Below are 229559 nucleotides of genomic sequence, written 5' to 3'. Positions count from 1 at the left end.
AGCTGGCCTGACCGGCACTGGTGGGCAAGCAGGAGACTCGCTCTAACACACCAGTCCCATGTGCAGACTCGCCCAGATAAAAGGAGACCCCAGGCTCAGCACGGGGGGGGGGGGGAGAAAGAGGCAGGCAGTACTGGAGAACCATACAAAGTCCTGCACTTGTGCTTCATACCTTTGTGCCCTGGAAGTTCTTCCTGAGGTCTGCCCTCACCCCTCCTGCAGCTGCAGTCTTTCTTCCATGCTTATTCTGCCTCCCGGTGAGGGAAAATAACTTGTCTGCCCCTCCCCACCCACTGTATTGGCAACTCAAACTCACCAAGCTGCTTCTGTGACTTCTCCATTTCAAAAGAATCCTAATAGGAACAGACAATTGTCTTTGAACATCCCGAAGTTTAGAATTTGTTGGAATATATCAAGTCAGCTTGAAGGTGCAGGGCAGGAACACCTGATAAATGGTCCCCATGCTGAGCTGACCCAGCCAGCACCTCAGCCCTGGGTCTGATGGGTTTCAATTTTGGTTCCCCCTAAACCTGGCCATTATATGGAAATGTCTCTGATGGGGGAGTTTGTTTAAACAATAACTGTCCCCTGGCCGGACATTTCCAGGATGAAGAGTCAGCAGGAGAGCACGGAATGTCCCCGGCTCTCCAGAGAGCCCTTTGTCCCTGCCGCATGGAGAGCTGAGGGGGACAGAGGTCAGAGCCCCCCCTACAAATCCTGGAGTCAGTCCTTCCGACTGCACTGTCGAGGAAAGAACATCCAGCCTAAGAAAAGATCTTGTAAGAGTTTATTTGAGCCAAACAGATGACAATTGCCAAGAAGTAAAATCTCAATGGACTGAGGAAATGTCCAGAGAACGGATGGTTGCAGCTTATGTTATACCTTAGCATCCAAGGAGGGCTGCACGAAATTCATTAGTGGTAGGTTAAGGGAGTGTGGGAAAGCAAAGAGGCGAAAATCTCTGAAACTAGATAAAAAGTAAACCTGAGAGACACTTGCTACTTTTACATCGGTGGGGGCGGCGTTGTTAGCACACAGAGATGGGGGGGCACTAGGTCACAGTGAGGGTGCTGTGCCTGGTGGGGCAGGTGGGTAGCACACAGAGATGGGGGGGGGACTAGGTCACAGTGAGGGTGCTGTGCCTGGTGGGGCAGGTGGTTAGCACACAGAGATGGGGGGGGGACTAGGTCACAGTGAGGGTGCTGTGCCTGGTGGGAGAGGCCTGGGGGGGTCTGGAAGGAAGTTCACCCTGCCCTTTGAGAGGTGTGCTACCTGAGGTACAAAAGGACAACAGACAGGCTCAGGTAGGGTAGAGACTGGCCTTTGTCCAGGAAACTACCGGCTCCCCTGAGCTTGTCACGGTTAGGGGGTGGCCCCCTTTTGGTCCACACTACTGTGCCTCCCAGGGTCACCCCAGCCCCTCTCCTTTGACCCACCGAGATATTGAGTCTTAAGGACGTGGGACTTGAACCCCCAGCCTGGGCTCCGGGCTGCCGCACCAGGTGAGTGACTCCAACTGAACCCCTAGTGGACAGGGGCCTCGGAATCTGCCCCCCTTTCGGCCTGAACGGGTCTAATCTCCAGGGACCCTCCTGCACCCCTAGAGCTTTCTCAAACCTTTGGCTTGAAGTAGTGACTCGGCTAAAGCCACAATCCCTTATTCACAGTTTCAAAATCCAAAATGCTCGGAAAACCACACCTTGGCCATAAGTTCTCTGCAAACTTTAGCAGCAGAAGCTGATGGGAAAGGGCATCGCCGTCGCTCCCCACTCCCCGGGCCTGGGGGGGGGGGGGTTGGGGGGTACTCCGTTTCACTGAGGAATGCAGTGCAGGCTCTGGGTGTGTTGCATAATGTGCAATATTCGCACCCTATGTCCTTGTAAGTTCCTAAGTGGTCTGGCCCCAGGGGCCTCTGATGGGGTCTATGCACCTGTAATCGTCCACTTGGACCAAGCACTTTCCAGGTGCCCAGCACAGCAGCCAGATGCCCGCCCACCAACAGAGAGGGGAGGCTGGCCTCGCAGGGGCGCATCCTGGACTCATCTCCCTGAAACCGGTGTGCAGGAGCACGACACAGAAGCCGGGTGAGGGATGAGGTACAAAAGGTTTAGAACAGAGGGGAGTTAACATGATGCCCCACAAAATGGGGGTGCAGGACAGGGGTGAAGGCTAGGCTGGGGTCTCTGGCTCTTCCACTTTCCAGGGTAGGCAGGGGAGGAGCTGTGGGTGGGGCAGGTGAAGGGAGATGTTAGTAACTTTAGGTCAACGTTAGCTTCTTCCGTCTGCTCTGGAACCTCCTGGCCTGAAAGATGATGCGGCCCCTTCCCTCCATCAGCCTCAGTTTCCCCACCTGGAGGGCTGAAGAGGGAGGGGATATGGGGAAGGAAAAGAAGGGGAGACACCAGGGTTGGCCAGGAAGGGAGGGGCAGTGAGGCTGGGGTCAGCAGGGTAGGTCTGCCACTTAGCCCTGACCGAGGAACGGGATTTAGAAGAGTGGAGAGCCCAGGCTGCACCCCAACGGGGCCTCTCACCCCCAGGCTGAGACTGGCCAGCATGCAGGAGGTGCCCAAGAAGTGTTCCCTTGGTAAGCAAGTGAATGGCTGGCCGCTGCCCCAGAGAAGGCGGTGGCTTCCTCACCTCCTTCCCTCCCCACTTCCCCGTCTGTTTTCTTAAGACTCAGGATTTCCCAGCCTCTGCCACATTGCAATTTAAAACGACTTAGCATCCCTCTCTCCACCTGTCAGCCAAATGTCATTAGGATGGATGTCACACACCAGATGTCAAAATACAATTAGCATTTAAAAGCTCCTCCTGCCCTGCCTGTGGCCTCCTGACCAGCCTGCCACTTCCCTGGGCTGAGTGGCAGGGGCTGGGGCCAGCGGAGCACCGGAGCACCACCCGGGAGGCACAGGAAGGGAGCAAGCAGTCCCGCCAGAGAGGCCTGTGGGAAGGGAGTGCCCCCCTGCAGTGCCTTCTGGGCCAGCTCCACTCCTACCAACCCTTTCTGCAGCGCGCCCGCACTCTGCCCCATCTCATTCACACACGCACGGCCGGCCGCAGGGCCCAGCACTGTCCCCCGCAGCGCGGTCTAACGGGTGTGTGTCCCAGCCACTCCCGCATTGAGCCTCAGCGTCCTCCACTGTCCAACGTGGGTCCAGCTGCTGCTGCTGGCTCAGAGCTGCTTTGGATAAAAGGAAAGGATGGGAGTGAGAAAGGCTCCAAGCGTAAGGGGTGCTGATGGCTGGGGCCTTAGAGTGTGTCCGGTGGCTCTTGTCCTCCACACGTGTCCCAGGCCCTTGGGGCAGACACAGGCCACACTGCCTGGCTGACTGGCTCATGGCTGGGCTGGGAAGCAAGGGATGAGGGGGCTCTTATAATCCCCCCCCCACTGCATCCCTGGGCCTCCGTAGGACCCTCCTGGACAGCGAGCGCTGGGAGGAAGGGGGATCTAGACAGCCGACAGGACAGAAAGCTGGACGTGACCCTGGGCCTCCCACTCCCAGAGCCTCAGGAGCCTGGGCCTCATGCTGCCTCCAGGCTGAGGTATTCGCAGCCCCCGCCCCCCAAGGAGGCCTCCCTGACCTGAAAGCACCCGAGGGGAGAGTGGTGGTCAGTCGCCGCTGCCCCACCCCCACCTCCTCAGGCACCCTGAAACCTGAGCGAACCCAGGGACCCGCCCCCTCTGAGGCAGCAGCATTGACGCAAACACCCCTCACCCTCCACCTGTGCCCACAAAAACCTACCCACCACCCAGACCCCCAGAGGACAAAGCAGGGCCGGCCGGGAAGGAAAGCCCACCTCACCCGCTCCCCTTCGTGGGCTGCATTTCAATGGCGTTTGATGGGATCGGATGCGTTTTTAATTCCCTCCTGGGACATCAGAAGGAGGGTAGGAAGAATCTTTAATTCATCAAACTGAAATATTAATAGAACTCCAACCAGCTGGAGAGGGGTACAAGGCCCTCCCACAACTGAAGAGGGGGCTGGGCAGGAGCAAGGTGGGTGAGCGGCAGGGGGGGCAGCAGATGGGGCCTCAGAGGACAGAGCTGCCCAGCCCCCTGCCCAGGCACCTCCCATGCAGCCCACTGGGCCTCCCCTCTGCGCTCCCCACCTCAGGACCTGCACTGGCCTCAGAGGGCAGCTGAAGCCCAGAAGGGGAGCCACGGGCCAGGGCTGCGCAGCCCCAGCCTCCAGCCCAACCCCTATCCCCTGGGCCAGGACTTCTCTGGCCCAGCCCCCCAGGGATTGCAGGACTAGTGGGGACACGGAGGCATTGGCTTGGCCCCAAGTGTCCCCTGCCTTCTGGCAGCGCCCAAATCGCCTTCCCAGGACACAGGCCCTTCCCACACACTGCAGAGGGCACGGCTGAGGACAGCATGGGGAGGGTGCAGGGCAAGAGGAACCTCAGGGACACAAAAGTAGAAGCCAGGGGCATGGAAGACCCCATATGTTCCTGGGAGGCTGACCCTGGCCCTTCCCCCAGTTAATGTGCTCCATGGTTATAGGTTCCTTCTCCACGTGAGCCTCCTGCGCCTGCAGGCAGCCCCGGCGGTGGGCGGTGGGTGGTGGGCACCATGCAGCTCACTGGACCTCTGCAGCCTCAGTTTCCTCCCTGATAAGGAGGAACAGGTGAGAAATGCACACCGCGCCGGGCCCAAAGGAGTCCTGTCCTCTGTCCCTCCCCTGCACCCTCAGCCCAACCCCCACCCCCCCCACCCCCAGGCCCTGGGCCCACCACTCTCCCTCTCATTCCTGTGGCTGAATCACCTTTTCTTCTCACTCAGAAAGCCCCGCGCGGCCCCTCAAGGCCCAGCTTAACCACCCCCCCCCCGGGCCCAGTTCACTGGTCACCTCGCCTGATGCAGAGGGCTGCGCTTCTTAGGTCCCGCTGGTGGGCAGGTGGGTGGACACAGGTGAAAGGTTAGGTGGTCCTGACACACACCCAGGGATCCAGCTCCGAGGCACCTGGGAAAGGCGGGGCAAGAAGCAGAGGAGTGGGAGTGGTGGCCGCTTCTCTCTCTGGGGCTCCTGAAGAAGGGCCCGAAGGTGTATGCAAGAGGAAGGGCCCCTTCGGCCCCACCCCACCCCAAATGCAGGGAGAAGGGGCGTGAGGAGAGCGCTCCCACCCCACAAGCCGGCCTTGGGCGCCCATCGTAGGGCAGCAGCGCCGCCCGGTGGCCGAGTGCCCTCACTGCACGCGCTGGCCCGGCCTCGGCAGGTCCGCGAGGCTCCGCGCTCCTCCCAGGAGAGGGTTGTTTTTACCTGAGCAGATTCCGGGAGGAGGCAGGGCCGGGAGGGGGGGGCGGGGGGGAGGAGAGGGGAAGGAGTAAGGGAGGGGAGAGCCGGGATTGGTGTCTATTTCAAGCCCGTTTCCCAGCTGGGCCACCGCCCCCTCAGATTCCTGTGCTGACGGCTCACCTGCACCAACAGCAGGGAGGGAACCTCTTCCGATACCTCCCCTAATCCAGAGACACACCTGAGACCGCAGTGCCAGGCACAGGCACGGTGTGCCAGGCTCTGCCATGGGGTCGCCCCTGCCAGCCTCACCACAGCCCTGGGGGTACATAGGACGGTCCCCATCTTCAGAGGCCCAGAGAGCTTAACAGAAAGCTGGGATTGAACCCAACGGAAGCTCCGCAGGGCTGAGAGGTTCCGTGGCGCATTATTCCTGCGATACTTTGACTGATGGGGCAGCCACGTCCCCCGGGGGCTGGGGGCTGAAGGGACAGAGCGGAGAGCAGGGCCCATGGGCACTCAGGAAACTTTTCTAAACTTGGAAGCGCAAATGGCAAGGGGTGTGTGGGTGGAGAGAGGTGCGTGTTTCACACACAGGGGCCTACGGAGCTCACGTGCTCCCAGTGACGACTACACTCCTGGGCGGAGGGAGGGAGAGGGCCCGGGGCCTCTGCCCTATTCCAGGCCTCTGAAGGAGCTCAGCGTGGGAGCCACAGCCCTGACAGCTGGGTAACATCGCCCCATGTTACAGATGAAGGATTGAGTTCGGAGAGGTGAAGTGCTGCCGAGGCCGCTGGAGGAATCTCAAGTCCTGTCAGTTCCACTCCAAAATACATCCCAAATCTATGCAACAACCTGGGAGAAACTCGCATACATACTATTGAACACAAGAAGCTAAACCCAAGCATGCGTACTGCGGGATTCTGTGTGAGTCTATTCAGACGAGGTATAAAAACAGGTCAGAGGGACCTGTTGTGAGAGAAGTCAGACACTGTGTACTCTTGAAGGGGGTCGTGGCCAAAAGGGATGTGAGAGGTCCTCTGGGGCTTGTATGCGCTGTCCTTCAACTGGATGCTAATGACACTGTGGGAGTGTCTTTTGCTCAGTAAAATCTCAATAAAGACACAGAATTCTGGCTGCCCAATTCCCAGATCTGCCCTTGGGCCTCAGGATGGCTTGAAACCAGGGCTCCAAAGCTCTTGCGCCTCTCTCTCTGGCTCACTCTGCCTCTCCCTGCAGCCCTGCTCCAGCCTGGGCAGGAACCATAGGTCACAGCTAGGATTCTTTGGTTGCAAGCAACAGGATGGCTCTGGCCAACTTATGCAAAAATAAAATGAAATTACAGGACCTTAGTTAACTAATAGTGTAACTTGCTGGTGCTCACTGCCGGTTCACTAAGTGGACCTGTGTTGGCTTCCAGGTTCCTTAGGATAATGGCAGCTGCCAAAATCCAAATCCGCCATCCTCCCAAAGCTGTGCAGAATAGCAAGGAATGCAAATAGGGCACCCCTGCCCCTGCCTATAGGGTAACCAGGAAACAGCAGGAAAAACTTGAATGTACAGCTAAGTAGGGAAATCTACATCTGAAATGACAGCTCAAGGTCTAGACCCAGGAGTAAGAGGGTCAGGGAGAGACCCCATGCAAAAGAGCTCCATGCAAAAAGAGGGGAGGGTGCCAAGAGCCTGGATGGAGACACAAATAAAATTAGAGAGAGGGACAGAGAGAGAAAGAAAAAGAGAGAGAGAGAAGAATTAGAGAGAAAAAGAGACCTGCCCTGGTGAGAAAATACTGAGAATAGCCCTAGCTGGTTTGGCTCAGTGGATAGAGCGTCAGCCTCGTACTGAAGGGTCCCTGGTTCAATTCCAGTCAAGGGTACATGCTGGGTTGTGGGCTTGATCCCCAGTAGGGAGCATGCAGGAGGCAGCCCATCAATGATTCTCTCATCATTGATGTTTCTATCTCTCTCTCTCTCTCCCTCTCCCTTAAAGAAAATACTGAGAACAGGTCTGAGACCCCGCGGGTCAGAGCACTGGCTTCTGTGGGCACTGAGAAGATGGTGTCTGAGAATGTGCAGGGCCAGAGTGGCTGTCTTGAAAAAGCACCACTTCTGGGTAAAAGGGTGACTGGAAGCGGAACGTGTCCCTTGGCGAATGGAGAGAAAGGAGTAAGCTGTGCAGGTTACTGTCTTAAGGAAACAAGAATCACCAGATCAAAAGACACACCAACCCCTCCCCTCTCCCCGCTCCAAAAAAAAAAAAAGGCATCAATGTTTTTAAAACTTCACTCTACCAATAGAAGAGGACTCTCTTGAACTAAGACACCTAGTAAGTCACCCAAACCTCACCCAGTCTGCAAATGCCTATTATTGCTGGCCAAGGGAAACGAGATATTTCAACATGAGTGGGGAGGCGGGGGGAGGACAGACAATATCCATACAAATCTACTATAAGAAATAGAAAGTGGCCGGAACCGGTTTGGCTCAGTGGATAGAGCATCGGCCTGCGGACTGAAGGGTCCCGGGTTCGATTCCGGTCAAGGGCATGTACCTTGGTTGCGGGCACATCCCCAGTGGGGGGTGTGCAGGAGGCAGCTGATCGATGTTTCTCTCTCATCGATGTTTCTGGCTCTCTATCCCTCTCCCTTCCTCTCTGTAAAATATCAATAAAATATATTAAAAAAAAAAAAGAAAGAAATAGAAAGTGAGAATCAAAACATTTCAGCTGAGGAAAATTCTCCTCCAGAGAAACACCACCAAGCAGAGGAAAATTCTAACATAACACTCTAACCTGGACTAAATATTCTTAAACAAGCATTTGCAGATATGAAAAGTACTTTAAGTCATAAATGTTAAAACATCAAACAAAAATGGGCCATAAAAATAGAAAACAGAAAATGAGAGTTAACAAAAATCAGGAAAGAAAAGGAACAAAAAGTCAAAATCATCTCAGAAGTGATTAAAATACAAGGTATTCAACGGAAATTAAATTCAACTGAAAATATAATGAGGCATTCCTATCATTAAAGAAATGAAAAGAGTCAAGAGAACAAAAATAAAATCAATAAAGTTTTTAAGTATCAAGAGAAAGCTGGTTAAAGAAGATTTGTAAAAATGATCCAACATACACATAATCAGAGTGTTTGAAGAAGAAAAACAAAACAATAAAAAGAACTAATAGTGCCCTGACTGGTTTGGCTCGGTGGATGGAGCGTCAGCCTGCGGACTGAAGGGTTCCGGGTTTGAATCCGGTAAAGGGCACATGGCCTGTGTTGCGGGCTTGGTCCCCAGTGGGGGACATGCAGGAGGCAGCCAATCGATGATTCTCTCTCATCATTGATGTTTCTATCTCTCTTTCCCTCTCCCTTCCTCTCTGAAATCAATAAAGATATTTTTTTAAAAAAAAAAGAATAGCAGCCCTAACCGGTTTGGCTCAGCGGATAGAGCGTCGGCCTGCGGACTCAAGGGTCCCAGGTTCGATTCCAGTCAAGGGCATGTACCTTGGTTGCAGGCACATCCCCAGTAGGGAGTGTGCAGGAGGCAGCTGATCGATGTTTCTCTCTCATTGATGTTTCTAACTCTCTATCCCTCTCCCTTCCTCTCTGTAAAAAATCAATAAAATATATTAAAAAATAATAATAATAAAATAAAAAAAGAATAGCAAACAATGATAACCACACACACACACACACACACACACACACACAAGATATAGAGAAGAAACTTTCTAGAAATAGACAACATGATCTACATATTGAAGGGCCTATCAAGTGCTTAGGAATGTTGACCTGGAACGGTAAACTCTGAGACCTCAGTAAACCTAGAAAAGGGGGAAAGTACCTTTACCGTGAAGAATCAGGTGGACCCCACCTTAACCAGGTGATCCAGCTCAGCATCACCAATGAAGGTACAAACTGACAGCCCAGATGTGCTGCAGGAAGTATATGACCACCTAGGTCACAAATACTCTTGTCAAAAATGTTTTCACCTGAATCTAATCATGAGGAAACCATCAGACATATATGGATTTTAGGATGCTCTATAAGACAACTGGACTCTTCAAAAATGGTAATATTATAGAAGACAAACTGCATGGGGAGTGTTCTAGGACACTAAAGAATCATGACAACTAAATGCAGTGCAAACCTTGATTGGATCCCAGACTTTCAAAAAATTGTTGCAAAGGACATTATTGGGACAAACTTAAATATAGACTGTGTTTTAGATAATACTTTTGGGTTGATATTTAATTTATGGATCTGTGTGGTAGTGTTAAAACATAGCTTCCAAATTCTCTGACACTCCTCCAGTCTGGAGATGGGGCCCTGTCCCCTAAACCTGGGATCTGTGACAACTTGGCCAATAGAGTATGTTAGAAGTGATGCTGGCCAGTTTTTAGACCAGGCCTGAAGGGCCTGGGAGCTTTCACTTCCTGCCTCTTGGGACCCAGCTGCCATGCAGTGAGGAAGCAACAGGCAGTCTCAGCCACCCGCCATGTAAATGAGGAAAACTTAGATGGCTCTGGCCCTCGCCACCATCTGTCTACAACCACAGGAGAGATCCCAAGCCACAGTCACCCCACTGGGCCGAGCCGACCCACCCACAGAACCAAGATAGATAATAAAATAGTTGTTGTTCTTGATGTTGGCCACTAAATTTTAAGGGGACTGTGATAACTGGATAATAGTACAATGTCTTCATTCCCAGGAGAATTTGCTGAAGGACTTGCAAATGATTCAGAAAGGCAAAAAAGTTTGAATGTGTATATGTGAGCAAATGTGGCAAAATATTACCAGGTGGTGAATCTAAGGGAAGGAAATAAGAATATTCATTGAACTATTCTTTCAACTTTGCAGCTTGTGAAATTTTTCAAACTAAAAAGTGCATGTGGAGGGGTGGAGCATTGGAGAACAGAGAGAAAGGCAGAATCTACTGGAAACTCCTGGCTTATAAAATGAGGGCAGCGGCACAGTTAACTAACCAGGTCTCAGGGAGGACAGAACAGGAAGCTGGAACTCCAGGGACCCCCATCTTTGCAGTTCTGCTGGGGGAGGGGGCAACCCCCACTGCGAATTTCTGTGCACAAGCCAAACCTCCAGGAGAGAATCTGATTGGTCCAGCTGGGTTGATGGGCCCTCCCCTTTTTCAGTTGGTCCTGTCAGACTACAGGGAGGAGGACACTTCCCTGGAGACTATCAAGAGGGCATCGCCTAAAGAAACCACCTGTGTTCTACCCTCCTGGCCTCCAAGATCTTCTGAGTTTAAATTCTTGTTGCTTTCCACAGGAGAAAGAGGGTGGCCTCTACTCTTTGGGTCCCCGTTTCAAAGCTCCCTCCCCACACCCCAAGGGAAGTACTCTCAGCCTGGGCCCAGTTGCCTGGTCAATGTCAAGGGGTCAAGGTAATATAATTGGCGCCACCCACCTGGTGCCTTCTCTGGAACCTGAATGCAGCCAGGGATCGAGGTAGTGTAAGGACGTGGCTCTCTATGTGATGGGAATTCAGAGACATTGTCTGTGCAGGGTGAGCCCAGAGTGAGTCCCGGGAACCCAGAGAAGCACCAGGCTCAGGCCCAGAGATGCCGGGGAAGCCGAGTGGGGGCTGCAGGGCCTACACCCAGGATGCGGCCCCAGACCTCAGAGAAGCCTGATGTTTTCTTCCATGAATGTGAGCAAGAGAAAAAAGAGAGAGAGAGAGAGAGCCCTAGCTGGTTTGGCTCAGTGGATAGAACATCAGTCTGCAGACTGAAGGATCCTGGGTTCGATTCCAGTCAAGGCACATGCCTAGCTTGTGTGCTCGATCTCCAGTAGGGGGCATGCAGGAGGCAGCCAATCAATGATTCTTACTCATCATTGATGTTTCTATCTCTCTCTCCTCTCCCTTCCTCTCAGAAATCAACATCCTATCTAATAAAAGAGAAACATGCAAATTGACTGTACCTCCACTACGTCCACCAGCCAATCAGAGCGAGTATGCAAATTAACCCAACCAAGATGGCAGCGGCCACAGAGCTGGAGCTGGAGCGAGCAGAAGGCTTAGGTTGGCCCTGGCGATGGAAGAAGCCAAGCTTCCCGCCCGCCCTGGCCAGCCCTAGCCTCCACTCAAGGCTACAAAGTTTCAATTATAGAAGATAAATAAATCCCAGATACTTGCTTCCAGCTGGCCCTGGCCTCCACTCAAGGAGGCACTGAAAAAAAAAAGAAAAAAAAGAAACAAAGGAGAGGCTGGGAGCTTGGGTCACTGGGGGCCATGGCCAACCTGCAAACAGCCATCAGTCCCTCACCCAGGCTGACCAGGCACCCCAGCGGGGACCCCCACCCTGATGGGGTTGTGGCCAGCCTGCAAACAGCCATCAGCCCCTCACCCAGGCTGGCCAGGCACCCCAGCGGGGACCCCCACCCTGATGGGGGTGTGGCCAGCCTGCAAACAGCCATCAGCCCCTCACCCAGGCTGCCCAGGCACCCCAGCGGGGACCCCCACCCTGAAGGGGCTGTGGCCAGCCTGCAAACAGCCATCAGCCCCTCACCCAGGCTGGCCAGGCACCCCAGCGGGGACCCCCACCCTGAAGGGGGTGTGGCCAGCCTGAAAACGGCCCTCAGCCCCTCACCCAGGCTGGCCAGGCACCCCAGCGGGGACCCCCACCCTGAAGGGGCTGTGGCCAGCCTGCAAACAGCCATCAGCCCTCACCCAGGCTGGCCAGGCACCCCAGCGGGGACCCCCACCCTGAAGGGGGTGTGACCAGCCTGAAAATGGCCCTCAGCCCCTCACCCAGGCTGGCCAGGTACCCCAGCGGGACCCCCACCCTGATCTGGGACACCCTTCAGGGCAAACCAGCTGGCCCCCACCCGTGCACCAGGCCTTTATCTATACTAATAAAAGGGTAGTATGCTAATTAGACTGGGAGATCTTCCAAAAGACCTTCCGGATGTTCTTCTGAACAAAGCCATGGTGGCGGGGCCAAGGTAGAGGCGGTTAGAGGCCAAGAGGGGAGGGCAGTTGTGGGTGATCAGGCCAGGATGGGACGGCAGTTGTGGGTGATCAGGCTGGTGGGGGCGGGGCCGTTGGGGGTGAGCAGACCAGCAGAGGGGCCAGTTGGGGGCGAGCAGGCCGTCAGTGGGGGTCAGTTGGAGGTGATCAGGACAGTGTGGGGAGGCAGTTTGGGGTAAGCAGGCCAGCAAGGGGCCTGTTGGGGGTGAGCAGGCCAGTGGAGAGGGAAGGTGGGGGTGAGGAGGCCAGCAGGGGGGGCAGTTGGGGGTGAGCAGGCCAGCAGGGAAGGCAGTTGGGGGCGAGCACACTGGCACAGGGGGCAGTTGGGGGTGATCAGGCTGGCAGGGGGGGCAGTTGGGAGCGAGCAGGCCAGCAGGCAGAGTGGTTAGGGGCAATCAGGCAGGCAGGCAGGCAGGTGAGCAGTTAGGAGCCAGCAGTCCCAGATTGCGAGAGGGATGTCTGACTGCCGGTTTAGGCCCGATCCCTGTAAACCAGCAGTAGGACATCCTTTGAGGGGTCCCAGATTGGAGAGGGTGCAGGCCGGGCTGAGGAACAACCCGCCCCCCAGTGCATGAATTTTGTGCACCGGGCCACACACACACACACACACACACACACACACACACACATATATATATATTAGAGGCCCAGTGCACAAAAATTCGTGCACTGGTGGAGGGGGTCCCTCAGCCCAGCCTGTGCCCTCTCGCAGTCCAGGATCCCTTGAGGGATGTCCACCTGCCGGTTTAGGCCCGCTCCCCATAGGATTGGGCCTAAGCTGGCAGTCAGACATACCTCTGGCACCCCTGGAGCCCTGGGAGGATGTCCACCTGCCAGCTAAAGCCACAGTCGGACATCCTAAGCACTGCCGAGGAGGTGGGATAGGCTCCCACCACCACCACTGCGTCAGCCCAGCTTGTGGCTGAGTGGAGCTCCCCCTGTGGAAACGCACTGATCACCAGGGGGCAGCTCCTGCATTCAGTGTCTGCCCCCTGGTGGTCAGTGCGCATCATAGCGACCCGTCGTTCCCAGTCATTCTGCCGTTAGGGTCAATTTGCATATTACCCTTTTATTATATAGGATATATATTTTTTTATTTTTTTTTTATTTTTATTTTTATTTTTTTAAGAGAGAGAGAGACTGGCTCATGTGAACTGCGGTGTTTACTGTGCTGGGCCCCAGCGGCAAGGAAAATCCACAGGCCACGGAGAAGGAGGTAACGGGAGCCCCCTCGCTGTGCCTGGGCCTGGCCCTCCTGCTCCCAAACCCTTTGCGCAGCAGCTGGAGGGGCTTCTGTTCTGCCAGACCTAGTCCTCGCGGCTGCAAAGCAAAGAGGGCAAGAGCCAGCGCAGCAGTTGAGTGGAGAGACTGCGGGGCCAAGCCCAGGGTGGGCGGGGCAAGGGGAGGCCCCATGAGAGGTGAAGAACGTGGGGCTCCAAGCCAGGACCCCAGCCCAGACAGAACCACAGAGCTCGACCTTGGCCCAATCTCTCAACCTCTAAAAAGTAGCTGTCCGGCCACAAAGAAAATCTCTTCCTGGGCTGCGAGGATGGAGTGGGAGGCTGAAGTTAACCACTGAACTGCGGGCCATAGTGAACTGCAGGCCATAGTGAACTGTGGGCCATAGTGAACCGCGGGCCAATGCAGACGCTGGGAAGGAAGCACCTGGAGAGGGGAAGCCGCAAGACCAGGGACTTGGAGTTCCAGGTCTGTGTGGAGCCTCCTCCCTCACCTCCCATGCCCCCCTCCCCCAGCCACACCTGCAGCCAGGAGACCCTCACACGCAGGTGTCAGGTTTGGGGCTGGGTGTCCCAGCCATTGCCATCGGACACAGGCGTCCTCTATAGGGACGGGAGCTGCTCCCTCATCCCCACGAGGGATCTCTGTCCTCAGCGGGCCCCTGTGGGATGTGACAGTTACCCAGAGGTGGGTGCAGCCCCCTCTTCTAGACTTGGAAGTTTCCGACTAGGCCTCTAAGCACCATTGGCCAGCAGAGGGCGCTCCAACACCACTTTTGGTCAACCCGGCGTTTCTCCTTTGCACCCAATCCTTCTTTATAAAGGTGCTGGGAACTGGGGCAGGTGTGAAGGGAGGGGGCAGAATAATAACCTGGCATTTATTGAGCATCTCCTGTGCCCCAGGCACTATGCTGGGCCCCTTACAATATTTCATTTATGTGCACAACCACCCTTTCTGGTAAATATCATGACCCCCACATTTACTGAGGCTCAGAGGTTGTTTTTAAATCATTTCCCACCAGGTGTAACAGCTCCTGAAACAGGTCCCCCTTCAATCACTCAGCAAACTGCAGGAACCAGTGACCAGCACAGCCTCCCGAGGGCTCATTCTGTGCTGGGTGTCGGGCTCAGCTGGAAGCCTTACAAATGCAATGGTACGGGGACCACACCGCTGCCTCCTACCAGGGCTTCAGCCAGGCCCAGCTCGGAGCCACCAGGGAAGCCGCGTGTCCTCGCTCTGCCCTGGCCAGGCTGCCCGCCTCCGCTCCAAGTCCGGGCTTTGCTGTCAGCTGAGCCTGGCTGAGCCTGACCCTCCAGAGGGAGGGCAGAGGGAGGTGGGCACCTGACCCCACACCCAGCCGGTTCTGTCTAGTGCAGGGGTGGGCAAACTTTTTGACTCGAGGGCCACAATGGGTTCTTAAACTGGACCAAAGAGCCGGAACAAAAGCGTGGATGGAGTGTTTGTGTGAACTAATATAAATTCAAAGTAAACATCATTACATAAAAGGGTACGGTCTTTTTTTTTTATTTCAATAGTTTTATTCATTTCAAACATTTTAACAAGAAGAATGTAAACACTAATTATTATAATTTGAAACTTCAAAAAATGGAGGAATCATAGCACAATAACATACCTTATATTGAAGATGGCAAAGGCAAAATAAAATTGCCTAACAAAAGAAAGGTACAAAAGCCTTTCAAATTAAACTTAAATATAATAAAATAATTTAAAACTAAAACAAATAGAAAAGAACAAAATGTGTAAACAGTAAATTAAACATTTTCTTTAGTGCAACTTCCAAATTATGCCCGGGACGTAGATGTAGTTGGCAATGTAGACTGGGTTGAAAGGTTTTTGGTCTTTAAAACATCAACTTCAGGGAGAAACCAAGATGGCGGCATAGGTAAACACCTAAACTGCTGCCTCGCACAACAATTTCAAAACTACAACTAAAAGACAGAACGGACACCATCTAGAACCACAGGAAAGCTGGCTGAGTGAAAATTCTACAACTAGAAGGAAAGAGAAAAGCTCACAGAGAATTGGAGGTACGGCAAAGGGGCTTTGTGAGCGCAGAGAGGAAGGGCGGCTGAGAGCCTGGCTGACTTTCTCTGGTGGAAGGGGGAAGGAAGCCTCCGACCGCACTGAACCCCAGTTCTGACTGCACTGAACCCCAGTTCCGGGCGAACCCCTGGGGACCCACGCTCTTACGGGGGGAGTCTGGACTCTCGGGCGGAGACTCGAGCTGGGAAAGGCAGAAGTCTGAAGGTGCACGCAGGCCAGTGCGCAAAAAGGCTGCGGAAGTTGCCACAGGCTTTCCCTAGTGGAAGGGAGTCAGAGGCTCCTGACGGCACTGAGCCCCAGTTCTGACTGCAGTGAACCCCAGTTCCAGGCGAGCCCCTGGGGACCCACGCTCTTGTGGGGGGAGTCTGGACTCTCAGGCGGAGACTCGAGCTGGGGAAGGCGGAGGACTGAAAGCGCACATGCGCGCAAGGGCAAGGCTGACAGGAAGCCAAGACTGAGACTCCACCCCATCCAAGCTGAGCACAGAGGCTATTGCAATTTGGCAAGTCTAATCCTATAAGGCTGTCTCCAGCACCGAACTTCTCCCAGCATAGACACAGCTGATCCTTACAGCCAACTGGCCCGGAGGTCAATTCTTCCCAGTGATACCAACAACAATAAAGACTTAATTACAACAAGGCTGTACACAAAGTCCACAAAGGGGTGCACCAAGAGTGTCCACCTCAGGTTAACTGGGGAAGCAGACCCACTGGGCCATATTGGAAACCTAGCACAAATATCTACCTTACCAACTCAGGGAAGCAGTGAAAATGCGGGGTCAAAGAATCAGATCACAAACGAAAGAAATGGAGGAAAACAAACGACTGGATATAGAATTCAAAACCATGGTTATAAGACTTTTTAAGAATATCCTAGAAAAGGCCGATAAATATAACGAGACCCTCGAAGATATGAAAAAGGACCAACTAGAAATTAAACATACACTGACTGAAATAAAAAATATTATACAGATACCCAGAAACAGAATAGAGGAACACAAGAATCAAGTCAAAGAATTGAAATACAAAGAAGCAAAAAACACTCAACCGAAAAAGCAAAAAGCAAAAAAAAAAATCCAAAAAGTTGAAGATAATGTAAGAAGACTCTGGGACAACTTCAAGCGTACCAACATCAGAATTATGGGGGTGCCAGAAGAAGAGAGAGAGCAAGATACTGAAAACCTATTTGAAGAAATAATGACCGAAAACTTCCCCCACCTGGTGAAAGAAATAGACTTACAAGTCCAGGAAGCCCACAGAACCCCAAACAAAAGGAATCCAAAGAGGACCACACCAAGACACATCATAATTAAAATGCCAAGAGCAAAAGACAAAGAGAGAATATTAAAAGCAGCAAGAGAAAAACAGTTAATTACCTACAAGGGAGCACCCATACGACTGTCAGCTGACTTCTCAACAGAAACTATGCAGGCCAGATGGGAGTGGCAAGAAATTTTCAATGTGATGAATAGCAAGAACCTACAACCAAGATTACTCTACCCAGCAAAGCTATCATTCAGAATTGAAGGGCAGATAAAGAGCTTCACAGATAAGAAAAAGCTGAAGGAGTTCATCACCACCAAACCAGTATTATATGAAATGCTGAAAGGTATTCTTAAAGAAGAGGAAGAAGAAAAAAGTAAAGAGAAAAATTATGAACAACAAATACATATCTATCAACAAGCGAACCTAAAAATCAAGTGAATTAAAAACCTGAGGAACAGAATAATCTGGTGAATATAATAGAATCAGGGGCATAGAAAGGGAGTGGACTGATAATTCTCAGGGGGAAAGGGGTATGGGGGGTTCATGAAGAGAATGGACAAAAATCATACACCTATGGATGAGGACAGTGGGGGGGAGGTAAGGGCAGAAGGTGGGGTGGGAAATGGGTGGAGGGGAGCTATGGGGGGAAAAAGGAGAAATAATTGTAATAATCTGAATAAAGATTTATTTAAAAATAAAATAAAATAAAATAAAAAAAATTTAAAAAAAACATCAACTTCAGTGGGAACAGTGTTGTTGGTCTCCTTTTTAGCTAATGCTCTGATACTGTGCTCTCCAGGGGCGTGTCTCCCTACATCACCACGATAACGTGTCTACGCATTCCCAGGGTGAGGACGGGGGACACGTCCGCGGGCATTACAAGGAGCCTCTGGAAGATTGAGAGGTTGATATAAATCCGCCCACTCAGAAGAAGGAGCTGCGGCCGTGTTTCCCGACGTTGCCATGTTAACACTGCTGCTGGTGAAGGAGCGGAGGGGAGAGCAAGAGAACCCTACGCTCTTTCAGCTCCGTGGGCTGGATAGAACAGCCGAACGGGCCAGATCCGGCCCGCGGGCCGTAGTTTGCCCACGGCTGGTAGTGGCTCACCCTCCTCAGCCCCTGGATAGGACTTCCTGGGTAGAGGGCTGCCCAGGGGAGCTCTCTCCTCAGCATCAGTGTCACCACATCCCGCCAAGCAAAGGCAGGGGCTCAGCGTCACTGCATGGGGCCACCCCCCTCCCCAGCTCCTGGAGGCAGGCACCCACCGGAGGCCCCCAGCTGAGCCGAACACCCAGGCACAGAATGAGCGTTCGGGGAGGCTGTGCTGGTCACTGGTTCCTGAGTGGCTCCACTCAGAGGGTCAATCACAAAGAGCTTTGATTTCCCCCAAAATCCAGCTTCCAGCCTCGCCTCCCACACTTTCCCACAAAAGCCCAGGTCCGTCCAGGGCTCATTTCACTCCGCCTCCCGTGGACCCTCCTCCCGCCACAGTCCCTGCCCAGGGGCTCCCTGGCTCTGCTGTCATCGCCTCCCTGGGAACGCCTCTTCCTTCTGTGCGGCCGGTGCCCAGGGCTGGCCTCTTTGTGCATGATGGGCGGGCAGGGACTGGCTGGGTCCCCTGCCTGCTGAGTGCCCTGTGCCAGCTGTGCCCCTCCCGCCCTCAGTGCCCACCCCCTACTGCTGATCTGAGGGCTCCTTGCCCAGTGGCCAGCCCTCCCTGGGGGAGAAACAAGCAAAATGGCCCTCAGCTTCCTGTGAGGTCCACTTGGCCACAGGAGACTCACTTGCCCCAGGCTGCCCCGCCCCACCCACCCTCTGTCCTCTCCTCCCCTGCTCAGGTGGGCATGCGGGAGGACCAGCCTGGCCGCTGAGGGACCAGGTGTCCAGCCAGGGAATGAGATGCCGGCACCCCCTAAGAGAGGCGCCCCTGGAGTTCCTCCCCACAGTAGGCCCTCCCCTGGGCCCTTGACTCAGGCGATTCCTCTGGGTTTCCTAGGCTCCTGCTCACACAGGCCCGGGGGCTGGGGAATAAGTAGGGGTTGGGATGACAATAGTAATAGCAGAGGCATACATTCCCTCCCGGGTCCTGGTCACTGCTCCCTTTTACCTGGATTGTCTCAGGTAACCCTCATGCAACCCTAGGAGGGGCACCATTGAGGCTGGGGGTGGGTCCAGCCGAGGCACAGGGAAATCAGGTGACTTCGCAGTGATGGGTTGGTAATGCACCAGCCCTGCTGGGAACCTGCAGGATGCAGGAGACGCAGAACTGGTCAGCCACCTTCCAACAGGCCCTGGACAGGAGTCGGCCGCCCAGCATGTCCACTTTCTCTGGAATGTGAACTCAAACACTTCTTTGTTCCAACTTTGATTCCTAAATGACAATAGGAAAAGTGTCTTCCAGCAGCCTTTTTCACAGTCTGACCAATTACTAAGCCCATTTTACAGGACAGTGTGGGGCCTGCAGGAGGCAACCAATCAATGATTATCTCTCATCATTGATGTTTCTTTTTTTTTTTAATATATTTTCTTGATTTTTTACAGAGAGGAAGGGAGAGGGATAGAGAGTTAGAAACATCAATGGGAGAGAAACATCCATCAGCTGCCTCCTGCACACCCCCCACTGGGGATGTGCCCACAACCAAGGTACATGCCCTTGACCAGAATCGAACCTGGGACCCTTCAGTCCACAGGCCGACGCTCTATCCACTGAGCCACACCAGTTAGGGCTCATCATTGATGTTTCTATCTCTCTCTCTCCTGCTCCCTTTCTCTCTGAAATCAATAAAAATATATATTTTTTAAAGTTTTACAAAAAAGAAAGGCTGAAAATCGCCATACTTACCAAAAGTGGCTGTGAGCAGATGACAGGTAAGAACAGAAATGAATAGACAGAAAACAACGTAGGAGAGAGAATCAATACGGTCAAAAGTGGGTTCTCAGAAAGACCAATTACACTGGAAACATCTGGTGAGACTGACCACGGAGAAAAGAGAAGTCACAAATCCACGGTGTGACCCGGAGACTAGGAAGCCTTGCTGCCAAATGGGACGGGTGAGGGACCGCGCACCTGTGGGACCTCAGGAGGGCCAGAGCCCACGTGGGCTCAGGTGCCCGAAGCCTCTCCGCTGACCCTGGGCCTGCGCATCAGAACCCCCGGTACTTACAACCACATCTCTGAGCGCCAGCGCCCAGCTCCCCACGACGCTCGCCAGGGCAGAGCCGCCAGCCCTCTTTCTCCTGCGTCTCCTGTGGTTGGCGGCCTCTCAGTGTCTGAGCAGAGGAGCCCCGTGGCCTGCGCTCCAGGCGGAGGGAGACAGGAAGCAGGTGTGTGCCCGCCTTCTTCCTGACCGCAGGCCTCTCCAAACGCAGGCAGTGGTGCTGGAGGTGATTAGATGATCATTTTCACACACATGGACTTGTTTTTACCACAATTAATTTTTTTTTAATGCTAGAGCAGCCCTGGCTGGGTGGCTCAGTTGGTTGGAGCATTGCCCTGTGTCACCAGAAGGTGACAAGTTTGATGCCTGGTCCAGGCACATAACCAGGTTGCAGGTTCAATCCCCAGTTATGGCACATGCAGGAGACCACCTATTGATCTCTCTCCCTTCCTCTCTGTAAAATCAACTTTTAAAAATGCTGGAGCAGCCCAGCCGGTGTTGCTCAGTGGTGAGTGTCGGCCTATGAACCAGGAGGTCACAGTTTGATTCCCAGTCCAGGCACATGCCCAGGTTGCAGGCTCTATTCCCAGTAGGGGGCATGCAGGAGGCAGTCAATCAATGATTCTCGCTCATCATTGATGTTTCTATCTCTCTCTCCCTCTCCCTTCCTCTCTGAAATATATATATATATATATATTTAAAATGTTTTTAAAGCAAAACAAAAAGAGAGCCAGGTGAAGCAGGGGGAATGGCAGAGAGAGGTTATCATTTTCCGTCCCTTCCTGGAACCCCGTTTTCTCTGACACCCCCTCCCAACTATGTCCCAAGGACTCAGCCGCCCCCAAATGGCCACAGGCCTTGCTGGCACCACCTAGGCTCCTGGAGATCACGGGCCCCTGGTTTCCTGCTAGAAAGCCTACGTCCTCGCTCCCTCCTCGCTCCCGCATGTACTATTACTGCACGCACAGCCCAGACACCGCCCATCACTCCGGACACAAGGTGGAGTGGAGACCAGAGGATGTAGAGCCAGGAAACCTGTTCAACAATGGCTCTCCCTCTCCTGGCTGTGGGACCTGAGCGGTTACTTCATTCCTGTTGAGGGTGGGAGAACAGCAGGGAAGGAACCTGGGTCCCAGACCCCTCACCTCTGGTCTCGTTAACATCGAGAGGAAGAAATCCCATCTTGTTTAGGCCACTGTTACTCTCTATATGAATATTAATGGAGATGCTACCTGCTCTTCCCAGCCTGGCTGGGGGCTCGGGGGGAGTGTCATCCCCTGCACCCAAAGGTTGAGTTCTCTCCGCTGTCGGGTGAGCATGGGCGGCAACCTAGCGATGTTTCTCTCTCACATTGATGTTTCAATCATTTAAAAACAAACAACATGTCCTCAGGTGATAATTAAAAACTGTACATCTTCTCCCCCGGAATGCCCTCCCGTAAACCTGCTTCTCACAGTGAGGTCTTCACTCGCTGGGAGCGTGTCAGCTGCCGGCTCTCAGGCAGCCGCGGGACTCCGTGAGAAACGCTGGGAGTGAGAAGCCCGGCTCAAGGTCTTGGGTATGAAGAGGGACCTTCCTGTGGCCCTGGCATTGCTAAAGCGAAGAGGGGAAATGAGGGAATAGGTACCTGTTTGTTGCAGGGCACAGGCCTGCTGCCCTCACCAGCGCCGCACCCCACCCTCTCCCAGCCTGTGTGGGAGGACCTGGACAGAGGGACTCACAAGCAAAGGGAAAATGCTGGGTCTTCTCCCTTCGGTGGCCCCACCCACCACCCTGACCCCTGCGGGTCAATCCAGGAGGTTCCATGGTGACCTGGGAGGGACACCTGCAAGATGGGGAGCCTAGCGAGGCCCATTCCCTGTATTGTGGGGTGTCCTGGGAGCATTACCTGCCCTGGGGCGGGTGAGCTTTCTCCAGGTGCCGCTGGGTCTCCGCTCTAGCGCTGACGGAGGAGCCGCCTGCTCGGGTCGCTCCTGCCACCCCAGTTCCTGAGCTGCCAGGTCCCTGTGACTGTGCAGGGCTCTGCGAGGCTCCCGTGTCCACTCCTGCTAAACACACACTTGCCAAGCGGCGGGAGGCAGGCTACCCCTTCCCTCTGCTTGCCAGCCATCTCCAATTTTTTTCCCCTCCTGCTCAAATGGAGGACCCATTAGGGGAGGTCCGCATCCAAGTGGTAGGACATGCACAGGAGAGAGCAGACAACGCGGGAAACAGGGCAGAAATTACTCAGTTGTTATAGCCAAAAAGGGGAAACAACTCGAGTCCCACCAACTGATGAATGGATAAATATGAGTGGGAGATCCATATAATGGAGTATTACTCAGCCATGCAAGGAATGAAGCACTGGTACATCCTGCAGTGTGGGTGGACCTTGAAGACACTGTGCTAAGTGAAAGAAGCTGACACAAGCCACATGTGGTATGGACGAATTTACATGGATGTCCAAAGTCTATCCATGGAAACAGAAGGTAGACTAGTGGCTGCCTAAGGCTGGTGGAAATTGAGGGGTTAGGGAAGGGTGACTGCTAAGAGGTGCAGGGCTTCTTTGTTGGAGTAATAAAAATGTCCTAAAATTGATTGTGGTGATGGTTCCACAACTCAGTGAATATACATAAAACCATTGAATTGTATGCTTTAAATGGGTGAGTTGTATGGTATGTGATTTATATCCCAATGAAACTGTTTATTTAAAAAAAAAAAAAAAAAGGCAAGAATCCAAGAACGTTTCTCTGAACTGAAGGACATGAGTTTCCAGGCTAAATGCCAGTCAGGTGCCTACTCAATGGATAAAAATCCATCCCCGGAGCCCATCACATGAAGTCGCAGACACAGATATTCTACAAGCTTCCGGGGAGGAAAACTAGGTCACATCTCCCTTAAAGGGTCAGGAGCTGGACTGGCCTCAGACAGCTCTACGGCGACATTAGGAACAAGATGGCACACGGTCACGTGGACATTCTGAAGACAAGTGCGTCCCCACCCCGAGTCCATAGCAGCCATGCCACCAGGGGCGAGGGGACTGACGTGGGGACCTGCCCCCAGCCCTTCCAGAGAGTTAGAGGCTGTGCTCCACCAGGAGGAAGGGCTAAACCAAGGAAGACGTGGGGTACAGGGAGGACGGGTCCTCACAGCAGAGGGGCAAGGACTTCCGGAAAGTGGACAAGGTGAGGCCGGGGTCCCAGTGGGGCATCGGGCAGAGGGAACAGCCAGATTACAGCCAGGCTCCTCTGCTGTCTTAAATAACTAGAACCAGTTGCCCTCCCCTAGATAAAGTGCGTGCTGGTCATAGAGCATGTGACATGCCAGGGGCAGCCTGGCCCCACTCCCACCTACTCTCCATCTTTGCCTTGGTCCCTCATGCCTGATCGCCTGGTCAGCTGGGGACCCTTATGCCTCCACCTGCCCCTGCAAGCAGAGGTGATCGCTGGGAGCTGAAATCCGGAGGCACCGGCTCCCCACACTCTGCCAGCACCAGACACAGGCCTCACCATGGGCCGGCAGGGAGCCCCAAGTTCTCAGGACTCACTCATGACCTCTCCAGAAGAGGCCCTGTCCCTCTCGGGGAGGCTGGCGCCCAGGCGACCAGCTCTGTTCAGGGCCCTCCCGTGGGAGCCTCTGCCCAGGGAAAGGTCCCACCCACTTTCTGTATTGAACACCTTTTTCAACCATTTATATGCAAATCCTGCCTTTTTCAAAGGTTTTCTTTTGGTTGAGGGAGAAAATAGGAGTGGAGAGAAGAGTGTGCCCAGCGGCCTGCAGTCACGGAAGCCAGTGTGCAAAGGGGTGAGTGAGCGCTGCTAAGATGGAAGGTCTGAGGCAGGGGGGCGCACCTGGAGGGCTGGAGGCTGACAGGGACGGTGCCTCAGAACAGCAGGTTCCCGAGCCCCCTCCTGAGTGTCACTCCCCTGCCCTCCACCTCCAGGGGACAGGACAGCCCTGGGCTGTTGTGAGCCCTCGGGCAGCCTGGGTGGTCCGGTGAGGCCCAGCGTCCCCACACTGCTTTCCCCCCCTCCCTGCGGCCTGGGGGGCCCAGGACAGTGGCACTGTGGACATTTAAGTTGCCTGGACCCAGAGGCCCCTGGTGAGACAGGCTGGCCAGGGAGCTTGTCTCAGTTCCACATCACACGGGGTGCTGGTCTGGAGGATGGCAGGCCTGGTGGTGGCCCTGCCCTCCCCTCTGTCCTCAGTGATCTGGAGAGGGTGGAAGGTGTCTGCCGCCCATCAACACACCACGTATCCCGCCTGGGCCACAGGTGACCCTCTGGAAAGATGTGGAATTCAACTCATGGCACACAGAACCACCATGTGGGTGCCGGCGTTCTCCTGCGCCCCAGGTAGGGTCCTCGCACCCCGTGCCTGCCTCCGGGGCTGGACTCCCTTTACGCTTCCTTCCCCACCCCTCTGCTCGCCGCAGACCCCGGGGGCCCTCAGAGCCTTGGCTGTCCCTTGAAAGATAGGAACTGGGTTTGGAGGTTCCTCACAGCATCACCGCCCAAGAGCCCAAAGTGGCTGGGTCGCAGCCCAGCCCCGCGCCCCGCGCTAGCATGCCCTTTCAGAGCAGGCGCGGTGATGCCAGTCATGACCATGAGGTGGCGCAAGGAAACCGCCTGAGACTCCCCAACCCAGACCCATCCGGGCCACATTTCTCTGCCTCCAAGTGGCCCGCTGCTGCAGGCCCAGGCCCCCGCCGCCCTACGCGCTCCCCCCCCCCCGCCCCCGCCGCCCTACGCCCCCGGCCCCACTCCCGGTGAGCAGTCTGGTAAGCAACGGGCCGGGGAGGGGTGAGGGGAGGTGGTTCAGCCCATATCCTCTTGGAAGGCGCCTAGGGTCCGCTTGGGTGCAGAGCGACCTGATCTATAGGGGAGGGCAACAGCATTATCCTGGGATCCCGGGGGTGCCCGTCAGGCGTGCAGCGTGCCCTCTTGCGGGGCCATGGGGTAAACCTTGCTCCTCCTGGAGTATAAAGGGAGGGGAGGGAAAAGAACATGAAAAAGAAACAGAAGACATAGCCATTGACAGAGCACCTCCTGCTCGGCCTGCGCCTAGCTCTGCCTGCACCCAGCTCTGGGCCAGCCTTAGTATTTCTCATCTCTACCACATGCTCCCATCTCCTGCCATTCTCCACGCATAGAAGGACTCCATGCCTTGCCCGGGCTGCACAACCATCAGTGTGGGAGCTCACTGGCATTGGAGCTCATGTCTGCCACCCACCCCCATCCTCACCCCAACCCAGGCCTCCCAGCCACACTTGGGAGCCGCAACCCCACCTCCTCCCACCTGCTCACTGCTGTGTTTGGCCAGGAGTCAGTCCAGGCACCTGGCACATGCCTAACCTGAGGTCCAAGCTCCTGCCCAGTCACACCCCTTCCCCACACCCCATAGTCTGGAAAGAACAGTGGCTTTGGGGCCCCACAGACCTGGAATAAAGCTGGGTCTGCACCTTCTGGCTGTGTGATCTCGGGCAAGTTGTTGAACCATTCTGGGCTCACTTCCTCGTCTGTGAAATGAGAGTGCTCCTACCCACCCTGGCAATTTGCTGTAACTATTAGGAACCACACGAAAAGAAAACTTTCTTAGAAAGAAAATGCCTGGTGTGTAGTAGATGCTCAATAAACTTTGGCTACTGAGTGATTTAATGACTCCTGTGCTGTGCCAGGCCCTCTATTGGGGTCCAAGGGGCCCCAGAAATGAACGAGATCCAACTGCTGCTGTCCAGGGATGACTGGCAGCTGGGGAAGAGGAAATTGGCACCCCCTACCTCCGCCCAGGGCCCAGAAGGAGAGGGAGACGCACAAAGGCTTCACGAAGAGGCAGCTGGCTGCTGATGTGGAAGGCGCTGGCCTTCTAACGTTCACAATGTGCCCGACTGTAAACGTGCTGCAGGCGGCAGCGGCCCAGCCACCTTTGCTGAGCGCTTACTCTGCACCAGGCTCTCCACCTGCATTCACTCAACACATTTGTCCTGAGGGCCTAGTGGCTGCCAGGTGCGCTGCTAGGAGCTCCCCACACGTGCTGGCCCTCACGTGGGGAGCGGATGATGAAGTTGTGACACAGACTCACTGTTTGGGGTGAGTGCCTCAAAGGGAAACCAATGTAGGGATTCAGTACCGAGGAGGCTGTGCCCAGGGACAGTGGGAGCATCAGCCCTGATGTCAGCAACAAGACAGGGGTCATCAGCAACAAACTCTTAAACAATAAGAGCCTGCTAGAAGTCAGCCTGGCCCAGCCCCGTGGCTCAGTGGTTGAGCCTGGACCTATGAGCCAGGAGGTCAGGGTTCTATTCCCGGTGAGAGCACATCCCCGGGTTGTGGGCTCGATCCTCAGTGTGGGGCGTGCAGGAGGCAGCCAATCAATGAGTCCTCTCATCATTGATGTTTCTATCTCTCTCTCCCTCTCCCTTCCTCTCTGAAATCGATAAAAATATTTTTTCAAAAATGAAAGGCTGATGGTAAGATATGTACACATATAATACCTTAATAAAAATTTGAAAAAAAAAAAAAAAATGAAAGGCTGCTTTTTATTACCACTATGTACCAGTGATTCTACACAATACTGCCCCCCCCCAAAATTCTTCTATTGGTTTAAGACCTAAACAATTGTTTCAGTTACTGTTGACTTTTTTAAAAATATGTTTTTATTGATTTCAGAGAGGAAGGGAGAGGGAGAGAGAGAGAGAAACATCAGTGGATGAGAGAGAATCATTGATTAGCTGCCTCCTTCATGCCCCCTACTGGGGACCAACCCTGCAACCTAGGCATGTGCCCTTGACCAGAATCGAACCTGGGACCCTTCAGTCCACAGGCCGACGCTCTATGCACTGAGCCAAACCGGCTAGGGCACTGTTGACTTTTCATATTATATATGTGAGTCTCAACTTAGCACCTTTTTATTGTGTATCCTCTAATAAGCACTGTGTTCTACATGGAAGTTAATTGGGAGAATTCCCAGTCATTGAGCCACTCCTCACAGTGCTCAGCTCCCCGAGGGCAGGTGGGTACACACCTCGAGGGGAAACCTGTGTCTCTAATCCTATCCTACTGCCCTTCATTTAAATGGTGGGTTTGAAGTAAACATTAGTAGCATAGTTCGATGTGACCATGTGGAGCTTTCATTTGTTTAAAATTTTTCAACTGGAAAGATATTTGAAAGCTGCTAGAATCAATTCCCAAGAAACAGACATGGACAGTTCTGTGATTTCTGGAATTTATTGTGAAATTAATTTTTTTTCTGAATTTCTGCTAAATTTATCCTTATGTTTAAGGCTTACCTAACTATCTGTGTATCAATTGCTTCATGTGAGAAAAAAACATTTCCCCCCAAAATTAATAAAAAAGATTCTTTGGTCAATTATGATCAAAGATAAATTAACAAATTTGCCTAAGCTATTTCTTAAACATAAATATTCAAAGATAATTTTGATGAGGTCATTGACAAACCTGCAGATGCCTGGAAAACAAATAGTGTAATGTCATTATCATCACTGCAATAGATGTGCATATACATTTGCCTTTTTTAAAATATATTTTATTTTTTACAGAGAAGAAGGGAGAGGGATAAAGAGTCAGAAACATCGATGAGAGAAAAACATCGATTAGCTGCCTCCTGCACACCCCCTACTGGGGATGTGCCCGCAACCAAGGTACATGCCCTTGATCGGAATCGAACCTGGGATCTTTCAGTCCGCAGGCCGACGCTCTATCCACTGAGCCAAACCAGTTAGGGCTACATTTCCCTTTTTGCCAAAAAGAATGCATTAATATAATTTTAAAGTATTATTCCCTTTCTTTTTTTGTGCTATAATATTTTACTTTGTTTTTACTATGATGATTATACATATGACCTTTAATGAAAGAACATTTCATTGCATTTTTATTAGCTACTATTACTATTCATGGCATGATTATTATTGAAAACTAGTAGCCCATCGCGAGATATCGCACACAATAGGCCGCCTGCCGCTTCCTCGGGAGCCAGCGGGAACCGCAGCGTGCCATGGGGAGCTCACTGCTTCCACGGGAGCCTTGTGGCTTCCATGGGAGCCGGGAGGGACCCACACCAATTCCGCAGGAGGGAGCCGCACTGCTTCCGTAGGAGGCGGGCCCAACCTCTCCTCTCCCAGCCTGCGCTCAGCTGCTGCAGGCTGGCCCCCCTGCCTCCCAGAGGCCCCTCCACGCCCACTGCCCAAAGGCCCTCCGCAGGGCCAGGGCGGAATGCTCACACTGCCCACTCTCAGCAGCTGCCTCCCCAGGACTGGGGGACTCCGTTGGGGCTGAAGGGACTGGGCGCCGCCATCTTGTGGCTATGCGCACCGCCATCTTTGTGATGGAGTGATGGTTAATTTGCATATTATTCTTTTATTAGATAGGATAATATATAACCCAAGCCAGTTTGGCTCAGTGGATAGAGAGTCAGCCTGCGGACTGAAGAGTTCCAGGTTCGATTCTGGCCAAGGGCACATGCCCGGGTTGTGCGCTCAATCCCCAGTAGGGGGAGTGCAGGAGGCAATCGATCAATGATTCTCCCTCATCATTGATGCTTCTATCTTTCTCTCCCTCTTCCTTCCTCTCTGAAATCAATAAAGAAGTATATTTAAAAAAGAAAATAACTCTGATCAGTTTGGCTCAGTGGATAGAGCATCGGCCTGTGGACTGAAGGGTCCCAGGTTCAATTCCGGTCAAGGATATGTACCTTGGTTGTGGGCACATCCCCAGTAGGGGGTGTTCAGGAGGCAGCTGATCAATGTTTCTCTCTTATGGATGTTTCTAACTCTCTATCCCTCTCCCTTCCTCTCTGTAAAAAATCAATAAAATGTATTTTAAAAAAAGAAAAAGAAAATAATATATAGGGAGGGATATTTTTTTAAAAACTATCTGCTTGCCCTGGCCAGTGTGGCTCAGTTGTTTGAGCATCTTCCCATGCACCCAGAGGTCAGAGTTTGATTCCTGGTCAGGGCACACACCAGGTTGCGGGCTCAATCCCCAGTGGGAGGGTGCAGGAGGCAGCCGATGGAACACTGATGTTTCTCTTTCCCTCTTCCTCTCTCTCTAAAAAGCAATAAAAACATATTAAAAACAACAATCACCTGCGCTGGGTGTGAATACTGCAGTGTGCCACTGCAGTCGGTGAGGCTCCCTGAGTAAGTGGCATCCAGCTGAGGCTTGAAGGCTGAGCTGGGATTGCAGAAGAGGCTCCAGAAAGAGAGGCAAGCACTGCAACCGAGGTGCGTGCCCTTGACCGGAATCGAACCGGGATCCTTCAGTCCTCAGGCCGACGCTCTACCTACCCACTGAGCAAACCGGCTAGGGCTGGAGTCTTCCTTTAAATGGCCTTGTGCCTGCCCAGCTACAAATAGGGGGCTCTCTTTCTAAAGAAGAAAATAATGGATAATGGGGGAGGGGCAGGTGACGCTGCTACACCATAAAAAGCATTTTGGTCTTTATCCTAAAAGCAACAGTTTTAAGAATAAGAATAGTGTGATCATACCTCTATTTTAAGGTGATAAGGAATGGCTGGGCAAGCCGAGGTGGCTTCCTGGAGAGGCTCCAGCAGTGATCCCAGAACAGGGGTATCGAGGTGGAGTGCATGTGGAAGGCAGCTAGAGGAAGGCATCAAAGACTACAAGAGTGTCCGCTGGAGGGTGGAGCACTCACTGCGATTGGCTAGAGTGGAAGAGAAGTCAGCGTGTGCTAACGTCATGAGTTCATTTTCGGACTTGTGATGTCCTAGGTGCCTGAAGACACCCAAATGGGGGTGTGGCGGGCTCCTGGGTATGCAAATACAGAGCACAGAGAGTGGTCCAGAGGGCAGACAGGAGGGTGGGGCTCAAGGGTAGGAGATGGCATTTAATGTCACATGCCAGGTGGCCTGATAGCTCCAGCCAGCACAGGCTGGGAAGAAAAGGTGAAGGAGCAAGAAACCAAAGATCAGATGAACATCAGAAGAGAGGACCCATGGAGCCAAGGAAATGGAGCATTTTGAGGAGGCCTCCCTTGCCATGGCCCAACCTGACCTGTACTGATGCAGAGGCAGGAAAACCAGGGAACCTGAGGTCAGGAGTCAGCAGACGGGGCTTCTAGACTCAGCCCTGACACTTCCTTTTCTGGAACTCAATTCTTCAGCTGTATAAGGGGGTCAAGGCACCAACCTCCTGTGCAGGCACTGGGGCTGCATCTCCAACATGTTCCTCCTGACTTCCTCGCAGAACCCCAATTTTATTGGAGTAACTATGGCAGAGACTGCCAATTGCCCCAATATCCATTGTCCCTTTGTCCATTGAAATGGAATTTCAGATGGGCTAAAGACTACATTTCCCAGCATCCTTTGCAGTGAGGTGTGGCCATTGGACTGCAGTGAGTTGCCTTGCAGAAGAGAAAACCTGAGCTTAGGGAACCTAAATCTTTTCAAATGGGAACTAAACCAATTGGCTGTTTGATCTGGAGGAAAATTTATATTCTGAGGCTGTTGGCTACACAAACCACCCTGAGAGATGTGCTGAAGCATGAGAGACCGCGGAGAATTAATTTTCTCCCAACATTGCACTAATAATGGATTTCGAAGAGCAGTGATGTAACTGTGATCACTGAGAATGATGATGAATTGTTGGCAGCTTCTGGGAAAGTTCCCTTCTTCACTGAACGTTGTCATGTCTAGGCACGATGCTTGGTGACAGGAGGAAAAGCATGGCTGACCCTTGGCCATGGCAGGGGTGAAGGTTGAAAGCAGCCTTGTCCTTGATGGCTCTGTTGAGCCACTCAGTTAACCAGCAGTGGAACCACTTCCCCTCTGGCCACCTTGGTACAAGGCAGCAGAAGGTCCTCACCTGAGCCAGGCCTCAGGGTGAGGCACCCTGGATTTTGCTCCAGTACAGTGCACCCCCTTCCTCCTAGAAGCGCTGTGAGGCCACCTGGTGCAAAAGCCCAGATGGGAGGCACTTCCTCCTGAGAGACAGACTGGCTTATCCAGGGGCAAGGGCAAGACAGCTCAGTCAGGGGTTTTCTGCATCCAAAACCATGGATAAATACCTTGCCCACCTAACAGCAAAGTAGCTTGTTGGGGCCCCTGCCAGCTCTGACTCTGTGGCTGTGTGGCACCACCTCCATCCACCTGCACAGCTGCTCCTCCACCCCACAGTGCGATCCTACCGCGGGGTACGTGGGGGACATCCAGGCGGGTAGCCCAGCGGGGCCCTGAGGATGGTGCTCGCAAGGGTACGTTTTGGCGAGGGGAGCTGTTACTTGGGGTGGGGTTACTAAGAAGGGAGCCCAGACCAGCAGGGGGGTACTTGGGGTTGGGTGGTGACCCTGAGGAGGAGCGAGGTCAGGTGATGACACACCTGGCGGTTTTACAGGTGGCTGAGCTGTGGTGGCAGAAGGGGCGTCCTTTCGGTTCACCAGCACCGGGCTGCTCTGTTACCGCCCGAGGGCCACGCCGGGCGCACCTTTGAGCAGGGCTTTCCCGAGACACTGGCTCTTAACCCGACCTGATTCCAACAGGGGATTTCAGGCACTTGAACGAGTGGAGAGACGGGAATTTGAGGGAAAAGCGGGGATTGTATCACCCTCAAATCCTCAATTAATTTCAGAGGCAACTGTCGAGCTCCTAGAGTGAGCAGATGAGAAAAACCATCGTCACCCACTGCTGATGGGACATCCTGGAGGAGGCAAGGGACACCGTGCACCGCTCAGCTCTGGGCAGCCCTTCAGAGAGGCACCCTCCGCACCCCCTGCCCATCTCAGCTGTCTCCCGCCTGCGCCTTGTAGCCCAGTTAGCACCCCCCACCTCCCCTCACCCCGCCCAGGACTCCCTCTCAGCCGAGGTAGCCAACCCCCTCATTGAAACTGTTCCAGTGTCCATCTTCCCACCCAGCCCGGCTATGCCCAGAGCAATGCCAGGCACACGGAACAAGGCAGGGGCAAGCCCCGAGAGACCAGAGAGGCCCAGGCCCACCAGGCAGATCCCACCGGGGAAGGCTGGGAGAGATGGGAGAAGGGCTGGGCGGGATGGCATGTGGGCGAGGGCAGGGGTGTGGGCGAGGGCAGGGGTGTGGGCGCAGGCGGGTTAGATGGAGGCTGCCTGACTGGCTGGTCTGCAGTGGGGAAGCCCCTGGAGAATTCCTTGCAGGAAATTCACCATCGTAAACCTTTATTTGGGTCAATTGTGATGTGTCAGGTGCTAGCTCAGGTGTTTTACCTGGATTTCCTCCTTTAAGCCTCCCAAGGACCCAATAAGAGACATTAGCTCCCATTGGACGGCTGAGCAGGCACCACAGCTCCAGCAGCAACGGGGAGGGCGGGCGGGGGGGGGGGGGCGGGCTGGGGCCTCAGTCTCTGACACTGTGTCTGCAGGTCCCAGCACTCAGTGAGCCTCACTGTGGGCACAAGCCTCACAGACAACATTTCTCTCTCTCTCTCTCTCTCTCTCTCTCTCTCTCTCTCTCTCTCCCTTATCCTCACCCATGGAGAGAGGATATTGTTTTCATTGATTTTTTTTTAGAGAGAGTGGAAGGGAAAGGGGAAGGGGGGGAGAGGGAGATGAGAGAGGGAGAGAGAGAGAGAAATCGAAGTGACAGATACATCGTTTGGTTGCCTCCCACACACACCCCAACCAGGGATCTGACCTGCAACCCATGAGGTGCCCTTGACCAGGAATCAAACCCACAACCCTCCGGTGTGCAGGCCGACACTCTAACCATTGAGCCACGCCGGCCATGGCAGCATTTCTCTTAACCAGCCCACCCGCCCTTGCTGGAACTCATCACGCTCTCCCCTCCACCCCCAGAAGTGGCATCGATCTTTACTCCAGTAAAACCTTCCACTGGGGGGGGGGGGGGGGGTGCACAGGGAGGCCCCAGCACAGCCAGGAACCAGGTGAAGGAGCCACTGTGGCAATGGCTTCTCCGCCCCCCACCAAGTCTTCAGATGGCGGCAGCCTGGCCAGCATCTTAACTGCAGTCTCAGTGAACTTCAAGCTAGAACCACCTGGGCCCCTGACCCCACTCCCTGTGTTTTGGAGGAGTTTCTTACTCATTAGTAGATAAATACACATTCCATTCAGGGCCAGCTGCTTCTGGCTGCGTGACTGTGGCCACCGGTACCTCTCTGGGCACGTTTTCTCCAGCTCAGACCCGCTGACCGCCACAGCAGTGCACTCAGCAGCCCCCAGTCCGGTCCTTCGGGAATGGGGACTTGGCACGCCTGGGACAAATGTCTCAAAAATCCACTTCCCACCATGGTTCAGGCCCCAGTCACTTCTCCCTTCACTTACTGAAACAGCCTCCGCACTGACTTTGTCTTATAACAAAATCCCAAAATACCAGTGGGTTACACGGGACAGAGGTATTGAAGGCCAGAGGCAGGCAGTCCAGGGTTAGCATGAGCAGGGCGTGCCACTGTCCCAGCAACCCGGGCTCTTTCCGTCTGGCTGCTCTGTGATGTGCGGCTTTCATTCCCAAGGCTTTCTCATGATCTAAAATAGCTACTTGTGCTCCAGCCATCATGTCCACTATCTAGCCTTTAGAAAGGAGTAACTGGAGAAAAGAAAGAAAGAAAAAAAACACTCCTTCCCTTTAAAAACATTTGCTTAGCACTGGCTGGGCGGCTCAGTTGGTCGGCGTGTCCTTCTGGTACACCAGGTTTGTAGCTTTGATCTCTCTTCAGGGCACATACAAAAATAAACTAATAAGTAAATAAATAAATGGAACAGTAAATTGATGTGTCTCTCTCTCACTCACCCCCCTTTCCTTTCTCTGAAATCAACTAATAACATTTAAAAAAATAAAAACATGTTGTTTATTTTGCGCTGACCACATCTCATAAGAGAAATAAGGAAACAGTCTATTCTGAGGGTCACCATGTGCTCAGCTAAAAATAGAGGGTTAGCACTCAGGGAGAGGGCGACCAGGCCCACGGACAGCACCCGCTGCTGCTGGGTACCAGGCGTTACTATCTCTTCTGTTTGTTTATTCTTCGTGATAAAGTAACATAGAAAGCTGAGCCCGAGAGGACTCAGAGAGAGCTGGTGGCTGTGCCAGAAGCACACCCTGCCCACCTTCTATATTTATAAACATTTATAGTTTATCTTTTAAAATAATAAAGAAGGATGACCCCATGTTTCAAGGATGCAAATCCTTTTCCTGGTTCAGTTCTTGGAATCAGGAAAAAATATTGCACCTTCTTTGCTTCAAACTTATAGAATCGAGGCCATTTTCTTCCTTGCAAATATAAAATTGTCATTGTTGGGTCATGGTCATGGGAAACAAAGATGAAATATGTTTGAGCTGATAGGTTTTTTAGAAGTGACATAATAATAAAGAATTAAAGATTCGCTTTAAGATTTATCCTTTACGATATGCACAGAATGTTTACAGTGTTGCGAGTACTCTGGCCTTCCCACCATATGTGGGTTACTACATATATCTGTACCATTTGAACTTGAGCATAAGCATGTATTGACATGTAGGTGAAAAAAAAAGACATTTAAAATAAATAAAATATAGCCGATACTCTCCCTAAATAAAATATGTGCACATTATAGAAAATACAGAAATATTTTAAAAGATCATTTAAATTACCACAATTTTCCCCTTCAGAGAGATATTTTGGAGTGATATCTTCGATTTTCTTCCTACACATACATGTGTAGATAGATAAATTTCAAAACAGGCTCATTCTGAATATAGTTTTCCCCAAGATTTTATTATGAAAATTGTCAGACAGCCAAACTCAAAGAATCGTTCAGTAACCACTCAGACCCACCACCTGGACTCTCCCACGAAGGGGTGTACCACTACTTGCTTTATCGCAATAGTTACCCGACTGGATGTGCGCGGTTGGGTTCTCAAGTTATCATACGGTAACAGTGAGCTCTTCGGTGTGCACTTCTAGGGATTTAAATGCACAGGCGCATGTAACCCCCACATTCAGGATCCAGAACAGGTCTACCATCCTCACAACACTCCCTCTTGCCATCCCCCTACAGGCACCCCTTCCCCCACACCAAGCCCTGGGAACCGCTGTTCTGTTCTTATAGCCATTGTTTGTCTTTTCTAGAACATCATATAAATTTAAACATGCAGCATGTAACCTTTTGGGACTGGCTTCTTTCATCCATATCATTGTATGTAGCAAGAGTTGGTTCCTTCTTACTGCTGCGTAGTATTCCACCGTTCATTTACTCACTCTCCCAACTGGAGCTGCTTCCGGTTTTTGGTGATTCTAGAGCTGCTGTCAGCATTCTTCATAACGTAAGTTTCGTTTCTCCAGCATAAAGATCTAGGATGGGGGAGGATCCAAGATGGCGGCTTAGGTAAACACCTAAACTGCTGCCTCGCACAACAATTTCAAAACTACAACTAAAAGACAAAACGTCTATCACCCAGAACCACAGGAAAGCTGGCTGAGTGGAAGTTCTCCAACTAGAAGGAAAGAGAAAAGAGCATTGAGAGGTGCACAAGCACTGAAAAGCTGAGGTACGGAGGCGCGCAAAACGGGCTGGCGACTGGAAGCACTGCTTTTTTTCAACCCAAAGGGAGACAAGCTCCCGATTACTCCGAACTCCAGTTTCTGGGGAGACGCGGGGGACCCAAACTCCTACGGGGAGAAGCTGGACTGTCTGCCATCGGGTGGGAAAGTGAGGGAGGCTTGCTAGCAGGGCTGCGCGCAGGAATAATTGTTTACTGTGCTGGAGCGAGGGACGCAGAGACAGTGTTGGAGATGCAGAGCGGGCTTACTGGCAGCCATTGCTGTTTGCCATGCCCTAGCCTAGTCACGCCCTGAGACCCAGCCCCGCACAATCTACAAACCCACCCAAGCTCCAAGCATCGGCTTTAGCATATGAATGGCCTGCCCTATCGCAGCTTAACCTAGCAAACTTGCAGCCCAGGTCAGACAGCTCCAAAACCTCCAAACCCCAAGCAAAGAGGAGAAAACTGTAGTTCTCGCTGTAGCTCCTGCTGGGTGGCCTCAGACAGTAGCTGACCTGCACCCCATTGGAGATCCAGAAGCCAGTGTACCTAGTGGTCAGTGTGAGACACCAGATTTCAGCTCCTCACATCCATAAGTGACACATTCAAGAGGCAGACTCAGTGAGCACCAAAGCCCCACTGAAACAAGTCCTGCACCATAAGCGTGTCTCCAGCGCAGCAGTTCTTCCATTATAGACACTGCGGGACCTCACAGCCAATTGGCCTGGAGGTCAATTCCTCCCAGTGTACCAACAGCAATCAAGGCTTAACTACACCAAGACTTTGCACTCAGCCCACAAAGGGGTGTACCAAGAGCGTCCACCTCAGGTGATTGGGGAGGCTGAGCTACTGGCCCCTATAGGTCACCTACCACACAAAGCCACTCCATCAACACAGGGAAGCAACAAAATGCCGAGACAAAGAAACATGTCACGAATGAAAGAAGTTGAGGAAAGCAAACTACTGGATGACAGAGTTCAGAACCACATTTATAAGGTTACTCAAGAATCTTCTAAAAACCGCCGAGAAGCTTGATGAGACCTTCAAGGACCTTAATGAGAATGCCAAAAAAATGGAAAAGGACCAGTCAGAAATTAAGCATACACTATCTGAAATAAAGAATATACAGAAACGCAACTGTAGATCAACGTACCCTAAGAATCAAACCAAAGATCTGAAATATGAGAAAACAAAAAACACCCAAACAGAAAAACAAAAAGAAAAAAGAATCCAAAATATGACGATAGTGTAAGGAGCCTCTGGGACAACTTTAAGCATACCAACATCCGAATTTTTGGGGTGCCAGAAGAAGACAGAGAGCAAAATATTGAAAACCTATTAGAAGAAATAATGACAGAAAACTTTCCCTACCTGGTGAAAGAAATAGACTTACAAGTTCAGGAAGCACACAGAACCCCGTACAAGAGGAATCCAAAGAGGACCACACCAAGACACATCATAATTAAAATGCCAAGGGCAAAAGACAAAGAATCTTGAAAGCAGCAAGAGAAAAACGGTTAGTTACCTACAATGGAGCACCCATACGACTGTCAGCTGAGTTCTCGGCAGAAACTATGCAGTCCAGAAGGGAGTGGCAAGAAATATTCAAAGTGATGAACAGCAAGAACCTACAACCAAGATTACTCTACCCAGCAAAGCTATCATTCAGAGTTGAAGGTCAGATAAAGAGCTTCACAGACAAGAAAAAGCTAAAGGAGTTCATCACCACCAAACCAGGATTACATGAAATGCTGAAGGGTATTCTTTAAGAAGAGGAAGAAGAAGAAAAAGGTAAAGATAAAAATTATGAACAACAAAAAGACATCAAATACATACCTACCAACAAGTGAATCTAAAAATCAAGTGAATAAAAAATCTGAAGAACAGAATGGACTGGTGAATATAATAGAATCAGGGACATAGAAAGGGAGTGGACTGACAATTCTCAGGGGGAAGGGGGTGTGAGGGGTTCAGGAAGAGATTGGACAAAAATCTTACACCTATGGATGAAGACAGTGGCGGGGGGTGAGGGCATGGGGTGGGGTGGGGAATCAGGTGGAGGGGAACTAAGGGGGAAAAAAAAGAGGAACACCTGTAATAATCTGAACAATAAAGATTTATTAAAAAAAAAAAAAAGATCTAGGATGGGATTGCAACCCGGGCCGATGCTCAACCACTGAGCCACACCAGCTGGGCCAGGATTGGATTTTTATCAAGCCCAATCTACCAGTTTTCTTCATGTGTCTTGCTGTGTTGTGTTCAAGAACTCTTTGACTAACCCCAGATCATGAAGAGGTTTCTCCTATGCTTTCTTCTAGATGTTTTAACTTTAGGTTTTACATTTAGATCTATGATTCATTTTCAGTTAATTTTAATATAATGTGTGAGGTTTAGGACAAGTTTATTTTATTTTATTTTTGTAATAGGTGCCCAGTTGTTCCAGCACCATTTGTTGACAAAAACTATCCTTCCTCCATTGACTTGCTTTTGCACCTTTGTCCAAATCAATTAGCCATATTTGTGTGGGTCTATTTCTTGAGCCTCTATTCTGTTTCATTGATCTGTGTTGCCCATTCCTCTGTCCACCCATCCACGCAGCCATTGGTTGACTCTTGCATGTGCCCCGACCAGGGATGGAACCCTCAACCTTGGTGCATCAGGACGACGCTCCACAACTGAGCTCCCCGGCCGGGGCAGCACACCTGATTACTGCTGCAAGTCCGGCTGTAAATCCTAAAATCAGACAACATAATTCCTCCGTTATTCTCCTTCTTCAAAATTGTTTTAGGTGTTCTAGTTTCTTGGCCTTTCCACATAAATTTTAGAAGCAGCTTGTCTATATCTACAAAAATTCTTGCTGGGAGTTGATGGGATTGTGTTCAACTGATAGATCAGTTTTATGGGTTGAATTATGTCCCCCCAAAAGACATATTGAAGTCCAAGCTGGGCCTAATACATCACCTCGGAACATGACTATTTGGAAACAGGGTCACTGAAGATGTAATTAGTAAGATGAGGTCCTAGTGGAATAGGGTGGGTCCTGAATCCATTGTGCCTGAGGTCCCCATTGAAGAAGAAGCACAGACACATGGGAGAAATCATACGACAACAGAGGCAGGTACGAAGGCGCTGCAGCTGACGCCAAGGAACACCCAGGACAGTGGGCAACCCCTGAAAGCTGGACGAGGTCAGGCAGGTCCTGGAGGCTGAGGAGAGCGGGCCCTGCTGACACCTTGACCTCAGACTTCTGGCGTCCAGAGCTGAGACAATTTCTGTGGTTTCACCCCCATGGTTTGTGGTGCTTTGTCAGGGCAGCTCTAGAAAACCATTTCAGTCAGGGTGGAGAGAAATCCCATCTGCACTGCGCTGAGTCTTACAATCCGGGGACGCAGTACCATCTTTGATTTCTTGCATCAACATTTTACAGTTTTCAGCATAGACACCTGTGTATGTTTTGTTAGAGTAATGCTCAAGTATTGCTCTGTTCTTTTTCTTTCCTTTTGGAGCTATTATAAAGTTTTGTCTTTTTAAGTTGTTTCCAGTTGTTCATTGCTAGCATATAAAATATGATTGACTTTTGTGTGTGAATCTTGCACCCTGCAATCATGATGAAGTCAGTTATTACTTCTAAGACTTTGAAAAATTATATTGTTATAAAACATTCCATGATACTTCATTTTAATTAAAAAATGCAAGGGAAATATTGTTTTTCTCCTATGAAATGGTAAAGAGCTTTCTTTTTATTTTTAAAATATTTTTAATTGAATTTAGAGAGAGAGGAAGGGAGGAGAGAGAAGCATTGCTGTGAGAGAAAAACATTAATTGGTTTGGGGATCAAACCTGAAACCTGGGTATGTACCCTGACCTGGACTCAAACCCGAGACCTTTTGGTGCACGGGCTGGCGCTCAACCAACTGAGCCACAGGGGTGGCAAAGAGCTTTAAAAAGAAATATTTCCCACCTGCTGGGCATGTATCTTGTTTCCTTTTACTATTGCTGCCGTTATTTTTTTAAAATATATTTTATTGATTTTTTACAGAGAGGAAGGGAGAGGGATAGAGAGCCAGAAACATTGATGAGAGAGAAACATCAACCAGCTGCCTCCTGCACACCCCCCACTAGGGATGTGCCCACAACCAGGGTACATACCCTTGACTGGAATCGAACCCGGGACCCTTCAGTCCGCAGGCCGACGCTCTATCCACTGAGCCAAACTGGCTAGGGCCTATTACTGCTGTTATTGATGAGGAGATGAATTTCAGATTCTGGGACATAGTCTCTGACCCCTTTTCTACTTATGTCAGAGGAAAGATTCCTAGGAATGGGATTAGCAAGTCAAAGGGCTGACCCCTCCTCAGTGCTATACAGGCTCAGCCGCTTTCCAGAAACGTCAGGCCAGCCCCTGCCCGGCACTGCGAAGGAGCATTTTAAAGCTCTTTGCCATCTGATAGGAGAAAAACAGTATTTCCCTTGCATTTTAAAGTAGTCCTTTATAAAATGCCAGCCCGCTCCCCCTGCTACAACCTCGCATGCTCCCTTCAAAATACAGTCCACGCCCTGGCTGACAGGTGGGCGCCCCTATCAGCTCCTGTTTACTCCCTTCATTGTCACTTTCCGCTGCTTCCTCTTCCCACTCTGTACCAGGAGCCGCAGGGCTGGTCACTTTGGAAACTCACCACAAAATTCTTTCCCCTCCTAGACACTGCCTGGAATGCAGAGGTGCTCACTCTGCTTGCCCCTCCCCAAGGTACCCAAGGGGGTACCTAGGAGAGGGTTAGAGTGGTGAATCTGAAGCCTAACTGGCTGCCCTTCAGCCCAGCTCTGCTGTGTGGCCTTAGACAAGTTACTCAACCTCTCTGTGCCTCAGTTACCACAATGTAAAAAGACAGTAAGGATAGCAGCCACCTCCTAGGGTTGTTGTAGCATTAAAGGAGTTAATAAGGATGTATCAGAACTGTCTGGGGCTTGGGAGGTATTAGACATCTTAGCTGCTACTATCATTATTACTCACTAGAGGCCTGGTGTACGGATTCGTGTACTGGTGAGGTCCCTCAGCCTGGCCTGCGCCTTCTCACAATCCGGGACCCATCGGGGGATGTCAGAGGCCCAGTGCACGGATTCGACCCTATCCCCAGAGGCCAGGCCGAGGGACTCCACCGGTTCACAATTGGGGCCTGGGAGGGACCACAGGAGGGCTCCCGGAGTGTCCAGCCAGTCTGGCCTTTCGGGAGATAGGCCGGACCCCAGCAGGAAGCTAATCTACCAGTCAGAGCGTCTGCCCAGAGTGGTCAGTGCGCATCATTGCTACTGGTTGAACCATCGGACACTTAGCATATTAGCCTTTTATATATATACTAGAGGCCCGGTGCATGAAATTCGTGCACGGGGAGGGGTGTGTCCCTCAGCCCAGCCTGCACCCTCTCCAATCTGGGACATCCCTCTCACAATCCAGGTCTGCTGGCTCCCAACTGCTTGCCTGCCTGCCTTCCTTATTGCCCCTAACCGCTTCTGCCTGCCAGCCTGATCACCCCCTAACCACTCCCCTGCCAGCCTGATTGATGCCTAACTGCTCCCCTGCCAGCCTGATTGCCTCTAACTGCCCTCCCCTGCAGGCCTGGTCACCCCTAACTGCCCTCCCCTGCAGGCTTGATCGCCCCCAACTGCCCTCCCTTGAAGGCCTGGTCCCTCCCAACTGCCCTCCCCTGCTGGCCATCTTGTGTCCACACGGGGGCAGCCATCTTTGTGTGTTGGAGTGATGGTCAATTTGCATATCACTCTTTTATTAGATAGGACTAGAGGCCCAATGCACGAAATTCATGCAAGAGTAGGCCTTCTTTCCCCTGGCTACCGGCACCGGCTTCCCTCTGGCATCGGGGACCTGGGCTTCCTTCCCTCCGGCCACCGGCAGGCACCAGGGATCCAGGCTTCCCTTGCAGCCCCAACTTTATCCGGAAGGTCGTCCCGAGGGACATCCGGTCTAATTAGCATATTATGCTTTGATTATTATAGATAGATAGCTGCTCCTCCCTAATCTGGCCCATTACCCGTAAGGAAGAGTCCACTGTCACTGCTCATATCCAGCGTGTTGCTTCTCAAATGGAGGAGCCTCATGCTTCTCATCTAAATGAAGTGAATAACCCCTAGCTGCTTCAGACTCTGAGGATTTAAAGAGCGAATATGTATCCAAGAGCTTTTCAATGTAGTATGTCACTCTGGTCAGGGTTCTCTCTGCCCCCCTCTTTCCACCCCCCCCCCCCACCATCCCCCATGGGAAGGAGAACAGGATGACAGGAAGAGCTGAGATGTACTGGGTGCCCAGCCTGACCAGCTCATTCATTCAGTGCTCCCCCTGCTGTGCAGCAGTCAGGCCTGGCAGGAAATGGAACCCACCCCAGGGCCTCCAAGAAGCTCCAATGGAGGGGCTCTTTACGGGGGTTTTGGGCAGGGTGAAGGGGATCAATGAGGGTTGGTGAGACAAGCGATGGCGGAAGTCATCATGCCTCCGAGGGCTGAAAGGGCAAGGGGCAGATGCTGTGTGCCCGGAGCTGCGGTCATGGAGGGACACAGAGTAGCCAGACCCGGGTCCAAAGCAGGGCCAAGGTAGGGGAAGGAGGCTGGCAGGGGAGTGGTTAGGGGGTGATCAGGCTGGCAGGCAGAAGCGGTTAGGGGCAATAAGGAAGGCAGGCAGGCAAGCAGTTGGGTGGGTAACAAACGCTGGGAGACGACTGTTCACCATCACCTCCGATCCGCAGGGGAGAGGATGAGGCCAGACGCGAGAGTTCCTTGCCCGCTGTCCTAGAGCTTCCAGCTGCAAGGCTGGACCAGGGCGAGCGCAAAGCTCGGAAGGATGGTCCCTGCCCCCACCTCCCAGGGTGAGCAGGACTCAGGGGCGGCAGCACCCACGCGCTTCTGTCTCCCTCCTTCCTCTCACTTGTCACTTGTCCCGGCCTCTCACCCGCTGCCTGCCTGGCCTCCGAGAAGGCCTTTGGCTCTCTCTCTGGTGCCGATGTCCTTCACTTCATCTCTCTCCTCCCATTTTCCCAGTCTCCCTCTTTCAGCCTCTCTTCCAGCGGCTGCGACGGGTCATCCATCCCCCAGAGCTCAGATTCTAGGCACCTCCCCTCTAGGTTGTGCCCCTGAATCTCCATCTCCGCCTCCAGCCCCCCCCGCCCCCCCGTCTTCGCCCCGCACCGGTCCCTGCGCCCCGCCTCCGGTCGCCGCCTTTCCCCCCGCCCTGCGGCAGGCTCGGTGGCCGGGCGGGTGGCGGTGGGGGTGGCGCTGGCGCGGCGCGGCGTCGGCCTGAGTCACACGCATGAGGCAGCGTGAGTCAGGCGCGGAGGGAAGTCCCTACGGAAGGGGCTTTCGAAGCCGCAATCGAATCTCGGAGAAAGAGAAAGTGTTCGGAAGGCTTCTTTGACACAGTGACCTTGTGTGAGCCTGGGCCGGACACACCCCCACACCGAACCGCGACAACAATACGCACCCCCCACCCACGGCGGCCGAGGCCCTCAGCCCGCTTCCAGGTGTGCGGCTGCGGAGTTGGGCGCGCAGGGACTCCGGGCGGGGCTGGATCCAATCAAACAGCGTCCGGGGTCCCAGAGGCTCTCGTCTGTCCCTGCACCTCCTCCTCCCCCTCCACGGGCAGCCTTTCCCATCTTCCCAGGCCTGGTGATGCCCCAGCCAGCATCGCTTACCTGCTCCAGACCCCAGACCCATCCACCTATACAGGGTGGGGGGAGGGTGTCAAGAAGGGCTCCTTGGGGGTCGACTAGGTCACCTTGTGGAGCCCTATGGGGTGGCAGAGGAGACGGGAACACGGGTTCCTACAGACCCCTCCTGACCTCCGAGACTCACCTGCAATCAGATCGCTGGATTCAATTAAACAAATGTTTACTGAACACCTTTAATAAAACCAGTGCCAGCCTCTGAAAACCTGAAGTATGGCAGTGAACAAAAAGGACAGTGAACAAAATATGTCAACTGCTGCCCTCCAAGAGCAGACATGAGGTGGGGGTGAGGGTTTACAATAAACAATAAATAAGCAAAGGATTTAAACCAGCACTGTCCAATAGAAATAGAATGGAAGGCACATGTCTAATGTTAGGTTTTCTTGGAGCCATATATTTTTTTAATATATATATATATATATATATATATATATATATATATATTATTGATTTTTTACAGAGAGGAAGAGAGAGAGATAGTTAGAAAAATTGATGAGAGAGAAACATCGACCAGCTGCCTCCTGCACAACCGCTACTGGGGATGTGCCGGCAACCAAGGTACATGCCCTTGACTGGAATCGAACCTGGGACCCTTCAGTCCGCAGGCCGACGCTCTATCCACTGAGCCAAACCAGTTAGGGCAATATATTTTTTTATTGATCTCAGAGAGGAAGGGAAAAGGAGAGAAACATCAATGATGATTGGCTGCCTTCTGCATGCCCCCCACCGGGGATCGAGCCCACAACCTGGGCATGTGGCCCTGACCGGAAGTGAACCTGAAACCTTTCCGTCTGCAGGCCGACACTCTGTCCACTGAGCCAAACCAGCTAGGGCTCTTGGAGCCATATTAAAATGGTAAGAAGAAACAGGAAATTAACTTTAATAATATATTTCATTTAATCCAATATATCCAAATATTATCATTTCAACATGTAATCAATATACCAGAAAATTAGTGTTTTTATATTTTGTGTGTGTGTGACAAGCCTTGGAAATCAGTGAGGATTTCATGCTCCCAGCACATCTCAGCCCAGACTTGCCACATTCCAAGTGCTCAGGTGCCACCTGTGCCTAGTGGTCACCCCAATGGGCAGCACAGTCTAGATGTCAGATAAAATTACAGAACAGAAACAAGTAGAGCAGGGTAAGGGGGTGGGAGAGCTGGGTGGGAAGAGTTGGGTAGGGAGAGCCAGGTGGGGTGGGACAGAATTCAGAGAAGTGAGACCCACAGATATTCTAAACCCTGGCTCTGCCATTGGCCTTGGCAAGTCACCTGACTTTGCAGAACCGCAATGTCCTCATCTATGAAGTGGGGACATGATTTCTCCTGTGTGGATTGGGAAATGCACACAGTGGCCAGGGCACAGCCTCCCAATCTCAGTCACATCCCCTCCATTCCTAACACTTAATGGCCACCAATGGCAGCCTAGCCCTCCACCCACCCCCAAACCCTCCATTTTTTATCCGTTTCTATCCCAGCAAAATATTTAACCTCTTTGGACTTCAGTTTCAGTGACTGTGTAATGGACACTGAGCTCTTGGGGAAAAAAGGATTGTAGACTTCTAGGGGACCAAGCCACTGCCAAGGTGGGTGGGGGGCACCAGGTATGAGCCTCACAGTGCTGAGAAGGTGAATTCTCTCTTTGGAAACTAGGAAAAGGATTTCTGCCATGAAAGTCATCCTGACCTCAAAGACCCCTCCCACCAAGGGCAAAACTGTCAGAAAAAGGAGTTCATAGGTACTGGGGATAGAGCCCAGGGAGCAGGGGTGGAGGAGAGGGAGGCCCAAGCCAAGGGATTGCCGTAGGAGGGGTTCTGCATCGCTTTATACACCCCACTTCCAGGGCAGGTAGGCCAGCAGGCCCAGAGCCGAAGGGAATTTGGGGAACAACAATGCGGCCCTCAGGTGGGAGACTCCATCAAGGCCCATCAAGGGTGGAGGGGGAAGCAGGCCCCGAAGTCCCAGACAAAGGAGGCAGAAGGGTCTGGATTTGCGATGCAGACCTGCCCTCCCCCCTCAACCCACCCCACCCCAAAGCCTGGGAACTGGCAGGGCTCCCTAGATGGTGACCCAGAAACCTGTCAGCAGCTCCTCCCTGGCACTGCCCACATGGAGCTCCACGCTTCCCTGGCAGCTGCCACAGTTACTCTCCCCTGGGTTTCTCCGCTCACCCACTCGCCCCACCACCCCTAGAAACCCAGACTCGCCAGGCTACCCAGAGCCCAGGAGCTGTATTTCCCGGACCGCAGCGCTAAGGCGTGGTGGGAGGGGGCGTGTTCCAGCCTGGGTTTGCCCTCTGACACTGCTCACGTCCCCGGGCCGCTCAGGTATTCCAGACCCTGCGGCCACCGACCCCCTGGTGCGTGAGCTCCTGCAAAGTAAGAAAGAAAACAAAGATGCCGCCACTCACTTCACAGTGAGGACTAGGCCTTGGAGGACAACGACCCCCAAGGATTTATGGGGTGGGGGACAGGCGGGGGATTTATGGGGTGGGGGACAGGCGACGGGGTGAGCGGGAGCAACAAGGTTTCGGCCAGGTTGGTGGGGAGAAAGGCCGGCGGGCCCCTCCCCCCGCCATGTCGTCCTAGCCAGATTCCAGACCAGCAGGCTCGCCCAGCTCCGCCCGCCTCCTTCCTCCCGCGCTCTCCCGCCAGTAGCCACCTCCCCTCCCCCACCGGCTCCTCTCCCCTCCCCCAACCACCTACTTTCTGTGCCCCTCCCCCAGCCCCTATCGCCCTCATTCATCCATCCATTCACTAAATTTGTACTGAGCACCAAGGCCCCCTTAGGCCCTGGTGCGGGGCTCGCGGGTGTGGCGTCTAGAAAACAAAGCCCTGGAGGATTCCCACCAATGTCAGCATGGCGTCGGCTCCTCCCCACTGCGGCCCACCTCCTCCCAGCCAGGCCCCAGCCCTCCGACCTCCGCCGGCCCTCCTTTGCACCTCCACACTCCCGGCCCATCCTGTGGGCCTGTGGGTGTGGCCCGCTGTCCCATGTGGTCTGGGAGCAGGCGGGCAACACCCCACCGGCCGGGTTCCAGTACGGAGCTCCCCGCCCTAAGATAAGTTCAGGGAGGTCTAGGGGGGACCGAGCACTGGGCAACTCAGGATACATCTCCCCAGAGGAGCAGCGACCCCCCACAGAGGCAGAAGGAAACAGTCAGCACACATAGAAGGCCCCAGGGGTCAGTTCCCCTTCCCTAGCCCAGGGCATTCCCATTTGAAAAGAAGGCAAGGAACAGAAGAGAAACAGAAGTCAAAGACCATGTGAAAATTTCCCTGAAGCCTTGGGGCCTGTTTCCAAACTTTGTGCCATGGTGGGAGCAAGCAGGTGGCTGAAGCCACAGGCCTTGAGTCCCCAGGTCCCACAGCTGGTTAATGAGCTGACATGGACATCCTGCCCTGGTGGGCCAGTGGCCTGGAGAGACAAACTAAGCCCCCAGAGAACAGGGTCACAGGCCCACAGTCGTGTCCCCTAACACTTCCTTCAACTGCTCACATGGATGGGGCCTCCGTAGGCTACACACCTTTAAAGGGCCCGTGTTTTCCGCCATTCCTGAGTGGGAGGAGGCAACGAGTTTGGGGGCATTTTATCTGTAGAGCCTGTTGCACTAGACATTGCTAAATGGTTCCTTAGACCAGTGGTTGGCAAACTGTGGCTCGCAAGCCACATGCGACTCTTTGGCCCCTTGAGGGTGGCTCTTCCACAAAATACCACTGCCTGGGGGAGTCTATTTTGAAGAAGTGGCGTTAGAAGAAGTTTAAGTTTAAAAAATTTGGCTCTCAAAAGAAATTTCAATCGTTGTACTGTTGATATTTGGCTCTGTTGACTAATGAGTTTGCCGACCACTGCCTTAGACCAAAGGGGAACTTTTGTTCCACGCAAAGCGTAAATCTTACCCTCACCTAGAGTGCACTCTGATGAGCTGCCACCACTGCCCAGTCACCAACAAGCAACCCAGCCAGCCAGTTTGCCCCAGCCAAAGGCCAAGATGGTTGCCAAGTGGCTGCCAGCTCCTGAGGCCCAGAGAGAAAACAATTACCATCGGTGGCAAATTATAAAATGTAAAGGTGCTATCTGCCCTGTCGACAGCTCAGAGAATCATCCCGATATTCCAAGTTGGTGGGTTTGATCCCTAGTCAGGGCACATGCAAGAACCAACCAGTAAATGCATCAATAGTGGAACAACAAATCGATGTGTGCTCGAGCGCGCACGCTCTCTTTCTCTCCCCTTTCCTCTCTAAAATCAACCAATAATTTTTTTTAATCCAAAGGTAATATCCATTAGAAATGAATCTGCAGGAGATCATGTGACGATGATGGCCCAGCAGTTTTTAACCTAATGATACAAACACAGGTGTCTCTGTAAGGTGCAATTCCTGTCTCACTCAGGCTGGGCCACTCTGTCACTCCTGTGATGATCTATCTGCCAGGTTCCTTGCCCTTTCTTTTCTCTCCCTTGAAGTTCAGAATCCCAGCACAACTCCCTGTGGCGTGGCCTTTTCTGACAACAGAAATCACTTTGGCTAATTATCTTCATTTTTGTTTTTATTTTAGAGAAACAGAGAGAGAGAGAAGCCCGGCCCATGGTTGAGCGTTGACCGCACCAGGAGGTCGCGGTTCCATTCCCAGGCATGTTGGGAGCTGGGTCCCCAGGAGGCAACAGATCAATAATTCTCATCATTGATGTTTCTCTCTCTCTCTCCCTCTCTATGAAATCAATGAAAACATGTTTTTAAAAAGAGAGAGAGAGAGATCCATGTGAGAGAGAAACATCAATCAGTTGGCTCCTGTATATGCTCCAACAACGGATCCAACCCTGAGTATGTTCCCTGACCAGGAATCGAATCTACCACCTCATTTGGGATGATACTCCTACCAGCTGAGCTACCCGGCCAGGGCCTAATCATTTTTTATTCAAACACATTTTTTTAGCTTGAACACTGTGGTAGGCCCTAGGGATACCCCAGTGAACACAGCACAAAATTCCCGGCTCTGATGAAGCTGACTTTTCAGTGGGGAGAACCAGACAGAAAACACAATACATAGCACTGTTTACATGTTATTTATTTATTTATTTGTTTGTTTGTTTATTGTTAATCCTCGCCAGAGGGATGTTTTTACATTGATTTTTAGAGAGAGTGGAAGGGATGGGGAGAGACAGAGAGGGACCCATCCGCCAGGCTGGGAGAAGGCAACAAGCTCACCCAGCCTAGGAGAAGCAGTGCAGGGGAAAGAGGCAGAATCCCAAGCTAACCTCCCTGAGGCTGTTTTTTTAAAATACATTTTATTGATATTTTACAGAGAGGAAGGGAGAGGGATAGAGAGTTAGAAACATTGATGAGGGAGAAACATTGATCAGTGCCTCCTGCAAACCTCCTACTGGGGATGTGCCCACAAGCAAGGTATATGCCCTTGACCAGAATCGAACCTGGGACCTTTCAGTCCACAGGTCGATGCTCTATCCACTGAGCCAAACCAGTTAGACGAGGCTCAGTTTTAACACCAGTAAAATGGGGGCAATAGCATTGCTGAACTGGTAGGGGCACTGAGGGTCTGCATTTAGTGGGTGCTCATCAACTCTCCCTTTACCTCTGTTTGTTTGTTTGTTTGTTTGTTTTTTCCTGAGGTTGAAGAGGAGCTGGGCTTTCCTAGTTTCCAGCTCTGAAGAAGGTTGATAAAACTGATGTGTCCTGGGGTCATGCAAGGTGGGTAGCTGGCTCAGGGCAGGGGGAGGGAGGTTCCTGTCTCCCGGGCCTTCCTATTTATTGGAGAATTTTTCCCTCGAAAGTTGGAAGCAGAAAAGGTCCTCCTCCCACTCTAGGCCTGCCAGGCTTTCTGGCAGCAGAGCCTGTGGTCAGCAGGGCCTAGTGGCCTGATCCTGCCAGATGACCAGACATACTAGTAGCTGGGTGACTCTCCAGGACAGTGGTCAACACTGCGAGCCAGCGTGACCCTATATCTGGCTTGCCTAGGTCAATCTTGGTTAATATGGTCCTGGGTCAATCCCAGTTATAATGGGCCAGTTCAGATTCATGTTCATTGTTTGTCATAACTGCTAGTAACCCCTTTTACTCTTTTTGTTGTTGTTTCTATTGATTTTAGAGAAGAAGGGAGAGGGAGAGATAGAAACATAAATGATGAGAGAGAATCATTGATCGGCTGCCTCTGCATACCACCTACTGGGATGTGCCCTGACCAGGAATCCAACTGGTTTGTAGGTTGATGCTCCACTACTGAGCCACACCAGTTGGGCTCCCTTTTACTCTTAAGTGTCCTGCTTGTCTGTAATAGCTGGGCATACATATCCTATGATCCAGGAATTCCTCTCCTAGGTGTGTACCCAACAGAAATGTGCACATCTAGTCACCAAGACATAGTCCAGAACATTTGTGGCTGCACTATTTGTAAGTCTCAAACCAGAAACTATCCAAATGCCCTTCAACAGAGTGGATATAAAAACTGTGGGACACTTATACTAGGCATCAAAGAGAAGGAACATCCCGCAGTCACGTGCAATAACATGGATGAATCACAACATAATGTTGAACAAAATAAACTAACACAGCAGAGTATGTAACATATGATTCCATCCATACAACGCACATAAAAGCTGCTTGATCTGGGTGCTAGTGACACAAGGGTATTCACTTTGTGAAAATGTGTTGAGCTGAACACAGGATTTGTGCATTTTCTGTATGTACATTTTTCATCAGTAAAAGGTTTACTTTAAAAAGTTTCCTGGTTTGGACAATAGGTGAGACAATTTCTATGCCTCTTCACCCCACCTCTTCCCATCTACCTTCCAGGTTAGGCCAATTCAGAACACTGTCACACCTGACTCCCATGCCTTTTGGGACCTCTATTTACCTCTACTCTTCCGAGAGCTGCAGTTAATGCAAAAGCCGGAGATAAGCTGGTAAGTAAATATATAACTGGAGAGATGTCAGACATGAATCCCCAGGGAATGCTAAGGGGCACCCTAACCTACCACGACCTCTGCATTTCAAGCCACGACTGGGAGATTGTCAGGCTCCTGCTACTTAATAGGGCAGGGAAAGAACTAACATACATCAGGAAGAATTTCAACAGCCCAGCTGTCCTGAAAAAGAAAGTTGAGCTGAACTCCCCGCTTTCTGAATATGTCTGTGGGGCTCATTGAGCTCACTGGGTTATCCTTATGAAAACTGTATAATTCAACTTGCACATAAGAAAATGTTTCCTATGGCAAAGACTGGCTCTGATATGACCAATTTCCCTGGGCCCCTCAGGCCTTGACCAATCAGGTTGATGGCCCTGGCCTAGAACAGCTTCCTCTCCCTGCCTGCTCCCCATGGCCCCCCACCTAACCAAATCCCATCAGGCCTGCTCAAGCCCACCTCTCCTAGGAGACTTCCTTGACTATCCCCAGCTCCCCCCTCCTCTGGTAGCACCCACTGAGTCTCTCTTTCAGCACCTGACCCCCTAGTCTACGTTCTAAGAGCATAGAGAACTTTACGTTGCTCACCGATTGTACCCCAAGAGCATGGGCCAGTTCTTGTACACAGAAGGCCCTCAGTAAATATCGAACCCAGGCTTTCTGCCTCCTGGCATCTAGGTGATTGTTACTCTGGGGTGTTCCTAATTCTGATTCCTCTAGACATGAAATTCACTGGGGCAAGGACTCGGTCTTATTTTTAAAATCTCTACCACTCATCCTTTTGCTTAATAAATACTTCTGCTTAATAAATAGTTATTGAAAGAGGGAAGAAAGTAATTTTGGGACATTTGCAATCTAGAAAGCATGGCGGTGGGGGTCAGTAGTAGAGTTATTTGGATTTCAAGGGTGTGGATAATCCTGGAGAAGAATAAACTACTATATTTGCCTAGAAACTTATTTATATCTGCTTCCTTCCAGAGAGGGATTGAGGTGGCTTACAAAAACACATAATACAAGGTAAAAAACAAGTCGGTGAGGAAATCAGGACGAGGGGAAAATAAGAGTAGGGAAAAATAAGATCAAGTCGGCTGGTGAAAAGTGGGCCAAAAAGTTGGCCAAGTTTTCCCACAGCCCACTGGAGACGAAGTCCCGCTTTTCCTCACGGACTCTCAGGGACAGACCCAGGCCACACAAGGCCTCCCTGGCCACCAGCCTCAGGCCTGGCCTAGAAGCCTGGGGGCCCTGGGTCGCTGGCAGGAGCCTGCAACCTTAGGGTGGAGGGCTCGTTCTTCCACTCAACGCCGCGAAGGTTCTGGAGTTAACTCCCTGCCATTCGGCCAATTCTACTAGCGGCCTACTAAGCGCGCGCTAGGCGTAGGGCACAAAGATGGAGCAGAGCGCCTTGCACCCGCCCCACCCCCACCAGGGCTCCAGACAAAGGGGCAGGCCACCCCTCCCCCAGCTTCTCCCCAGCGATCCCCTCCGCCCTCTCTCCCCTCGGGCCGCCCTTCGGTGACTTCCTCTCCCTCCAGGGCAGCCTGGGGACTTCACAGGGGTGCGACCCACCTGGGCGCTGGGCGGGGAGCGGGCGCGCGGGCCGGAGGCCTCCCCGCCCACTCCCAGCTCCGACCTGCCCCAACCCCAGCCCCGGCCCCATCCCCGCGCCATCTTCTTTAAACCGGTTCTGTTGGCCCCCAGCGCCTTCCCGCCCGGCGCCCCACCCCCAACCGGCCGAGCACGTGCTGCCCGGGTGGGGGCTGGGCCCACTCCCGCCTCGGCTCCCCACCCCCACCGGAAACATTCCTGAAACATTCTTGAAACTGGGAGGCCGGCCCCGCCGGTTCCCCACCCCGCCTCCACTCTGTGCTCAGGGTTTTCCTGGAGCCCCCTCCACCGCTGGCTTGCCCTGTGAGGAGGGGGCTGGGCCGGGGCCTCGGCTGACCAGGGAGGAAGAAAAACATGAGTCACCGCCGTGTGTCACTGGGCCGCATTGCAATTCCCTGCATCACGGGAGGTGTGGAAGGCCGCCTCGGGGACCAGGGGCGGGGAGGTACGCTCCCCAAGGCCCCGGCCCGGCCTGCAGGGAGCGCCACTAGCAGCGCCCTTTCTTCTCCCACTGCCCTCCCCGCCATCTTCCCACTTTGGCTTCCTTGTCGGTCATGCAACAAGTCTTTGTTGAGCCGGCGCCAGAGCGCCTGGCTCTACGGGCATGATGTGCGTGGACTCCGTCCCTGCCCTCAAAGTGCTTCCAGGTGATGACTGGTTCACGCCTTTCTATTTAATAAAAAGTCACAGCGGACGGGGCAGAGGATCAGTGGGAGAGCATGTTTGAAGGGAGTCTTTCCTCGGGTTTACCTGCACCGAGCCAGTCGTTTGTCTTGCTTTAAGGATGCACCTTGATTAAGGTTCACTTGCGGCCGCTAATAAATTAAAACTCTGAATTTCACAAGTTTCACATTTGAATTTCACAAGAGCGATATTTCACCAGGTAGCCACACGCGGGTTGGCACTGAAATGTACATGCTGACACCTGTCCGCCCAGGGGAAGTCTACCAGCCGCCGATCTGGGCAAAGGGGGCGGCGGGTAGGCCGCGAACTCTCCAGGCGGCGCGTTTCTCTCCATTCCCCACCCCCGCGGACCCCCAGGCACCACCGTCTCTCAAGTCCTCGCGCCCCGCGGGCGCAAGGCCCTTATGCCCCGAAGAACCCTAGAAGTGATTCGGCCCGGGACAACCCCGTTCCAGGGAGTAGGACACCCTCCCCCACAACCCCAGGAAGAGCTCCTAGACGACCCCTCTGTGCCCTCTCCCAGGTTCCCAATCCGAGATAGTGGGGAGTGGGCCGACACCTCGGTTTCTCAGCCCGGCGCCGGCGCGGGGAACTGCTTGCCCCTCCCCGAAGTCAGCACCCACCCGCGGGGCGGCTGGCGGGCAGCCGCCCTTTTAAATCCCCGGGCTCATTTGCATGGCCCCGCCCCCTCGGTGACACGGCTGGCGCGGGCGGGCCCGTCCCCCCTGCCCCTGGGTCGCTCTTTTTAAGCTCCCCTGAGCCGGGGCTGCGCTCCTCTAATTGGGACTCCGAGCCCGGGCTATTTCTGGCGCTGGCGCGGCTCCAAGAAGGCGTGAGTTCGCGGCCCCTCCGGTGGCTTCTGCTTTTTTAAATATCTATTATTTAATGAAATTATTTATTGAGGCCGCGCACGGGCCGTGCCTAGCTTCCTGCCCCTCGCCATCCTTCGGGGGAGGGGGAATATTTTTGTCCCCCGCCTGGATGTGACACATAAATACCCCGCGGGGGCCTGGGCGGCGAGCACGCGGCGGCGGCGGTCTCTAAGAACCTCTGCTCTCTCCCGGTTTCAGATCCGCATTTGCTACTAGCGGCGGCGGCGGCGAAGCCAGGCCGGTCCTCAGCGCCCAGCACCGTCGCTCCTAGCAGCCCGGAGCGCGCACCACAGGCCGGCGGCCGAGCTCGCGGTGAGTGGTCCCCGGGGCCCGCGACAGAGGGGGGCGCCCGCGCTCCCGCCGCCCCTCTTGCGAGCCGCCGGGGGCTGCAGCGCGTGCCTCCAGCTTTATTCCCAGGCCGGGACTGCGCGAGCCGCGGGCGGAGGAGGGCCGCGCGGCGCGGGGGCGGGCGGCGGGGCCCGCAGGCTTGGGGAGGGCGCCCGCACTCCTTCCCCCCGCGGCGCGGGCGCCCTGCGGGGGGCGGGGACCCGGGAAAGGCGCGCGGTGGGGGAGGGGGCGCGCGGCTGCGGCGAGCGCGAGTTGTGCACCCGGCGGATCCCGATGCACCTCGCGCCCGCCGCTCCCGCCCGACCCGGGCCCTGAGTGGGTGGTTAGGGGGGCGGAGAGAGGAACAGGCTGCGGCGCAGCGGGAGAGTGGGGAGCCGGCCGTCCCCCGCAGCCTGGGGAAGTTCTAGAAGTGAGGGGGATGGGCAGGAATCCCGCAATTCGGTCCTACTCCCGCTCGGCCTTTCCCTGGTGCCCCCTTTCCGCAGATGAGGCCGAAGCGCGGGCCTGGGTGTGGGGCTTCACCCCGACCCCACCTCTGGCCCGGCCCGCGCGCCTCTTCAGCCCCCAGGGCCAGGCCTGCCCTCCACCCCCACAAACTGGTTTCTCTGCTTTGCTGGGCTCTGTTGGAACTAGTCCCTTTGACTCCCCGTTTCAATTTATTTTCCTGGGGCTTTATTTTGCGGAGAGGGCACAGAGGAAGGTGGCTTTCTTCCTCTACCCCGCGCCAGCGCGCGCCAGGTTTCCTGCCCCAAGGCGGGCTTGGGTGCCCCCTCTGGCAGGAAGTGGGGCCGGGTGCACCCGCGTGGCGGTGCATGCGGTCGGGGTGCACCGGTTTCCCGCGCCTGCTAGAGCGCCCCTCCCCCCGCTCATTCTGGCCCCTAGTCCCGCCGGTGGACCTGCAACGGCCAAGCGCAGACACTTGCAGTCACCCTGGGACCGAGGGTGAGGCCGGGGGCCACAGGGACTTAACCAAGCCTTCCAGGCGGGTAAGGAAAGTGGCGGGCTAGGGGGTCGCCAGGAACCTACTCCATCCTGTCCGTAAACTTGCTGTGTGACTTTAGGCAACTTATCAGGTTCTCTGGACTACTTTTTTTGTAAAACAAGGCAGCCCCTTGATGATTTCCTGCGAGTTCTCAAAGCATTTGTGGAGCACACAGTACGGGCACAGCGTGTAAAGGGCACAAGCTTGAGGACCAAAAGGTCTTATAAATTGAAGGATTAAGATTGGGCCCTAAAAGTGGCTTTTCCTCGACAAGCCTCTCTGATGTTCAGAAACAGGTGGAAGACGCAGCATTTGTTGGTCTCACCAGAGAGGGCCTCAGGCCTTTATTCAACTCATGGAGGTCTGGATTTGGGGTGGGTGAGTGTAGGCTCAAGGGTCCCCAGCAGCAAGAGGTAGGAGGAAGCACCAGATGAAACACAAGCTTCCAGGGAGACCCATCAGGAGCCAGCATCGGGGCCCAGGCTGTCTGGGATTAGGGACCAGCTTCACCCAACTAGAACCCCGTCAGGCGGGGGCCTCCAGCAGACTGCATGTGGGGCCAGTACTCGTTTAGCTGATTAATTTTGATGTTTAGTTTGAAAGGGGACCTGTGGTGTAGTAGATTTTAATCATTGCCTGTAATTACAGAGCAGACCAAGCCACTGATGATGGAGCAGGCTAAATCGCCAACCACCTTGTTTAAAGGGTCTTCAAGTCTAAAATATTGTAAAATAGGAGAAATACCAGAAAAAGCCCTGCTGTCTGGAGCACCCCGAAGCTTTGAGGATGGGGTCCTCCAAAAGTCACAAATTTGCAAAATGTTTTCTCTTTGGAAATTGTCTGAAAAGGAGAAAAGTCATTTCCAAATGTTCTAGTTCTCGTTTTGAATGAAGACTTCTCATTGTTTAGGAATTTTAAAACTATTATCTGGTTTGACCTTTGCAGGGGTCTGGAGAGGGAGTTGAGGCAGATATCTTACCTTTACCCCGTTTTACAGACTTGAGGGGTTTTCCGAAGCGGAGTCACTTGGGCCCAGCCCACCCTTTACCAAGCGCAGCCAGGAATTTGTCCACATGGAGGTGGTGGAGCCATGGGTTTCCTAACTCAAGTCTCTTGTCTGTAACTTGGGGATAATGACTGGGAGGATTTGGTTTTTTAATTATTGATTTGAGAGAGAGATCAATTAGTTGTTCCACTCATTTTATGCATTCATTGGTTGATTCTTGTATGTGCCCTGACCGGGGAAGGAACCACCACCTTGGTGTATCGGGACGACACTAACCAGCTGAGCTTCCCGGCCAGGGCCTCACTGTCCTTTTCATGTCTCAAAGGGGCTCCCAGCAACAGGGTGCAGGTGTCCTTGCAGGGGGAGGTTTTGGGCAAACTAAAATAGTGAGGCTTCTGAGTGGGAACATGCTAGAAAAGGACCAAGAAGCTTTTTAGGGTCAGTCCTGCCAGGGCTCCGGAGGGCCAGCTAGAAGGGTCCATCCCAGTTGGAGAAGCCCCTCCTGTAAGCAGGGATCAAAGGGAAAGATATCCTCTGATCCAGGTGGGCAGGATGGGGGTGAGGGGAGAGAGGAGACCCACTTTTCTGTTGTGGGCTCCTTTTCCTCCCCCAGCCTTGCCCACTACAGTTCAACCACCTTCCCGGTTCCCCAATTGTGCTCCATCTTTGAACCCCAGGCTTTACCCTGGGAGAGTGCAGAGAGGGACCTTGCTAGGGTCCAGGCACCAGCCCTGGCCTTGTGGTTGGTGTGGAGTGTCAAGGTTGGCCCTGGTACCCTTAGGTCCTGAGCCTCCTGTCAGCGAGGTGTGCAGGGGACTGACGCTCTGCTGCCAGGTGCCCGGGCTCATTTTCTCCGCTTAACTTTCCTCCCTTGCTCCCTGCGAGCTGGGCTCGGTGAAAGGTCAGAAGCTGGCTAGAGAGAGTCTCCCCTCCAGCCCCCTGTGGTGTGAAGACCCCTGCCACTTCATCTACACCTTTGCTCAGGACAGCTCCCCCCTCAGCCAGGTCTGGGCTGCCTGTGCCTGGGGCCCTGGCCCTGTGGGGGTGGCAGGATAACAAAGAGCCCTTCTGAACAGGAGATAAGGAGTGATTAGGGCAAAGGGCCTAGCTCCTCCCTGCGGCAGCAGCAGGGTGGGCATCCTGGGCACAGGCATTTTTGCTGCAGTACCTTGGAGGGTGGGAGGGATGAGGGCGTAGGAGGTGGCTGAAAAAACCCCGTTTAAAACCCCTTTTTGTTTAAAACGCCTTTTCCTGCCTTCAGCATCTCAGCCATCGCTCCTCCGCCTGCTCTGTAGAGAAGGGAAGATGAGCGAGTCAAGTTCGAAGTCCAGCCAGCCCTTGGCCTCCAAGCAGGAAAAGGACGGCACTGAGAAGCGAGGGCGGGGCAGGCCAAGAAAGCAGCCTCCGGTGAGTCCTGGGACCGCACTGGTAGGGAGTCAGGTGGGTGTCCAAATCTTTGCCTCGGTTTACCCCTTTGGGCTAGGGAGGTACCAGGCATCTTGGAGGCGAAAGCAGGAACTGAGCGGTGCAGAATCATTCCTGTCTGCATGTCCTCCCCACATGCCTGCACAGCCTACACTCACCAACTCTCAGACCCTCCTGAGGCCCCAGCAGAAGTAGGGACCAAGCCTCAGTTATGCACTGCATGAGGCCACCTTCTCTTATTTCCCGCCTGTCCTGGCCCCCCGTGTTTATAGAATAGTAAAGATGAACTCTGGGAACATGAAAGAGAGAAGCCTAGGGTCTTTAAGCATTAGATCCACCTCACATATTGCTGTTGACTTGCTGTTATGGAAGGTCTGGGTACTTACTGACCGTTTCTGCACTTCCTCATCTCCAGGACAGGGCCTCACTGCCAGTGGGCCTGGCTGGGCTTCACCCTGGCTCTGTAAAAGGAAATGGAAGCCTAAGAAGTTGAAAATGGTGGGGGGTTGGTGGCAGAGTGACCCTCGGAACCCTGGTGCTGTTTTCCTCCAGCCTTGCCCTGTGGGGCACCCCAGGAGGCATGGCCAGTAGGCGAAGGCCAGCCTTCCCCTTCCTGGGGAAGAGGAGAGGAGACTGAGGCCAGTCCTTCACAGGCAGGCCTCCAGCTCCCCCGGCAGCGAGGTGGAGAGGTGGTCTATCCTTACTGGGAGCCATGAGCCAGGAGGAGTCTGGGTGGTGGCATTCAGCTGCCTCTTCAGAGCCTAGTGTGTGGGGGACTCAGCCTTGTAGTCTGCTTCCCTGGGCTTCCCCACTGCCTGTTACTGGGTTGGGGTTTGGGGGTCAGAAAGGGGTGTTGGGTTACTGGACTATGGTTAGAAGCCACCCACGGGGAGCCGTGGCTGCTTGCCTCTGCTGCCTGGCTTCTATGCATTATGCAGTCTCGGGCTTATTAAAATTTTAGCGGCAACAATGGCGGGGATCTCTGGGGTTTCTTCTCCCTGGGAGGCAGCCTGGAGGGGGCCAGTTTACAGGTAGAGGCTGGAGGCTCTCTCCAAGGGAGACATCCTTTCTCTATTCTTCTGCATCCCAGAAGTGTGTGGCATGTATTACCTGAAAAGAGTGGGCAATGATTGTGGCTCAGGACTCGACATCCTTCATTTAATTTTGATGATACCCTTTACAAATGAGGAAAGTGAGGCTCAGGCATGAAGTGTCTTCCCCAAGATCTTGGGATGAGTTAATGGCAGAGTTGAGACAGGGGCAAAGCTGCCTCTATCTTTCGGCCCCCAGGACACCTTCCCCAGGGTCTTCTTGTTGCAGGGAAGCAAGGGCCTTTGCAAAAGATGGTCCAACAACTGAATCCCGGCGACTTGTCCCTGCCATTGTGGGTTCTTGGCCGAGGTGATGGCTTGCTGACTTAAATCCGGTTGGGGTAGACAGGTGGCATCTGTGTCTAACTGCCTCCTCTGTCTTTGCAGAAGGAGCCCAGCGAAGTGCCAACACCTAAGAGACCTCGGGGCAGACCAAAGGGGAGCAAAAACAAGGGCGCTGCCAAGACCCGGGTGAGGCTTGAGGGTGGAGTGGCCATCCTAGTGTGCGAAGAGTGAGGCGTGGGGAAGGGCTGGCTTATCCCGAGTCTGCCCCTCTGCCTGGGCTGTGGTGGCGGGCAGTGGGTCTGTGCTAATGGGGAAAGCAGGGTGATGACTGAGGTCTCACTTCTGCATCTTGGTTCTGCCCGGGACAATGGGGAAATCAAGTCAGAAGTCCTACAACATTCCTGGCCTGGAGAAAGGAGAGTTGGGCATAGTGAAGGGGCAGCCCCACCAGCCCCTGGGCTGAGAACGTTACTTCTATCCTGGGGTCCCCTGGATCTGGGGGTGGGGGGCAGGGAAGGCCAGCTTCCCGGCGGCATCAGGCTTTCAGAGAAGTTGTTTTGTTTTTTATTTTATTTTTTCTAAGACACGACTCATATCCTCTGAGTCATGGGAGGAGGAGGGAGTGGGGGGCGTGTGTGTGTATATTGAGGGGGGCAATGTGGTGGCCAGTCATCACTAGCTGGACCAGCTGGGGTGGGCCTGTGGCTGGGATGAGATTCCTGGGCTGCCCTGAGCAGAGGAGGGCAGCCCACCATTATTGGATGAGCCCTGATGGGGACATTTTTGACTCTGGGTTTTTTCTCTGCCCATCTAGAAAACTACCACGACTCCAGGGAGGAAACCAAGGGGCAGACCCAAAAAACTGGTAGGTGAAGGGGGTACAGCTTGGCCCCTCTGGGTGGGTTGCTGAGAAATGGGTGAGGCCTACCTGATCGTGTGCACCCACCATGGAAAAACTGCTCTCCCTGACCTGCTGGGTCAGGAATGGTGGCTGTCACACTTGGCCCAGGCCAGGCCTGGCTCCTGGCACCTAGTTTAAAGGGCTATGTGCCCATGAGAAGTGAGGGCTCCCAGGTACAGAACAGACCCTTGCCCTGCACTCGTGGAGGCTGTCTCTGCTTCTAGGGGGAATCTTGGAGGTCCTCTAATCTGTCCCCCATCATAGAAATGAGGAAAGGCTTTCACAGGGGGAAGGAGTGAGGTGTGTCTTTGCCCTGATCCTGGGGAGGGAAGAAGCAGCAGCGAAGAGCTCAGTGCTGGGAGGGGTCAGTGCTGGGTGGGAGCTGAGATGTGACCCACACGGAGGCACCTTTCATTTCTGGGCCCCCAGAGCTGGTAGTGGAAGCAAGTTTGCCGAGTCAGGAGACTGCCTCTAGGGGGCTCCCCTGAGTTAGCCTCCTGAGTTAGCCTCCCCAGCCTTCATGTTCCCAGCCCTTCCCTATCCCCAACCTGCTCCCTGAACTCCCTGAGGCATTCATTCCTCGAGCTGAGCCACTACCACCAGGGCTAGGGGGACTGCGGGGGGTGGGGGGGGGGCACTGGCTGGGCCCCAGGAGTGAGTAACAGGAAACAAGTTGTTTTGGAGTTTGTGCCTGGCACGGGGGCCGCAGCCCGTGGTGTCCCGACATTCCCGCCCCGTGAGTGAGCCCCTGGGCCACACACTTCCCCTTCCTCCCCACCCTGGCCTGGGGTCAGCCTGTGGCTTCGGCCACTGCCCCACAGCCCAGCAGCTGCCCCTGCGTGTCAAGGCCATCTGGTTCTCCTGCACCCTCCACCACCCCTACCCGTTTCCTCTCCTGGCTGCTGCCTCCCTCCCCAGCCAGTCACTCCTCACTTCCTTCACTTTCAGTGCTGCTGTTCTGGGTTCTGCCCTGTCCCCCACCGTGGGCCCCGGGGCAAGGGAGGGAGGATGGCTCTGTGAGAGCAGCATGTGTGGTTTTTTTCCCTCCTTTTAAATTCTTCCTTTTTTATGAATGAAGCTGGGCTGTGGAGGTTGCTGAGTCACCCACACACTCAGCCCTGACTCATCCCCCTTCTGGAGAGCCAGGGAGGGGTGGGGGCAGCAGGCCTGAGTTCCCTCCCCCGCAACTGGGGGTGGAGAAGGAGGAGGGCCAGGCCTGGCACCCATGCTGATGGCCCTGCCTGTCCACCTCACAGGAGAAGGAGGAAGAAGAGGGCATCTCGCAGGAGTCCTCCGAGGAAGAGCAGTGACAGTGCCACCTGCTTCCTCCCTGAGGAGCCATTTCCTTCTGGGACTGGATAGCTCCGCTCCCACTGCCCCCGCCCCCTCCCCCGGCCACCACCACCCACCTGCGCCCGCCTGCACCGCCACACTACACAGCACACCAGCCGGGCCCTGGTGGCCTGAGTGGGGAACAGTTTTCCTTTGGTCTCGATTCCCAGCACCCTCTCACCCCCACATGCATTCCCCTGGCCTCCTGACAAAGCTGACATCCCACTTAGCTGCACCCCATGCCCGCTGCGTCCCTGCTCCCTGGGTGGTGGGGGCATTGCTGACTGGGCTCCCGGTTTAGGGGGTCCCTTCCCCACTCTTACCTCTGGCTTCCCATTAGGGGGCCTGGGAGGGCTCCCCTGGCCTTAAAGGGGCCTGAGCCCCATCTCACTCTGACATGCCCACTCCACTGTCCTGGCAGCAGCACCTGTGGCCATGGATAGGGTTGTTTGGCCCCAAGATGACCCAATGAACCTGTGTCTGTCTCACCAGGTGTGGCTCACACCCACTTTCCTTCCTTCCATGAGGTGCCTAGCCCTGTACTAGGTTGAACAGTGCCCCCTGGGGCACAGGAGGGAAGGCAGGAGGGGTGTGAGCCCCTGACCCCATCTGCTTCCACTCTAGGCCTCCAGTTTCCTCCCCCTCACATGGGGCACTAACAAGGAGCGAGCCTTGCCCACTCCCACCCCCTGCTCCTCCCCACACCCCAAGGTTCTGGTTCCATCTTTCCTCTGTTCACAAACTACCTCTGGACAGTTGTGTTTTTTTTTGTTCCATGTTTCATTCTTAGACATCTGTCATTGCTGCTGCTACCAGCGCCAAATGTTCACCCTCACTGCCTCCTGTTCTGCCCACACTCCCCTCCAAGATGCTCTTGGGAAGGAGCCAGGGGCAAAGCAGGCTGGGAATTGACTGCCCCAGTCCCAGGGAAGTTGGGGCTCTGCCCCTAGGATGCTGCAGCAGAGTGAGCAGGGGAGGGCCTGTGTTGACAGCGGAGAGTGTAGGGCCACCTCCCCCTGTTCTGCCGGGGAGGAGGTAGCCATTATTTGTCCCAGCCTGGGCCCCCTCCCTCTGGTTTCCTACTTGCAGTTACTTGAATAAAAATATATCCTTTTCTGGACTGGAGTCTCTGTAGGGGGAGGGGGGGAGGAGAGGGGTGTGTGTACCTGGAGCAGGTGAAGATGGAAACCGAGAACCTGTTGGTGGGGTGGGGGGGGGGGGGTATGGCTCTGGAGCTTCCCTGCCCAGTTCTTGAGAATGGAGGCAGGATGAAAATCAGTCACCTTCGGAGGTAATTTAAGGCCCTTGAAATCACCTCTAACCACAAAACATTTTATTTACAAAATATGTATACTGAAGACTATACATCAGGCCCTGTCACCATGGAAAGAACTCCCAAGCCAAGTCAGGGAGGACTAAAGAGGCCCACAGAAAGGGCAAAGCTCTGCCTGCCCCAAGAGGAAAAAACCCCCTAGAGCCTGGGAGCAGGCTCAGTCCACAAAGGACTATGGGATGGGTAGGAGTGGAGACCCAGTGCCCAGCAGGGGGCTGGGTGAGCAGGTGGGAAGGGAAGCGGCAGGCAGGACTCAATGGTTCTGAAGGTGAGGGTGTCAGGTCTTGACATCCAGCAAGGGCATCCGCTTGTGCTGGTAGCCACTCTGCCAGCCATGCACCACCTGTGGGGGAGACGACCGCTGGGCTCAGGCCCCTGCAAGAGAGGCCTTGCTACTCATCAGACCCAATAGGGAGGGCTGAGGGCAGAACCAGGCTCTGGTTTCTGGGGGTGAGAGCAGAGCAGACCCCCCCTCTGCTGGCTCCATCTTACCTTCAGGTCTCCCATGTCAGAGAGTAGCTCCTGCTCAGCCTCGTGTAGCTCCTCAGCGGGGTCATAGCTATACATGGGGAGCAGGTGATGGCGAAGCCTGTCCACCCTGAGGAGCAGGGGAGGGGGCTCAGCCCAGGGGCCTCCCCTTTAAACATCTGACCGCCCTGTCTCCACTCCCCCAGGCTCTAAGGACAAAGGGGCCTCTCCCCAGCGGGTAAGCTGAGCTTGGGCAGGAAAACCTAACAATGGGGTGTAGGGGATTTCAGGCTTGTGTCAGGATGGGTGAGGGCCATCTTACATGTATGCAGAGAACGCTAGTCCTATGAGGAAATTAAAGCCAAATGTGGGGGAGGTAGTACTGGGGGCAGGGACACTCACCGCTTTTTCTTCTGGACATACATTACCTGTAACAGAGACAGCACTGTGGAGGCTGGGCAACCCGGACAGCCCACCCACCTCCACAGCCCACTGCAGGACAGCTTGCGATGCTGTGTTCAGACGACCAGGCCCACCCAGCCCTGGTTAGCAAAGGTGTGGGTATATGTGTGAATGAGGGGGCTCCTTACCACAGCCACCACCACCCCGACCAGGGTGATGAGGAAGAAAGGCCCCAACACGTAGCCCACCATAGAGTCGCTGTTGGCCTGGGGGGCATTGGGCACTGTGGTGTTACTCATGACATCGGCAGCTGGAGGACTGTGTAGTCAGCATGGGCAGTGCCTGGGGAGGGCGCCTCCACTGGGCTCCCTGGGGAGGAGGAAGGGAGGTTATCAATTGCAGCCAGAGTGACACCCAGCCTCTGGAGCCTTCCCCAAGAGCTGGTGATATATGAAATCTTGGGCCAGGCACGGGGACAAGGAGTCCTCCCGGTACCCTAACCTTCCAGTGACTCTCAGCAAATCCTGGGTGTAAAGGGGCACCTAGGGGAGGCCCAGACCCAGAGACTTAGTTCTGCCCAGCTCTGATCCCCAAATCAGGGTGGGGCCCAGATCAGGTGCAGGCCAAACACTTGAAATTCTAAACTGGGGAAAGGTTAGATATAGGTTCCCAGCTCCTGTCCCGACCTCCTGGGGTGCTGGGCTGCCAACACCTATGCAGTGCAGCAAAATGGGAAAATCAGGTAAAAATATGACGGTCCTGCACTGTGGCCCAGGGGATGAGGTAGGAACACTGGAAGGAGCCCGTCTCAGTCCTGATCCAATCCCCACACTTCAGGCTACAGTATAGGCTGTGTGTATCCTCCTCGTTCCTGGTGTCACTTCAGACACATAGCCTGGACATCCTCTTTCCTGTGTCTCCTGCCTGGGTGGACACAAGTTGTTAGGGCTGGAGTGCATCTGTGAGGTAAAGTCCCCTCCCTCTGGTCCCCACCCAGGGCTCCGCCCAGGTCCCTACCCTCCTGGCCTGAGCTGACAAGCAGGAGAGGGTCAGCTCCCATCGACAGATGCAAGGAGACTGTCCTTGGGCGGCTGCACACAGATGCCCCACGGTCCCTGACCCTGGTTCGCCTGAGTCTCCACCCGAGGGCAAGGTGTGAACCACCTGTCCCGGTGTTCGTGGGGTCAGGTTGCTTAGTCGCACGCACATCGTCGAGAATACATGTCGAGGTGGGGAGAGTATCAGGCCGTTCCCAGGGCTCTGGGAGGCTCAGGCCAGGGGAGGGAGGCTTGGAAAGAGCGTAGAGGGGCCCCGGCATCCTGTAACCCCGGAACCCCGAGGCGTGGACCCGTGTCAGCGCTCTGCAGCCCATCCGACCCGGCCATGCCTTACCTCCCGCCGCTGCAGCCCGGAGAGGAACGCCCTCGGTTGGCTCCCGGGCCCCGGAAGAGGCTGGAGGCGCGTGATCAAAGGACCCGGGGAAATGGGCGGAGCCTCAGGTTCGGAGCGCAGCCAATCCGGCGGCGTGAAGGCGGGGACGTACCGGGTTGCAGGGTCCACCCCGCGGCGGCAGGGGGCAGCCGAGGGCTGCGCAGCGGGGGGGAGAAGAGTGCGCGGGAGGGGGCGGGGCGCGCGGTTTCCCGGCGTGCCCCGGGGCGGACCTCGTGGAGCGCCCACGCTAGGGATTCCCATTCCCGGGCGACGCCTGGCGTCCTCGCTCCTCTCGTTGGGACCCAGGTCTAGAGTCAAGCCGCCTCCAACGCTTTGCTCAGGCGCTGGCGACTGGGGCACGTCCCTCCCGGCAGGGCCCTGCCCAGCCGTTAGGCCTCCATTAACATGTTGCGTCCTCCACGCCTCCTGGCCGCGCGCTGAGGGCAGAAGAGGCAGGCGGGTCAGCTCCTGCGCGAACAGCCCACGGATCTGCCCACACTGCCCGCGCCTCAGTTGTAAGGTCTGGAACACAGGCTGAAGCGCTGTGAGTAAGCAGGCAGCACACCGCACGCCCTGGACGTTAATTTCTCAGGTCACCTCTCGGGGCGGGGCTCATAAGGAGCCGCGGCGTGAACCCCCTGGTTAAAGCTGCTTGCTAAGAAGGCAAGCTTGGGTCAAAGCTTTCCAGGCCTGATCATTGAAATGTCACACACCTGCTAGATAAATCTGAATAAGATTGGTGGATTTTTACCAATGTCAGTATTCTGGTTGTTATACTATAGTTTTGCCGAAGTTATTATTGGGAGCCCCGGCCAGGTGGCTCAGTTGGTTAGAGCATCGTCCTGTACCCCAAAAGGGTTGCGGGGTTTGACCCCGCTTGGGGCGTGTAGGAGAGGGAATCGATCCATGCTTCTCTCCTTCTCCCTCCTCCCTCTAAAATCAATAAAAACATATCCTCCACTGAGGATTTTTATTATTATTATTATTGGGAGAAGCTAGGCAAGGGGATTTCTATTATTTCTTACCACCACAGGTGAATCTACAGTTACCTCAAATGTGTGTGGTTTTGCACCAGACCCTCCCCTCCCCACCCCCGCCAGAATCACAATTGGGAAAACTCCAGACTGGCAGGTGATGGAAACCACCTAAGAACATAAAGGTTGTTGATCCAGGCTGAGATCCTCCTCCTGGGTCCTCGGGTGCTACTGGAGATACAGGGATTGCCTGGGTCCTCCTATTTTAAAAAATATATTTTTATTGATATCAGAGAGGAAGGGAGAGTGAGAGATAGAAACATCAATGACGAGAGGATCACTGACCGGCTGTCCACCGCTCGCCCTTCTCTGGGGATCTAGCCCACAACCTGAGCATATGCCCCTGACCGGAATCAAACCCAGACCCTTCAGTCCACAGGCCAACGCTCTATCCACTGAGCCGAACCAGGTAGGGCATGGGTCACCCTGTTTTTGCTAGAGGCAGCCAATGGCATGGACATAATCTGGGTCTGATCTGACCTGTCTCCGAAGGTCCTTCCAGAGAAGGTTGGCTGATTCCACTGAGAACCAGATTGTAGTGGAGACTTTGGCCTCTTGCCTCTAGATGCAACCACCTGACTGTGGTGGGGAATCAGATAAAGGGAAAGCAATCAGAGGAACACCTGGGTTTGGAGGCTCCAGGTAGATTTCCTGGTGTTCTCTGCCTTTTGAGTCTGAAGAGTAGGGAGACCATGCAGAGGAAGGAGCCACCTCCCCACGCAAGGCCTGCCTCACATTGCAAGGCAGTGGGGATCAATTGATAGGTTTCATTTTTTTAAATTTATTTTTCCACAGTATTTGTTAATCATTTATTTTTTTTAAATAAATCTTTATTCAGATTATTACAATTATTTCTCCTTTTCCCCCCCATAGCTCCCCTCCACCCATTTCCCACCCCACCTTCTGCCCTTACCTCCCCCCCACTGTCCTCATCCATAGGTGTATGATTTTTGTCCATTCTCTTCATGAACCCCCATACCCCTTTCCCCCTGAGAATTATCAGTCCACTCCCTTTCTATGCCCCTGATTCTATTATATTCACCAGATTATTCTGTTCCTCAGGTTTTTAATTCACTTGATTTTTAGGTTCGCTTGTTGATAGATATGTATTTGTTGTTCATAATTTTTCTCTTTACTTTTTTCTTCTTCCTCTTCTTTAAGAATACCTTTCAGCATTTCATATAATACTGGTTTGGTGGTGATGAACTCCTTCAGCTTTTTCTTATCTGTGAAGCTCTTTATCTGCCCTTCAATTCTGAATGATAGCTTTGCTGGGTAGAGTAATCTTGGTTGTAGGTTCTTGCTATTCATCACATTGAAAATTTCTTGCCACTCCCGTCTGGCCTGCATAGTTTCTGTTGAGAAGTCAGCTGACAGTCGTATGGGTGCTCCCTCCTAGGTAATTAACTGTTTCTCTCTTGCTGCTTTTAATATTCTCTCTTTGTCTTTTGCTCTTGGCATTTTAATTATGATGTGTCTTGGTGTGGTCCTCTTTGGATTCCTTTTGTTTGGGGTTCTGTGGGCTTCCTGGACTTGTAAGTCTATTTCTTTCACCAGGTGGGGGAAGTTTTCGGTCATTATTTCTTCAAATAGGTTTTCAGTATCTTGCTCTCTCTCTTCTTCTGGCACCCCCATAATTCTGATGTTGGTACGCTTGAAGTTGTCCCAGAGTCTTCTTACATTATCTTCAACTTTTTGGATTTTTTTTTTTGCTTTTTGCTTTTTCGGTTGAGTGTTTTTTGCTTCTTTGTATTTCAATTCTTTGACTTGATTCTTGTGTTCCTCTATTCTGTTTCTGGGTCTCTGTATAATATTTTTTATTTCAGTCAGTGTATGTTTAATTTCTAGTTGGTCCTTTTTCATATCTTCGAGGGTCTCATTATATTTATCGGCCTTTTCTAGGATATTCTTAAAAAGTCTTATAACCGTGGTTTTGAATTCTATATCCAGTAGTTTGTTTTCCTCCATTTCTTTCGTTTGTGATCTGATTCTTTGACCCCGCATTTTCACTGCTTCCCTGAGTTGGTAAGGTAGATATTTGTGCTAGGTTTCCAATATGGCCCAGTGGGTCTGCTTCCCCAGTTAACCTGAGGTGGACACTCTTGGTGCACCCCTTTGTGGACTGTGTGTACAGCCTTGTTGTAATTAAGTCTTTATTGTTGTTGGTATCACTGGGAAGAATTGACCTCCGGGCCAGTTGGCTGTAAGGATCAGCTGTGTCTATGCTGGGAGAAGTTCGGTGCTGGAGACAGCCTTATAGGATTAGACTTGCCAAATTGCAATAGCCTCTGTGCTCAGCTTGGATGGGGTGGAGTCTCAGTCTTGGCTTCCTGTCAGCCTTGCCCTTGCGCGCATGTGCGCTTTCAGTCCTCCGCCTTCCCCAGCTCGAGTCTCCGCCTGAGAGTCCAGACTCCCCCCATAAGAGCGTGGGTCCCCAGGCGCTCGCCTGGAACTGGGGTTCACTGCAGTCAGAACTGGGGCTCAGTGCAGTCAGAATCCTCTGACTCCCTTCCACTAGGGAAAGCCTGTGGCAACTTCCGCAGCCTTTGTGCGCACTGGCGCGCGCGCGCATGCGCACTTTCAGTCCTCCGCCTTCCCCGGCTCCCGAGTCTCCGCCCGAGAGTCCAGACTCCCCCCGTAAGAGCGTGGGTCCCCAGGGGTTCGCCCGGAACTGGGGTTCAGTGCAGTCAGAACTGGGGTTCAGTGCGGTCGGAGGCTTCCTTCCCCCTTCCGCCAGAGAAAGTCAGCCAGGCTCTCAGCCGCCCTTCCTCTCTGCGCGCACAAAGACCCTTTGCCGTACCTCCAATTCTCTGTGAGCTTTTCTCTTTCCTTCTAGTTGTAGAATTTTCACTCAGCCAGCTTTCCTGTGGTTCTGGATGGTGTCCGTTCTGTCTTTTAGTTGTAGTTTTGAAATTGTTGTGCGAGGCAGCAGTCTAGGTGTTTACCTATGCCGCCATCTTGGTTTCTCCCTCTGTTAATCATTTATTTATCAAGAGAACTATTCCTCAGCTCAAATATCCCTGTTTCATAGTTCAGAAACACAGCTCAGTGACAAACTTCTACGGAATTCAACCCAAAGAAATTCTTTTTTTTTTTTTAAATATTATTTCTTTATTTCAGAGAGGAAGGGAGAGGGAGAGAGAGATAGAAACATCAATGATGAGAGAGAGTCATTGATTGGCTGCCCTCTGCATGCCCCACACTGGGGATCAAGCCCGCAACCCAGGCATGTGCCCTTGACTGGAATCGAACCCGGGACGCTTTAGTCCGCAGGCCTACACTCTATCCACTGAGCCAAACCAGGCAGGCCCAAAGAAATTCTTTACATTCCAAGATCACTTCGCACTCTGAAAGATGCCAGCCTTCTTTATCTCCTCCAAATCTTTCCTGGAATTATAGTTTCTGTAGGAACCCGCATATGCCTTCTTTCTTGGTTCCCCCACAGCAAACTTACAGAAAGCTGCAACCCCCAGGGACACAATGGTTGTTCCAACAATGTGCAATCACATTGAGGAAGGCCACACATATGAGGTTTTTGTCAAAGTACTGGAAGTGTCACTGGACAGGGACCTGGCCCTGAGCTAGTCTGTCTAGGACAAGTGGTTCTTCAGGAAAAATTTCGCACCACCAGTCCAGGTGACTATGAGGGTATGTTAATTAAAACCGGGGACAGAGAGAACTAGGAAGGGCTTAGGATAGAAGAAGCCACAAGTGAGTTAGGCTGGGCTGCCGTAGCTCTCTGGAGAGTCAGAGAAAAGGGCCTTGGGGACAGGTTTAGGGGTTAGCCTGGGATGAGCTGCTGCTGCCCATTGCTCTCCTGGTTGCAAGTGTCATTGCGTCCCTTAAAGTTTAGGAGATGCGTGCCTGTGGGGGAAGAGGGGAAGGCTAGGGCCTGCTCCCAGGAGGGAGAGTGCACACTGCATCCTTGTCTTGAGCCTTTTATCTCTCTCTTGCAGGCAGGAATCTTAGGGGAGGGTTACAGCAGAATATTCATCCATTTTCTAGGTGTGTGTGGTTTCTATTGTTGTTAATCCTCACCCAAGGAAATTGATTTTTAGAGAGAATGGAAGCGAGGGAGAGAGACAGAAAGAGAAACATCGATGTCTCATGTCAATTGGTTGCATGCCCACAAGTTGAGCCTGCAACCTAGATACATGCCCTTGACCAGGATCAAATCTGGGAGTGATCCAGGATAGAGCATCAGTCCATGGGCTGACGCTCTAGCCACTGAGCCAAACCAGCTAGGGCTCCAGTTGTGGGTTTTTTTGTTTTGTTTTGTTTACATTCACAGAATTTATTTAAAAATAAAGTCCCCCTATAAGTGCACCACACAGTTCTAACCTGTGTTATTCAAGAGCCAACTGTACTTCAAAATAGCAATTTGTGCTGTTATTCAGAATTATTTATTTTTTAAAAATCTTAATTGTTGAAAGTATTACATATGTCTCCCTATTTCCCCCATCGACCCCCTTCAGCCCACTCCTTCCCACCACCCCAGGCCCTTTCCAACCCACTGTCTGCATTCATGGGCCATGCATATATGCATACAAGTTCTTTGGTTGATTACCTCCCACCCACCCACCTTCCGCCTCATTCCCTCTGAGATTTTGCACTCTGTTCCATGCTTCCATGTCTCTGGATCCACTCTGTTCATCAGTTTATCTTTTTTTTTAAAAAAAGTTTCTTTATTGATTAAGGTGTTACATATGTGTCCTTCTTCCCCCATTACCCCCCAACCCCCCCACTCATGCCCTCACCCCCCCTGTTGTCTGTGTCCATTGGTTAGGCCCATATGTATGCATACAAGTCCTTTGGTTGATCTCTCCCCCTTACCCCCACCCTCATCAGTTTATCTTGTTGATTAGATTCCATATATGAGTGAGATCATGTGATACTTGTCTTTCTCTGACTGACTTGTTTCACTTAGCATGATACTCTCCAGGTCTCTCCATGCTGTCTCATAGGGTAAGAGATTCTTCTTTTTTACTGTTGCATAGAATTCCATGCAATAGTAAAAAATAACTTTTTTATCCACTCATCTAGTGATGGCACTTGGGAGTGCCACAACTTTTTTATCCACTCATCTAGTGATGGGCACTTGGGCTGTTTCCAGATCTTAGCTATTGTAAAATGTGCTGCTATGAACATAGGGGTGCATAAATTCTTTCTGATTGGTATTTTGGGTTTCTTGGGATACTAGTATATTCCTAGAAGTGGGATCACTGGGTCAAATGGCAGTTCCATATTTAATTTTTTGAGGAAACTCCATACTGTTTTCCATAATGGCTGCACCAGTCTGCATACCTACCAGCAGTGTGCAAGGGTTCCGTTTTCTCCGCATCCTAGTCAGCACTTGTCATTTGTAGATTTGTTGATGGTAGCCATTCTGACAGGTGAGAGGTGGTACCTCGTTGTTTTAATTTGCATTTCTCTGATGAATAATGACTTTCAGCATTTTGTCATATGTCTCTTGGCCATCTGTATGTCCACTTTGGAGAAGTGTCTATTTAGGTCCTTTGCCCATTTTTTAATTGGATTGCTTATCTTCCTTTTGTTAAGTTGTATGAGTTCCTTATATATTTTGGATATTAACCCTTTATCAGATGTATCATTGCCAAATATGTTCTCTCATACAGTGGGATCCCTTTTTATTTTGTTGATGGTTTCTTTTGCTGTGCAGAATCTTGTTATTTTGATGTAGCCCCATTTGTTTATTTTCTCCTTAGTTTCCATTGCCCTAGGAGATGAATCCATAAACATATTGCTATAAGAGATGTCTGATATTTTTTTAAAATAAATCTTTATTCAGATTATTACAATTATTTCTCCTTTTTCCCCCCATAGCTCCCCTCCACCCATTTCCCACCCCACCTTCTGCCCTTACCTCCCCCCCACTGTCCTCATCCATAGGTGTATGATTTTTGTCCATTCTCTTCATGAACCCCCCATACCCCTTTCCCCCTGAGAATTATCAGCTTGTAAGTCTATTTCTTTCACCAGGTGGGGGAAGTTTTCGGTCATTATTTCTTCAAATAGGTTTTCAGTATCTTGCTCTCTCTCTTCTTCTGGCACCCCCATAATTCTGATGTTGGTACGCTTGAAGTTGTCCCAGAGTCTTCTTACATTATCTTCAACTTTTTGGATTTTTTTTTTTGCTTTTTGCTTTTTCGGTTGAGTGTTTTTTGCTTCTTTGTATTTCAATTCTTTGACTTGATTCTTGTGTTCCTCTATTCTGTTTCTGGGTCTCTGTATAATATTTTTTATTTCAGTCAGTGTATGTTTAATTTCTAGTTGGTCCTTTTTCATATCTTCGAGGGTCTCATTATATTTATCGGCCTTATCTAGGATATTCTTAAAAAGTCTTATAACCGTGGTTTTGAATTCTATATCCAGTCGTTTGTTTTCCTCCATTTCTTTCGTTTGTGATCTGATTCTTTGACCCCGCATTTTCACTGCTTCCCTGAGTTGGTAAGGTAGATATTTGTGCTAGGTTTCCAATATGGCCCAGTGGGTCTGCTTCCCCAGTTAACCTGAGGTGGACACTCTTGGTGCACCCCTTTGTGGATTGTGTGTACAGCCTTGTTGTAATTAAGTCTTTATTGTTGTTGGTATCACTGGGAAGAATTGACCTCCGGGCCAGTTGGCTGTAAGGATCAGCTGTGTCTATGCTGGGAGAAGTTCGGTGCTGGAGACAGCCTTATAGGATTAGACTTGCCAAATTGCAATAGCCTCTGTGCTCAGCTTGGATGGGGTGGAGTCTCAGTTTTGGCTTCCTGTCAGCCTTGCCCTTGCGCGCATGTGCGCTTTCAGTCCTCCGCCTTCCCCAGCTCGAGTCTCCGCCTGAGAGTCCAGACTCCCCCCACAAGAGCGTGGGTCCCCAGGGGCTTGCCTGGAACTGGGGTTCACTGCAGTCAGAACTGGGGCTCAGTGCCGTCAGGAGCCTCTGACTCCCTTTCACTAGGGAAAGCCTGTGGCAACCTCCACAGCCTTTGTGCGCACTGGCGCGCGCGCGTGCGCACTTTCAGTCCTCTGCCTTCCCCGGCTCCCGAGTCTCCGCCCGAGAGTCCAGACTCCCCCCACAAGAGCGTGGGTCCCCAGGGGCTCGCCTGGAACTGGGGTTCACTGCAGTCAGAACTGGGGCTCAGTGCAGTCAGGATCCTCTGACTCCCTTCCACTAGGGAAAGCCTGTGGCAACCTCCGCAGCCTTTGTGCGCACTGGCCCGCGTGCGCCTTCAGACTTCTGCCTTTCCCAGCTCGAGTCTCCACCCGAGAGTCCAGACTCCCCCCGTAAGAGCGTGGGTCCCCAGGGGTTCGCCCGGAACTGGGGTTCAGTGCAGTCAGAACTGGGGTTCAGTGCGGTCGGAGGCTTCCTTCCCCCTTCCGCCAGAGAAAGTCAGCCAGGCTCTCAGCCGCCCTTCCTCTCTGCGCGCACAAAGACCCTTTGCCGTACCTCCAATTCTCTGTGAGCTTTTCTCTTTCCTTCTAGTTGTAGAATTTTCACTCAGCCAGCTTTCCTGTGGTTCTGGATGGTGTCCGTTCTGTCTTTTAGTTGTAGTTTTGAAATTGTTGTGCGAGGCAGCAGTTTAGGTGTTTACCTATGCCGCCATCTTGGTTTCTCGAGATGTCTGATATTTTGCTGCCTATGATTTCTTCTAGGATTTGTATGGTTTCCTAACTTGCATTTTGGACTTTTATCCATTTTGAGTTTATTCTTGTGTATGGTGTAAGTTGGTGGTCTAGTTTCATTTTTTTGCATGTATCTGTCCAATTTTCCCAGCACCATTTATTGAAGAGACTGTCTTGACTCCTTTGTATGCTCTTGGCTCCTTTGTAAATATTAATGAGTGTAATGTTTTGGGTTGATTTTTGGGTTCTCTATTTTGTTGCATTGATCTATATGTCTGTTCTTGTGCCAGTACCAGGCTATTTTGAGTACAGTGGCTTTGTAGTATAACTTGATATCTGGTATTGTGATTCCTCCAACTTTGTTCTTCATTCTCAAGATTGCTGCAGCTATATTGAGTGCATATATGTTTACCAGGGTTATATCCTCTTGTTGGATTGATCCCTTGAGTATTATGTAGTGTCCTTTGTTGTCTCTTGTGATGGCCTTCATTTTGAAGTCTATTTATCAGATATGAATATTGCTACTCCAGCTTTTTTTTTCTTTTCCATTTGTATGGAAAAATTTTTCCATTGCTTCACTCTCCTCCTGTGTGAGTCTTTTGTTATGAGGTGGGTCTCTTGTAGACAACATATAGTAGGGTCATGTTTTTTTTATCCTTTCAGCTACCCTATGTCTTTTGATTGGAGCATTTGATCGATTTACATTTAAGATTATTATTGATAGGTACTTATTTAATGCCATTTTAATTCTGTATGTCTAGGTTTCTCTATTTCTTCTCCTCATTATAGCAGTCCCTTTAGCATTTCTTGTAATGCTGGCTTGGTGGTGATGTCCTCCTTTGGTCTTTTTTTTTTTTTTTTTTTGTCTGGGAAGCTCTTTATTTCACCATCTATTTTGAATGATAGCTTTGCTGGATATAGTAATCTTGGTTTCAGGTCATTGCTTTCCATTACCTTGAGTACTTCATGCCATTCCCTTCTGGCCTGTAGAGTTTCTGATGAGAAATCAGGTGTCAGCCTTATGGGGGTTCCTGTGTAGGTAACAATTTGCTTTTCTCTTGCTGCCTTTAAGATTCTCTCTTTGTCTTTAATTTTTGGTATTTTAATTATGATGTGTCTGGGCATGGGCCAATTCGGGTTCTTCTTGCTTGGGACTTGCTGTGCCTCCTGAACTTGTGTGACTTTTTTCTTCACCAGATTAGAGAAGTTTTCTACCATTATTTCTTCAAACATGGTCTCTATTCCTTTCTCTTTTTCTGTCTCTACTGGCACACCTAGTATTCGAATATTGTTACTTTTCTTGTCCCATTGGCCCTTTAAGCTGTCCTCCTGTTTTTTAATTGTTTTTTTTTTTCTTTATGGTTCTTAGACTGTGTGAGTTTTTCAACCCCGTCTTCTAATCCACTGATTTGATCCGCAGCTTCCCCTAATCTGCTGTGTATTCCTTCTAATGTGTTCTTTATTTGTGCCATGTCATTCTCTTTTCCTGTTTTCATAGTTACTATATCTTTTCTCATGCTTTTGAGCATCTTCACCATCATTATTTTGAACTCTATATCAGATAAATTTGTTACCTCCATTTCATTTAGCTCTTCTGGAGAATTCTCTTGTTCTTTTATTTAGGTATTGTTTCTTTGTCTCCTCATTTTGGCTGCCTTTTTGGGTTTGTGACTATGTATTAGGTAGATCTGCTATGCCTCTCAATCTCTAGTTCAGGACAGTGTCAAATGCTGTTTCTGACTAATTGGATCAGGCAATGACTCAAAGCCTCCAGAGACTACCTCTGCCTACAGACAGATAGGATTCTGTCTTGAATAGCCCTCAGGTAATCATCCATAGATGTGGTCTGAGTTTTTATATTAGGGTGGGGCAATTGCTTCTGCTAGGAGGCTAATTGTTATTCTTAGTCTCTTAATGGGCCTCAGAAACTTCGCACCATAGGGCAAGTTGTTTTCTAATAGGGTGGGTCAACTGTCTTCCTCCCAGGAAAAGCCGCCTCTATAGCAAATGTCTGAGTGAGAAAGATGACCTCCACAATGTGAGGGAATGACTCAGCATGGAAACTGGAGCATTGGCCTTCTGAGCTCTAACCCAAGAGCCCCCAATCCTGGCTTCCGCTCACACAGCTCCAGGCCACTCTGCCCTCCCTCTGCTGGAGCACAAGGTGCCTGGCTCGAGGGAATTTTGTGCATTGGCCCTTTAAGAGGGTGCCTGCATTTCCAGCATCTCTCCTTGGCAGACAGCAACCACACTGCTTTTCACAGCCAGATGTTATGTGGGTACCCTTCTCAGTTCTGGTGCTCCCTGCTGGGGGTCCCAGCTTGGGGATTAGACCCCAGAGTTCTCAGTGGCAACTCCCCACAGTTAAGATATCTCTCTGGAACCTCAGCTGCTGTCTGTGGGAGCCCAGCCAGTCCTTTTGCGCCTCTGCCCCTCCTACCAGTCTCTATGCGGTCTCCACTTTCCATCCTCAGTTATCAGGGTTCTCTCCAGTGAGTCTTCTATTGATTGTTCAGGAAGTTTTTCTATATTTTATTTATTTTAAAAAATATATATTTTATTGATTTTTTTTACAGAGAGGAAGGGAGAGTTAGAAACATCAATGAGAGAGAAACATCGATCAGCTGCCTCCTGCACACCCCCTACTGGGGATGTGCCTGCAACCAAGGTACATGCCCTTGACCAGAATTGAACCCGGGACCCTACAGTCTGCAGGCTGACGCTCTATCCACTGAGCCAAACGCGTCAGGGCAGCTTTTCTATATTTTAGTTGTAATTCCAGTTTGGTCCTGGGAGCCTGTCTGTGCAGCATCCACTTACTCTGCCATTACATCCATTTTTAATCCCAGGTGTGGATTTTGAGGGTCATGGTCTCTATTGATTGGTCAGTGCCAGGGCAGGAGGTTGTGTCATTGCAGCTGGTCCTGATGTCACCCACATGATTTTGCTGCTTTTCTGGGCCTGGAACTGAAATACAACTGAAGCCTAGAAGTTATCTCTAGGGAGGTGACTTTCTGTATTTGCTATAAATTGCTCTGCCAGTTTGTTCAGCTATTTGTCTCAGTTTCTCCATTCCACGTGTCCTGGCTTACTGGTCTGTCTCAGAAGCCCTGGTATTTATTCTCCTCAACTTCATGTCCTTCCTCACTCAAGTGATAGGTTTTAGAACCCAGGCCTCCTTGCTGCCCACACACCCAACCTTTGTCCTCATCCCTAGGGCTTCTAACCATGTATCTTGAGGCTTAGTGGTCCTAGGAGCGGGCCTAGTGGTCACATTGGCTAGGCCAGTGTGTGGAAAGGGTTGGAGTCTCAGTATCAGAGACTTGCCATATTTTTCCTTCCCTTACTCCTAGAACAGAACACTGTTTTGAGCTAGGCAGGGCAGGTGGGACAACCCCAGTTTACAAATGAGTAAGCTGAGGCCCTGAGCTATGTGATGACTTCCCAAGGATAAGGCAGACTGGATGACAGATGGGCCCTTCCTCCTGGACAGCTCTGTGTTGGCAATTGTTCCAGGGCTGCATTTGAGGCCTGGTTAGTTCCTGTGATGAAGTGGACTGTGGTAAGTTAAAAATGTATACTATAAATCCTAAAGCAATTAGTAAAATAACAGTTATAGCTAATAAGCCAGCAAAAGAGATAAAATGAAATAAAAAATACTCAAGTGCCCTGGCCGGGTGGCTCATTTGGCTGGAGTGTCATCCTGTGCATCAAAAGGTTGCAGGTTCAATCCCCAGTCAGGGCACATACCTAGGTTGCAGGTTTGATCCCTGGTCATGGTGCTTACAGGAGGCAACTGATTGATGTTTTTCTTTTACATTGATGATTCTCATTCGCTTTCTCTCTCTCTCTGTCTCTCTCTCTCTGTCTCTCTCTCTGTCTCTCTCTCCCCTTCCCCCCCTCACCCCCCTCTCTGAAAATCGAAAACATCCTTGCGTGAGGATTAAAATAAAAATACTCAATCCCAAAGAAGGTAGAAAAAGAGGAAAAGGGGAACAAAGAACAGATATTTTATTGATATTTTACAGAGAGGAAGGGAGAGGGATAGAGAGTTTAGAAACATCAATGAGAGAGAAACATCGATCAGCTGCCTCCTGCACACTCCCTACTGGGGATGTGCCCGCAACCAAGGTACATGCCCTTTACTGAAATCGAACCTGGGACCTTTCAGTCTGCAGGCCGACGCTCTATCCACTGAGCCAAACAGGTTAGGGCAAAAAATTTTTTTAAAAGAAATGTACTTATTTATTTTAAAAATTTTATTTACTGGTGTTTTTATAGAGAGAGGAGGGGCGAGAGAGAGAAACATCTTTTTGTTGTTCCATTTATTTGTGCATTCATTGGTTGATTCCCGTATGTGCCCTGACTGGAGATTGAGCCTGCAACCTTGGTGTATTGGGATGACACTCTAACCCATAGAGCTACCCCGCCAGGGCAAGAATTAATTAATTAATTAATTAATTAATTAATTAATTAATTAAATTTATTTTTGTTAATCCTCATCCAAGGATATTTTATATATGTGTGATATATTTTTATTGATTTTTTTTTTTAGAGAGGAAGGGAGAAGAATAGATAAAAACATCGATAAGAGAGGAGCATCATCAATTGGCTGCCTCTTGCATAGTCCCCACTAGGGATTGAGCCGGCAACCTGGGCATAGGCATGTGTTCTGACCAGGAATCAAACCAGCTACCTCTTGGTTCCTGGATCACCACTCAACTACTGAGCCATACCAGTCAGGCCTGAGGACATTATTTCCAGTGATTTTTAGAAAGAGTAAAAGGGAGAAAGAGAGAGAAATATCGATGTGAGGGAGACACATTGATTGGTTGCCTGCCCCACATGCCCTGACCAGAGCTGGAGATCAAACCTGCAACCCAGGTATGTGCCCTTGACCAGGAATCGAACCTGTGACTCTCCAGTCACAAGCCAACACTGTAATCACTGAGCCATGCCAGCCAGGACAAAAATGTACTTTAATATAAAAATTCAAATAGAATAAAAATAAAGATACCCCATGCTTATGCTAATCACCTAGGAAGGCTACAGTATATCAGACAAAGTTGATTTCAGAGCAAAGAATATTACCAGGGGTAAACAAGATCAGTTTGTAATGATAAAGGGGTTAATTAATCAAGGACATAATAATCCTAAATGTTCATGGGCCTAATAAGAGTGCTTCAAAATATATAAAACAAAACTGATAGAACTGCAAGAAAAGACAACCACAATTATAGTCAGAGATTTTAATACTACTCTTTCAGTGACTGAAAGATGAGTAGACAAATAATCAGCCAGGAAATAATAGACTTGAATAACACTGTCTGTCAACCAACTTGTCCTGATTGACATTGAGAGAATACTGCACCTAACAGTAGGTTACATATTCTCAAGTGCACATAGAACATTTATCAAGACAAATCATATTCTGGGCCTTAAAACAAGCATCAATAAATAAAAAAGGATTCAAGTCATACAAAGTATGCTCTGATCACAATGGAATTATATTAAAAATCAATAACAGCCCTGACCAGTATGGCTCAGTTGGTTGAGCCTTGTCCTGAGCACTGAAGGTCAACAGTTCAATTAAGGTCAGGGCTTGGTCCCCAGTGGGGTGCATGCAGGAGGCAGCTGCATTCACATCAATGTTTCTCTCACTCACCCCCTTATAAAAAAATTCAGTAGACTCAGAGAAGCAAGATGGTGGCATAGGTAAATGCCTGTACTCGCTGCCTCCTACAACCACATCAAAGTTACAACTAAAATACAGAACAACCATCATCCAAAACCACTGGAAAGCTGGCTAAATGGAAGTACTACAACTAGAGAAGTAAAGAAGAAAGCACACTGAGACTGGTAGGAGGTGCGGAGGTGTGGAACCGGCTGGCCCAGCATACTGGGTGTCGCTTTTTTAATCAGGAGGGAGATCACCTCTGTAGAGGCCGCCCAGAGGAGCAAGGGGTCCCAGCCCCACACCAGACCCCAGACCAGGGTCCAGAGCTGGGAAAAGAAGTCCCTATGGGCAGTAAGAACTACAGACTGTAAAAACAGGTGTGGATTGGGGCTGAGTGACATACAGGCTACGAGAGACCCAGTTGTACCTCTTAAATTCACGGACTGAATTTACAAGCTCCCTCTTCCACTGAGCTCCAGTGCCGGGCAAGGCTCTGGAGACTCAGACACATACGGGGAGAAACTGGACTGTGTCATTGGGGTGAGAACTCGGGTGGCTTTCTTCCAGACGGAGGTACTCACAGTGGTCATTGTTTCCATGCTTGGAACTCACCAGTGCAGGGCTGACTAGCAGCCATTTCTGTTTGCTCCACCCTGGTGATTCCCTAAGACCCTGCCTCATCCAGTTTACAACCCCACCCAAGCTGTGCAAAGAGGCTTTTGCATATGAATGGCCTGTACTTTCTCAGGCTAAAAATCTGTCAAATAAGCTGCAGCTGGCTCAGGGAGCCCCAAACCTATCAATAAAAGGTTCAAAAAACCAGCACCAGCACCAGCCTGCTTTCACAGCTGGGCCTCGTCTGGGAACTTACAAACCCCATACAAAGAGGAGGAATCTGAAGATCTTTCTGTAGCTCCTGCTAGATGGCCCCAGGCAGTGGCTGACTTTGCACCTCCCTGAAGGCCCAAGAGCCAGTGTACCCAGTGGTCAGTGTGAGACCATCCAGATTACAACTCTTCACATCCATAAGCGACATACTCAAGGGGCAGACTCAGTGAGCACCGAAGTCCCACTGAAGCAAGTCCTGCTCAATAAGGGTGTCTTCTGCACAGCAGCTCTCCCACTGTAGTCGCAGCTGGTCCCCACAGCCAATTGGCCTGGAGGTCAATTCCTCCTGGTGACACCAACAGCAATCAAGGCTCAACTACAACAAAACTGTGCACACAGCTCACAAAGGGGTACACCAAGGGTGTCCACTTCAGGTGACTGGGGAGGCTGAGCCACTGGGCCCTATAGGACACCTACTACACAAGGCCACTCTATCAACTCAAGGAGACTTAGCAGCTACCCAATACATAGAAACAAACACAGGGAAGCAGCCAGAATGCAGAGACAAAGAAACATGTCACAAATGAAAGGAATGGAAGAAAGCAAACTACTGGATATAGAGTTCAAAACCACAATTATAAGGTTACTCATGAATCTTCTAGAAACTTCCAAGGAACTTAGACTTTCAAGGATCTTAGTGTGAATGCCAAAAAAAAAAAAAAAAAAAAAAAAAGACCAGTCAGAAATTAAGCATATACTGACTGAAATAAAGAATAATATACAGGGATTCAACACTAGACTAGAGGACCCCAAGAATCAAATTAATGATTTGAAATATGAGGAAGCAAAAAACACCCAACCAAAAGAGCAAAAAGAATAAAAAAATATGAAGATAGTAAGGAGCCTCTGGGACAACTTCAAGCATACCAACATATAAATTATGGGGGTGCCAGAAGAAGAGAGAGAGCAAGATACTGAAAACCTATTTGAAGAAATAATGACAGCCCTAACCGGTTTGGCTCAGTGGATAGAGCGTCGGCCTGCGGACTGAAGGGTCCCAGGTTCGATTCCGGTCAAGGGCATGTACCTTGATTGCGGGCACATCCCCAGTGGGGAGTATGCAAGAGGCAGCTGAATCGATGTTTCTCTCTCATCGATGTTTCTCACACTCTATCACTCTCCTTTCCTCTCTGTAAAAAATCAATAAAATACATTAAAAAAAAAAATAATGACAGAAAACTTCCCCTACCTGGTGAAAGAAATAGAAGTTCAGGAAGCACAGAGAACCCCAAACAAGAGGATCACATCAAGACACATCATAATTAAAATGCCAAGGGCAAAAGACAAAGAGAGAATCTTAAAAGCAGCAAGAAAAAAGCAGTTAGTTACCTACAAGGGAGTGCCCATACGTCTGTCAGCTGATTTCTCAACAGAAACTATGCAGGCCAGAAGGGAGCAGCAAGAAATATTCAAAGTGATGAATAGCAAGTACCTACAACCAAGATTACTATACCCAGCAAAGCTGTTATTTAGAATTGAAGGTCAGATAAATAGCTTCACAGACTAGAAAAAGCTAAAGGAGTTCATCACCTCCAAACCAGTATTATATGAAACTAGTAGCCTGGTGCACGAAATTTGTGCACGGGTTGGGGTGTCCCTCAGCCCAATCTGCACCCTCTCCAATCTGGGACCGCTGGCTCCTAACCACTCACCTGCCTGCCTACCTGATTGCCCCTAACCGCTTCTGCCTGCCAGCCTGATTGCCCCCTAACTGCTCCCTTGCTGGCCTGATTGCCTTCAACTGCCCTCCCCTGCTGGTCTGATCGCCCCCAAGGCTTTTATTAGTATAGATCAGGAGTGGGCAAACTTTTTGACTCGAGGGCCACAATGGGTTCTTAAACTGGACCGGAGGGCCGGAACAAAAGCATGGATGGAGTGTTTGTGTGAACTAATATAAATTCAAAGTAAAGGAGCGGAGGGGAGAGCAAGAGAACCCTCCGCTCTTTCGGCTTCGCGGGCCGGATAGAACCAGCTGAACAGGCTGGATCCAGCCCGCGGGCCGTAGTTTGCTCATGGCTGGTATAGATGCTGAAGGATATTCTTTAAGAAGAGTAAGGAGAAGAAAAAGGTAAAGATAAAAAATATGAACAATAAAGTGACAACAAATACATATCTATCAACAATTGAATCTAAAAATCCAACGAATCAAAAATCTGATGAACAGAATAAATTGGTGACTGGAATAGAATTAGGGGCATGGAAATGGAACAGACTGACGATTCTCAGAGGGAAGAAGGTGTGTGTGGAAGGGGGCGGGAAGAGATTAGACAAAGATGTTATATGCATTTATGCATTACCTATGGACACAATAGGGTGGCGAGGGCCTAGGTGGGGTGGGAACCAGGTGGAGGGGAGCTATGGGGGGAAAAAGAGGGACATCTGTAATAATCTCAACGATAAAGATTAATTTTTAAAATTTCAATAAGAAATCTTAAAAAAAGAAAAGAACTCAATAACAGTAAAATCCTTGGAAAATTCTTCTATACTGTATTTGGATAAAGAATAATTGGTAAATGTTTTGAGCTGAATGAAAATAAAAACAACATATCAATCTGTGGACACCTCTATTAGAGAAATTTATAGTACTAAATGTCTATTTTGTGTTTTGTTTTGTTAATCCTCACCTGAGGATATTTTTCCATTGATTTTTAGAGACTGTGGAAGGGGAGGGGGAGAGACAGAAAGAGGGAAACATGGATGTGAGAGAGACACATCGACTGGTTGCCCCCCACACATGCCCCAACCAGAGCCAGGATCGAGCCTGCAATGGAGGCATATGCCCCAACTGGAATCAAACCCGGGACTCTCCAGTTCACAGGCCCATGCTCTATCCACTGAGCAATCTGGCTAGGGCTATTTTAAAAAAAATATATTTAAATTTCTTTTATAATGTTTATAGATTCCTTTTTGTGTATATATATTTATTTCTTTCAGAGAGGAAAGGAGAAGAAGAGAGAGATAGAAACATCAATGATGAGAGGGACTCATCAAATCGGCCACCTCCTGCACACCCCCTACTGGTGATCGAGCCTGCAACCTGGGCATGTGCCCAACTGGTAATTGAACCATGACCCCCTGGTTCATGGGTTGATGCTCAACACTGAGCCACATCAGTGGGGCCTACATGTCTATTTTTTTAAATATATTTTATTGATATTTTACAGAGAGGAAGGGAGAGGGATAGAGAGCTAGAAACATCGATGAGAGAGAAACATCAATCAGCTGCCTCCTGCACATCCCCTACTGGGGATGTGCCCGCAACCAAGGTACATGCCCTTAACTGGAATCGAACCCGGGACCCTTCAGTCCGCAGGCCGACGCTCTATCCACTGAGCCAAACCGGTTTCGGCTACATGTCTATTTTTTAAAAAAGATTTCATGTCAATTATCTCAGCTTCAACCTGAAATCAAAGTGTGCTGAAAAACATAAAGATCAATGCAGAAATCCATGAAATTAAAACAGAAAAAAAGAGAAAAATGGAAACCAAAAGCTACTTCTATTTATTTATTTATTTATTTATTTATTTATTTATTTATTTATTTATTTATCTTTATTCAGATTATTACAATTGTTTCTCCTTTTTCCCCCCATAGCTCCCCTCCACCCGGTTCCCACCCCACCTTCTGCCCTTACCTCCCCCCCACTGTCCTTATCCATAGGTGTATGATTTTTGATCAGTCTCTTCCTGAACCCCCCATACCCCTTTCCCCCTGAGAATTATCAGTCCACTCCCTTTCTATGCCCCTGATTCTATTATATTCACCAGATTATTCTGTTCCTCAGGTTTTTAATTCACTTGATTTTTAGGTTCACTTGTTGATAATTTTTATCTTTACTTTTTCTTCTTCCTCTTCTTTATTCTTATAAATAAAGAAGCATTTCATATAATACTGGTTTGGTGGTGATGAACTCCTTTAGCTTTTTCTTATCTGTGAAGCTCTTTATCTGCCCTTCAATTCTGAATGATAGCTTTGCTGGGTAGAGTAATCTTGGTTGTAGGTTCTTGCTATTCATCACATTGAAAATTTCTTGCCACTCCCGTCTGGCCTGCATAGTTTCTGTTGAGAAATCAGCTGACAGTCGTATGGGTGCTCCCTTGTAGGTAATTAACTGTTTTTCTCTTGCTGCTTTTAATATTCTTTGTCTTTTGCTCTTGGCATTTTAATTATGATGTGTCTTTGTGTGGTCCTCTTTGGGTTCCTTTTGTTTGGGGTTCTGTGCGCTTCCTGGACTTGTAAGTCTATTTCTTTCACCAGGTGGGGGAAGTTTTCTGTCATTATTTCTTCCAATATGTTTTCAGTATCTTGCTCTCTCTCTTCTGGCACCCCCATAATTCTGATGTTGGTACGCTTGAAGTTGTCCCAGAGTCTTCTTACACTATCTTCAACTTTTTGGATTTTTTTTTTGCTTTTTGCTTTTTCGGTTGAGTGTTTTTTGCTTCTTTGTATTTCAATTCTTTGACTTGATTCTTGTGTTCCTCTAGTCTGTTTTTGGGTCTCTGTATAATATTTTTTATTTCAGTCAGTGTATGTTTAATTTCTAGTTGGTCCTTTTTCATATCTTCGAGGGTCTCGTTATATTTATCGGCCTTTTCTAGGATATTCTTGAAAAGCCTTATAACTGTGGTTTTGAATTCTATATCCAGTCGTTTGTTTTCCTCCATTTCTTTCGTTTGTGATCTGTTTCTTTGATGCTGCATTTTCACTGCTTCCCTGAGTTGGTAGGGTAGATTTGTGTGCTAGGTTTCCTATATGGCCCAGTAGGTCGGCCTCCCCAGTTAACCTGAGGTGGACACTCTTGGTGCACCCCTTTGTGGACTGTGTGTACAGCCTTGTTGTAATTAAGTCTTGATTGTTGTTGGTATCACTGGGAGGAATTGACCTCCAGGCCAGTTGGCTGTAAGGATCAGCTGTGTCTATGCTGGGAGAAGTTCGGTGCTAGAGACAGCCTTATAGGATTAGACTTGCCAAATTGCAATAGCCTCTGTGCTCAGCTTGGATGGGGTGGAGTCTCAGGGCGGAGCAGACAGTCTTGGCTTCCTGTCAGCCTTGCCCTTGCGCGCACACACTCGCCTTCAGACCTCTGCCTTCCCCGGCTCCCAAATCTCCGCCCGAGAGTCCAGATTCCCCCCACAAGAGCATGGGTCCCCAGGGGCTCGCCTGGAACTGGGGTTCAGTGCAGTCAGAACTGGGGCTCAGTGCAGTCAGGAGCTTCTGACTCCCACTAGGGAAAGCCTGTGGCAACCTCCGCAGCCTTTGTGCGCACTGGCACGCGTGTGCCTTCAGACCTCTGCCTTCCCCGGCTCCCGAGTCTCCGCCCGAGAGTCCAGATTCCCCCCCGTAAGGGTGTGGGTCCCCAGGGGCTCGCCTGGAACTGGGGTTCAGTGCAGTCAGAACTGGGGTTCAGTGTGGTCGGGGGCTTCCTTCCCCCTTCCGCCAGAGAAAGTCAGCCAGGCTCTCAGCCGCCCTTCCTCTCTGCGCACACAAAGCCCCTTTGCCGTACCTCCAATTCTCTGTGAGCTTTTCTCTTTCCTTCTAGTTGTAGAATTTTCACTCAGCCAGCTTTCCTGTGGTTCTGGATGGTGTCCGTTCTGTCTTTTAGTTGTAGTTTTGAAATTGTTGTGTGAGGCAGCAGTTTAGGTGCTTACCTATGCCGCCATCTTGGTTTCTCCCAAAAGCTACTTCTTGAGAAGATCAACAAAGTTGATAAACCTCTGGTCAGATTGACCAGAAAAAAAGAAAATACAAGTCACCAAAATCAGGAATGAGAGATGTAACATTACAACAGTTTCTACAGATAATAAAAGAAAAATAAAGGAAATAGTAGGAACAACTTTATGCCAATAAAATCAACAAATTATTTAAAATGGAGAATACATCTGAAGACACAAATTACCAAAGTACTCTTAAGAAGAAATAGATACATTTATAACATTCTAGGTTGAGTTAATACCATCTTAGTTTCTTTCTTTTTTTTTTACACTTTATATTTCAGAGAGGGAGGGAGAGGGAGAGAAAGATAACACCATCAGTGATGCGAGATAATCATTCATTGGCTGCCTCTTGCACACCCTTTACTGGGGATCAAGCCCACAACCCTGGCATGTGCCCTTGACCAGAATTGAACCCGGGACCCTTCAGTCTGAAGACTGTTGCTCTATCCACTGAGCCAAACTAGCCAGGGCCATACCATCTTAGTTTCAATAGCATACATTAATTTCTCCTATCCAATTCTGTACGTACACACACATTTTATGTTGTTGCTACAAATTCATCTCTACACATTGTGTGTATGTTAACATAGATTTATAATTATTGCTTTATATATCTTTTAAATCATATAAGAAACATAAAAGAGGAGTTACATAAAATACAATAATACTAGTCTTTATATATACCTTGGAGTTACCTTTACCAATTATTTTATTTCTTACTAGTTTTCATCTAGTGCTTTTTTGTTTTAGTCTGAGGACTCCCTTTAGCATCTCTTGTAGGACAGTAGTTCTGGTAGCAATGAATTTCATTAGTTTTTGTTTATCTGGGAATGTCTTAACTTCTCCTTAATTTTGAAGAATAGTATTTCTGGATATGCAATTATTGACAGCCAGGTTTTTTGTTTTCTGTTTTTCCTGTTGGTATTTTAAATATATCATCCTATTGGTTTCTGGCCTCCATGGTTTCGGATGATAAATCAGCTGTTAATCTTAGGATGTTCATTGTAATCCCCATGGTAACCACTAAGAAAACAACTAGGAAATGAAGTGGAAATAAAAATGGTATACTAGGAAAAAAGCAGATACAAAGGAAGATAGTATTGGAAGGATTGAGAAACAAAAAAGATATGACATGGAAAACAATACTATGGCAAAAGTAAGTCCTTCACTATCAGTAATCACTTTAAATATAAATGGATTAACCTCACCAATTAAAATACAAGGATTGGTAATGATTGCACAACATTATTAATTTAATGCCACGGAGTTACTTATTTTTAAATGGCTAAAATGGTAAATTTTATGTATATTTTACCACACACACAAAGAAAAAGATTGGTAGAATGGATGTAACAATGATCCAATAGGACTTGAATAGACATTTCTCCAAAGAAGATATATAAATGGTCAATGGGCACATGAAAAGATGCTCAACATGACTAATCACTGGGGAAATGCAAATCAAAACTACAATGAGATTCCATTTCACACCCATTAGGAGGATGGCTATTATTTAAAACTAGAGGCCCGGTGCATGAAAATTCATGCATGGGATGGGGGGACCCTCAGCCTGGCCTGCTCCCTTTCACAGTCCGGGAGCCCTCAGGGGTGGGAGGTGACCTGGCAATCAGGAAGGCGACGCCCCCATCACACCTCTGCTGCTGCCACTGCCGGCAGCGCAAGTCTTGGCCAGCCTTGGTTACCTGAGCCTTGGGTGGCCCTGGGTGGCTGGCAGCCACCATCCAAGGCTTGCCTGTGCCTTGGGCTGGCCCTGGGCAACTGAGCAGCTGCCATCGGCGGCTTGCCTGCACCTCGGGCGTCAGCTGGGCAGCCGCCATCCAAGGCTTGCCTGCACCTTGGGCCGGCCCTGGGTGGCTGGGCAGCCACCATCAGAGGCCTGCCTGCACCTTGGGCCGGCCCTGGGTGTCTGGGCAGCTTCCATCCAAGGCTTACCTGCTGCCTTGGGCCAGCCCTGGGCGGCTGGGCAGCTGCCATCCGAGGCTTACCTGCACCTTGGGCCGGCCCTGGGCGGCTGGGCAGCTGCCATCTGAGGCTTGCCTGTGCCTCGGGCCGGCCCTGGGCAGCTGGGGGACTGAGAGGACTGGGGGACTCTGGAGGCAGGTGCACGGAGTGTCCAGACCCACCTGGGGGCGGGCCCGGCCATGCCGCACGCCTGCTGCCCCAGCGGGGCTGAGGGGACTGGGTGCCACCATCTTGTGGCTCTGGGTACTGCCATCTTTGTGAGGGCATGATGGTCAATTAGCATATTCCCTCTTTATTAGATAGGATGAAGCAAAGCAGAAAATAACTTGGTGAGAATGTAGAGAAACTGGAATTCTTTTTTTTATAAGAATATTTTAAAAATTATTAATATGTATGTATTTATTTCAGAGAGGAAGGGAGAGGGAGAGAGATAGAAACATCAATAATGAGAGAGAATTATTGATTGGCTGACTCCTACATACTCCACACTGAGGACTGAGTCCATAAGCTAGCCATGTATCCTGACCAGGAATCAAACTCTGACCTTCTGGTTCATAGGTCAAAACTCAATCACTGAGCCACACTGGCTGGGCGAAACTGGGATTCTTGTACACTGCTGGTGGAAATGTAAAATGGTATAGCCATTATAGAAAGTAGTATGATGGTTCCTCAAAGAATTAAGAACTACCATATGATCCAGCAATTCCACTTCTGGGCATATACCCAAAAGAATTGAAAGCAGATACATATTTGGATTTATATTTTTGTACACTCATGTTCATAGTAGCATTATGCACAATAGTCAAATGGTAGAAGCAATCAAGTGCCCATCAATAGATAAATGAATAAACAAAATGTATGTATAATGGAATATTATTCAGCCCTAAAAAGGATAGAGTTTTTGTTGTTGTTATTAATCTCACATGAGGATATTTCTTCCATTGGTTTTTAGGTAGAGTGGAAGTAAGCAGGAGAGAGACAGAGAGAGAAACATCAATGTGAGAGAGACACATTGATTGGTTGCCTCCCACGTGCACCCCGACCAGGGCCGGGGATTGAGCCTGCAACTGAGGTACGTGCCCTTGACCGGAATTGAACCTGTTGACCCTTCAGTCCTTGGGCCAACACTCTAACCTCTGAGTCAAACAAGCTAGGACAGGAATGAAGTTTTGACACATCTATAACATGGATGCATCTTGAAGACATTAAGCTAAGTGAAATAAATCAGTCACAAAAGGACACTTCATAATACTAAAGGGATCAATACAACAAGAGGATACAACTCTGGTAAACAGATATGCACCCAATACAGGAGCATCCAAATATATAAAAAAAACTTGTAGCAGATTTTAAGTGAGATATTGACAGCAATACAATCATAGTGGGGACTTTAACACCCCACTGACGTCACTGGTTTTCTTTTTAATATATTTTTATTGATTTCAGAGAGGAAGGGAGAGGGAGAAAAAAAATCAATGATGAGAGAGAATCATCAGCTGCCTCCTGCACACCCCCCACTGGGGATCCAGCCCACAACCCTGGCATGTGCCCTGACTGGGAATCAAACCATGACCTCCTGGTTCAAGGGTCGACATTCAACCACTGAGCCATAGCAGTCAGGCATCACTGGTTTTCTAGACAAAAAATCAACAAAGAAATAGCGATCCTAAACAACACACTAGATCAGATGGAATTAATTGACATTTTCAGAACATTTCACCCCAAAGCTGCAGAATATACATTCCTTTCAAGTGCACATGGGACATTTTCAAAGACCACATGTTAGGACACAAACTAAGGCTCTACAAGTTCAAGAAGATTGAAATCATATCAAGCATCTTCACAGACCACAATGGAATGAAATTAGAAATCAACTATAATAAAAACACCCCAAAACATTCAAACAGATGGAGGTTAAATAGCATGTTATTAAACAACAAATGGGTTATCAACGGGATAAAGAAATAAAAAACTTCCTGGAAACAAATGACAATGAACATACAACAACCCCAAATCTATGGGACACGGTGAAAGCAGTTCTGAGAGGGAAGTTCATAGCATTACAGGCCTACCTCAAAAAACAAGATAAACGCACAGCTGGCATGGCTCAGTGGTTGAGCATTGACCTATGAACCAGGAGGTCACAGTTTGATTCCCAGTCAGGCCACATTCCTGGGTTGCAGGCTCAATCCCCAGTGTGGGATGTGCGGGAGGCAGCTGTTCAATGATTCTCATTATTGACGTTTCTCTTTCTCTCTCCCTTCCTCTCTGAAATCAGTAAAAATATATTTTAAAAAATGAAAAATACTTATAAAAAAAGATCAGAGCAGAAATAAATGACATAAAGACTAGAAAAACAATACCAAAGATCTATAAAACCAAGAGCTGGTTCTCTGAAAAGATAAACAAGATTGTTGAACCCCTAGCCAGATTCATGAAGAAACAAAGAGAGAGGACCCAAATAAAATGAGAGACAGAAGAGGTGAAGTAATAGGTGACACCACAGAAATACAAATGACCATAAAAAATACTATAAATGACTATATTCCAACAAACTGGACAAAATGGACATATTCTTAGAAACATACAATCCTCCAAAACTCAATCAGGAAGAATCAGAAAGCCTGAATAGGCCGATAACTACTGATAAAATTGAAGCAATAACAATAATAATAATAATAATAATAATAATAAACCTCACAGCAAACAAAAGCTCTGATCCAGATGGCTTCCCAGGGGAGTTTTACCAAACATTCAAAAAACTAGCACCTATTCTCCTCAAACTATTCTAAAAAATTCTTTTTTCTTTTTTTTTGCCACATGATAGGATGATTTATTAGAACAAATTCCATGACAAATCATATAAAATAACCATTTTCTAAAAGACACCCACAGACCACCTGAGGACAAACCCGGAGGAGCCTCCACGGAGCCAAACAAATAAGTTACTGAGCCCAGGTCGGGGGGCTGGAGGGGAGTGCGTCTATGAATGAAAACAGTGTACGGTGACCCCGGGGTTGGTGCGCGTGGGGAGGGCCTCGTGGCCGGGATCCATGGCCACCGTGTGTGTCCGGGCGGCTGCGGGCGAGGCGTGGGGCATGCGGGGTGAGACCAGGACTCGCACCTCCTCTGAGGGACTCCGCAGGCTCTGGGGGCGGGAGGCAGGGGCGGTCGTGCCAGGCAGGGACCCCACTGCCACTCACATAAACATCAGGAGGGGTGCAGGCCACGCCCTGGCGCCCAATGTAAACAGCCATGACCCCTGTGGCCTCCGTCCAGCTGCAGTGCCCCCCCATAGTTGATCCCCCAGAAACCGACACACATGCAGATGCCAGGGGCTGCCCGGCACACCCACGCCACTCTGATCGAGGGGGCACCCGCCCCCCAAACGAGCTCTTTGGCTTAGAGGCTCCATAAACACAGGCCCCCAGGAGGGGCTGCCTGGTATGTTCCCGCCAACAGAATCCTGAGAAAACGAACCTGCTCCCGGGGCCTGTCCCTGCCCCTGCCCCCAGGACCAGGGGCCTGGGGGGCCCCCGAGCCGAGTGTAGATGCCCCCTTAATGCCCGGCGTCCGGGACGGGGCAGCGTGTTGCCTCGGGTGTTCCTGGGAGCCCGGCTGCAGTCACTTTGGCCTGGCACTCGCCTCCACCTGACCCAGAGGCCCATGAACAAAGAGCGGGGGCCCGGCACGCCCTCTGGGGCAGGCCCTGCACACGCAGATGCGCCTGGGCTGGTGGGGAGCAGGTGTGGGTGGAGGCGTGCCCCTGCGGGGCGGCACCCTTGGGCCTGCAGCTGTGTTGGCACAGAAGGCGGGAAGTGCTGGGGTTCCTGCCCCAAGCGTCTCAGCCGCGTCCCTGCCCTGCCGTTGGGCCCTGGGCAGCTGGCGCACCTGCCTGGCCTGCACCCTCGCATCCCAGGGCATCCAGCCCCCCCGGCTCCCTGTTTGGCACTGAATGACCCACAGATGCCCCCTCCCCGGCCCAGCCAGCGCCCGGGACACGGCAGACAAGCACGCGCTCCAGCCCATGAGGCCACGGGTCCTCCAGGCCGGGAGGCTGCTGAAATGGACAAACTACTTTCCTCCAAAACGAAAGACAAAAGGAACAACGATGTAGCAGGCAGGGGACAACCCAGGACACTGGCCCTTGGCAGCGGCCGCAGCAGGAGCTGGGCCAGGAGGCCGGCGGGGTGAGGGCATGGTGCTGGCTGGGAGATGAGGGGGCCTGGGTGGGGCACCACCCGTGGGGTTATGGCACGTGTGGGGGTCTTCATGGTGAGCCGGCCACAGGGGCCGAGGCGGGGCAGGGTGAGCGGGAGGCAGGGACACGGGCACTCGGGGGCCGCGGCCCGGCCACTAGATCAGGAACATCTCTGAGTCCGGGAGGAAGTCGGGGAGGAAGGCAGGGTCCGGGAGGCTGGGGGACCCGCAGGAGGGGGTCAGGGCCGAGGGCGGTGAGGCCGGGCTCTGGGCGGGAGGCAGGCGCTTCCCAAGTGGGCTGGAGCCTGCGGAGCCCCCGTTTGCCATGAGCAGGTCCAGGTTCCCGCTGGGGTCCATGATGGCATTGATGACTTCCAGCTGCTTCTGCACGCGCCTCCGCTCCTTCAGGATGGAGCTGATCTTGTTGGACGTCTTCAGGATGGGCACCTCGTTCTCAGCGTTGATCCGGGCCTCCAGGTCCTCCCACGCGCGCCCCGAGTTCTGGAAGAGGATCTTCATCTTCTCGGCGAGGTGCTCCGTGTTCTCACGGATGGCCTGGGACAGCTGGGACAGGGGGTTCAGCATGAGGTTATCAAAGATCACCTCCTCGCGGTTCCGAGGCCGCGTCTTGTTGGCCAGGGTGTCCTCAGGGCAGTTGTTCATGTTCTGGTCCAAGTCCCGGGAGTGCAGGGAGCCGGGCGGCACCTTCTGGAAGTTGAGGCTGGCCTCGGGGATGCGCTGCACCAGCTCCTCGCGGACAGAGATGGTCGAGGCGGGGGTACTGGGCATGTTGCCGAGGGAGGACCTGCGGGTGGGTCCCAGGAAGCCCAGCGTGTCTCCGTCCCCCGCCACGTCGTGGATCTCTCGGGCGAGGATGGCCACGTCCTTCACCAGCGTCTGGCTCAGTCTGGCGATCTCTGCGATCTCCGCCATCTGCACGATGAACCCGTAGGGGTCGGGCTCCTCCTCGTTGTCGGTGTCCCGGAGGCCGGGGGCCGGGGCCGGCCCGGGTGGAGCCGGCCCGTGGGGTCTGCGTGGCTGTTGAGGCACAGGAGCGTGTGTGTTTGGGGGAGTCGTGGCGGGAGCCGTACTCCTCCTCCGAGGTGGACGTGCAGTAGGAGCCCTGCTGCTGGCGACACGCGCTGGGTGAGGAGTAGCGGGCACTGCCCAGGCGGGCCCTGCTGAAGGGCTGGCGGGCGGCCGGTGCGGCGTTGGCGGTCTGGGCCTCGGCCTTGGTGGGCTTGCGGCCCATGCAGGACAGCTCTGCTCTGCGGCCGGAGAAGCCAGTGCGGGCAGGGGCCACCTCGGACTCGCTGGGCCCAGTGAAGGAGCCCGCCCGCTTGCGGGGCATGGCCAGGATGTCCAGGCGCGAAAGCTTCTTGGCCTGCTCGGCGGCCGGGCACCCCGCTGGCTCGTGGTTGGCCAGGGGCCCCCGTTCGCCGTTCGCGGCCTCCGTGTCCGATGCGTCCCCCAGCCGGGCCCGCCTCAGCCGGGAGGCGCGTGTGGGCTGCGGGGTGGACAGGCTGTTGGAGCGGGTCAGCGCCTGCTGCACCTTGCGCTGGCCAATACGCGGCTCTGCTCCTCCTGGGCGGCAGGGGACAGTGGTGCCTACGGTGGGTTTCTGGCGATACCCTAGCTGCCCTGCCCTGGTGATCGAGGGGGTCTCATGGTCGGAGGTGGCCGTGTCTGAGCCATCCAGGGCAAGGCTAGAGCCTTGCTCCTCATCGGGCCAGTCCAGGGACCCCTGGCCACGCTGCACGGCCAGGCGCCACACAGGCTCCCCGCGGCCCGGGTCCGACAGGCCCACCAGGCGACGAGGTTTCTCCGAGAGCCAGTCCTGGGCGCTGCTCGGGGGGACGCCCCCCAGGTCCTGCGCTGCTGGGGGGGACGGCAGCTTCTCCCTCTGCAGCCCCAGCAGCTGGGGACTCGTTGGGCTGAGCCTGTTCTTGCCACTGAGCAGGCTGATGGTGCTGGCCGTGTCCACGTCGGAGTCCCTGGACAGGGAGTCCTCGGGCAGCCCCCGCGGCGCTGCCCGCCTCGCCCTCACCCGCGGCTATAGACTTGGAGAGCAGCCGGGTCTCCAGGGCCACCAGGGCCGTCTTGGTCTCCTTCAGGATCAGCTGGGTGTCCTGGGAGTGGATGTCCATGCGTGAGGCCCCGGGCTGTGGCCAGGTCCTGCAGGAGGGGGTGGCTGGAGATGTTGGGGAGCTGGCCGGGCGCCGGGGGGCCACAGGCCGGATCCTTGGTGAAGCTCTCCTGCCGGATGAAGGCTGTGGCCTCCCTGGCCGGGGCGGGGCCCTCGGGCTCGGGCGTCCGGCCAGTCTGCAGCCTGAGGGCCATCCTGCCGCTGTCCCTCCCGGGGGCGCTGAGCTGAGCCGCCTGCCCCCGGGCCCTCCGCCTCCCCTGGAGCCACAGAAGTTTTCCAGGGAAGGGCCGCCTCCCCATTCTGGTCTCCGATAAAGAAAGCGCTGGGCGGGCGGCTCCCCTGCGGTCCTAGGTGAGCACCGGCCCCTCATCCACACCAGCCCCTCCTGCCCCCTCCCCCCCACCCCCGCTGGCTCGGGGCCCCGCCCCCCGTCCGACCCGCTAGCATCACTGAGGCTGTCGGGCTCCACGTCCTTCTGGCTCAGGAGGCGGCCGGCCAGCTCGCTGCCTGGCTCCGGAGGCCCAGGTCCACTCTTCCTGGCGGCCTCAGGGCCAGCGGGGCTGCCTGCCCTGTCGCTGGGGAGCTGGGGGAGCAGCTGCCGCTGGCGCACGGGCACGGCCCCCTCGAGCTCCCCAGCTCTGCTGCCCGGCCGTCCTCTGCCAGACCCGGGTCCCAGTAGCTGTCCACCAGGCTGGCCTGGCCTAAAAAAATTCAAGAGGAAAGAACACTTCCAAGCTCTTTCTATGAGGCCAGCATTATCCTAATTCCAAAACCAGATAAAGACACTACAAAGAAAATTACAGGCCAATATCCTTGATGAACATAGATGTTAAAATCCTCAACAAAATTTTAGCAAATTGGATCCAGCAATATATTAATAAGGTCATACACCATGACCAAGTGGGATTTATTCCAGGGATGCAAGGCTAGTACAATATTCCCAAATCAATAAACGTGATACATCACATAAACAAATTAAAAGACAAAAATCCCAGGATCATATCAACAGATGCAGAAAAAGCATTTGACAAAATCCAACACCAATTCAATCCAATTTTTGATAGAAACTCTCAGCACAGTGGGAATAGAGGGAGCATATCTTAACATGATAAAGGCCATATATGACATACAGCCAACATCACACTCAGTGGGCAAAAACTAAAAATATCCCCCCTAAGAACAGAAATAAGACAGGGATGTCCACTTTCACCACTTTTATTCAACATAGTACTGGAAGTCCTAGCCACAGCAATCAGACAACAAGAAGAAATAAAAGACATCCAAATTGGAAAGGAGGAAGTAAAACTCTCATTATTTGCAGGTGACATGATATTGTACATAGAAAACCCTAAAGACTTCACCAAAAAGTACTAGATGTAATCAATGAATTTGGCAATGTAGCAGAATACATAATCAACACCCAAAAACCAATGGCATTTTTATACACCAATAATGAACGCTCAGAAAGAGAAACCAAACAAGCAATCCCATTTACATTGCAACAAAAAAATTAAGATACTTAGGAATAAACTTAACTGAGGAGGTAAAAGACCTGTACCAGGAAAACTACAGGATGTTGAAAAAAGAGAAAGAGGAAGATATAAACAAGTGGAAGAATATAATGTGTTCATGGATTGGTAGAATCAATATCATTAAAATGTCCATACTACTCAAAGCAATCTATAAATTCAATGTAATTCCTATTAAAGTACCAATGACATACTTCACAGATCTAGAACAAACACTACAAAAATTTATATGGAAGCAAAAAAGACCCCTAATAGCCACAGTAATCTTGAGAAAGAAGAACAAAGTTGGAGGAATCAGAATACCAGATGTCAAGTTATACTACAAAGCCACTGTACTCAAAATAGCCTGGTACTGGCATAAGAACAGGCATATAGATCAATGGAACGGAATCGAGAACTCAGAAATCGATCTAAGCTTAATATTTGACAAAATAGGCAAGAGCATCCAATGGACTCAAGACAATCTCTTCAGCTCTAGCTGGTTTGGCTTAGTGAATAGAGCTTTGGCCTGCGGACTGAGGGGTCCCGGGTTCAATTCCAGTCAAAGGCGCATGCCCTGGTGGTGGGCTCTATCCTGCCGTGGTTGTGGGCTCTATCCCCAGTTGGAGGAGTGCAGCCGATCAGTGATTCTCTCTCATCATTGATGTTTCTATTTCTGTCTCCCTCTCCATTCCTCTCTGACAGCAATAAAAATATGTTTTTAAAAAAGACAGTCTCGCCCTAGCTCCGTGGTCGGCAAACTGCGGCTCGCGAGCCACATGCGGCTCTTTGGCCCCTTGAGTGTGGCTCTTCCACAAAATACCACGGCCTGGGTGAGTCTATTTTGAAGAAGTGGTGTTAGAAGAAGTTTAAGTTTAAAAAATTTGGCTCTCAAAAGAAATTTCAATCGTTGTACTGTTGATATTTGGCTCTGTTGACTAATGAGTTTGCTGACCACTGCCCTAGGTGGTTTGGCTCAATGGATAGAGCATCGGCTTACGGACTGAAGGGTTCCAGGTTCGATTCCGGCTACAGGCACATGGCTGGGTTGTGGGCTCAATCTCCAGTAGGGGGTGTACAGGAGGCAGCCAATCAATGATTCTCTCATCATTGATGTTTCTATCTCTCCCTCTCCCTTCCTCTCTAAAATCAATAAAATATATTTTAAAAAAGACAGTCTCTTCAATAAATGGTGTTGGGAAAATTAGACAGGTACATGCAAAAAAGAAAGAAAAAAGAAACTAGATCACCAATGTACACCATACACAAGAATAAACTCAAAATGGATAAAAGATTTAAATGTAAGTTGTGAAACCATAAAAATCTTAGAAGAAAAATAGCAAAATCTCAGACATCTCTAGCAATATGTTTATAGATACATCTCATAGAATGAAGGAGACTAAGGAGAAAATAAACAAATGGACTACATAAAAATAAAAAGCTTCTGCATAGCAAAAGAACCGTCAACAAAACGAAAAGGGAGCCCACTGTATGGGAGAACATATTTGGCAATGATATATCCAATAAGGGGTTAATTTCCAAAATATATAAGGAACTCATGCAACTTAACACAAGGAAGACAAACAATCTATTTTAAAAATAGGCAAAGGACCTAAATAGACACTTGAGAGATGCAGATTAATATGACAATGAGGTACCATCTCACACCTGTCAGAATGGTTACCATCAACAAACCAACAAACAACAAGTGTTGGTGCGCATGTGGAAAAAAGGGAACCTTACTTCAGTGCTGGTGGGAATGCAGACTGGTGCAGCCACTGTGGAAAACAGTATGGAGTTTCCTCAAAAAATTAAAAATGGAACTGCCATTTGACCCAGTGATCCCACTTCTAGGAATATGTCCTAAGAAACACAAATCACCAATCAGAAAGAATACAGTATATGCACCCCTATGTTCATAGCACAATTTACAATAGCTAAGTTCTGGAAACAACCTAAGTGCCCATCAGCGGATGAGTGGATAAAAAAATCTGTGGTACATTTACACAATGGAATACTATGCAGCTGTAAAAAAGAACTCTTACCATTTGCAACAGCATGGATGGACCTGGAAAGTATTATGCTAAGTGAAATAAGCTGGTTGGTGCGCATGTGGAATCTAATGAACAAAATAGATAGACACAGAAACATGGAACAGCCTGATGAATTTCAGAGGGAAGGTGTGTGTGGGGAGATGGGTAGTGATTAACTGGGGAACGTATATGCATATATGCATAGCCCATGGACACAGACAATAGAGTGGTGAAGACTTGGGAAGGGTGGGTGTGGGGTGGAGGGTGTCAATGGGAAAACAAAAGGGACATCTGTAATACTTTCAACAATAAAGATAAATTTAAAAAAAATAGAAGATGCAAATAACTAAAATCACAAATGAAGGCTGGCACATTACTGTTGACGTCACAGAAATTAAAGGGAGTATAAGCGAACACTATGAATAACTGTATGGCAATGTGAGAATTTGGATGAAATAAATTCCTAAAAACACGCAAATTTTCAAAACGGACTCAAGAAGAAATAGAAACTCTTAACAAAACTATGGTAAGTAAGAAAACTGGACCAATAATCAAAAAGCCTCCAACACCCTGGTCAGGTTGCTTAGTTGGTTGACGTGTCATCCCATACACCAGAAGGTTACGGGTTTGATTCCCCATCGGGGCACCTACCAGAGGCAACTGATCAAGGTCCCTCCCTCCCTCCTTCCCTCTCAAAATCAATAAAATCATATCATCTAGTGAGGATTTTAAAAAAAACACCTCCCAACAAAGAAAAGTCCAGGACTGGATGGCTTTATTAGCCAATTCTACCAAACATTTACAGAGGCATTAACATCAATCCTATTCCAACTCTTCCAAAAGAAGAGGAGGAGGAAGAAGCAGAGGAGGAGTAGGAGGTGGCGGCTCAACCACTATGACTGAGCCACCACCTCCCGATGATTTTTAAAATGAGTTCTCTCAGCCCGGGCAGGTGTGCGCAGTGGCTGAGCTTTGGCCTGTGCACCAAGAGGTTGCTGTTGGATTCCTGGTCACAAACCCAGGTTGCGGGCTCGATCCCTGGTAGAGGAGGTGGCTGATGTTTTGCTCTCACACTGATGTTTCTCTCTCCCCCCAAATCAATAAAAATTCCTTAAAAAATATTAGTTCTCCTAATACCTTTACAAAGTAGACCCTTTCCTGAGCTTCCATGTCTTTCCCACGCAGTGGTGCTGACCACAGGCCCTGTGTGTCACAGGACTGCGAAGACTGAATGTGAAGGCCTGGGACTCGGTGGACAGCAGCGTCATCTTCCCCAGATGCCCAGATACAGTCATGCTCTGTTTAAAACCTTTGTCGGCTTCCCAGTCACACAGAGTAAAGTTCACACCGCCTGCCAAGCCACCTGACCCCAGCTGACCTTTCCCGCAGCCTCTCCCTCCTCCCTGCCCACCATGGCCATCCTGCTCCAGCCCCAGCAAACTGGCTGCTGCCCAGCAGTGCCTTGCCCTTGCACATGCTGGCCCTTCGCCGCGCATGCCTTCATCCTGCGTGAAGCCGCACGTGGGCCCTCAGCCTTCTCTCATTGCACTTGTCTCGGTGCATTGTGATTGCGTGTGTCTGTTGTGACTGCTTTGTAACCATTTGTATGCCATAAGCATCTATAGAAGCAAGCGGTGGGGCTTTTTAAATTAAATTCAAAATATCGTGGCAGGTAATTGGTGAGTTTAGTGATTTAGCACAGCCCTGGGCATTTCCCCAGCGGGTGTTCACTCAGCCACCATGCGATCACACACTTCTTTGCTTCACACAATTCAGTGCGGCAGAGTAGGTTTCCCCCACTGAACAGGAGGGAACAGGGATGGTCACTTGTTCTAGATCACAGAGCTCAACAGCTAAGCTGAGACCTGGTCCAATTCCAATGTTCATGTCTTCTATTATAGCAAGCGAGCAGCCTTTTTGAAAATGTTTTCATTTTAGCAAGCGGCTTTTGTGGGATGACTGTCCTTCCTTCCTTTTCTGAATCCCTTACTCCATTCCCTTTCCATGGTCCCCCTGCCTGAGAGCTCTCTCCAGCATTCCCTCTCGCCCCACCTTCAACGGCTACCTCCTCAGCTGTCACCTCTCCCATTTCATGCCATCTGTCACCCCAGCCGGTGCCTGTGAGGATTTGTCCTGGGTTTAGCACATTGCTGCTATTCAGCACATAGAACCCGGAGCCTCCTGGCTGCATCCTCAGAGGCTGAGATGTTAGCTGGGTGTCACACGACCAAGGAGATAAACCTTTCACAACCCAAACGTGTCTGAAACAAGAAAGCAAACAAGTCCATGGCTGAAGCACCAGGCTCTCTTGGGCATGGTGCCCGGCCTCGGGAGCGGGTGGGAGCCAGCCTGACCTGGGTATGAGCACAGTTCTGCCAACTCCATATGGTGCGGAGGGTCAGAGCTGCCGCCCAGCATGAGGGGGCCTAGCCAGTGCAACGCATGTGACACCATTTCCAGCGCTAGTTCCAGCAACATCACAGCTGCACTGGTGTTCCCTGGGCTAAATTTCTTGTCACCCATGCTCAAAGTTTGGGGTCCTCTGTAGATTTCTCTCTAGCCACAAGTCTTGCCGGCTCCTGGGAGACTGGCTGCAGCAAGGTAACCCCAGCTTGCATGTACCTCCTGCAAGTGTAGTAAACCTGAGGGGCCGCCTGTAGAATGGCCCATTGTGATCTGACAGAGCAAATGGAGAGTTTCTGGAACCCCAGCTCCCAAGCAGAGGTGGCCCTGTGGTGGTTTCCTGAGTAGCACTTGCATTGGCAGCATTCCTAAGCTCACAGCCTCATTACGCACCTAAATCTGGCAAAAGAAAGAAGTCTTTTGGCTCAGTGGATAGAGCATTGGTCTGTGGACTGAAGGTCCCAGGTTCGATTCCAGTCAAGGGCACATGCCCTGGTTGTGGGCTCAATCCCCAGTAAGGGTGTGCAGGAGGCAGCCGATCAATGATTCTTACTCATCATTGATGTTTCTATCTCTCTCTCCCTCTCCCTTCCTCTCTGAAATCAATAAAAACATCCTAATAAAAGAGAAACATGCAAATTGACCGTACCTCCGCTAGGCCCACCAGCCACGTCCACCAGCCAATGAGGAGCAAGTATGCAAATTAACCCAACCAAGATGGTGGTGGCCTTGGAGCTGGAGCGAGCAGGCGGCTTGGGTTGTCCCCGGCGATGGAGGAAGCCAAGCTTCCCGCCTGCCCTGGCTGGCCCTGGCCTCTGCTCAAGGCTACAAAGTTTCAATTATAGAAGATAAATAAATCCCAGATACCTGCTTCCAGCGGGCCCTGGCCTCCCTCTGCTCAAGGAGGCGCTTAAAAAAAAAAAAAAAGCAAAAAGGAGAGGCTGGGAACTTGGGTCACTGGGGGCTGTGGCCAGCCTGCAAACAGCCATCAGCCCCTCACCCAGGTTGGCCAGGTACCCCAGCGGGGACCCCAACCCTGAAGGGGGTGTGGCCAGCCTGAAAATGGCCCTCAGCCCCTCACCCAGGCTGGCCACACCCCTATGGGGTGAGGGTCCCCGCTGGGGGGCTTGGCTAGCCTGCAAACATCCATCAGCCCCTCACCCAGGCTGGCCAGGCACCCCAGCAGGGACCCCTACCCTGAAGGGGCTGTGGCCAGCCTGCAAACAGCCATCAGCCCCTCACCCAGGCTGGCCAGGCACCCCAGCGGGGACCACCACCCTGAAAGGGGTGTGGCCAGCCTGAAAACGGCCCTCAGCCCCTCACCCAGGCTGGCCAGGCACCCCAGCGGGACCCCCACCCTGATCTGGGACACCCTTCAGGGCAAACCAGCTGGCCCCCACCTGTACACCAGGCCTCTATCTTTATTAATAAAAGGGTAATGTGCTAATTAGACTGGGAGATCTTCCAGGAGACCTTCTGGACGTTCCTCTGGACAAAGCCATGGTGGCAGGGCCGAGGTAGAGGCGGTTAGAGGCCAAGAGGGGAGGGCAGTTGTGGGTGATCAGGCCAGGATGGGACAGCAGTTATGGGTAATCAGGCTGGTGGTGGGTGGGGCCGTTGGGGGTAAGCAGACCAGCAGGGGGGACAGTTGGGGGTGAGCAGGCCAGTGGGGAGGGAAGGTAGGGGTGAGCAGGCCAGCAGGGGGGGCAGTTGGGGGTGAGCAGGCCAGCAGGGGAGGCAGTTGAGGGTGAGTACACTGGCATGGGGGGCAGGTGGGGGTGATCAGGCTGGCGGGGGGGGACATTTGGGGGTGAGCAGGCCGGTGGCGGGGGGCAGTTGGGGGCGAGCAGGCCAGCAGGCAGAGTGGTTAGGGGCAATCAGGCAGGCAGGCAGGCATGTGAGTGGTTACGAGCCAGCAGTCCCGGATTGAGAGAGGGATGTCCAACTGCCGGTTTAGGCCCGATCCAGCAGTAGGACATCCTTCGAGGGGTCCCAGATTGGAGAGGGTGTAGGCTGGGCTGAGGAACACCCTCCCCCCCCCCCAGTGCACGAATTTTGTGCACCAGGCCACTAGTATGTGTGTGTGTGTGTGTGTATATATATATATATCCTATATAATAAAAGATAATATGCAAATTAACCACCACTCTGCTACACCCACAAGCCACACCCACAAGTCAAGCCCACCAGCCAATCAGGAGCAAATATGCAAATAAACCCAACCAAGATGGCTACGGCCACAGAGAGCAGGAGGGAGGCTTGGGTTTCCCCGGCAATGGAGGAAGCCAAGCTTTCCTCCTGCCCTTGCCTGCCTAGGCCTCCACTCAAGGCTACAAAGCTTCAATTATAGAAGATACATAAATCCCCCCAAAAATGGCTGCCACCACGGAGCAAGCAGAAGGCTTGACTCCGCTCCAGGCTACAAAGTTTCAATTGTAGAAGGTAAATAAACCCCAGATACCAGGGCCTCCGCTTGGGTTGCCAGGGGGCGTGGCCGGCCTGCAAACCACCACAGGCCCCTCGCCCAGGCCACTTCACACCCCAAGGGAACCTCCACCCTGATCCGGGACACCCTTCAGGGCAAACCAGCTGGCCCCCACCCGTGCACCAGGCCTCTATCCTATCTAATAAAAGAGTAATATGCAGATTGACCATCACTCCAACACACAAGATGGCTGCCCCCATGTGGTCAAAGATCCTGCCCCCATGTGGACACAAGATGGCCACCACAGGATGGCCAGCAAGGGAGGGCAGTTGGGAGGGACCAGGCCTGCAATGGAGGGCAGTTGGGGGTGACCAAGCCAGCAGAGGAGGGAAGCTGGGGGTGACCAGGCCTGCAGGGAAAGGCAGTTGGGAGGGACCCAGGCCTGCAGGGGAGAGCAGTTGGGGGGGACCAGGCCTGCAGGGGAGGGCAGTTAGGGGTGACCAGGCCTGCAGGGGAGGGCAGTTAGGGGTGACCAAGCCAGCAGAGGAGGGAAGCTGGGGGCGACCAGGCCTGCAGGGAAAGGCAGTTGGGAGGGACCCAGGCCTGCAGGGGAGAGCAGTTGGGGGGGACCAGGCCTGTAGGGGAGGGCAGTTAGGGGTGACCAGGCCTGCAGGGGAGGGCAGTTAGGGGTGACCAGGCCTTCAGGGGAGGGCAGTTAGGGGTGACCAGGCCTGCAGGGGAGGGTAGTTAGGGGCAAACAGGCTGGCAGGGGAGCAGTTAGGCATCAGTCAGGCTGGCAGGGGAGTGGTTAGGGGGTAATCAGGCTGGCAGGCAGAAGTGGTTAGGGGCAATCAGGAAGGCAGGCAGGTGAGCAGTTGGGAGCCAGCAGTCCTGGATTGTGAGAGGGATGTCCGACTGCCCGTTTAGGCCTGATCCTACTGGGATCGGGCCTAAACAGGCAGTCGGACATCCCTCGAGGGGTCCCAGATTGGAGAGGGTGCAGGCTGGGCTGAGGGACAACCCCCTCCCCCGTGCACGAATTTCGTGCACCGGGCCTCTAGTATATATATATATATATATATATGAAAGAAGCCTTTGATGGCAGAAGGGGGGTAAGCATCACAGGAAGCCTGCAGACAAAGGAGGCCTGGGAGTCAGAACATTATGGGAAAGTACCCTGACCCCTGATAGGGGTGTGCCCCATGGTGGCATGATGTCCCCAGGCTATTATTGTTCAGTAACCAGCTTTCTGCCCATTTTTGGTGCCTACACAGACAGCTGGTGCACTCACCAGGTAACTTGGTTGACATTTATCATCAAACAAGCCGACTGTCCCCCCTCAGGAGTCAAGCTCCTGTGAGCGTCATCCGGATAGCGACCCTCTGGGCACACCGAGCACCGTGGCCTGTGGGTGCACAGCCTGGCTGTGCTGTGGAGCAGTGGCCAGCCTGCCTCAGCGGAAAGCGTGTCTACCTGATTGACATGCTGCTTTTTCTTGCTTCTACCGTCCCCCAGGTCCACTCACTGAGCCTATATCGCCTCATGGACGGATGTCGCAAGCTTCCAGGCCACTCCTCCCCAGCCTCTCCTGCTGCCTCCTCCTCAAACGTGGCTGATTCTACATGGCTGTCTTGTTCAAGGCTTCACCTGGCCCTGCGGGTAGCTCACCTGGTTAGAGTGTTGTCCCGATATGCGGGTTCGGTCCCCAATCAGGGCACACATAAGAATCAACCAGTGAGTGCATAAATAAGTGGAACAAAAAATTGATGTTTCTCTTTCTAAAATCAATGAAGTTTAGCCCTAGCTGGTTTGGCTCAGTGGGTAGAGCGTCAGCCTGCAGACCAAAGGGCCCTGGGTTCGATTCCGGTCAAGGGCACGTACCTTGGTTGCAGAACTCCTCGGCCGGGTTCTGGTCAGGGCACATGCAGGAGGCAACCAATCGATGTGTTTCTGTCACATCAATGTTTCTCTCTGTCTTTTACTCTCTCTTCCACTCTCTAAAATCAATTGAAAAATATCCTTAGGTGAGGGTTAAAAAAACAAATATATTTTTAAAAAGGCGTCACCTGTATGGAGCCAGACTCTGTGGTCTCTGTAATTTGGCCTCCTTGCGCTTCATTCCTCATTACAGCTCAAATGCTCACTTGTCCTTGGGCCTTGGGGACCCAGCGCACTTACTGCTGCTGTCCCACCGACGGCCCCTGGCCTGTCCTCTGCCTGGAGGCCCTACTACCGCACGTTTGCAGATACCGCCCCAGCTCCCCATAGCCCCCCACGCCCACCTTCTGATTCCACACAGGGGGCCACTTCTCGCATGCTCCCCAGTTATCTGGGATGTGGCTCATCCCTGCCCTGCAGCACAGGCACTGCCAATCTGCCCCGGGGTCTCCGATCCAGCCCTCACCTGGACAGCAAACCCACCACGGGGACAGAGATGAGCTCTGGGGCAACTCCCCAAACCCAGCAGAGACTGATGCAAAGGACTCAGGAAACCTCTAGAAAGAAGAGACCGACACCCAGCATGGATGTGCAGGAAATACTGGTTTTTATTGGTTGGCACAAGATTACAACCTACGATTCCAATGCCTTTCCCTCCCCACAGCTCAAATGGAGAAGAAAACTGATTAACATAGAGAAAGGAACAGCACACTCACAGGTTTAAGCATTTGTACAGAAAGGAGTGGGGTGTGGGGGGTGGAGTTTGAGGGGCACCACCAAAGCTCTGTCTGGACCGCGGGGAGGGGTTTGTGTGCCCTCTTGCTGGCACCACAGAAGCAGACACTTGAGGAGAGAAGGGGAATGGTTACATGTGGCTGGCCTGCTGTTACAGGGGGGCGTGGGTCTCACCTCTGCTGTGCACCTCTCGAACCCAAACCTAGGGCTGGTCCCTGTTCCCCTTTCTTTTCCACCTCCTCCACAGCCTAATGGCACCCACCGTGGAGAGAGAGGTAGGAGGCGCCCCAGGAACCCGGCTTGAGAAAGGGAAACAGGAAAGCTCCGTTCCCTTCGTGTCTTTGGACCGCAGCCCCCTCCCCGCGGCTGCTGTGGGCACTGTCTTCCTCAGGGTGCCGTGAAGACAGGGAAGAGGCCAGGTGGGCAGGCGGTCCAGGTGGGCAGGGAAGAAAACCTGTTTCCATGCAACACCAAGCAAGGTTGTTTGGAAACAAAAGAAGCAGAAAACGAGGCCATATACCCATGGGCTGGAACGTCAGTCCTGGAGTGCATCTGGATTGGGGTGCAGACCTGACTCACAATGCAGCACCAGGTCCCAGAGCAGCCATGGGCAAACTACGGCCCGCGGGCCGGATCCGACCCATTCGGCTATTCTATCTGGCCCGCGGAACCGAAAGAGCGGAGGGTTCTCTTGCTCTCCCCTCTGCTCCTTTACTTTGAATTTATATTAGTGCACACAAACACTCCATCCATGCTTTTGTTCCGGCCCTCCAGTCCAGTTTAAGAACCCATTGTGGCCCTCGAGTCAAAAAGTTTGCCCACCCCTGTCCCAGAGGTTAAAGGACCTCCTCCTGTACGAGCGCCGCTCCTTGGATTCCAAGCTCTGCTGAGCTCATTTGCGGGTATTTCTGCCAATCTCTCCAACACGGAGTGCTCAGCCCACTCATCGGTCCACTTCCTGCCCTCTGTACAAATCCGGAGCACTCTGTCTAAACTGGTACACATGCCCACTTGGTAGAATGGTCCGAGCCGCGGTGACCTGATGATGGGAAGGCCGAAACGTGGGCTTTTCTGAGTGACCCTGATGCACAGGGACAGCAGCAGAGTTCTGGTGGGATCAGAACAGTCTAGACCAGCCTTGGGCAAACTACAGCCCACGGGCCGGATCCGGCTGTTCTATCCGGTTCTCTTGCTCTCCCCTCCACTCCTTTACTTTGAATTTATATTAGTTCACACAAACACTCCATCCATGCTTTTGTTCTGGCCCTCCGGTCCAGTTTAAGAACCCATTGTGGCCCTCGAGTCAAAAAGTTTGCCCACCCCTGGTCTAGACGGAGCCTGGGTGATCCCAGGAGCTGGCCCCTGGGTACACAGCCCCTGGTTCTGTTCTATAGACTTGACTGGACTTGGCCATTTGAGCCTCTGTTACATGGATGAGCACCACGGGAAAGCGACCAAGACTTCTGTCCTTTGGAAAAAGTTAAACTCAGTACATCCTGGGTACTTGGCCTCCATCCAAAGGGTTCCTGGAAATACCTGTTGAACTTGACCGCAGGGAGACGGTACACTTGCCACAGGGTTCGGAAGCATGCGACCCTCATCTGTTTTAGAACTGGAATGGCTCCAGGGATTTCAACCTTTTGGATGCTGAGGGTAGATGATGGAGTGGAGGTGACCTTAGTGAGAAATCACCTTAAATAAACCTTATGCTGTTTGGAGACCATACTCTGCAGCTGAGCAATCAGGGCGAGAGCCTGCCTACTCCTCAGAGCTCACCCCTACCACGTTTACTGGACAGGACGGAAGACAAAGTCCTTGAAATAAAGGCTGGGCAAGTATGAAGATGCGACTAAGCTCTCTGAGGAGTAACACACTGGGGTAGGCCCCAGATGCTTGCTTTACTTTTATAACAGCTCCCAACACCCTCCAATGCTCTGGATGTCCTTATACACATGGCAAACTGGTAGCTCTCTTTCTTTACTTAGATGTACTGACTGACATTTTACTTATTTTAACCACCAACCTTTTGATTATAAACCAGTTTGAAAGTTTTCAGACCACGAAACAATAAACACAGGCCTGACATGTACAACACTGCACCTCATACTGTATTTCTTTTACAACAGAGTTACTACTCCAATTGCTTAACTGATAAATGCAACACCATGCCCCTGGCCCTGGACTCATTCATGCAGCTGTGCCCTGAGCAGTGTCCCCACGTCCACCCACAGGCGGAAGCGAAAGGGTGAGGTTCTCAGGCTAAAGAAGACACGAAGCAAATTCAAATTTGGAGGGCGCCCCCCAGTTCTGAGTGTGGGAAGGTGAAGGGCAGGTTGCGCTGGGGCCTGGACGCCGGCCATGTCCTTGGGGTCTGTCCTGCTCTCCCGAGGAGCAGGGCTGCCTGCTTGCTGAGCAGAAGTCCCCGGAGCCCTCCTTTCACTGCAGCTGGAAGCCGCCACGGCCTCCCCTCCCCTCTGCCCGGGGGAGGGGGTGGTTAGGGACTCTCTGTGGAGCAGACCCATCCGGCTCCGTGTCTCCATAATGAGCCTCAACCTTCCCCAGCATCAGTCACATCTGTTACGCTGCTGGAATCAAGTAACCAAACTAGATGTCTTCTTGGGTCATGTGCTAGTGAGTCTGAAAGGCTTTTTTCAACAGGACACAAGAGGCCGTCTGGGCCTGCAGCGCGTCAGGGGATGTTTCAATTCAGCACCAAGTGCTTGGCGGGCAGGCTCGCATCAGCATTAGCTATGTGGGGTTTCGAGGCAAGCACATGGCACACGGTTTCCTGCAGGTGAGCCGTTGCACCCACCTGCCGGACAGCAGAGGGGAGGCCGGCCTCAGGCCAGCGTTGGGATCGGATCGAGGCATCTTGTGTTTTCCTAAGGAATTACAAAGACTTAAGATTTTGACCTAAATGGGACCTCAAACCCAGAGGAGTGATTTTACTGGACTGTCAAGATGTTCCCTCACAGGTACACCCACAGATAATGACCACAGATGGTAAGCCATTTAGTATGTAATTGTTCCAGAACCAGTATTTATGCTCTTCAACTCAATGATTAACAAAACCTTCACTCTGAACTGGCTGCCACGAGGCTGATGAACCTGGGGAACAACACTGCAGTTACTGTACCTTTTAAAGCCCATCTCCAGGGTTCTAAATGCCTCATTTGGTGTTCTGGTGGCCCCTTTGGGGTTAAGAATGGAATGTAAACTGAAGGAAACCTAGAGCAATTAAATAAACAACTGACTGCTGGAGGAACAGACAGCAATCTCATTTCCTCTCCAGCACAGTCCCTCCTGGCATGCTGGGTCCTCAGTGTACCCGCGAGCTCCCTGCCCAGCAGTCTCACTCTCTGAGACAAGCTCAAGCTCGCTGATCACCACTGTGAACGATCGTGAGGCCTCAGAGAGGCAGACATGCCTTTTTACTTAGAAAACTTCACACTGCGGATGCACCAAACCAGAGACCACTCGCCTCAGCGCAAGGAGCCCGTCCAAACCAACCCCAGTGGGATTTCTGCTTCTCTTTATTAATTTTTAAGGGGACTTGGAGGACAGATTATTGGATTAACCTGAAGGTGAGAGGTGTCATTTTCTCAGGTGTCCTGATTAGGCTTCTCCCATCCCCGAAAGGTTATCAGCTCGGGCGAGAACGTGGTCAGAAAGCGCCGCTGCCCGTGGGAGCAGGAGTGAAGGAGTCTGCCTAGACCCCGAGTCCCAAGGCTCAGTGATCGCATCGACCCGACGCCAGGCAGCGCCTCCTTTTCAGGCTGCAGTCAGTGCTTCGTTTACCATCCACCCGACAACCTCAATGTCTCACTGTTTTAGTGGCATCTCAAGTGTCACGGAGCACAGCTCTCTGGGCCGCGAGAGGCTGGCTCTGGGCTGCCGTGCCCTTTGCTCCGAGCGAGGTGGTGCTCGATGGAGCAGGGCCTCAGCCGTCAACACGGAGTGGCACAGCCCGGAGCGGCACAGCCTGGAGCCTCTGCAGCAGGGAAAGAGGTGCCACCCAGCAGGACCCACAGGAAGTGACTGGACCCGGCAGTGTGAACTCACATCCTCAGTTCCGACCTCCTTATCTTCAAGAGGAAGAACGAGAAAAGTGTTCGCACTATTCACCACTATTAAGTGATGTCCTCGCTCTGGAATTGCCAACTTCACTGTCTTGATGTCTCCACGGTTTCTTGTAAATGTGAATTATTTTCTGAAATGCAGACGGGACCAGGATGAAGCTATCTCATCGATGATAGCTAAACCGTTATTTCTCTTAGAGCAAAATGTGATGATTCTCCAGGTATTTCTTCTAATTCTAAACCTACTCTCAACTATGACAGGCTTACAGAGCACTTCAGGATATTAAAAATTACAGTTGTGGCAAAAATCACATTGTTATGAAATCCTTTCTGTAAACTAAAAAAAAACTGTGGCTCAGGCTAAGCTGCTTAAAACGAGATCAGGTGGGGAGGCCGACAGCGTTGCTAGCGACTCTAGCACCAGACGGAAATGGGAGAGAGGCAAGCCCGGCCCGTGCAAAGCACACAAGCCCCACAGAAGACGGCCAATCCTCGGGCAGAGGCCAGGCCGCCATGACCACTGTCCGTGGAGAAGAGGAAGGGGAGGAGAGTGAGGAGGACGGTCCTTCCTGAAACTTTCCTTCTAAGCAAGTCTGAGGGAACTCACGTGGGCTGACCCCTAACAGCACAGCAGAAAGCATTTTTTTTTTTTTTGCCACGAAGGAACTTGACTGTGTAGCAACACGTTTACAAAACTCTGCACACACTCTCAGAGGGCAGTGATCCCTCTCCGCAGAGGCTGGGGAGTCAGGCCTGCTCGCCGCACGCTCCACAGCACGACCCACGGCCTGAGCCTCGGCCCAGGCACCGCACGCAATGCGAGGGGGGCAGCCACCCACCCGCTTTCATCCCTCCAGAGGGCTCAGCTCAGACTCAGCAGTGACGGAGCCCTCTCCAGGCAGGGCAGCCGGGCAGCAGACAGTTGTAAAAACAAGTCAATTCATTAACGTGTCTGTCCTATGTGTCTGCTATGAGAAAGCTCAACACTCCTGTCTCATTTGCTGCCCTGCTCTGGAAGGCCACAATCTAATACATGCTTCTCATACTCAGGTTTCTCTCTCTCTCTCTCTCTCTCTCTCTCTCTCTCTCTCTCTCTCTCTCTCCCCCCCCCCACACACACACACACACACACACACACAGAAAAAGTCCTGGTCCATGAAGATGTCCTGGTCCATGAAGATGGCATGGCCTCACTTGTGTTTCCCCAATGGCTGCAATCTACAAACTAAAAACAAATGTGAATTTAAAGATGCACTGCTACCCTTCTCCATCCTGAGGGTGTGGCCTCGGTTGGACGCTCAGGCAATGCCAGAATCCAGAACATGCAGACTCCCTGTGAGAGGAGGTCTCTGCCCTGGACACACACACCTGTTTCTGTCGAGCAGTGCTAATGGCAAACTGGTGTCGATAAAGAATGTTGCAAGTGGGGCACTTTTTGTGGTTTCTCTTGTTTCTCCCTCACTTTCTCTGGGAGATATCACAAAAGGGCTGTGAGTGCAGTCCAGGCAACCGCAGTACCAGGGGGAACACTAGTCCCTGCTCACCAGAACCCAGGTGCCACCGAGACACCACCGCGGACAAAGCCTCCTGCTGCCAGCCATGCCAACAGCGGCACGCCCTCTCGTTAAGTGCATTCACAGGACCCACTCATGTCACTGAACAATATTCCTTGGCACAGTCCACTTTCCTGACCCAAAGACACCACCAACCATCCGCGCTGGCCTTCGCAGGGCAGTGCTGTTCTCCGCCCAGAAGACTCCTCGGACCACGGACCCACATTACTGTACATGCGGTTCCCTCCCCAGGCACCGGCTGTTCTGCAAAAGCACCTGCAGTCCACCTCCCAGAGGGAGAAGCATGGGAAGAAGGTGCTTCTGGGGTTCCACGTAGCGCTTAGCTGAGCTTATTTCCTGTCCCTGCAGGTATCTCCGCGGGACCTTCAACGCCCCGTCAGGCAGCAGGCAGCAGTGTGTCTGTGTCTGTCTTCAGGTAGGAGGTGACCAGTGAGTGGCGTTAGACGCAATCCATGCTGCTGTCTCTATCCACTGGGACCCTTCCTTGGGGATAGAATTCCTTTCCCAGAGGGAACGGTACGAAGGAAACTGCAGGCACTGCTGGCAGGTCTGTGTTTAAGACTCGGAGAGACTCGGAGAGAAGATGCGAACCGAGGTATAGCAAAATTTAAATTCACCAACTGACACCCCCCAATGCTGAAAACTACATGACACAGGCTTAACAGATACATTAGATTTTTCTAGTGGGAGGGAAGAGCAAAAGCCTTGCAAAGTTTGAGTATTTATTAGAATTTTTAAATAAAGAGAACTACGATTCTAATTTCACATCTTGGCTGTGTTTTGACAAAGGAGATGCCACTGAGGTATAGCAACAAGCTCCTTTCCCAAGCCAGGGCTGATCAGTGCCTTCCCACCCCACTCCAGATTTTAAGACCCTGACTTCCCAACGAGACAACAAAACTGGCAAGTGCAGCCAGCAGGAGACCTGCGTCAGAACCTAACAGGACAGTGTGCAGGGAGCCAATGCACTGTGCACCTATTCCAGCAAGTGTTACGCATTCTGCCACATCTCAGCTTTTACTCCCCGGGGAGACACGTTCAGTATTTCTGAGCATGCTCATGGTGCACTTGCAAGTGCTGTAACCTTACAAAGACAAGCAAACACCTGGACTGCCCTCCTACGTACGTTTCAGGACTTAGCATGGTTACCTGGGCGGAGAAGGTCTGCACAGCTGAGGATGGCTGGCCGCATGGAAGCACAGGAGAGGCTGCTGTGGGTGAGCAGCAGCATTATGGAAAAAACTCCAAACCAGCAGGACAGGAACAGTGCTTGACACTCGTTTTTAGAAAGTAATCCCAGGAACCCAGTTCAAATCCATGGCTTGGTACTAACAAGGAACGAGGTTTCTTCCTGGTTCCTCCTGGGCCTGGGAACAGCTGAGAGGAGAAAGGCCACGCACCCGGCGCTGTGACGTGGCTGTGTTCCCCCGGCCCCGCTCACTGTAGTCGTGACTGGGGAAGAGGAGAGGCAGGGAGCTGGTCTAGTCACTAACATCAAAAGAAAACATAAATTGTGAGACTCTGTTTCAGAACGCCCCAAATTAAAAACAAAACAAAACCTTGAAAAATTTAAAGAGTTAAATTCCTCTTCTAAAAGTCACTTATTTACATATTATGTGCCCAGGATATAATGTGTAGATAATGCACCCTGTAGTGAAAGGGACCAACCACTGGGCAGAAGAGCACATTACAGAGCACATTCTTGAAAGATTTCATCTCGTATTGGTATCTTTTAATTAAAAAAAATTAAAAATCAAATAAGAGAGCCTGGCCAGGGCCAAGATGTGACAGATGGAACCCTTCAGAATCCGAGGCAGAGGATGGCTGTTTGCCTCTGAGAATGTAGGATGTGAACAGGGAGGGGCAGATCATGCACAAAAGGACTTACAAATTAACCCCCCACCAACTGAGAAGAAAAGCCCCATCACGTAACACCAAACAGCAACATTATCACTGAGCCCTTTCTCTGCTGCCATGCCTTGACAGAGGAGGCCTGTGAGGAGAGGGAGGAGAGCAAGGGGAGAGGGAAGGTCTGCACTTCAGTCTGGTTTCCAATTTCCACCCTCTTCCAGGTCTTCAGTCATCTGATGCCCGCGAAGCTCTGCGAAGAAACCGAGTATGTGGTGGCCACGACCGGGGTGCCGTTGTTGGCGGAGTAGCCTTGCCTCAACGTCTCAAAATATGACGCCTGCACAGGCTTGTGGTACTGCAGCACTTTGATGGCCTCTTCTACCTTAAACCACTCCCGCTTCCTTCCTGCGGAGGCACACAGAAAAGATCAGGACACCAGGGAAGCAACGAAAGGTTTCTAATCTTGTAACTTTTGAGAAAATGCAGAAGGAAACAAAAGTAATGTTTGTCAACATTTTCAAAACATGTATTATAAATACATTTTCTTATAAGAGTAATGCAAACACACTTTATATGCTTAAAATACTGTACAGCCATGGCTGGTTTGGCTCAGTGGATAGAGCATCAGCCCATGGACTGTAGGGTTCCAGGTTCAATTCCAGCCTTGGGCACCTACCTCGGTTGCAGGCTAGATCCCTGGTCCTGGTCGGGGCACATGCGGGAGGCAACCAATCGATGTGTCTTTCTCACACAGATGTTTCTCTGTCTCTCCCCCTCCCTTCCACTCTCTCTAAAAAATCAATAGAAAAATATCCTCAGGTGAGGATTAACAACAAAAGGAAAAAAGAACAACAAAAAGAAAATACTGTACAAATGCTCATGCAAAAAATAGGTAAAAAATCTGAAAACTGAGGAGCTGACAGTAACCAAATGGCACCGCCCTCCAGAGAATCAAGGCCAGCAGTTTCCTCCTGTGCTCCTGGGCCATGGGGCCTCCTCAGCTTGCTGGTAAGAGCCTGAAGCCCAGCCAGCATCCTCCTCTCCTGCAAAAATCAACCTGAGCATTAAGCTTCCAGAATTACCAGGATGGCTAGCTTGTAATCAGGTATTTATTTTTAAAAATTTATATGAGTAACATCTATATATATAAAAAAAGCCTAAGCGACCAAACAACTGGTTGACTGGTCGCTATGACATGCACTGACCACCAGTGGGAGATGCTCAATGCAGGAGCTGCCTCCTGGTGGTCAGTGTGCTCCCATAGCCAACCTCCCAGGGCCGGCCAATGTCCTGCGGCCCCTCCCCCTGGCCGGCCAGCCCCGATCGCCCTAATTGGGACTGGGTGAGACAGCCCTGATTAGCCCCAATCACCAGCCAGGCCGAGAAATCCCACCATGAATGAATTCATGCACTAGGCCTCTAATATCTATATAATAGAAAATACCACTTTTAGAAAAAGAAAAAATTATCACAATCACTATTAACTTTTCAGTCTATTTTTTTAAATTATTATTCTTTTGTTAATCCTCTCTGGAGGATATTTTTTCCCATTGATTTCTTTTTAGAGAGAGAGGGAGGGAGGGGGAAGAGAGAGAGACATCAATGTGAGAAACATTGACTGGTTACACCGATGCTCTAACCACTGAGCACACTGACCAGGGCTATTTTCTCTTTTAAAATATGTGTTACATGCCATGGCTCTGTCCATCCATACTGTCCTGTCCAGGCACACTCAGGCCTATGGCTTCTTTCATGGAGTCAATCCATCTCCTATTTGTTCGTCCTCTTAACGCATGTTTTAAAATCCTTTATTTTTTTTTTCTTACATTAAAAGATCATTGCTTAACATTGGGAAAATGGAGAAAAGTATAATATAATTTCCCATAATCTTCTAAACCAGAATTGACCCTTCTCAATACCTTAATGCATTTGCTCTTCCTTTCCTCCTATTTAAAAAAGATACTGTATATGAACAACTGTAACTGGGTCATGCTTTAAGGTGCTCCAAATCTTGAAAGGCTCTGATAGAGTCAATGTTGGGGTTGGGAACATGGATGCTGCCGCTAATATGCTGGACTCCAATCACATCACTGTCCTCTAATGAGCTGTGAGGCTTTGGGCAAGTTACTGAACCTCTCTGTGCCCCATTTTCCTCATCTACAATGTATAGATAATAAATAGTACCTATCTCACAAGTCTGTTGTGAGGATTAATATATAAAGTATTTGAATAATATCTGGCACATAATACATGCTATTAAGAGTTCCTTTTTATTATTACTATCACTGTTATAGTGTTTTTTGTTTTGTTTTTACTTTATACTGCCTCTTAAGCATTCTTCCACTTCATAAAAAAAAAACAAAACAAAACATTTGCCCTGGCTGGTGTGTTCAGTGGTTAGAGCACTGGACCAAACACCAAACAGTCACGGGGCTGATTCCAGGTCAAGGACACCTGTCTGGGTTGCAGGTTCAATCCCTGGCCCTAGGTAGGGTGCATGCTGGAGGCAACCAATCAATACGTCTCTCTAACATCGATTTCTCTCTCTCTCTCTCTCTCTTACTCCCTTCCTTTCCATTCTCTCTAAAAATCAATGGGAAAAATATCCTCAGCTGAGGATTAACACCAAAAAATAAATTAAAAAAACACGTTTAATGGCAGTCCATTATAACCATTTCCCTATCACTGAACATCAATATACTGTAATTTTAAATAATACTATAATTAGAAAAAAATCTTTATCTCTGTTTTTCTCTTTTTAACTTCTCAGGGAAAGATCCTTAAAATTGAGATTATAAGAATAAAACATGCCCTAACTGGTTTGGCTCAGTGGACAGAGGGTCGACCTGAGGACTGAAGGGTCCCAGGTTTGATTCAGGTCAAGGGCATGTACCTTGGTTGCAGGCACATCCCCAGTAGGGGGTGTACAGGAGGCAGCAGATCGATGTTTCTCTCTCATCGATGTTTCTAACTCTCTTTCCCTCTCCCTTCCTCTCTGTAAAAAATCAATAAAATATATATTTATATATTAAAAAAAGAATAAAACATTTCACTCTAAAGGGCTCATGATACATAGTGCCAAAATGCTTGCCAAGATGGCTACCCCAGCCCCCAATCCTGCTGTGTGTGGTGCGCTGGTCTCACACACCCCAGCCAGCACTGTTTCCTTTTGTTGGTCACTGCCAATTCTTTTGGTGAAAACCAGCATCTCATTTAGTTTTCATTTCAAATTACTATTTCAATGTAGCTCTAACTAGTGTATATATAATTCTCTACCCTGCTTTTTTCATTCACCAACACTATTTTGTAAGCACTTTCCCATGATAATAGCTCTTGTAAGTATGTGTTTAACATCTAACATTCCTTCAGATGAATGTACCTTAAATCACTTCTCATTCACTGAGTTGTACAGTTAGGACCCAATTTTTCATCTGAAAAAGGCTCATCTGAAGGAAGGCTCATAGATATAAGATCTTGGGTTAGGAACTAAGATAGTGGCCTGTACTTGCCGCCTCCCACAACCACATAAAAATTACAACTGAAATACAGAACAATCACTATTCAGAACCACCTGAAATCTGGCTGAATGGAAGTCCGACAACTAGATAAGTAAAGAAGAAAGCACATGCCCTAGCTGGTTTGGCTCAGTGGATAGAGCGTTGGCCTGCAGACTGAAGGGTCCCAGGTTCAATTCCGGTCAAGGGCACATGCCTGGGTTGTGGGCTTGATCCCCAGTAGGGGGTGTGCAGGAGGCAGCCGATCAATGATTCTCTCTCATCATTGATGTTTCTATCTCTCTCTCCCTCTTCCTTCCTCTCTGAAATCAATAAAAATATATTAAAAAAAAAAAAAAAAGAAAGCACATTGAGACTGGTAGGAGGAGCGGAGGCGTGAAACGGGCTGGTCCGGCACCCATGTGTGGCATTTTATTAATCTGAAGGGATATCTTCAAGGCCTCTCATGAGAAGCAAGGGGTCCTAGCCCCACACCAGAACCCTAGCCCAGGGTTCCAGAGTTGGGAAGAGATGTCCCCGTAACTTTGGACTGTAAAAACCAGTGGGGATTGTGGCTGAGTGACATGTAAAGTGCTGAAGTCCCAGGTGTTCCCCTTAAAGGGCCCTAGTACTTACTAGTACACCATCCCACTTCCTCTGAGCTCCAGCGCCAGGTGGCTGCTTTTGGGGAATCCAGGGACATACAGGAGGAACTGGACTATCTGGCATTGGGGCAGGAACTTGGGGGTGACTTTCTCCCTGATAGGGGTACTTGCAGGGGTCATTGTTCCTGTGCTGGGACCTTCCCCCCACAGCAGAGCTGACTGGCAGCCATATCTGAGTTTCCATCAGCTTGGCCCACACTATTCACTCAGCCCTGGTGAATCCCTGAGACCCTGCCCCATCCAATTTGCAGCCCCACCGAAACTGTATGCAGCTGCTTTACCATATGAATGGCCTGTCCTAGCTCAAGCTTCAGACTTTGCTAAAATCTCTCAAACAAGCAGCAGCTGGTGTCAAAACTATCAATAAAAGGCCTGAGACTCGGCACTAGCACCAGCTTGCCTTGCTTCACAGCTGGGCCTTGCCTGGCACTTCCTAGCCCAATATAAGTAGCAGCCATCTGCAGATCTATCTGTAGCTCTTGCCAGGTGGCTCCAGGCAGTGGCTGACTCTGCACCTCCTGGGAGGTCCCAGAGCCACTGCACTCAGTGAACAACTTCAGACCATACCAGATTACAACTCTACACATCCACAAGTGACACACTCAAGGGGCAGACTCAGTGAGCACCAAAACACCACTGAAGCAAGTCCTGCTCCACAGGGGTGTCTCCTGCACAGCAGCTCTTCCATTGTAGACACAGTGGGTCCTCACAGCTAATTGGCTTGGAGGTAAATTCCTCCCAGTGAAGCCAACAGCAATCAAGGCTCAACTACAATAAGACTGTGCACCCAGCTCATACAGGGGCACACATAGAGTGCCCAGCTCAGGTGACTGGGGAGGCTGAGTCAGGGGCCCTACAGGACACCATTCCAGGAGACATAACAGCTCTACCTAATACATAGGAACAAACACAGGGAGGCAGCCAAAATGTGGAGACAAAGAAATACGTCACAACTGAAAGAAATGGAAGCAAGCAAACTACTGGATACAGAGTACAAAACAATGCTTATAAGGTTACTCAAGGATCTTAATGAGAGCTTCAAGGGACTTAGTGAGACTGTCAAGGATCTTTTTTTTTTTTTTTTTTTTTAAATATATTTTATTGATTTTTTACAGAGAGGAAGGGAGAGAGATAGTTAGACACATTGATGAGAGAGAAACATCGATCAGCTGCCTCCTGCACACTCCCCACCGGGTATGTGCCCGCAACCAAGGTACATGCCCTTGACCGGAATCGAACCTGGGACCCTTGAGTCTGCAGGCCGACGCTCTATCCACTGAGCCAAACCGGTTAGGGCGAGACTGTCAAGGATCTTAATGAGAATGTCAAAGACATGAAAAAGGACCAGTCAGAAATTAAGCATATACTAACTGAAATAAAGAATAATTTACAGGGATTCAACAGTAGAGTAGAGGATTCCAAGAATCAAATCAATGATTTGGAATATGAGGAGGCAAAAAACACCCAATCAGAAGAGCAAAAAGAAAAAAGAATCCAAAAATAAGAAGAAAGTATAAAGAGCCTCTGGGACAACTTTAAGAGTTGTCCAACATTCTAACTATGGGGGTGAGACCAAGAAATTGAAAACCTATTTGAAGAAATAATGACAGAAAACGTCCCCTACCTGGTAAAAGAAATAGACTTACAAGTCCAGGAAGCACAGAGAACCCCAAACAAGAGGAATCCAAAGAGGCCCACACCAAGACACATCATAATTAAAATGCCAAAGGTTAAAGACAAAGAGAGAATATTAAAAGCAGCAAGAGAAAAGCAGTTAGTTACCTACAAGGGAGTGCCCATACGACTGTCAGTTGATTTCTCAACAGAAACTTTGCAGGCCAGAAGGGAGTGGCAAAAAATATTCAAAGTGATGAATAAATAGCAAGGACCTACATCCAAGATTACTCTACCCAGCAAAGCTATCATTTAGAATTGAAGGTCAGATAAAGAGTTTCACAGAATAAGAATAAGAATAAGAATAAGAATAAGAATAAGAATAAGAATAAGAATAAGAATAAGAGGAAGGAAGGAAGGAAGGAAGGAAGGAAGGAAGGAAGGAAGGAAGGAAGGAAGGAAGGAAGGAGAAGAAGGGAGGAGAAAGAAGGGAAGGGGAAAAAGGGAGGAGGAGGAAGAAAAAGATAAAAAATGAATAAAATGGCAATAAATATATATACTACTATATCAACAATTCAATCTAAAAATCAAATAAACGAATAAGAAATGTAATAAACAAAATAAACTGATGAATAAAATAGAATCAGAGGCATGGAAACATGGAACAGACTGATGAATCTCAGAGAGAAGGGGTGAGGGGGTGTGTGGGAAGAGATTAACCAAAAGATCTTTATATATATCAGAGAGGAAGGGAGAGGGAGAGACAGATAGAAACATCAATGATGAGAGAGAATCACTGATCGGCTGCCTCCTGTACATCCCCTACTGGAGATCGAGCCTGTAACCCAGGCATGTGCCCTGACGAAATCGAACTGTGACCTCGGGTTCATATGTTGACACTTAACCACTGAGCCATGCTGGCCAGGCTAACCAAAGATCTTATAGCATATTTACATTACCTATGGACACAGATAATAGGGTGGTGAAGGCCTGGGGTAAGGCAGGGACTGGGTGGAGTGGGCCAATGGGAGGAAAAAAAGGTGACATCTGTAATACTCTCAACAATAAAGATTTAAAAAAAAAATGAAGGCTCATAAACTTATTCTCCATTTTTAATTTTTTTTAATATATTTTTTATTTCAGAGAGGAAGGGGGGGGGATAGAAAGATAGAAACATCAATGATGAGAGGGAATGACCTCCTGCATGCTCCACACTGGGGATTGAGCCCTAAACTTGTGCATATGCCCTGACCAAGAATTGAACCCTGACCTCCTGGTTCTAGGGTGATGTTCAACCACTGACCCATGCTGACTGGGCTTATTCACCATAGTTTAGATGACTTCATCAGGGTCAATTTTCAGGGGTGGGAGCACAGGTGAAAGGCTTTTTGGGTATTAATAGTGCAATGGTACCTTAAAAATTCCTATCATAGTGTGACTCCTGCCAGACAGAGGGCTCTGTGGACAGGCCACGCCACACTACCTGTCTCCCTCTCAGCCCAACTCCAGCTGTCCAGGAGTCTATTTTTAATTACCCCCAATTGAATTCCTTTACTTAAGCATATTGCACCCTTACCAGACACAAAACCATGGAAAGCTAAAGGGCTATGAAATGCCCACATCAGCAGTATGAGGGGACTGGTAGCAAAGCACACACTAACAATAAAGGGAGAGGTTTTGGCAAGTGTTTCGTCTGTTTGCCAACTTAAAACAGAAATTAAATCAATATTACTTTTCTAGACTATACATGTGTACAGAGGGAAAAGATTAAACCATGACCCAACCATTAAATCACCTCAATTTTTAGTTCAAAGACATGAATACAATAGTGATCTCAGAGATCAAAGCAAACAGCTCTTTAGGAGAAAGCTAATCTAATAAAAGTGTAATATGCTTCTATAATAATAGAAGTGTAATATGCTAATTAACTGGACGTTCCTCCGGAAGAAGCCAGGGCTGTGAGGGAAACCTGGGTCCTGGGTGCCAGAGGGAAGCCAGTGCCAGCAGCCGGGGGAAGGAAGGCCTACTCTTGCAGAATTTTGTGCATCGGCCTCTAGTATGGATATAATTGGAAACTACTTCTACTACTCTGCATCTACTAATGGCTCTGGAGAGGAACTCACACCACCAGGCCAACAGTTTTCTCTGACAAGAATAAGTAGCATAAGGTCCCGCTCTCACCTGGGGGTTCTGTGGCCAGCAGTGGGCCTGGCATTGTGGAGGAGGATCCAATCTGATTTTAGTAACATTTCCTTTATATATATATATATATATATATATATATATATATATATATATATATATATATATATATATATATATTTTTTTTTTTTATTGATTTTTTTTTTTACAGAGAGGAAGGGAGAGGGATAGAGAGTTAGAAACATCGATGAAAGAGAAACATCGATCTGCTTGCCTCCTGCACACCTCCTACTGGGGATGTGCCTGCAACCAAGGTACGTGCCCTTGACCGGAATCGAACCTGGGACCCCTTACTCTGCAGGTCGATGCTTTATCCACTGAGCCAAACCGGTCAGGGCCATTTCCTATTTTTATGGGCCATGTTTCTATTTGTTGACCATGTACCCAGCTTCAGCTTCATTTTATACATTTCAAAATACAGCAAACCCTCGATTTTGCGGACCTCGATTTAACAGACAGAATTTCTGGTCCGTATGTCATATGTGAAAATTAACACCTGTTAATTTTTAAAATGCTTTTAACGAAGATTTGCTTATAATTAAATTGACAACTTATTTTTCGTATTATTTTTAACAAATTTTAGCGAATAGGCCATATGTAGAAAAAAAACACTGTAGTAATTTTGCCAACATAAATATTATATACCTACAACTATAGTCTACTACATATTTACATCCAAGAGTCACTGATGTTAAAGTGTTTGGTGAATGATTAGCACATGATCATACTGATCTGATCATACTGCATCTCAAGGTAACTGGTTCCGTTGTGTGGCGTGACTTTCTGCAGCAGTTTTTTGTTGTTGCTGTTAATCCTCACCTGAGGATTTTTTAAATCCTCACCTGAAGATATATTTTCCATTTATTTCTAGAGAGATGGAAGGGAGGGAGGAGGGGGAAAGAGATAAAGAAACATTGACATGAGAGGGTTACATCGACTGGCTGCCTCTTGCATGCACCCTGACCAGAGCTGGGAAACCTGCAACTGAGGTACACGCCCTTGACCGGGTATCAAACCCTAGACCAGCCATGGGCAAACTACGGGCCGGATCCGGCTGTTCTATCCGGTTCTCTTGCTCTCCCCTCCGCTCCTTTACTTTGAATTTATATTAGTTCACACAAACACTCCATCCATGCTTTTGTTCCGGCCCTCCGGTCCAGTTTAAGAACCCATTGTGGCCCTCGAGTCAAAAAGTTTGCCCACCCCTGCCCTAGACCCTTTGGTGCACAGGTCGATGCTCTAACCACTGAACACATCAGCCAGGGCCCGAGAATATTTTTCCCACTGATTTTTAGAGAGTGGGAGGGAGGGAGAGAGGGAAAGGGGGGGGGAGAGGGAGGGGGTGGGGAGAGAGAGAGAAAAACATTGAGGTGAAAGAAATTCATTGACTGCCTCCTGCAAGAACCCTGACTGGGACTTGGGATTGAGTCTGCAACCCAGGTACGTGCTCTTGACCAGGAATCGAACCTGAGACCCTTTGGAACACAGGATGATGCTCTAATCGCTGAGCCACACCTTCCCGTGTTCTGCAGCAGTTTTAAGCCCTGCTGGCCGATGTTTGACTTGCACTAAGCCATGCCCCAGCCATGTGAATTTGTTTACTCAAGGTGACTGGTGAATGGACGCATTTACTGAGCCTATTCAGTATAAATGTAAAATTACTGTAATATACATAGAAAACTTTTCTGTGAAATTAAACTTTTCATACATACTTAATTTTAATTACACAAATGTGTTTACATAAGTAAAAACAGGTAAACTAACCTATTTGCCAATTTTTTAACATATGCTTTTGGAAAACCTACTTTATTATATAACAGACTTTTGGCTTTAACAGACACCACCTCGCCCCAATTAGTCTGTTATATTGAGGTTTTACTGTGCTTTTACAAGTTCAAAAATAGACATGCTTGTTTTATTAAATACTAGAGGCCCGGTGCATGAAAATTCATGCACTGGGGGCGGGGGGAGGGTCCCTCAGCCCAGCCTGCCCCCTCTCACAGTCCAGGAGCCCTCAGGGGCGGGAGGCAACCCAGCGATGAGGGGAAGGCGACGCCTCCATCATACCTCTGCTGCTGCCACTGCCGACAGTGCAAGCCTCAGCTGGCCCTGGTTACCTGAGCCTTGGGTGGCCCTGGGAGGCTGGGCAGCCGCCATCTGAGGCTTGCCTGCACCTCGGGCCGGCCCTGGGTAGCTGGGGGGCTGAGGGGACTCCGGAGGCAGGCACGCAGAGTGCTGCGCGCCTGCTGCCCTGGCAGGACTGAGGGGCCTGGATGCCGCTATCTTGTGGCTGTGGGCGCTGCCATCTTTGAGGGCATGGCAGTAAATTAGCATAATCCCTCCTTATTGGCTGTGGGGCCTCCATCTTTGTGAGGGTGTGATGGTCAATTAGCATATTCCCTCTTTATTAGCTAGGATATCCCCCTATTGCTCAGCTGGCATGGCTCAGTGGTTGAGCGTCGATCTATGAACCAGGAGGTTATGGTTTGATTCCCAGTCAGGGCATATACCTGGGCTGCCAGGCTTGATCCCCAGCAGGAGCATGCAGGAGGCAGCCAATCAATGATTCTCTCTCATTATTGATGTTTCTATCTTTCTCTCCTTCTCCATTCCGCTCTGAAGTCAGTCAGTCTATCTATCTATCTATCTATCTATCTATCTATCTATCTATCATCTATCTATCTATCTATCTATCTATCTATCTATCTATTTTCTATCTATTGCTAAGTGTCTGTCTGTCTGACTGGTATCTATCTATCTATCTATCTATCTATCTATCTATCTATCTATCTATCTGTCGCTACGTGTCTGTCTGACCGGTAGCTATGATGCGCACTGACCACCCGGGGGCAGACACTCAACACAGGGGCTGCCATGATGAGTACTGGCCATTTAAAAATAAACGGCACCATGGACCTGGCACCGACAAACCATCACTTGGCTTCCCCCAAGACACAGGCCCCGCCACCACTCCAGAGTGACACCCACCATATCGCAGCCAACGCTGCCATGACCCCATGGCGCAAAATACAGCCCACAGCCCAGCCCAGCCCAGAAACGGTGGCTGTGGGCACTGGGTAATGACGTCACATAGCAACACCTGGCTTCCTCTCCCTAGCGACTAGCCTCCTTGGAGTTTCTTCAGCCTAGGAACTTGACTTGCTTTATAGCCAGGTGCAAACATTTCACACTTTAACCAGATGTATGTGAAGTGCTTTCCTGTGCCTCATCTCATTTGATCCTCACAGAAGTCCTGGAGTAGGTAGATAGGAGACTCGATGGAATCCTATTTTCTTTTCATTAGCCAGAAAACAGAGATTTAGAAAGCTCAGAAACTTGATCCGACTGAAAAGAAGTAAGAAATGGTGGACCTTGAAAATGACTTCAGGTTTTCTCACTGTGCAGAATGTAGTCAAACACTGCTGCAGTTAAATATTTTACCCTTTGTTCTCCCTGAGTGATCTACAATAATAATCTGCTTCATGTTGATATTTACTGCTGTGTTGCTGACAATTACCTGAAAGAGAAGTTGGAGTGCTTCACTGGGCTGGATAAAGTTTAGCTAAATCAGAAAGCAGGTCTAATTAAGCAAGTTTATTCTATATACACAAAAGGCTAAGTTGACTCGTGCATGCGTGACACATATAAAGCTCTCGCTGGTGCCAATCGCACGTGTGTGCTTCAATTTGTCATTGTCTATCATGAATTTGGTTGACACTTCTATTATCGAGAAAGGGCAAATAGCGATATTAAAGTATTTCTTCTAATTAATTTCCTTTCAATGTGCATGAATCTGTGCACTGGGACACTAGTATATATATAAAAGGCTAAGTGACTGACCGATCGTCCATCCGACCAGCCAATACATATGACCATGCACTGGCAATTTAAAAATAAACATTGACTCATGCATGCACGATGCATTTAAAGCTCTTGCTGGTGCCAATTGCACGGGTGTGTTTCGATCTGTCGTCGATCGTGAATTTGGTTGTTTTTGTTGACATTCTGAAGCTGAAAGAAAGTGGTTTCATCGACAGAATATGTCCGAAGACCAACTATTAGCACAACTGTCCCTGTCTGATATTGGCCTCCCATTTAAATTAATTAGAAGACAGTTTCCTGTGATGCCAGCATTTGTGAATGACTATTAATAAATCACAAGGACAAACTCTAGACAGAGTAGGAATATTCCTACCTGAACCTGTTTTTGAACATGGTCAGTTACATGTTGCTTTCTCTTGAGTTCAAAGAGTGTGTGATGTTAAAGTTGTAATACTTCATCACAAGGGAAATTAGTCAAGCACTCTGAAAGTGTTTTTACTCTTAATGTGATATACAGGGAGATATTAGAATAAGTTTAATCAATTTATCAGTCATTGTTTTTATATCATATTTTTTATATTATGTCTTTGTTGTTATATCATGTTGTTATTATTTATTTATCAATTTACATATTATTTTCATATACATTTTACTAATTTTTTTCATCTCTGACACTTCTATTATAGAGAAAGGGAGAATAGTGATATTAAAATATTTCTTCTAATTAATTTCCTTTCAATGTGCACAAATCCATGCACTGGGCCACTAAATTAAAAAAAAATATATATATATTTTTAAAGAAGATAAATAATAGGATATTTTTAAAAATTCATTTCAGAGAGGAAGGGAGAGGGAGAGAGAGAAACATCAATGATAAAAGAAAATCATCGATCGTCTGCCTCCTGCATGCCCCACACTGGAGATTGAGTCCACAACCCAGGCATGTGCCCTGACCAGGAATTGAACCATGACCTCCTGGTTCATAGTTTGATGCTCAACCACTGAGCCATGCCAGCCAGGCAATTATTTCTCTTCTTATCAGGTGCTTGTTTCTGGTTCTGAGTAACACCTGTGCTGCGGCAAGGGCAGCTGTGGGGAGCTCTTTGGAGGCATCTGGGATGACTTACCAATGTTAACTGAGTCCTCCCAATCTTCCAGCACCTCCGTGACAATGAGCACATAGACATACGTTCTGTGCTTCCTCTCCTGGTTCTGAGGGCAAAGAGAGGAGGACAGAGGGAGCGTTACTCCTTACAGAGATGAGATGACTTATGCGAAGTGCACTCTCACACTTATGTCCAGAGAGGTTATGTCCACAGGATTCCTTTTACTTTCCACTGTCCTACTGTCAAACATGAACTAGTACCAGATGGGCTATTTGAAATAGGCCACACTTGCATTTGAAGGTAAGCTCCCTGGCTGGGTTTCTAAAGCCAAGGCTTTACTCTCTTTTTTCCTTCCGTTCCCTTAAGTGCAACTTCATGTAAATGCTGTGAGCAGGAAGGTCATGACCTCTCAAGAAAAAGGCACCAAGTAAATTTAGGTAGCTGGGCACCAGAAAGAAAAGAGACTTTGGATGGGCAGGGTCTCATCAGTGCAAGCCAGTGATTATCTCTTTTCCTACTAACCTCTTTATTCCCTGCTTCTCACTTCCCTTCCCCTCCTCCTACCCCAGTAGATTTCCTTGCTTCTCTCTCTTTTGCTATAGCTGCTTAATCTTCCATTTTCCCTCTGTCTTCTCTACACTTATCTACCCCTCTCACATCTTAGGAGGAAAGGTAGAGAGATAGGGATGGGATAAATAATACTTACAAATAATATTCTAGCTGTTCGGAGGAGACAAAGACTACAACAGACTGAATATTTATGACCCCCCTCCCATTCATATGGTGAAATCACAGCCCCCAATGTGATGGTTAGGAGGTGGGGCCTTTGGGGCTGACCTTCAGGAATGGAATTAGTGCCCTTATAACAGAGACCTAGAGAGCAACCTTCTATTTTCCACCACGAGGACAGAAACAGTTGTCAATGAAGCAGGAAGCAGATGTTCAACCAGACACCAAATCTGCTAGTGCCTTGATCTTCCACTTCCAGCCACCAGAATTATGAAAAATCGATTTCTATTATTAATAAGCCTCCTAGTTTATATTTTATTACAGCATCTTGAATGGATTAAGATGCTGTAATAAAATATATGTGGACAAAGATATACGTGGTTATTAATACGTTACCAAATTTACCAAAGATTTTAACAGACTTACCTCAAAAATTCCAACTAATCTTCCCAATGTCCCTTTTACTCCAGCCTGAAAAGTGGGAAAAAAATTAACACTGATGTTGTTTATATTGCTGTCTCATTCTGAATCTTCTGAGCAGTTTGTGAAATAGAAATGAAAAACAAAAGGACACATTTTGGTGAGAGTCACACCAGGGTTTCATGTGTCACTGACAAGAGCATTTCGTCTCCTCCCAGGCTCTCCCCACACTGCAAAGCTGGCCAAACAGAGCAGATAATCAAGGCCATGGATTAATTCCCTCATTTATCCATTTGTTCAACAAATACACACTGAATGCCTAATCTGAGCCAGATAACACCGTGTACCAGGGATATAGTGACAAATAGGCTAGAACAAAAGGGCAAGGCCCTTGTCCACAGGGCAAGGCCCTTATCTGACTTATTCTTGGATGTCTATGAGAAGTGTGCCCAGGACAGAGCTCAGCACCCGGCAGGAGTTCAGCAAAACTAAGTCAACAAAAACATACTCCTGGTCATTGTGCCAGTGACAGGTACTGACAGAGATGCACAGAGCAATGTGAAGGTCAGACAGGGATGAGGAGTGACAACTTCATACAGTGGTTAGGCATTTAAATATATTCTCTCTATCTCCGATTATTTTATTTATTTTTAAGATCTGTGTCTTTCCAATGTACTAGAGGCCCGGTGCACAGATTCGTGCACTGGTGGGGTCCCTTGGCCTGGCCTGCGGGGATTGGGCCAAAACTGGCAGTCCGACATCCCCCGAGGGGGTCCCAGAGTGCAAGAGGGCACTCTGCAAAGTTGCTGTCGCTCGGCAGCTCCTGCGTTGAGCGTCTGCCCCTGGTGGTCTTTGTACATCACAGCTACCGGCCAGTTGCTTAGGCTTTTATATATATACAGATTATATATGAACTAGAGACCCAGTGCATGAAAACTCATGCACTGGAGGGGGGGTCCCTCAGCTCGGCCTGCCCCCTCTCACAGTCCGGGACCTTCAGGGGCGGGATACAACCCGGTGATCAGGGGAAGGCAACAGCCCCATCACACCTCTGCTGCTGCCACTGCCGGCAGCACAAGCCTTGGCTGGCCCTGGTTACCTGAGCCTCGGGTGGCCCTGAGCAGCTAGGCAGCCGCTATCCGAGGCTTGCCTGCGCCTCGGGCCGGCCCTGGGCAACTGGGGGGCTGAGGCAGTCAATTAACATATTCCCTCCTTATTGGCTGTGGGCGCTGCCATCTTTGTGAGGGTGTGATGGTCAATTAGCATATTCCCTCTTTATTAGATAGGATTTTTCAATCTATCCCAATTTACTAATTTTCTTTTAAACTGTATCCAGGCTAGAGTTATCCTATCTCTAGCCTGCATTTTATTTGATATTTTTAATTTCTATACGTTCTTTACATATCTGTCTGTTTCCATTACATACGATTTTATTTCCATGTTTTGTTCTTTTAAAATAGAAGCTATTCCTTTATTTATTTCTTGACCATCTGAATATATTTAAGTTCTTTGTCAGGCCATGCTACAAAATTCATTGAATCTGAAGTGCATTCATGTTCCAGTTGGTGAAGGCTTACTTGTGAGGTGGCTTTCACCAGGTCTTGACCTTTAGGGCTCCTGCTCCAAGGTGACATGTGAATGCTGCAGACAGAGCCACGGAGTCAGAGGCAGGTTGGCTCCATCCTTCACTGTGCACTGCATCTGTGTCCTCTCCCTACCTAGGTCCACATCTTTCTAAGTCTCAGCTCCTGGTGTCCTTCCCATCAGGCACCTGGTCCCCACTCCAAGGGTCCAGGCTGCATTCTGCGGTGCCGCTCTGTTTCTGATCTATGGAGGATTCATTCATTCATTCATTCATTCATTCATTCATTCAACAAATATACACTGAATGCCTAATCTGAGCTAGATAACACCTTGCTCTTGAGCCAGGCTATGACTTTTTAGCTTTTGCTTTTTATATTTGTCTCTGCCAGGAATAGAAGGGGCCAAAGGTGAGGAAAAGATGAACCCCTGGAAATGCCATGGAATGCTTGTTTTCTATTACTACTACCTTATTAGTATAATAACCTAAAAATTAAGACAAAAATATTTTCTAAACACAACACAGGTGCTCAGTAACTTTGTATAGAATGAACAAAAATTAAAATAAGTACTCTAAATGTTTTTTTGTTTGGTTAATCCTCACCCAAGGATGTTTTTCTATTGATCTTTAGAGGGAGTGGAAGGGAGGGGGAGAGGCACAGAGAGAGAAACATTGATGTGAGAGAGACACATCAATTGGTTGCCTCCCACATGCGTTCCGACCAGGGTCGGGGATCAAGCTTGCAACCAAGGTATGTGCCCTTGATCAGAATCAGACCCAGGACCCTTCAATCATCGGGTTGACGCCCTATCCACTGTTCACTGAGCCAAACCTGCTAGGGCTACTCTAAAAGTTTTAAGAGATATTGAATAGAAGCAAAAGAAGCCAATTTAAAGGCCTAGACACCTGAGTGAACTATATTTTAAAATTAATTTTTGCTAATTATCTGTCAAGGAATTCCATTCCTTTCTCTTGCCAAGATGCCTGTTTCTTTTCCTAGTCTTTTCCCCATCCATTCTTGTCCCCACACGGCTTTCAGTCTACTTGAATGGAAATGTCTACCTTTTCTTATTTAAATGGCTTCTCTAAAGTTTTAAAAATAACTACACTTTCATAGCCAGCTAAGACCAATTAAAAAAAACAAATCACCCGTTAGTCAAAGAATTGATATATATTATTTCTTGTTTATTTCTTATTTTAATTCATGAATTAAGCAGTGAAGCAGCCTGAACAACTGGGACAAGCTGGCACACCAGCATGAGCTGGAAAGCCAATTCTGTCCTCTGATCCAGGCAGCCCAAGCCCACTCACATGTGTCCCCCTCACCCTTGTCACAGGTATGCATTGACAGGGCCAGGGAGTAGAGCTGTCAGGGTTGGGATGGCGGGCGGGGTGGGGGGCGGGTGTAAAGAAAAATTCATAGAGGTTCAAAGATGCCATCATTCACTTTTCTCTTCTGGAAAGTGGAAAAAGAGTTCTCTTTAGCAGTTATTGTGCAATCAATTTTTTTTATTAATCCTCACCTGAGGATATTTTTTCCATTGATTTTTAGAGAGAGTGGGAGGAAGGAGGGGGGGAGAGCGAGGGGGGAGAGAGAGAGAGAGAGAGAGAGAGAGAGAGAGAGAGAGAGAGAGAGAGAGAGATGAGAGAAACACATCTACTGGTTGCATCTGGCATGTGCCCCAATTGGGGCTGACCAGGGCAGGATCAAACTTGCAACCCAGGTACATGTCCTTGACTGGGAATCAAACCCTCCACCCCTCAGTGCATGGGCTGACACTCGGAACCACTGAGCATGATCCCATGCACCCTGACCAGGGCACATGTCCAGGTTGCAGGCTCCACCCCCAGTATGGGGCGTGAAGGAGGCAGCTAATTGATTGTCCTCTCTCATCAATGTTTCTCTCTCTTCCTCCCCTCTCTCCAAAATCAATAAAAACATATTAAAAAACCCCAAAAGTTTAGAAAATGGTCTTCAAATTTTAAGGGCATAAATCAATGTCATATTATGACAATTCAATATAATTTACAAATTTTGTTTAATAGTAATTTCTGCATTCAGCATCAACATATAACCTGGTTTATTCTGTAAGGCGCAGTTGGGAAAAAGATAAAGGCATTTTCCTTTATAAAATTTATGCACTCTTATAAAATCTAGAGTAAGTCAAATCATACTGCCATCTGTACACTGAAATTTCAGTGGCATTTACTTTCACTTCTCATTAATGTTCAAGTTGGTGAAACTAACAGTAGTTTTATTTGTCTCTTAGTGTTTCTTTCGAGTTTTATATTAATACTTAGGGGATCTACTTGTGTAAATTTTACCTAAGGTGATCCTACCAATGATTCTATAGTAGAAAGCAAAGAAATATTCCTCTATTTACCAGTTGTTATTTATTTTTATTTAAAAAATATATATACTTTTTTATTGATTTCAGAAAGGAAGGGAGAGGGAGAAAGAGATAGAAACATCTGTGATGAGAGAGAATCGTTGATCAGCTGCCTCTTGCAGGCCTCACACTAGGGATGGAGCCCGCAATCTGGGCATGTGCTCTGACCAGGAATCGAACCCTGACCTCCTGGTTCAAAGGTCGACACTCAACCACTGAGCCATACCAGGCTGGGCTATTTACCAGTTTTTAAAATTGAGCCTTAGGCCTGGCCACGGTGTCTCCATGGTTGAGCATTGACCTATGAACCACAAGGTCACGGTTCAATTCCCAGTCAGAGCCAGGAGGCAGATAATCAATGATTCTCTCTCATTACTGATGTTTCTCTCTCTCCCTCCCCTTTCCTCTCTGAAATCAGTAAAAATGTATTTAAAAATGTAAATAAAATTGAGACTTGGCAGTTTTCTTAGGAGGAGGCTCTTCTTTAGTAAGAAAGAGGATTTCAGTTCTTTAAAGTCGTAGTGCTGAAAAAGACAGATTCCTCATGGGCAAAGGTCCTCCATGACAAGGTTCACTATAACCATTTTACTTTTTCATAATTTTCCACAGTCCTACTTCCATCTCCCAGCTCTCTCTCAAATGCTGCCGCAGCAATTAGGCTGTTATTTTTATCTCTCATGCGACTCTTACATGTGGTTTGGGGTAGGTGTCAGGGTCACATCTGACAGATTTCTGGCCCAGACACTGGGGATAAGATTTGGTTCCGGGTACATGGAAGGTGGTCCAGCCAAGGTGCTGGTATGAACTTTCTCAAATTCCTTTGAGACAGTTCTAATGTCAATCTGTATGTCACAGGTTCCTGCTCCAGAGGAGACTATTTAAAAGTCCATCTTAGCAGGAAGACATCTAAATAGCCCTGGCCAGTGTTGTTCAGTGGGTAGAGCGTCAGCCCATGCACAGAAGGGTCCCAGGTCAGGGCAAGTGCAGGAGGCAACCAATCGATGTGTCTCTCTCATATTGATGTTCCTGTCTGTCTCTCTCCCCATCCCTTCCACTCTCTCTAAAAATCAATCAATGGGAAAAATATCCTCAGGTGAGGATTAGCAACAACAATAAAAAAGAAATCCAAATAAATTATCTATTGGCCTTTATTATTCAACCATACGCAGGTGAACTTTAAAATATTAATTCTAGCACTTCCAGTCTAGTCAACAAAAATAATCTGAGCAAGTGCCTATTTTTTAAAAAGAAAAAAACCTCAGCCCTGGCCAGGTGGCTCAGCTGGTTGGAGCATCCTGTACACCAAAAGGTTGTAGGCTCAATACCCGTTGGGGCACATATAGGAGGCAACCTAATGATGCTTCTCGCTCACATCTATGTTTCTCTCTCTCCCTTAAAAACAATTCAAATGTCTTTTTTCTTTTTATGATGTTTTACTGAAATTGGAGGTATTTATTTACGAAGGGCCAGGGAGACGTCCCTATCTTTCCCTCTAGTTCCCCCTCTCCCCCAAGTGTGTACATGAGGATTGGGCAGAGACACTTTGTGGATACGCACTTTGAGCCTGCCACTGAAATAATCTCCCATTACAAAGAACCCTGGCTTTGCTGTGTAGTAAGGATGGATACAAAGTGAACCATCACCTGCTGAAACAAACTTTTTACTCTAAGGTAGACATTTAGGCTGACACTGATGGCTGTCTAGCCCACAGGCACTCTCCCTTCCGCCTTGCTACTGGGAAGTCCAGATTCTGTCAGGTGAGAGCTAAGGCACTTGTGGAGTGGCACAGGGAATTCTACTTTCCTCCGCAGTGACCCACTTCTGGATAAATGGCTCCTGAGACGATGTCTCTCGGGGGTTTCTGGGAAAGATTTCCCACCATGATAAAAAAGCATTGCACAAAAAGAAACCCTATACCTCCTTGCTTGTCAAGTGGGAATCTGAAACTTGGAGCTGCAACAGTCATCTTGTGATCCTAAGGGGAAGGCCAAGAGAATCAATGAGAAGCTGAACCAAATTCTGACACCGCTGAGCTGCTGAAGCAAGGTGATAATGGCCAACCTCTATTTTCTTAGGTGAGAAAATTAACTGGTGCTGTTGAAGCCATATTTAGTCAGGTATTCTGGTACTTGTATCAAAAAGCTTCCTGCTACTTCGCTTGATTTAAAAGGTAACTCTGTGAGACACTGGGTATCTAAAAACAAGAATTCTGCATGTTCACGGGAGCTCTAGTATAAACGTTTCCTTTATTAAAGCATTTAAGCCCAGACCCAAAAGGAGCTCAGAGGAGCAACTCCAGTGCAAGTGTCTATAGAGGAAGCCCCAAACCAAAACATATGGCCTTCAATGCACGTAACTTTCTGGTGCCTGCCAAACTTCCTATCCCACAAGGTAGGAATCACAGTGAAGACAGATGGAAGCACTAGTAGATGGGAAGCCAGTGTTACGTGAAATCCCTTCCCAGGGTTTTTTTTGTTTGTGTTTTTTTTTTAAATGAAATATTTCAAACATGAAAAAATAAAGAAAATAATAAACACTGAGCCATACGGGGTCCCTTCAAGATGAGTCAGAATCAGAGTCCTTACATTTATTTTCTATGTAGCAAACAAACTCTGTGCTAGGCAGTTTGCATTTGTAAGTTCGATGAATTAAGAGGAAGTTGTTAGGTGGCACCTCAGCCAGGTAACTTAAACCTGCACAGGTCCAGTGGCTGTTGGTTAAAGGTCGTGGAGTCTCTAGAGGCAAGAGTTGCATTTAGTATTTGCTGAAACCACTGTGAATTACACTGGAGTCAGTGAAAAAGTAATCTGTGGCTATACTTCCTAATGACTAAAACTCTTTCCTGGAATGTGGAGCTGGGTCAGAAAGCAAATACAACTGTTTTGGAACAGTCATCTGGACTCAATTCATTTAGTAGAATGCACTTGGCTCCTATCCCAGTAATTCAGTCTCTCTTCAGAGTTCCAACACAAACCAGCTCAAGTATGGTACTATATTCTCTATGAGGGGCAGATTCTAATCTCTACACTAAGCCACTGAATTAACTATTCATTAATGGGTAGCATTCAATGATGTGTGATAATGTAGACAGTTTATAAACTTAGTAAAAATATATCTTTTTTTAATTCCAGGTTTTAAAAAATTGGTTGAAAGGTAATTTAGTAGTTATTTGCAGTAAAAGAGAGCTAATCTTTAAATTAAGTTCTCCGAATTTAAAGTTCCTAATAAATTTAAAATAAGTAATAAACAAGAAATAATATATATCAATTCTTTGACTAAAGAGTGATTTGTTTTTTTTTTGTTTTTTTTTTTTTATTTGTTTATTCTTTTTTTTTGAGTGATTTGTTTTTTTTAATCCTCACCCATGGATATTTTTCCATTGATTTTTCAGAGAGAGTGGAAGAGAAAGGGAAAGACAGAGAGAAATACTGATGTGAGAGAAACAAATCAATTGGTTGCCTCCTGAACGCACCCAGACCAGGGCCCGGGCTGGGGAGAAGTCTGTAATGAATGACATGCCCTTGACCGGAATCTAACCTGGGACCCTTTAGTCCACAGGCCAATGCTCTATCCACTGAGCAATACTTGGGCTAAAGAGTGATTCTTTTAAAAAGCTGCTAGTGTTTGAGATAAACTATACATAAAGATGACTGAATTTACAAAACTATGATCTACTTAGAATTTTTTATCTATTGAAAGCAAGATATCCCTATTCATGTCTTAAATGATTAGCTTAGAGCAGCAATTTTCAACCGGTGTGCCACAAACATTTTTAAAACATGCAATACCTGACTATTTAGTCAGGGGCACTGGCTTCTTTTCCCTTAGATTGTCAAATTAAAAAATGATAACAGCCAATGCAACAATAGCCATCAAGTGTGACTAAATCAAAATTATACCTATTTTGTTGTCAGATTGGCAAAAAATATATCTTTTATACCTATTTTGTTGTCAGATTGGCAAAAAATATATCTTTTGATATGTTGCAGAATTTTAGTAATTAGTTTGTGTATGCCATGAGATGAAAATAACTGCCTTAGAGAAACAAAAATATTTAAAGTATTACCTCAGAGTCAAAGGAAAGAGAAGAAACATAATTCTAAAAATAAAAAATTTTAACTAACAAATGTAGTAGTAGATTGACTAAGCATATTAATCCTTCTTCTTCCTGAGATTCCATAAAAATCGAAGTAGAGGAATAAGATTGGAAAGAGGCTGTTGAAAGAAAAGCGATTTCAAAAATTCCAAGAAGGTGCACAGAGATGAATGAGGATTGAAAGGTGAAGAAAGGCAAGAGCAGCAGCTCAGCTTCCAGACTCTGGAGAGGTTCCAGGGTAGGACAGGGCAGGAACACACAGCGTGGAAGTGAGAAGGGTCCCGAAAGCCAAAGGTCTAAATACCAAACAGCCATCCCCACACATGGAGAATGGCCAGGAGCCAGGCCCCTGTCCCCCAGCCAACTCTGAGGGCTCTAACTGAAGCAGAAAAATAGGGCTGTACTGCAGCTTACTAGTATATAGCTATACACACCCCAAGAATAAAGCCCTATTTTGGCATTCTTTTAAAAGACTCCTGACATATCAGTTTCACTTCCCTGCAGGTCACTCTGCTGCTACTGCCTCAACCATGACTGTAACAGGACAGCCACAGATTTCCTGATCCAAGGAAAGTCACCAAAAGGAAAGAAAGATCAAAATAAGCAAATGAAAACTGGCTCTGGTCAAAAGAAAAAAATCAAGAAAACTTGGGGAAAATTAGTTCTTATCTTTAAAGAAACTTGAGAAGTATGGCATCCTAAACAAGAACAAAATGTATATAAAAGCAACCAAGAATAAAAATGATAACACAGAACTTAAAAATGGTAACTTGCAACTTAAAAATGATTAGTAAAACAAAACATTCACTAGAAGAGTTAGAAGATAAGTAAATAAAACTTCCTAAAACATAACAAAACAAAGGGATGAATATATGACCGGAAAAGAGTAAGAGTGAAGGCTCAAGCCCTGGCCGGGTAGCTCATTGGTTGGAGCATCATCCTGATAGGCCAAGGTTGTAGGTTCCATCCCCAGTCAGGGCACATATGAGAATCAACCAATGAATACATAAATAAGTGGGTCAACAAATCCATGTTTCTCTCTCTTTCCCCCTTTGTCTCTCTCTAAAAAAAAAAAAAAAGAGTAAAGGCTTAATCTAGATGGTTTACTATCTAATGAATAAAAATTACAGACAAATCACTGAGAAATTTCAAGACCTCAGGGATAAAAAGAAGGACAAATCTGGTGATCTCTAGAGGAATAAGAACCACACTAGTATTAGGCTTATTATCCACAACACTGAAAATAATATTTTTAATTTTAAGGGAAAGTGATTTTCAATAAAAAATTCTCTTTAGCAAAACCTTCAGCGAGACATTGACCGGTTGACTCCCGTACACACCCCAGCTGGGGATTAAACTTGCAACCTGCGTATGTGCCCTGATCGGGAATCAAACTGGCAACCTTTTGGTGTACAGGATGATGTTCCAAAAAACTGAGCCATCTGGCGAGGGCACAATAATCTAGCTTTTATTTTTTAAAAATATATATTTTATTGATTTTTTACAGAGAGGAAGGGAGAGGGCTAGAGAGTTAGAAACATCAATGGGAGAGAAACATCGATCAGCTGCCTCCTGCACCATCCCCTATTGGGGATGTGCCCACAACCAAGGTACATGCCCTTGACTGGAATTGAACCTGGGACCTTTCAGTCCGCAGGCCAACGCTCCATCCAGTGAGCCAAACCAGTTAGAGCCTAGCTTTTAATTTAAAGGCAGAATTGGAAATTTTGGTTTGAAATGACAAAAAAAATTCAATTTTGCCAAATATCATTGTAAAGGTGAGCTTGCTCTTTCTAAAACATTTAATATTGCATATGTTCAATTCACTCAATAGAGATAACAGTTTATTTGAAAGCAGTAAGAAACTACATTTCTCTCCCAATTTGCTCCAGAATTTCATCATGCATTTTTTATTTTAGTCATTCTAACAGACATTCAGTTATCTCATTGTTGAATGACATAAAAGGTAATTTTTTTTAAAAGTAAACATTTAAAAATTAATTGATAATGAAAATGAGTTAGTGTCTTTTATACATATTCAAAATAAAAAGAAATGAAGGCTTCAATGGTATGTTTAGCTCTGCTTGACCAAGAGGGCAACTTTATTTATTTATTTTTTTAAAATATATTTTATTGATTTTTTACAGAGAGGAAAGGAGAGGGATAGAGAGCTAGAAACACTGATGAGAGAGAAACATCGATTCAGCTGCCTCTTGCACACTCCCCACTGGGGATGTGCCCGCAACCAAGGCACATGCCCTTGACCAGAATCGAACCCGGGACCCTTGAGTCCGCAGGCCGACGCTCTATCCACTGAGCCAAACCGGATAGGGCCAAGAGGGCAACTTTAAACAGATAACCTCTTGATGTCCCTTCAACAATGTGATTCCATGACCTATGAAAATAAATTCCAATTAAAACCACAGTACCTATAGCACAGGCATGCTCCCTCAGGCTTCTCAAGTCTAAAGATCTTCTCTGTGGTGTTCTCATGCAGTTTTGCACCCAGAACTGTGCTGGTCACACACCTATAACCAGCTGATGGTCTTTCTTTCAGCTCTCATAAACCTCAGTGAAAGCGTGTCTTGGAGGAGCTCTTGGTTGGAAATAATACTCTAAAAAGTCGCAGTTCATTTACACAATGGAATACTAACTCTGCCATAACAAGGAAGAAAAATTTACCTTTTGCAACAGCATGGAGGGACCTGGAGAGCATTATGCTAAGTGAAATGAGCCAGTCAGAGAAAGACAAGTACCATATGATTTCACTCATGAGGAATTTAATGAACAAACTGAACTACCAAGCAAAATAGAGACAAATTCATAGAGCAGGCAGACAGCTCTGGTGGGGAGGAACAGGGGGAGTGTTGTGGGGTGGGGATGGAAGGATTGAGCAAGCAAGAAAAAAAAGAGAGAACTCATGGACAACAGTTTGGTGAGTGGGGGGGATGGAGGTGGAAGAGGGCATAGAGGGGATAAATGGTGGTGGACAATTCTATATATACTAGAGAACCCGTGCACGAAATTTGTGCATGGGCGGGGGGGTTCCCTCAGCCCAGCCTGCACCCTCTCCAATCCAGGATACCTCTCGCAATCCGGGACCGCTGGCTCCTAACCACTCACCTGCCTGTCTGCCTGCCTGATCGCCCCTAACCACCTCTGCCTGCCAGCCTGATGCCCCTAACTGCTCCCCTGCCAGACTGATCATCCCTAACCACCTCTGCCTTGGCCCCTGCCACCGTGGCTTTGTCTGGAAGATGTCGAGTCTAATTAGCATATTACCCTTTTATTAGTATAGATAAAAGCCTAAGTGACTGTCCAACCAGTAGCTATGACACGCAATGACCACCAGGGGGCAGACACTCAATGCAGGAGCTGCCGAGCTGCAGTGACTTGGCAGCTGCGGTTCTTGGGTGATGCATCTGGAACCAGAGAGGTGGGAGCCCGATTCCAGGGTGCGTCACCTGAAAACCACCCTCTCGCAATCCGGGACCCCTCGGGAGATGTCGGAGAGCCAGTTTCGGCCTGATCCCTGCAGGCCAGGCCGAGGGACCCCACCAGTGCACGAATCCGTGCACCAGGCCGCTAGTCTATAATAATAGAAGTGTAATAAGCTAATTAGACAGGAAGTCCGGTCCTGATTGCTTGGCACCACCAGCGGGTGCGAGCAGTGGCTGCCGGCCCCAATTGCCCCTCAGGGCTTCTCTACCTTCCCCTGCTCCTGAGGGGCAATTGGTTGCTGGCAGCTGCCTCTTGCACGTGCTGCCGGTGATGGCCCCGATTGCCCCTGAGGGCTTCTCCACCTCCACCTGCTCCTGAGGGGCAATCAGGGCAGCAGCTGATGCTTGCACCTGCTGATGGTGCTGGCCCAATCACTCTGCGCCATCTGTGGGTGTGAGCAGAGCTGGCGCCATCAACACGTGGGAGCGGCGGCGGGAGCAGGGCTGCTGGCAGACAGGGGACCCGGGGCCATGGCGGGAGGGACTGGGTGGGGGTGCGGAGGATGGCCTGTGACCTGCCCCTGTGCCCACCCACGGCAGTCTTGCAGCCCACAGTTCCTTTCAAGATGCACAAATTCGTGTACTGGGCCCCTAGTTACTATATAAGCTATTAGGAAAAACCAGCAGGCCCTGGCCAGGTTACTCATTGGTTAGAGCATCTTCCTGATATACCAAGACTGTGGGTTTGATCCCTGATCAGGGCACATACAAGAATCAACAAATGAAATAAATAAAATAAAATAAATAAAATAAAATAAAATAAAAACCCAGCAGGATGGAGCCTCTCCTCAGGATTCAATGTGTAAGACTGTGTCAATACCACGGTGATTTAAACAGAAGGAACAGCAAGTAGAAAGGCCCTGAAGGGGAAGGGGGCAGAAGGGGGCTACCAGTATGGGTGGAGCACAGTGAACTAGAGAGGAGGGAGAGATGATGTCCCAGAGGGAGGCAGATTGTAGGCCATTCTAAGAGTTTCAGCTTAGAAAGCCTTCAAGTGATGTGACCTAACCTGATTTCTTTCACAGGGTCACTTTTCCTGGTATTGAAAATAGACTGAAGGGGTTAAGGGTGCAGGAAGTGAGGGTGGGCAGAGCAATCAGGAAAGAGGTGATTGTGACTTGGACTAAGGTGACAGTCACAGAGGTGGTGAGAAGTGGTTGGATTCTGGGTATACTAGTATGTATTCTGAAGGGAGAGCCAACAATATTGGCTGATAAACTAGATACTGGGTATGAGAGAAAAAGAAGTTAAGGGTAACTCCTAGTTTTGGGGGTTAAGCAAATGAAAGGATAGAGTTGCCATTCACTGAGATGGGGAAGACTGCTGGAGGAGGAGCTTTGGGAGAAGACAGTGGAATCCCAGGTTTAGTTTCATATATATTGTTTCAGGTGCCCATTGGACATCTAAATGGAAATAAAGTAGGCAGGTTAAGGAGAGCTGTGGTTGGGGATGAATGGTCATCCAGTCATCCACCCATCTTCCTACCCATTCACTAACCCCCACCCCCAACCCTACCTACTCTGTTTAAAACCTTGAGATTGGATGGATCACTGAGTAGATGAGACAACAATAAGGAAAGAAAAGACTGAACTCCAGGACATTCAACCATAAGGAGGAATAAGCAAAGAAACCTCTGATGCATGAGAAGAGTCAGGAACGTATGGAGGCCCGGAAGCCTATTAGAAAAAGTTATTAAAATATTTTTTTTCCAACAGTATTCTGCTTCCAGCCTGATTCTTCCAGCTGACTCCCCAGACATTATATCATGGATAAGACATCCCTACTGTACCTTGCCTGAATTTACGTCTCACAGAAACTATGACACAGCATGATTATTCCTGTTTAAGGTTTTCTTAGGCAGCAATAAATAATGGACTCAGTTCCTAAATCCATAACTGTCAGCATCACCAACAAAAGAATTCATATAAATAAATTAGACAGCAATATCCTTTAGTTTTCAGGCTGATTAGCACAATTGATGATTCTTCATGGATTACTTCTACTCATACTCTTTAAACTATCTCAATGATCTCAATGTGAGCCATTTCTTTCCCAACTACCTTACTGTCACCAATCATTTTATTAAAAAAAAAAATTATAGCCCTGGCCGGTTTTCTCAGTGGTTAGAATGTTGGCCTGTGGACTGAGGGGTCGTAGGTTCGATTCCCAATCAAGGGCACAAACCTTGGTTGCAGGTTCCCCAGTCCTTGTAGGGGAGTGTGCAAGAGGCAACCAATTGATGTGTCTCTCTCACATCTATGTTTCTCCCTCTCTCTCTCCCCCATCCCTCCTTTTACTCTCTCTAGAAATCAATGGGAAAAAATATCCTCGGATAAGTATTAAAAATAATGATGATAAAAATAAATAAATAAATGAAAATTATAATAATAGCAAGATCAGATTTCAAAGCTAAAAATAAACTTGCACCAAAAGCAAAAACCTAACTGAAGCTTTGCCATCTGCCCCAGAGATGGCTTCTCTTTTATTTCCTTGCACCCAAGGAAAATACAATACAGCACAGATTTCAGCAATTCTAATTTTAACCTTTCTGAGCACAAATGTGTCCCTTTAGAATTCCTTGGGGGATTGAGGCTATACCATTAAAAACTTTAAATAGTGACTTTTACAACTGCCTGATGGCTTCATATTTCTGCCCAGACTCTGGAAAAAAAGATGTGATTGTAAAAAACATTTAGATAAAGAAAAATTTCTCATGGGGGCCCTGGCCAGGTGGCTTAGTTGGTTGGAGCATCAACCCATGCACCAAAAGGTTGTAGTTAGATCCCCGGTTGGGGAACATACGAGGGAGGCAGCTGGCTGATGTTTCTCTCTCAAATCAATAAAAACATATCCTCAGGTGAGGATTAAAAAAACCTTTTTTCCCCCATGGAACTTCCTTCTAGTCCCACATTCTTCCCCAAGAAGTAATCACTCTAACCAGTTTAGTGTTTTCTTTCCAGACTCCATTTGAAACATTTACATATATAAATATATACAAATATGTTTTAGGACATTTTATTTTACACCAATCGAGCATAGTTTCCATTTCATTTCACTAAATGTCTTAGAGGATTCTCCATGTTGGGATATATAGATTTTTCTTTATTATTTTTACACTGCTGGATGGTAATAGATAATGTGAATGTGCCATAATTGAAGTAATCATTATCTTACTGATTGACACTTAGATTGTTTCCAATTTTTGCTATTACATTTAAAGCTGTGATAAACCTCTTGTACATGCTTTTTTTTCCCCCCAATATATTTTATTGATTTTTTACAGAGAGGAAGGGAGAGGGATAGAGAGTTAGAAACATCGACCAGCTGCCTCCTGCACACCTCCTACTGGGGATGTGCCTGCAACCAAGGTACATGCCTTGACCGGAATCGAACCTGGGACCTTTCAGTCTGCAGGCTGACGCTCTATCCACTGAGCCAAACCGGTTAGGGCTGTACATGCTTCTTTGTGCTCACGAATAAGCATTTGTCTATAGACACTTAGAAATGAAAATGCCAGTCTAAGATGTAAACTATGAAGCACAGAGAGTTATAAGATTTGGTCAAGGCCTCTAAGCCTGTGGTGAGAGGGGAGGGCACAGGGCTGGGATAACAGAAAATGACAGCAAAGACAAAAGTTAGAAAACCCCTGCCTCCTCCTCTTTTCTATTTTACTTTTTTTATGAACCTCCCAGCTCACTTTCATGTCTGATATTTGAGGGTAGTGTTGAGAAAAGTGTACAGACAAGAAGGCTCACAGTAAAAAACACAGAAGGAAATACACCAAAATGTTACTAGTAGGAAGTATGAAATTTTTAAGTTCTTTTTACTTTTCTGTTTTTCAAAATGTCCACACTGAATAAGAATATACGGAAAAACATACTTAAAATTTACGTTACATCATCAACAAAAGAACTCACATTTTTTAAAAAGCACTTATGCATCAGCCTGGAAAGTCATGAAAGCTTCCAGAAAATGTAGCGACTGAGCTGAAAACTCAAAGAGGTGTGCCCAAGAAACGAGGGAACAGGGCAGCTGTCTAGCTGGAGGCAACCACGTACATTATATCCGTGTGGGGCAGGTCCTGAAGTGGGAAGCAGCTGCAATGATTGGTGTACAGTGTGCAAGAGAATACTGACATTTCTAAGTCTCTTAATACATGCTGCCCCTTTCCTCATCATTGACAGAATTAGGTTTTTAAATTTTAGCAAATTTGGTAAGGGCAATTTAGCAGCTTTATTTTAATTGGCATTTATCTGATGACTAGTGAGATGGAATATATATGTTTTTAAATTTCCTCTCCACTTAGAAGTGGGAAAGCCCAGGGAGGAACAAGCATCACTATCTTTTCCTCTCCTGCCACGAGTCTGCAAGTCACAGTGCAGTAGTACTCCTCTCACCAACGTGCCCAGGCCTAGAACCTCCTCAGCTGTGACCTTGTCTGCCAGGCATCAGGACCTGCTCTTTTCCTCTTACCATCTGCCATGTTTAGGACACGGGCTCCAACCCTAACTGAGCCTGCAGCAGAAACTTGGCAAATAAATGACCAATTAAGCTTGAGTAACTAAGCAACTAGAATCTGAGGGACAAAAGAAACTTCCAGATCATTCCAAATAGTTTTTCCACAAGTGCGAACACCCCAGGAGCACTATGGAATTGCGTGTGAGTGTCTTTGGTCGTGGGGATGAAGAGAGGAAGGACTGGCACTAGTAGGAAGGAACCAGGAGTGCTAGATATTCTGCATAAGAAGGACGGCCTCACCCAAGACTTCTTTTCAAAACCCTGCCACACATTTAGTATGTGTAAAATCTGGTTCAACTATCTGAGCCTAGAACTCAATTCTTTTCTAGTCTATGAACATTAATACAGGAGACTGCTTATATAAGAATAAAATAAGTGCATCTAAAAATTATACATAAATATATAAATTAAACAATTAGCTAATTCATTAACTTATTTACTATAGAAAGGAGGTATCAAGTTTGACAAGGTTGAGAACCACTCTGATCTAAGCAATCATTTGCAATTGTAGGAGAGGTAGAGAATGGTTAACCGTGTATAAGAGGGTTTTTGCCATGTAATGCTTACATCCTCATCAACCCATGTAATAAAGGGTACCTACAGGTCAAAGGTCTACACAGAAGCAATACAAAACCCCTCTACCCAGTTCTTAGGTTGTATTTACTAATTTATTTTACTATTTTTATGCCTGAATCAAACTGTAATCCAGATACACACACACACAAACACACATACAGGCATGCGCACGCACACGTGCGATAACCTCTTGTTGATGCCAATTACTTGCTTTTTAATATTGACTTTCCATTTACCACCAATTCACACCAACCCAGATCCAATTCCTAAATAATCCAAATTAGCATCAAGGGCTAATCATTCTACTGTACCCCTACCAGTATTCCTCCCTAAAATCAACAGATTCACATTAAATAGCTTAGAACAGTGGTCGGCAAACCGCGGCTCGCCAGCCACATGCGGCTCTTTGGCCCCTTGAGTGTGGCTCTTCCATAAAATACCACGTGCAGGAGCGCATGTACAGTGCAATTGAAACTTCGTGGACCATGCGCAGAAGTTGGTTTTCGGCCTGGGCGAGTCTATATTGAAGAAGTGGCGTTAGAATACTCAAGGGGCCAAAGAGCCGCATGTGGCTTGCGAGCCGCGGTTTGCCAACCACTGGCTTAGAATACTCTCACAGGCTCTATAATGCTTCTCCTGGTAATATCCATAATGCAAATATATTCATACTAGAGACCCGGTGCACGAAATTCGTGCAAGGGGTGAGGGGTCCCCTCAGCCCAGCCTGCACCCTCTCCAATCCGGGACATTCCTCTCACAATCCGGGACCACTGGCTCCTAACTGCTCATCTGCTTGCCTGCCTGATCACCCCCAACTGTCCCCCCTGCTGGCCTGGTTGCCACCAACTGCCCACCTCCCGTTGGCCTGGTCGCCCCTAACTACCCCTCCCCCCCGGCCTGGTTGCCCCTTACTGCCCCTCTGCTGGCCTAGTCGCCCCCAACTGCCCCCTGCTGACCTGGTCACCCCTAACTGCCCCCCACTGACCTGGTTGCCCCTTACTGCCCCTCTGCTGGCCTAGTCGTCCCCAACTGCCCCCCTCCGCCGGCCTGGTTACCCCTCACTGCTCCCCTCCACCGGCCTGGTTGCCCCATGCAGCCTGCTGCTCGGTCATTTGGTAGCCCCTCACTAACCCCCCTGCCAGCCTGGTTGCCCCACACAGCTTGCTGCTTGGTCATTTGGTCGCCCCTCACTAACCCCCCTGCCGGCCTGGTCGCCCCACGCAGACTGCTGCTCGGTCGTTTTGTCACCCCTCACTAACCCCCCTGCCGGCCTGGTTGCCCCACACAGCTTGCTGCTTGGTCATTTGGTCGCCCCTCACTAACCCCCTGCCGGCCTGGTCGCCCCATGCAGCCTGCTGCTCGGTCGTTTGGTCGCCCCTCACTAACCCCCTGCCGGCCTGGTCGCCCCATGCAGCCTGCTGCTCGGTCGTTTGGTCGCCCCTCACTAACCCCCTGCCGGCCTGGTCGCCCCATGCAGCCTGCTGCTCGGTCGTTTGGTCGCCCCTCACTAACCCCCCTGCTGGCCTGGTTGCCCCACACAGCCTGCTGCTCGGTTGTTTTGTTGCCCCTCACTAACCCCCCTGCCGGCCTGGTCACCCCACACAGCCTGCTGCTCGGTCGTTTTGTTGCCCCTCACTAACCCTCTGCCGGCCAGGTCGCCCCACGCAGCCTCTTCAGTCATTCTTTCGGTTGTGATGGTCGCTTAGGCTTTTATATATATAGATTGTTTATAACACAAAGCAAATAATGTTACTGAAAATCAAAAATGTTACTGAAAAAAGATACAAATATAAAAAAGTTAAGATAAAACCTTTTTTTTAAAGGTAACTTTTAAAAATATATTTTTATTGATTTCAGAGAGGAAGGGAGAGGGAGAGAGAGAAACATCAATGATGAGAGAATCATTGATCAGCAGCTGCCTGCACGCCCCCCACTGAGGATCAAGCCGGCAACCTGGGGGCATGTGTCCTTGACCGGAATCAAACCCGGGACCCTTCAGTCCGCAGGCTGACGCTCTATACACTGAGCAAAACTGGCTAGGGCTTAAGCTAAAACCTTTTAATGTCAAATTTGAAACAGAAATAGTAACATGAAATTATGACTTTTCTTTTAAAATATGCTTTCTACTGCTGTCCACTCAAAGGATCTAGGAGCAATCACATCCTAGTTACATTAAGTATACCTAGTACCCTAACCTTGGTTTCTAAATAACATTCTCCAGCCCAGCTGGTGTGGCTCAGTGGTTGAGCATCAACCTATGAACTAGGAGGTCATGGTTCAATTCCTGGTCAGGGCACATGCCCAGGTTGTGGGCTCGATCCCCAGTGTGGGGCGTGTAGGAGGCAGCCGATCAAAGATTCTCTCTCATCATTGATGTTTCTATTTCTCTGTCCCTTCCTCTCTGAAGTCAATAAAATATATATTTTTAAAAATATATTTAAAATTTTTCATAATCATCAAAAATGAGCAAAATCAGCCATGGAATTATGGTAATAAACCATCATCTTTGTGTTTCATTCTGCCAGGAACATGTTGCTTTTGTAATCATAAAAATAGCAAGCTATAGTAATGATCAGCTAGTCAAGTAATCAAACTGGCTACACTAGCAACAGCACTAAATGCTAGAAAAAGCACTTAAAAGCCCTCAGAATAAGAGCCCTGTTCAGATTATATTGTTTCTATTTTTTTAAAAAAAATATATCTTATTGATTTTTTACAGAGAGGAAGGCAGAGGGATAGAGAGTTAGAAACATTGATGAGAGAGAAACATTAATCAGCTGCCTTCTGCACACCCCCCATTGGGGATGTGCCTGCAACCAAGGTACATGCCCTTGACCGGAATCGAACCTGGGACCCTTCAGTCCGCAGGCCGACGCTCTATCCACTGAGCCAAACCAGTCAGAGCTATTGTTTCTATTTTTAAGATGAAAAATTTTACAACTCTAATGGAAATTCCTAGTCAAAAGCACCTATATATTTAAACTAAAATGGTAATGAACACAAATATGTAATAACCGTTTGAATACAACTTTTCATAAAGCCAAGAGTATCTACTTAAGTATTTTTGTAAAAGCCAAAGTGACAGTCACTAAAAATTCTCATTTTATGGTTGACTCTAGAACTAACCATGGAAGTGACCCAGGAGTAGCAGAGGCTACTCCTTGCTCTGGGGCCAGAGTTGAATTACACTCTCAGCCATGTGAGCAACAGAGCAAAAGCTGAGCACAGAACCTCACAGCACCTCATCCAGTCCCTTCACAGGGGGTAGTGTCTTTGCCAAGGTCTCCTTTCATCCCTGAATTGTAACTGAGCAGAAAGGCCCTTTCTAATTCTCAGCTGCCAGAAACAAGAGACTCAATACGATTTATTTAAGGGCCTTTGCCAGAGATCTGGGGGATTCATCCTGTCCTCTAACATAAAACAGCCTCACACCAGCGTCCACACTCAGACCTGGTACAATTTCACTGTTCATTTTATATAGTCAAAACTATTTTTTCTTAAGGAAAAGCTCTTAATTTCTTTTGTTATATTTTTGTGCATATGCTTTTCCTAGGAGGGCAGAATAAAGATGCTTCCACACACAAATATATATATGTTTATGCTAGGTGAACAAAGGGTTTCCTTAAGTTTTAAATCCTATCTCCCATTAAATTATTAAAAGAATAAATCATCAGAATAAGATCCTATATAATAGAAGTCTAATATGCAAATCGACCGAAGGGCGGAATGACCGGCAGAATGACTGGTTGCTATGACGTGCACTGACTACCAGGGGTCAGATGCTCAATACAGGAGCTTCCCCCAGCCTGCAGGCCCCAGGCCGGCCAAGGCGGGTGCCAGCGGGGGCCTAGGGACCCTACCCATACATGAATTTCATGCACCAGGCCTCTAGTCATCCTATCTAATAAAGAGCGAATATGCTAATTAACCATCACTCCGTCACAAAGATGGCTGCACCCACAGCTGAGGCCAAATTCCCATAAGGAGGCTTAACAAGCAATCAGCAGGGACCTGAGGCTACGCCCTCCCCGCCCCCGTGGAGCTTGACAGGGGACCTCAAGGTGCACTTCCTGTCCTGGTGCTGGCCTAGGGGACCTCAGGCTGCTCCCCCAGACCCAGTGCCAGGCCGGGGGACCTCAGGCCACACCCTCCAACCGGTGTGGCTTGACAGGGGACTTCAGGCCGTGCCCCCCACCCCAGCACCAGGCTGGGGGACCTCAGGCCACACCCCCCCGCCCCAGCACTGAGCTAGGGGACCTGAGGCTGCATACCCCTGCCTGGCGAAGCTTGACAGGGGACCTCAAGGTGCACCCCCAGTGCTGGGTCAGGGGAACTCAGGCCGCGCCCCCCGTACAGGGGGTACCTGAGGCTACACCACCCTGCCGATGGGGCTTGACAGGGGACCTGAGGCTGTTCCCCACTCCCGGTGTTGGGCCGGGGGACCTGAGGCTGCGCCCCCCTCCCCGCCTGGTGAGGCTTGACGGGGGACCTAAGGCCATGCCCCCCACCCAGCGGGGCTTGACAGGGGATCTCAGGCCATGTCCCACACCTGGTGGGGCTTGACGGTGGACCTCAAGGCATGCCCCCCCACCCCGGTCTGAGCTAGGGGACCTCAGGCCACGTCCCCCATCCTGGTGCCAGGCCAGGGGACCTGAGGCTACGTTCCCTGCCCGGTGGGGCTTGACAAGGATGGGACTAGCCAGGTCTGGATCTATCCCAATGAGGGGGGTGGGGGGCGGTCAGGTCTGGGTCTCACGCAATTTTGAGGCGCATGTGGGTGGGTGGGTTCTTGACTCTGGGTCCCGTGGTGTGGCCCAGACTCTGACAGGAGGAAGGTTTTCATATACATTTTACTAATTTTCTTTCATCTCTGACACTTCTATTATAGAGAAAGGGCAAATAGCAATATTAAATTATTTCCTCTAATTAATCCCCTTTTAATGTGCACGAATTTCGTGCACCGGGCCACTAGTTATATATAATACTAGAGGCCCATTGCACGAAGATTTGTGCAATAGGCCTTCCTTCCCCTGGCTGCCGGCACCAGTTTTCCTCTGGCACCCAGGACCCAGGCCTTTGCTCCGGCCGCAGTGGAGAAGCCAAGCCTCTTCAGTCTTCAGTCTTCACTCTGTGCCTGCGTGTGCAAATTAACCCGCCATCTTTGTTGCGTTAATTTGCATACTCACACCTGATTGGCTGGTGTGAGTCACGGAGGTATGGTCAATTTGCATATTTCTCTTTTATTAGTGTAGATATTAAAAGACATAATTGTTACACTTTATAATGTGGTCACTAAAGGAGTTAAAAATACATCTTCTTACCAAGTAAAAATAAAGACATGGTAGTACTTAGAAAAACACAATTTATCTTAGGGAAAGTAGTGTTCAACATATTGTTGTACTTCATAGTTTCTTCCTCAAGATATTGAATATATTTGACACATGATACTTATTTATGGCTACTTTCTGCCCAACTTTTTATTTTGAACAATTTCAAGCATATAGAAAATTTTTTCCTATTTTTGTACTTATTTTTAATACAAATCTATAGGTACAAATAGCCATACATGTACATTATTGCTAATATTCATATTTATGTGATTTAAAATTCATTAAAAATTAAATAATGGAAATTCAGAGAATGCTATCTAAATAAAGCCTGCTTTTCAACAAACCAATGGGGTTAATTTGTGATCTCTTTTGATTTGTAGTAATTTACATCTGTATATATTTTCTCATATTAACATCCCATTAAACAGTGAAATATTCCCAAGGTTAAAAATGTTTATTTGCTTGAACTTATTTAGGAGACTAAAAGCAAACTCTGTTCTTCCAAGAAGCTGGAGCTTAGTTTGCAGATCAAAATAAAGTAAAAACCTGGAACACAGCTTATCCAACTAATTAAGAACACATCTTTTGGTTGTTTTCATTATGGGTCTTTTAGTACTGCTGTTGCTGTTTCTTTTTATCCATATGCAAACTTGGTTATGTTAAATTAACAATCTTTGTAAAATTAGTCACCTACATTGAAAGATCAGGAGATCTCACATGAGAACCCAGCTTTCAAGTTTCTCTTGAAACATCCGAGCCACACCGGGCCTGAACGGCCACATGACAACTACTGGCTGAGCCTGAGCAGGTTCCACCTCCGTCTGACCAGGGCAGGCTCTCCCCACCCTGTCAGAGACACACCACTGTCACCAGCCCGCCCTTCCCTACAAGCTTATGAGCTGGAGGCCCCTGGTCTACAACATTATTTCCCTCTATTTTATCATGTTGAAATGGTTGAAAATACTCTTAATATATTATGACATATATTTTGTGATTAAGGTTCTGGATTTTTAAAAAAATCATGTTATTTTCCTAATAAATTCTGTGATACCTTAGCCCCACCTTCCATTCACAACTGTTCAGACTGTAAAGTTGAAAATATAACATAGTCATATAGAGCCTTCACTTTTTTCTCCATTTCAAATAGAGTCAAATACTTTTGAGCTAAAAAAGGTTAACAAAATTGTACCTTAAACTATTCCCAAGTAGTCAGTCACAGGCTTTTTAAATACTCTACTTGTGTATAACAAGAGACAGGAAAAACTGCTTCCCTAATTAGAGACATTTTGAGATACCCTATGGAGATTTCTGGTTGCTATGATACATATAAGAGAGTATAACCATTTATTTTCAGGAACACACAGTATAGGAACTGGGATAAGAAGCACAGATTTAAAAAATAAAGTTCACTATGGAGTTTTCCATGTTCTTAGATGAAAATACAAATGAGATCAAGAAGGGTTACAAGCGCCAAAACCGGTTTGGCTCAGTGGATAGAGCGTCGGCCTACGGACTGAAAGGTCCCAGGTTCGATTCCGGTCAAGGGCACGTAACTTGGTTGCGGGCACATCCCCAGTAGGAGGTGTGCAGGAGGCAGCTGATCGATGTTTCTCTCTCATCGATGTTTCTAACTCTCTATCCCTCTTCCTTCCTCTCTGTAAAAAATCAATAAAATATATTTAAAAAAAAAAAAGAAAAAAAAAAGAAGGGTTACAAGCTCTGGCTGGTTTTCTCAGTGGTTAGAGCATCAGCCCTTGGGCTGAAGGATCACAAGTTTGATTCTAGTCCAGGGCATGTACCTCAGTTGCAGGCTCGATCCCCAGGCCCCAGTCAGGGTACATGCAGGAGGTATCCAATCGCTGTGTCTCTCACATCGATGTTTCTCTCCCCGCCCCCCTTCCACTCTAAAAATCAATGGAAAAATATCCTCAGGTGAGGATTAACAAACAAAAAAAGAAGAGTTACAATAAATTCTTGATAGGCTGACATAGGATTAGTAAAGTTAGAATTATGAAGCAGCTCTGAACTCCTGAGGCATCAAGACATTAAAAAAACTTTCTTGCCGAAACCGGTTTGGCTCAATGGATAGAGCGTCAGCCTGCGGACTGAAAGGTCCCAGGTTCGATTCCGGTCAAGGGCATGTACCTTGGTTGCGGGCACATCCCCAGTAGGAGGTGTGCAGGAGGCAGCTGATCAATGTTTCTCTCTCATCGATGTTTCTAACTCTCTATCCCTCTCCCTTCCTCTCTGTAAAATAACAATAAAATATATTTAAAAAAAAAAAACTTTCTTAAATGAAGGTGAATTAAGTCAAACTTGCTGTAATATTTTTACTTTATGTAAGACAGTGTATCAACAACTTGAGGGAGGGCATCAAAGCACAGGGAAATCTAAGGACACATCACTACACTGAGAAATTTCTAAGATGGTGTGTTTATATGGCAGAGGAACAAGTGGTAAGAGCCAGCGCAGTAGCAGAGAAGTGTGATATTAGGACACAAGTGAGGAAGTCAGAGAACAGGCCTATGTCACAGGTTAATTATCAGGCTACCTACAAATCCCTTCTAGTTTATATTCTAGAAATGGTTCTGTGGATATGGCCTTGCCCAGACATGAAGCAGCAGACAAAAGGAAATGCCATCCTTGAAGAGAATGCAGTTGGAGGTATGCACATAATTTTCTCCTGTTTCAGTTTTCAGATGTCCTATATTTTTGTAATAATGCTCTTGATTTGGCTGAGGTGAGACTGGGTAAAAGAAATGAAAATGTGACATGAACAGAAGACAGAACAGCTGCAGACCCAGCTTCTATCTTTTTACCCTGTCAGCCAACAGTTTTACCTATCCCACTGAATCAGCAAGAAAGAACAGCTCTGAAAACCACACAAAGAAGTGCTTTTCTTTTTTATTACAGAGAGAGTGCCACATGGCGGCTCCTGCAAGCCTTTGCTGCCTTGGGCTACAGATGCACGCTGCCAAGGCCCCGGCCTGGCCCTGGGAGAAAGCCTTCCCCTCTAACCCTTTGAGGGTCACTATAGCAGGATTTTGACTATAAGCAACTGAGTAAGTGGAGGCCAGTTTATAAAAGGGAACATTTTAGGTCTTTGATGTGATTGCTAATGTTTCAAGTTCTACAGATTTATCTGTTTCGGAAGTTCAGCCAGTATGTTGAAACTTCAGCTGGGTGAACAAAGCTTAGAACAGGTTGAGTTTAATGGTACTGAGGCCTGACAATGCGAAGATAAACTACTTAATAATCGCAGTCCACTCCTGTTCATACAGACAACTTTTCTAGTAACAGAGTAAATATATGTTCAATGCAGAAAAACTTGATAATCTATGAACTAACCCAAAGATAACCACTGTGAACATGTGGGTGAACATTCTTTCAAGGAGCACAGTGTTAGGAGTGTGGGAACGGGACGGGATACTCTAGATGCAGATCTTACCTGAAGCACTTGAACACACATAGCTGGGCACAATTTGTGTGGACAACTATTTAATCTCACTGACCCTCAGTTTTTCCTCATCTGTAAAGTGTAAATAAAAACAGTTCCTACCTCATAGCATCTGGTAAGCATTAAGTGAGGCAATATATGCAAAATACTGAGAACAGAGCTTAGCATATAGTAAGTGTATAAGCAGGGTTTCTATTCTTTCTCCACAAATGGTTACATACACATTTCTTCCCCATTATATGGTTTCATGTCATAAATGCTGTTTTGTAGCCTGCTTTGGTCACTTAGAAATGGGTTACAAACATTTTCCTGTGTTAGTAAATATCTTTTCACTACATATACAGGGCCCCCGGGAAAGCTGCTGTAGATAGTACCTAAGCACAGGTTGTTATGCTTGTATAGCACATGAACTTGCCACTCTCAGCACAGCTAGAGGAATCCTATATAATAAAAGGCTAAAATGCAAATTGTCCCTTCGACCGGGAGTTCGATCAGGGGGCGGAGTCCCCCCTCCCCCCGGCTGGCCTGGACCCCATCCATGCACGAATTCGTGCACCGGGCCTCTAGTAAGAAATAAGCAACTGGGCAAAGGTACGGCAGACATCTTCAAAATGGGCAGAAGCTGATGAGATGGCCTGGCAGCTCTGCCCAACAGTCATAACTAGGCAACACCAATCAGATCCTTTCTCGGGAAGACTGAAAGTGAGATACACAGAATCAACTGACAGATGAGTGGTGCACAGGGAGGAAAAATACAAAACAAAAAGTGGCAAGCAGGAGCCAGGAGACTGAGAAGAGGTTAAGAAGGCGGCTCCTTCACAGTGGAAGGGAGGGACTGGGCTTCGGGTGCGGGTGTGGCAATCAGGCTGCTTGAGCTATAGACATTCCCACTGTCATCCGCCCACCATGAGCGAGCCCTGCCTGTGCACGGTGACCCATGCTTTCATTTCTGCGCAGCCTGGCTGGCGGGTGCTGCAACACTGTTATTTTCTTCCTCATTTAACTGAAGGACCGGTAGATACATTTACTCCTAACAACCTGAAAGTGCATTTATGTGGCTGCTCCAGTTGTCACTTCAATAATAGTAATAACAGGCTGGAGAAACCAAGATGGCGGCATAGGTAAACACCTAAACTGCTGCCTCGCACAACAATTTCAAAACTACAACTAAAAGACAGAACGGACACCATCCAGAACCACAGGAAAGCAGGCTGAGTGAAAATTCTACAACTAGAAGGAAGGAGAAAAGCTCACAGAGAATTGGAGGTACGGCAAAGGGGCTTTGTGCGCGCAGAGAGGAAGGGCGGCTGAGAGCCTGGCTGACTTCCTCTGGCGGAAGGGGGAAGGAAGCCTCCGACGGCACTGAACCCCAGTTCTGACTGCACTGAACCCCAGTTCCAGGCGAACCCCTGGGGACCCACGCTCTTGTGGGGGGAGTCTGGACTCTCGGGCAGAGACTCGGGAGCCGGGGAAGGCGGAGGACTGAAAGTACACACGCGCGCGCACGCCGGTGCGCACAAGGGCTGCGGAGGTTGCCGCGGGTTTTCCCTGGTGGAGGGGAGTCAGAGGCTCCTGACGGCACTGTGCCCCAGTTCTGACTGCAGTGAACCCCGGTTCCAGGCGAGCCCCTGGGGACCCACGCTCTTGTGGGGGGAGTCTGGACTCTCGGGCGGAGACTCGGGAGCCGGGGAAGGCGGAGGACTGAAAGTACACACGCGCGCGCACGCCGGTGCGCACAAAGGCTGCGGGGGTTGCCACAGGCTTTCCCTGGTGGAGGGGAGTCAGAGGCTCCTGACGGCACTGTGCCCCAGTTCTGACTGCAGTGAACCCCGGTTCCAGGCGAGCCCCTGGGGACCCACGCTCTTGTGGGGGGAGTCTGGACTCTCAGGCGGAGACTCGAGCTGGGGAAGGCGGAGGACTGAAAGCGCACGTGCGCGCAGGGGCGGGGCTGACAGGAAGCCAAGACTGAGGCTCCACCCCATCCAAGCTGAGCACAGAGGCTATTGCAATTTAGCAAGTCTAATCCTATAAGGCTGTCTCCAGCACCGAACTTCTCCCAGCATAGACACAGCTGATCCTTACAGCCAACTGACCCAGAGGTCAATTCTTCCCAGTGATACCAACAACAATAAAGACTTAATTACAACAAGGCTGTACACACAGTCCACAAAGGGGTGCACCAAGAGTGTCCACCTCAGGTTAACTGGGGAAGCAGACCCACTGGGCCATATTGGAAACCTAGCACAAATATCTACCTTACCAACTCAGGGAATCAGTGAAAATGCGGGGTCAAAGAATCAGATCACAAACGAAAGAAATGGAGGAAAACAAACGACTGGATATAGAATTCAAAACCACGGTTATAAGACTTTTTAAGAATATCCTAGAAAAGGCCGATAAATATAACGAGACCCTCGAAGATATGAAAAAGGACCAACTAGAAATTAAACATACACTGACTGAAATAAAAAATATTATACAGAGACCCAGAAACAGAATAGAGGAACACAAGAATCAAGTCAAAGAATTGAAATACAAAGAAGCAAAAAACACTCAACCGAAAAAGCAAAAAGCAAAAAAAAAAATCCAAAAAGTTGAAGATAATGTAAGAAGACTCTGGGACAACTTCAAGCGTACCAACATCAGAATTATGGGGGTGCCAGAAGAAGAGAGAGAGCAAGATACTGAAAACCTATTTGAAGAAATAATGACCGAAAACTTCCCCCACCTGGTGAAAGAAATAGACTTACAAGTCCAGGAAGCCCACAGAACCCCAAACAAAAGGAATCCAAAGAGGACCACACCAAGACACATCATAATTAAAATGCCAAGGGCAAAAGACAAAGAGAGAATATTAAAAGCAGCAAGAGAAAAACAGTTAATTACCTAGGAGGGAGCACCCATACGACTGTCAGCTGACTTCTCAACAGAAACTATGCAGGCCAGACGGGAGTGGCAAGAAATTTTCAATGTGATGAATAGCAAGAACCTACAACCAAGATTACTCTACCCAGCAAAGCTATCATTCAGAATTGAAGGGCAGATAAAGAGCTTCACAGATAAGAAAAAGCTGAAGGAGTTCATCACCACCAAACCAGTATTATATGAAATGCTGAAAGGTATTCTTAAAGAAGAGGAAGAAGAAAAAAGTAAAGAGAAAAATTATGAACAACAAATACATATCTATCAACAAGCGAACCTAAAAATCAAGTGAATTAAAAACCTGAGGAACAGAATAATCTGGTGAATATAATAGAATCAGGGGCATAGAAAGGGAGTGGACTGATAATTCTCATGGGGAAAGGGGTAAGGGGGGTTCATGAAGAGAATGGACAAAAATCATACACCTATGGATGAGGACAGTGGGGGGGAGGTAAGGGCAGAAGGTGGGGTGGGAAAGGGGTGGAGGGGAGCTATGGGGGGAAAAAGGAGAAATAATTGTAATAATCTGAATAAAGATTTATTTTAAAAAAAATAAATAATAGTAATAACTGTAAAATACAAAAATCATATTTTCTTTTTTTTTAAATCCTCACCCAAGCAGCAAAGATATTTTTTCCATTGATTTTTAGAGAGAGTGGAAGGGAGGAGGAGTGGAGAGAGAGAGAGAGAGAGAGAGAGAGAAGAAAAAGAAAGAGAGAAACATCAATGTGAAGGGACACATCAATTGCTTGCCTCCCACACACCTCGACGTGAGGTAGGGATCGGATCTGCAACTCAGGTATGTGCCCTTGACAGAGAATCAAACTCACAACCCTCCGGTGAGTAGGCCAATGCTCTAACCACTGAGCATGCCAGCCAGGGCAAAGAAATTATATTTTCTTAAGCACTTGCTGTGTGTTAAGTCCTGGGGATTCAACAGTGAGCAAGAGAGAATGGTACCTTGAATACATAGAGCATCAATTCTATCACAGAAGACAAGCAAGTAGTACCAATAAAGGATGACAGACACCATGATGCTATAAGTACAGACTGCAATGGACACACAGGAAGAACAAATCTACTGGGTGGAATCACAAAGACTTGATGAAAGAAGTAACTTTCAGATTAAGGCAAAAGAAATGTAGAATTTAGACCTGTTCCAAGTGCTATTTTATATGTTCTTAGAATCAGTATTACATCCCCTGTGGAACAAGGAAATGGATCTAAAACACTATGTGGTGAGGGGAAGTAAATGGGTGTGATGAAACTTATACCACCCATTAGGAATCTAACTGAGATAACATAAGCAGAGCAGAGGATGGTGTTGCCACAAGAGACGATGGAGAAACATTAGTTCCTTCCTCCTAGTTTTGAATTGCAATCACTCAGTTTCTCCAACCTAACTGTAAGCTCTTGAAGTAGGGGAGTAAGGGTCTACGACTTTTCTTCTTCTGACTATTTATTCTAGAGTATCTAGTTAGATATACAGGGCATGGCTCAGAAACAAGCATGTACGTTGAATATCATCTGACTAAAATAAAATAAAAAAGATACTGTTATCTCTCAAGCTGCACCATTAACAGCTTCTGGCTAACAGAATTGTTGCTTTAGCTACTGCTCGACAGCCAGGACCCAGGGAGCATAGGAGAACAAAGGCTGCCACCTCATCCAAAGGCTAATGAGAATGAGCCATGTATACCAAGACTGCCTGTTCTCAGTTCTTTGGGCTGATGAACTATCTGATTCCTGATCTTCTGCCACAGGTAAGAGATGCCATACTGGAAAAGATCCCCGGGAAATCACCGGGCTGTCTGGTATAAGTAGATACAGTGACTCTGTGAGAACACTTCCTGCATAGAGCGGTACCTGATAAACACTACCATGTCACAACCTGATCTCCTCTTTAATCCAGGAGGCACACGGTAACTGTTAAATGCCTTCTTTCTATGATCATCAGTGTGTTTATCAGACATACAGGTTCACGATCACAGGGTACACCGTGCTCTTTTTTCTCGGTGCATACCTCCTCGCAGACTTCCCGGACTGCTGCCATGCTCGGCTCCTCCTCAGGCTCCATGCCTCCTCCAGGGACAATCCACCGGTCTGGATGGCGACTACTGCTCACCAGTAGCACCTGAAAATCACACAGGTCACATGGGTGGTTAAAAACTTGAAAGATACATTCATACAAATTCAGAGTTTAAACACCACAAAAGTAAAAATACCTAAGACCCCTTTGTTTATACCTCTCTAAATCACTTCTTGCAAGGCAGCTTTCATTTCTCTTTGAAAAAGTAGGCCATCTGCCTAGTAAAAGCAGGAGGACATCTAAACCAATGGCCATTACCCCTGCTTTCCCTTCGGATTCTGTCAATTGTCCCATATATCCCCTCCTTCATTCCTTTCTCTAAAACCCACTGAATGCAGAGCTGACAAAAAATAAAGAGATTATGACAAGCATGTGAGTGCTGTGAAGGGCTGGTCAGAAGGAAAGAAGGCCTTAGCCGAGGTTGGTACACAGTCCCAACACCTTCCCTTCTGTGTCCTAGCTCCTGCTCCATCAGATGGCCACAGGCCCATACAACGTGCCACCCTAGGCCCTAAGTGTGCACTGAAAACCTAATTCTCTCATCTACATGGAAAGTAGAATATTTCTTTTCATCACACTTTCAGATGAGATAAAACTGTAATTTTTTACTAGGAAATTTTATTAAGAAGTGAAAAGCAAAGCAAAGACACAAAAATATTGATATAGAATTCAGTTTACTAATTCAAACTTAACCAGCATTTTATTTTATTATTTAAAATTCTTTCTTGTTTAAAGTATTACATATAGTATTACGTATGTTTCCGTTTCCCCCATTGACCTCCCCCCGGCCACCCCCACCCCTACCTCTAACCAGCATTTTAGTCACGGCTAAAATAAAATCTGGAATTTCCCTAGTCCCTCTTCCTTACCCCTCTCGAGGACACATGCTAAACAAAGTTAGCTGCACTCAATTGGGAGTAGAGATGGGTTGGCATTATTTCTAAAACTAAAGAAATCCCCAAATGCTCCCTAAACTGTCACTTTCTGATGTCTTTTGAGCCTCCTTATCGCAAACCATATTCCTTACCTACCCCTTCACTCTAGTCCACCCTCAGCACTTAACTTCTACTCTGCAGTCATCTTTGTTGCCTAAAAGAAAATACTACTTCCTCTGTAGCCTTTACAGATTCCACCACTGATTTCCAGTTACCTACCTTCCAGTCATCTCCTATCTCCCCCTTGGGGTCTCTGCATCTATGAGGCCTTGGAAATTTTACCCTTTTCTTCACCCTTAATCCCCTTACTACCTGTCATCATAGATATTCTGATGCTCCTCTACAAAATCTGTGATCTGCACACCCAAGGGGACAAAGAGTTACAAGAAGTAAATTCATGAATCCATATATAGCCACCAATATATAGCCTATGGACTGTGAAAATGTGCTATACTTACAAGTACTATTTTTTAAATATATGTAACTTCTGCTTTGATTAATACAATGCAAAATAATTTAAAAGAAAATAAAATCCACAGTGGCTTTTGGTTGGTATGTATGTATGTTTAATCAAGAATTATTAAAAGTACAATATGGAGGTTTGATGAAATTTTTATTTTATTTTATTATTATCATTTTTTTAAGGTTGGCAGACCCAGGTGAGATTTTATTTTGGAAAAAAACACTTGATTTGGCTTTTAGTTGGGGACATGGGTAAGAGGCAGTCCCCCAGGCAGTAAATTACCCTACCCCAAGGAGCTGTTCCCTACACAGCTCCTTTCTCCCCAGGCTTGGAGGATAGGGGGACCACAGTAGTCAGTCACTTGGGCAGGACATCCAATGACTCAGACACCAGCTTCCCATCGGGGTCTCAATCTTCTTCACAACCACCATCCTGAAGGAGCTGGTGCTGTTGCGGCTGAAGGAGCCAGGACCCCTGCCGAGCCCAAGTTGGCCTGAAAGCCCAGCCAGGCCATAGCTGAGGTTCCGATAAGCCATGCTCAGCCCATCTGATAGCGAGTGGTGGTGTTGGTATGGATACTCATGTTCTGGATCCGAGACTCCAGCTGGTTATTCTCACTGTCCAGCAACTTGGTATAGGTGGCAATCTCCATGCCCAGGGCAAGCTTGACGTCCACGTGCTCCTGGTACTCACGTACCTGACAGTTCTCAGAGTGGCTTCCAGCTCAGCCACCTTGGCCTGAGCATCCTTGACAGCCAGCTTCCCATGCTTATCAGCATCAGTGATAGTGGCCTCCAGGGAAGTCCTCTGGCTTTTGAGGCCCTCGATCTCAGCCTGGAGTTGGCTGATGTTCTGGTTCATCTCAGAAATCTGTCTTGCGCTAGCCAGTTTGGCTCAGTGGATAGAGCATTGGCCTGCAGACTGAAGGGTCCCGGGTTCAATTCCAGTCAAGGGCACATGCCCGGATTGCGGGCTCAATCCCCAGTAGGGGGCATGCAGGAGGCAGCCAATCAATGATTCTCTCTAATCATTGATGTTTCTCTCTCTCTCCCCCTTCCTCTCTGAAATCAATAAAAACATATTAAAAAGGAAGGAAGGAAGGAAGGAAGGAAGGAAGGAAGGAAGGAAGGAAGGAAGGAAGGAAGGAAGGGAAGGAAGGAAGGAAGGAAGGAAGGAAGGAAGGAAGGAAGGAAGGAAGGAAGGAAGGAAGGAAGGAATCTCAGTCTTTGTCATGCCTGTGCTTTCCAGCTCCTCACACTTGATCCGGTACATGGTCTCAGCCTTGGCATGGCTACAATTAGCCATCTCCTTCTACTGAGCTTTGACCTCAGCAATGATGCCATATAGGTCCAGGGAGTGGTTGTTGTCCACGGACAGTACCACAGACATGTCGGAGATCTGGGCCTGCAACTAACCAATCTCCTCTTCACACAGCTGCCTGAAGTTGATCTCATCAGTCAGCCCTTCCAGGCAGGACTCCAGCTCTACCTTATTCATGTAAGCTATATCCACATTCTTCTTGATGAAGACAAATTCATTCTCCATCTCTGTGTGCTTGCTAATCTCGTCCTCCTACTTATTCTTCAAGTCCTCCACCACCCCCTGCATGTCACCAAACTCCGCCTCAAGCCTCAGTTTCTCCTGGGCCAATGCCACTGAAGATTGTTGATATAGTTCTCAAACATGTTGTTCGTGTTACTGCGAGCTGTCTTCTGCTGCTGCCGGAGGTTCCACTTGGTCTCAGAATCTTATTCTGCTGCTCCAGGCTCCGCACCTTATCAAAGAAGGAAGCAAACTTGTTGAGGCTCTTGATCTGCTCCTTCTCCTGGTTGCACACAGGCCTGGATGCTGGAGGGCTCAGCTTTAGAGGGCTCAGCAGACTCTGGTTCACTTGGAGAGCTGTGATGCTCTTCATACTCCCAGCCTCACCATAATCCCTGGCTAGATTCATGTTGGAACCAAGGCCAACCCGGTAGCTGCCGCCCACCTTGGAAAAGGCCAAGGAGCGTATGCGGGTGCCAGGCCCACTTGAATTATGAGTGGCTGCTGAAGGCCTGTGGCCAGAGGTGGACACCTTGTAGGTCTTCTGGGTCACCCTTGTGGACATGGTAGAGGCTAGAGTGGAGGCGAGGAGGCTGAACCAGAGATTCGAGAAATAGCCAAAAAGTTGCCTGAAATTTTGTTTTTAAATAAGAGCCCTCACTGGACCCCTGCTTCGTAATATACAAAAAGGGCCAACAACTTAAATGTAAGAGCTAAAACTATAAAGTGGGGATAAACTTCATGATTTTTTATTCATCTCAGACATGACACCAAAAGCATGAGCAACAAAAGAGAAAATAGATAAACAGGACTTCATCAAAATTAAAAACTTCTGTGCATCAAGGGACATTATTAAGAATGTGAAAAGACTACCTACAGAGTGGAAGGAAATATTTGCAAGTCATCTATCTGATAAGGGTAAAATATCCAAAATATGTAAAGAACTCGTACAGCTCAACAACAAAAAGACAAACATCATTTATCCAAAGAAAACATACAGACAGCAAACAGGCACATGAAAAGATGCAACATCATTAGGCACTAGAGAAGTGCAAAGTAAAACCACCATGAGACACCACTTCACACCCACTAGAATGGCTATAATTTTAAAAATAACAAGCACTGAGAGGATGTAGAGAAATTAGAACCCAAATACATTGCTGGTAGGAATGTAAAATAAAATAGTTCACTGTGGAAAACAGTTTGGTGGTTCTTCAAAACATTAAACATAAAATTACCATATGATCTAGCAATTCCTCTCATAACAGAAAACCCCAAAGAACTGAAAACAGGTACTCAAACACTTACACACACAAATGTTCATGGAAACATTATTCACAACTAGAGGCCCAGTGCACAAAATTTGTGCACGAGTAGGGTCCCTAGGCCTGGCTGGTGATCAGAGTTGATAGGGGCCTTCATGCTGCTGGCTGGGGCCTTCCCCGGCTGCTGGCGGGGGCCTTCCTTCGTTCCGTGCCGCCCCATGATGGTCAGCACAGGTCAGAGTGAGTGATCGAACTCATGGTCTCCCGGTCAAACTCCCGAGGGGACACTTTGCATATTAGCCTTTTATATATATATATATGGCCAAAAAGTGGAAATAACTCAAATGAATGAATGAATACAATGTGGCATATATATATATATATATATATATATATATATATATATATATATATATGAAATGAATAGTATTCAATCATAAAAAGGAATTAAGTACTGATTCATGCTATATGGTGGATGAACTTTGAAAACATTATGCTAAGTGAAAGCCAGACTCAAAAAGTCACATATCGTATGACTTCATTTACATTAAATATGCAGAACAGGCAAATCCATAGAGACAGAAAGCAGATTGGTGGTTGCCAGGGACTGGGGGAAGGAAAGAATGGGGAGTAATGGGTACAGGGTTTTATTTTGGAATGATAAGTGTTTTGAAACTAGATAGATGTGGTGGTTGCTAAATGTCACTGACTTGTTCACTTTAAAATGTTTAATGTTATGCTATGTGAACTTCACCTCAATAAAATAAAACTAGTTTTAAGATCACAAATTCGTTAAAAGCTAACGGAGTCAATACTACTACTTTCTTCTTCAGAGTCTACAGTTCAGAAGAGCAGCCTTCCAAAAGGCTATCCTTAGTTTTATAATATTAAGTGTATTATTTAAGTTATAAAGCTAAAATAACACACTATTTCCATAAAAGAAAAAGGGGATCATTGTCATACCCATTCTCCCCAATAACTGTGGCCAATCTTACATTTTAAAAAATTCCCTGTCAAAAGAAAAATAAGCCCAAATGTAATTGTTTGTTAATTCAAGTTAAAAAGTATTTTTTTAAGTCCTCCAAAGACAATTCTAGACAATGGCAGTTAAGCCATATCTATCTAATCTGCAAGGAAGATTCCAGAAGAGACCTGGCAGGGTGGCTCAGTTGGTTGTAGCATTGTCCCATACACCAAAAGGTTACCGGTTTGATCCCTGGTCAGAGTGTGTACAGGAGGCAACAAGTTGATATTTCTCTCTCATATTGATGTTTCTTTTTCTCTCTCCCTAAAAAAAAAAATTAAAAATCAGTAATCAATCAATCAATAAAATAACACCCTTAAAAAAAGATTTCAGAAGAAAAAGTAGAAAAGGGGGTTAATTCTTCATTGATTTGCTATATAATAATATGTAGTCTTTCTTCCTAGAGTTCCCGCACGTCCTGGCTGTTCTCTGAACACAGGAATTTGATAGTTCAATGAGATGTCTAATGAATACTTCCAGTTACAACCATAAATGTGGACTGGAGCTAAGAAGAGGGAAGGAGAATGAGATTTGGAAAACAACAGTCTTAGACTATTCCAGCCAGGATGAGAGGAACCAGGGGGAATATGCGCATCTGCAGAGCTGTAACTAAAAGAGCTATTCCCATTCCCTCTACCTACCCTTGGTGCCATGCAAGTTTCCATTCCCACCACCAAGAGTATAGTAGTGGTAGATCTATTCCAGGTATCCCATGTTATTAAAGTTCTGGAAATATTTTTCTTAAAAATTAGTTTATCTATGATAATACATCTTAGATAGATTACTAATTCCCAGAAAATTGCATGCATTAATGCACCTAACATGATCTCATTTCCATCAATGTAATGTCCCAGTTGACAGCCCCTCAGGCCCGCTATCACCGCCAGAGAGCTCTTCTGGTATCCCAGATGGGACAGGGCTGCACCCTAACAAATCTGTGATATGCCCTGCAGACTGTTTCTACAGACTAGCTCTTCCTAGTAATTTGTGTGTCCCTTCTTAAAAATAAGACCAACATAATAGTGAATAATTATCTGTACTTGCTTGGATTCCAGATAAATAAGAGTTTCCTTTTTTTACGGAACAGCTGCCACAAGTTCTTATACACAACGACCCTATGTTTAAAAGAAGAGTAAAGCTGAGTAGGAGGTGAAATAACCTTTCAAATTAAATCAGTGACTTATCAGAGGGCCAAGCATTAGTAGTTTCAGTTCCTAGAGTTTTAAAGCCATTTTACTCCTTAGCTACTTTTTTTCCTACACAGGAGCTCAAATACTGCTACCAGGAGGAACAAGCAGACATAAACAGTTTACAAAACTCCTCATAAACAGCCCTTCACTTTAATCAGGTTGTTTATTTAACAAAAAAAGGAAATTCCCTGCCTAGGCCAAAGAAACACTGTATCTATGCTGTGAATAGATACTCTGACAATTTTTACTTTGGAAGCAACAACGTATTTTAAGAGCAATATGAAAAGGTAGTAACATACACAAATATCGTTCTTAAGTATGAGTCCAAGGGTATGGAGTATGGAGTATATGGAGTACTAGACTTCTAAATGAGAGTGTCCTGCTCTGTCTTTTCAAATTAATGTCTAAATATTAAAATAAGCACACATAACACTTTATATTGCCTGGTATTCAATGACTTTTTTTATTTCTAAAAAGAAGACTAAAGAAACCAGTAAACTTGACCAAATTTGCAGGTTATATAAAAATAAAAACAAAGATTGAAAGTACACTGTTTGAATATAACTTACTGGAACATCCAATGTGTTCTTATAAACCTTAACCCCCTCCCACAACTCTTGTAAATACTGAAAGAAAACAGACTAATACCAAGGGAAAATAGAGGGATAATTACAGCCACAGGAGTATTTATTCAGTGCCCACTTTAAGCCATGTGCTGGCTTTTTACATATTCTATTTTTACTGCACTCTCTACTTTTCAAACAACCATGCAAGCCAGGTGTTATATAATTCTCACCATTATAGAAATGAGGAAAGTGAGCCTTAGATGATTTGGTGACGTGGCCAAGGGCACAGAAAGGGTTCAAACCACGGTCTACATGCCTGACTGGGTCCATGACGTAGCTAAACACACATGAAACACCCTCTGAAAACATAACTGCCATTGGATAAAAGCTATGACACTGTTTTCTTCAGGCCAGGTGGAGAGGCATTTTCATCTAATCTTTGATTCAAATCAAGGATTTGGAGCACTTTTCAATGTCCTCTCCCATGTGCAGAGTGTTTGCTTATTTACTAGATCTTTCCCGGCAGAGTTGTCATGTACATAGAGGGGTACTCCTCTGTATTATACAACCTTTTTACACTCTTTTCTGAGAATGTTTATTAATATATATATAAAAAATGACTACCAGCCTGGCTGGTGTGGCTCAGTGGTTGAGCATCGACCTATGAACCAGGAGGTCATGGTTCCCGGTCAGGGCACATGCCTGGGTTGTGGGCTTGGTCCCTAGTAAGGTGTGTGCAGGAGGCAGGCAATCAATGACTCTCTCTCATCATTGATTTTTCTATTTCTCTCCCCCTCTCTATGCCTCTCTGAAATTTACCTATCTATCTATCTATCTATCTATCTATATATTTTTTTAAATGACTACTAGTCCTAGCCAGTTTGGCTCAACAAATAGAGCATCGGCCCTCAGACTGAAGGGTCCCAGGTTCGATTCCACTCAAGAGCACATACCTCAGTTGCAGGCTCAATCCCCAGTGCCAGTCAGGGCATAGGAGGCAACCATTTGATGTGTCTCTATCACATCGATGTTTCTCTCTCTGTCTCTCCCCCTCACTTCCACTCTCTCGCTCTAAAAAAAAAAAAAAAAAAAAAAAATCAATGGAAATATATCCTCGGGTGAGGATTAACAAAACAAACAAAAAAGATTACCAATTCTCAATATGAAGCTCTATTATTTTTCACATTTGTTTAGAAACTACCATATTTTAGGTAATTCCTTACTTGAGCATTTATTCCATAAACAACTGCTGTCCAGTCATTATTTGCTGAGAAATGAACAGAGGCATGGAGGTGAGTGTGAGGGGCAGAGATGTACAAAAATATATAAAGTTTGCCCTTGAACAACCCACTGTCTAATGCAAGGACTGGAAACTGTGGTCCACAGACCAAATCTAGCTTACCACCTGTTTTTTTTGTTTTGTTTTGTTTTTTTTAAACATATTTTATTGATATTTTACAGAGAGGAAGGGAGAGGGATAGAGAGCTAGAAACATCGATGAGAGAGAAACATCAATCAGCTGCCTCCTGCACACCCCCCACTGGGGATGTGCCCGCAACCCAGGTACATGCCCTTGACCGGAATCGAACCCGGGACCCCTCAGTCCGCAGGCCGACGCTCTATACACTGAGCCAAACCGGTTTTGGCATTACCACCTGTTTTTGCATGGCCCAGCACTCAAGAATAGTCTTTCAAAAGGTTGAAAAAAGTTAAAAAAAAAAAAAGATTTTGACATGTGAATTTATATGTAATTCAAGTTTCAGTGCCCATGAATAATGTTTATTGAAACATGACTAAACTCATTCATTTACCTACAGTGTGTGGCTGCTTTCAGGCTACAATGGCAAAGCTGAGCAGTTGTGACCGAGATCATGTGGCCCACAAAGCCAAAAAGGTCTACTCTGGTCCTTTATAGACAAAGTTTTCTAGCCCTTGATCTAAGGAAGGGCCTGAGAAACCACAACATCATGTTGGTAAGGACTAATGTGGAGGAAAGAAGATACTGAGAGGTCCCAAACACTTTCAAGAGGGAACATTTTAGCTGGGCCTATAGGAGGAATTTACTGAGCCCAGAAAAAAAGGGCAAAGGCCACTGCAATAGTAAAGAGATGCAGAAACAGTACCCAGGAGATGCTGAGAAACTCAAGTAGTTTGATATGGTGTGGGTGCATGATGGAAAGGAGGAAGAGGGCAACAGAGGAGGCTGATAAATTAGACTGAGATCAGTATAAAAAGTCCATATGAAGACGGGTCTTGCGCTACTTCTCCCAGCTCCTCACTACCTCCACCAGCTCCTGCAGTCCTTGCACCTATCCCGCCAGAATGTCTCAGGCTGATTTTGACAAAGCTGCTGAGGATGTTAAGCACCTCAAGACCCAGCCAGCAGATGACGAGATGCTGTTCATCTACAGCTGCTACAAACAAGCAACTGTGGGTGACAAAAATACAAAATGGCCTGGGATGTTGGACCTCAAAGGCACGGCCAAGTGGGATGCCTGGAATGAGCTGAAAGGGACATCCAAGGAAGATGCCATGAAAGCATACATCAAATAAAGTAGAAGAACTAAAGAAAAAATATTAGGAACTGGGTTTGGCTGCCAGCCACACATGTCATCTAAACTGATAATCATGCCTTGTTTTTCTAATACCACAGATGAAGTGAAATAATGAAATTAACCTTCTTCCTGAATACTGTCCAAAATACGGCTCTAACATTAAGAAGAGGAAATGGTTACTCGCCTTGTGGAGTAGTTTTCATCTATAGGTCAATTAAACTGCATTTGTTACTTAAAAAAAAAATAAGTCCATATGGCGCCCTGGCTGGTTGTTCAGTGGTTAGAGCATCAGCCTACAGACCAAAGGGTTGCAGGTTCAATCCCCATTCAAGGGCGCTTACCTCGGTTGCAGGTTTGATCCCTGGCCTCAGTTGGGGCACATGCCTTCCTTCCACTCTCTCTAAAAATCAATGGAAAAAATATCCTCAGGTGAGGATTGGAAGAAAAAAAAGTTCATATGGCGAGTGTATCAAAGATTATGGCAACTGGGAATCCTCCCTGATTTTGAGGAGGAAAATGGCAATCTCACTTGTGTTTCAGAAGCCTGAATCACAAGTTTCTTTTTAAAAAAAATATATTTAGCCAAAACCGGTTTGGCTCAGTGGATAGAGCGTCAGCCTGAGGACTGAAAGGTCCCAGGTTCGATTCCGGTCAAGGGCATGTACCTTGGTTGCGGGCACATCCCCAGTAGGGGGTGTGCAGGAGGCAGCTGATCGATGTTTCTCTCTCATCGATGTTTCTAACTCTCTATCCCTCTCCCTTCCTCTCTGTAAAAAATCAATAAAATATATTTAAAATATATATATATTTATTTTATTGATTTCAGAGAGGAAAGGAGAGGGTGAGAGAGAGATAAAAACATCAATGATGAGAGAGAATCATTGATCGGCTGCCTCCTGCACACCCAACACTGGGGATCGAGACCAAAACCCGGCATGTGCCCTGATCAGGAATCGAACCTCAACCTCCTGGTTCATAGGTCAATGCTCAATCACTGAGCTACACTGGCCAAGCTCATTGATGTTTCTCTCTCTCTTCTCTCTCCCTTCCTCTCTGAAATCAATAAAAATATATTTAAGAATAAATAATGTCCATCTGAAAGCATTCACGTACAGTACAATTGGCAGCATTGAGGAGGAGGCACTTCACTTTAAAAGCTTGTGTATCGCGTGAATATTTTAGAACAAGCATATAAGTCTTATAATTGACCAAGAAAGCCAAGCATTATTCCTTAGGAAATTTCTGAAAGCCAAATGGAGTGAATGAAATATTTAGAACACTCACATTTCTGGAGGTCATTAAAACAAAGCCACAGCAACTGCATTCCTAATACTCATAAACTACATTATTTTCACACACAGTCTTAGAATGATAGGAATACACTGTAAAAAGGCAGGTACTGTGTCCCCAAAGTAGCATCAGCACATTAATTGCAGTTCAATCTTATTCAAGATGTCAAAGTTTAAACCACAGTTGTGTGCTGTCTACTTCATAGAAAAGGCAGTCAAGAGACTTGGGTTCTAGCTCTGCCTCTTACACCAATCAGCCACACAAGCTGGGGGAGAGGGAGATCTCTCTCTCTAGCTTTTTCAGTTTTAAAATGAGGTGGTCCAAATAATCTCTAAACTCCTTCAGCATTAACCCTCTATTGCTCTACATGTACACAGGTGTATGTGTCTAGAATCTATTTTTTCAATACTACACACTGTCTCCCACCGATGTCCCAGAGGTGCTTCTTCTGAACACTTCTTGAGATATTCTAGCACCCATGAGTATAAATCCTTATTCTCTTCTTTCCTCTTTGTTAACCCAAGTAGTAACCCATCATATGCACCGTTTCTACCTTGCTTTTGAAAAAAATTTTAATATATTTTTATTCATTTCAGAGAGGAAAGGAGAGGGAGAGAGAGATAGAAACATTGATGAGAGAGAATCATTGATCAGCTGCCTCCTGCATGCCCCCAACTGGGGATCGAGCCCGCAACCTGGGCATGTGTCCTTGACCTGAACTGAACCTGGGACCCTTCAGTCCACAGGCTGACGCTCTATCCACTGAGCCAAATCAGCTAGGGCTCTACCTTATTTTTTCACTTAAATTATGAGGTTCACCCCATCAGTACATACTGAAATGCATCCTCTTTTTTCTTTTAATGACCATTTGACATTTTTAAAACTTTCTCTCAGAAAACCCCAAACTTACACAAAAGTATACAGAAAATATAATAAATCTTCAAGTCTTAATTACTCAGCTTCTTCAATGATTATTAACATTTTGCCTATTGTGTTTTATTTACCTATACCCAGAGTATTTTAAAGCAAATACCAGATATCAATATATTTCACCAATAAATACTTCAGTTATGTATCACTAACAGATAAGAACTTGTAAAAAATCACAATATTAATAACTATAAAAATTAATAATTCCTTATAATCATCTAATTTTTCCTATTGTTTCAAAAATGTTATTTTATAATTGATTGATTATATGAAGATTCAAATCAGGTCCAAGCCCTGGGTTTGGCCCAATCTAAAACAGTTTTTTTTTTTTTTTTTAAACCTTAAATCCCACGACATTTATAATAGCATTGTTTATTATAAAGGTGAACTCAGATGAGCTCATCGGTAAGATTTCTGGTAGCAAGCACGGGCACCAGGACCACCAAACTTTTTGGATTCACAGTGACGGGGATCAGCTACCAGCAGGGTCTGGTCATACTGGATAAGGATGTCTTTGATCTCCTTCTTGGAAGCTTCATCCACATATTTCTGGTAATAGGCCATCAGGGCTTTGGAAATGAACTGACAGATTGCATAAATCTGGGACACATGACCACCACCCTTCACATGGACTCGGATGTCCATGCCAGCAAATCGCTCCTTCCAAGAAGCAGAACAGGTTCCAGCAGCTTGTATTGAAGCGTGCGCGGCTCGATCATCTCCAGCGGCCGTCCGTTCACCTTTATGAGGCCGTTGCCCCGTTTGCAGTGCGCCACGGCTGTGGCTGTCTTCTTGCATCCAAAGACCTGCACAGACTGCAGCGGACCCTTGGATGGCATGACTGCGGGCGTACACCAGAGATGCTCACCGTGTGGCCTAAAACAGTTTCTTAAAACAGTTCCTAGTTTAAACCAGTTCCCTCTCCTGGCTCTTTGTTTTCAAGCCATTTTTGTTGTTGTTGAAAAAGAGATCATTTATCCTGTAAGATTTCCCTATGTTTACTAATGCCTTCTCTTGTGATAATATTCAACTTCCTCCTTTATCTCCCCATATTTCCTGTTCTCAGGTTGATAGGTTTGGAAGCCTGATCAGGTTTCGATTTGGTGTTTTGGCAAGAGAACTTCACTAAAGGTGCCTACATACTTCCTACAGCATCACAGTAGGAGATACTACGTAAGATCTGACAACACTTTTAGTGATGAGAAAATGAAACTCTGGTTTCAAGTGTTGTCACATGATCTGTCCATTATAGAACTCACCATCAGACTTTCATTGCATTTTTTAAAAAAATGTTTTTATTGATTTCAGAGAAAGGAAGGGAGAGGGAGAGAAAGATAGAAACATCAATGATGAGCGAATCATTGACTGGCTGCCTCCTGTACGCACCCTACTGGGGATCAAGCTCACAATCCAGGCATGTGTCCTGCCCAGGAATCAAACCATGACCTCAAAGCTCAACCAGTGAACCACACCAGCCAGGCTCATTCCATGGTTTCAACAACAGCCATGATTTCATTAGGATATGCAAGTGGTAATTCTCTAATCCTATCACCCCTTCTATATTTATTAATTAGCTAGAATTCTATAAAGAAACTTCATTGATTGTTTGATTACCCCAATATAAAAAAGCAAGATAAATGTTTGACTTTTTCTCCTTATTAACTAATTTTCAGAATAATGTCCATGCCACCTCCAGATACTTTTATTATTTTTATATTTCATGTGTTTTAATCAACTACAGACATTAATCATTTGATGCTTCCATGTTTAACTAGCCAAGAGCTGCTTTAGGTTGGCTCCTGTATCCTTTTATTATTTTTATATTTCATGTGTTTTAATCAACTACAGTCATTAATCATTTGATGCTTCCATCTTTAACTAGCCAAGAGCTGCTTTAGGTTGGCTCCTGTATCCTTTTTCCTCCAGCACTACATTATAAAAATTTTCAAACACACAGCTAAGTTGAAAGAAATATATAGTAACCACCCATATGCCTACTACCCAGATTCTACTGGTAATGTTTTAGACATCTTATCTCATCTTTTGATATAAGTCTATCTTGGTTAGTTTTCTTGCTTTTTATCACTGTAAAATATCTCAGGTTCACCTTAAGTACTTCCTGGCCCAGATCTGAACTGAGCTGTTTCCTTAAGGAGCTCTGGTTCCTTTTAGTGGAAAATGATATTTAAAGTTATCAATTTAGGGAATGGCTGCTACTGTGCTGTCAATACTTCTAAGGCTTTTTAATAACAGATAGGAAATATGTATTATTAGAAAGAAAACAAAGAGTAATTGAAGAGAAAAATTAATTATGGGTCATACTAATAGTTCCCTGTCAGATTTAAAGTTGCTGGACTTTTTTTAACTTCTTGGATTTCATGTTTATTTTTTTATGCTGAAGATAACATTAATATAATTATTTGAGTTTTCCTATATTTAATAGTTTCAAATTAATAGTACTAATACATAAAAGTATTTAGTTTAAGATTTCTTTGTAGTTCTTTTTCTAGAATATAGATCCCACTAAATATGTTCAATCGAACACTGTTTTAAAGTCATATGAAAGATTTCTTTCCTACGTGGTTATGCTAGTAGCATAATATACAAATTCATTTGCTGTTTGATTTTCATTTTTAGGAACTGCATTTTGTTGTAACTAAAGTATAATTCATATACGCTGGAATGTATAGATCATGAGGGTACAATCTGATGAGTCTAATGAATGCACCTGATGCCACACCCCTACAGATACACCTTTCTAGCTCCTAGAAAGTTTCCTGTACCTCTTTCCTGTCAATGTCACTAAACCGGAGGCACTGCTGTGATTTATACCACCATAGATTAGTGTTGCCTATTCTGGCTCTTCATATACATGAAATCATACTATGACCACTGGGGATTTTATTAAATGGGATATACCATAATTTACTTAACCAGGGGCATTCTTCACTTGGGATAAGACCCCAAGTTAATTACCTTCTTAACTTGTTCTGTGAAGCCCTCTTTGACCTGCCTCTCTCCTTCCATTCTCTCCTTTGCTAGCTCTGCTCTAGCTATTCTGACCTCCTTACTTTGACCCCAAGTACCATCATACCTAAGAGCAGGACCTTTGCTCCTGAGGATGCTCTTTCCCAAGGGAGCCGAAAGGCTTGTTTCCTCACTTTGGTTGGCTCTATGAGAGACCTTCCTTGATCTGTCTGAAAAAGTACTCTTATTTTTTTTTAATCCTCACCCCAGGATATTTTTTCCATTGATTTTTTTTTTTTTTTAAGAGAGAGTGAAAGGGAGAGAGGAGGGAAGAAAGAGAAACATCAATGTGAAAGAGACACATCGACTGGTTGCCTCCCACACGCGCCCCAATCGGGGCTGAATGGGAATTGAACCACGACCTCTGAATTGAACCTCCAATCTCTGAGCCAAACCTGCCAGACCTAAAGTTTGTACTCTTAAATATGCTTTTTATTGATTTTTTTTTAAGAGAGAGAAGAAGGGAAAGGGATAGAGATAGAAACATAGATGAGAGAGAAACCATCGATTGGCCACTTCCCACATGCCCCTCATGGGGGATGGAGTCCACAACCCAGGCATGTGCCTGGCCAGGAATCCAACTGTGACTCCCTGGTTCCTAGGTCGACACTCAACCACTTAGCAACACTGGCTGGGCTAAAGTTTGTACTATTAAACCAACATCTCCCCATTTCCCCCAGCCTCTGGTAACCACCATTCCACTGTTTCTGGATTCAACTCTTTTAGATTCTAAAATCAATGAGATCATACAGTATGTCTTTCTTTGTCTGACTTATTTTACTTAATATAATGCCTCAGGTTTATCCATGTTGCAAATAGAAGGATTTCCTTTTTAATAGTTAAATATTTGTGTGTGTGTGCACATGCACACCTCATTATATCAGTTCAACCATCAAAGGATACTTCAGCTGTTTTTATTTCTTGGCTATCTCTCTATATAAAACCCTAATATGTAAATAGACCGAATGGCAGAACAACCGAACAACCAGTCGCTATGATGTGCGCTGACCTCCAGGGGGCGTGCACGGAACATGGTAGGCGTCGGCAGAGTGAACATGGAGGGCATCAGCCACGGCGGGATGGTGGAGCAGGTGAGCAGGGGCACCAGACCAAGGTGGGGTGCCAGTTGCTGTCATCGGGGCAAGCCTCTGGTGGTTACTGAAAATTCTTTGCTCCAGTGCACCACGGTCCTGCCCAGTGCTCGCACCTGCTGCCGGTGCTAGCCCCACTTGCACCCACTGCCAGTGCCTGGCGCCAGCCCCGATCACCCCTCAGGGCTTCTCCACCCTCCCCTGCTCCTGAGGGGCGATCCAGGCAGCAGCCACCGCTCACACCCACTGACAGCGCCAGCCCTGCTGGCACCTGTTGCTGGCACTGGCCCCAATGGCTCCGCACTGTCAGCGGGTGCAAGCAGGGCCGGCACTGTCAGCATGTGGGAGCAGCAGCAGTGGGATCAGGGCTGCTAGCAGACAGGGGGGGCCATGGTGGGAGGGGCCGGGCAGGGGTGCAGAGGATGGGCCAAGACTTGCCCCTGTGCCCACTGCAGCCTCACAACCCACAGTTCCTTTCAAGGTGCACGGATTTGTGCACTGGGCCCTAGTAGTAAATAATACTGCAATAGCCCTGGCTGGGGTGGCTCAGTTGGTTAAGCGTCATCCCGTGAACTGAATGATCACCAGTCAGGGCACAAGCCCAGGTTTCAGGCTCAACCCCAGGGGTTGTGTGGGAGGCAGTTGATTGCTGCAGCCAATTGATATTTCTCTCTCCTATCAATGTTTCTCTCTCTCCCTCTGTCTTCCTCTCTCTCAAACCAATAAAAACATATTTAAAAAATATAATAATGCTGCAATAAACACCAAGGTGCAAATATCTCTTTGATATACTGATTTCATTTCCCTCAGATATACCCAGAAATGGGATTGCTGGATCATGTAGTAGTTCACAGTTTTGAGGAACCTCCATATTGTTCTCCATAATGACTATGCAAACTTGTATTCTCTCTGGGAGTGTTTAATGGTATTTCATATGACTTTATTTTGAATTTCTTTGATTATTAATGAGGTTGAGTTTTTTAAAAATGTTTTCTGGACATTTGGGTTTCCTCTTCTATCAAGGACTTGATCAATCAAGTCTAGGGCCCATTTTTCTACTGTGTTATCTTTATCTGATTTGTAGGAGTTCTTTAAAGATTTTGTTTTTATATTGCAAATATTTTCTCGAAGACTAGTCTTTTCATTCATTCTCCGGTACCTTTCTTTAAAAATTTTAATTATTTTTTTACAATATACAAAATAAATCTGTTACCAGATTGTAGGTACAAAATAATTAGCCACTTACATGCAGTAAACATTAATATTTAAAGAAAATTAATTTTAAATATATTACATGCAATAAACATTAATATTTCAAGAAACATGATTTTAAATATAATGTTACATGCAATAAACATTAATATTTCAAGGAAAAAGAGATTTTAAATATAATAATATTACCAAAACTGTACCAAAATAATATATCACAAAAGTTGTAGGACATACTAAAAATCTGCAAATAACAGGATTACTTCTATTATATTCTAAAATATTTTTTCCCTCTGGCTCTATTTTTGTTCATCAGTTTATGTTATACATTACAGTGCACAAATGAGTAAGATCATGTGATACTTACCTTTCTCCGACTGGCTTATTTTGCTTAGCATAATGCTCTCCAGGTCCATCCATGCTGTTGCAAATGGTAAGAGTTCCTTCTTTTTTACAGCAACATAGTATTCCATTGTGTAGATGTACCACAGTTTTCTAATCCACGCATCTGCTGATGGGCACTTAGGCTGTTTCCAAATCTTAGCTGTAAATTGTGCTGCTATGAACATAGGGGTGCATATATCCTTTCTGATTGGTGTATCTGGTTTCTTGGGATATATTCCCAGAAGTGGGATTATTGGGTCAAATTGGAGTTCCCTTTTTAATTTTTAATTTTTTGAGGAAGCTCCATACTGTCTTCCACAGTGACTGCACCAGTCTGCATTTCCACCAGAAGTGCATGAGGGTTCCTTTTTCTCCACATCCTCAACAGCACTTGTCGTTTGTTGATGATAGCCATTCTGACAGGTGTGAGATGGTATTCATTGTCGTGTTGATTTCCATCTCTTGGATGATTAGTGACTTTTTTTTAAATACATATTTTATTGATATTTTACAGAGAGGAAGGAAGAGGGATAGAGAGCTATAAACATCGATGAGAGAGAAACATCGATCAGCTGCCTCCTGCACACCTCCCACTGGGGATGTGCCCACAACCAAGGTACATGCCCTTGACCGGAATCGAACCCGGGACCCTTCAGTCCGCAGGCCGACACTCTATCCACTGAGCCAAACCGGCTTCGGCTGATTAGTGACTTTGAGGATGTTTTCATATGCCTCGTGGCCTTCTGTACATCCTCTTTCAAAAAGTGTCTATTTAGGCACTTTGCCCATTTCTTTTTATTGGATTATCTTCCTTTTGCTAAATTGTATGTGTTCCCTGTAAATTTTGGAGATTAAACCCTTAATCGGAGATAACGTTGGCAAATACATTCTCCCATGCAGTGGGCTTTCTTGTTGTGTTGTTTTTTGCTGTACAGAAGCTTTTTATATTGATGTAGTCCCATCTGTTTATTTTCTTCTTAGTTTCCATTGCCCTAGGAGCTGTATCAGTAAAGATATTGCTACGACATATGTCTGATATTTTGCTGCCTACGGATTCTTCTAAAATTTTTATGGTTTCCCATCTTATGTTTACCTGGTAAGTCCTTTATCCATTTTGACTTTATTTTTTTGTATGGTGTAAATTGGTGGTCTAGTTTCTTTCTTTCTTTCTTTCGTTCTTTTTTTTTTTTTTTTTTTGCATGTATCTGTCCAATTTTCCCAATACCATTTATTGAAGAGACTCTCTTGACTCCATTGTATGCTCTTGCTTCCTTTGTCAAATATTAATTGAGCATAATGGCTTGGGTCGATTTCTGGGTTCTCTGTTTGGTTCAGTTGGTCTATATGTCTGTTCTTGTGCCAGTACCAGGCAATTTTGACAACAGTGGCTTTGTAATATAGCTTCATATCTGGTATTGTCATCCCTCCTACTTTGTTCTTCTTTCCCAGGATTGCTGCAGCTATTCGAGCCTTTTTTTATTCCATATGAATTGTTGTAGAGTTTGTTCTAGGTCTGTGAAATATGCATTTGGTATATTTTTTAATTTTATTTTATTTATTTATTTATTTTTAAATATATTTTATTGATTTTTTACAGAGAGGAAGGGAGAAGGATAGTTAGAAACATCGATGAGAGAGAAACATCGATCAGCTGCCTCCTGCACAGCCCCTACTAGGGATGTGCCTGCAACCAAGGTACATGCCCTTGACTGGAATCGAACTTGGGACCCTTCAGTCCTCAGGCCGATGCTCTATCCACTGAGCCAAACCGGTTATGGCTCTTTTAAAAAAAATATATATTTTTTTATTGATTTCAGAGAGGAAGGGAGAGGGAGAGATAGAAACATCAATGATGAGAGAGAATCATTGATCGGCTGCCTCCTGCATGCCCCCTACTGGGGATTGAGCCTGCCAACCCAGGCATAAGCCCTTGACTGAAATCGAACCAGTGACCCTTCAGTCTGCAAGCTGACACTCTATCCACTGAGCCAAGCCGGCTAGGGCATCCCGTTGGTGTCTTAATGGGGATTGCATTGAATCTATAGATTGCTTTGAATAGTATGGACATTTTAATGATGTTGATTCTACCAATCTATGAACACAGTATATTCTTCCATTTATTTCTTCCTCTCTCTCTTTTTTCAACATCCTGTAGTTTTCCAAGTATAGGTCTTTTACCTCCTTAGTCAAGTTTATTCGTAGGTATCTTAATTTTTTCAGTGCAATGGTAAATGGGATTTTTTTAGTTTCTCTTTCTGTGAGTTCATTATTGGTGTGTAAAAAAGCGATAGATTTATGAGTGTTAATTTTGTATCCTGCTACATTGCCAAATTAATTTATTACATCTAGTAGTTTGTTGATAGAGTCTTTGGGATTTTTTATGATCAATAACATGTCATCTGCGAATAATGACAGTTTTACTTCTTCTTTTCCAATTTGGATGCCTTTTATTTCTTCTTCTTGTCTGATTGCTATGGCTAGCACTTCCAGTAGTATGTCAAACAGGAGTGGTGAGAGTGGGCATCCCTGTGTTGTTCCTGTTCTTAGGGGAAATGGTTTTAGTTTTTGCCCATTGAGTATGATGTTGGCTATAGGTTTGTCATATATGGCCTTTATCATGTTGAGATGTGCTCCCTCTATTCCCACTTTGCTGAGAGCTTTTATCAAAAATGGGTGTTGGAGTTTGTCAAATGCTTTCTGATTGTCAAAATCATTTCTATTGATATGATCATGTGTTTTTTGTCTTTCAATTTGTTTACATGGTGTATCATGTTTATTGATTGGCGAATATTGTACCAGCCTTGCATCCCTGGAATAAATCCCACTTGATCATGGTGTATGATCTCATTAATATATTGCTGGATGCTATTTGCTAATATTTTGTTGAGGATTTTAGCATCTATGCTCAGCAGGAATATTGGCCCATAATTCTCTTTCTTTGTAGTGTCTTTATCTGGTTTTTGGAATTAGGGTAATGCTGGCCTCATAAAAAGAACTTGGAAGTGTTCCTTCCTCTTGGATTTTTTGGAATAGTTTGAGGAGCATAGGTGTTAGTTCTTCTTTGAATGTTTGGTAAAACTCCCCTGTGAAGCCATCTGGATCTGGGCTTTTGTTTGCTGGGAGTTTTTTTTGTTTTGTTTTGTTTTGGTTTTTTTTTTTTTTTTTTTTATTACTTCTTCTATTTCATCAGTTGTTCTTGGCCTATTCAGGCTTTTTTTTTTTCCTCAGTTTTGGGAGGTTGTATTTTTCTAGGAATTTGTCTATTTCATCCACACTGTCCGGCTTGTTGGCATATAGTTCATAGTATTTTCTTATAATCCTTTGTATTTCTCTGCTGTCAGTAGTTACTTCTCCACTTTCATTTCTGATTTTATTTATTTGGGTCCTCTCTCTTTGTTTCTTGATGAGTCTAATGGTTTATCAATTTTGTTTATCCTTTCAAAGAATCAGCTCTTGGTTTCATTAATTTATTGTATTTTTTTAAGTCTCTATGTTATTTATTTCTGCTCTAATTGTTATTTCCTTCCTTCTACCTGCTCTGGACTTTTCTTGTTGTTCTCTTTCTAGTTCTTTAAGTTGTAGGGTTAAATAGCTTATTGCTGATTTTTCTTGTTTTTTTTGAGGTATGCCTTGCAGGACTGCTTTTGCTGTGTCCCAGAGATTTTGGGTTGTGTGTTCATTTTCATTGGTTTCCAGGAAGTTTTTGATTTCTTTCTTGCTCTCATTGGTAACCCATTCAGTGTTTAATAACATGCTATTTAGCCTCCATGTGTTTGAATGTTTTGGGGTGTTTTTACTCTAGTTGATTTCTAATTTCATTCCACTGTGATCTGAGAAGATGCTTGATATGATTTCAATCTCTTGAACTTATAGAGACTTGTTTTGTGTCCTAACATGTGGTCTATCTTTGTAAATGATCCATGCGCACTTGAGAAGAATGTATGTTCTGCTGCGTTGGGGTGAAATGTTCTATAAATGTCAGTTAAACCTATCTGCTCCAGTGTGTCCTTTAGAGTTTCTGTTTCCTTGTTAAGTTTTTGTCTGGAAGATCTATCCAGGGAAGTCAGCAGGGTGTTAAAGTCCCCTACTGTGACTGTATTGTTGTCGATCTCTCCGTTAAAGTCCTCTAGAAGTTTTTTTTATATATTTAGGTGCTCCTATATTGGGTGCATATATGTTTACCAGAGTTATATCCTCTTGTTGGATGAATCTTTTTAGTATTATGTAGTGACCTTTGTTGTCTCTTGTGATGGCCTTCATTTTAAAGTCTATTTTGTAGGATATGAGTATTGCTACTCCAGCTTTTTTTTTCTTTTCCATTAGCATGGGAAATTTTTTCCCATCCCTTCACTCTCATCCTGCATGTGTCTTTTGTTTTGAGGTGGGTCTCTTGTAGACAACATAAAGTTGGGTCATGGTTTTGTATCCATTCAGCTACCCTATGCCTTTTGGTTGGAGCATTTACTCTGTTTACATTTAGGTTTATCAATGGGGACTTATTTATTGCCATTTTAATTCTGTATTCCTAGGTTTCTCTCTCTTTTTCTTCTTCTTCCCATTGTAGCAATCCCTTTAGCATTTCCTACAATGCTGGCTTGGTGGCAATGTACCCCTTTAGCCTTTTTTTGTCTGGGAAGCTCTTTATTTGACCGTCTATTTTGAATAATAGTCTTGCTGGATATAGTAATCTTGGTATCAGATCCTTGCTTTCCATTACCGTGAGTGCTTTATGCCATTCCCTTTTAGCCTGTAGAGTTTCTGATGAGAAATCAGTTGTCAGCCTTAAGGGAATTCCTTTGTAGGTAACAGTTTTCTTTTCTCTTGCTGCCTTTAAGATTCTTTGTCTTTAATTTTTGGCATTTTAATTATGATGTGTCTGGGTGTGGGCCTGTTTAGGTTCTTCTTATTTGGGGTTCTCTGTGCCTCCTGAACTTGTGTGACTTTTCCCTTTACCAGGTTAGGGAAGTTTTCTGCCATTATTTCTTAAATACCTTCTGTATGTGTTTCTTCCTTTCTGCCTCTTCTGGCACACCTACTATTCTCTGATATCTTTTAATGAATATAAGTTACTAACTTTGAAAAAGACACATCCCCCCCATGTTTAGTGTTTTCTATTTTCTTATGTAAGATATCCTCCCCTATCTTGAGGTCATATAGCTCTTCTATAATGAGGAGTCAGAAAACATTTTCTGTAAAGAGCCAGACAGTAAATATTTTCATCTTTGTGTTCTTTTTTAAAAATATATTTTTATTGATTTCAGAGAGAGGGAGACAGAGATAGAAACATCAATGATGAGAGAGAATCATTGATCAGCTGCCTCCTGCATGACCCACACTGGGGATTGAGCCTGCAACCTGAGCAGATGCCCTGACCAGGAATCAAATCGTGACCTTCTGGTTCACAGGTTGAAGCTCAACCACGGAGCCACACCGGCTGGGCCATCTTTGTGTTCTTTACGCTATGTTGCAACTATTCAACTCTGCCACTGCAGCAGGGAAACAGTCATAGACAATACAATATAAAAGCCAATGAACATTGCTGTATTTCAATAAAACTTTACTTACAAAAATGAGCTGTTGTCTGCCAATCTGTCTTGTCTTTTGATGCTGTTTTATTTTTTAATAATTAAAAAAAATTTAATTACTGTTGACATACAATATTATATTAGTTTCAGGTGTATAACGGAGTGACAGACTCAAAGTGACCACCCCAAAAAATCTAGTACCCATCTAACACCATAGTTGTAACAATTTTATGGAACTATATTCTCTATCCTATACTTTACATCCCATGACTACTTTGAAATTATCAATTTGTACTTCTTAACTCCTCCCCCTATTTCCATCTGGTGGCAACCATCAAAATGTTCTCTGTATCTAGAGTTTGTTTCTGTTTTATTTTGTTTTCCAGGTTCCACATATAAGTGAAATCACATGGCATTTCTTTCCCTGTCTGATTTATTTCATTCAGCATAAGGCTCCCTAGGTTCATCCATGTTGTTTTACATGGCAAGATTTCATTACTTTTTATGGCCGAGTCATATTCCATTGTATTTATACACTACTTCTTCATTATCCATTCATCTATTGATAGGCACTTAAGTTGCTTGGCTATTGTAAATCATGCTACAATGAACATATGGATGAATATGTTTTTTTGAATTAGTGTTTTGGGTTTCTTTGGATAAATACCCATACGTGGAATTGCTGGGTACTTCTTTATCTAGTTATAGCCTTTATTTTAAAGTCTATTTTGTCTGATATAAGTATTGTTACCCCAGCCTTTTTGTTTTGTTTTCATTTTCATGAAATATCTTCTTCCATTCCTTTATTTTCAGTCTGTGTGTGTCTTTCAATCTAAAGTATCTCTTGTAGGCAGCATATGTAAGGGTCTTTTCTTTCTTTTTGTGCCTTTTTTTTTGAGATAGAGATAGATAAATAGATAGATAGAAAGAAAGAAAGAAAGAAAGAAAGAAAGAAAGAAAGAAAGAAAGAAAGAAAATCGATGTGAACAAAATATCAAATGGTTGCCTCCTGCAACCAGTGTCCCAAGCAGGGATTGAACCCACAACCTAGGTATGTGCCCTGACTGGGAATTAAACCCGCAATCTTTTGGTGTAGGGGATGACGCTCCAACTAAATGAGCACCCAGCTAGGACAAGGGTATTATTTTCTTATCCATTCAGCCATTCAATGTCTTTTGATGGGAACATTTAATCCATTTACATTTAAAGTAATGCTGATAGATATGTAGTTATTGCCATTTTATTATTCATATTTTTACCTTTCTTCTTCTTAAAAAAATCCCTTTAAAATTTCTTGTAATACTGGTTTGGTGGTGATGGACTTTAGCTTTTTCTTGTCCGGGAAGGTTTTATTTCTCTGTCCTTTGATTCTAAATGATAGCTTTGCTAGGTATCATTATCTTGTTTTTAAGTCCTTGCTTTTCATTATTTTGAATATTTCAGGCCAATCCCTTCTGATCTCAAAGTTTCTGTTGAGAAATCAGCTGACAGTCTATGGGAGATTCCTTGTAGGTAACTGCCTTTCACTTGTTGCTTTCAATGTTCTCTCTTTGTATTTAACCTTTGGCATTTTAATTATGTGTCTTGGTATAGGCTTCTTTGAGTTCATCTTGTTTGGGACTCTCTGGGCTTATATTCCTATTTCCTTTGTCAGATTAGGAAAATTTTCTGTCATTTCTGCAAATAAGTTTCCAATTCCTTGCTCTCTCTCAGCAAATGTTAGTATGCTTGGTGTTGTTCCAAAGGCCCCTTAAACTATCCTCCTGTTTTAAATTATTTTTCTTTTTACTGTTCTTATTGGGTATTTTCTGCTACCTTACCTTTTAAATATTTATCTATATCTATATATCTCTTTATATAGAGATATATAAATATAGCTATAGATATATAGACATATATATATGTGTATATATATATATATATATATATATATATATATATATATATGGATATATATTTTATTGATTTTAGAGAGGAACAGAGAGGAAGAGAGAGAAACATCAATGATGAGATAGAATCATTGATTGGCAGCCTCCTGAACACCCCCCACTGGGGATTGAGCCTGCAACCCAGGCATATATCCTGATTGGGAATTGAATAGTAACCTCCTGGTTCAACCTGGCTGGGCTGTTACCTTACCTTTTAAATCACTGATGGTGATTATATGCTTCATATAATCACTGTTGATTCCCTCTAGTGTATTCTTCAGTTACTGTATTCTTAATTTCTGACTGGTTCTTTTTTATGTTTCTTATCCCTTTGTTGAAGTTTTCATTGAGTTCACTGAGCATCCTTATAATTAATGTTTTGAACACTGCATCTAGTAGATCACTTATCTCCATTTTGTTTAGTTATTTTTTTGGAGTTTTGTTCTGTTCTTTTATCTGGGATATGGTTCTTTGTCTCCTCATTTTGTAAAGTCCGCAGCATGAGCCAAGAAGACAGGCTGCTTGTATGAAAAAGCGACTAGAACCAGCTTAGGTGGACCGGAAAGTTGGGTGGGGTGTGGTCTCAGGGAATCCCCAGGACAGGCTCAGAAAAAAACAACAATGGCTTCTGCTAGTACTTTTGTCGGTGAGAAAGCTGCCCTTCCAGCTCTTGCCCCAAAGCCAGATAATTCAATTCCTCCCCATATGCCCCTGGCATATTTCAAGCTACTGTCCTAACACTGGAGCTCAGAGCGAGTGAGACCAAGTCCATTCATGGGCCCTTTAAGTGGAACACTGGAGATTCCAGAAGACTTCTTTCTCACTCAGCCACAATCTCCAAAGGTTTCCACACCCAGAAATTATGGGGATTTCTCTTCCTGGTATTGGAACCCTGAGCTGGGGAGCCTGGTATGGAGCTAGGACCCCTTGCTACTCAGGGAGGACCTCTGCAGATAAGATAACTCTCCTGATTTTTAACTGCCACACGTGGGTGTATGACAGCCCATTCCAAGTCCCTGCCCTTCCTACCAGTCTTGCCAAGATTCCTGTATTTCCTTAGTTACAGGACTTCTTTTCAGCATGGTTCTCAATGATGGTTGTTCTGTAGTTAGTTGTAATTCTGATGTGGTTGTGGGAGGAGATGAGTACACCAACTTAACTGGAAGCCCTCCTTTTTGATGCTATTTAAAATGGTACTTTTAGCCCTGGCTGGGTAGCTCAGTTGGTTAGAGCATCATCCCAATATGCCAAGGTTGTGGGTTTGATCCTCGGTCAGGGCACATACAAGAATCAACCAATGAATGCATAGATAAGTGGAACAACAAATTGATATTTCCCTCTCGCTCTCTCTCTCTCTCTCTCAAATCCCAATACATTAAAAAATATATTTTTTAAATGGTACTTTAAAATTTTCAATTTGTTAATTGCTAGTATACAGAAATACAACTGACTTCTGTACATTAAACTTATATCCTGTACCTATACTAAATTCACTTAGTAGTTCTAGTAGCTTTTACATAGATCCCTTAGGATTTTCTACATAGATGATAAAGTTATCTGTAAATAAGGACAGTTTTACTTCTTCCTAATTTGTATATATTTTAATTCTTACAAAAATGAGAACCAAAAAGGGGCAAACTATATATGGTGCACCAGGAACAAGCCAATGTTTAACTATATAGAAAAAAATGAAGATGGAAAGATGTTTTTTTATAGGGAAAATACTTTTATGTAATTTCAAGTACTATATTTTGCAAATTTTTGTGTTCCTAAATGAATTAAATTTAACTGTCAAACTTTTATTCTACTACAAATTACACTTTTAATCTATTTAGGAAGATGTAGAATATCATTAGAAATCACAGAAAAAACTAGGCAGTTTTTTTCTCATTAAATGAGATTGAGAATTCCTGGCTAAGAGTTCTTTACTTGAAGGCAATCCATTGCTCTAAGGATTCAGAATAAACAGAAATAAATGTGGAGGGAGATGGTTCATTATAGACCAAGATATTTTAATTATTTCAACTCTATCGAACATTAATAGAAATGTTATATAATCAAACATCTATTATTGGAATCATAAGAAACTGATAACGCTGGTTGTCTATGAGGAAGGAAACTGGGTGACTAGGGGGACAAATATAGGAGGGAGAATTTTCACAATATCCCACCTGTGCCTTTGGAATATATAACTTTAAGAGCCTATTAAATAAGGACACATATGTAACACCTTAATCGATAAAGAAATTAAAAAAAATAAAAGCCTATTAAAGCCCTAGCCAGTTTGGCTCAGTGGATAGAGCATCAGCCTGCGGACTGAAGGGTCCCAGGTTCAATTCTGGCCAAGGGCACATGCCCAGCTTGTGGGCTCGATCCCCAGTAGGGGGCGTGCAGGAGGCAGCCGATTAATGATTCTCTCTCATCATTGATGTTTCTAGCTCTCTCTCCCTCTCCCTGCCTCTCTGAAATAAATAAATATAAAAAAGAGGCTATTAAACATCTATATACTATCTAATAAAGAGGGAATATACTAATTGACCCTCACACCATCACAAAGATGGAAGCGCCCACAGCCAATAAGGAGGGAATATGCTAGTTGACTGCCCCACCCTCAAATATGGCAGCGCCCACAGCCAATAAGGAGGGAATATGCTCATTGACTGCCCCGCCTTCAAAGATGGCGGCACCCACAGCCAATAAGGAGGGAATATGCTAGTTGACTGCCCCACCCTCAAATATGGCAGTGCCCACAGCCAATAAGGAGGGAATATGCTCATTGACTGCCACGCCCTCAAAGATGGCGGCGCACAGTCCCCTCAGCCCCCCAAGGCTGGCCCGAGGTGCAGGCAAGCCTTGGATGGCGGCTGCCCAGCCACCCAAGGCCACCCGAGGCTCAGGTAACCAGGGCCGGCCTAGGCTTGCACTGCCGGCAGTGGCAGCAGCAGAGGTGTGACAGGGTGTTGCCTTCCCCTGATCGCCAGGTCGCCTCCCACCCCTGAGGGTTCCCGGACTGTGAGAGGGGACAGGCCAGGCTGAGGGGACCCCCCTATCTAGTGCATGAATTTTCATGCACCGGGCCTCTGGATATATATATATGTATATGTATATGTATATGTATATGTATATGTATATGTATATGTATATATGTATATGTGTGTGTGTGTGTATGTGTGTGTGTGTGTGTGTGTGTGTTGTGTGTGTGTGTGTGTATGCCTAATATGCAAATTGTCCCCTCGGGAGTTCAACTGAGAGACTGGGAGTTCTATCACTTGCTATGACATGTGCTGACTACCAGGGGGTGGCACAAAACAAAGGAACACCCTGACTGGCAGCTAGCACCTGGGGAAGGGAGGCCCAGGCCAGCAGCCAGAAGGCCCCAATCAGCCCTGATCACCAGCCAGGCCTAGGGACCCTACCCATGCACGAATTTCATGCACCAGGCCTCTAGTTATAAATAACCAAATAAAGAACATTTTGGAATCTTTTACAAACCTCATTAAAATATGTTGTCACTATACCACTCAAATTTCATAGATATGAAAATTTGCTCTACAAATGCATGTTAAAATGTAATGTGAGGAAGTCAATTTCTAGACTACTTATGTGTGTTATTTCATCAGTCACTAAAAAACCATTATCCCTATCACATTTCCCTTTTTCTTTTAAGCTAACCCTTAAAGAGCTAAATTTTGGACTACTGCTCATCCCTAGAACATCTCTTCCACGGCTCTTTTTCAAATTTTATCTGATCTGTTTCATATCCTATATAATAAAGAGGTAATATGCAAATTGACCATCACTCCAACACACAAGATGGCCACCCCCATATGGGCACAAGATGGCTGCCACAAGATGGCCAGCAGGGGAGGGCAGTTGGGGGCAATCGGGCTGGCAAGGGGGCAGTTAGGCATTGATCAGGCTGGCAGGGGAGTGGTTAGGGCAGCCGTGGGCAAACTACGGCCCGCGGGCCGGATCTGGCCCGTTCGGCTATTCTATCCGGCCCGCAAAGCCGAAAGAGCGGAGGGTTCTCTTGCTCTCCCCTCCGCTCCTTTACTTTGAATTTATATTAGTTCACACAAACACTCCATCCATGCTTTTGTTCCGGCCCTCCGGTCCAGTTTAAGAACCCATTGTGGCCCTCGAGTCAAAAAGTTTGCCCACCCCTGGGTTAGGGGGTGATCAGGCTGGCAGGCAGAAGCGGTTAGGGGCAATCAGGCAGGCAGGCAGGTGAGCACTTGGGAGCCAGCAGTCCTAGATTGTGAGAGGGATGTCCGACTGCCCGTTTTGGCCCGATCCCGGATTGGGCCTAAACGGGCAGTCAGACATCCCTTGAGGGGTCCCAGATTGGAGAGGGTGCAGGCTGGGTTGAGGGACACACACACACACACACATACACACACACACACACACGCAAGAATTTCGTGCACCGGGCCTCTAGTATATATATATATATTTTAATGTTTTTATTGATTTTTTTTTTTTTTTTTTTTTTAGAGAGGAAGGAGACAGAGAGAAATATCAATGAGAGAGAAACATCACTGATCAGCTGCCTCCTGTATGCCCCCTATTGGGGATCAAGCCTGCAACCCGGGCCTGTGCCCTGACCAGGAATCAAACCATGACCTTCTGGCTCAACCACTGAGCCACACTGGCCGGGCAAAAAAATTTTTTTAAAGACATATCTGATAACGGACTTACAAAGAACTCTTAAAACTCACAATAAGAAAATGAGTGCCTGGTTAATAAATGGGTAAAAGATCTAAACAGACACCTCACCAAAGTAAATATACAGATGGCAAATAAGCATATGAAAAGATGCTCAGCTTCAATGTCATTAGGGAACTGCAAATTGAAACAAAAATGAGATACCAGTAAACATCTATCAGAATGGCCAAAATCCAGAACTTTGACAACACCAAATGCTGGGGTAGATGTGAGCAACAGGAACACTCTTTAATTGTTGGTGGGAATGCAAAACAATACAGCCACTATAGTTTCTTACAAAATTAATATATTCTCACCATATGATCCAATAATCATGCTCCTTAGTATTTACCAAAAGGAGCTGAAAACTTATGTCCACACAAAAACCTGCATATAAACATTTATAGCAGCTTTATTCATAATTGCCAAAATTAGAAGCAATCAAAGTGTCCTTCAGTAGGTGAATGGATAAACTGTGGTACATCCAGACAATGAATATTATTCAGCACGAAAAAGAAATGATCAAGCCATGAAAAGACATGGAGGGAGGGACCTTAAATATATATTACTAAGTGAAAGAAGCCATAAGTACTGTATGATTCCAACTATATGACATTCTGAAAAAGGCAAAACTATGGAGATAGTAAAAAGGTCAGTGGTTGCCAGGGGTTGAGGGATGAATAGGCAGAGGCCAAAGGATTTTTAGGAAAGTGAAACTATTCTATATGATACTATAATGGTGGACACAGTCATTATACATTTGTCAAAATCCATAAAATGGCCTTGGCTGGTGTGGCTCAGTTGGTTGGGCGTCATCCCATGCACCAAAAGGTTGTAGGTTTGATTCCCAGTCAAGGCATGTGCCAGGGTTTCAGGCTCAATCCCTGGAAGGGGGTGTGCAGGAGGCAGCCAATTGATGTTTCTCTCTCTCTTCCTCTCTCTCTAAAATTCAATTAAAAATATTTTTAGCCCTCGCCAGTTTGGCTCAAGTGGAGAGAGTACCAGCCTGCGGACTGAAGGGTCCCGGGTTCAATTCCGGTCAAGGGCACATGCCCAGGTTGTGGGTTCGATCCCCAGTAGGGGGTGTGCAGGAGGCAGCTGATCAATGATTCTCTCTCATCACTGATGTTTCTATCTCTCTCCCTCTTCCTTCCTCTCTGAAATCAATAAAAATATACTTGAAAAAATCTTTTTTAAAAATCCATAAAATGTACAATAGCAAGAGTGAACCCTAATGTAAACTATGGACTTTAGGTGGTAATGATGTGTCAGTGTGGGGTCACTGACTCTAACACATGTCCCACTCTGGTAGAGGATGATGACAGTGTGGAGGCAAAGGATATATGTGCACTCTCTGTACTTTCCACCCAGTTTTGCTGTGAACCTAAAACCACTCTAAAAAATAAAGTCTATTTTTTAAAGTATTAAAATATTTTTATTGATTTCAGAGAGGAAGGGAGAGGGAGAGAGATAGAAACATCAATGATGAGAGAGAATCATTGATCGGCTGCCTCCTGCATGCCCCACACTGGGGACCGAGCCCACAACACAGGCATGTGCCCTGACCGAGAGGGAATCGAAGGGTGCCCTCCTGATTCATAGGTCGAAACTCAACCACTGAGCCACACCAGCCGGACAAAATATTTTTTTAAAGTACCGGATAGATAGATAGACAGACAGATAGATAGATAGATAGACAGACAGATAGATATATATATATAGATAGATGTGTGTGTGTGTGTGTGTGTGTGTGTGTGTGTGTGTGTGTGTGTATATATGCGCTATGCATGTAAATATAATCTAACTTAATTCTCATAATAACCCTAGAAATTAGGTGATGCTAGTGGATGTATTTCTATTTTATAAGTGAAGAAACTGATTTAAAGAGGGTAACTAAGACCTGACTACCGATCTGACTCTAGCACCATGTTCTTTCCACACCCTTGATATCCAGCATTATTAGCCAACACTCACAATGAGTCCTGGGAGTCTGCATCTGAATAAAGAGCAAATTACACGTGTAGCTTCAGTTCTATAGCACATGGTTTAAATTTGCAAAACATGCTCAGTATATACAGTAACAATTAATCACAACACTCAAACTAACAAGGATATTATCTTCCTCTCTACTTTTCCGGGCAGCCCAAAGCTGACAGATGTTTATAGCTGGTTTATGAACTGTGAGGCTGCATTACTTGTTAGCAGCCATACTGAGGTTCACTCAGTTCTAAGCCAGCAGAGCCTGGAAGTCCTCCAGATCCACATATTCAGCCTCAAGAAGGACACAGGGTTATTTGGGTCCCTTTGCAAATCAATAAGCACTTCCACTAGAGGAAGGCAGCTATACAAAATAAATTCGCAGAAGTAGCAAATAATAAAATAATCAAAGGGAAATAAAAACACAAAGTCCTCATCCATCCACAGTGGTGAAAAATAACTGAATTTTGATCCTAGCCCATTAAAAGGAGTGAGGAAAGCAGGCTTGTCATTTAAGGATCAGAAGCAAACTCAACAGTTGTGGGAGATGAGTCTTGGCAGTGGGAAAAGAGGGCCCAAAATAAACATATTAAACACGGCTAGGTGAGAGTTCTGATCAGCATGTATTTTTAGTAATTGCACATTTATAACTTTCACATGTCCAGTTCAAAATTAGTCTATCAATCTTTTAAAAAATATATATGTTTTTTATTGATTTCAGAGAGGAAGGGAGAGGGAGAAAGAAACATCAATGATGAGGGGAGAAACCAAGATGGCGGCATAGGTAAACACCTAAACTGCTGCCTTGCACAACAATTTCAAAACTACAACTAAAAGACAGAACGGACACCATCCAGAACCACAGGAAAGCTGGCTGAGTGAAAATTCTACAACTAGAAGGAAAGAGAATAGCTCACAGAGAATTGGAGGTACGGCAAAGGGGCTTTGTGCGCGCAGAGAGGAAGGGCGGCTGAGAGCCTGGCTGACTTTCTCTGGCGGAAGGGGGAAGGAAGCCTCCGACCGCACTGAACCCCAGTTCTGACTGCACTGAACCCCAGTTCCGGGCGAACCCCTGGGGACCCACGCTCTTACGGGGGGAGTCTGGACTCTCGGGCGGAGACTCGAGCTGGGAAAGGCAGAAGTCTGAAGGCGCACGCGGGCCAGTGTGCACAAAGGCTGCGGAGGTTGCCACAGGCTTTCCCTAGTGGAAGGGAGTCAGAGGATCCTGACTGCACTGAGCCCCAGTTCTGACTGCAGTGAACCCCAGTTCCAGGCGAGCCCCTGGGGACCCACGCTCCTGTGGGGGGAGTCTGGACTCTCGGGCGGAGACTCGGGAGCCGGGGAAAGCGGAGGACTGAAAGTGCACACGCGCGTGCGCGCCAGTGCGCACAAAGGCTGCGGAAGTTGCCACAGGCTTTCCCTAGTGGAAGGGAGTCAGAGGATTCTGACTGCACTGAGCCCCAGTTCTGACTGCAGTGAACCCCAGTTCCAGGCGAGCCCCTGGGGACCCACGCTCTTGTGGGGGGAGTCTGGACTCTCAGGCGGAGACTCGAGCTGGGGAAGGCGGAGGACTGAAAGCACACATGCGCGCAAGGGCAAGGCTGACAGGAAGCCAAGACTGAGACTCCACCCCATCCAAGCTGAGCACAGAGGCTATTGCAATTTGGCAAGTCTAATCCTATAAGGCTGTCTCCAGCACCGAACTTCTCCCAGCATAGACACAGCTGATCCTTACAGCCAACTGGCCCGGAGGTCAATTCTTCCCAGTGATACCAACAACAATAAAGACTTAATTACAACAAGGCTGTACACACAGTCCACAAAGGGGTGCACCAAGAGTGTCCACCTCAGGTTAACTGGTGAAGCAGACCCACTGGGCCATATTGGAAACCTAGCACAAATATCTACCTTACCAACTCAGGGAAGCAGTGAAAATGCGGGGTCAAAGAATCAGATCACAAACGAAAGAAATGGAGGAAAACAAACGACTGGATATAGAATTCAAAACCACGGTTATAAGACTTTTTAAGAATATCCTAGAAAAGGCCGATAAATATAACGAGACCCTCGAAGATATGAAAAAGGACCAACTAGAAATTAAACATACACTGACTGAAATAAAAAATATTATACAGAGACCCAGAAACAGAATAGAGGAACACAAGAATCAAGTCAAAGAATTGAAATACAAAGAAGCAAAAAACACTCAACCGAAAAAGCAAAAAGCAAAAAAAAAAATCCAAAAAGTTGAAGATAATGTAAGAAGACTCTGGGACAACTTCAAGCGTACCAACATCAGAATTATGGGGGTGCCAGAAGAAGAGAGAGAGCAAGATACTGAAAACCTATTTGAAGAAATAATGACCGAAAACTTCCCCCACCTGGTGAAAGAAATAGACTTACAAGTCCAGGAAGCCCACAGAACCCCAAACAAAAGGAATCCAAAGAGGACCACACCAAGACACATCATAATTAAAATGCCAAGAGCAAAAGACAAAGAGAGAATATTAAAAGCAGCAAGAGAGAAACAGTTAATTACCTACAAGGGAGCACCCATACGACTGTCAGCTGACTTCTCAACAGAAACTATGCAGGCCAGACGGGAGTGGCAAGAAATTTTCAATGTGATGAATAGCAAGAACCTACAACCAAGATTACTCTACCCAGCAAAGCTATCATTCAGAATTGAAGGGCAGATAAAGAGCTTCACAGATAAGAAAAAGCTGAAGGAGTTCATCACCACCAAACCAGTATTATATGAAATGCTGAAAGGTATTCTTAAAGAAGAGGAAGAAGAAAAAAGTAAAGAGAAAAATTATGAACAACAAATACATATCTATCAACAAGAGAACCTAAAAATCAAGTGAATTAAAAACCTGAGGAACAGAATAATCTGGTGAATATAATAGAATCAGGGGCATAGATAGGGAGTGGACTGATAATTCTCAGGGGGAAAGGGGTATGGGGGGTTCATGAAGAGAATGGACAAAAATCATACACCTATGGATGAGGACAGTGGGGGGGAGGTAAGGGCAGAAGGTGGGGTGGGAAATGGGTGGAGGGGAGCTATGGGGGGAAAAAGGAGAAATAATTGTAATAATCTGAATAAAGATTTATTTTAAAAAAAATTAAAAAAAAAAAAAAGAAACATCAATGATGAGAATCATTGATTGGCTGCCTCCAGCACGCCCCCCACTGGGGATCGGGCCTGCAACCTGGGCATGTGCCCTGACCAGGAATCAAACCATGACCTCTGGTTCATAGGTCAACACTCAACCATTGAGCAACACTGGCTGGGTTAGCTATCAATCTTTTAAAATGCCAGATAGTTATCCCTACCCCACAATCATCCTCACAATGGAATAATCATGCATTCAAGGAGAAACATGTTTTAGATGATTGTAAAACGTCACAGAACAAGACTGGTATAGGAAACAATAATAGTTCTTAGACTGTCCTTGTCAATCACTGCAACTACAATTGAATTTAAATGAACTTATTAAGTTTTGCTCTCATCTAGAAGCTCAACCCCTCTATTCTCTAGCACTGAAAAAACTCCTGCATCATTCTGAATATTTCCAACAGCAGTTCAACCCGTTGTTTCCCTTCTGTAGAAACTTTCTGAAAACTAAGTATTTGCATTTTTAAATACTTGTATATTTACTAATAACAATTTCTAAAAAAACTGCTAATGACAGTTTCTATGTAACAGGGAATCAATATGTAAATTCTACCCATCCTTTAAGGTTCAAGCCACTTGATTATTGTGTCACAACCTATAAAGACCATTAGCTGAATACAGGATACAGAAGGGCCACATAGTATAGAAATATAAATTTACAAGGAACACTACTATAATCCTACAAATTTCTTTCAAAATTATTTCTACCACATCTGCAAGTTGCATTTCAACTGATCAAAATCACTGTTATAAGTATGTCCCACACTTCAAAAGCTAATAGGAAAAAATAAATATGATGAATATCTCCATCTTGACTTTTTATTAGTGAGAATTAAAGGTTACTCACACCCTGAATGATATTTACTGAAAGGTAATTGCAAAAAGCATCCTGAAGTCTCATCTTTCATCATTCTGAAACAAAACTACTCTAAAAATATGAAATAAACCAGCAGCTTTTTAAAATCCAAAGGTAAAAATTCCAAACATCATATCACATAAGCAAATTTTGTCTATTTTTAAAAATACTTTTTTATTGATTTCAGAGAGGATAGGAGAGGGCGAGAGAGATAAAAACATCAATGAGAGAGTTATTGACTGGCTGTCTCCTGCACACCCACTACTGGGGATTGAACCCAAAACCCAGGCATGTGCCCTAACTGGGAATTGAACAGTGATCTCCTGGTTCATAGGTTGACGCTTAACCATTGAGTCAAACCAGCTGGGCAAGTTTTGTCTATTTTGTAAATCATAATGTATGTATTTCAATGTGTACTTTAATATGCATTAGGTTAAAAAAACAATGTATTTGTTGACAAAGAAATCACATAATTTCTTATGTGATTATTTTAAACTAAATTATACAATGTGAATTATCTGGTAAATGAAATGAAATATATTATTCATTTATTCATTCAAACACTATTTCTTGGTAATGTATATATGCCTGACTCTTGTCTAGAAACTAGGGCTACACTGGAAAGCCAGACAGAGGAAACCATTGCTCTCATGGAGTGCGTTTAAGGAGGGGAGTCATATAACAGGTAAATGAGGTAATATCAGACAATAATAGGTGCTAGAGAGAAAAGGAAGGAACATGATGTGACAATGTATGACTTGGAGAGCTACATTAGAGAGCCAAGAAAGGCCTCTTTGAGAAAAACTATTCATCTTTTACTTAAAATCCTTTGTTACATGCTACCTCAGAATGGTGAAAAGATTTTTTAAATTCCTACAGAAGATTAACGCTAGCCATGAGCTGGGCAGGTGCACAGAGGGTCTTCTAAGGAACCTTATGAAGTACCAAGCAACTAGCTGGTAGAGACTCCACAGACGGAGACTAATCCTGATTTCTTCCTGGAATGACTCATATATGCATCTGTGCTAAAATACATAATACTCATAAGCTTGGGGACAAATCCAAGGTTACCTACAGGCACTTTACTAAGTATTACCTGGAAGATTAAAAAGAAAAGAAATGGTTAAGTAAAGTCCTGAAACATAATATTTAGAAAGTATACTTTTTTTCCTGGTTTCTTTTTAAGAATTGGTGACTTCTCAAAGAATATGTTAAGTATTACTCAAGACTCAAACAGATTATTTACAGAATATTTCTGACAACTTGCACCTGCCCTAATGGATAAATTTGGTTTTGCTGCCTTCTTGGCACCATTCTACATAGAAGTCTCCAGGATGTTCTTTAAACTCAAACATACTGTATCCTTTGCTCCAAAGAAGGGTTAGGAGAGCACAGTCAAATTCAGCTTAGTTCCTGGGCCTCAGTGTGAGGAGCATGTTGTCCTGTAATCTGGAAAAAGGCACAGAATTGGAAATTTGAGGGGGAGATAAGACAGCTAAACTGGTTGCCTTCTTTCTTCCTGTGCTTGGCCTTCACATTGCATCAATACCAATCATCCTAGGTTCAAGTCAGAAACCTAGGAGCTACCAGAGCCACCTTCTTTCTTCCTCTCCTTCACCTCTCATAACCAATCTGTTACCAAGCCCAGGGGATCTCTACATTTCTGAAATACGTCTCCTTCTCTCTGCCTCACTGCCACTAACCTGATGAAAGGTATTTACTTGACAGTACTATGGTAGTAAAGTAATGGTTTCTCAATATAGGTGCTCTCCCCGCTCCAATTTATTTTCTATTCTATAGCCCAAATTATCTTTCAAAACTAAAATCTGGCCAAATTTCCCACTCATCCCGCTGTTTTTTAAATCCTTACCTGAGAATATGTTTATTGACTTTTTTTCAGAGAGAGAAAAACATCAATGTGAGAGAAACATTGATCCATTGCCTCCCATACATGCCCCGACCCAGAGATCGAACCGTAACCTAGGTAAGTGCCCTGATCAGGAATCAAACCTGCAACCATTTGGTGTATGGGATGACACTCCTCCAACCAACTGAGCCACCCGGCCAGGGCTCACCCCTGCTTTTATTAAAACCCTTCAAATGGCCCTGGCCAGCGTGGCTAGATCATCAGCACAAACACTGAAGGGTTTTGAGTTCGATTCCCAGTCAAGGGCACATATCTGGGCTGCAGGTTCGATCCCCAGCCCCGGTTGGGGCATGTGTGGAAGGCAACCAATCGATGTGTCTCTCTCACATTAATGTTTCTTTCTCCCCCTCCTCTGTCTCTCTCCCCCTCCCTTCCTCCTTTCCACTCTGAAAAGCAGTGGAAAAAATATCCACAGGTGAGGATTAACCAAAAAACAACGAAATGAAAAACAACAAAAAAACTTCAAATGGATCCCATTACTTTTGAAATCACAACTATAATTATACTAGAGGCCCAATGCATGAAATTCGTGCAGGGGGCTTGGCCCTCTCAGCAGCCCCAGCTTCGTCTGGAAGGTCATCCGGAAGGTCGTCCAGACAGCCGTTCAGCCATCTGGTCTAATTAGCATGTTAGCTCTTTATTATACAGGATGGGTGAAAATACAGATGAAATAAGATTGGCCAACTATTGATTAAGGCTGGAAGATGACTACACTGAGTTTATTATACTATCTTTCTTCTGTGTATGTCTGAAATTTTCCACAATAAAGTGTTAAAAAATGAATAACAACCAAGAAACAAAGACCCAATGTTAAAGACCATGGCTGACAAGCACCTCCATGGTCTGGCCCTCTGAACTCACTTCATGTTTGTTCTCTGCATCACTAATCTAACTAGTCTAATTTTAGTTCTTCATATATACTACATTCTCTCTTGCTACAGTGCTTGCACATGCTGATCCTTCAATGTGGAATGCCCTTCCCAATGCCTAGTTAACGCCTACTCATCCTTCAGAGATCAGGGCAGCCTTCCCTAAAAACTCCTGTCCACCCTGTCCATATAAAGGTCTTTTGTCAGAAGCACTCACTAACTGATATTCTTTTTCTAGATAATGGTACCTCAGTTTATGATCAGACATTTCTGATTGTGATTATCTGTAAACTTCATAAGAGCAGAATCCATACTTTTGCTTACCAGTGAATACCAAGCATCTGCAATAGGACCAGCTCTTTAAAAGTAGTTGTTGAATAATCTATTACTATTTAAGACTATCAAGGCAACTGCTTTCAAATTTTTATAACAAAACATTCTAAATTTAAAAAAAAATGTTATTTTGGCTCCAGTTTCGCTCTATTTGCTACAGAGAAATTGTTCGTATTTATTCCCTTTGAAGATCCTTTCATTTGAGATACTGGAGTCCTCAACATTCCTGTGATAAAAGTATCATGATTACCAACCAAAAATAACCACACAAATCCACCCCCTGGCCTCTTTTCACTCTTTGTGGTTGCTTCTCCTCTCCCCTCCCCCAAGTTAACATCAAAGAACTGGAGACACTTGGGGATAAATTCCCTGCCAGACCCCATGAGCTTCCTTCAGTTCCTGCTCCAGAGGGCTGGCACACAGACTTCTATTAGAAACGCTTCAGCACAGCCCCAGGAGCTCAATTGGAACTGCTTTTGCTGCCATCACACTCACATGCCTTCGCCAATGTATCCCAGGCATCATCACAGTGTCATTTAAATGGGCTTAGCTTTTTATTTTAGCAAAACTCCTGGGTGATAGGCAAAAAGCAGAAGAGATTAGAAATTAAATCTGATTTAAATAAGTTTGGTTATTTTATCATGTTAACATTCAGTATAACAATTCATGTAACTATAAAGTGACATCTTGAATATTAATTTCAATACTTCTTGGAAATACAATGCTGGCACTAGGCCCATTAAGTGCTTAGAATCCTAAGAAAGAAATGGCCAGCCAGGAGACTCAATTCATCAAAATACCACCTAAACACAAAACTACATGAAGCATCTGGCACAGGCTTCATCAAGTAATTCAGACATCATCAATCCAAATTTATAACTGAGAAGAAGCCAAGTAAAAATTTAACTTTTATTCTATCTATGACCTGCTAAGTAAATCAAGAGTAGAGTCCAAAAAAATTTAGACACCCTCACTTGAAAATAATCCATGTTAACTACAAATCACTCTTGTCAGTTAAAGCTAGATGGTGAGGACTTCACTAAGAAATAGTCTAATGCCATGCATATACATATCTATGAATCAACAAAGTTCTGTAAGATGTAGTTCAGACTATTAACTGGCATTATTACTGGTAAATAAGTCTGAATTAAGAAGGTCCTTGAAATATAAACATAAGAGGAAGAAGGACCTACTATAATTTTAAGCAATATTTTTAAACACAAAAGTGGTCTTTAACAACAGAGCATAAGAGTAAGTAAGCCTTAAAATTCCTTTTTAAATATTTGGGGCAACATTCTTCATAAATTTTAATTACTAAAAATTGTAACAGTAAGACTACCTACTCAAAGCTGAATAATGGCATTGAAAGACCTTCATGCAGAGAGGATCCAAGATGGCGGCGTAGGTAAACATCTAAACTGCTGCCTCGCACAACAATTTCAAAACTACAACTAAAAGACAAAACGTCTATCACCCAGAACCACGGGAAAGCTGGCTGAGTGGAAGTTCTACAACTAGAAGGAAAGAGCAAACAGCATTGAGGGGTGCACAAGCGCTGAAAAGCTGAGGTACGGAGACACGCTAATCGGGCTGGCTACGGGCATCTGGGAGCACTGCTGTTTTCAACCCGAAGGGAGATAAGCTCCCGATTACTCCGAACTCCAGTTTCTGGGGAGACGAGGGGGACCCAAACTCCTACGGGGAGAAGCTGGACTGTCTGCCGTGGGGTTGGAAAGTGAGGGAGGCTTGCTTGCAGGGCTGCGGGCAGGAATAATTGTTTATTGTGCTGGGGCGCGGGACGCGGGGACACGGTTGGAGCCGCAGAGCCAGCTTACTGGCAGCCATCGCTGTTTGCCACGCCCTAGCCTGGTCACGCCCTGAGACCCCGCCCCGCACAATCTACAAACCCACCCAAGCTCCAAGCAGCGGCTTTAGCATATGAATGGCCTGCCCTATCGCAGCTTAACCTAGCAAACTTGCAGCCTGGGTCAGACAGCTCCAAAACCTCCAAACCCCAAGCAAAGAGGAGAAAACTGTAGTTCTCGCTGTAGCTCCTGCTGGGTGGCCTCAGACAGTAGCTGACCTGCACCCCATTGGAGATCCAGAAGCCAGTGTACCTAGTGGTCAGTGTGAGACACCAGATTTCAACTCCTCACATCCATAAGTGACACATTCAAGAGGCAGACTCAGTAAGCACCAAAGCCCCACTGAAACAAGTCCTACACCATAAGCGTGTCTCCAGCGCAGCAGTTCTTCCATTATAGACACAGCGGGTCCTCACAGCCAATTGGCCTGGAGGTCAATTCCTCCCAGTGTACCAACAGCAATCAAGGCTTAACTACACCAAGACTTTGCACTCAACCCACAAAGGGGTGTACCAAGAGCGTCCACCTCAGGTGATTGGGGAGGCTGAGCTACTGGCCCCTATAGGTCACCTACCACACAAAGCCACTCCATCAACACAAGGAAGCAACAAAATGCGGAGACAAAGAAACATGTTACGAATGAGAGAAATGGAGGAAAGCAAACTACTGGACGACATAGAGTTCAGAACCACATTTATAAGGTTACTCAAGAATCTTCTAAAAACCTCTGAGGAACTTAGTGAGACCTTTAAGGATCTTAATGAGAATGCCAAAAAAATGGAAAAGGACCAGTCAGAAATTAAGCATACACTGTCTGAAATAAAGAATATACAGAAACTCAACTGTAGATTAAAGGACCCCAAGAATCAAACCAAAGATTTGAAACATGAGGAAACAAAAAACACCCAACCAGAAAAACAAAAAGAAAAAAGAATCCAAAAATATGAAGATAGTGTAAGGAGCCTCTGGGACAACTTTAAGCGTACCAAAATCCGAATTTTTGGGGTGCCAGAAGAAGAGAGAGAGCAAAATATTGAAAACCTATTAGAAGAAATAATGACAGAAAACTTTCCCTACCTGGTGAAAGAAATAGACTTACAAGTTCAGGAAGCACACAGAACCCCATACAAGAGGAATCCAAAGAGGACCACACCAAGACACATCATAATTAAAATGCCAAGGGCAAAAGACAAAGAGAGAATCTTGAAAGCAGCAAGAGAAAAACGGTTAGTTACCTACAAGGGAGCACCCATACGACTGTCAGCTGATTTCTCGGCAGAAACTATGCAGGCCAGAAGGGAGTGGCAAGAAATATTCAAAGTAATGAACAGCAAGAACCTACAACCAAGATTACTCTACCCAGCAAAGCTATCATTCAGAGTTGAAGGTCAGATAAAGAGCTTCACAGACAAGAAAAAGCTAAAGGAGTTCATCACCACCAAACCAGGATTACATGAAATGCTGAAGGGTGTTCTTTAAGAAGAGGAAGAAGAAGAAAAAGGTAAAGATAAAAATTATGAACTACAAATACATACCTACCAACAAGTGAATCTAAAAATCAAGTGAATAAAAAATCTGAAGAACAGAATGGACTGGTGAATATAATAGAATCAGGGACATAGAAAGGGAGTGGATTGACAATTCTCAGGGGGGAGGGGGTGTGAGGGGTGTGGGAAGAGATTGGACAAAAAGCTTACACCTATGGATGAAGACAGAGGCGGGGGGGTAAGGGCATGGGGTGGGGTGGGGAATCAGGTGGAGGGGAGCTATGGGGGGAAAAAAGAGGAACACCTGTAATAATCAGAACAATAAAGATGTATTAAAAAAAATAAAAATAAAAAAGAAAGACCTTCATGCATTTTTAGAAACTTTTTTACCAAGTTCAGTAAAAAAGTTTAACAGAAATTATCTTTCAATCTAGGAAGGGAAGTTCTCAAGACTGATTTATCATTTGCTCAGTATAAAACCAGGGCTAAAGAGTAGACCCTTCTGAAAACTAGACCATTCCTACCTGCAGGAAAGACTGAATTTCACTTTCAGACAGACGGAGCCTGTCTTTAAGGAAAGACTTCATTCATAGCCTATTACAGTATTTATTTGCTGATTGTCACAAATCTCAGATGTCTGCCCTAGTACTTAACTAATTCCTCCTGCCATCATTAGTCCCATTCTGGTGTTTACTGGGAGCAATCCTATCTAATAAAGAGGGGATATGCTAACTGACCATCACTCCATCACAAAAGATGGTTGCACCCACAGCTGAGGCCAAGTTCCCTTAAGGAGCCTTAACTAGCAATCAGTAGGGACCTTAGGCTACGCCCTCCCCCTTGACAGGGGACCTCAGGCCACGCCCCCCACCCAGCAGGGCTTGACAGGGGACCTCAGGTCGTGCCCCCCCCCACCCTGGCATCAGGCTGGGGGACCTCAGACTGTGCCTCCTGCCTTGGCACCAGGCTGGTGGACCTCAGGCCTCGCCCCCCACCTGGTGGGGGGACTTGACAGGGGACCTCAGGCCGTGCCCCCCACCCAGTGGGATCTGGATCTAGCCCAATGGGGTAAAGGGCCGGCAGGGTCTGGGTCTCACGCAATTTTGAGGCGCTTGTGGGTGGGTGGGGACTTGACTCTGGGTCCCATGGTGAGACCCAGACTCTGACAGGAGGAAGGTTTTCATATACATTTTACTAATTTTCTTTCATCTCTGACACTTCTATTATAGAGAAAGGGCAAATAGCAAAATTAAATTATTTCCTCTAATTAATCCCCTTTTAATGTGCACGAATTTCGTGCACCAGGCCACTAATATGGTTATATATAACAGGACAATTATTAAGTAACTAGAGGCCCTGTGCATGAAATTCATGCATGGGTAGGGTGTCCCTCAGCCCGGCCTGCACCCTCTCCAATCTGGGACCCCTTGGGGGATGTTCGACTGCCGGTTTAGACCCGATCCCCCTCACAATCTGGGACCACTCCTAACAGCTTGCCTGCCTGACTGCCCCTAACTGCTTCTGCCTGCCAGCTTGATCGCCTCCTAACTGCTCCCCGGCTGGCCTGATCACCCACAACTGCCCTCCCTTGCCAGCCTGATCACCCACACTGCCCTAGCCTGCTGTAACCCAACTCCTCCACCAACACCCGCCTCCTCTGTGCTAGGTGGCAGAGACGCTGGGACCGGCCTCCTCTGAACCACGCAAAGCCGTGGGACCCCCAGGCCTCACTGCATGGAGCAGCCACCAGGCCCCACCTCCGCTATGTGTGTAGCCATCTTGTGACGGCATCGAGCGAGGGCATCACGTGAGGGTATCACACAAGGGCATGACGCCACCTAGGCTTTCATTATATAGGATTCCTCTTCTGTTTTTCTCTTTAAGAAGTGTCCAGTCATCATGGCTCAGTGGGTGAGCTTTAACCTATGAACCAGGAGGTTACCGTTCAATTCCCAGTCAGGGCATACTCCTGGGTTGCAGGTTCGATTCCCAGTGTGGGGCGTGCAAGGAGGCAGCCGATAATGATTCTCTCTCATCATTGATGTTTCTATCTCTCTCTCTCTCCTCCCTTCCTCTCTAAAATCAATAAAAATATGTTTTGTTTTTAAAAGGAGTGTGGCTCTTTATCTGGCAGCTACTAGAAGTTTTAAGTGGTGGCCTGTATTGCCAATTAATAGTATATACGAGTAAGGCTCCTACACAGCACTGACCAAATGTTTAATTTAATAAGCCAGTCAGTGAGTGTATGCCTCCTCAAATACCAGGGAACTTAAGAAGACTGTTCATGTCTATTGTTCCACAGACTCTGATGTGTCATATTCATTGTACAATTTGCCAGCCAATCTCTTAAAATGTGTAGAGAATTTTTAAAATAAGTCTTCTAATTCCTTATTTGTCAGCATATTGCCTACAGGTGTAATTAGGTGACAGTTTCCAGTTCTATTTTCCCAGGAAAAAGCTTTGACTGGAGAGAACCAAGATGGTGGTGCAGGTAAACACGACTGTACTCTCCCTCTCCCACAACCACATCAAAATTACAATTGAAATACAGAAACGCCTGAAATATGGCTGAATGGAAGTCCTACAACTAGAGAAGTAAAGAAGAAAGCACATCAAGACTGATAGGCGGGGCAGAGGCACAGAACAGGCTGGTCCGGCACCCACATGCAGCATATTTTTAAGCAGAAGGGATATCTCCAAGACCTCCAGTGAGAAGCAGGGGTCCCAGCCACCCTTCCACCCCCCTAGCCCAGGTCTCCAGAGCTGGGAAGAGAAGTCCCAATAACTTCAGGCTATAAAGAATATCAGGGATTGTGGCTGAGTGACACATAAGCTGCTAGAGTCCCAGGTGTTCCTCTTACAGAGCACTTGCACAAACTTACACAGTCTCACTTCCTTTGAGCTCCAGCACCAGGTAGCAGCTTTGGGGGAAATCCAGGGACATAGGGGGAGGAACTGGACTGTCTGGCATTGGGGCAGGAACTTGGGGCACCTTTCTCCCAGACAGGGGTGCTTGCAGGGGTCATTGTTCCTGTGCTGGCACCTCCCCATCACAGAGCTGACTGTCAGACATATCTGAGTTTCCATCAGCTTGGCCTATACTGTTCACTCAGCTCTGGTGAATCCCTGAGACCTGCCCCATCCAATTTGAAGCCCCACCCAAGCTGTATGCAGCTGCTTTTCCATATGAATGGCCTGTTCTGGCTCAGGCTTCAGACTTTGCTAAAATCTCTCAAACAAGCAGCAGCTGGAGTCAAACCTATCAATAAAAGGCCCAAGGCCTGGCACCAGCACCAGCCTACATTGCTTCATAGCTGGGCCTCGCCTGGCACTTCCTAGCCCAGCCTTGGGCAAACTACGGCCCACGGGCCGGATCCGGCTGTTCTATCCGGTTCTCTTGCTCTCCCCTCTGCTCCTTTACTTTGAATTTATATTAGTTCACACAAACACTCCATCCATGCTTTTGTTCCGGCCCTCCGGTCCAGTTTAAGAACCCATTGTGGCCCTCAAGTCAAAAAGTTTGCCCACCCCTGTCCTAGCCCAATACAAGTAGCAAACATCTGCAGATCTCTCTGTAGCTCCTGCCAGGTGAACCCAGGCAGTGGCTGACTTTGCACCTCTTGGGAGGCCCAGAGCTAGTGCACCCACTTCAGACCATACCGGATTATAACTTCAAACCATACCAGGTTACAACTCTACACATCACAAGCAACACATTCAAGGGGCAGACTCAGTAAGCACCAAAGATCCACTGAAGTAAGTCCTGCTCCATAGGTGTGCCTCCAGCTCAGCAGCTCTTCCACTGTAGACACAGCTGGTCCTCACAGCCAATTGGTCTGGAGGTAAATTCCTCCCAGTGAAGCCAATAACAATCAAGACTCAACTACAATAAGACTTTTCACACAGCCCAAACAGGGGTGCACCTAGAGTGCCCAGCTCAGGTGACTAGGGAGGCTGAGCCACGGGGCCCTACAAGACACCTAGTACACAAAGCACTCTACCAATTCCAGAAGACATAACAGAGCTCTACCTAATACATAGGAACAAACACAGGGAGGCAGCCAAAATGTGGAGACAAAGAAATACGTCACAACTGAAAGAAATGGAAGCAAGCAAACTACTGGATACAGAGTACAAAACAATGCTTATAAGGTTACTCAAGGATCTTAATGAGAGCTTCAAGGGACTTAGTGAGACTGTCAAGGATCTTAATGGGAATGTCAAAGACATGAAAAAGGACCAGTCAGAAATTAAGCCTACACTAACTGAAATAAAGAATAATTTACAGGGATTCAACAGTAGAGTAGAGGATTCTGAGAATCAAATCAACAATGTGGAATATGAGGAGGCAAAAAACACTTAATCAGAAGAGCAAAAGGAAAAAAGAATCCAAAAATATGAAGATAGTGTAAGAAGCCTCTGGGACAACTTCCAGAGTACCAACATTTGCATTATGGGGGTTCCAAAAGGAGCAGAGAGAGACCAAGATATTGAAAACCTATTTGAAGAAATGACAGAAAACTTCCCCTACCTGGTGAAAGAAATAGACTTACAGGAAGTCCAGGAAGCCCAGAGAGTCCCAAACAAGGCCCACATCAAGACACATCATAATTAAAATGCCAAGGGTTAAAGACAAAGAGAGAATCTTAAAAGCAGCAAGAGAAAAACAGTTAAAAACCTTCAAGGGAGTGCCCATATGACTTGCAGCTGATTTCTCAACAGAAACTTTGCAGGCTATTCAAAGTGATGAATAGCAAGGACCTACATTCCAAGATCACTCTACCCAGCAAAGCTATCATTTAGAATTGAAGGTCAGATAAAAAGCCTCACAGACAAGAAAAAGCTAAAAGAGTTCATCACTACCATACCAGTATTACATGACATGTTTAAGGTATTCTTTAAGAAAAGGAAGAAGGAGGAGGAGGAGGAAGAGGTAGGTAGGAGGTAGGAGGAGAAAAAATATGAAGAATAAAATGGCAATAAATACATATCTATCAACAACTGAATCTAAAAACCAAAAGAAATTAACAAGAAATCTAATGAACAAAATAAACTGATGAATAAAATAGAATCAGAGACATAGAAACATGGAACAGACTGATGAATTTCAGAGGGAAGGGTGGTGGGGGAGCTTAACCAAAGGTCTTATATGCATACTAGAGGCCCGGTGCACGAATTCGTGGATTGGTGGGGTCCCTCAGCTGGGCCGTGATTGGGGCCGGCTGGGGGAAGGGACCACGGGAGGTTGGCCAGCCACAGGAGGTTGGCTGTGGGAGTGCACTGACCACCAGGGGGCAGCTCCTGTGTTGAGCATCTGCTCCTTGGTGGTCAGTGTGCATTATAGCTACCGGCAGGTCGTCCAGTTGTAATGGTTGCTTAGGCTTTTATATATATAGATTTGCATAACCTATGGACACAGACAATAGGGTGGTGAAGGCCTGGATCAGGGTGGGAACCAGGTGGAGAGGGGCAATGGGGGGAGAGAAGGAAGGACATCTATAATACTCTCAATAATTAAGATTTTTTTTAAAAAGCTTTGACTGTATACATTTTTCTGATGAAGTCTGAGCTATACCCCCAGCCATCTTAAGAATTATTGTCAGTCCACACTATAGCGCTAATTCTGCAGAATGGGTTGTGATCTTCCTGTGCACAACCTAGGGGATTATCATCATCAAGAAGCTCCTGGATCATCAATTCAGGATAAAAAGAAACGAGTTAGGGTACTAAAACTCAACCTACATAAGTGTAAGAGTTTAACATGCAGGAAAACAAATGAAACATTCAGCTAATCAGCCAGATCACTTTAGCAGGCAGTTCTTTCAAAGCACAGTCACTGTGCTACCAATAAGAAGTGACCTACCAAAACAAGTGCCATAAATCCTGGATTTCACTACACAGCAACAAATTCTCTCCATATAAGAGTGAGAAAAGGATTTATTGTCTGTGTTCTTTTCAAACTTACAGATAAAATAATACCAGTCTACAGCAGCATTTATAAATCCCCCAAAAATGACAATATATGGATGACACACTAAGGATCAGGAGCAAAGAATTGCAAAAGCATATATGATGCAGGCTGGGTTTTTATTAGTTTTGTTTCGTTGGTTCTCCTAAAGTTACCTATTTAAAGGCTTTGATTATATACTTTAATAATGAAGGTGAAATTAAGTTTCACACAAAAGAGCAAATACTAAGCAAAATACTTTGAAATGTGTAAGTCACTCTGATTAGGTAAAGCCCTTAAATAGTTCTAGGAATGGCCCTAGCCGGTTTGGCTCTGTGGAGAGAGCGTCAGCCTGCGGACTGAAGTGTCCCGGGTTCGATTCCGGTCAGGGGCACATGCCTGGGTTGCAGGCTCAGTCCCGAGTGGGGGGCCTGCAGGAGGCAACAGATCGATGATTCTCTCTCATCATTGATGTTGTTTTTTTAAAAAATATATTTTATTGATTTTTACAGAGAGGAAGGGAGAGGGATAGAGAGCTAGATACATCGATGAGAGAGAAACATCTATCAGCTGCCTCCTGCACACCTCCCACTGGGGATGTGCCCGCAACCAAGGTAACATGCCCTTGACCGGAATCAAACCCGGGATCCTTCAGTCCGCAGGCCGATGCTCTATCCACTGAGCCAAACCAGTTTCGGCTCATCATTGATGTTTCTATCTCTCTCTCCTTCTCCCTTCCTCTCTGAAATCAATAAAATTGTATTTTTTTTAAAAATAGTTCTAGGAATGGATGACTTGACAAAAATGTGGTTTATTAATTTGTTTGCTTTTCTTCCTTTACTAGAAACAGCTGGCCATTGGTTTTATAGATCTGCATCTTATATCAAAGTTCATTAACATTTTACATAACTGATGGTTATTGTTTTCATTAGTGTTACTAGCACATAAAATAAAGAGAGCTGATATAATCAACTGTTTCTACCCTTTTGCTTTTCAGTTAATAAATTTTCTAATACCTTTGTATATTATTTGCAAAGAATTATAACCATTAAAACAAGGAAAAGTCTAAGATAAAAGTGGACTGTGAATGCTAATCATTTGAGCATATATAAGATATCACATCCTAATTAGGCAATACACTTAAAAATATTCCTTAATATAAAAGGTAAAATGTAAGAAACTTAAATAAACTTGAAGAAATATAAGTATGCATCATTTAGTGAGAATATGGAACAAAATGGAAGCTCTGTAATGGTTAATCTTAGAATTCACTTGAGATAACCAATGTGAAACTAACAAGTAGCCTACCTTGTTATAGTACATTACCCCAGACTGTCCTTTTGTGGCTTCTTTGCCATTTTACAGCTATACTTAATGCTGCACATTATTACCCTTAATTGCCCCACTTTCTCTCTCTCTTGGTTTTTGTTTTGCTGAGAATATAGAATAATCTAAAAAGAACATCCATCTACATCCATCTATCTAACTGCATCCATGCCCACATACCCTGCCTGTCCTCCAGATACTATGGAGGCACTATCTGTGCTCCAAGTGAAAACCAATCCCTGCATCTGGTGCATTAGATCTTCTCTCAGCCCTCCTTAAAGACCCTGCTCCAACCATTCTCCCACTCTCTCTTCTGCATCATAACATTACAAACTTTTTATTGATTTCAGAAAGAAAGGGAGAGGGAGAGAGAGAAAGGAAAACATTCATTGTTGTTGTACTTATTTATGTGTTCATAAGTTTTTTTTTCTTTTAGAAAGTGAGATTTTTTTAAAAAGTTTTCCTTGATTTTTAGAGAGAGAGGGAGGGAAAGGGAGAGAAACATCGATCTGTTGCCTCCCATATCCATCCCGACCTGGAACAGAACCCAAAACCTGGGCACGTGCCCTGACCAGGAATTGAGCTGGTGACCTTTCGGTGTATGGGACTCCACCCAACCAACTGAGCCACACCAGCCAGGGCCATTGGTTGATTCTTGTACATGCCCTGACCGGGGATTGAACCAGTAACCTTGGCATACTGGGATGATGCTCTAACCAAGTGAGCTACCAGACCAGGGCCTGAAGGACAATAATTTCCATTAACATAAAATGCTATAATTTCTCCTCTTCTTATGAAAAAATAAAACAAAACTCCATATCCTCTTCTATCTACTGCTTTACTTTGTAGCAAAATTATTCAATAAAACTGTCTATTATTACTGTTTTATATTCTTTTCCCACTCTCTCCTGAACACAGCTCAAACAGAATTTCATCCCCTTATCAATATCACCAATTACTTTCCTGTTACTACTAAATTCAATAGTCAATTCTCAGTCTTCATCCCACTTGACCCATCAGCCATCAGCAGTCCTTGTCATGGTGACATTCACTCTGTCTTGAATCAACTTTTCCTTGGCTTCTAGAACACATACTCCTGGTTTTCCTGCTCCCTTGCCTGCTACTCTTTATCTCCTCAGCCTCTAAATCATGGAATGCTGCAGGGCTTGGTTCTCAGATTGTCTTATTTTCTACACCTACTGACTCTCTTAGTGATTTTATCCAGGCCTGTGGTTTAAAATACCATTGATAAGCTGACAACTTCCAAATTTGTATCTCCAACCCAAATTTATACCTCCCTCCTGAATGCCAATCCTATACAATAAAAGGCTAATATGCAAATTGTCCCCTCGACCAGGAGTTCAACCAGGGGGCGGGGCTGGCCCCACCCCAAACAGCACCCCCCACCCCAATCAGGAGTGGGGCCGGCCAGCCAACCACCCTGTGGCCCCAACCCCCAGCTGGCGCTGCCCCCAATCGGCCCTCCCACCCCAATCTGGGGCAGGGCCAGCTGGCCAATCTCCCACATCCCCTCCCCCCCGGCAGGCCCGGCCCAATTGGCTCCGATCAGAGTAGGCTGGCCGGACTCCACCTGTGCACAAATTCATGCACCGGGCCTCTAGTTTCTAAATATAACTGATCTCTTCATCCCAAACTTGCTCCTTCAGTAATCTTCTCCATTTAAGGAAATAGTAGCTCCACCCTTCGTTACTCTGGTCAAAAACCTTAGGACCATTATTTTTTTTTTTTTTTAAATAAATCTTTATTCAGATTATTACAATTATTTCTCCTTTTTCCCCCCATAGCTCCCCTCCACCCATTTCCCACCCCACCTTCTGCCCTTACCTCCCCCCCACTGTCCTCATCCATAGGTGTATGATTTTTGTCCACTCTCTTCATGAACCCCCCATACACCTTTCCCCCTGAGAATTATCAGTCCACTCCCTTTCTATGCCCCTGATTCTATTATATTCACCAGATTATTCTGTTCCTCAGGTTTTTAATTCACTTGATTTTTAGGTTCTCTTGTTGATAGATATGTATTTGTTGTTCATAATTTTTCTCTTTACTTTTTTCTTCTTCCTCTTCTTTAAGAATACCTTTCAGCATTTCATATAATACTGGTTTGGTGGTGATGAACTCCTTCAGCTTTTTCTTATCTGTGAAGCTCTTTATCTGCCCTTCAATTCTGAATGATAGCTTTGCTGGGTAGAGTAATCTTGGTTGTAGGTTCTTGCTATTCATCACATTGAAAATTTCTTGCCACTCCCGTCTGGCCTGCATAGTTTCTGTTGAGAAGTCAGCTGACAGTCGTATGGGTGCTCCCTTGTAGGTAATTAACGGTTTTTCTCTTGCTGCTTTTAATATTCTCTCTTTGTCTTTTGCTCTTGGCATTTTAATTATGATGTGTCTTGGTGTGGTCCTCTTTGGATTCCTTTTGTTTGGGGTTCTGTGGGCTTCCTGGACTTGTAAGTCTATTTCTTTCACCAGGTGGGGGAAGTTTTCGGTCATTATTTCTTCAAATAGGTTTTCAGTATCTTGCTCTCTCTCTTCTTCTGGCACCCCCATAATTCTGATGTTGGTACGCTTGAAGTTGTCCCAGAGTCTTCTTACATTATCTTCAACTTTTTGGATTTTTTTTTTTGCTTTTTGCTTTTTTGGTTGAGTGTTTTTTGCTTCTTTGTATTTCAATTCTTTGACTTGATTCTTGTGTTCCTCTAGTCTGTTTTTGGGTCTCTGTATAATATTTTTTATTTCAGTCAGTGTATGTTTAATTTCTAGTTGGTCCTTTTTCATATCTTCGAGGGTCTCGTTATATTTATGGGCCTTTTCTAGGATATTCTTAAAAAGCCTTATAACCGTGGTTTTGAATTCTATATCCAGTCGTTTGTTTTCCTCCATTTCTTTCGTTTGTGATCTGATTCTTTGACCCCGCATTTTCACTGCTTCCCTGAGTTGGTAAGGTAGATATTTGTGCTAGGTTTCCAATATGGCCCAGTGGGTCTGCCTCCCCAGTTAACCTGAGGTGGACACTCTTGGTGCACCCCTTTGTGGACTTTGTGTACAGCCTTGTTGTAATTAAGTCTTTATTGTTGTTGGTATCACTGGGAAGAATTGACCTCCGGGCCAGTTGGCTGTAAGGATCAGCTGTGTCTATGCTGGGAGAAGTTCGGTGCTGGAGACAGCCTTATAGGATTAGACTTGCTAAATTGCAATAGCCTCTGTGCTCAGCTTGGATGGGGTGGAGTCTCAGTCTTGTCTTCCTGTCAGCCTTGCCCTTGCGCGCATGTGCGCTTTCAGTCCTCCGCCTTCCCCAGCTCGAGTCTCCGCCTGAGAGTCCAGACTCCCCCCACAAGAGCGTGGGTCCCCAGGGGCTCGCCTGGAACTGGGGTTCACTGCAGTCAGAACTGGGGCTCAGTGCCGTCAGGAGCCTCTGACTCCCTTCCACTAGGGAAAGCCTGTGGCAACCTCCGCAGCCTTTGTGCGCACTGGCACGCGCGTGCGCTTTCAGTCCTCCGCCTTCCCCGGCTCCCGAGTCTCCGCCCGAGTGTCCAGACTCCCCCCACAAGAGCGTGGGTCCCCAGGGGCTCGCCTGGAACTGGGGTTCACTGCAGTCAGAACTGGGGCTCAGTGCAGTCAGGATCCTCTGACTCCCTTCCACTAGGGAAAGCCTGTGGCAACCTCCGCAGCCTTTGTGTGCACTGGCCCGCGCGCGCCTTCAGACTTCTGCCTTTCCCAGCTCGTGTCTCCGCCCGAGAGTCCAGACTCCCCCCGTAAGAGCGTGGGTCCCCAGGGGTTCGCCCGGAACTGGGGTTCAGTGCAGTCAGAACTGGGGTTCAGTGCGGTCGGAGGCTTCCTTCCCCCTTCCGCCAGAGAAAGTCAGCCAGGCTCTCAGCCGCCCTTCCTCTCTGCGCGCACAAAGACCCTTTGCCGTACCTCCAATTCTCTGTGAGCTATTCTCTTTCCTTCTAGTTGTAGAATTTTCACTCAGCCAGCTTTCCTGTGGTTCTGGATGGTGTCCGTTCTGTCTTTTAGTTGTAGTTTTGAAATTGTTGTGCAAGGCAGCAGTTTAGGTGTTTACCTATGCCGCCATCTTGGTTTCTCCCTCCTTAGGACCATTCTTGACCAAACTCACATCTCATACCCAATCAACAAAATCCTACCTTCTCCCTGGCCATTGCAGCTCAATTGGTTGAGCTTCATCCCATGCACCAAAAGGTCGCAGGTTCGATTCCTGGTCAGGGCACATGCCCAGGTTGAGGGCTCAATCTCCAATAAGGGGTGTGCAGGAGGCAGCTGATCGATGTTTCTCTCTCACATCGATGTTTCTCATTCTCTCTCTCCCTTCTTCTCTCTAAAATCAATTTAAAAATTTTTTTTAAATTCCACCTTCACATATAACCCAACTGTGACGTCATACCGCTTCCACTGACACCATCCTGATCTATGCAATCATCATCTCTTATCTCAATTAAAGTTAACAGCTCCCACCCTAGCAGGTTTGGCTCAGTGAATATAGCGTTGGCCTGCGGACTGAAAGGTCCTGGGTTCAATTCTGGTCAGGGGCACATGCCTGGGTTGCAGGCTCGATCCCCAGTTGGGGCCTGCAGGAGGCAGCCCATCAATGATTCTCATCATGGGTGTTTTCATCTCTCTCTCTCCCTCTCCCTTCCTCTCTGAAATCAATAAAAATATATTTTTAATTAATTAATTAATTAACTAATTAAAGTTAGCAGCTTCCTAACTGGGGTATCTATGCTTATTCTGGTCCCTTTGCCCATAGTCTTTCTCAACACAAGAGCAAGGGAAATCCCTTTTAAATTTCATCTTACCAATTATTGTCATTTACACCTGCTAGAATTCCTATAACTTGAATATTATCTAACATACCATTAATTTCAAATTCTGAGGCTATGCTTATGCCTACACAAGCAGTATATTCTGTTGTCTTCTTTTGCAATTTTATATATATATATATATACACACACACACACACACACACACATACATACATATAAGAATAATTTATTGATTTTCAGAGAGAGGGGGAGGGGAGAGAGAGAGAGAGAAATATCCATGTAAGAGCACAATGTCAACTGGCTGCCTCCCACGTCTCCCTACTAGGGATCAAGGATAGATAATTTCCCTAAGAAAGGAAGATCACAATTTCTCAACTCACAGCTACATTATCCATGTCTAAAGATACTACAAAAGGTGAAATTGATTTCAGTCGAGGGCACATGCCTTGATTGGGGGCTCGATCTCTAGCCCAGATGGGGATATGTGTGGAAGGCAACCAATCAATGTGTCTCTTCCCCTCCCTTCCACTCTCTCTAAAAATCAATGGAAAAATATCCTTGGCTGAGTATTAAAAAAAAAAAAAAAAAGATAAAGTTGACCATATCAGCAAGTTGTCTAATTCCTAAAACAGGCATCTACTCCAAGGAAACCAGATGAAACTGTAAATATAAAACAAAAACATGGGAACTCTTACACTTACCTTTATAAATGTTAATAATTTACCTTATTGTGTCTTATGCAACAAGACATTATCTGATATTATTACTGAGGCATCATTCTGTGACTAATCATTCACAGTTTTGTTTTGTTTTAACTGAGAGTGTTTTATACAACATAATCAAGTAGGATCTATTCCAGGCCTGCAAGGATAGTTCAATATCTGCAAATCAATAAACATGACACACAATATTAACAAAATGAAGAATAAAAATCATACGATCTTCTCAATAAATGCAGAAAAATCATCTGGCAAAATTCAATATAATTCATGATTTAAAACTCGCAAAACGTGGCTCTAGAGAGAATGTATCTCAACATAATAAAAGCCATGTATGACAAGACAAAAGCTAACACCATACTCAAAAGTTAAAAAACTGAAAGCTTTTCTTCTAAGATCCGGAATAAAACAAGGATGTTCACTATCACTCCTATTATTCAAAATAATACTGAAAGTCAATTAGGCAAGAAAAATAAATAAAAAGAACCCAAATCAGAAAGGAAAAATAAAACTATCAGTATTTGCAGATGATATTGTGGTGTGTGTTTTTCTTCCTTAGAAAATAATTTAACAGGAACAAAACTCTATTAGCACAAAACATAACAAACTGATTTGGGCAACCAAATACTGGAAACAACCTAATTGTGCATTAGAAAAATAATTTACTATCAACCACAAAAATGTTCATTATAAAGAATGTGGCAACATGGATAACAGTTCAGATGCTAAAATTTTATTTATTTATTTATTTAATTTCTTTTCCAATGACATGGTCTCATATATTAAAAAAACAACACCTGATGACTCCACCAAAGTAAGAATAAACCAATTCAGTAAAGTTTCAGGATACAAAGTCAATATGCATAAATAAATTGTATTTCTATACACTAACAATGAGCTATCAGAAAGAAAAATTAAGAAAATAATCCCATTTACAATTGCATCAAAAAGAATAAAATACCCGAGAATGAATTCAACTAAGGAGGTGAAAGATCTGTACACTAAAAACTGTGACACTGATGAAAGAAACTAAAGACACAAATAAATGGAAAGGTATTCCATGCTCATGGATTGGAAGAATACTGTTAAAATGTTCATGCTACCAAAAACAATCTATACATTCACTACAAATCTCTATCAAAATTCCAATGTTATTTTTCACAGAAACAGAAAAAATAATCCTAAAATTTGTATGCAACCACAAAAGACCCTGACTAGCCAAAGCAATCTTGAGAAAAAGGAACCAAGATGGAGGCATCATGCTTCCAGATTTCAAACTATATTACAAAGTTACAGTAATCAAAACAGAAAGGTACTAGAATCAAAACATACACATACATGAATGGGACAGAATACAACCCCAAAATAAACCCACGCACTTACGGTCAGTTAATTTACAACAACAAAAAAAGCCAAAAATATACAATGGGGAAAAGGATAGTCTCTTCAAAATATAGTGTTGGGAAAAGTGGGCAGCTGCATGCAAAAGAATGAAAATGGACCCTATCTTACACCATACACAAAGATCAACTCTATTAAAATAAACTTGAGCCCTAGCTGGTTTGGCTCAGCGGATAGAGCGTTGACCTGCGGATTGAAGGGTCCCAGGTTTGATTCCAGCCAAGGGCACATGCCCGGGTTGTGGGCTCAATCCCCAGTTGGGAGGCATGCAGGAGGCAGCCGAACAATGATCTCTCTTTCTCCCTCTCCCTTCCTCTCTGAAATCAATAAAAATATTTATATTTTAAAATAAAGACTTGAAGATAAGACCTGAAACCATAAAACTTCTCGACAAAAACATTGGGGGTAAGCTCCTTGACAGTAGTCTTGGCAATGATTTTTTTTTGGATTTGACACCAAAAGCAAAAGCAACAAAAGCAAAAATAAACAAGTGACACTACATCAAACTAAAAAGCTTCTGCATACCATGGGAAACCATCAACAAAATGAAAAGACATCTTTTTCTTGCTTATTTATTTTTTAAACATATTTTTATTGATTTCAGAGAAGGGAGAGGGAGAGATAGAAACATCAATAATGAGAGAGAATCATTGATTGGCTGCCTCCTGCATGCCTCACACTGGGAATCAAGAGTACAACCTGGGCATGTGCCCTGACTGGGAATCGAACCACAACTCCTAGTTCATAGGTTGATGCTCAACCACTGAGCCATGCTGACCAGGAGAAAAGGCATCTTACCATACAGGAGAAAATATCTACAAATCATTCATCAGATTGGGGTAATATCCAAAATACATCAATAACTCATACAACTTAATAGCAAACATTCTGATTAAAAAGTGGGGAGAGGATTTACATAAACTTTTTTTTCAAAGATGACATACAAATGGCCAACAGGTACATGAAAAGGTACTCAACATCACTAATCATCAGGGAAATGCAAATTAAAACCACAATGACCTTCTTTTCCAAGGAAACACACAAATGCTGCAGTTGGGCCCAGAGGTCCCAGGGCCCTGGAATGGGAGGCCACTGCAGCACCCAGCATCCGGGGCCAAGGTCTTGGCTAGGGTCAGGGCTGGGGCTGTAGAGTTTACAGAGGCAAGGCTGAGGAGAGGAGTGGATCCCCGTCACCAAGCCTGGTCAAGGACAGGAAGATCGAGTCCCTGGAGATTAATGTGCATATCAAGGAATCTGAGATCATTGACTTTTTCTTGGGGGCATCCCTCACGGACTAGGTTTTAAAGATTATGCCAGTGCAAAGCAGACACATTGCTGGCCAAAGGAACCAGTTCTAGGCATTTGTCGCCACTGGGGACTACAACAGACATGTTCTGGATGTTAAGTGCCCAAAGGAAGTAACCACTGCCATCCGTGGGACCTTAGTCCTGGTCAAGCTCTCTACGGTCCCTATACGGCAAGGGTAGTGGGGAAACAAGATCAGCAGGCCCCACTCCGTGGCTGCTGGGGCTCTGTGCTGGTGTGCCTCATCCCCGCCCCCAGAGCACTGGCATCGTCTCAGCCAGTGTCCAAGAATCTGCTGCTGATGGCTGGTATCGCCTGCTGCTACACTCGGCCAGGAGCTGCACTGGCACCCTGGGCAACTTCGCCAAGGCCACCTTTGAGGCCATCTCTAAGACCTACAGCTATCTCACCCCTGAGCTCTGGAAAGAGACTATGTTCACCAAGTTTCCCCATCAGGAATCACTAACATCTTGTAAAGGCCCACATCAGTTTCTGTGCAGAGGACCCAGGCTCCAGCTGTGGCCAACACATAATTTCATGCAAGAAAAATACAGTGAATTAAGTCTGTTTAACAAAACAAAAACGCAGTGAGAGATCAGCTCAGACCTATTAGACTAGCTGTCCTTAAAAAAGACAAGAGATAACTGTTGGATGTGGAGAAAAGGGAACACCTGGGCGCTGCGTGTGGGAATGTAAATTGGTGCAGCCACTTTGGAAAACAGTATGGGAAAAATTAAAATAAAAAATTATAAATAAAACTACCGTATGATCCAGCAATTCCATTTATGGGTATATATATCCAAAAGAAACAAAATTACTATCTCAAAGTGATATCTACACACTCATGTTCACTGCAGTATTACTTACAATGGCCAAGCCATGAAAACAATCTAAATGCCCCTTTACTGATGAATGGGTAAAGATGATGTGGTGTACACACACACACACACACACACACACACACACACACTCTGGAATATTATCTATATATATAAAAGGCTAAGTGACCAACCAGCAGGCCGGCCGGTACATCTGACGCACACTGGCAATTTAAAAATAAAAGTTGACTCACACATGCACGATACATATAAAGCTCTCACTGGCACCAATCGCATGCATGTGTTTCGGTCTGTCATTGTCGATCGTGAATTTGGTTGACACTTCTATTATAGAGAAAGGGCAAATAGCGATATTAAAATATTTCTTCTAATTAACTTCCTTTTAATGTACACGAATCCGTGCACCGGGCCACTAGTTCAGAATATAAAAAAGAAGAAAACCCTACCATTTGCAACAACATGAATGAACCATGAGATCCATATATGTGAAATATGCTATATGAAATCAGTTAGACAAAGACACACTATATGATCTCACATGTGGAATCTAAAAAAACCAAACTCACTGAAACACAGAACAGATTGGTGGTTGCCAAAAGTAGAGGGAGGGATGGGGTGGGAGGTGAACATGGTCAAAAAGTACAAACTTCCAGTTATAAGATAAATTAAGATCTGGGGATGTGATGTACAGTATGATGACTACAGTTTAATAATACTGTATTGTATATCTGAAAGTTGTTAAGAAAATAAATCTTAAAAGTTCTAATCACAAGAAAAAAAATTTTTTGCAACTATGTTAGTAGAGAAACTAGACAGACACTAACTTAACCAAGCAATCAAGGTAAAACATCACCAGTAATTAAGCCATGTTGACATAACGTGCCCTCTGATATGATGCATTGACAAGGGTACGTCACTTCTATGATATTACTGCCAAAAAATGCATGACTTCAAACTAATCAAGAGAAAACATGAGCTCCAAATTAAGGAACATTCTACAAAATAATTAACTATGAATCTTTGTAAAGCTCAATTTTCTTGATACTTCAAAACAACATATCACAAAACACTGAATGCAGAAGCAGATATGAAAACCCATCTATCTTCAATTAATCCGAAGAGATTTGTAAAAAATGTAAAATACCACCACTCTTTACACTAAATCTCATGCCTGCTTCTTATTAATAAGCACTGGGGGGAAAGGTTGGCAAATGGAGAGTAGTAATTCTTTAAAATAGTTGGTTGTCATCTTTTTTAAGATGTGTACTTTGTGGGGCTGGAGAAAGAAAACTATTAATTACTGTGGTCGCCAATACTATTTTCTTTTGTGCTTTAACAATGTCATTTACAACAACAAATAAATGGGCACATAGCCATTAAAAATGTGTATGCCAAATTCAGATTAGGAAAAAAAATGTTTTAGACATGAAAAAAACATGAAACTGTGTATAAATTTATCACAATGTTATAAAAACTAAAAACCATAATTACTAAAGAAAAGAATTGCTTCCAAATGTTTTGAAGGAAATTTGAAGGATAGATTATATTTATTCTCACAAGTGTGGCCTACTATGTGTAGAGCACCATGGAGGATAAACTATGAGCTGGAGAGACAATTAGAACTCTGGTAACTTATAATCTAGTGGGCTCAAAAGAGTGGTGTTGCTCTAGCTGGTTGGGCTCAGTGGATAGATCTTCGGCCCAAGGACTGAAGGGTACTGGGTTCAATTCCAGGCAAGGACACATACTTCAGTTTCAGGTTCGATCTCCAGCCCCATGTGGGAGGCAACCAATCGATGTGTGTCTCTCAAATCAGTGAAGAAAATATCCTTGGGTGAGGATTAACAACAACTAAACCTCAAATGCCACCCTATGGGGCCTGGACAGGGGAACATAAGTTTGTGAAGTCAGTCAAACTAAGCGGCCATAAGCACATCATCATTCCAAAGTAAAGAGGAATATTTTCATCTCCAGAAAGAAATAAGTGCTCTCCTATTTTTCTTGAAACATGTTGCCCTTTATGTCTTCCATCTTCCCACATTTGAGAGAAATTCACCATGGTACAAGAAGTTTCTGACCTTCCTCTTAACTCTACCTTAAAAAGGCAGTAACATCTCAGCCACCACAATAAATGGCAGCTGACACAAAGCCTCAGCATCTCTACAGGGAGAGTAAGAACTGTGGCCAACTGAGAAGGCGTGAACAGTGCAAAGGGCAGCCACCACTCAGCTGCAGCCAGTCATTACATAGGAATGTTGGCCCAGTGCTGCCAGATCTTGTGATTTTTTTTTTTTTCAAGAGAATCCTAGACTAGGTTACTTACTGAAATTTTTCAATATTAAAATGTGGGCAACTAATTTTTAAAAATTAATCATCTTACTGCCCAAACGTAGCCATACGCCATCAGTTTGTGGTCCTCACAACCCTTGAGGATAGTGGTTCTCAACCTTTTTAATGCCGCGACCCTTTAATACAGTTCCTCATGTTGTGGTGACCCCCAACCATAAAATTATTTTCGTTGCTACTTCATAACTGTAATTTTGCTACTGTTATGAATCGTAATGTAAATATCTGTGTTTTCCGATGGTCTTAGGCAACCTACAGGTTGAGAACCACTTAGCAGGGTCGCCTAAGACCATCGGAAAACACAGATATTTACATTACGATTCATAACAGTAGCAAAATTACAGTTATGAAGTAGCAACGAAAATAATTTTATGGTTGGGGGTCACCACAACATGAGGAACTGTATTAAAGGGTCGCGGCATTAAAAAGGTTGAGAACCACTGCTTTAGGACAAACAGGCTTCCAAAGGCTATACTAGTACATCCAGGACTCTGACTTCCCATGGTCTACCTGGCCCCATGTTTTCCACCTGGAATATTCTTCATCAGCTACCCCAGTGGTCGGCAAACTCGTTAGTCAACAGAGCGGCAAACCGCAGCACAGTTTGCTGACCACTGAGCTACCCAAATCCAACCAAGACATCCAGGTGCATCCCCGCACTCCAAAAAATTGTCCCTGACACTCCAGCTCATCTTCATAGACTCCTCCCAAATCCCCTACACATTCCTCTCCATCAATTCTCTAATTATTTTACACTCTCTAAACTGCATCTTGTTAACAGTTTAGAGCTCCTCAAGAGCTCAGATTCTATATCCTATACCTCTTAAACTCCTCAGTTCCAAGTATTCTTTATAGATACGACAATTACTTTCCTAATAAAAAATTAATTCTTTTTTGAAAGAAAAATCACTCATAAATGCTTGGCCGAAGGATGATCCCAAGCTAGCTCCTTATTAAATAGTTGCTGAACTTACAAAAATATCATAGAAATGCAATTATTATACACAGAAACTCTCTGGATTTTTTTCTAACTCATTTTACCAATAAAATCTGTAGTTTTTGTCTTATATTATTAAAGGCAGTCTATCAAAACTGTAAAACCTCCTGGGAAGAAATCAGCACCACAGCAATAGGAGAAAAAGCCAAGTCAGGGATCAGCACATTTAGTAAATGACTGAATATAAGTAGTAACCAAGTAGTTTCTGCAAAGAGAAGCAAATGAAAACATTAAATAATCAAAGTTCCAATTATTCAAAATATGTTAGCTCAAGTTACTCACATATAAAAAGTGTTTTTAGCCCTAGGTGGTTTGGCTCAGTGGATAGAGCATTGGCCTGCGGACTGAAGGGTCCCAGGTTCGATTCCGGTCAAGGGCATGTACCTTGGTTGCGGGCACATCCCCAATGGAAGGTGTGCAGGAGGCAGCTGATCGATGTTTCTCTCTCATCGATGTTTCTAACTCTCTATCCCTCTTCCTTCCTCTCTGTAAAATATCAATAAAATATATTTAAAAAAAAAAGAAATGAGAATCACCCAAAAGCAAGTAAGATTAGGGCAAGGTGTAGAAAAGAAGAATGGACCCTGCAGTATGATTTCAGACCAGGATTCACATCTCAGGAAGAAGGTAGAATGGAAGGTAATGGAAGAAATGTTTAAGTGACTAACCAGTATTGTTAGACAGAACAAGGGAAAGCACACACACATTTTTTTAAAAAAGCCTCCAGGAAAGATTAAAATGAGCAGCAAAGAAAAAAATTCAATAAAATAAATGAAAATTCTTCAAAAGACAAAAGAATAAAGAAATGAAGAGCCTGACCGGTGTCACTCAGTGGTTGTGTGTCACCTAAGAACCAGGATGTCACAGTTCGATTCTCGGTCAGGGCACATGCCCAGGTTGCAGGCTCGATCCCCAGTAAGGGGTGCGCAGGAGGCAGCCGACCAATGATCCTCTGATGTTTTTATCTCTCTCTTTCCCTCTCCCTTCCTCTCTGAAATTAAAAAGAAAAGAAAAGAATATGTGTTTAAAAAAAAAAAAGGAAATGAGGAGCAAAAATGTCCCGTCAGATGACTGGGTCAATGCACCAGATATACTACAAAAAGACTACCCAACCAGCCTGGGATCTTCTAGAAGTCCTTCATCATGATTACTGCCACTGAGATTGCCATCTATGTCTTACTACTCCCCTCTCCAGAGCCTGGGGGAAGGTGTGGCCAGCAGTGAGTCCCTCCACCTGCTCCTCTGTAGCATTTTTATTGACACTCAGGCCACTAGAGTCTCTGCCCACTGAGGAGCTTCAATGTCAATCATCTTCCCATCCAACCTAGTGAGCTCAAGGATCTGAGAAAATGAGATGCAGCAGCCCCTAGCCAAGAGATGCAGGGCTCCTGATGGAATAGCTCAACAAACCAAACACCCTTAAGGACACTTTAGTTCTTTCTTTTTATTTTAATGCACAGGAAAATCTAACTGAGATGACCCTATCAGTACTCATTCCCCCCTATTCCCCCTTAATATGTAGAAACAGATCCTTTAGGACCAGTTTTAACTTTCTCAGGCACTATGATGTCATCTGGCATGTAGTCTGTATCATTGACCTGTCTAAGTGAGTATTTCACTCTGCTACCATGTTTCCCCTAAAATAAAACATCCTCCGAAAATAAGACCTACTTACAGGTTTCCTTCTGAGTGAAATATAAGGCATCCCCTGAAAATAAGGCCCTCAGGCTCTGTCTCAGAATGAAAATTAATTTACCGTAAACTGGTCGCTAGGGCCGCCCCGACTGGCATCTAGCAACCAGTGACGTCACTGCTGTGTGGAGGCGGAGCAGAGGTCGGAGTGAGCGGTGAGCACGGGGCGGGAGAGAGGAGGAGACTTTCGCAGATGCGTGTAGAAGAACAGGAGGATTAGAGTGGACGGGACGCGGCGAAGGTGGTGAGTGCTGGTCTGTCTCTGGTGACACTACCTGATGCTCGCGGCCACCTTCATGATGACTGAAGGTTCTCAGTCAGTGGCAGACCCTGCTCCAGCCCAGATCCAGGCCCCAGCAAGCCCAGTGACAGTCCCCAGGCAGGCCCCAGGGGGTAAATGTCTGATAAAGGGGTAGGGGGGATGTCTGGTGAAGGTGTTCAGTGGCACAGGGGTGGGGGGAGGGGGATCACTTAAAATGACACAGGAGGATCAGAGGGGGCAATCAAAATGACACAGGAGGATCAGAGAAGACAATCAAAATGACACAGGAGGATCAGAGGGGAAAATCAAAATGACACAGGAGGATCAAAAGGGGTTACTAAAATGGTAATCCCCCCTCTGATTCTCCTGTGCCATTTTGATTCCCCCCTCTGATCCCCCCTGTGTCATTTTGAGTGATCCCCCTTCCCCCACCTTGATACCCTAATTCCTTTTTTTTTTACCCCTAGAAATGAGCGCAAAAAGAAAAAGCTACTCCGTGGAGTACAAGAAAGGAATCGTGGAAGACTCTTGGGGCCAAAATCTTACTGCTTTCTGCAAAGAGAAGATGTTGAGTATCCGATTGGTCCGAAAATGATCGAGCAGAGTATGGTAACCTCATTGAACAAGTGGACAAGGGAAATGCTAAAAAGCACAAGTGTGGATCAGGTCGGCAACCGTTATTTTCCGAGCTGGAAGACCTGATCTGTGAATGGGTTGTTGACAGGAGAGCAAAGGCTTTGGTTGTGAATAGGGCTGATTCAAGAATTTGCCCTTGCAATGGCACCACACTTTGACATAGCCCCCGAAGACTTCAAAGCATCACAACACTGGCTGGATAATTTCCTTCAGCGAAGTGAACTGTCTTTAAGAAGATCTACAACATTGTTTAGGTTGGAAGATACTCAAGTTATTAAGCGAGCACTTGCCTTCAAGTCCTTTATGGATGATGCTGACTTCTCTAAATACAATCTTTCCAACATGATTGCTATGGATGAAACTGCAGTGTTTGTGGGCCAATCATCTCAAACAACAATTGAACAGCGGGGTGCCTCCTTAGCGTACATTCCCTCCACTGCTTACGAAAGTGCACGTGTTTCCTGTATTTTGGCAATTCGTCTGGATAGCACTAAAATCCCACCTTTAATCATTTCTAAGGGCAAGAAGGAAAAGATTGAACATGTTTTGGGCGTTTTTATTCTTGAAACTGAAAAAGCCTGGGCCACACAAGCAGTTATAAGGAAGTGGGTCGATTTAATGCTGCCGCTTGTTATGCGAGGGAGCCAAAGAGGTCTGCTAGTCTGGGATGCAGCCAGCACTCACCGCGCTAAAGACATGAAGACGTTTCTTTCTTTTTTTTTTTTTTTAATATATTTTATTGACTTTTTACAGAGGAAGAGAGAGGGATAGAGAGTTAGAAACATCAATGAGAGAGAGACATCAATCAGCTGCCTCCTGCACGCCCCCTACTGGGGATGTGCCCGCAACCCAGGTACATGCCCTTGACCGGAATCAAACCTGGGACCCTTCAATCCGCAGGCCGACGCTCTATCCACTGAGCCAAAACGGTTAGGCATGAAGACGTTTCTTCACGAAAGAAAAATAGATCAGATAATGATTCCCACAGGAATGACGGCCTATCTCCAGACTCTTGATATTGCAATAAACAAGCCATTCAAAGACAATTTGCGCATGGAAATTAATGACTACATTGAAAATAGAATGGAGAGAAATCAGCGTGGAAACTTTGTGAAACCTAAACTGCAAGAAGTAGTGACTTGGGTGAAGAATTCATGGGAGAAAATCACTGACAGTTGCATTGCAAATGCACTGCGAGCAGGCTACCTTGACAAGAAGTACTCATTTAAAGACAGTGCTATTGCTAAACATGAGAGATTTGGTCCACTGATTCTGAAAGAAATGGAGTCACAAGAAATTCACCAGGAAATTCAGGAATTGGATTGTTATGATGATGTTCCAGAAGATGATAACATGATTGTCATTGAATAAATGAGTAAATTCTTGATACTGTAGGATTCACAGTTTGTCTGGTTTGTGTTGACAACTACCGTACTACCGTACCGTATACAGGTAATAAATTTCCTTTATTTTCATTTAACAATAAATGTGTACCGTATTCTTCTTCATGGAAAAATAAGACATCCCCTGAAAATAAGACCTAGCGTGTCTTTGGGGGCAAAAATTAATATAAGACACTGTCTTATTTTCGGGGAAACAGGGTAGATATTTCAACTGGCTAAAATGCCTATGTTATACTCTCCCACTCCATTCTGGGAAGGGTACAGAGTATGGGCAAGCCCACCCCCAATGTCTCTCACTTCCTGTCATCACAAAAGCTCCAAAAATGGAAAGAAGTGCTTTAGGAAGGCCAAAGTTGAATAATTTGACAAAAATAAATTGTCATATTACCTAATCAAGTGCAATAAATTCTTACTCAAGAAGTCTGTCTTCTATATTGTTTGTGATAAAATATTAATTAGAAGATATGGCAGATTAAAAATATAAATGTAGCCCTGGCCTGTGTGGCTCAGTTGGTTGGACATCGTCCTGTGCACCGAAAGGTTGCAGGTTTAATTCCCAGAGCACATGCCAGGGTTGCCAGCTTGATCCCTGGTTGGGGCGTGTACAGGAAGCAACTATCTCACACTGATGTTTCTCTCTCTCTCCTTTCCTCTCTCTCTAAAAATCAATTTAAAAACCATATCCTCGGGTGAGGATTAAAATATATATTATATAAATGCATATTTATTTGCCAATCTTTGTTTGTAGGTCCAAGATTTTGTCTTGAGTGTGGGTGTACTATTGAATTACAAGTTGTCTTTCCTTCATATTCCACATCCATTGTGCATGACCTATGTTTTCAATATATATAAACAAAAACCTGAAAACAGTCACGAAGTGATTATGCACAGAGTCCTTCTAGACTACTCCCTCCCCATCTTTTTCATTTTGTTTATCCATATAATTGAGCAGTAATTTCTCTTAGTGACTTGAAATTATCTAATCATTCCAAAGCACTTGAAAAGCTCACAAAACCATTCTTTAATTCAAATTTCACTGGCTTATGTCAAATTTAATTACACTAGATAATTACAATAAGTACCATGAACATGAACAGATACAGAAATAAATACAACTGACTCCTGCCCTGGCCGGTGTGCCTTAGTGGTTGGAGTGTCAGCCCATGGACCTAGATATCACGGGTTAATTCCCGGTCAAGGGCACGTACCTGTGTTGCAGGTTCAATCCCAGGCCACGATTGGGTGCATGCAAGAGGCAACCCATTGATGTATCTCTCTTACATCAATGTGTTCCTCTCTCTCTCTCTCTCTCTCTCTTTTTCTCTTTCCTCCCTTCCACAGTCTCTAAAAGTCACTGGAAAGAATATCCTCTGGTGAGGATTAATAACAACAACAAAAAAGCAACACATAGGGAGGCGGGGACAGTCTGGAGGGACTCGATGGGGGGAAAAAGGGGACATATGTGATACTTTCAACAATAAATATTAAAAACCAACAATAAACACATAGCTGATTCTTTGTAAACACAGATTGGTTGGGAGGCCACAAGGTCAAGATATATCAGACCCATAATCCCCCAGTAACAGTGAGTGTTCAGTGCACCAGCTGGTTAAAGCATAGACTGGGTAAGAAAATGTTCACTATATATCAGATTCAAAGTACTGTAATAAAAGTTAGTTATCACAAACACCCCAAACTTAAAGATTTTAATTTATCAAAATGTCAATCACAATTAATAAAATTTGTAAGTGGGGAAATTTTCCTGCTAGGGGTTTCTTATTTATCAACAGGAAAAGCAGCCAAGGTTTGAAGGAAAGGAAATTCGTTTTCATCATGTCGTTGGGTCTATTTGCTCTTCCGTCTCTCCCAATAGATTCTAAGCTCCCTGCACAGTCTGTCGCCGTCATAACTGTATCACAGAACCTGACACTTAACAAACTTGCTGAATATGTTCACACACCCTGAAATACTGGGTCAGTATTTCAGTAGGCCTATAAATATATTTTCTAGGGCTGATAAAACAGAATGTTAGAAGGTTTGATTCATGGTCTATTATTTGCTAATATTTTCTATCTTTTTTTCATTACACTGTGTGTGTATTTCCTGATACTGGTTAATTAAATTAAATCAGAGCCCTATTTATACTTCTACTACTACTGTATTAATGTTAATAATATTCTGTAAACTAATCTATCTTTTTATTTTTTTATTGATTGATTTGAAAGAGAGTGGAAGAGACATCGATTCACTGTTCCACCCATTTATGCTGCATTCATTGGTTAATCCTTCTATGTGCCCTGACCAGAGATGAATCCTGAAAAACTTTGGTCTATTGGAACTACACTCTAACCAACTGAGCTACCTGGCCAGGGCTAAACTATTCTATATTGATTAAAATCATTAGGGTCCATTAAAAAATAAAAAATGGCCCTAGCTGGTTTGGCTCAGTGGTTGAGCCTCAGCCTGGGGACTGAAGGGTCCCAGGTTCGATTCCTAATCAGGGCACATACCAGGTTTCGGGCTCGATTCCCAGGAGGGGGCATGCAGGAGGCAGCTGATCAATGATTCTCTCTCATCATTGATGTTTCTATCTCTCTCTCCCTCTCCCTTCCTCTCTGAAATCAATAAAAATATATTTTTAAAATATAATAAAATAAAAATGGGTTGAATGTCCTATTGAATTAGAATTTCAAATTCCCACAATGTGGCAACTAACACTTCCAGTTTCTAGCACATCTATTGAGAATATAAAAATTCTCCTGGAACTAACAAATTCTTCCCATCCAACATGATTATATAATCTGAAAGTTGAGCAGAACCCTAGAGATAATTTCTGGTCCAAAATCTCTCCCAATTAAGGGATCCTATCAAAAACTACTCATATTTTTTGGGCAGGAAGAGATGTTGATCCCACATTACAGAGTATTGCACCCATAGTAGTCTCTTAATACATGCTTGTTTAAGTGAACTGAACAAGTCTAAAATGGGCCCATTTCATTAATCTTCTTGTTCTTCCTAGGTGTTAGGTGCAACATCCACTGAATCTGTAAAGATCTGCATTAATCTTCTGCTCATTAACCAATATTCAAAAAGAAATTCAGTAGAACAACAGAAAAAGATTTAAAAAAAAATAGAAATTCAGTAGAGAAAACTCCATGATCAGTCAAATCTATTAATATTAATGCTACTCATGTCAGTAAATAACAAAACTTTAACAGAAAATCAAATCTTTGTTTGTTTGCTTATGATCTATAAAGGATTTCCAATGTATCCAAAATGCTCACGTTTCCAATTTCTAGTATGACGTTTTAAAACAAATAAAATATTGCATCATTCATACAACTTAATTACATACCCTTCCACTTATAATTGGGGTGCTCACAGACTTAACCATAGTAGTGTTGTGAGATATGTTATTATGCTAATTAGTATTCCATCCAGTTAACAGCTTGTGATCCCATGATTTCCCATAATCCTCCTATATAATGAAACCCTAATATGCAAATCGACGGAACAACAGAACAACCAGCAGAACAACCGGTTGCTATGATGCGCACTGACCACCAGGGGGCAGACACTCAATGCAGGAGCAGATCCCTGGTGGTCAGTGTGTGGGAGCGCTCCTCAGCCAGAAGCTGGGCTCACGGCTGCAGGCTGGCTAACGCAGCAGCATTGGCGGGCACCTCTCCTGCCTCTGCTGCAGGCAAGCAGTAAGGAGCAAGGGGTCCTGGACTATGAGAGCCCCAAACTACGAGAGGGATGTCTGACTGCCGGCGGGGGGGATTGGGCCTAAGCCAGCAGCCAATCATCCCCTGAGGGGTCCCAGACTGTGAGAGGGCAAAGGTTGGGCTGAGGGACACCCCCCCCCCCCCAGTGCACAAAATTCGTGCGCCATGCCTCTAGTATGATATAACAATGAAGAGAATGAAGGCTTTGCCACCAATAATTTTACTTTACTCAAGTATGAATTCCAAAACAGTACATAATTTACAGCATGGCCCTGCTTAGTACTCCTATTAAAATACATCTGTTTGGGGGATTTTTACAACACATGCTAGGACACAAAGTATACATTTCCAAATCCATTTCCTTCTGTTTTGTTAAAAGGGAACACACACCATCCCTCAACACCACAATTAGTGCCCCCCCACCAGGCAATAATTTAAATTCCCACTTCCTCCTAAATATCTCTGGACAGACACTTCTGCCAATCCATCTGTCTCTTTCATCACAGCTTCTTTTCATAACTAACGGGTCAAGTTCCTTTCCCCCCATTTCAACACCATGCACTGTTTTCACCATTGCCCACTGCTGAATCCTAGACTATAACATACTGAATTTCACTGTCCTTCATTGTTTCCAGTTTAACTGCCATTTTACCACCATCTACATGAGAGAAATGCATTCCCACAGGCATCTTATGAATTTCCAAGTGCTTTTCTTCGTGGATTTACGAAACATGTTCCTTTTCTGAATTCCCTTTATCACCACAGAAACGGCTTTGAGAGGCTGAGATTTTTTTTAAGTACCTTATGCAAAAAGAAACTGATTCAAAGCATTTCTATTTTGTTAGCAAATTCAATCCCAAGGGCCTTGATATAGAGCAGTAGAGGAATGTCAGGGCAAAGATCTTAAATATCGCTTTCTGGCCTTCCCAATTAAAATGAAAAATTTTCAACTCTCAAAGATTATCTTATCAAATATCTTTTCTTCTCAGGTTACACCAAAAGGGCTACCCAGAGCATTATAAAATAAACAACTGGCTTTGGCTTTTGTACAACGCCCTAAATCTTACTAAGACATCCCCCTACCCCCACAGCCACACATAATCCCTTCGCAACCCCCTAACCTGCCAATGAAGAGGACGATTTCTCGGCCACAAAGGGGCGGCCTGCGCCTCGTGCCTGGCGGCCTCTGCACACATGTGTTGGGCTGACAAGTGCGGAACTGCCCTTCCTGGATCACAAGCTGGAGGCCTGACCGAAAACCACACACTCTTCCCCAGCCACTGACTGCTCCCCGCGGCCACACTCTCCAATGACAGGGGCCTGGCATTGAGGTGCCCCGGCCGCAGGCTGGCATCCCCTTCCGCCCGGCCCGCGCCGAATGGCCAGGTTCAGACCCACTTGCCCTCCACCCACCACCCTTTTTCCTTCCCCTTCTTCGCCTCAGGAAATTCCGTCGGAACTTCATTTGGGTCGAGCCCAGGAATCCTGCCCAGAGTCCGGGCACACCGTCCCCCGACGGCCGCGCCCCCCCAGCCTCGGCTGGAAGCGGCCGCCGACCCCGGCGACTCCCAGCCCGGCGCCTCACCTCCTCCTCGCTCTCGCTGCGGAAACACAGGCACGCGGCCCGCTTCTTGTAGCCGTCGCCGTCATAGGTGCGGGTCTGGTTCGACTTGAGCTTCATCATCCTCCGGGCCCGGGTGGGGGTGCGGTGCGGGGTAGAGATAGAGAGTGGGAAGCCCGCTCCGGACGTCCACGCGCGCGCGCGCGCGCCCCCGGCTCGGCCAAGGGAAGCAGAGAGGGGAAGCTGCTCCTCCACTACACGGCTCCACCGCTGGTCCGCCGCGGCCTCCTCATTCCCCCCGTCCCAGGCCTCGCGCCGCCGCCACCGTCACGGCTGTCGTCCCAGCTGCCGCCACGGCCGCCGCCCCCACTGCTGCCGCCACCCCCGACGACAACCGCGCCGCCATCTTGGGCGCGCTGCGTCAGCGGCGTAAGGCAGCGCCGGCCTGCGGGACGGCCACGCGCTCGCAGCGGAGGCTGCGTTCGGGAATCGCGCCCTCCCAGTGCGCGCGGCGTAAACGAGCGTCTGGAATGACAGGGCCGCGCGGTTCCAAGTGGCCTCTACGCCAGGAGCGTAGGGGTGGGGTTGGTGGGGCGCGCGCGGAGAGATCCGCGGGAGAAAAGGATGCTGGAGCCGGGCTTTCCTGCTCGGCTGAGAGAGAAACGGCCAGGGTGGAGACACAGCGATACATCCCTGCAGCTCTGCGGACAGGGAAGCGGGAACTTGACCAAGGTCACGCCGCGAGTCCGCGGCCGTAGATGACTCAAGGTCAGGCCGCCCGGGCCTTGACCCTTCCAGTCCATCTGGGAGGGGTAAGGGGCAATGTCTGGGGAAACAATTGGGATGCAATTAAACAGGAGAGTGGAGCCCGTGATGCCTGGGATTAGATACCGCACCGAAACGGTGGCTGGTAGAGGGTATGTTTGTAGGGCGGGGCACGTCTCACTGACATCCAGAAGCTCTGGAAGTCTTATGAGCTGAGGCATGTAGTCTTTAGAACAAATGTTTATCCTGAGATCCTTTATTTGTGCAATAAAGCAAATGCGTCCTCTTAAGGTAAACATGAGGGCCAGAAAGGAACGTGTGTGTGTGTGTGCGCGCGCGCGCGCGCAAACCATAAGGCAATCATCGTTTCTGGCAATAAAAGGAGTGTATACTGTGGATGTCAGATTCTCCAGGAAAAGATATACAGCCAGACACTTTTGACCTGGAGATCTGTGAATGTTATTAGCAGTCCAGACCGCCAATGCCCTAAACATGTTGAAAATCCTGTGTAGGGTTTGTGAATTGCTTATTAACCTTTTTGAATTTGCTTGTATTTAGCATGATAAAAATGATTAGGATTTGAAGCCAAACATTCCTCTGTAAAATAGAGATAATAACCCTTCTTGGCACCTGGCACATAGTTGGCACTCACTATATTGCAACTAATATTGACATTTCATACAACTTTTACCATGTAAGATGTAGAATTTCAGTTAATTTTGGTCAGTCCTCATAATAGAATAACCCAAATCTTGGTCATTTTGGCTGTCTTTGTAGCTTTAACTCTGCTATTGTCTCTAATTTGAGAAGAAGAAGAAGAAGAAGAAGAAGAAGAAGAAGAAGAAGAGGAGGAGGAAATCCAAAAGTTCTGATTGTAGAAATACTATAACATTCACATTGTCAAAAATTTGAAAAATACAGAGAACCTAAAAATACTAAATTATGGATACTTTGAGCACCTTCTTTAGAGATTTGTGTCCCACTTTTTTTCTGCTCTTTCCCCCATGTTGTTAAGTTATTTTTAAATACTATTTCTAAGTATCACCTAATAGTCCATCATAGGGATGCACCATCAGTTATTTTCCCAATTCCCATTGTGAGGTTGTTGTATCCTCTATATCTTTAGAACAGCAATGAACATCTCTGTACATAAATCCTTGTCTATAGCCC

The 229559-nt window shown here is 46.9% G+C and overlaps 3 protein-coding genes and 4 pseudogenes across 13 annotated transcripts; 2 read left to right on the top strand and 5 right to left on the bottom strand.

The window, feature by feature from the left end:
- Positions 1 to 53029: 53029 nt before the first annotated feature.
- Positions 53030 to 61700, top strand: HMGA1 (high mobility group AT-hook 1). 4 transcript variants are annotated; one of them, XM_080664494.1, is made up of 7 exons: positions 53042 to 53170; positions 53409 to 53522; positions 54441 to 54544; positions 56808 to 56953; positions 58450 to 58533; positions 59162 to 59212; positions 60505 to 61700. In XM_080664494.1, exons 4-7 carry the CDS (start codon positions 56852 to 56854, stop codon positions 60556 to 60558), a joined length of 291 nt encoding a protein of 96 aa, XP_080520620.1. In that variant the 5' UTR covers positions 53042 to 53170; positions 53409 to 53522; positions 54441 to 54544; positions 56808 to 56851; the 3' UTR covers positions 60559 to 61700. The 4 variants fall into 4 exon arrangements, with proteins under 4 accessions (XP_080520617.1, XP_080520620.1, XP_080520619.1 ...); XM_080664492.1 differs by having other exon boundaries at positions 53044 to 53170; positions 56808 to 56986; XM_080664491.1 differs by lacking the exon at positions 54441 to 54544 and having other exon boundaries at positions 53030 to 53170; positions 56808 to 56986.
- A 198-nt stretch (positions 61701 to 61898) lies between these two features.
- SMIM29 (small integral membrane protein 29) lies at positions 61899 to 64255 on the bottom strand. Of its 3 annotated transcripts, none has more exons than XM_080664489.1 (5): positions 64176 to 64255; positions 62972 to 63707; positions 62784 to 62809; positions 62406 to 62511; positions 61899 to 62256 (listed from the first exon to the last, which is right to left on the bottom strand). In XM_080664489.1, the coding sequence occupies exons 2-5, from the start codon at positions 63080 to 63082 to the stop codon at positions 62191 to 62193; spliced, it is 309 nt and encodes a 102-aa protein (XP_080520615.1). In that variant the 5' UTR covers positions 63083 to 63707; positions 64176 to 64255; the 3' UTR covers positions 61899 to 62190. The 3 variants fall into 3 exon arrangements, with proteins under 3 accessions (XP_080520615.1, XP_080520614.1, XP_080520616.1); XM_080664488.1 differs by having other exon boundaries at positions 62972 to 63152; positions 64176 to 64251; XM_080664490.1 differs by having other exon boundaries at positions 62406 to 62472; positions 62972 to 63152; positions 64176 to 64251.
- A 27237-nt stretch (positions 64256 to 91492) lies between these two features.
- On the bottom strand, positions 91493 to 99546 carry LOC308246744 (centrosomal protein of 170 kDa protein B-like; annotated as a pseudogene). Its single transcript has 2 exons — positions 99378 to 99546; positions 91493 to 94183 (listed from the first exon to the last, which is right to left on the bottom strand). The product of its transcript is annotated as a centrosomal protein of 170 kDa protein B-like (transcript).
- Positions 99547 to 108040: 8494 nt separating this feature from the next.
- On the bottom strand, positions 108041 to 228071 carry NUDT3 (nudix hydrolase 3). Of its 2 annotated transcripts, XM_080666679.1 has the most exons (5): positions 227649 to 228071; positions 156475 to 156585; positions 126087 to 126131; positions 124953 to 125037; positions 108041 to 112433 (listed from the first exon to the last, which is right to left on the bottom strand). In XM_080666679.1, the coding sequence occupies exons 1-5, from the start codon at positions 227745 to 227747 to the stop codon at positions 112258 to 112260; spliced, it is 516 nt and encodes a 171-aa protein (XP_080522805.1). In that variant the 5' UTR covers positions 227748 to 228071; the 3' UTR covers positions 108041 to 112257. The 2 variants fall into 2 exon arrangements, with proteins under 2 accessions (XP_080522805.1, XP_080522806.1); XM_080666680.1 differs by lacking the exon at positions 126087 to 126131 and having other exon boundaries at positions 109258 to 112433; positions 227649 to 228050.
- LOC308246037 (keratin, type II cytoskeletal 8-like) lies at positions 158296 to 160045 on the bottom strand (annotated as a pseudogene). Its single transcript has 2 exons — positions 159157 to 160045; positions 158296 to 158808 (listed from the first exon to the last, which is right to left on the bottom strand). The product of its transcript is annotated as a keratin, type II cytoskeletal 8-like (transcript).
- LOC308246042 (acyl-CoA-binding protein-like) lies at positions 165848 to 166106 on the top strand (annotated as a pseudogene). The gene has a single exon. The product of its transcript is annotated as an acyl-CoA-binding protein-like (transcript).
- On the bottom strand, positions 168700 to 169160 carry LOC308246463 (small ribosomal subunit protein uS9-like; annotated as a pseudogene). Its single transcript has one exon. The product of its transcript is annotated as a small ribosomal subunit protein uS9-like (transcript).
- Positions 228072 to 229559: the final 1488 nt, after the last annotated feature.

This window comes from Plecotus auritus, assembly GCF_963455305.1.
Source record: "Plecotus auritus genome assembly, chromosome: 4".
In the NCBI taxonomy this organism is placed as follows: Eukaryota; Metazoa; Chordata; class Mammalia; order Chiroptera; family Vespertilionidae; genus Plecotus; species Plecotus auritus.
The sequence above is the reverse complement of the archived record's forward strand: the minus strand, read 5'-3'. Positions and strand labels throughout refer to the sequence as shown.

Coding starts and splice junctions, on each gene's coding strand:
- HMGA1 (XM_080664491.1), top strand. CDS start 56,852: ATGAGCGAGTCAAGTTCGAAGTCCAGCCAGCCCTTGGCCTCCAAGCAG. Junction 56,987..58,449: donor CCGCACTGGTAGGGAGTCAG/GTGGGTGTCCAA, acceptor CTGTCTTTGCAG/AAGGAGCCCAGCGAAGTGCC. Junction 59,213..60,504: donor GGGGCAGACCCAAAAAACTG/GTAGGTGAAGGG, acceptor TCCACCTCACAG/GAGAAGGAGGAAGAAGAGGG.
- NUDT3 (XM_080666679.1), bottom strand. CDS start 227,747: ATGATGAAGCTCAAGTCGAACCAGACCCGCACCTATGACGGCGACGGC. Junction 126,132..156,474: donor TCCGGGAAGTCTGCGAGGAG/GTATGCACCGAG, acceptor CCCACTTTTCAG/GCTGGAGTAAAAGGGACATT. Junction 112,434..124,952: donor GGAGGACTCAGTTAACATTG/GTAAGTCATCCC, acceptor GTGCCTCCGCAG/GAAGGAAGCGGGAGTGGTTT.
- SMIM29 (XM_080664489.1), bottom strand. CDS start 63,082: ATGAGTAACACCACAGTGCCCAATGCCCCCCAGGCCAACAGCGACTCT. Junction 62,512..62,783: donor TATGTCCAGAAGAAAAAGCG/GTGAGTGTCCCT, acceptor CCTGCTCCTCAG/GGTGGACAGGCTTCGCCATC. Junction 62,257..62,405: donor CTGACATGGGAGACCTGAAG/GTAAGATGGAGC, acceptor TCTCCCCCACAG/GTGGTGCATGGCTGGCAGAG.